Genomic DNA, 240,464 nt, shown 5'->3' with positions numbered 1-240,464 from the left:
TTTTCACAATGCAAAATTGTACTTACGGTAAGTGGGAACAAAATGAGTCACCCAGTTTTTGCTGTAATTTTAATACCCTGTTATTTTAATGTCCAAGCATAAGTACAAATTAGAATAGTCTTCAAATTGCAGATGCTCTTCTAGAGCCTACAATGCTTACAAAAATACTTAGCTGAACATACAGAAAGTTACTTTCTTTGATTGCCAGTGCAAAGCCAGCATTTCACTGTATCCAAAGACAGAGAAGGAACAAAATTCATCTGGCTTGTATGGCTCTCTGGATTTCTTTTGATGTGACTTTCTTTTGTAATGTGTTTTGCTTAGCTGCAGTGTACTGGGATGGGTATGGTGGGGAGATTAAGGGGGAGGAGAGATTTTCTGCTTTCCAAATGAATGTGCTTTAATATAAATAATAATATAATAAATTTATGTAGTTTGCATTGATGTCTTATCATTTCTTGCAGGGCTTCCAAAGAAGCTGAACAGAGCATATTCTCTTGCAGAAAAACAGCTTCTGCCCAGCACAACAGATCTCTCCTGCTGCAAAAAGCTTAGCTCCATGACTTGGTGAAAGCGGTCAGAACTGATCATCTGGAAAGGCATCACTGGTACTCTGTCTCATATAAAGAGACTGTGCATGGTGTACAACAGCTGGTTATGTGCCCCACCTGAGCTGAATTTCCTCTGGATAACTTCTTTATGTCTTAAAATTCAACCCCTGGAGATAAGCAAGCTTTATGTGCTTACAGTCAATGGAAACAGTTTGGGAGCTTCAGTAATGCCCTGTGCTGCATGCTCAGCTTCACGCACAAAAATTTTATGCTACAAACTCAATGCTTTGGTTTTATTTTTGACAGTTCTTAAAGCATGACAAGAATGAAGAGGCAGGATGTCTCTGGCAGTCATCTATTTTAGCACAGAGATCATGTGCATGAGGTAGTGACACACCTGCACTTCAGACCAGTTGCCGCCCCTCTGGTGAAAGTAAGTGAATTTGCGGTTTCTTCCTCTCTGTTTGTAACCCACCTACTGAACAGGCACCATTTTCCACTTCTGCAATGTATTTTGAACACCTTCTATTACTATTTTTCTTGTTCTTTGCTACTAATTATGTCTTAGGCAATTATACTCAATTTTGTAAGCTGTATTTTGCACTATTACTAAGTACAGTATGGTATAAAGTAATTCTTGATTTTAGATACACCTCATAATCTTCTCTCACATTATTAGAGAAAGTTTGTTGCACTGAGTTACCTCCATAATTCAGCTCTTGGCAACTGGTAAGTTACATTTATGCTTAAGAAACTGAAACTTATACAGGCAGTCTGAAGTAGAACCAGAGTGGGATCTGACACAAAGCAGGGCTGAATGGAGATTTCTGGATAAATCAAACTGAGGTCTTGTCCACCAAGTCCTAGAGCTTGATGTGCCAACCCCATGAGGCTTTGTGTTCAGCCAGTTGGGTAAAGATAAGTTTGAGCTTAAACTGCATTTAAATGCAGGAGAGACAGTCTGTATAGTCACTTGCTGGCTGCAGTCCCCATCACTTTCAATTAAGTTGAAGTGGCTGGCTCCTATTCTCAAAACGCATCTGGACATCTAATTTCTGTTGATTTTCAGTGTCTGAGTGTTAGCCCCTTTCTGAACCATCATAAATTCTGGTCCCATCTTGCATTAATACCTAATGAAGCCCTTATTGTACAGTACTCAAGTGGCAAACTGCGAGCCACACAAGAAACTGGACAGTCTGCTCTAAATGCTGGGTGATAAAATTCCTGTCAGTGATGGCATTCAGACCTTGTTTATGCCATTCTGGGCTCTGTGTACTGTATTCCTTGTTTGTTTTATAATAACAAATCAATCCAGAATCTCTGATGCCTAGTCTCACACAGGGAGACTGCTCTCTCTGCCCCTCTAATGACTTCCCAGGGGTGACATCAGCTGTTCCATTCTGCTATTCTAAAGGCTTCCCCCTGAAAGGATTATCTACTTTAATTGGCTGTAAATTAATGGAAGAAAAACTTGTTCTTTGCAGTCACATCAACTTAGGACTTACCAGAAATTAATCAAATAGCTGGGAAACAAAACAAAAGATAAACTAATATTCTTCATGTGAAAACATCAGTTTGTATTTCCATACAAACAGCAGTTTGTATTTTCCAACATTTAGGTTGGAAAAGACCTCTGAGATCAACTAGTCCAACCTTTACCCCACAACATTTAACCTAAATCAGCATTTCCATCATGGGTGGCAGGCTGTGTTACAACATCAAGGAAGGGCAAGGCTTCTAATCTCAAGAACTTTGGGTATAGGCAGTATCTTCAGGTGTGAGATTTTGAGTTTTCTTCAGAACAAACCAAAACAGTGCAAGTGCAAATTATCTAAATGAGTCTGGACTGAATTGTCTTTGTTTCATTTCTGCTGGCCTTTAAAATAAAAAGGAGAAAATAGGAGTATATTTTAGCAGAGAAAAGAAGGAATGATGTGTGAAAAAAAATGAAGCGCAGACCACGGGACAGATCCCATACAGGCTCTCCAAGACTGACACAAGTTGTGAATGTTTGGCATTTCTGTGACTCAAACCACTTTTATTTAGCTTTCTAACCAGTATAAACAAAAGACATTCGCAGATCTAAGTTGAATCCTGCTAAATCTATGCCCACATATCCAGGGCAGAGCTGTCTAAATCTCTCCAGGAGACAAGAAAATCCCACAACCATCCCACATATAAAGTTCTCTTTACTAATGCTTTTTATAGAGTCCTCCCCTTGGTAGCTTGTAGAGATTTCTTTACTGATGGATTTTATGGAGACCTATCCTTGGTAGCTGATTACCCATCACAGCACATTTGTCATTGCTGTGAGGCAGCACAGAATTAATGTCTTCATTACACAGAGAGATGTGCCCAGACAGGGGAAGTGGCACGCTCAAATCCCCTTCATCACAAAACTGGACGTTTTGGGATGTGTTAGAAAAGGTGAATCAACTTCCATATTCACTGAGAAGTACCAAATTATAGAGCAAGTCATCCAGACTACATATTCAAGATGCTACAAAAACTTGTTTTAGAGGCACATGGATGCAAATCACTTCAATAAAAAGTTACGGCTTGTTGAGCTCTAAAGACAAGGATGGCTTTTAGCAGGACACACAGATTTGGAAATACAACATCCAAATTTACCTGTCTACCTGGGAGATTAAACTATTTTCACAGCTTGCATTTTGAATGCAGTCTGGACAACAATCAGAAACTTCCATGAAACAGCACGTGAATTTTTTAAAAAGCAGTGCTTGAGCTTAAGTTCTCTCTAATCAGCTCTAATATTTTTTAATAAGGGTAGTGAATTACACAGAGGTCATGGCTATCAACTAGAAGCTTTTGTGACAAAACAGAGAAGTGACTCATGAGCCTATGAGTCAAAAGGGCAAGAAGTGCTATGTTCTGTGGCTGCTCTCTTCCCCAGTATCTCTAAATTGTTTTCCCAGGTGGCTTGCCTGAGACAATTCTGTCTTTCCCCTCCCAGAGCCCTAGTTGCTAAATTATCACCAGCTTTTTGTGATTTACAACAACTGACAGGAAGTGCTCTGTCATGTCTCAGTAAAATGACTGCATGAGTAAAATGACATTGTGGAGACGAGATGTTTTGGAGGATGGAACCCAAAATTTAGTGTGTGGATAATCAAGAAGTGCTGAGGATGAGGGTTTTCCTCCCCCTTTATTTCCTACGCTAACAAGGTAATAATAGCTGGTAAGACTTAATCACATATGTGGATGTGAAATTCCCTGCAGGTTAAAGCTTTTGAGCTGCTGAGTGTTCAGGTCATCTTAGATGCCACCGGTCGTTCCTTTGTGGGAATACTGGTGTAGGAGGAGTGAGGCTTCTACCTTCCGGAGGAAAGAGGCAGTCCTGTGATAGTGCCGAAAATCTCGCTCATGGACTGGAATCCAACTATGGTAAGGGTCTACAAACAAAAAAAAATCTGGACTGAAACAGTGAGATTTAAAGATAAAAGCGTTCTTCAGAGTGCAAGGAGAAAGTATTAAAAAACATACCATATTTTTATCTGCATAATTAGCAGGATATCGCAGGGAACTAGACTGAAGGTCTAGTATTTGACTGAAGGTTAATTTGTCTGGATCTAGTGTTGAGTTAACGAATCTATACGGCTGAGGATGGGACTGCTTTCGTGTCTGGCCAGGTCAGAGCTTGGGTTTCTCCTTAGCTGTCCATGATCCACGTTCCCTCTCTGCACACCTGTATCACTCACATCCTGCTCACAGGATAGTAAGAGGGGTTTCTAAACAGATCTGATTGCAAAATTTAGAAATCATTCGGTTCATAAACTTGCTTTCTCTTCCTAAATCTGCAGAGATGCCAGCTGTGAAGCATTAATGGAGTACTAATTTGCCCAGTCATCAGACAAGGAATTTCTGTTTCTACTCTTAGCTGCATAAGCTGCTATTTGTCTCAAGTTTGAAGCAATGCTGAGAAACGTTGCACCTGATTTGACTTGAAAGTGCTAATAGCTATTCTAAAAGCAAAATCAACCACTCTCCTGAGAGCCTTATGAGTATAGATCAAAGCCTGTGCCTGCTGTTGCTGCAACAGTGACAAAAAAAAAATAGACATCTGTTGTGTTTCACTATAGTAACTTCTACATTCAGGAGAACTTTGAAGTGCTTCAAGAATTTCTTCTTAAAGTTATCTCACAACAGGTAAGAATTGTTTTTGTTTCTTTTTTTTAGAAATAATGTTTTCCATGTGCCATAAATTTGAAAAGCACTGCTGAGCTCATTTTTTTTTTTTCCCCAACCTGGCTGTCTCTGCTGTTAAATTGCAGCAAGTTGCAGAAAACTGGATTAAATTAAAAGGGAAACCACATCAACGTAATCAGAAAATTAGCATCATTTGGATTCTTATTTGAACTACAAATGCATGAGTCAGGAACAACAGAATTGAAATTAATGACACTTCAGAGGTAACTGATTTTTTTTTCTATCAAAACCTTTTAAACATATTAACTAAAAGGAAATCCTAATGATAAAAAATTCAGATTGTCCTAGGATGACCGAAATTCTAGACAGTGGACAAAGGAAAACTAGTTTTAAAATGAAAAAATAAACTATCCTGTTTCTTCCCACCCCACATATGCACAAAACCAAAATCCTGACAAAAAGCATCGATAAGCACTTTTTCATTAATTCAAACAGCAAGCACGAAAAAGGGAGATGTCAATCAGTTGTATAAGTATAGCATCAGGTGTGTTATTACACTTAGACCTGATATTTCTTTTTTGTCTATTTTTTGTGACAATGTAGACATCTGTATGAAGCTAAATACGCTGAAGTTTGAACCAGGGGATGTTGCTTTGCCTTCTGCCTGCCGAGTGCCACCAGGCAGCAGCTCCCTGCCTGCGGTGCTTCGCGGGCTCCCTCTGGCGGTCGCCGTTCAGCTCTCCTGCCTTCTTCTTTTGAATCTTCTTCCTTGCTGATCTCTGGCATCTGTCCCTGTGTGGTTTAATTCCCCATCAGCGGTTTAGAGCTAGATTTAAGGCTTGCAAAATGGGCTCAGGGCATGGCTGCCTGCTTCTTCCCTGGCTGGCAGGCAGTGCATACACCCTAAACCCACCTACCGATTTATTCTTTACCCAACTGGTGTTTGAAGACATCTGTGCTTTATAAAGAGGCAGTGAGCAGCCCCCAGAAGCTTTTTGCTTCTAAAGCATCTCTCAAAACTTTCTTTTTGCTCTCGTGGAAATCTCCTGTGCCCTGTTGCATGGAAGAAATGTAGGAGAAGCTTCAACTACTGCCGACCTGAAGTGACCAATTTACCTTCTTGCTATGTTCTGTTAATCTGTACAGCACCCAAGAGGACAACAACTGGGATACCTCCCACTATTGTCTTAGCCATGCAGCATGTAACCACTGCCTCCTATTTTATGGCATCTTTATAAATACTCCCTGACTACATTCAAATGCAGTAGCCTGAAAAATATCAGGTGGTAAATACTCAGTTTTCCATGTTTGTTTTTTAGCTTAGAAATCTTACCAAAAAGGCAAATGACAATGCCTGAAATGTTCCATGACTTTCTCTTGGCATTTGAATTTAAAAGGTCTCTATAAAAATCACGTGTTTGGGTCTAAAACCTAGGAATCACTCTTATTTGCAAGCAGTATGTATTGTTCCCTGCTGCACCCTGAACTAATTGGCGTATGTTTTATTGTCCTGAGGCTTTATTAATGAACAATATTTCATTCAAAGCTAATTAAAATCTCTAGGTAGACCATGCTTAGCAATAGAGATGCCAAATATGAAATTGGAGAACAGGTGAGCAGACAGCCTAGTAACTACAATGATTTTGCTGGGGAGTAGGAAGGATGAAGGTGGATAAAGCCCACACATTAGAGACTCATAAATACAAAACACTTAAAGTTGTTGGGTATGTTGAGCCACCATCAGTAATTCACTTCTTTTAAAGATACCATTCTGCAAAAGATATTTAGATCCTATTCTCAAAACACTGCTACTCTGCTGAGGGAGAGGAATCAGAAGACTCCTGCTGGATGAAGGGCCCTTTACTTAGAGTGAACTTGGAGAATGAGGGTCATGGCACACACTTCTCCATCTTTCAGTTAGAATATGTTCCTTGGGAACAGAAGGCATGGACCAAAATCTGCAGCCTGGACATTCCCACTTGCTTCTGGAGTCTGCAAGAGCTCGTAGCAGTTTATAGTAGCCCTGAAACTTTTCATATTTTTTGTTAGATTTCATAAAGAAAAGGGAAATATAAAATTTGTCTTAACTTCTAGCCTGGGTCACTTAACCCAAGGGGAGTGCAGTGAGGTGGCTAAGGAGCCACGACAGCTGGGATGTGAGCACCATCTGTGGCCTGCCTTGTACAGAAGGCACCAGGCTACTTTGTGGCCCCCCACGGTTCCCCAGCCTCATCTTGGAAACCACATTTTACTTGCTTTACGGATTTATTTCTTGGCTCTCTTTCAGGCAGCTCTCTCCTGAGAGATTGCTCCTCTTTTATTTCCTCTTAGTCCTTTTTGTCATGCAGAATTGGATTTTATTCTAGCTGCTCCTTACCTGCTGCTGGAGTTAACCCCTGCATTACTACCTGGAGTCTGTAAAGCCCACCAAATCTAGAACAAATCAAATCCTGAGCTGTATTCCTCCAGTTTGCTGCATTTAACATATCTAATGACCTCCCTCAGACACATGTATAAGAGCTCATGAGGAAGGAATTTTTTCCTTTCTTTACTTGCACAACAAGAAAAAACCTGGAGTAGTGTGAGTTTAGAGGAGTCCAGCCTGTGGAGGAAGCTTCCTGTAGTTTGAGCCGGGACATCTGAAGCTCCTTATCTGCAGTCTGGCACCTTGCTCAGAGCACCAGAAAGTCATCTGAACTTGCAACCAGGAGACAAAAGAGAATAGTCCCGTTCAAAATGGTGGGAGAGGTTTGTCCTCTCTTGTAGTTCAATGCTACCTACTGTTACCACCTGAAACCAGAGCCCTGTTATTCCATGAGCTACAGAGATCAAGAGGAAGAGACGTCTGCTTCCTGACAATCATAAAAATAAGAGGCAAACGATAAGAAAGGGGAAAAAAACAAACTGACAAAAACAATGAAACGGAGGTGTCTGAATATTTTCAAGAATCTGGACCTGTTTCCCAAATTCATATTGCAGCTGAAATGATGAGCAAACCACATCCATGCTACCTGTAAAGCAGATACAAATTTCCATGTCATCTCTTGTGCCCTTCCTTTCTACGTCTATTCCCCAACATACCGTTTTTTGAAGTCTCCTTTGCCAGACATATACAGCCGGGCTCTGGGCACTGCCTGGGGAAGCATGCCGAGCTTGAACAGCCACAGTGCCCGCTGGGCAAACGAGAAGGTCCATAGTCTGCTGCTGCTGGAGTTTCTGACACGTTCTTTTTTGGACTTTGGATAAAAAAGCAAAGAAATAGAAAAGGGAAATGTGCTGAGACTCGAGCAAAGATTTCTTCGTTTTGCTTTTGCTGTTGTATAATCTTTCATTAGCAGCTGTAATTAGTCAGTACCAGACCATCAGTGGTTATCGAAGTGTCTGCAACTAATTAGACACTGTGTTTTTATGGGAATAAGCCCGTTAGCCTAAGAATTTACACTAACTATTCATCTGAAATGATGAGCAGAAGGCTTATCACGGTGGCATTTCTCATCTCAGAAATGGTTTTAACATCAGCCATAGCCATGTTAGAAAGAACAATTTCTCTGCCTTCTTTTGCCAATGAGAATCAGAAATTCATGCTAGCAAGTCAGTCATGAAGGTCTGAGTTGATCATTCTGATTGTTGTACACTGGAATTCCGAGAAAGAAAACAATTTGCTCATAAAACCTATCTTTGTTACGTTTTGTCTTCAGCTATTGCAAGTCCCTCATCATATACAGAATATATGGCCTGAGTTTTCTTTATAGATACACTGGAATTACATACAGGCAATGGAAAACTAGAGGTGAGATTTGCTTTGATAGATGCATCTCCCCCTTTTTAGGGGTCATTTCCGGGAACAATATTGCTCTTTCATTGCTAAATGAAACTTCAGGGCCTGTTATGTCAAGCAATTGGCAGGAGAAATTTAGTATTAGGCAGGACTGAATTGAAGTGTACATGGGCTGGAATTGCACATGCTCTGTCAAACATTTTCATCATTTAACATGTGTAAGGACTAAAACTTGCAATGTTAGGCAGTAGTTACATTCTTACATTCTCAGACTAAGTGGGAGCATTATAATAGATAAATCCATTTAAAAAGAGATTCCAATCTTGGTCAAAATCTTGGCTGTTTGCAAAACTGATCCTTTTTGGAAAGCACTAGAATTTTCACTCATGCCATATTTTATTGTTCAAGTGTCCATCAATGAGTGTCAAAACATGTTGAAGTCTCCAGAACTGTACTTGGCACCCACTAGAATACCAAATTATTTCACTAATGAGCAGTCACTCTATCATGACAGCCCCAAAATTCACAATGATGGGATATTTAGGTGTAATTTGTGAAATATGAATGGGCTGTACAGTCTGATTTTATTCCCTGGAAGACAAGGGGGGAAAAAAAGAAATGGTGAGTAACAAGAATATGATTTGTAAGGCCCAGAACTCTCACATAGTAAAATCCAAGGGCAGAGAGTGCAGCTCACAGCATTTCTCCCCTCTTTTCAGTGGGAGCTGGGTGCTGCCCCAGCACTTTTCCTGTGACAAAACGTCTCCATGAATATCAACAGCATGGTGGCTCCCTTGTGATTCTGGGGGGGCTCCCTAGAAAAGAGGTGAGCTGTGAGGAGGAGCCCAGGTAGTGATGTGACAGAGGAATGCTGTGTTATGCGGTCTGGGCTGGAACCGTGGTGGAAAATACTGGGTTGGGGTTGGAGGGGCGGGAATCTGCCCCGAGGTGGTTGTGGGGAAATGGTGGAGCTAACAGCAAATGGCGGCTCTAGGGCGGGGAATGGAAAAGGGACCTGAAAGGGCAGGAGTGACAGGAAGTGGTGAGGTACATCAACACTGGTGTCTATGGGGGAAGCGCTGGCATTGCCCTTGTCTCTGTGTAGGGGTCTGTGTGTGTGTCCTTGTTCTTAGACCAGTTTTAAAGTCACTGCAGTGTACTTTGCTAAACTTCCCAGGGCTGAAAGGAAGCTCTGCGTGCAGCTGTAGGGCCATCCTGGTGGTACCTGAGCAAAAGGAGAATTCGGGCTTTGCCCCCTTGCTTTAGGGCAGAGCTCAGCCACTGTGTAAATCTTTAGGCCAGAGGAGGTCCCTGTAAGCAGGTGGCTGTGCCTTGCCCCTGCCTTTCTGAGGTGCAGGTGAGAGGAGCATGGAGCAGGGGAGCTCTGGGTGCCGGTGTCCTGGCATCCCCTGCCTTAAGCTACCAATCCCAGAGTGCCCATCTCACGTGGCCTGGTGTTCATCAGCCCAGCCTCAAGAAAGACGCACACGCAGCCATTGCTGCCTTGGAGGTAAGCAAGTTGGCAGCGCTTGCAGGTGAGTTTAGCGAGGTTTCTTTGAAGGCTGGGGGTTTGTGGTGCTTGGGGTGTGTTGCTCCTATATGTAAATTATGGAATCTTAAAGTAAATTCACAGAGTTTGAATTAGCTTCCATGGCAATTGCATTTTTGGCGTCATTAAAACTATTTTATTTTTTTTTCTTTTCCAGCACTTGAGCTGAAAAGGATTCAAGAGGAACAGAATGTTTTTCACACTATTATGGGTACTGCTGCTTAATCTCTTCCTCAGTGTCACATTTCATTTCTGTCGTTACCGGAACAGAACAGAACCAGATTATTGTGCTCAGTGATTTCTCAATAAAGTTCAGCTTCAATGTCTAGGTTTTTTACTTAGGACCTTTCAGTGCCATATCTGCTCTAATTCCCACCACCAGCATGTGTAATTTTACCTGTGCTTTGCTTCCTGTTCCTGAAATCTGTATTTAATGTTCATTCTCTGATGCTTCCTTCTGTCAGCTTGGGCCTGGCTTAACACGTAACCACTCACAGGAAAACAGTCTGCAAAATTGTCATGGGAGCCCAAATTCCTGAAGCACCAGGTACCTCCATACGTCCATACAGTAAGTACCTCCATATGCAAGAGAATCCAAAGTACAAGTCAGATAATTTTCAGTTTTGCTCCTTCAGGAGCATCAGCAAATGCAAAACCCGGGACTGTTGCCCATTTGCAGAACGTTGCCTGCTTAAATATTTAGTCCCCGTCTGTAGTAAGGATTCCTGTACATGTTTGAAGTGCTGTTGGGCTGCTATGGGTTATATGCTATAAATACTTAATGCTTAAACAGGGAAATCGGAGAAAGCACACTACCACATGTTTAAAGTGTGAAAGGGGATGCCCAATTCCTAGAAAGCAGGCTTGAGACCACAGTCCAGATGACAGAACAGGTAATAAAAATACATTAACATAAACAGGCAGGGACACAAAAGCCTTGTTTAGTGGTAATCTTATCTCCAAGCAGGTATAGAATAAATAGATTAAAATCAATTTGGGTCCCCAGACCTTTGCAGTAATCTCTTTAACTGGGGCTCATTAATTCTCAGGGAGATTAAACTCCGTGACTTTAAATGCCCAAGTTAAAGAAAGTAAAATAGCTAATTTAGCCATAGGATCTCATTGGGAACAAAGTAGAGTATTAGTATTCATGTAAAAATTTCCCAAATTAACGACCCAGGGAGAATATTACATAGGTTTAAGATGTCTAACAAAAGGTATTTCTGTAAAGAATGACTGATTATTGTCTTTTTATTGTTCAAGGCCATGTACATTTGTGTTTTAAACATCTCTGAGGATGGAGATTCCACAGCCTCTCTGGGCAACCTGTTCCTGTGTGTCACTGTCCTCACAGTGAAAAGCTTTTTCTTATTTTTAAATGGAATTTGCTCTATTTCAGTTTGTGCCTATTGTCTCTTGATGTGCGTCTGGGCACTGCTAAGAAGGGTCTGACCGTGTTTTCTTTGCTCTCTCCCTCAGGTATTTATACACATCGATAAGACAACCACCACACCTCCCTCCACCCCCCAGCCCTTCACTTCTCCTTGTCTGACAGCTGCTCCAGTCCCTAATTCTCCAAGTGGCCCTTTCCTGGACTTGTTCTGGTATGTCCATGTTTCTCTCTTTTTTTCCTGGGGAGCCCAGAGCTGGATACTCTCCAGCTGTGGTCTCACCAGTGCTGAGTTGAGGGGAAAAAATACCTCCCTCTGTCCCACGTCAACGCAGCCCCCAGGGCTGTCTGTCTTTGCTACAAGAGTTTATGCTTAATCCTGTGTGAACTATTTTTTTTTTTTTTCTAAATGGCTTATTGTGAAGCAGCACAGCTCTCTTGGAGCTGGTGGAAGAGCTCAGGACTACTTAGGAAACTGAAAAAGTATGACTTGTACAGGAATATACTGACTTACAGTGGTAGGAGTGTTGTCTATTGGTGGACCTAAGAACAACTTGTTTTAGCAGCTGCAATACACAATTACTTGGAAAAGGGCTGGAAACAAAATGCGTGACTTGTTATTACAGAACAATGGCAAACCAGCTTTCTGAGTTTTGAGACACGAATTACAGTGAAAAGTGAAATTAAAATGAAAACATCCACTTCTGATTTCTATCTGCAACAACTTGACTCGCAACTGAGTCTCTGGTGTGCTTTTATGTATAGTGATCGATGCCTGCCTTAGGCTTTAGAAAAAAAACCACGGAATACTTGTGTTATTAAAATAATAGTTAAGCCCTCATTGTCTTCAATGCTGTAAGAGCTGTTGAACTTCCAGAGGTACAGTGTGCTCCCAGGACTTCTTTGGATGATGAGTGCTTGCTGCCTCTTGACTTCTGGTTGTTTCTGGTTTGTTCTCTTCTGTCTGTCTCTTGTCTGAAGTCAAACAAAATGCAGGATTTTGAAAACACTTCCTCCCCAGAGCAGGTGCCATTGCGTTTAGCATGTGAAGTGTTCAGAAATGATACCGGTCTTTCAGCACAGTGTGGATCCTAGAGACAAGGGCTCTTGCAGAAGGAGGGTTACCAGTGTACACCAAGAAGCAGCCCCCCGAGGCAGGGCAGAGCAGCTTTGTGTTATTCATGGTGCTGTGATTTCTGTGCTGCCTGCTTCAGCTGCTTTGAGTCCCTTGAGCTAGAAGGGAGCAATCTAAGACAAGTCTGACTTGCACAGAGGCCACAGCTAATCATTTCAGGAGCAGCTATAGTGAAAGATATTGAGGGACAGTTTTGGGAGGGGAATGACACATCAAATGGACTTGCCCTGTTTTTACACGTACTTTGTCCATACTTAGACTGTGTAGAAAGCTTGGCTGTGTATTGACTCTTTTAAAAGGGAGAATTGCTTGCTTCCTATGTTTCACAGCTTGTGTTAATAAAGAAGTAATCATCATCTGTCCCTCCCAGGTTTCCCTGATGGTCTCAGCAGCTTGCTCCAGGCTGTTTGCCTCGTTATCTCCTGGCCAAGCTTGCTGTCAGGGACTCTGGCTTTGCAACAGAGCCACAGTGAAAATGGGGGAGCTGGAGGATCAGATACAGGGTGATGGGCAAACATCTGAACTCACAGGTGGATGGAAGGAGGTGGGGAATGCTAGTTACCACAGGTTTTCTTCCAATTCTTTTTAAAGAACACTTATTGACATTCGCGCCCATACATCCTGGGTATTTTTTTCTTGAACTGTTTGTGAGGGGTTGTCTAAATGAAATTGAATTTTACTGGAAAAAAACAAGGTGTTTTTGGCAATTAACTTTCTCCATGTTAACTGACTTGCAATTAACCTGCTGGAAATGTCTTTAACGTCAGTGTCGTGTTTAAATATACCTTGTTGCTTTAATCGATTGTGTAATCACAGTCTTCATAACCTGCTTTGGCTTTGTGCTTATTACACTGGGACCTGAACTGTCACTCAGAATTATTAAGTCTAAAAAGTTCTCCCTTTAATGGCAATTAACACTGAACCAATTCATTTTAAATATGTAGACCGAGATGTGATTAAAATGTGGGTTTGTAATGCAACGTAAAGCTAATCTGAAGCCTGGCTTTTCACAGGGACTGCATTGCCACCTGCAAGCAGGCTGCCTTACAGCTGTGCCTTCGGTGTGCTCCTGGTGCATGGGGACATTTGTGAGTGCCACCACCTCACAGACAGGTTGTATGGCAGGAGATAAGGTACATGTGCACGGGACCCTGAGGCTCATAGCTGTCAAAATGTGTAGGGCTGTGGATCTCATCCCCTCTGACAAGTGGTGGTGGCTGTCTGCCCCTCTCCTTCAGGAAAGCAGCTTATTCAGCTAAAAAAAAATCTGGGCTTTGCTGATTTGCCTCCACAGTATATGTAGGCATCCCAGTCTTTGGTGACAAATGTAATTTTTGTTGACAGATCATTGAAAAGTGTCTCTGGGTGAAGACTTTTGGAGTGTGTTATTAGCTTGTTTGTTTGTGCTAGCTAGTGTTCAGCGGGTGTCTGATTAAATATCATGCTAGCTGGCTATTTATGTATGGAGATTTCTCTTTATAATAAATCAGTGGCAGAAGTATTAAAATTATCCAGTGGACCATATTGAAAAGTATTTAAATACCTAAATATGGTGGTATAACATGCTAAACTGTAGCCTTTCTAGATCTTCTGATGCCTAAATATGAAGTCTTTGCTGACCTGCAGCTGATCAGTTCATCCCTGATTTCAGTCTAATCCCCATGTCACAGATAAGGTTAAGCCTGCCTCATTTAAAGGGCATGCATCTTTTCATAACTAGCTATGAAAAATACAAATATGAGTGATATGAGTGAGTGGTCGTGGGTACGTGCAACCTGGAGGATGACTTTGTGAGATGCTGATGTCCAATATCCTATGGCAACTTCACTCTGTGAGTCTCTGGAGGAGACTTTCCTCCTGCAGCTTACAGATAACTGTCTTTTTGCATGTTTCAGTGTATTTTCTTCTTGTGGTAAATATTTACCTAGCTTATAGTATGGTATTAAAGTTTATCACCTTGGGTTTCTACCTTCAAAGTTTGGAAGGTAGTTTCAGAGCAACTCTAGCTGTGTTACCTGAATTTCAGCTGACAGAAAATGTGCAAAAGTTCTGTTTTCCGCCTTAAATTGAGGTCAATAGCCAGATTTTCATGAAAATGTGTGTGTATATATGTATATAAATATATATGTATGTGGGTGGGGTTTGTATGTATGGATATCTAATTTATATATAAAAGCCCAGATGTAGGCAAGCTTGTTTTAAGACAACCATGAGAAATCCCAGACCAGGTTATATCAAGGAAAGACTTCAGCCAAACTGCCCCAAACTGTTTCCCTTACCACAGAGGGACTTTTTGCTACCTGTGGTGGCAGAGAGCTGTGTGCCATGGGGAAGTAAGTACGGATAAGTGCAAGGCAGCCGGAGCAGACCACGGCTGGCACGTCCCAGAAATAACCTGTATGGAGCCTGCAGCATGATACATGTGCTACTATGAAGGAATGTTTTTTGGAGAGGTAGGTTTTATCACCAGGTCCCTGCACCTGCTGGGCAGGGGGCTATCTGCCTCATTTAAGACTGGTTGGGGTGCGAGGTGACACCAGCCCTGGTCCCCAGGGCTGCCAGCTCTTATTTTCAAGAATGAAGCAACCTATGTGCAAAGGTGACCTTGGAAATGCACCTCCTGGAATGCGTTCCTGAAATTTTTTAGCATTCTTCAAGAAAGTAGTAAAACTAAGCAGCATTCCAGCTGTTCCTGTGTTTCTGCAGATTACAGATATTATTCTATTATGCTTATTTGAACATTGACTTAATTTTTAATTAGGCTCCTGTGCCTAATTGCTCGGGAAATACACCTCCTAGTAAAAAATGTTGCTCCTTACTACTTATAAGAAGTTAAATACCTCATCACAAAACACGTTGCATTCTATAAATGTCTGTGTTATAGCTCATTACACTTATATTTTTAAGTCATTTTAAATAATGTGGCTTTCTTTTTAAAGCTGAACAAAATAAAGTATTTGCTTTAAAAGGAAATATGAAATAATGGAAAATAATAATTTATTACTCCAGCTCTGACAGGCTAGATATCAATTTTATGCTGTTCTGCTAGTATTGCGATGGCGTTAAAAGTTGCCTTCCCCTCCCAAAACAACAAATGAGTTTTGATTTCTCTTCATTAAATGCATCATTAATTCCTCCTCCTAGTTTTTGTTTGTTTTCCCTTCCATACTCTCTTGTTCCTGTAAATTTAATTCAGGCGGTGCATCCATCACATTCTTGTAATTAGTACTTGGAAATGCGAAGTCTTCCAAGCATTATCAGTCCTGTACAAGTGCTGGGAGACAGACAGGTTCATTTGCCTCAGGACTTTGCACTGATTTTTCAAATTTCAGTTTGGAGCTTGCATTTGGACAGAGCAGCATGGCCCTGGGTGCTTTTTCAAAGTTCAAGCCACAAACCAAGCAATTTCCCACTTCTATCAGGCCTTCAAAGTTTCCATTTTGATTCTGTCTTCAGCAATGGAAATAAATACAGCATCGTGAGGGCTCGTTTTAGAAGAGCTATTGCTTTGCTCTGATTGTTTGGGTTAAGTGGGACTCAGGACTGATACGTGTTTAGCCCCTTGGATTCTCAGCCTTTAAAGAAACCAGGTGCCTGTCAGTCTGCCGGTTGCTACATGGCAAGCTGGAGCCTGGACTGAAGGGTGCAGGGAATTCTCCCTGTGGCTTTGCAACCTCAGAGAATTTTCATTGAAACTACAATAGAAATTATTATCCCCTACTTTGGGTTGGTGAGGGCGTGCCCAGTTGTGAAACGTGGCAGTGGAAGTAGCCATGCGTTTGAGTTGTGTCCTATATCTGTAAGGATACTGCTAAAGGTCTTTGAGTCTTTTTTTTTTTAATTTAATTTAATTTAATTTTATTAAGAAACAACCACACACTTGGCTTTTTCTGGTCTTTTTTGAATTCCCCTGGCCTGTCACATAGCTGGAAGAAGCCACAGTTTCTTTTGGCCTGTACACCCTGAATAGTATGTTGGGATCGAACTGGACTTTTTTTATGAGACATCACATTTATACATCATATTTGGGAAATCCAGATGGTACTTTATTGAGGAGGGGATGAGAAGGCTAATGGGGGCCAAACCAGGCAGATCCATTTAGGCAAAGCCCTTACTGCTCTAAACGGGAGCATGCCTGGTGCAAGACTGTCAGCTTGCATAGGCTTTCTTTATTCTTTCACCAATTTTGGATGGCTTTCTGTCTTAGGGTATTGGCACTAAATACTCTCCCACGTACAGTTATTTCTAAAAGTGAATCAATAGGTGGCAGCATGTTGAGGAATACAGCTCCGCGTATTGAGGCCACAGCGCTGCCATTTATTCCTAGGAGCCTGGGTGAATTCAGGTTCTTGATTTAAGAAGCTGCATCCTGTGACAACATCTGGGTATTGCGGGACAAATAACTGCTCTTCACCAACCCCGGTGTATCTGTCCAGCTGGGGTAATGATGCTTATCTCCTTTATAAAATGCTTTGAGATACGCATTTGTTAAGTTTTATACAAGAAGCAGGTCTGATAAATTATATCACTCTTTTATACATGGGCCTGAGGTTCCGTCCCACTGCATCAAGCAAGGTCAAGCAGCGTGTTTAGAAGCTGCAGAGCGGAGCCCTTCGCTGTCACCTTCGCCCTGGGGGTTTTTCTTTATGTGCTCTATACACTGCTGTCTGTTTTGACCATGGAACAAGCCCTTTCTTTTGCTTCCCTCTCAGCTTGCTTTAGCAGTTGCCCTTGCTCTCTTTAATGATTTTAAATCACTGCTTTTGATGTCCAGTTTATCTTCCCAAAATACAGCACCCCTGACTGCATCCGATTCCCTCCTTAATCCCCTGATCACTCAAGACTGGAGTTAGATGAACTGTCTCAGGCAGCTGTTGATGGCTTTCAAGAAGCAGCTGAATGCTAGAGAAGATCCATCATGCTTTCCTCGATGTCAGAAAGGTTTTGCTATTAAAGATTAGGGAGGCTGGAGGTCACTCCAAATCACAATATCGTTCACTTTATAAGCCTGTTTTATCCTGTCATCTGCTATTACGTTTTAAAGTTGTTTCTGACCGAGGAGTCTGTGGCATATATCAATTTCTTGCCCTTCAGTCCCTTTAAATGCTATGCTTTAAGCACTGATTGATTCATTAAATGTCTCCAAAGTCAAACAATTTATCTTTTGAAGTTTATTTTATTGTCTCTATTTCCATGAGCCTGACTTCATTTCTACAGTAATCTCTAACACAAGGTTCTCATGGTCACTTAAAGAATGCGTTTAAATACGGGATATTTTTATATGCATGAAAACAGGCACCAGTAAGTGTTTATACGTACTGTTTAAAATTGCAGTGTCCATTATGGGAATTCTTTTTTTTTTTTTTCTTCTGTGCTTTTACAGTATCATCTATTTGCAGGTGAGATTTTTTTTTCACCCTTGCTCTTTTGTGCAGCCCTAGTTTCATAGTTTCACTTCCCATTTTTAATCCAGTGTTTTGAAAGTGATCCATAAGGGATGTGTCTGTGTATTTTTAGGTAGGTAATGTGCCAGATACTAGAATATAAGAATACACTGCTCTGTCTATATGCTAGTAAGATTCAAGAAAGTTGTTCTGTGTTTGAAAACAGTGCATAGCCCCTGCCCCTGCCCACCTACCATCTGACCCTTTCTGTATTGACTTGGAGCCACCCCAGGCTTGCAAACCATGTAAATACCAATATAGAGAACAGCTGAACTCACACGGGGTCTGAACCTGTCACGTGGGTTTGAATGCAGTCCTTGAGATTTCCTCTTCTGGAGATTTTATGTTCTTTGAATGGGGATTAAGATGTAACAAGACACGAAAGTGGTGCTGCTGTGTCGTCTGGCATCTTGCAAAAGCCTTGGTTGAAGGTTTCCTCTACTGTTCTTGATATTGGCTTCAACAATTGCTCAGAACAGCATTTTTATTACCCTTAGGAAGGTTGCTTACCTTGGTGTCTCTTTTCCTGACATACTCTGGCACTTCCTCATGCGTGCACTTGTCTCCTTTCCTGCTAACAGCTATTACAGTGTCTAAGCTTTGCTGTGGAAATGTTCTCTTTGTTGAAAAGGCTCTTGGAAAACCTCACTGTCAGCCTTAACATATTAGCTCACGTTAGCAGAGCATGCAGAAGTTGATTGTGCATTAGATGTTATTAAATATTAACATGTTTACACTGCAGTGGTAGCCTACAGTTACACACAGCCCTGGAGTATTCCTCAGCTGTCATCTGATTTTTCTAAGCACACTCCCAGCCGAGGCTCGACGGCTTCCTTGTGGCTTCTCCCAGCACGGGTGCAGGTCCTGACTGTGAATGCTCACGGTCCATTTTCATACTGTGTCAAGTGAGTTTCTTCGAGCAATGCTGCAAATGCTGTGAGCAAATTTGTGCAGAAACAAAGAAGGAGCCCTCCTAGGGGCAGTAGGCATCTCTCAGAGGAGCAGTTTAGATAAGGTACAGTTTTACTACCGGGATGAGCCTTGCAGGGAGCTTTCAGAAGAAGGCTGTGAGCAGGTAGCTCATCCCACCTTGGGCCTGTTCTGGGGAATGTTTTGGCAAACAAAGCTACGCAGGAACTGGCTGGATTCAGGTTAATGCCTCAGCCTGTCCGTGTGCAAGTGGCAGACCTCGAGGACTGCTTTGGAGTGAGCGGTGGGGCAGCAACAGCTTTTGTGAGCCACAGATATGGGCACATCAAACATGCTGTGGTTATGCCCCTAAATGTGTCAAACTGAAGCTGGGAAGGACCTAAAAGCAAAGCCTCAGCTTGCCCAGTAACCGTGGCTTTTCTACAGGGCAGATCTTGAAGTGAATCTCACGATTTGTTTTCTGTGAATAAAGTCACAAACACCAGCTGATCATCTAAACTACTGGAAAATTTTCTCTGTGGTCCTGCGTACAAAGAATCTCGTCATTCCCAAACTCATCTGGGGCAGAATCACCTAAACCAGCATAGAGAGCTATCGAGTTAATCTGATTCCCTGGGGAAGGTTAGCAGTGATTGCACCAGGGTTTCTTCAGATGAACAGGTGGTGGTGGTGGGGTAAACGTTAAAAAGGTGTTTGGGGAGGAAACTGAGCTATTGGCAGCTTGGCCCGGTGAGATCCAGAGGTTGTGCTGTGGTTCTGGTAGAAAGGTAGGGGATTTAGTAATGAGAATATACTCTGTGCAATGAGATTTGGTCTAATTTAATTTTTCAGTGCTGTTGCCCTTGGTTATCGTCTCTGAACTTTTCCTTCTGAGTTCAGCTTTGCAGTAATGGTAGCTGTGGGCAGCATGCTACCAAATAGCTGTCCTTCCTTCTCACATTTACCTGCATTTACCACATGTAGTGATCGATTTGAAGGGACTCATTCATTCTTTCAGGAAAAAAAGAAGTACTACATTTGACAAAATTCTTGTTATTTTGCGTGCATGTAGTTCTTGGACAACATGGTCTTCTCTCTGACATTAAACAGGGTAATGCATGATATTGTAATGCTATCTTGTTCCTAAATGAGAATGTGGAGAAGTATCTGTTCTCAGGGGATGCTGCTTGCACTGGGTAAATATGTAAGAATTGTGATAAAAATCGATTTGTTTAATTAGTGCTTAAATTATACTGGGGATTTTTCAATCCACAGTGTGTTTATTTCTACCTTGAGTAATGGGATGTGCAAAGTCTGCTGTAACAGGGACCCAAAGGTCTACAAGGCTCAGGGTGCACCTCATTTAGGGTGTAAACACCAGGTAAGGACCCCCCGACTCTCCTAGGTGAAAAGCCCCAATTCCTGTATGGGGAATATAAATCACAGGAGATTTTTTTTTTTTCCCCGAGTTGCCTTGCCTGCTTTGCTGCAGCAGATATTTGCTGTAGAAGAGTAGAAAAATCATTAAAGCAGTAGAGATTGATGATCTAATTGAGATTGAATGATCTAATCTGGCATTCAGTGCAGGAAAATAAAAATTAGGGCTATTGCAACGTCTAAAGTGTCACTTGTGTTAGTCTTTGCTCAGTAACATTTTAGCAAACATTAGAAAACAGATTCTGGTCCCAGTTCAATACAATTCAGATGCAATGCATTTGTCTTCCCGATCTGCTTACCTTTACCCTTAAGGAAAGGTAATAGGAAGGAAGACTTTTTTTTTCTTGGTTTTTTTTCTTGTTTTTTTTTTTAGTTTTTCAAATTTTCCAGAGAATTATTTATTTATTTATTATTATTTTTTTTCCAAAAGCTACCTTTGCTGAAAATAGTTCAGGATTTCCTCCGCAGTAATTAAGATGATGGAGCTGAAAAATCCAATACTTCAAGTAGTTTGTACCTAAGAGTTTCAAGAAAGTATTTTATACGTCATAAGTTTTGGAGATGACAGAGCTAGGACTATGTTTATTACAGCAATATTGCCTGGTAGTGCTTACTAAACTTTTGCCACTGGAAAACAGCTCAAGGAACCGTACAAAAAGCTATTCATCATTTATAAGGTGTAGTTTCAAACGTTTGTTTAAAGATGATTTGTTTCAAGGAGGATCTCTGGGGGCGTTTTGAAATGAAAATACATTTTAAAATGATGAAATCCCTGTCGGAAGGGAATCATGAGTTGTGATGGTATCTAAGTGTAATAGCTGGAAAAGCGCAAGGTAATGCCCTTCTCTTCTCCTGCTGAAAGCAGGCTGTGGGAAAAGAAAGCAAGCTGCTAGAATCAGGCCTTTCCTCTGGGAAAAGTCTTGATATTGCTGTTTACCTGTCCATAATGCGGATTTTGTTTGAAGACGAGCTCTCCATCTTCCTGCTTGCACACTGCTTTGGGAACCCCTGCTAATCGTGTTTTGCCTGATGCGCAGGCTGCGATCCCTTTGTGTCTGGGGCGTTGGATCAGCAGAAATCCCTGTGCAGAGACACAGAGTTACAGAACTTGGCACGAAGCAAATTGTTTTTCCTTTGGCTTGGACTTCGAGGACTAGGTTTATTTAGGTTGCTGAAAGAACAAGGCTTTTTGTTTCGTTTTGGCGCTAGATGGAGCTAGGGGACTAAGCAAAAGTGAAAAAGCGATGGACCATTAAGAGGAAACATTAATGTTGCTTTCAGATGTAAGAGAAAATTGACCCTTAAAGCGCACAGAAGCCTTCTCCTGTTTATATGTTATTCACTGGACTTCCACCTAATATCCTATCCAGGGAAGAGACCTGTTGTTTATCAGATAAAACAGGGAAATACACTTTATTCTGAAAGACACTATCCCTTGACTGCCACAGTTAAGGATCTTAATTATCCTTATCAATCCCATTGTAAAAATCTGCTGTCCTATCGGCTCCTGTCCGTATTAACAGCTTACCAGTTCTGGGAGTTCTGGGATTCAGTTCTGAATTCTGGGATCTGTGCACAAGCAAGGTTTCAGTAAAAGTGAGCAGCCAGCTATTTTCTCATTTGCTCTATGAGTATGGAAACAATGAAGTTGCTTAAGGTTTTGTGATTTGTATGACACAAAGGTTATTTTTCCTGCTCTCAGTCACGGGCCAATTTCAAATTGTTTGTGGATGTAAGTGTGAGAAAACACGCAAACAAATTTAATTTGGGATGTCTAATGTTCCTGGTGAGACATTATCTGCTCTGGGTCTATTGTTGTGTACATTTAAATCTATCAGCTTGAGTTCCTCTTTGTTGCTTGTTTGTTGTGCAAATATTTAAGTGTCAAATAATAGCACAGGGGTGAGGGAATGGGAAAGCTCCAAAGAAATCCAGAAACCCGCTTAAGCCTATGGTTTCATCTTCTGGAAGCAGGCTGGAACAAGCCCCTTGTTGAAGACACTGCCTGGGGACATGGGCAGCCACCAGGGCTGTAGACAGCGAGGAAAGATGGGCAAGAAAGACCTTTTAGTACACGATTACTGCTTCATTCAGGATGGTGCTGAGCCAACTTGAGCTTGTGTATTCTTGACTTTGCAGCTGATCTAGCAATAGCTTTGGGAATGTGATTTTTAACACTGTCCATCCTTTTCCATTCTGAGTGATGTTTATGTGGATCACGAACCGCCTCTCTGTTGTGCAATAGCTCCAGTCTTTACCTCTTTATCCTTTTATTTGCAAACATTAAGGACTTGAAACTATTTCATAAAAGCATTGATTCTTTGCAGCCAGAGGGGAGTGAGGGGAGAAAACCTCAGGCTGTGGTTGCAAAAGTTGGCAGCCTTGGTGAATCCTGAAACTCCCCGCTTCCTTGCAAATGAAGCACACAGACTGAGGGCCTGAAACCATTCCCTCTGGCTGGGCAAAGCGGACTTGCCAGAGACTTGTAGCATAAATAACATTTTTTCTTATCACAGGGGTAGCGATCACATTGCTGCTTGGTATGTGCACCTTGGCAGAAGGTGGTTAATCGCCAGTTAGCAAGCGTTCCTTCTTAAAAGGCACGGGCAGGACGGAGCAGGAGCACGCTGCTTGCATTGCACATGGCCTTTTGCATTCGGCAGGAGCAATGTATTAAAAAGAGCGGCTGGAAGCCTGATGCCACCTACCTTCCTCCCCTGCAAGTTTTAATTATAGCTCCGGACTTGGCTGAGACGTGTCACTGGGCCTCGTGCTAAGACAGCTTCTTTATAACTAAAATTGGCGTCCAAGGAGGAAGTGTGTATGGCAAGATGTTGAAACACAAATGCATTTTATAAAAGTACTTCTGGGTAGAGCTTCAGAATTAAGCTAGATCTCATAGTAAGACAAAGAAATTAGGCCAACTAGCAACCTGTCTTTACATATTTCTTTACTTTTTTCCTGGCTTCCAAGTTAACCGAAAAAGCTGAGAGGTGGCCCATGTGGAGCAATGGACTTGTGAGTGCAGGAGCTGCATGGTTTCAGCCATGAGACAACTTATATCTGATCTCCTTGCACAGGAAGAAGTTATTTCAAGTGCATTATTTGCAACCCATCTAAAGGACATTTTCAGCTGGGGTCCTTTGGCATAGGTGGGGAGTTCTAATTTCAGCAGGCATGGGGTGAGGCTTCGCAGTGCTCCGCACAGATATTGCTGTACAGAGCAATGTCTTGGTCTTACGGCCACGGAAGAAATGTGTAAATAATTTTTCTGTATCTCAGATGTGAACCATCGCGTAGCCCTGTGCTTCTTAAGTCGCTGCTTGAGGCCACTGGGTGGAGACAGAGCTGGAAGTAGTCTGGGAGTCCCTATTGTCTTATCCGCCTTCTTTCCTAAGCCCTGCTGTAAGCAAGCAGAGAGACAGCTGGAATGGAAATGGAAAATGCAGCTGCAATTAAACTTCTGTTCCCAAAGCCTTTGCAGGTTGTATTTTTGGTGTCCCAGGTGGATGTCTTGTAGTCCGGTGAGGCTAAAACAGCGGAGATGTGGATTTATTTTACCTTTGGAATATATGTGCAAATTCTGTTAATATCTGCTTCATGAAATTGAGGGTTTGTAACAGTGGAGGGAGTGCCTTCAAAATAGCATGCAAACATTTTGTTAAAGACTTAGTGCTTTTTTTCCTTGAAACATCCTCTTGGGGCATTTAAAATCATCTGTTTTCAAACTTCAGAAACTTTCTCTCTACTGGGGCTAAATTCTGTCATCCAAAATCCCTTTTCATGCGCTCTTGTAAAATAAAGCAGCTTCGGTACGGGCAGAAATAGCCCCAAAGCTCTCTGAAAGCTGTACCCTGGCACAGTTCCCAGCAGAAGGTGTTTTAGAGGCGATGTCAGAGCGTGCTCTGCGGTGCTTATTTCTGGGGATCATGTAAGGAAGTGGGAAGCAGAGTGTAAAACAGAGCAGTCTGGAGGGTTAGGTCGTAGCCTGGATCAGTTCTTGGAACAGGATGAGAGGAAGCCAGAAATGATTACAAACCCTGCAGATAAGTCTTGTGTCTTTTTTTTTTTTTTTTTCAACCTCCTTTTCCACACTGGAAGGTTTTAGCTCTGTGCCCTTTTCTTCCCTTCCTGTGCTACATTGGAAATAAAGTTTCTATTACCTTTTGATGGAAAAAGTAAAGCTTGAGGGGCTCCTGGAAGGTTGTTTTCAGGCTGTACATCTAACCTGTCCTTTGAAGCTTCTGAGCGTCCCCAGGTCTCGAAGGCAGACCTTTAATGTTGCTTTTTCCTTTACTGAACCTCAAACCTCTCAGTCTGTGTCCTACCTGAAGTCTTCCTTGGCTTAGTTTTCAGCTCAGGACGGTTGAGGAACTGGGGTTAGAGCACAGAAGGCTTCGCTTCTGCTCTTGGTCCCGCAGATCCCACAGAGGCTACATGGAACAACCACCTATATGAAGCACAAGTCTGTGGTAGGGTAGAAATCCTATTAGTTCATCATCTCTAGCAACAAGACGCTCAATCCAAGAGTAGTCGGGTTGCTTTTTGAGCATTTGTTTTTAAGATCCCCCATAAGGAAGTGGTGGTGTGTGATTTATCTGTTTCACAAGTGAAGGCTGTGCTTAGAGACCAAGCAGCTTGACACAAATGCCACCCCAAAGAGGGGGATCAAATACTGCTGATGAGGGGCTTCCAATTAGTGCAGCATCTTCTTTTAAAATTATTATTATTATTTTTCTGAAGGAAACCATTTCCAGATCACTTCATTACAGCCACCTGGATACCAGGAAGCTTGCTGGATGCTGGGTGTCCGCTCACATTGTAGGCATGGAAGTAGACATGTATGTAGACAGCACGGCTGTCAAAATGCAGTATGTGCTTGTGTCTTTAATGCAAGATGAGCTTTAAAAGACAGCCTTTTCAAAAGATAAGAGTCTTGAAATCTAATAGTCTTGCCGAGTAACTAACTCAAACAACATGCTGCATTATTTAGGTTGTGTACAATAAAACTATTCGTGCTCGCAATGAAAGAAGTTCTTCATATACACCTGTTTCTGCTGTAAAGATGATGGATTTGTAATGTACTGCATAATTAAACGTTGCAGAGGTATTACTTTGGAGGGAAAGCATGTAATGAAGGGGATATAGTAAGTTTTGGTGATTACAGATAAAATTGTTTAGCCCAAGTATAGGACGGTCGGCTTTGCTGATTAAAAAAATGTCTGAAAGAAACACAATTTTGATTAAGCCCTGCATTGCTCTGCTAGCAATGGATGAGGTTATTAAGCTCTATTTTTCCATTAATAAAACAAATGTTAATGTGTTATTTGATGCTAATAATGAATTCACTGTAAATAGCACAGCTACTTCCCTAACATTTATCACCTCATTCACTGCCATTGGCAAGGCTGGGAGCACATTCAGCACGTTTATTTTCGGGGAAAGGAGAACTGGGAAGGCTCAGCACCTCGGGACCAGTGCAGTCTGCTCAGCGTGCTCTGTGTTTGCTGTGCCCTTGTGGACAAAGCCAAACCGAAGCCTAGAGAGAGCTGAACTTCAAATACAACCCATTGAACCATCCGCTGCAGCACATCGCTAACTTCATTAAACTGTATTAATTCACAGTAGAGTGACTCGAGGAAAAAACTGCTGACCTGTCGCTGTTCCTAGAACCTCTTTGGAGGCTGTAAAATGCTCCACCAGCGATTGCGTTGCTGCACAGATAAAAGATCTGCTTGGCCTATAGTTTTTGAGCAGCAGCTCGCATTCAGCACCACAGCAAACCTTGCTTGTGAATTTCCCCTGTCCAGCATGGTTAGGTCGGGCTGTATCGCATGTGCTCTGAGGCAGGCAGGCAGGCATTGTCCAGCGGATGGAGTGCTTGGAAGTGTTTTCTTAATAACTTGTCCAGGTATTCAGGAGGAAGGCTTCTGGTGTCCTCGGTGGGCTTCAAACCGGGCACTGCTTGCTGCAAGTAGAGGGTCTGGGTCTTTTCCCCATCTCTTTATGTCAGGAGTAATTGTGCATTAATCCTTTTATCCTCAGCAGCATTGCCAGTTGGGGAGAGAAGAGGAAATAAAGCCCCAACGCGCTGTTTATTCCTACAGTTGTAAAGCTTTGTGTAGCTCCTTAAACCGGCGACATTACAATGCAAACAACTAGAGCTGCAGATAAAATCTCTAAGTGCCAGCTTGGGAGGGTGGCTGGAGCCTTCCCTCGGTGATTTCTGTAATGCTGCTCAAGGAATTTCTTTTAAACTGTGTTGCAGGGGCTGCTTTGTGAGCGGTTGGTGCTGGTGCTGGGTAGGAGCAGCTTCCAAGAGCTTCCACTTAGTGCAGGGATGCTGCGCGCAGGTGTCTGCCACAAACGGGTGTCAGCAGCTGCAGCCAGAAGGAAATGCAGTCGGAATATGTGACCAGTCTCCCCCAGCCGCCTTCTTTATCCCCAGTAGAAATTAAATTAAATTTAAAGGACTATAAAGGAAGCGCAGCGGATGAGTCAAAAGGATAAATACCCTTAAACAAGCAGGTTAATGAGATTCTGCTGCGATATTAGGAGAATATTTGAGCTCTCTAACAGCATGGGTGTATCAAGTCTGAATCGGAACAATTTACAACCCTGGCTCGAAGTAAATAGTCATTAAATGTGATGCTTCAGAAGACTGTATAGACCTTAATTCATCCTATCAAGGAATAATCTGTTGTGTCAAGACTTGGAAGGAGGTTTCATTAAAAAAGCAATTGAAAACTAAATGTTGGCATCTAAATAGCCCAGAAGTATTTATGTAAGTACGAGTGAATTTGGTAACGTGGCCTGTGTTTAGAGTTGTGTCAATGAAGCTTCTTTCAGCAGGTGTAGACACATTTGGAGACTTGTTATCTTTTTCTGCCATGATTATTTTTCAGTTTTATGGCAGTCTCCAGGCAAGTGTGTGGTTCACGTGTTAGGTGCCAGACAAAAACAGTTTCAATTTTGCCATCGTTAACAGTTTTTAAAACAAGTATTTCAATTAAAATGACTAATCTTAAGGCTTTGCTTAAATAACAAATGCAGCCTTCTCCAACTCAAGTGGAAACAAACTAATTCATTTCAGTTTGCGTAAAATTTTTCATTGGGTTGCAAATGATTATTCCTGGTGGAAAAGAGGAAACCCTTTCTTGTCTGGAGCTCCGTTTTTGATACCTTCCCTACGTAGTTCAGCCCTTGTGGACTTGCGCTGGATGCAGACGTAATGGGTACTCCCTCGTACCTGCAAATCTTCTTTATGATCACCCGTGGCCGCTATTCATGTAGTGTGATGGTAAAACACTGCTGTCGTTTGGACTATTATTGTAGCAGGGGACTCCTAATCTGTTTTCTCACGATAAATGTTGTGTGTGCCATGCCACATTAACGTTCTATAGGATTAAGTGAAGCAAATATAGTGGATTTGAATCCCCGCCCTGTAATTATGTGCAACACAGCTCAGTGGCTGGAAATACACTAAGTTTTGACTAATATATGAGTTTCTGCTGAGAGTAACTGAAGCACTTGGGCTTATAATTTCCCCCTTGAGCAGAATCTTTATTTTTTTTAGGAACACTTAAGCAGTAGTGTTTATTTGTCTTTGGATTGCTTACGTTCTCTAAACTATTCAGTGTCCCCTGTTCAATTCATGTAATCCGGATGAAATTCCATGGGATGTTTCTCATTTCTCTATTAATAGATCTATATTGGTTCTAATACGGTCCCAAATATCGTGATTTTTGAAATTCGGCTTTTTCATAGAGAATCCAGCTGTTAGAGCAGCACGCTGATAAACAGCTTACTGCTCAGATTTGCCTCGCTCAGGTACGCAGCATATTGTTCAGTGCTACAGACGAGTTTCTTTCGCGTTGAACAAGACTTGAAAACAAATCAAATGTTTACAAGCTTTTGTGTTTTTAGAAGTCCTCTATAGGAGAACACTGTGCGTTCCTGCAGGGCACAGAGATGAATTTAGCATTATCTGAGTTATGTGGCTGATGGACGAGATAGTAAAGATTTGCTGAAGATCACGCTAAGACCTTGAGCAGCGCTTGCTATGTTCAAGATCCACACTGGGTCTGGCCTCCAAGAGCAGGTGGTAAAAGTGATGATGGATTTCTCACCCACACAGACATCTTGAGCTATAGACAAGCCTTGGATTTTCTCTTCCTGTGCCAAGCTCTAAATGTGAATGAACACTTCAGAATTTTGTAGTAGAAAGGATGGGGAAAGCACCTTTTTCTGCAGGATGTGGTGTGAATGCTTAACTCCGCGTGTTCCCCTTGGAAGGAGCCCAGTGAAACTGGATGTGCAAGCCGTGCGTGTGCGGTGGTGCCGTGCTGAGATCTTCAAGTCCTGCACAGAGCCTGGGTTAGCTGGCTGTCAGGTTGTTCTTTTGGCCTGTCTGGGATATCACAGGAATATCTTTGCTCTTAAATGGTCACAAACAAGCACTGTGGGCTCGACAAGCTGCTCTGCCACTTTTGAGTGTTGGTAGAGGATGCTGCACTTGGGCTGCAGGGGAAGAAGGAATGGATGGGGAAGGATTGGTAATCAGCATCACCAGCCGATGATTTATGTCAGCTTATTAGAACCACCCTTCTGCTGTTGTAGCCAGAAAAGAGATGTCCTTTTTTGTGAGGAAACACATTCTTGGTCTGTGTACTTCTAGTTTTGGTTGGCTTGTTGGTTCTGAACTCCCTGGAACTGCATTTCAGCCACTGCTTCCAGTGTGCTGCCTTGGCTTGGGTGACTCTTTTATAAAGCTTCTGGAAGGGCAGTCATCCAAAAGGCTTTGCAGATAATGTTTATTAACAGCAGGAAAAAAAAAATCAATTATTTAAGGAGGGTTGGATCAAGTCCTTTTGAAGTACAATTCATCTGATGCGCTGAAGGTCTGCAGATCAGCTTTCAGCCCTGGGCAGCCTTAGTTGACTAGCCCAGATGATATTGTCACCAAAGGGCCTGCACTGGGCTGTCAGCCTGACTTGCAAACCTGCCTGCTCGCCGTTTGTGCGCTGCTGGGGGAGACTCGTGCACCGCAGACATGCGGGTGATCTCCCGAAGCGTGCTGATGTAACCCAGGCTGCCACCTCTCCCCCAGCATCCAGCTCCCACCTCTTCTTCAGCTTCCTTTGTGGGTGCAGCACCGCTGTGTTATCTGTCGCGCTGTAATTGTTCCTCTGGGCTCGATGCTTCCTAATGATGGCTACAGCCCTTGGCACACCACGGACTAGATCGTTTTTTCCACCTTGACAGCCAGGGTGGTTTTTCATTCCCTTTGCCTGGGCAGCACAGGCAATTTGATTTTGTTCTCCTGCTCAAACAGCTGTGTGGAGCAGCCTCGTGTGACAGGCAAGGAAATGCTGCAGCATCCGAGCTGGGTTTTAATCAGGCCCCAAAGATGTGCTGATTTTGAAGACCTTTCTTTGTCCCTTGCTGGTTTTCCCCCTGCTCTGCAGTGGGGAGGGGATTGGGAGTGATAATCTGCCTGCCTGTATGCAAGCAGCACGGTGCAGCCCCTTGAGCTTCCTCTTCATGGTAAGAGGTGTGTATCCTTGTCTGTTATGGGCTGATGTACGAATGAATGCAAGGAGCGGATAACTAACACGTGAGGAAGCTGAAATGAGCCTTTCACCTAAGAGACCAAAAAAGCCTGTGGATGCATTAGCTGAAGTCCTTGTTTCAGGAGCAGCGGCAGTGCCAGCACTTGTGTGCTCCAACAGCTGCTGCTGCAAACCCTGCGGCCACGCCGGAGCAGTGTTAGCAGGGTAGGGCTTCTCTCTCCTTCAGCAGGCTTGATCGTAATAGAAAAGGAGCCTCAGGATACACTGAATGGCAAAGAAGCAGCAGCCAGTGATTACACCTGCACTGGGCAATACCAAATACCTTGTAAGGAGTACTGAGGAGTAAAATCAAATCCTTTCGAGACCTCTGATTTCTTTTATTTACTCTTCTAAACTCTAATTTTTGGACACCTTAAATCCTGTAGACTTTTATTTCTATTATGTTTACCTTTAGATACATAGAACAAATTTGCCTATGATCAAAATATGTGTCAGAAGGGCTTCAACACTGAACACTTAGCTTGCTTGTCACATGAGCATCTCTTACACGAACTCTGGGGACAGTGGTTAGGAGTTGCTTTGTGCTGCTAAATAATTGTGCAGGTCTGCTGAAGCTTTTTAGCCAGCTATATTGCCTAAGTGTATAATGGTCCTGATTCCGTACTTCAAACAGGGTTTGCTGCACCTGGAGCCTAGGTTAATGGAGTACTTTCCAGCTTTGTGCAGTGACAACAATGAAAAAACCCCTCTGATTACAGTATTTCCATACAATTTTCATGCCTGCTCCCTGTAAACCTAGAGAGTACAATTTACTTGATCTCTGCAGCTGTTCATAAAATTGTCCAGGATAATTGATTTAAAAATATGCACTGTGGCTTCATAGCATCCCTGGGACATTCTGGGCATCTCTGCTCTGTTGTCTGTACCCAAGTCATGGTGATTCTTCGTGACAAAATACTTTTTCCAAGTTTAGCGGTCAAGTTTATGATTTTATAGTGAAAGTACTAGTAGGGGCTAAACCCCGGTGTGGCTGGGCTGTGTAGTGGTCCTACAGGCTCTGAAACGAAGAGAGATCTGAGGAAAAAATGTTCACTTGCTTTAATGCTGGAACCATGTTTTGTGGAGCATGCAGGGAATACCTGGCAGAGCTAAATACCGAAGCTGCCACATCTCCTGACTTCCATTCCCTGCTTGTACAGCTGGATTATCTTTTCTCTTTGCTGTAGTGTTTTTTTTGTCTAGCACTGCAGCAAAACCAGCTGGGTTGTTGCTGTGAAGTGGCCCTGTGAACTTAATAACAAAAAAAGGCATTTGTGGTCCACCAGTTGTTTTTTGCTGTGCCCAGAAGGTGTACTTAAACCTCTACACATAATCCTCGAACTGTACTTGCCTTTTATTTTCTTTGTGCTTCTCCCCTACAAGTTCCTCCAACCTGTCCAGGAGGACAAAGTCCCAGTCCTTCACTGTTTTCATGCTGAAAAGAGAACTTTGTATACTGCCTGTGTTCTCCTTTTCTTTAGGAAACAAGATTCGGGCAGTTTCCATCCAAACCGTGTGGGTGCTCTCCTGGACCGCTTGATCTGTTCTTGCAGAAGCTTCCAGATTTTAAGCAGAACAGGATGAAATACAGAGATTTATTTCCTTTTCGGGTGACGCATCTATGTATTAGTTGATGCTTATTTGCAGCTCGGCTGTTTCCATGTGGTTCCCTTCTGTTTGTTCTTTAATAGTATACAGGGCAGGAAGATATGTCTCTCTTCTCCTTTAAATCTGTATTCTACTGCTGTCTCATCTGTTTAATACATTTCCTTTACAAATCTAGACTTATGTTTCAGCTTAATGCCAGCAAGAGCTCTGGAAGGATTTATTCTTCTGGATCCTAATGTAAAATGAGTAATGCTAGAACTGGCTCCCTTGGTAGCAGCAACACATTTTACTACTGATTGTCAGAAACAATAAAAAAAGGAATATGTTGGTAGTTTCTGTGCTATTTGCTTCCTGGGATTTTTGTCCTGAATTAACCTCCAGAAATATATTGCATGAGTAACTTTGGAGAAGTTCTCAGCATGCGTGGAGGAGAGACAAGGAAAAGAAATCAAGCTGTTGCTACAGTTTTGGTAATAAATGTCGAGGAAATGAAACATTTATCCCAGGACTATATGTGACCTGCTGCTCGCTGCGTGCCAGACATCCCACTGCGTTCCTTAGGGGCCATGAGTCGTGTGCATTGCACCTGCATAGCTGTAATAACTTGCATTTCTGCCTTCCATCCTACACCATTTTGGTGTGTTCTGCAGGTAAGCCTTAATTCAGAGCCTCTTGGAGTCTAATTCTTCTCCAAAAGCTGAGGTTTGTCCTGTTCTCTGGGTCCTAGGACAGCCCAAGGTCCCAGGAATAAAGGTGTTCGTTCAAAGTGATGGTTAATCACTTGGCTCTTCACTTGAACTGATCAGCAGCAGGTTTTGTTTTATTAGTTTGCTGGGAAATTTAAGCACTTTCTCCTCTGTTTATAAAATAAATGACGGTGTCCTTATTTTATAGATACCACTGCTGTCAAAATTAATCTGTTAGCAGCCATCCAAGGTTTGGTTCAGTGGACAGAGAAGCCTTAGGTGCTGACTGTACTCTGCAGCTTTTAGAGTAAGAAGTTGTAAAAAGGAGGAATAACATTTGTATTTCAAGTGGAAAGAAAAACAAGCTTGAAATTTCAAAGTTGGTTTAAAGCCTGATGCTAAAGCACGTCATAAATGTTCTCAGTCTGCCCCACCCACAGCTTGGTAAAGCTCCTGAGATTTAAAGAGCTGTGTAGATATTATATTGCTGTCTCCAAACAACATTTTTAGGTTTAATTCACTTTTTTTTTTTTGTGAGCATTTTCTTGATGCCATAGATTCACTGCTCTGTTTGGAAAGAAATGCAATGAGTTGCCTCTGTTGATGTGACAAAGCATCCTGAGCAGCAGAAACTTCCTTTGCAACGGCTAACGATTCCTCCAAGTTTCCAACTCTTCTGAAGGCATTACCAGGCAGGGAAAATAATAAAATAAATTTAAAGCCAAACCCCTTTCTTCTCAAACTTGTGTCTCTGCTTTTCACGGAGTAGTCTGTCTGTTCAAAAACATTTTCCAATCTTAAGCCTTTTCAAGGGAATCCTGTACAGTTGAATGGTTTTTCTTTAAGATCTTGAGTGTATTTATTTATTTTTATTTTTATTTTTATTTATTTTTTAATGGTACGTGAGTCTGTCTAGACAGAGTTGGGCATAGTGACTTGGAACAAAAGCCGATGTGGCGTGGGATGCTTTTGTGTGAGCTGGCTCTTCCCATTCAAGATGTGAACCCACCAAATCCTTCCGAACTTTCCAGCTGATGCTAAAACATCCATGTTCCTTCCTTTTCAAGAACAGTAAGCTGAATTTGCAGTGTATACAGGGCTGAAAACTGGCAAAAAGACTCTTCTTATGCTTTTCTCTCTTCAGTTTTGAGGACTGTTCAAAAATCTGCCGAGACTTAACAGCTTTTGTACATCATTTACCCTTCCAGCACATTGTGCCTGGTATTTAGTGCCTCAGTAACGTAGTTGGAAGGGATGGTTGAGGGGGATTGATTCCCAGGACCAACACCTTTGGCCTGCCAGGTTATTTGGATAAATTACCTCAGCGCCCTGTATAACTCAGGCCAGACATGGGCACTGGGAGCCAGGATTCCTGTAAAAGCCCCAGGCATGACCTGGAGCTCACTGAAGTCAACGGGAACCTTTCCATTAGGCTGCAAATCCTGAAAGGGGCAGCACATTTTATTGGGTTTAGCTCCAGAGCTTTCAGGTTTTACTGCTCACAGCTCTCCTTCCAAGCTCAGTGTGTGTCTACTCCTTGCAGTTCATGCTGTCTTGCATTCGTGCTGTGGTTTAGGATAACAGACCAAGCTGAATAAACCGCAGCAGCTGAGGAATTGGGAGGCTTTGCCTCTTGCTGCTAGAAGGGCAGAAACCTGTGATACGTGAGCATCACATGCTAAAGATTATGAAGAGCCATACATCTCTATGCAGGTACTTACACACGCACAGAAAATACATTTTGTGTATTTAATTCCTCTTTAATTTATTCTCTTTAGACTTCCAGAGGGTTGCCACCCAGAATAATGTTGGTTCAGTTGTGACGAATGCATCTTCCCCCTGCTCTGCTCAGGTAGTTTACCAATGTTGGGAATGCTTGATCCCCTAAAAATGAAATGTCACACTTTGCTGTGGGTCATAGCTGTTGTCAGTGAGCCCTCCCTGCACCAGTAAACTTGCTTTAAACTGGAACCAGCTGGAGCCATCGCTGATCCTCACGGTAACAGAGCTTCAGTTAGCTTCAACTGTCAGGCAGTGTAACAGAATGCTTCATGCATCTTCTCCATATATCTGAATACGATTTTTCCACACAGCAGGCCTTAATAGACAGATCTCCCAGAGTTTTCTCTTCATGAGCCTGTCCATTGCCAGATTCCTGAAGAGCAGTTTGCCGGGGGGGGGGTGCTTTGTGGTGGTCTGTGAGATCCTGGTGCTGTCTGTTCGGATATTTGCTTTCAGAGTTGAGTTTCTCTAACTTTATAGGGATTTATGCTAGCGTACTCATCAGTGATGGATGCCCTGACAGCACGGGAGGAATCACTGGACTGAAGTTGGAAATGCATTCTTTCCAAGTAAATACTGGAAAGGTTTAGTGCCACAAGGATGTGCAAATCTTCTTGCACTACAGCTATGCTGCAGCACGGTTGTATGAGGAATTATGAGTGCAGATGCCCAAGGCAATTGACCAACACAAAGGATTTACAAAATGATGCCATCAAATCTAAACTCAGTCTTGGGTTTTGTGAGGCTTAAAGAACACATCGCCTCGGAACAGAAAATGCCTTTCTGTTAGGAAATGTATTCAAACCTCAAAAAAAGAGTTTAAACATTTGGAAACTTGATAGAAAACATTAAGTTTACAGGTTGTGGGGGGAAAAATATAAAATCTGGTTATGAAAATTGCTAATTTCTGGTTTCTCCTTTGCCATTCCCTGGTTCACTCTGTGGCTTTTTGTGACAGATGTGGTAAGCAACGCAAGCTTCACAGAGCAGTTTCTTTGCCTCATGTTTTCAAACAGTGCCAATGGTCGAGGTTTTGGAAACAGAACATGGTCGTGTTGTAATTTTAAGGGGGTTTGGACAAAACTATCCCACTAAAAGTTATCCTACTAAAAGTTTTCCTCCCAGCCATGCCTTTGTGAAGTTGCTCATTCACAGCCTCACTTGCTGCAAAGGACACGGCAAGGATTTTACGTTTGTTTTATGTTTGTTGGACTAAACTTCCAGGGACTTAAAATCTAATATTTCACCTGTCCTCTCTATTGCTCACTTGAGAAGGACAAAAGGCAATTAAAATCACCAGCAGTGTCAGTAACATGACAAGAGCTGACGTTTTTAGGTTGTTGAGTGTTCCTTCCGATAGATGGTTCTGCAGTAATTGTCACATCTCATCTTTGTCTCCTGCAGGGAAACTTGCTTTTTGAAACCACCGTTGGGCTTTCCAAATTGCAGTTCTTCAGCAACACCAGCCAGTTTTCTTGCTTTCCTCTGGACAGAGGTGCACCGCAGTGCTCGGAAAGGTAAACGTGTATCCTGCAGCTCCCGGTCGCTGTTAGCAGTAATTGTGTGTTTACATGGTCACGGCACAAAGAAAATCACATGTTTTCAGTTCACTCTGATGGGAAAGCAAACTTTGTGCTGCTATTCATCCACAGCAGCCACCGGTACATGGAGAAACTGGCTGTAATGAGATGCAGAGAATGAAACCTTTTTTTTAGTCATTTTATTTTGGTAGAATTCCAAAGTTTGTCCCATCTGGCCTGGCTGGATAAGTACTTATAAAATGCTTTTGCCTCAGAGTTTATTATCTGAATAAATAGTCGACGCCACAAGGAGCTTTCAGTTGAGGCATGCATCTTGAAACCATGAAGGGAACAAAAATGTAGAGAAATCTACACTTGGAAACCTAAATCAACCCATTCACAGATGAGAGCTTATGGCATGGGTTCTGCTGTGGCTGCTTGCCCTTGCTGCAGTGAGCAGTGGGAGAAGGGAAACCGGTGGGAGGGCGGTGGTGGGATAGAAGTATTCGGAAAACTTTTTGAGGAAGTTAGGAAATATTAAGTGTGATATGAATTAAATTAGATGAAGTGTCTCTGTGTTTTGTAAATACCAAAGGAAATGGAGGAGGGAAAGGAATTGTTAGATTTTTTTCAGATTCATAAATGGGATCTGGAGCTGGATGTCTTAAGTTCAATTTGTTCTGAAATTTGTTTAAAGCTTTGGGTTATTCGAAAAACTGAGCTGCAAACTTTTTTTTTTTAAAAAAGGCAAAAAATCCAATCCCTTTCCTAAGTTGGAATAATTGTGTGCACAAAATCAGCTGAAGAATGGACCTTGTAACAGTAAATGATGCCTCTGGGAAACCTGGTATTGCTCTTAGCAAAGGAGATTTATAGAGAGAACAATGAGTGGAGATGGATGCAGTGAACTCGATCTTTGTGAACTAAGACTGATGTAGAAGTTTTGTTTTTGCAGTTTGTACTACCTTCTGTACCCAAAGATGGATTTATAGCTTCCCATTGTAAATTCATCATCATTTAGCCAAGAATTTCTTTCTTTTTGAGGAGAGTTAGGTATGAGTGAAAAATCAAGTTAAAAAAAAGATTTTTTTTTTTTTCCCTTGAGTAATCAAAATGGACAAGAAACCCCCACTTACATGTGTTTATCATATACCTTTGTACTGCAGGCCAGCAGGGTTGACCTGTAGCAAATGAGGTCCTATTGTGGAGGAGAGGGTTTCTGCATGAGTTGTGCCAAAGGTCGCAGGTGCACTCTCTGTACTGGAGAGGAAGACATTGTGAGCCTCCAGGTCCCAGCTCAACAGCCTCAGTAGTGTACCACTTAGCCCAAATTTCCAGCATCCTCTCAGTGAGGCAGGAAGCTCAGACTGTGCAGTAGGAAAAAAAAAATAAAGCTCAGTTCCTCTCAAATCTGATATTTGATGTTGCTCTTCAGCAGTCTTTGTAGTCATGATTATTGTTTATTTGAATGCTTGCAAAGCACCTTCCAAATTTATTAACAGGTTTAGACTCGAAGGTGCTGAATTGCTTATCTGAAAGTTAAGAAGAGTAGTCCTAAAAGCTTGTCCATATGCATTCCTGTGACATGCCTTGACACTTCTGTAAGAGCTCTAAAGATTTTTTCCCCAAACCCAGGAAGTTAGAGTCCTTAAAACAGACCAGACTTCAGCCATCTAAACCCCAGCTGGTCGTGGTACAGCCAGTCTGTGTGTTTGGTTTCATGATCTAAGTTCTAGGTTAAGGGCAACGCAACCTGGGGCAGACTTGAAGGGCTCTAACACTACAGACAAGCCTAGGAAATCCTGGAGGAAACTGTGTTATTTCTTCTAGTGATGAAAATTACATAAATACTGGCTCATGAATTTTTACTGGCTTAATGGAATTATAAATATCTAGGGGAGTTATTGTTGATGCAATACTGTACTGTAGGCAATGTGAAAATATCTCGTAGTCATCTGTGGTTGGTGCAGACACCCATCTCAGGAATATTTACAGCTAGTGCTTGAAGTCTCAGATGTTTTTGTACATGTAATCAATGGTGCTGCGTAATAGGAATCAACCCTAAGCAATTAAACAGGAGATGGGATGTGAACTAGCAGGACAAAGATACTTTCTGAATTGCCCTGTTTGCCAGTGTCTGAGCCACGTGCAGGACCTTGTTCCTTGCTTACCGCCCCACTTGTTGGATGGATTCTTAGGTTATGCTGACAACAGCATGGTAATCTTCTGCCTGTGTAACTTGCTGTGTGCTGGGATGCTTATTGCAAAATAATTGATTGGGGGGGGGTGTTACATAAAACCATTAATTTTGATTTTGTTAGCTCATTAACAGGCCTCCTTTTGCTTTTGCTGCACAAAGCAGCATTATATTTAATTAGCATTGGCTGACCTTCTTTTTTTTATTTAGCTGGTAAAAATGTTATTCAAGTCCTTAAGAAGAATTACTACATTTTCTGTTGACCTGATAATTGGTATATGGTTGCTGGGGTAACTGTGCTGACTGCCATTCAGGCTCATGAAGTCGGTGCCCCTGTGAACCTACACGCCATGCAGGTATGTACGGAGTAGAGAGGAGACAGCAGGTATGAGCTAGTATTGTTCTCTAGCAAGGGTCAAAACACTAAATAAAAATATAAGAATAGAAGCAGTGACAACCACTTAGTGACTGCTTGAGGGAGCACCTATGCAGGCGTATGCAGCATCAGCGCCTATATTCCCAAAGAAAGAGGGAATCAGAAGCCCAGGCACACCCCTGGTAGCTTTAAGTGAGGACAGATTTATTTCAACCCTTCCAGCTGCTGTGCCTCACATACCTGTGTCAAGGCTCCATTCAAGGCATGTCCTTTTGCAACTTCCTGAGCAAATAGTCATTTTTCTTCTAAATACAGTTAAGGTTGTAGTGTAGTGAATAATTGGGGTGTCTCCTGATGATGCTTTGCTAGGTAATTACAGTGAGTTGTAGGGAAAATACCAGCAAGCTTGACTTCAAAAATCAGTCTCACTTTGGGTACAATTTTTTCATACCAAACTAAATCCAGCAGTCTCTCCAGAAGCTAAGAGAGTCTCAGGCAACTGTCTTTTCTGAACGTGTGTCAGTATAGGCATGTGTATTGGTTCTTGCATGTCAAGTTCATTGTTTTATTACCTTCAGTTTGCATTTCTTAAAAACAAGCGGCGATGCTGCACTCAGAATTGCCTGCTGTCCCCAACGCCTGCTCTGAAAAATGAGGATAATAGACATTCATTAAAACTTGATTCAGAGGCAAGTTTGTACGCTGAACTTGGTTGTTGGAAGTTTCCTTGATGAAAGCTGTGGGAAAACACACGCCTGAAAGCCTTCTCAAATCAAGCTCAAGGTACCTTATTGCTTTGTCCTTTTCAAGAGAGCTTTCTGACTTTGAAGGCACCTATCGACACACTGTCCATGGCACACGTTCTCTAAAATTTGTGCATGATGCCTACGTTATCCTTCTGGATCTGCAAATATTTAATTAATAAACTTACCAGAGACTCAAATTAGAAGTATGTAAACCCTCCAATGATAATTACCCGAAGCATACCTTTTAAATTACTGTAATAAAGACTAAGTATTATCACTCTGCCCTTTAGGGTTAAGTGTGCTCAGACTATCAATCTGTTTTACTGATCACGGTCTTGATCAAGCAGCTGTATTTGTAGCAGCATAAATCTGCCAGTGGTTATGTTCAGGTCTACACCTACAACAGGAGCTAATAGTCTTTTATGTTAGACATCCTCAAGGATATGGTGATAATGGGGTTCTGGAGAGCTGTTGAGATTATGTGGAGCAAAATGGCTGTGAACCGGCTGACTTTATGTTGATAAATTTCTTTTTGTTATGTTACTTGCTGTTGATAGATTGGTGTGCAAAAGGAACATAGCCTCCTCCGCTTTCGGGAATTAAAAGTAGCTCTCCGAGCCCCTGCACGTTAATATTTGGTAACTAACTCCTTCACTGAGGCTTGTCACAGTGGTGAAATTCAAGGTGGGGAGTTAAATCCTTCCCTTTCTTACCTTCTCCTACGTCTTCATTGACCCATTAATTCCCTTGCCATTCCAGAAAGCTACTGTCATAAGGCTCTGACAGCACGAATACAGATGTTGTCCTACAGATGAGATGGTAACAATAGCTGGTAGCAGCCCAGCTTCTAGACCAGGTTGCTTTTATAGATTACTTCTTTAGAAATTTGAAGAATTTCTTGGAGTGCAAGCAACCAAGGGAACATAATGAATTATCCTTAATATAGGAAAAAATTAATGGCTAAGAGTTTATTAAAAAAAACCCAACACCTGTACAAAGGAAGTTGTGAATTTGCTTGATTCTATCAGAATATTTGACTGTATGTTCTTGTCTGCCATCCACTGAAGTTTCTAATGATTATTGACAATACATGTGAGTGTTGAGCCTGCTTCTGACACTTTACATCAGGATTTTCTCATGCAATTAGTTCCGTGCAACTGAGACCTGATACAAAAATGTCGGGGTAATGACTATTTAATGAACATAAAATGTGACAAGGTGTATTAAACCTCTGTCACAGCTAGCAGTGGGAAGACAGGGAGGGCAGGGAAACTGTCCCTTGTCTACCTTTGGTGGGGTAGATGAGGAACATCTTCACCTTCTGCAGTCTCTTAATTTTTTTTTTTATTGTATTGGCTGCACGAAGAGCGTGGTCTAAATGCAGAAAGGATGGGTGGATGCGTAGGTTGGGAATGGGGTATAGTAGAGGGACTTTTTTCCAGAGCTTCCTGGTGAAGCTGTATTATAGGTGAAATCATACAGATTTGGCTCACGCTAATTTGAATTCCAGAGACACCTATACAGATATCTACAGCTGTCCCTGTATACCTGTGGTATGGGGTGGATGGTATACTTAATAAGGCTACTCATGAAAAAGCAAGTCGTCTTTTAAAATTTTAAGACAAAAGTCAAAATACTAGAGTGACTGGAGTGGAGGCAAGCCAGGAAAACTGATTTCTCTTAGCAGATGCTTCCTTTGCATGTTCCAGGTATCTGTGAATGCTGAACGTGCTGTTAATTCAGGGCAACGGCTTTTGTTATTTATTTTAGCTGTTTAAGAAGAAATGAAATCTATACACTGCAGCTACACCAGCCAAAGGTAACAAAAACCCAGACGCTGAGCTCCTGTTGTTTGCAAAGGCACATGCATGTTTGACATCCCTGTTGTCTGAAAGGTTTAATCCTAAGAAAGAAACTTGGTCCAATCAATTCTTAAAATCTCTACGAGGCAAAAAAAAAAATAATCGTAAAGGAAAATACATTTCCCGTCCACAGTGTTTGGTTCAGCATAATTAACATGAATAATGCAACACAATTTTCTGATAGTTATTATATTAGAGAGCTTAGCTGACTCATAACTGCCCCCATGACATAGCCAGAATGCAAATTACTTGGATAGAAATAGCACAGAGCTGGTTTGATTAAAATGTGATACATATTTTGAATTAAAAATATTCAAGGTCTTGCAAAATGACCTTAATGTCATTCCCCCCCCTCAAGCCACTAAGGAAATTTGCATAATCATTTCTAGACAGCTTTTTACTTTCCCCTCTTGGAATTGGCAGGGCCCTGCCATTCACAGAAAAAGCAGGGTGTTCTTTATTCTTTTTCTGAGCTCAACTGCAGTAGAATAAAGATCTAGCATTTTGTCGTTGCGCTCTCTGAGATGCTTTATTGTAATTACAGTGATAATGTATCTTGGGCATGAGTCTAACAAACTGTAAGACTGCAATCCTCGATAGTTGGACCCACCTCCATGTCTTTCTCCCTACAGCCTCTGAAATCTGTGTCGACTCACTCCCAAGTTCCTGTAAACACATTTATTTCTTCAAGGCTGTCCCTGGAGCTGGAAGCTAGCAGGAATAGTCCTGATACGCTTTGGGGTAGGGGTTGTGTAATTTGGGGTAGCTAATGGGGTTATGCCCTCCAGCCACCAGGAGCACAGCCTTGTGAACCGGTGCTTGCACAGCAGATTCTACAGCTGGCTTACAGGATAGATAGGGTTGTGCTGCAGGGATGGGTTAGACAGCTGCAAGTGGTACTTTCCAAAACCGTACCAACCTAAGCAGTTTGTGCTTCATGAAAATCAGCTATTTGCTGGTTAGGCTTTGGTTTACTACCCACATATTTCTGTTAGGAGAAGCACAGAGCAGGAAGAGTGACTGGGGAGAAAGGGACTTTTTATTTTTTTGGTGGCTGTAGTGGGGTTGTGATGACTTTGTTCTTGCTGAATTTGTTTCAAAGACTTTGTGTGCTCTTAACTTCAGCTGAAAAGTCCGTAAGCCTTGGGCACTTGGATCTCTTGGGGATCTCTCTGGGAACTTCCTCCTAAGGCTATTTTAATTATGCAGCCATCAAACACTTTGTGTAACAGTTTGGGGAAGAGTAGCGCACTGGCTGGAAAAAGATGATCATTTAGAGAGGAGGAGCTATTCCACAGACACTTGCCCCAAAATATGTGATTTCAAAGTCGGCTTTCACTTGGCGTGTCTCTTGAAAAATAGAATGAAATGCTGTAATGAGATTCTGTGTTACTCACTATAGCACATTTGATCTGGAAAATCAACGAGAAGCTTACATATAAAAGGATCATTTTGCTCCTTAACTGGCAGCCCTGCAGCTCCCCTTAAGGCTAGGAGTGAAGCAGCCTCTTCGGTTCTCAGGATTCAGTACAGGTAATATGGATGCTGCAGGCAAAATGATGGTCCTCTTGGTCTCTGCAATCACTGCTGCCGTTGCACTTCTGTTTGAGTATCCAGTGGAACACGTACACCATGAGCCCAGTGATGGCAGCACACTTGCAACATAGCTCTATGATTTTTTAAGCTTTTTTTTCTGGATGCTCATGGCATTCCTCACTCAGTTCATTCGCAGAGTTTCATTCACTGGCTCAAATCCATCTCTCTTTATCATGTAAAAGTTGCTGAATAGATGGCTATTCTGGGTGACATAGAAAAGAAGGTTTTGTCATGCTGAAAATAGCCTATGTCTCCCTACGGATCTAGTTAATAATGTGATCTAGTTAATCAACTGTAATTACTTGTGTATTCTTACAGGTAGAGTTAACACAGGGTAGCCTGCTTGTGGTTAGCACCAGAGGCTTCTGACTGCTTCTATGGCATAAGTAACAGTTTGTACAGATTTGGGGCACAAAGCTGTCTAAACATCAATTCCCTCTCTTTCCAACCAAGCTTGATCCAGGCTCTCTTGAATTTCAAAACCAGTTGGAAGGACTTGAGACCTAAGATTAGCGGACCTCCTAGTAAATCTCTCTGGGGGCTATTTTCTTGGAAATACATCAGACTAGATAACTTGCTCCTTAAATCTTTTTTGTGCAGCCAAATCCCATGTCAAATATCCAGCCCAGTTTAGCTCCTGCTCCCACATTCTATTCGTCCTCTCTCTGCAATTGTTTTGCTGTAGTGTGGGGAAAAAGACAGATGATAAAAGCTCTTTTACCAAAACCTTTTCCATTTTACAGCCCAGAGACTTATCTCTTTTCTTCCAATTCCCCACCATTCATTAATTATACTTTTCTTTTGACCCTTTTCTTTGTTCCTCTGTTTTTTGATACCTGGAGGAATGTGATAAGGACTTACTGAAGTTATCACTAACCCACCTTTATCTGCAGGGATGCTGCCTCACTCATCTATTAATCTTTGCACCAAAGTCTGTTGGAGTCTGTCTATTGTTCTTCCACCTACCACTGTTTAGTATTACTCTTGTATGGTTTTCAAGAAAACTAACTGAGAAGTAACAGCAATATTTCTTAGAATGTTTTTTCTAGGGATTCAAGCAGGGAAGACTTAAAAACCTGGACTGGATTTAAAACAAACAAAAAAATAACAATGAAATAAGAGGGTGCAGGGAAGACCTTTGAAATAGGCGATGCAATGTGGCCATTGCTTAACACATTGGTGGTTTTTCCCCCATTCAAGCAGCTGGCACCTCAATGGGAACTGGGGTGGCCCATGTTCCCCGAAGCTGCTTCCCGTTGGGGTGGTGCCATGCAATGAGCCCCCGTTGCCTTCAGTGCAGCTACAACATGAGAGCTGTAACTGAAGGTTAAGTCCTGTTGGTTGTCACTGCCACCGCGTTGCTTGCAGTGAGCTCTTTTAGTTTTCTTATGGTTATAATACATAACTTCATCTGATTTTCATTACCCATTGGAATTATTTTCTTCATTTACGTGCCACAGTTGTTATTCATTGTGCCTCTGGCACGTAGTTTTGTTTCCAGTAGCAGCAGATGCAGTAATTGAGCTGTTCCCTGACTTTACTACCACGATTTGTAAATGCCTTGATTTTCTCTTCTACAGAATGAACAGCTTCTGAAGACTCATCTTCCCCCCTGCCCTGTAACCAAATAAAGCTCAGTCACTAATATTCAGTGCTGGAATGCAGTAAGTATTGTGGAGGGAGTAGACCACCAATTTGCCTCAAGATGGCACGATCCAATTTATTCTGTGGTGCTTGGGAGTGGGTAGGATGGCTTTAACTCATGTCAAATTGTTGAAGAATTTGTTGATCTTGTTACTATTTTATTAATTAAATTGGTCTTAAGAGAGTTGGAGTGGGAAAGACACTTCGTTTCTGGCTTCAGTTTGGGTTACTCTAATCAAGAGTTTGCGTCCATATTTCAGCTCCCGCATCCTATGAGTGAAATCACTTGTTTTGTGTCAGTTTCATTTCTGTACAGTGCAGATTAAAAACCTTGCTTAGCTTTATTCTTAAGTATATAATAGATATCTACTGAAAACTGGAATGCCAAACACACACATTGAATTAGGCCTCAGACACTTGAGAAACAAGGAAGCAGATGTTGCCTTACTGATGATTCTTGTGTGATTTTAGCCACATAGTACGCTTTTTCCAAGCCAACATTCCCCAAAGCAGGCGTCAGATGACAGAAGTGACTTCACAGCTGTTTGAAATCACCACATCTAATTATTTATTCTGTTCAGGTTCTTTTTTCTCATGTGTCAATTGATGTGCAGTTGCATCTATGAAGACCTGCCCTCTAATGAATGACCAGATCATTTTTTCTACTGGGTGACATAAAGCTGCTCACGGATGCATCATAGACTCCATATTTCAAGCAGGAGCATTCCTTAGTAAGCATGTAGTTATGCCCAGTGGCTTTGCTATTCCCTTTCTTTCCCAGTTTCTACTTGGACTGCTTATTTTCAGAATAAACAACATTGACACAATATTTTTTAGCATTTTATACTTTCTTAAGGAGTAGCAGAGCTATGCTGTGACAAAAAGACAGTAGAAGGCCAAAGCCTTGTACCTTGTTACTGCATTAACATGAGATGAAGTGGTTGCCTCACTCGCTGGCCATGTTCCTCACCCTATGAATATGCATTTTAGGTGTTTTGTTTTGTTTCCTTGCTAAAAGATTTGCCCAGAAATTCACTGTGAAACCATCTGCTTTCAATGGTTTACTTCTACCAATTAATTTGTAAACTGCTTTTTTATAATCTATCTTTTGATAGGGTTTTAAACACTTGTTCCATCACTTGGTCCAGTTTGCTTGTGCTTAGTGATGCAGTATTATTTTCACTTAAGGGGGATTGAGTTCAGTGTTTGTTTATTCAGCTTACTTACAGATGAAAAGCTTTATTTTTTTATTGCAAAGCCTGCCCTGGTCCTGCCTTCGTCCCCAACCCCACCCTGGTGTGATTTCCTGCTTTCTAACTCACCTTCTTAATGCAAGAGCAATGATTCTTACATAAATAATTTCTCAGCCATTGCTGCAGCTAATTATAAGGGCTCGGATCAAAATGATTTCCAGAGACCACAAATAAATATCCGGTTGTTCCCAGAAGTTGGAAGAAAATCTGTTTGTGAGGTCTCATCCTCCTAACAGCAGCAATGCCCACTTATCTCCATCACTGGTGGAGGTTGCCTGTGGGAGGTGGTGAAATATCCTGCGGGTTAGATGCAAACTTTGGCAGACAGCTTGCCTGAGAAATTATTCAAGGGAAACCTATACTTTCAGGTTAGTTTCCTGCTGAGATTATAGAACATAGTGTGTTTTTTACCTAGATGTATTCCAGTGGGTCTTGGGCTTATGGGTGCACCAAAGTAAATTCTTTCCCTATGGCTCGCTTCGGCCACAAGTAGTGCCAGCTAAACTGTTGTGACACTTGCTAATGGTCATTCTGATCTTACGACGGACCCGTGTTGCCTCTTCCTTGTGTCTCAGCGATGTGTTTTAGATGCTGGCATCTCAGTGTTGTGCTGCTGCATGTGGCAGCTGTGTGGCTGATGGGTCCATGGCTGCAGAGTTTATCCTGACCAGAGGACGTGCCAAGGACTCTGTGAGCTCTGACAGAATGCTTTGGCTTGTGTATTGAAACCAAAACATTAGTGACACTGTTTGGTCTCCCAGTTACCAATTGATTGGATGGAGTCTAAAACATTGGCAGTTTATGTATGCGAGAGCTGCATCTTGGGCTAAATCTACAAAACAAATTATCCTAGATAGACAGGGAAAGCCAGAATTTCATATGTCATAAAACTGTATTTTTCCACGGTTTTGTCTGAGGAGATATTTTCTTCCTATAATGAATGTTCATTAAAAAATGTTATCTGCAGAATTCAGAGTGGGTGATTTACTGTAATTGTAAAGATTTCTCGTGTAACATTAACACATACAAGAGTATAATTGGTACAGGAGGAAGCATTAGCAGAGCAGCATGCTGAGCTAGGGCTCGTACGTGTTGTATCAGCCAATCGGTCCTGAAAGAGAGAATACTCGTGGTGTAGCGTGACCTGTTCTGGAGCGATTCTGCTGAGACTTTGCTTTGACTGAATTTTTAGTGCTGCTGAAATGTAGTTGATTGATAGCTGCAAATAATAAGGATAATATCCGTAGCACTTCTCACTCACAGAACTCGGGGCTCTTCAGAATCATAAGGGTTGTCTGTTTGCCTGATGGGAGATTTACATCCAGTTTTCTGCAAAGTCATGAAAATGCAGTTTGCAGTGATGGTGAAGGAGCTGTGGTTACCTGGCTCATCTCTCCTGCTAAGGAGGATAACCCACGCAGGGCATTTAACGTTTCTGCCTCAGTTTGATTGTAGCCCAGAACATGGGACTAGATTCTTCCTCCCCATCCTGATCAATTGGATTGACCAGAGTCTCTACCACATAGAAACACTTTGGTTGGAAAAGATCTTCAAGGTCATCAAGTCCAACGATCAAACACTAAACCATGTCTGTTAGTGCCACGTCCACGTGCCTCAAATACCTTTTAATTGCTGTCATGCTTAGTTTGGGGCTTCTCTCCACTTCTGTGCTAGGACAGATCTGTACGGCAGAGGAGAGCGGGCGTTGTGGACACTTTTGCCATGTATTGAAAGCAGAGACTGAGCCTCACACAGCCGGAGGGCACAGGATGGTGTTGTGCAGGGAGGTTTTCTTTGTGTCAGAAAGCAGTGTGGCATCACAGGTTATTAGCCATGGGGCAGTGCTGTGCTGACATAGCTGTGCAATTTGCTTCTGGACCTAGAGTGAGTGAGATGAGAATAATCGGTCTCTTTGCTCCTGTATTGTGCCACATCTTCAAAGGTGTTTGATTTTTTTTTTTCCTTAATTTTATTGCATTCTTTTTCTCTAAGACAGCAAAATTGTTTTGGGAGCTGTGATTCACTCACAGAAGAGCAGATAAGTTTAAATTAGAATAAAAACTCTGCAGGAAGCAGTGCTACGGGTTGACATAGGAGGGGATTTTCCTTCAACATTTGACAGTACCTGGCAAATAGCTGTACACCTCCTTATGTCCTCCTCAGCAGGAGGGGGAAGCCTCCCTGCCTCTCTAGGATTTTGCAGATAAATGACATAGGAGCTGCAAGGCACTTAAACAACACATATTTGTGTTCACTATAAATACCTAACTTGGATTGTTAGCTTAGCAATGTCTGTGTCCTGCAGAAACAGCATGCTTGGTGCTTCTGGAAAGATGAAGAAAGTATAATTTCAGGGCATGTGGCTAGTGTAAATTTGTTTTATTTATATATATATATTTTCATTTTAATGCTATAGGAAGATGTCTTTTACCTTGGCTCATTTCTTAGTTTCTGTAGTCACTGATATGGATAGGATGTTGGTGGTCTTCATGCCCCATGGAAACAGCTACTCTGGACTCCCTCCGGACTGCTATATTCTTTCTCAAGTGATCCAGAGGAAATTCTTCACGTCAAGATGAAATAAAACGAGAGAAAATAGGAAAATAAGGCATTACTGAAGAGGAATGGAAAATAAGGGGTCTGGAAAACTGAGCTGCCTCTGAAAGCGATGGAGTCAAGTGTTTCCAGATGCAGACATAATAGTTTATTGAAATTAGTCAAAACAAACAGGTCTGGATGCCCTTTACAACACCGTGTCAAACGGTCTCATTGAATATGCTCAAAAGCATGTAACTGTTTGTTTCTGTGCTGCATGCATTTTTTCACGAGATGAGAAATGAGTTTGAAAATGATAGCTGAATTAATTTGTAGCTTTGCCTAGACTGTTAGTGTCCCATGGAAACAGAGCATTGGTAAAGCAGAGCACATCATGCTGCCGTTCTGCTTTTAAACGGGTCCTCAGTGGTGAGTCTTTTCTGTTTGCTTTGTTATATGGAGGGTACATAGGCTTTATATGGATTCTCAGCTTAATCTGTGTTTGGCTGATGACTTTTAGAGGTTGCCATTGAACCATGGTGAAAAGGCTAGTTGAAAAAAAAAAATAATAACAATAATAATAATAAAGGAAGAATCTGTCATTGGCTATCCAGGGGTTGAATATCCAAAACTTGGTTAAGGAAGTCAAACCGTTGAACTACACTGTTTTGACCTTTATTACATTTGCCATCACTTCATCATGTTTGTGATAACTTTGTCCTCACTTTGTATTCGTATTTCGTTCTTATGAATTTATTGGTTAGAAAGGTTTGATGATATTTTCAACTTCTTGATTTGGCATAGAAGGTAAAAATGGGAGAGAAAAACACCCTTTAGACTGAAAGCGAACATGGTGAACGTATAAATGCTCCTCTGGCTCCTGCATGGGTGCTGTAGTTCAGTTAATTTTGGGATATATTCTTCTCTGAGGGGCCAGTGCTCAGGCTAAGCACTGCACCTCATGATATATCACACTGTCCTTTTTGCTGAGCTGCTGTGGTGTAATGCTGTTAAATCTCTCTTGATTTACAACAGCAAAATGTAATTTGAAAATTTAATTTAGTCATGCCCAAGGGAATAGAGAAGTCCAGAGACACTGCAGTGACACTTCTGAATGTGTGTATATGCATATATATCGTTTCAATTGTCGATCTAAGCTTATTTTTTTGCACAGTGCAGAGAAAATAAATGTTCTGTGCATTTTAAGAACCACTTGGTGCCTTTTGATTCTACTTGTGTTAACTTATGGGCCCAAATTTCCCTCGGAGAAGTGTGCTGGGGTATGGTGTGGTTTGCGAGATCAGTTCTTGCAGAGGTAGCATGCGCTGAACCTTGACTGGCAAATTACAGTCTGCTGGCAGAAAGCTGTATGGTTTTGACAGGACTGGGAGTAACGTTGTGTATTTTGAGTTAATTCGGATATGTGTTTTATGCCTTCTGTGTTTTGTATTCTTGTGGCTTGTGTTACATCTGAGGGTTGCATCTAAAAGTTGGGCTGGGGCTGCCCTTCCTTTGCCTTTGCAAATTACTAGATTGTTTCTTGAGGCTTTGAGGCTTTACTTTTGGATAAAATTTGGATAAACTTGAGGCTTTACTTTTGGATAAAATATTCTCAAGTATTGAAGTCTCCTTTTCAGAAGTGACCTAGCAACTTGGGTTTCTGAAGAGTTACAGCACTGTTCCAAAGCCAGTTGGAAAATGTGGGCTGTGACAGTAATTTGGGAAGTATTTGCCCAGCTGTAAAAGACTGTTTGCCTCCTACAACACTGCATCACTTCAAGCTTTACACAAGGTAACTAAATTTCTTTGAAAGACCTTTACGGTTATTTAAGTGCCAGTGTAAACTTTGGTTTTCTCAACTAGTTTCTAACATCTGAAGAGCTGCAATCAGTGTTTGGAAAACAAAGCAAACAAACAAAACAACCACAAAACCCACCATTTTTTCGCCTGAGCTTTAATATGTACAGTCTGACTTTGAGGTAATTTGTTCTTAGGTTTCATGATTTGAAGAACAAAACAAAATGTTTTGATTTGACATCAAGTAAGTGCTAAGCATGTGAAGTGTGTTTTGACGGATGCTTTCTCTCGCTCCTCCAGTGGAACTTAAATAATTTGCTGTTCAGTTAAATTGCAGGCTAAAACCATAATCCCTCAAACAACTAGTTATTTTTTTCTAGTTGCTGTGGTGCACAAAGTTTTCTGAAGAGCTATGGAGCTGCAGCACACATTGTCACTGGTATCAAGCAGTAGTGAGAGGAGGCTTCCTATGCACATGAAACTTTCTGCTTTGTATTCACCATAGAAATACAACTACTTCCAACAGGGATATGATTCATCTTTACTTTTTGGAATTGAACTGATTGTTCTGATATTGGCATAGGGGTATAAATGGTGTTATCACAAAATGGAGCCCAAGATGATAAGCCTTGCTGAGAAACAAGTTGTTTTACCGCAAAGGTTAATGTTGTCGGGACAGCTCGTTCCCCATCTTGTGTGGGAGCAGAGCCAGATCAACGTGTCTGACTTCTGCTGAGCAAAGCCATACGTGTATATGGTAACAATCAGATTCGTTATCACTGGAGGGAAAAAAAAAACAAACAACTTCTTGCATATCTTTACTTAGGGGGTAGATGAGGTTTATGCTTCTCCAGAGAAGTGCATTTCGTTTATACTGGTAAGTGTTGCTAACATGGCATGATGATATACATCACTGTAGCTGGTGAAAGATAGAGGAATCCAATAACTTTTATACAATTTCACCTCTACCTGCAAGAAGCAGTTCAGAAGGAACTGAGTATAGTCTAAGGCTACAGTTTTAATTCTTTTTTTTTTCAGGTAATGAAGCTTTGCTGTTCATAAAGCACAGAATTTCTTTTCTGGAATGAATCCTTTTATTCTTTTAAGTTTTATGTGCCTCTAGAGATAAGATTTTTCCTTTTGTGGTTTATTTTCCTTCCTCAGCCCTGGTAGGGAGGTGTTTCTATAAGAAACATACATCTCGCTGCCTGTGGCTTTTCTCTAAAAACCCAATATTTCAGTTTCAGAAGCTGAACCTGGGAAACACAATGAATTGCAGCCAGTGCTGAGCTACCAGCCACCTTTGGAGGGAGTTTGCAGTGGGCAAGGAGGACAAGAACAGAACATCTATGAAGACCAACCTCTAATTTTCCAGGTCCTTTCCCATGTGAGAGTGCCCACCAGTTTTACAGATCTTGCATGGTTCTGGCAGAATAATGTCTTTGCTGTTGTGCAACTGTGTAACTGGCAGGGTCCCAGCTACCAAGAGGTGTAACTTGCTGATGCAGCGTGAAATTCTGTTGCTTCAAGTGAGGATCAGCACATTTTTGCATCTCACACAGCTGTATTATGGTCCTGTAAACCTGCCTCTTATTCTGTTATGAACCATGGTAATTCTGGAAATTTTATTTTAAATATAGTCTTGATCTGTGTTTGAATGGTTTAACAATTAGGCTTGCTCCCTTCATTTTTAAAGCAAGGAGGCTGCCGAGTGAAGAATGCTTCCAAGAAATTTTACATATGCCATTTCTCATCATGGTGCTTGAAGGGTAGAGTACTTAGTTGGAACACCTTAGTTATCTTTAAAACAGAGCAGCACAGCTATTGTGTGCAGCCACTTTTCAGCAGAAGCACGTGTGAGATCGAGAAAGCCTTAACGTGGTGCTGGCTGGCTCTTGCCAGTCAAAGTACGAACCAGAGCATGTCTTTGGTAGCGCTCTTTATTAATCTGCCAGAAGTCTTAATGTGACACGATACTTAAAATGAAATGTATGTTGTATATACGAAGTGACTGACTTTTTGTCCTTGTCAGTCAGAGCTCTTGGGAGTAGCTTGATAGGAGGGTATGGACTCGTCTAATGAGGGTTTGTTAGCTTAGGAATAATATACGCCTATGTCATTCTGTTTTCTAAGACTGATTTTAGTACACAAATTGTATTTTTTTAATTGAAAAATGTTAAAATATATTCTTTTAAAAAGAGATATATATACTCAATTCTGAAAGTGCTTTTTACACAGTTCTTCAGCTTGCCTGGAGATGGCAATGTGGTAGCACAATTGTTACACCATGGCCTACTCCCAGGAATATGTAGAAATTATATTGAATTAATAATAAAAAAAATAAAGCTCAGTTTGAGCCAGCTCTGCAAAAATATAGGGAATAAATACATTAGAAACATACAGATAATGTAGCTGAAACACAGCTGATTTAACTAAATGAGAAGCTTTGTGAATGGTAAATTAATTTTTTATTGCACCCAGACACCCAACATACTTTTAACGTCGTGTAACATCCATTTCGGTGAATGACTTACGATAAACACCAGCAGTGGCCCTCTGCTGCTGCTCGTTGGCTGTGTAACATGGGTGGCACTGGTGGCTGCTGCAGCAGTAAGGACTGAGTTACCTGGGCTCTCAAGGTGGTCGTTGCCTTTATGCTGTGTGCCTGCAACTAAGGTTTCTTGTTTATCAACTTATGCCTTAAATAAGAGTTGTTTTTTGGGGGAATGGGGGAAGTTTTGCTTGCTTGTAGCTGGCAGAATTCTTTGACAAGGGAAATGACAAGGTCTTGTGCTTAATTACAATACTAACCACAACAGTGATGCCTGTCCTAGCAGAATATGTTTCACTTCAGCTCATTTCCAAGAGTTTGGCAGTGATTATCAGTGTTAACTTCAGCTTACGACTGGACAGACTGACATGCAGAGAGCTGGACCTGCTCACCACCAAGCCAGCCTCCAGGCTAGCAGCAAAGCTGGGGAGATAACCCAGCTCTGCTGACCTCCAGGGTACTGGGCTGTGGTCCCAGCAACGGGAGCACAGAGGAGACCTCCTACGCCTGTGTCTGGGTAGATTCAAGTGCAGAAAATCCCCTTGGGTTCTTCGGGTCACTAAGAATACAAGGGAAGTACTGTATGATATAACATGGGAACTCTCTTTCATATGAAGCTCCAAGGATACTGGAAATGTAATTGCTTATATACTTTATTCCTCTACAAAAGACAATGTGAACTAAATGCAATGGATTTATTCACTGAATTGTTCTGGCACCAAACACTTCCTTTGATCCCCCTTTGGCATCAGGGTGTTTAAGTTTGGTAAGCAGTTTTCTTTGCTGTTGCAGGTTGGATATCTCTATTACTGAATCACTTCTGCTGCTCAAGCACCCATCACTCTGTTCTAATATCTTTGACTGGAGGTAAGTATAGTATAAATTGTCACTTTGACACGTTACGCTTTGCAGCGTGTTGAATAATGAATTTAACACGCTGTCATCATGCACCAGCACCTCGCCAAATGTTTAAAGTTGGAGCCGCTTGTTTTGTACTCCAAGCTGTGGCTATTTGTTTACAAAGCACTTCTGCTCCAAGAAATGTCATCGTTTGCATTGTTGCCATCACTGTGGGTTTTCAGGAAAAGGATGGCGGGGCAAATGGCGTAAATGGCACCACAGAATTAAAGAGTGTATTTTCTTTATTTTCCATGCTCTATTCTGGACCTAGCTGTGTCATTTGAAGACCTTAATGTCCCGTGGAATAAAAGTGATCTCTGGCAGTATGTCACTGATGTGATTTTGGATATCTGATGGAAGAAACAGCATGTATTGCATAGAAACACCCCAAAAAGACTTGATGCCTCATCAAACCTGGCCCATGAAGTCAGGTTCAGAAGCACCCTTTACCTTTTCTTTCCTAAATATAAGCTGAACATTTGTGACTAGCGTTCCTCGGCAGGAAGGAAGAAAATCAAGTTTTGCCATGGATATGCAGGGATGTATGGGAGAAGGAAAACTGATATTCAGTTATTGAGTGTCTCATTTTGGCGGATGTAGGAACAGTTAAGCTGCTGTTGGACCTGGACTGTGTATCCTTGGAGGTGTTGGTAGCATTAACTGCAGTCAGTCGTAAGAGAATAAAAGATGAATAGACTGTTGTTAATCTTTTTACACTTGGATTAATTGCAGCAGCTGTAATCTCCCTGTTGACTTCCAAATGCTCAGATCAGGATGCGAGGCAACTCTTAGCTTGGACAAGTGTTAAACTGCCTGGTGCTTGGGGAAGGTACAAATGCTGGTGTAGGGAACTGCTCCTGGAGATGTAGTAACCACTTCTGCTATGCTCTCCGTCGTATTTTTCTGAGAAAGTTTGTAGAAATGGTCATGCCAAGCTGTACTGCAGAGGGAAGGACAGTAGAAATCTCCATCCTTCCCCCTCCCTGAATTTACACTCAAACTAGTTTTATTATTAAAGATCAAATAAATATCTAGGAGTACAGCTTGGTTATCCTCATTCTGTTTTGCCATTGCATTCCAGCCCCTGTGCGGCATGATTGGAGGCATGGCCTTCAGTTTAGCTGAAATGATAGAAATGAAGAAGAAAGAGATGAAGGAGAAGACATAGGAAATTATTACCGTTGGATATTGTTTTTTTTGTAGTACAAGAAGCAGAGGGGCACTAGATAAAATTAGAAAGCAGTGAGTTTAAAAAAAAAAGAAACAGAAATAATGTTTAAGAAAAGTGATTAAGTTGTGGGACCCTGGCAACTTGATGTTGCAGAAACTCAAAATATAGGTTAATTCTAAAAAGGGTTAAAGGATTTATTGGAGGGTACATTCACTAGTGTTTCAGCTGGTACTTCCAGCTCTGAAAAGATGTGTTGTAACCCTGTTATGAGGATGGGTGACAAATTCTTGTATGCTCGTCTCCACTCAATGTTTTTTCAAGCATACTCTACCAGACAAACTGGGCTTGGCAAGCTATCGGATTGACCTTCAGTTGGACTTGTACTTTTGCAGAGAGAAGTGTTTGATAACTATATTGTTCTTGTTGTCTTGTGGAGTTGATGGCTCTATCTGTGTGGAGTGGAGTCTTTTTTTTTTTTAATGATTTATGAAGTTTGAAAGGCTTTTGAATCCTTCTGCAGCATTTGATACAGGAGGGCTTTTAAAATTCAAGTCGTTATTGTTTTGTGTTGAGTTCTCCTAGTGACTGGATGAATTTCATCTTCAGAAAGTTCTGTTTGTGTTGCAATGATGCTTCAGGCCACTTTCTATATCATTGCTGTGCATTTATCTTTGTTGATGGTGGTTTACGTAGCAGTCTGTCTTTATATCATCAGTGACTTAATGAAGAGAATCGGAGCTTTAGGATTTGCAGGTGAAAGGATGTGCATGACGGGCACTGCTGAAGTGGTTTAGCCAATTTTTATTTTAACAGGAGGGAAATAAAATAGCCCAAGTGCGAAAATAGATATTTTGAAGCCGAACATAGTGCTCGTCAGCATAGAAAACATTCTGTGATGAGACTTTGTAAGGAATTTTTCCTAGTACACGTAGTCCTCTCCATTAATGAGAACCTATGTGCCGAAACATCATCCAACACTCTTTTTACAGCTTCAGAAAAAGTGTGAAGTTTAAAGGCTTTGAGTCACCAAACAACACCTTGCCCTAAATTAGGCTGGCCTGGTTTGCAGCCAGTAGCAAACATTTTTCTAGGACTGCTCTGCCAGCTTGCAATAGCCACGGCAAAGTCATGACTTGACTACTCACGACTTTGTTAAGCTTTCCAGGATGTGTGGGTGAACTCTGCAACCCTCTTCCTGGGCAGAGCTGTTTGTTTAGGCTACGTCTCCTGCATCAACTTCTAAGCATTGCTGTTTTGGTCCCTGAGGACCTGAGTTTACGTCTGATGGAAGGCCAAGAGAGGATTCAGCATCAAAACCCAAACTTGATTTTTATACTGCCAGACTGCGTTGCAAATGCATGGCTGAGTTCAGCAGGTGAGGTTGCACGAATGTGTGATGCTGAGCAGTGTTCAAAATCAGCTGCTGTTGTAGGATATCTTACAGGAGTTGAGCTCTTTCATTTCTAAAGTGCGGATTTCACCTGAGATATCTCTGTAGCCTGGCATCTGAGGGGCTACTCGGTTACACAGATGGGAGAAATCAGGAATCTTGCAGTTGAGTTTCACAGCAGCTCTCCTGAACATAATTATTTGGGTGCATAATTGCACAATTGCTCCTGTAGGACTTGGGGATGTTTCCCTTCATCTGTGGCTAATTAAATATGCAAAACTTTAGTTTTAAAAATTGCGTTAAGGCAAATGTTTGTTTGGTATCAGAGAACCTTTGTGGGCTGCTGGATGCTGTTTCTCTAGGAGAGTCATCCCAGATAAACTGATGCCTCGACCTCACCTGAGGTCCACAGGGATTAAGCAACTGCGCTGACATTTTTGTGAACTGATATCAAGCGAGAGCCAACAAAACAAATCTGTTCTTCGTGAACCTCAGTAGGAAACTCTATGAAATACAGATGCTTTGGAAAGCAAGATTATGGATAGTATTAACATTGACTACTCAAAAAACAGTCTGTCTAGTAGTGAGGATTTCAAGAATATCTGATATTAAGATACGCTTTTTGTAACGGGGAGTAGCTATAACTGGCTGAAAATTTTCTAAAAAAAAAAAAGAACAATTTTTGGAAAATACAAATCTACTGTAATATTTCATGTGGTAATTTGCCAGTTTTTTGAAATGGGATATGTTGATGAGGCCAAAACCTGAAATTGAGGCTTTTGTTCTATAAAGTAATGGAGAAGAGAGGAGGTTGACTTGTGTCTGAAGTGAAGGACTTCAGGGTTAATTGCTTGTGTCATGGAGAATGTATTTGTTTGCTTTGCACTGGGGGATGAGAGGATGTTTTGAAGTCTGGGTGTTTTGCCATTTCCAGCAGAATGGCAAGTTCTGCTCTGAAAACAAAACCTCTCCGCTTGGAGGCGAGTTAGCCTGTCCTTTGCCTCTTTGTGATAGAATAAGAAATAATATGCGGCTACTGGTCGTGGTTCTTGGTGTACAGCAAAGTCTCTGCTTTTAAAAGAAAAGCAAGGGAAAACCTTGGATGGGTTTGCCTAGCTCTCAGAAACCGTTGGTAAAAAGGTTTTGCGATGTGGTAAACAAAGACTGGAGTCCTTCAGGTGTAGTGAGCATTTCTAAGGTAGGTTAGGATACACAGAGTAAATCTGCTAATATTGTCTAAGCAGTGCAAGAGCTAGACATCCACAGAAATTTTAACTTATCCTGTTCTGCTGGAATTGCAGAACCAGGATGCCTGTCACCTAGCCCGGTATTTAGATGACCGACTTGAGGGCAAATCAAAAGGGTCTAGAAGCCATGTACACTCCTGCAAATCTCCCAGATAAAAGATGAAAGTCCTGACCTTTTACCATGCATGTTAGTGTAAGTTTGTCTGCTAATTAAATATCACACATTTGAACCCTCGTTGCTTATATACAAGATGCCATCCCAGCGCAAGCAGCCTCGCAGGGGGAACTTTAACCAGTGATGTGGATTAAGTTCGCTGCATTGGTGCTAAAAGGTATGTAAGTACTGCCAGAGTGAGGAGCTTTTACATAAGTGACCCAAATGCACCCTGAATTTGGAAATGCCAATACCAAAATTGATTGTAACAAATATTTCCAAGAAACACTGCTTGGGAAAACAGGGAGGTTCAGGCCTTGAAGGTATTTGCAACGAGGCTCCCCTTATCCCTGGTTATGCAGTTCTGTCACTTCTTAGATATCCTTGATTACATGATGTGCAAATATGTACGTTCTTTGCCAAGAAAAGTAGCTTCCAAATGCTTCCTTGGAAAGGAAGGAAAAAAGCTGTAGGTTGCTGAAAGTCAGTGTACAGCAGCATGACATCAGATGTGACACCACTGCTAATCTAGTAAGCGGAAAACAGATGTGGGAAGCTTCTATGATTTCCTGCTTATTAAGATCAGATTTGTCCTGTGATTATGAATGCTTTTTGCCTTCTGTAGATATGGATGTTTAGACAATGCTCTTAGAGATACATTTGAAAATTAAGAGTTGGAAGATGCGTGGCATCTTCCCTATCTGCTGTTGGCACTAATTTAGTAATGAGCTAAATGTTATCCCCTTCAGAAGTAATTAGGACAGCTGATTTGTGTGTGCATCTCAGACAAGTAGGAAAATACTACAGATTTCATAATCTTTTCCATTTTTTTCTTAGAGACAATTATCTGGGTTAAGCAAACTCCTCCTAGCTCAGTGGACAGACTTTTGAACACTGCATGCCTTGTCTAACTTATTTCCTACTTAACATCATTTATATGTTTCTATTTCTAGCATCCTATTTTTCATGCTTGATTGGATTTTTGTTTGAATGTTTCTCAGTGCTAAACACCTATTTATACATCTTCAGTTAGGAGAGCTGATATTTCTTATGGTACAAGCCTGCAGAGACCAGTTTTAATTAGTACCCATGGGGTGGTTACAAACCCTAAAAATCAGTTAGATGATGGGATCATCTAACTGCAGAATGGATTTGAAATATCTTATTTTACCTGCAAATCTGTTATGCAATCATAAATCCTCTCCCTAAAGCTATGCTGGGTGGGGTGTTTATCCTTTCGTCGTATCAAACAGCGGTAGCAATTATCATGAACCTGTAAGCAGGAAAAGCTTGAAGGTTTTTAAGCTTTAAAACCAAAGTGAAGAAGTGCTCTGTGTAATGCTCTAAAGGATGCCATAAGGGCGGCCAGTTGAGCATGAAAGCACATCAGGGGCTATTAGCTGAATCCCCACAGCTCCTGTCTGCCCAGATTGCCTCCACCGAGGGGTGGTGCAGCTGTCGTTGGAGCCTTGGAAATACCAGCTCCTTTGATTAACAAAGAAGTCCTAGGTTGAATGCAATCATGTCTGGAAATAAACTGAAAATGGCAAGGGGGAATGGGGGGGCAAACATAAGGATCTCTGGCAGTATTTAAATATACCTGCTGCCATGAGGTCATCTGAAACCTGTGCTCAAGTTGGAGATGTCCTAGGTCCTTCCAGTGGTGTGGTTTTGGTGGGGTCGAGCAAAGAAGGAAGTGGGTTGTGGAGTCACTCATGAGACTGACAGTTTAAATGCCCCTTGTCTTTATAGTTCCCTTATGAACATGCTCCAGTGCCCATCAAGTAATAAAGAGATTGCTCTTAAATGAGTTGAGATTGGAACCCGAAAGAGAGAGCTGAGGGTTTGTCTGGGTGAACATGGTGGCAACGCAAGGACTGAGTTAGGCTGTTGTAGTCCCAGAGCTTGCCTTCGGCTTCTCTGCCTTTCTTCAAATGGCAGAACACAAAGTGCTCCTTCAAGCTTTGACTCTTCTCTTTGGGGGCCGTTTGGGCACAGATGGCAAATACTGCAGTCCTTGCTTGTTTGAGTGTCTACCAGGAAAGTTCTTATGAAAAAGGGCTGCAGGGTCAGAGCCGTGCACTTTTGTAAGATTGAATCCTCAGCTGGAATTGCATCTGCTGCACTCCATTGGTTTTACTTTCGCTTAACAGACCATAAACAATTTGTTTACACAGACAGCTTTTCATCTTCCACAGTGAATCATAACCAAGTTCTCCAGGGATCAGTCCCTGGTCTGGTTGTTGCTTTTCATTTATATACCAGGCTTGGATGATTTAGATCATCCATGTTTCCATCTGAATTCAAAGGCAGGTGGTTTATGTCCTTTCCCTTGCACAAGGATCCTACTGAAAATCTGCATTATAGATCTGGCAGATTAAGCTTTGCTTTAAAATACTTTATAATAAACTTGTGAAGAGATGTTATGACTCATTTCCCACGGAGAAGAGAATCCTGGTCCACCGATACTGAAAACATTGGTGTCTCTCTCGTGCTCTCTCAGATATCATCATCCTTTAAAAGTCCTTTGGCATTAATGGTGAGCTCTTATTCTCAGTTTGTGCTCTTGAGTAAGGGGAAGGAGAACGTGTGACGCTGGGGTAGTGTTTTATGGACGGAGAGAGAAAAAGATCGTAAAATGGCAAAATGGGCTGAGGTGATGCCCTAAAGGTGACCAGGTGGGCATGGAAGGGTATCCAAGAGTTGTTAGCTAATAACCCCTGGACATTTTTTTTGTGTGAGTCTGAATGTCTGTGCCATAGTGCCACAGGATGAGCTACAGCTGTAAGCCTCCTGAGGAGGGCAAACTGGGGCTGAGGAGTACCTGCAACCAGAGACAACTGGAGAGAGACCCTGTTTTACATGCCATGTTTCATGCCCAAGGTACAATCCTTTTTTTAATTATCCATGTATCGACCTAACAGCATAGCACACAACTCTGGGGAGTCAGAGGTCAAAACTCTGCCGGTTGCGTTTTGAGGAGTTTGAATTTAGTTTCAATTTTCATATTTTTTAAACTTAATTTTTAGAATTTTATGCGTCTGAGTGTGTTTGTGTTTATATAGTTATGCCTTCAACAGCTGAATGTTTCCAAAATGACTACCAGCTGTCAGTGCTTCACATATCATTAGTTATGTAAAAACTAACCTCTCCTTCTTGTGGAGCCCTAATAACATATGAATCTTGATTAAAAAATATTTCCCCTGAAATGTCAGTGTTGGGGTAATTTCCCTTGCTCGCTTTTGGAGAGGTAACAAAGATTAATAGCCCATGGTGTTAGTATTAACCTTAGAGGAAAGCAGATGCTGCAGCTACTTAGATGTGAAACATACTGGATAAAGCACTGTGATCATTCTTTGCAACCGCACCAAATGTACTTAATTCAAATTAAGTCTTAGAAGGTACTGCTCTCTCCTGTCAAGTTGTTTGTTTAAAAAATTACTGTAGAGCAAATAATTCATTACCTCCTCACCTTGCAGTTGGTGATTGCTTATAATAAGAGTCCACTTTGAGAAGCAGTTGGCTTTTTCCTTCATTATGTATACATAGGCACAAAGAATTTTTTATACTCCAGTAAATATAATTTGTGTTTCACATTGTGTTATGAGTTTCTTGTTGTGTGAATATCCTAGAATGAATTTATAAATAATTTTTATGGTCCAGTGAAAAAAGTCATTAAGGTGTTTAAAATGTTTGGGAATGCAGGAGTTGAAAGAGTAGTTTGGTATGTAGGGTCCTTGGGGACTTGGGAGGTGTAAAGGAATGCTGCTAAAGGGCTTCAGCTACAAATCGTTGAAATTTCTACTTGTAGAAATAGTATAGAAGAGAATTTGAAGATGAAATGACATGAGCAACACTGCAGTAACAATAGGACAGTGTTTGTTTAATCTATTTAGATCAAGGGAAATGTTAAGTGCCTTTCAAAAGTTGAAATAAGTGTATGTAGGACTGCAAATAATCTAGCTGGTAAAGCATTATCAACAGCTCCTTTTCAGCTCTTTAGGCTGAGAAATGACCCCTGTAATCCTGCAGAAAGCTGGTGTTGGGTCTCCAGGCTGCCCCAGCAACTCTTAATTACTCTGGACAACAAAATATAAGAAAGCTGCTGTTACCTGAACCTTGGTATCTCAAAGAGCTTTGTTGATGTGTTTCCTTCCTCTCCTCTGACATGAAGAACATAGTTCAGCACAGACACCTGCTTTGTTATATAAACTTTCCTCAATTAATTGCTTGATATCTTCAATTTGGATGACCCATTAATACTGGATCTCATTGACTTGCACGTCCCGAGGTAAGGTTTCTTAACTATTTTTGCATCAAACTTTTAATTAATTTAGAATGATCATTTGCACATAGGCATCACTGCACTTGTGCAAGCATTTCTATATCTGTGTCCAGCTGCCACACTCTTGCCACCTCTTCCTGAGTGAAGAAGCCACCAATAAGAAGAGGGACCAGGGCTGCAGTGCACCAGCACAAATGCCCTGATACAAATTGATCCCTACCCATTGAATCTCATGTTAATCTATTATCTTTCCAGGTACTATTAACACATCTGAAGCAATTTACCCAATGTCTTAACTTTATTTTGACCTCCAGCTAAATGATGGCATTGCTGATTAGTAACCTTAAAACATCACGTAGTTTTAAGGCAACAAGTTTTGATAAAGTATGTTGAGACTGGCAGGAGAATTGCAGTCATCATGGCTAGCGATGCTTATTCTCAGCATATCAGTTTATAGAGTGTGATGAGCCCAAGGACTAATTTGTTCTCAGGTTTGCATCATGCTCTTTGAAGACAAGCACTAACATTCTGCATTGGAGAAAAAAAAAAGAAACAAATCATAAAGCCTATTTATTATTTCAAATGATAGTTGTGGAGGAATCTGTGGCAGACAGAAAATGAACTGGGAACTTTAAGGCTAGTGCTAATAAACTGACAGAAGAACTTCTCTTGAGGACTAAAATGTCATAGTTCATAAGGAATTCTCTTTATGTTACAGTACAAGTCAAGCAAGCTGTTTAAAAAATAAAAATAATAATAAAAAAATCCTAAAACCAGAATGCTTCCCTGCTAGAAAATGCAAAAAGAACATCAACCATATAAGAGTTTTGTTGTAAACAGGGCATCAAAAAATGGCTAGTAGTGGTCTGCACTCTTGACTTGTCTCTTTTTAATCGCTGGTTTTGAGATGTCTCGACAGTGCGGACATTTAGACGTATGGCTTAACTTATGGCTTCTCATTGAAACTGTCAATGAGTGTTTGGGTAGGCTTTGTCTTTAAGGAGACACTTCACTAATAATACATCTTAGATAGCATGCAGGGATTGCTATGGCAACAGTTCATTTTGACTTACAAAACAATTAGGTATTAAAACCCCACATAATCCATTGACACGTAAATTACTGCCAAGAAGCAGGTAGCAACTTAAACATCTTCATTTCTGGGGGTTAAAAATAATTTAATTCATGTTTTAATCTTGAATTATTTCTCAGTTTTCTTTGGAAATTGCATCGCTTGCAGAAGATGGAGTAACAGCTTGAGGAAATGTGTTCTGTTAAGAGAGATGTGGTGGGAGCAGAAGAACAGGAATGGACTTCTTGCCACTGTTCCACCATGATCAACTTAGACTATGGCTGGATGGATTCACAACCACAGACTGCATCTGGATGAGCCTAAGTTCTTTGGTACTCTGTTGAAATCAATTCTTTGCCTTCATGAGAATCAAGGGTTTTGTTCTTTTCAAGTTTAGGGAACGCCGCCTGAGTTCTAGATACATGTGAATTTTGGGAATAGGAAGTCTTTTCTTTATCCTTATGCAGTACCCTATTAAATGCTGAAGAGGGATGAATCCAACACTGAACCACAGTGTTCTGAGTTTGCCATCTTTTCTTCTGAAAACCAACATTAGAGATTATCAGAATTCAGTTCTGTGCTGTTTCCCAAGAGCTGAAAATGATTGTTCTTTTCTGAGAGGGAGCCACTAGAAAGTTGATTTTTTTTTCCCCTGTTTATTCTAAGTACATTGTTGAAGTGGAGCTAAATATCACTTCAGAAACAGGTTAGTGTACAAGGTCTGGTACAGCATAACTTCTGGGAAGGGGCTATGATTTTATCTGCAGCTTTTAGGTGCAAGAACTGCACCTAACTCCTCAGCTACAGGAGTGAGTTATAAGACGAGGAAGCACCATTGACGGCTCTTGACAAAATCTTATCTATCACCTGTTTTTGCAATTACTGAATCAGTCTCTGGTGACCAGAGCAGCTACTCCAGTATACAAAATGCATCCTCATGAGTGTGGATGGTGAAATCCAGAGGAATTTTCTTGATTCAGTGAAGCACCTCCCTAATTTTAAACACAGGGCTGAGTCCAACAACTTCTAAGCCTTGAAGCACATGCTTATCACTTTACATTTAACTGATATGCTAAATAGAAATGGACTTGAACACATGCCAGTGCATCTTGATAATTTGAGAGCTATCCCAATAGCTTTCCAAAGATAACACCTGATGTTTTGCACAGGAGGGGCTGTGTTTTGAGTTGTAGACCTTAAAGCTTTGCTCAATAGCCTGCTGTGCAATGGCTGGCAGCAAGTTTGGAGACTTCTAGTAAACATGACCAAGTGCGCTATGAATAATGTCTTTCCCATAGCAAGCAACCTTAAAATACAAAGAGTAAAGGGCTTGTCACGGAGACAGGATGTTTTAGTTTTACCAGGCCTGTGTGCCTTGCTGATTGAAAGGTCATCTACTTGGAGTTTGCTCCAATGGGTGGCGAACCAGTATGTTTCAAACCTTCAAATCCTGCAAAAGGTGACCTGATAGGCTTCTTGTACCATGTTGCAGAGTGGGCTGAATACAGTGAGCAAAGGACTGTATTTGGGAATGGAAATAATTGCTTTTGGATTCGCAAGCTGCAACCATGAATTATTTCCTGCACTCCTGTTGTCAGAAGATACTGTTCTCTTATTTCCAGCCATGAGACTCTTTGTGTAGATACTGCTGGCTTCCATGACTAGAATGGATACAACACTAAAAAGCTCCTTACAGACTTGAGTAGAATTGTCCAAATTATTTTTTACTGAATTGTCCTGTAATGATGGTGGCTAGACTGTTTAATTAAATATGTATAAAAATCCCCACCAGCCTATTTCTAGTCACTAACCTTTAGTAGGAAATACCACTTTCTTTCCAAGATTTTCATTTGGCAGCCTCTTAAGTATTTTACTTTGATTAATTAAAACATGCTGGTGTTTTTGTGTAGCAAGTCAGCTGGTTTTGCAAATTCCTTGCAGGGGTTTAAAACTTCCAGCTCACTTTCTAGGCCACTCGTGTGTGAGCAAGGCTTGAAAATGAGAGTTTTCTCTGTTGCTGGGATTCCATAGTAAATGTCAGTATGAATAGAATTAGAATTTTTATATATCACCACCCCTCTCTTCTGCTGTATGTTGGAAGCAAAATACATGTGCTAGCTAGTGGTAAAATGTCATTGCTCCGTTGTAAGCACTTGTGGGTATAGCCCAGATGTGGGGGTGATATTTTGTCTGCTAGAGGTCAGTTTAGAAAAGGGCATGGAGAAAGGAGGGGAAGGTAAAGGATGTTCTGTGAGCTAGAAATGACGGTAGAGTTTTGTCTGCACTGGAAAGCTGCTCTTTGAGCCATGCTGGTGCATTTGGAAAGCACAATCACGCTTACAAATTAGGCAAATTGGAATGGAAATGATTTTTACACAGGTAGTGTGTCTCTGTGGGTAGAAGTCATCTTCATGCCTGGAAGTGCAAGTGTCAGAGCTCTGTTTTTACAGATGAGGTTAATAAAGGTTCCCGTAGCTGTGCAGGACCATCGAAACGATGGCAGAGGTATGGACACTGAAAAACAGCAGAACCGCTTCTGTTTTTTATTAGAAGGCAGCACGGAGGTAATTAACGTACAGCTAATTCCCTCCCCACCCACAGCAGGAAGTGCTCTTCACTTCTTGTCGCATCCTTGAGATGGTCCCATCTGTCCAGCAGTGGTTGGGTTGCAGTGACGTCTTTCTGATCCTGTGCGAAGGACAGAGGAGTTGTCATGGAGCTGAAGGCGGTGGTGAAAGCTTGCATTAAACACGCGGGGATGTGCTGAAGCCTATGGTCTAGGTAAAGTAGACGATAATGTTCTGTCTCCTCCTCAAAATAGGGATAATGGAAAGATCATCCACTAAATCTGATGTTTCGTGAAACAAAAGCCTCCATTCACAGAACAAACTTACTAAATGTGTAACTGTTTAATTTTTGACTGGTGATCCTATATTTTTAAGAGCAAAATTAAGGGGTAGCATAAAGTTTCCTACAGCTCTTGGTTTTCTTCTTTCCCCACACAGTGTCTGGTAGAGGTACTTGCCAAATTAGTTTTCCATCTTAATTATTCCTGACATTTTCTCCAGGATGCTATGATCTACTTGAGGAATTTGCAGTTTAACATGCTAGTCATTTTTTATTGCATGGAAATGTGAACAGAATAAATTGGTGCTGGCTATCTTTGTTGTGAACTATTTAATTTTGGATGATTGCATCAAAGTGCAGGAAAGTTTTAGCAAGTTAATAAAGTTTAAATTGAATTCTCCTATAAACACTGCACTTGAAGGATGTCAGCAAGTGTGGTAGGTTGAGTCTGTTCTTAATTGTGATAGTCTGATAAGGGAAAAGTTGTATTCCAAGTATTGATTTTTTTTAAAAAAAAAAAGATACCTTCTGTGAAATGGAGAAATCCAAATTGTGTCAGGAGGTAATCTGAAAGAGTTCGACAAGCTTTTTGCCCTCCACTCAGCCTTTTCTGCTCTTAAGTATAGTTAAAATCTATAATATGAGATTATGTTGCTAGATAACACCGTATTTTTAGGGCAATCCCTGCCAAAGGATGCTTAGGGCCATAATATCTATTCTTAAAGAGCATCTTAAGAATAATGGCACATCCAGTTTAGGGAGCTTGTGATACGTAAGAAATATTTAAGTTGGTATTAAATATTTAAGTCTGTAGATTGGATTTTCTGTAGTCATTTTTCAGAAAAATTAAAATGATGCTATTAAAAGTTGATTATTCCTATATGTTCCTATAGCTAATGAGTAAATTAAAGTTTAAAAAATTAACATTTGGATGGTAATGAAGTAAAACTTTCTATTCTGATCTTAAAAAAATTAAGAGCAGTGGAATGATTGAAACTGGGTTTGTAATTTGGCTTGTGGCACACTACCCCACACTTTGGTTTTTGGTAACTGGGAATCTGTGCATTAAATAATGCAGGACCACTGCTGGACGCTGTGACCTGGTTGTGTTTCCTTCCATGGAGATCCTCCATGCAGGTCTTTCCTTCTATCTTTCCTTCAGAAGCCTGATATTTGAGATTGTTATTAGAGACTGTTTTTTTGATATTTGAGACTGTTTTTCATTATTCCACCATGAAAAAGAAGAAAATAAAAGCCATGTTTAAAAATAGGTTATATGAACTTTCCTCAGTATTTTTTTTCCATAAGTTGCTACCTTTAATTAATGCCTATAGAAAAAATTTAATTGGGAAATGATACCTCTTGCTTGATATAGTCAAGCAACAAAGTGCACGTGTTGGAGACCAGATACAGAAGTTTTATGGTTTGCTTCAATGGAAGGGGGCTGAAGGGGAACCTAAAGCCTTCAGGAATATTACAATTGCATCATGTACAAAGTGTGTGCAATTAAATAAGCAATTAGTTATGGATTATTCACTCCGCTTGACTGTTGGATATTTGAGTAGCACGCTAACCTTGAAATGACTGCTTTTATAGCCCTTGTTGTTCACCAATAAATTAAATCTGCATTAAAAAACCACCACCCTTCCTGGGCTTGATCTTGGAAAGAAATTTCACTGCTGTTTGCTGTATGCTTGTTGTATTGCAGCTGGGAGACTGAGGCATCACAGCAGCATGAGCTGGATGGGAGATGATCTTCCCTGCCTAAAATACTTCCAAACAACAATGGAAGGAGTAGGGGAGAAGGAAGAGACAAATCCCCTTTCCTTTAAAAAGGGGCAAAGCTTTGCAAGGAAATTAAAGGTCAGTCATTTTTCACCAGTCTCTGTAAGAGCACAGAACCTTCCTCTGATTGTCCCATGAGTCCAGCACAGCGTGATGACCTCCAGCACCTTTCAGTCTGCTCCCGGCACCAAGTGGTAGAAAGGCTTTACATATGGATAGTGTCACCCACTTATTGCAGCAGATAAGGAGGGAAATATGGCATGGCACCATTCAACACGATCAGCAGGCGAAGTCCACACACTTGAAATAAGTTGTGGTACTTGCTTATTCAGCAAAGGATTTAAATGTGCACTGAACCTGGTCAATTTGTGTGACTTTTCCATGGTTATAGGTGTATTCCTGAGCTGGCACCGTGTTTCTAGTGTAAATTGGCAATAACTGGAGGGTGTTGTTGGTGTAAAATTAGTGTAATTAGGTTTGAACTGAGCCAACTTTTCTTGACCGGTTTACATACTTCACTCGCTTTGCTTTGTCCAGCAGAAAAAGCTTTGTGCAGCTTCGGATGTCTTGGCATCTAATTTTACTTCCAGTCTCGTCAAACAAGGTAATTCATATTTTTATTTCTTGTTCTTTGCTTCCTTTGATTGACTGATAGGTCTCCTTTCTAGTTCCCATAGAAATAAAGGCAAGAAAGAGGTAGTTCAGAGATGCTGGTTGCTGTCACACATACACACGTCTATGCCCTGTTGCCTAAATCCATTACTGCATTACGTGGGTAGAATAGTCTTTCTATTTGACTGCACAACCTAAGCAATCTAAGGTTGTTGCTATTAAATGCCTCCTTACATTTCTCAATACAATCAATCATCAAATAAATTCCAGACGTAGTCAAACAATCGGAAGTGAGCACATCTGAAAGCAATGAACTGTGCAGAACCATGGATACCATAAGAACCTGAACCCCCCCAGCACTTTCTCTGTGAGATTGGTCCATGAAATTGATGGAGACAGTCAGGTTTTATATCATCGGCTATTTGCCTTGGAGCTGACATCCTGTCCTCTTCAGCAGTTGAAATATTTTTTGATCATTCTTTCTCTTTTTGCTGGGTGTGATCCCAAGGGTGGCTGTCATGCTTTTCTTCTTTTCCTTTTGCTTTTTTTGTTGATAGAAAAAGGGAACAAGACCAGAAACATCTTGTTTTCTGAAGAATCCTAGTGTTTGAAGTGCCGATAAAGTTATACTCTTTATTATTGTGTTATATCGAAAGGAGGGGAAAGGGGAAACGCCAGAAGTTAGTCAAAATGTAGAAGAGTTTTTTTTTTTTTTTTCCTGGTTTCACCTTTGTATTCTTTTTTCTTGTAATAACATGCAACAGTGCATTACACCAAGCCATAATAGCACAGTCACTTGGCAGAAAGAAAAGCAGAAGAAAATGCCACCCTTATTGTGAAAGAGTTCATTTTATCTCTCCATTCCTATGCTAATAAAAGCAAGTAATTTCTCAACAGACACTGCATTGGCTTCAGGGATCTGGTACTGGGGCAAATACTGTGCTTGGCAGTATTTAAAGCCTAGGATAAGCTCCTTAGCTGTTGCATAGTGGGAAAGAGTTGTTTCTCCTAGGGATTAACGAAATGATACTTGGTACGTTAAGAGATCTAGCCATAGGGATTATGCTGATCTGCAATTGAAATATACAGTATGCTGTAGGGTTAGGAACATTTATGGCTATAAGACACGTTAGGAATTTTCCTGTTTTTGATTCCCTAGGCTTGACAGTTGTAACAGGTGTCAGATATGGAAGAAAGAGCAGGTCTCTGATTGCACTTAGCAATTTCTGTACTCTAATAGAGAGACAGAGAGCTAGGAAGGCAGATGCCCCTGTACACCATCAACTGATCTCATTAGAAATGCAGAATGAAGTTTTCATTGCTTAAAGGGGAAGAGCTGGTGTTTGAATTCAAAATAAATCAGAAATATTAATGTATTCAAGAAATGAGTTTAATCATGTATTTAAAAACTATTAAATTAATGTTTCTCATTAGCGGCACAGCCTAATCACACTTTGCAAGCAGGGGGAAGAAAGTAAAGCAATATCATAAAAGATCAAACAGTGATTCAAAATTAATTAATCCAGCATTATATAAATCAGGTAGCTTCAATAAAAATACTAGTTGAGGATTCAGTTCTTATGGGCAAAATTAAAAATAAAAAAAATGCCTTAATTAGTGCTTTTTCATTCAATCCAGCTGACCTATTTATTTTTAATTGAGCTACAGGGTGCTAAACATTCACTGAAAGTGATAATTGCGGTAGTAAACTTTATAACATTTCCCTTTGGACTTAGTACCTTGTTTTCTGGAGAATACCTCGGAATAGTGGAGAAAATTGATACCTTGCTGTGCTGAGAGTTGCTGTTCTCCGGATGCTGACCCACTTCGTGTTACAGAAATACCCTGTGGATCTTGACACCGTTGTTTGGAATGTGCTAAAATTTACTTTGCAGGACATGGTATGTGAAGTAGGTACCATAAAAAAAGAAAAAAAGAAAAAAAGACAGTATTGGATGTTGTTATTAAATTAGCTTTAATACTTTGGCAAATTAAGAATATGGTATGCGTGACAACTTCTGTAATGTATTACTACTTTTACATTATGTTCATACCCATATACCATCTTTGCACTGATCTTGTTTATACTCCTAGAAGCAGACAGGGTGTCCCGAAACAGTTTTGCTCTTCTAGCTAAATGAGAGAGGAGAACCGGATCAGAGAGAGCATGAAGAAGGGGCACAGATCATTCCATGGACCTCATCATATGCACCGAACTGCGTTTTCATGGCCAATGATGTGAACTGGAGCTGAATGAACTGGTGTTAAACTGGTACTTCCCGTTGTTGTCTTACTCTCCTGTTTCTGGATATTCTGATATACTGAGTTTTCCACACGTAATCCCCAGAAATGATTTTCAGCTTTGCAGCCTGGAGAATACCTTCCTCAGACAGGCTCTTCTTAAGCTTTCATGTGAAGAATTAAAGCTAATCTGAATGCCCAGTGCTGAGGCCTTGAGTATTAGCATCGTTTTGGCAGCTCTTAGGTGAGGTTGTGAAAGCAGCTTTGTTACAGACAGTCTGAAAAAATATTAAAAGCCCAGATAAGGTTTATACAGTCCCCGTGGTGGTTTTTAATGAAGATAAGTTGGGCTTCTAAGCCTCACGTCGATTCTGATTCTGGGGAAGGAAGGTAAGAGCATCCTGAGCCTGCCTGACTTCTCCAGTGCTTAAGCATGCGCTTAGCTGTGAGCGTGCCAGAAGTCAGTTTGTATTATTCACTCGATTTAAAGGCTCAGCATCTTATGGAATGGAACCAATAGATCTAGTTCATTGCGTGACAGGTATTTACTGCTGGGTCATAAATGTGATTCCATCTGGCTGACAACAAGTGTGGACTCCCTGAAATGCCTGTACGCTCATACACATGACAAAACTTCTGTGAGTAGAATGACCTGTAACAGGAAGAATAAAGACTGCATACAAACATGAATTGGATTTTGGGTTCTGCCTGGTTATTTTCTTTATTTTTCCAACTACTATGGGTTATACCAAATGATGTGGTGAGAAGAAATGTTATAAAAGGCCGAGATCTGGAAATCTTCAGCCTCACGTTAAGATTTTAAAGTTCTATCTGAGCACCTATATTTCCATTACCAGTCCCAAATATTCAAAAATCATACACCAGGTGCTCTTAAAGTAATGAGAAAAGTTTCTTGTCAAATACAATTATTAAGTCTTCTGCTTCACAAGACTTAAAGACACAATAGCATTATAATTTCAAGGTTTTGGCTGGTATATTAAAATATTTTATAATTGATACATTCTCATATATTTCAACAGCAAGGACTTGAGCATCATTTTCAGAAGATAAAGATTGTAAGAGTGAGCAACACAAAATATGAGGGTTGACTTTCCTGAATATACAGAGCAACCCCACTGCTGCTGCTGGAGTCACTGCTGTGTTACTACGGTAGGTGTATACACACGTTTTGTAGACCAAGTGTTCAAAGTGAAATGTGGACTAGCATATTAAACATTATTGGAAACAAAAATAAAAAAAAAAGGCAGTGGGAAAATGTAGTGGATATAAATCCTTTGGAGACTTAGAATGGAGTTCCTGTTGTCCTGAAATTGTTGTGCTCATGTTGTGCTCAATTGTTAGGTAGGAGACAGGGGGTGATGGCAGTCCCTGCTGTCTAAAACACGACGTGGTCCTGCACAGAGGAGGCCAGCTGTCGAATTGTCTCACAACTACATGCAGAAGTCTTGCTCTACTCCTGATCGCCTTCTTCCCTCCCATGCTGTCCCACAGAGCTTCTGGTTGTCTGTAAAGCAAACCCAGACTGGCACGTTTTGATGTCACCACTACTTGCCAGTTCTTTGTAGTTTCTTTTGAAGTGAGCTATCACTCAGGGGTTATGCGGACAGTTATAGCAGAGGCTATTTTTTTCCAGCTGAAGAATCTATGGGTCACTAAAACACCCTAAGCAAACTGAGAGCACCAGTCTTTAGTTCATAAATGATGTACTATCAAAGGATTAGGTGCACAAAGAGCAGCAGCATACCTTCCCCAGTACACCTGGGGACGGAAACAAATGAGTACAAGCAAGAAACAGCTTTGATATAAGAAGTTGCAGATGGTAATTCCGAGATCTCAGTGAATTCTGCATAGTAGATGATCAAATGGTGAAGGTTAAAGCTCAGCACTTCCTCAATTTGCCCTGGCTCGTGCCAAGCATTAATTTCAGATTTGTGTGGCTTTTCTGGAATTGTCCGTGAGAATTTAGCAGGGACATTTGGGGAAACTTGAAATGAAGTTCATCTGCAATCAGAAGTCAGCAACTATGTCTTGGACTGAGTTGTCAGAAGTGGGTGTAATTCTCAGCCTTCCCATGCCAAGTGAATTTGCAATAAAGAACTTCATTGTTTATTGATTTTTAGAGATGGATGTGGACATAAATACTGTTCTAATTGTTTTAAATTTCCAGAATTGTACCTAAGGTTGAAAAGCAACCAAAATCCTCAAAAAGCCTTAAACTGAACACTACAAATCTGAACATGAGTCCAAAGTTTGTACAGAAGACCTGTCTCATTTTGAGAGGCCAGACTGCTCTTAAAACCTCTCTGGTGGTCTGTGTAATTTGCTTTACAAAGCTAATATAAATGACTTTAGATACAGATTCAATATTTCAAATGCTTCCATGCTTTGAGCATCCACGTCAGGAATCCACTGTAGGATTTCTGTTGGGCTTCTTGAAGTGTGACTGAAAAGCACTCTTGAACATAATGTAATTTTTTTGTCACCATTTTAAATTGAAAAAAGCAAATAATTGTATCCATCTTAAGCAATCTACAGGATGAGTTAAATCTGTGTTTGGCAAGATTTCTGTGAAGCCCTGAAACTCCCTCTTTAAGTCTTTCTCATGGCATAGGTGTCTCCTGCCAAAGTATCTGAATATATTTTCAGCACTGATGTATTCTTCTTCTAACCACCCCTGGGAAGTAAAGGGCTGCGCAAACCAAATTTGTGCTTCTGCTTTTCCAAACTGCCTTAAGTCCCTGGGAATTAGATGCTGCACTGAAGTGCTTTTGAAAAATCTCTGCTCACATGGCTTGCTCAGTGACACTTCAAGGGTTTGTGGGAGAGTAGAGAAGGGGAGATCTGATTTCTTAGGACTTCCACCCTTAAATTTGAGGTCAGTCTTCCAAGCCTGTGAGGCTCTTCCATAAAGCTCTCTCGCTTGCAAGACTACTTTAAAAAACGTGGAATGGTGTTTTTTTCTCTCCTTTTTTTTTTCTTTCCATTCTGCAGCCACGTTTCTAATTTAAATAAAAGGAATAAATCATCCAAAAATGAAATGCTCTTAGTTCCTTGTGAAAGCTTAAGAGAATATTGCCTCTGTTATTTCTCCTGTGTAATTTCTGTATTTCTAGAATTTCTGTAAATTTCTTTCATTCTTCTCTACTGAGGAATTTCTTAAAATGATTCAGTCTTAGCAGTGTGTTATTTATGATGTTCTAAAGGCATTTTGTTGTGGGCAACTCTTTCTAAAATGATAATGCAAATAAATTAAAATCTCTGGCTGCAAAGTCTCCATGCTGGAGGGTTGTTATAACGGATCATAAAAACCTAATTTCCAAAGCTCTCCTGAATGTGCAAATAAACAAGGGGGCTGTTCAGCCAACACTTCTTTTGAGGAGTTTGCCCACTATCCAGAGCTTGCAATTACTAACGAAGGAAAGATGATTTGGCTGAAGGACTTGGAGTGTAGTTTCTGTCTGACACCCAGTCCTGCTCAGCTTGGCTCTGCCATGCAGAACAATACTTTCTCACTCTGAGCTTAATTATGATCTGTTACCGCGCTTGTTATCCAGGGAATTCTAAGAAATGGCTTTTGAAGGGTTCAGATACGGTTTCAGTGTGTTAATAAAGAACTAATTACCTGTTTAGGATTAGTGATTAAAGAAAGTGAATTGAACTAAATAAAGCCCCTTTATTCTAGAATAGCTCGCTCTCTGTGGTTATTAAAGAATATCTATTTCTCTGTAAACTCATGCCCTACTGTAACCTTGAATTAACTTTCAAGTGTAGATAAGCCCCTAGGTTAGGGTGTGTTCTGTCTGGAAGGGATGGAGGAATGAGAATTTTATATATATAGATATATATATAATGATGAGTAATTACCACTAACAGTCTTCCTCTAGTGCTTAAATTGGAAGGAGATTGGAGCCTGGCTACAGGTGTGGGAATACTGGGAGAGCTGAGCATCTAGAAAAATCTCCATGACTGTATTGTAAGTACAACAGCTTCACAATGGCTTGAAACTAAAATTGTGTTTTTCACCTCATGCTGAAGCTTCAAGTAGCTGCAGATTTGCAGCAGCGTGATACATTAGTATAAATCACTCTATCAGATAAAGAACTGTACCAATATGTGTTCTGTTAGGTCCAGGCACACAGAAGGGTTAATTCTGATGAATATTAAAACTACATACACCCAACTATAGCATACTGTACTGTACAAAGGCTGGTAGAAAATGGCTGTTGTCTCTCAGAAACCCATTACCAGACTTTCTCCCCATTCTGAAATACTAAATGAATTGCATTTCATTTCTAGCAATCACACATCATTTGACATCAAACAACATGCCAGATCTTTAATAACATAATTACGGGGTATGCAAAATATCAATCACTGTCTAACTCGATTTGATTACACACCTACTGCTGTCAGTGATAGACCCCAGCCATGGGTGCCCACCTGGAGGCAGTTAAGTGAAAGTCAAGCTTAATTTGATTGCTGTTCAAAAGGAAAGGAAATCACAGTAGATATTGGAATTTAGTGTTTTCAGCATTAACATTTAACATAAAGCAGAACACAGATAGGAATTCAGCAGGCATTTGGCTACTGCAGGCATTAGCAGGAGCATGCAAAACACAAGTTTTAGGAACAGCTGCAGAGGGCAATCTAACTCAGATGACCCATGAAATCACTTAATGCCCACTGGTTTTCTACAAAATTCACTGTGTCACACTGGTTTGCTGCTTGGGTGGAGCCAAGAGTTGAAGGTCAATGCAGTGGTGGGACAAAGTTTTGTAACCCAGCTCCTAAGATAAGAAGGTGATAAGAGGAAGTCCTGCCTGATTAGCCTTTATTCCAATTAGCTTTTTTTTTTTCTTTTTCCAATTCTTTTTTCTTTTTTCTTTATTTTTAAACCAGCATTACAGTAGCTCTGAGCAGTTCTTGTGTTAATGGTTATGATGCTAAAGATCTTTTCTGGCACGGGTGAACGTTTCTGGGCATCACTTGCTTCTGTGGAGCTCTCAGCAAAGGATGAGATGGGACAACATGGGAGAGAGCATGAGCATAGAGGTGGAGATGACATGAGGGTGTGAAGGGTGATTGATTTAGCCTGGGGTCCTAGCCAATAAGGCAAGGGCTGGAAAATGATATTAAATTCATTAGCATAATTTGCTAGTCCTAGAGCATAGGCAGCTTTTCTACACTAACTTCAGGTCTTGGAAATCCCTGTGTGAAGGTTCCTAAGAATCGCAGGTGAAAGGCCTATTGTAAATAGGTCTCCTTTGACGATGTGTAAAGATCTGTGAAGAAGAAACACCGCCTTGGTGTTCTCATAAACATTTCATTTTGGCCTTAGGGAGCAAGCACATAGACATGCTGCAAACTGTGAAACCATCAGCACAAAAAATGCATCTCTGAGTGGGCCATAATCATCCTGGAGGTAACTCTGTGTTAAAAGCTCGTGTCGGGATAAGTCTGACCTATTATTCGTCCCTTTTTTTGCCTTAATATTTACAGGTCAGCAGGTGCCACTTCAGACACAGCACTCGTGCTCCTCTTTGTTTTTTTTTTTCAAGTTAACTCTATAGCCCAGTCAGCCAGCCACAAACTGCTGGGTAAATACACAGAAAAGCAGAGTCACCCGTGAGGTTATAAATCGAAGAGTTTACTTGATTTCCATTTCTTCAGTGATCTGCTGCAAGTACTGATCACCTCAAATGATAACATGGTTTCTGAAGCAGCTCTTTGTTTAATTCTGCTGCTTGGGGCTGCGGGTATGCCCTGGGCTGACTTGGAATCGAGTGCACTGTAGCAATATTTGCAAGTGCGTGTTTTAATTTTCCCTACAGTTTTAATTTTACGAGGCAGTTATATACGTTGGCTAAAGGTCCTTTTGTAATGACTGAAAAGATCAGGTGAATTTTAAAATATCGGACACTTAAAACCTCATTGCTGCTTTAATTAATCCAAATTTTAATATCTGAATGACTTCTTTGTTAATACATTAAAGATGTTTAGTGCTATTAATTGACATGTAACTGGGTAGCCGTGAATTTATTATGTGGCCTAAAATACCAACTGGTGTGTTAAAGCTATTTCTGCGTTGCAGTTCTATTAAATGCCAGCTATAATTTGCTGTATGGACTGCTGGAGACTGACTGTTGATTAAGTTACCTACCAGTGTGGGCTCAATATCTGTCAGGGGACATTTATTATAAAATAGGTATGAAATACCTTGTTTGGGAGTCTCAGCAATGTGAGGGCCCTGAGCTGAAGAAATCTGGGAGATGAGGGAAGGGGTATGGCATCTGACGCCCCGCGGTCTGTGCAAGGGCAGGGGTGCTGGCTTATTGAGTGGCAGCTGCCAATCAAATGAAACTCAGCCCTCCCATGTTACAAGTGTCCCCCCGTGGAAATTTACCTTGGTTCACGTGGACAGAAAGGGGCAATCCACCCAAGCAGACTTTATTTGATAACAGATCACACCTCTCCTCAGATGGTCCATTTGCTGAACTGACCAGAGGGCACTACCTATTAAATCAGACGTGTTGTCTGTGATACCTGGTGTACTGAATGTGAAACTAGATACATTATCATCTGAATCAGGTATATTGCCTTGTGAAAACAATTTTTAGTAACTCAGCTTTAGAAGTAGATTTACCTTTTTTTTCTGGGTCACTTTTGCCCCATATCTAAATGAATACCTGAATCATATGCCTGTGGGCAGCCTGTTCATAGCTTAGTTCTGTTTGTTGCCTTCTTGGGAAGAATTAATGCTTTTATTGACTTAAGGCCTAGAAAAACTAATTTTTTGGCTCTTATTGTGCTAGGCGTTGTACGGAAAGGCAGATTCACAGCTAAACTGTTGTCCTATCTGTCCTTTCATGTTGGTAGGCAGTTGTAGGTAGATGATGTGTTCCAGTTCAAGCATTGGTTTGGCTGATCTATGAATAACAAGGTTATCGAAGTAGCTGGAGTTTGCATCTATATATTTCCTTCAGGTAAACGATTTCCTTCTCAGGCATCCTATATGGGAATTCAGTCAGGGTATTCTAAGCAGCATGTTTATAGTGACAGAAATCTATTTAGAGAGTGGAAAAACGTGTGAAAATTTTTAGAAAGTGTGTTTGTATTCCATTAATTAATTCTGTTAATGGATGCTGCAGCAGAGACAAGGGCTCATTGTGCTAATCTGTACCCAGAGACGTGAAGAAGCAGTCTGTGCCCAGAAAATTACAGTCAAGGCAATGAATGGGAAAAAAATAAATTATTTACTCCTGGTGTAGTTCTGTTGGAGTTGGAGAAGTAAGCTGTTTTTTGTTGTTGAAGTTTTAGGGAGGATTTTGAGAAGATTCATAGCTCTGCACATCAGAAATGTTACTGCTCTCTGTGTCTATACTTGTTTAGACCTTACACAGTTTATGGACTGTATCATTGCTCTCCTTTGAAGGTGCCACAGCCATCAGAAAGGAACAGAAGGAGTTGTTAAAGGTTCACTAAGCCACCCAACCATTCCCGTAGCATGGGACACCTTTGCTGATGTAATGGTATTCATGAAAGAACAAAAGCACAAAGAAAGGGAATCTAATAAATACCTGAACTTCAGAAGGCAGAATATCACAGCAGGTCATTTTTCTAAATTATTTAAGCACAGTGTTTGCTATGCGCTTCTACTATTTCTCAGGTGAGGATTTATTACCTTTTAATTCATTTAAATATCTAAAATTTATTTGATTTGGGAGGAGAAAGCAGACAGGAAGGGAAGAAAAATGGCTTTGTTCCCTTTATGGAAAATGTAAGTGATGGCACTGGTATTCACTTGCAGCCAGAGGACTCGAGTAAGATGTATGCAGGTCATTTATTGTGAGGGTCTTTTACACCACTTTGGCATAACAAAGACTCCTGTGTGAAAATATTCCATAGTGGAATAGGAACTGGAATAATACTTCTACATTTTTTTCTGATTTTCTTAACTGCCACAGTGCTGACAAACTTCTAAACTCTGATTTTTTTTATTTTTTTAAGTAACAGAATTTTTGAACTTGGAGTGGATTAATTAAACCACATTGTTAATTCTCATCTAGATTCAGAGTAGCCTTAGGTCAATTTATCATACTCCATTTATGAATGATATTAAACTGCACTGGACAAATAGTCTTCATGGGGATTTAGTACAGTTTAATAAATCCATTTTAGAACTTGATGCAGATTAATTTTATTGTGTTCTTTTGTGCAGATATTTTTTTAAGCAGGGGGAGAGGAATTTACAGAAAACAAGTTTCAAACTGAAAAAAATTACTCATTACTCAATTCTTTTTATTTATTTATTTCAAATTTAGTATGTGAAAGGTGTGGTTTACAACCCTAGGAAACATTGTCTTGTGCAAAATTTAGCCAGTTAATCTGCCCATTATTTATCAAACAGTATGGTAAGGCTGAAATACATTCTGCAGGGGATAACTTGCTCAACAGAGCTTAATCCTCCCCATCTATCATCAAATGACTTTATACATGCATAAATTTTTCCTTTATTTGACCAGCTTTATGGTGCTGGAAATGCAATGCTTGGGTTGTTAAGCCTCTTTTCCTCTGTGCTGCTACAAACTAGCTTTGCTGCTTATAATATTATGTGCCAAGTGAGGTTTTTCCCAACAATTTAGCTGCTGTTTGCTTCAAAGCACCGTCAGCCCACCTCATTGCTTTGTTGCAAATTTTTCTGGGGATGCAATAACGTTTGCTCACATTGAAAGTAACTTTGCAGAACTCGAAAGCTTGGTTAAGAGAAGGGATTAGGGAAGATCCTTCCCACATCAAGTTCAAGGGAATGCCAATTAATCCACGGTTAATAAATCACAACAAGAGCAGCAGCATATCTGTAACTGAAATGAGAAAGAAGAGATGTCAGCCTGCTATTGTTCCCCAATCCAATCTGCAAACAGCTGGAAGCTCTTGGCCAGCCATGGACTGATTTGCATCTCTTCTCCATCCAGGAAATCCACTGCATGGAACCAATAGATGCTTTCGAGCTCAAAGTAAGCAGGGAAAGGAGGTAGCTGTTCATCACTTTACAGTGCTGTTTTGTGACTCTGCCCAATGCATATAATGTGATTTACAGAAGGGAAAAAAGGGCGCTTAAAAATTTAGAGACAAACACTTCCAGTTTTTCCTCTCTGCTTCTCTCTTTCATTAAGCTTAGGTAATAGCTCAGGTGAGAGGCTCCCCCTCCTCTAGAGAATTAAGAAGTAAAAATGATGCTATCCATCTGGTACAGGTCCACTTTGAAATACTTAGTCTGTTAAGCTATTTATTTCCAGCTAATGTGGATCTTTGCTCTCTGAACTAAACAAGCTCGAGAGCAGGCTAGGAAAGCTTCCATACAAGACGACTGCTGCCATCCCTTATTACATCTCCTTTTGATCAAACCTGCAGGCAGGCTTCAGATGGAGACAGTTTCTCATACACCTGGGAGTTACTTGGAATAATTTAATGGAGTCTTAACAGACTAAAAGGGGAATTGGGTCCACTCAGCTCTTCCCTAAATAATTTCAGTTCAAGTTTTCCCTTTGACTTCACTGGGAGTTAAGACTTGTTGGTATTGCACTTGGGTTTTGAATCATTTTGAGGTTAGTAACATGAACCCTCAAGAAAAGGGTCCTGTTGAGGATAGCTGGCCACTGTCTTATCTTCTGTCTTAATGGGTAAATTTTCAGAGGTACTTTGAGCAATCAGACATCTTTTTTTCCCCAGAGCTGATGGTATTTGGCCACTCTGTTGCCTATCCCTTGCAGAGCTGCCAGGTTTACAGCAAGCAATTTCTTTGCATTTATTTCAGAAAGCCTTGCTCTTGTGTCACGCAAAATCCCTCCTCTGTAGGACGAAATATTCATCATAAAAACTTTGGTGTGTGAATCAGCTCTGAATCTTTTACATACTATTTCTATTTTCTATATTTCATACTATATATGCCTGCATATGCATGATGAAGCAATGGGAGCTGTGAAAACAGGGAGAAAGTTGAATTTGGAGAAGTCCTCACGCTGATGATGGTCTGTGATACATTCAGCTTGCATGTCCAACGCTCACACGTATGTAAAAATATGGTTGTGTCATCCTCAAAATTAAATAATGTAAACATTTCAGCTGAAATACATTTAACAGAAAGAAGTGCTAGTTTCAAAGCTGTGGTTTAAGATCCTACTTACTGGATGAATTTATGCTGCAGGAGGGCGTTACAGATACAGTGTTTTGTTTGTGGAAAGTAAAGTGCATCAGAGAGGGTTTTTTTTCCCAAGAAAAGGGGCGTTTGCCTGACTAAGCTGAGATGATTCAGAAGTCTGAAAGAGTGCTATGGATTTTGCAGGGGCACACAGTGTCCTTTGCACTTGTGGAGAAAGTTTCCTTGAGTTATATACCTGCTGCTTCTTTCTTAAAATTGGTAGGATTAAGGGCTAACGGTTATTCCTTTGGCGTCTTATCTGGACATTTGCTATTTGAGTTCACTTATAATCAGAGTCCGTTCCACACAGCCCTTCTGCAAATGCCTAGGACAAACCACATGGCTAGTTTTCTAATGGCAGCTCTGATGTTATTGAGAGGCAGTTTGTCAAGGAAGCATCACTGGAAAAAAAAAAAAAAAAAAGCTCCTCCTACAGACAGTGGGAGCAAAATAACCATTAATTCATGTGATGGTAGAGGGGACCATTGACTTGATAACCACCATCACTACCAGGGCATGATAAAATACCTAAAAGTTGGGGCATGTAAGACTGTCTAATCTCCAGTTTCACATAATTGTACCATAACAAATGAAGGCATTAGACTTGATAAGGTTTTAATAAAAATGCAAATACAGGAATCCTGCCCTGGAAGTGCACAGGAGTATGAGCTAGAAGTAAGCTCTTAAAAGTAAAATAAACTGCTTGTTTTGTCCATGGTGATAATGAATATGAGTATGTTGCTTTGTGTGGCTTTTTATTCTAGGTATAGTGGAAATATGGTCACGGGGGAATTTCAGTTGTATTCAGAAGGCTGTCACAGTCCAGAGAGAGGGACCAGGTGAGATCCAGACGCATTACAGAGGTTGCTGTTGCATACACATTTCTGGTATAATGGTATATGTAGATGGTATATATTAGATTTTATATATATATATACACACACGTGTGTGTGTGTCTGTCTATGCATGCACACACATTTTTTTCCTTCTGATGTGTTTTATCTGGCCCTGATGCTGAACTGTGTAAGCAACAGCTCATTAGTGTGCTCTGCATTACTACTGCAAACCACATTTCTATTTCTCCTTTTGGTTCATGTTGTCAATGTGACCGATAGCTTTGACTGCACTAAATAACCTTTGTTTTCCTGGTTGCCAGGTCAGCACTGATGTTTCCAAAGCTGTTTGGTCTGAATATCCCCTGTTATCAATTTACAGGCGATGACTGAATCTACATATAGAAGAATTTAATGAGAGAGCAAAAATCATTCTGCAAAACTGTCAATGGATTAGTGCTTGTACGACCCAGACAAGGATTTGGCATTCAGAGAAGACGTTTATCCTCATGAGATGAGGACAGGATTTCTGCAGTGGTGTGAATTTCTGTACAGGTATGTAATAGATGATCCCTGTCCCAAAGGACTCTGTCCTGTTATTGATGAGGGCACAGCATCCCATTTTCAGGGGTCATGATACAAGAACCTCTATTAATAGGAAAAATAAATACCTACTGCTGTTGTTTATATTTATTTGCCAAGTGTTATGAAACAGAACTTGGGAAGCGCCTGCTAAGCTGATCTGAAGTTGTAAATGATCAAGGCGAGTGGTGTAATCAAGGGTCTGGAAGACAGCATGCATATTAAACAGAATTAGAAAGCTTATAAAGCCAAAGCAACTACATCAATAAATCATTAAACACTTAAGACTATTCTGTAGGTGAAAAAAAAACATTGTGGCATTCCCCATGGAGATGATTTTATTACTTTGTTTCGTATGATTAAAATGAATCCTTTCGCTTCACAATACAGCCCAAAATAGAGCAGTACAAAAGGCTGATAATTAGCGTAGACCATCTGGAGGAAGGTAAGGCTCCTTTTAAAAGGAGGGTGACGCCAATTTTAAAATAGCAAGATTTTCACCTGAAGTAGAGAAATGCTGAAGTGAGCAACTGAAGAAATTGAATTAATTTAATGATGCAGGACTTTCATTAGCAGGCAGTGATCTATTTGATGTCTTGTTGCTCAAGATGAATTTTTAATAGAGTACCAACTAGTCAGAGGTCTCTTTCACAACACGAGTTTTTTCCTTTTATTTGTGCTCATATCAAGAGTTGGGATAGGCTAAGATATCACATGAAGCTTGCTTTGTAATGGCCCCAGGATTACATATTTGTGTATTCATTTTAGTTATTGGAGAAGAGTTAATTTGTTAGATTTTATCTGCTTTTGATTATTAAACATCTTCCATCTTCTCTCTCACGTCCCCCTGCTTGAGGCTATTCTAGTGATACCAACTCCAAGGATTACAAAATAAAGCAGTTGTTTTAAGTCATGTGACTGTTTAACCAAGTAACATTTTATTAAGTTCTTTTGCCTTTTGATGTTTAAGGTTTAAGGGTCCACAATGGCTAATTATGGAGAGAAACAAACGTCTCATTCTTAAATAAGCTTCAGATTTTCATTCTCTTTTAAAATTGCTTCAGGAGCAGGGGCTTGAAAGGAGGAAAAAAAATCACATATTAAAAGTCATGAAAAAAACAATAGCCATTTTGCATCCAGGATACAGTTTCTGATGTATCTAAGAATAATCTATCCTGTCAAAGAGCCCAACCCTGACATTATATGTTCAAGCACCCATGACCATGCTACATCCTTTACATTATGTGCATATAATGCAGTGCAGGACCTTATTCCGAAGAAGAGAAAGTGAATATAACTTTTTAAAAGGCAGTTGATTTTGGACACCTGGCTTAAGATTATTGACAAAGACTCTTTTCTGAAAGCAGGTGTACGGCTTGTGCTTTAGGAAAATCGGGCTCTCTTACAGCACCTCGAGGTAGGCACCCAAAGGCACCAAACCCTTTTTAAAAACCTGTCTGACTTTTATTATATGATAACAATCAATCTGTATTGACTGAGGGCTTGGAATGAAAGCTACTGCTAATATTCACAATGCACTTTTGAGAGCACTGATGAGCAGGGAGACGGGCCTCTTTTACAAGGAAAGGAGTTGGAGCTATCAGGCTTTAATATCTGCAATTGCTCTTTGAGACTGTTTTAATAAATTTTGGAAGTGAATCTTATATTATTGAGAGTTGAAAAGGGGAGGGAAGGGAGGAGCTCACTGTATGAATTTGCTCTCCAGGGGGCACAGGAATGGTTTCATCCTGTAATTGCTTCTGTACAAAGTTATAGCTATTACTTAAATGTGTGTACATGTGCGCACACAAACATGATTGCCACCTATCATCACGTCCTTTCAAACTCAGCATATTCATTTCTATTTACCTGCCTATGATCTTAGAAGGCCCCCTGCTACGCTGCAGCTTCTTATGAAAGGCTCTTTCATTGACCTGATGTTATCATTGTATACAAAATCTACTCTGTGCCTTAAAATGGCTGTAAAAAGCCACAGCAAACAGAGGCACAGATAAGGAATAATGGCTGACTATAACAGCTGGATCGGTCCACTTAATTTGTGAGTCCTAATTAAAGCACAGAGGACAGGATGAAGCCCCCAAGACTGTGTTGTTTATATTTCTGCCACTGTGGCTTTCTGTCAGCAAGAGAAATCAGCTTTCTGGCTCTCTTCTATGAACTTTTCTAATTTGTGTACTAAGCCTTTGAGTTTTCTTAATAAATGCATGTTCATTAAGCAACACGTCTGGGATCTAGATGTTCAGTTCTGAGGTCTGGGTGGTGGCAGCATCAGGCTTGGACACCTCCATAGCTTGTTCACATCCCAATCGCAGCAGGAAATGCTTATGCATTACTTAATTTTCCCCATTGTTTTCATTTACATATGTTAAGCTGATGGATACTTTTGTGTTTTTCCCATTCTGGCCTGAAAATATGGATGGTTAACTGTGGGTTTGTTTTTGTTTTTCGTATACTAACAACCAAGTTTTTGCTCCTGATGTTGACAGAAGAGATTGAGTTATTTTCCTTCGGAATGGATTTTGTTGACAGGATGGATTTAGGCTGTTGACAAAACACATTCTGTTAGCATGGTGGCCTAAAGCTTTGATGAAATATGTTTTATTGGCAGGATGGATTGAGATTGCGGTGACAAAATGCAAACAGCCTAATCCATTCCGTTGATAAAACACATTTATCTAACTATCAAATCCATCCAGTTGACAAACCTATTTTTGTTTGAAACTGAAAAGCAGTTTTTTGAGGAGAAGAAATAAATTCCCACAGAGCCTGCTGAAAAGCTGTGCTAGAGGTGTGGACCTCTACAACAGAGGTATTAAAAATGGCAGGGAAGATAACTGCTGATGGAAATCTCTCCCATTCCTGCAGCCCAACACAGCCCTGCGCTGTCTGCACACTGGGTGCTCCGCAAGTTCTCTGCGTCTTGTAGCATCCCAACAGATTTTCAAGGGAGGGCTACAAGACGTGCTCAGAGCTGACCTGGTAAATTGAAATTGAATGCTCTGCTGGATGCTCAAACTCAGCGCATCAATAGCTAGATGAGGTTTTGGTACCTACAACCCACCTGCTGTTTGAAGCAGCTGGGTTTCACCAGTGATAACTGTGGTGTTGCTCTGCTTTCATCTGTCTGTAATTACTCACCTCTCTTCGCTCTCTGACATTTCTGCCTATCTGTGATGGCTGAGTCTTCCTTTCTTCCAGGTCATCCCCCTGCTTACCATAACTTAGTTAAAGTAGGAGTTTGTCCATTTTTATTTCAGTCTGTTTATTTCTCCTGAAGGTTTCCTGCTCAGAGTTCAGTCAGTTAAAGACTGACAGCAAACAAATGACAGCAAAATTCTGAGCTATCTCTTCAGGCTTTCATGTTTCAGATGTTTTCCTTCAACTGCATGGTATCAAAAGTCATTATTCCCCTCCCCTACATTCGTACAATCTGTTTCTAATGCATGGGATGGGAACAATCTGGTCGCACATCCTTCCTTGCTGTGGGATCAGATGTAGTGTTTTGACCATTCTGACATTTAAAATAATCAGAAACGGAGCACTTCTCCACTCAGTCAATGGAGTCGTGTTCTTCATGTGTCAGGGGACATAAGAATCAGTATATTAATATAACTAAGCAATGTTTTGACACTTGAAGTTGTTCAGTTTAAATAGAAATTTAAAAATAATAGATTTGATCAGTCAGGTGAGAGATCCAGAAATTAACATTCCTCCACCAAACTTCATCTTATACCAAGAAAGGAAGGGAAAAAACGTGTGTTGCTTATAACTCTCCACTCAAACAGTTATCCTGTGGCACCCTGAGCTTTGGGCTAATACACTGAGGCAAGTAGCACCTGTAGCGCTGCCAAATTAAAAGCATTTTAAGTCAGTAGGGCTCAAATGTAAATGACTTCACCAGTGTGAAGCAGACTGGAGCAGTGAGTGGTTTTCCTCGTGAGCTGTCTTGCTCTTGGTGCCAGCGGCTGCCTGTCTGACAGCCAGATCGAGCAAGGTGTGGGGTCCCAAGGGAGAGCTGCTTTAATTAAGCTTATTCACGCCGACTGTGCAGTAAGGACGAGCTAAAGGTGTTGGCTGAATAGACACTGCAGGATTTTTTTCCACCAGAATATTGCTCTGAAACCTCCCATACGGGCAACCCTCTGACTGCAAGGGGGAAGTCTGACATATGGGATGTTTCCTTGTGTTTCTAAGCCCAAAATACGTCTGCGGCAGCTCTCATAGGCACCTGTGTTAACTGAGGAGGAATCCTGGCACCTCAGCACGACTAACATCTTGTAAGCAGCGATAGCATTTTGCTTCTGTTCCTTGGGGGTAGCACGTGTGAGACCGTGCATGAGAAGAACAACTTGTTCACTGAAGACACAGAAATACTCTCTGTGGTATTAAAGGCTGAATTATCTCTAATGACCTTTTTGCAACATGTGAGTGTAAAAGGATGAATAGAAAGACATAAATGCATTTGTTCTAGTTAACTGAGTCCCTGGAAAGGGCTCGCAGGCAGTGGGAAGGGCTAAGAGTGGTCAGATCAATAGGAAAACACTTCGGTGCCAATCTTGCTGCCAGCCTGCAAGACAAAAGGAAAGAGGAAAACGAGCCATGAATGCTTTCATAAACTGTTCTGTGCTCACATTGTGCCTAAAGGCAGAGTCTAACTCTGTCTATGGAGAGCCTCAAACCTCCGGTCTGGTTTCCAGCATCCTTCCCAGGAGTTGACTCCCTGGTATAATACATTTCCAGGGATAGGCAGGCTGCATTTCTCTGTTTCATCCCATTACTTCTAGATTTTTGTTGTTGTTGTTGTTGTTCTTCTTCACTGTTTCCTGTTAGGTACTTTGCATCGTCCTCCTGTGTCTGCTCTTCCTTTGGTGTCAGAATGGGTTTACCTGACCTGTGTGAAATGGTGTTTGTTCTACCTTCCTAATTAATTATGCTGACACGACTGGTGAAGAGGATGCCAAGGACTGGGGCATTAGCATTCAGAAGCATTTTCACAGGATGAAAAAGGGCAGAGCAAGGAAACAAAAGAAAGCAGAAAGATAATGAGGGAGTCTGTGACCTTTCTGAGGTCTCATTCCCAGAGACTCATGGATTATTTCAGTGGCTGTGAAATTACCAATGTGTCATTACTGTACATGTGGGCAAATCCTTCTGGAGGGTGTCCCACAGAACTGAATGGAAAATAATAGAGTTTCAGTAGGCTGAGAAAAGGATTTTCACTCTGCTATAGCTTTCTAAAAGAGAATTCAAAGCCCCCATAATCATTTGAACAACACTTTGGTGTGACAATAATCTTGAAGGAATGAAGAACCAGGTTTTCTCTGGATTTCCAGGCATCCTGTCCATTTTGTAACTGAGAAAGTACAAATAGGGCAGTGGACCTGCCTGAAATGATGCTGCCAAAAGTGGAAAGAACAGATTTCAAACAACTTGAACTTCAAGTCATCTTTCCTGTGGAATTCTGTAGCTGCATCTCTACAGAATTGGCATTCTAAGTTTTTCTAACGTCAAGTCCTATTTTTGAAGTGTAAGTGTTGTGCGTAGTTATTGGCCCTTGCTAAGTGCAGTTGTAACTCTGTTCTTGCCTCAACTGAGGCTGAATTTTACAGATAACACTATTTACCCTGAGGGCTTTATCGTGCAGATATTAGTGTATAACTATGTGCAACAACTCAGTTCAAGGAAGTGGAAGCAATCCAATATCTCTGCATGCAATATTTATTGTTATATGCTCTAAGAAAAATCCATTTGCATATGAGATGCAATGGAGACTATAAAATAACATACGTTGACTGTAACCATCATTGTTGAATAAGTTAAAATACCAAATGATTTATGAATGTTATTTTCCTTGATTAAAGGAGATGACGTTGGTTCCGGAGGGTGCTGCTATTCAACAGCCTTCCTTCCTCAGACTTAATGAAACAGTATCAATTTTGCAAAGAACAGGCATGCTTATGAAATGCTTCCAGACCTGCACGGATCTGACTTGAGAATTTCAGAAATTATTGTTCTTGAGCGTATGGTGCAGGTCTTAACATATTATCCACCTATAATAGGCACTGTGCTAAAGTCATATTTTGGAATAGAATGGTACAAAATTTCTGCTCCTGCATAAAGTCTAACTTACTACTAGATTTGGGATAAACTCACATGAATTCTGTGCTTTCCAGGTATTTCTTTTAATATGGCGGATCTGGAAGGTGAGCATTGGCTGCACTGAAGGTGGTCAAATAAACCTCCACTCTGATGAAGCCAGGATTTTATGCACACTATTTTGTCCTATGTTTAGATTTGGGAATGAAACGTAAAATAAGTGCAGAGTACTTTTAATTGAAAATGAGCCACAGAATGTTAATCTGCAGTGAATATAATTTCCCTAAAAAAAATAGTATCAAAAACCATTCAGCTCTGATACATCACCACTCTGATGGTTTGTGACTGTGAAATTCTTGGGTTGAAAAGAAGTGATTCTGAGCATCAAAAAAGAGGTGGTGACTTCCAAAACACAAATAACAGCAGGTCACACCAGTCCACTACAAATGAAGTGGAAGGCAAGCAGGTGGTGCTGGACACTGAACTGAAAAGCTGATCTTTAGTTTCAGATTTCCAACTGTCATTGCTGTTGAATTTTAATTCATATCTACTTCTAGCACTGCTTTTTCCTTGTTTAGATAATGAAGGAAACTTGGTTATGAGTTTTACATAGCAATTGCATTTGTTCTGAGGTTACCTTTTTTAACTGGTACTGTAGTTACCACAGCAACAGTAAAATGGCTTAGTTATAATATGAAAACTTTCTTTACAGAAGCAAATCTGGTAAGATGTCATGAACCGTCTTGAAGAAATATGTATGTTCCAATAAAAATCATTGAATGTTTCTGGGGTTACTGTAGCAATACATTAATGATTCTATACTTAAGATCTTGTTGGTATCTCCCTTATAAATCTGCCATAGTTAGTCATGAAACCAGCCTGAAATGTTGCATTGCAAGCTCTCAACTTGGGAATGATTAAAAACTGTCTTTCCAAAACAAATTGATTGAATTGAATGCAAAAATAAGCAGCTCCCGTTAGTTCCGCCTGTAACATATATATAGACACCTGAGGACTGATGACAAAATGAAACTTTGAGGATGGTATTTTTGAAATTCATGTCCCAGAAGCAGTGTTTTGGAGGGAGTAAAGAAAGCAGTAAGATTGGCTACTCTGGAGCAGAATAGCATGGTAGCTTTCCACAGGTATAGCCAGTGCTGAAAGCCCAGCTTTGTACCTGAAATCCATCAATAATAGCCAGCTGGTTGGCGGGCATGGGCATCTGTAAGGCTTCCCTTACAATGTTTGATACTCTCGAGGTTTTCAGTGTGTTTATCCTCTTAATACTAAGCTGGGTAGAGCAGCAGTGCTGTTATTTCTGTTGTGCAGGTGATGTGTGGGCCCGTCACCTGCAGATTTTTCTTGTTATCTTCCAATAATTGGTTCATTCTGGGAATATGGACAGTTTATGTTCCTGTTAGTCTTCTCAGCCCATCACCTTTCCAAAGGAAACAATACACAATAGCATTCTTCTAGCAAAATCGAGGGTAGGAGAGGGAGGAAGGCTGAGATTATTCTGCCACGGAGGTGTTACTGTTTCGGGTATTTTACTGTGCTTGGAGTTTTCCTTCCACCTCAGTATGTGTTCCCTTGCGGTTATTCACAGCTGTGCAATAAACACAGGAAATAAATCTATATACTTCCATCCGAAGATGATAAGTAGGGATAGAAATTCAATTAAAAACCCAGTTGTGACAGCCACTTGTCGATGTTTCTCAGGAGAGCAGCAGAGACACAGAGCAGCCTTGTCTATAAGAAACCTTCATGGACCCAGCCCATTCCACGGGCTCGCTGCTTGGTGGAGCACCAGAGCCACATTTGCACAGGTCTGGGGACCATCACACTGCAATGAGCATCAGCCCCTGCCACTCTGCATCCAGAATATTCACCACAAATATTTTTCACTTGGTGGTGAGGTGTGTAGGGGTTGATTTTGACGGAGTTGCTAGATAGAAAAAGTTTTACACCAACAGTGTACCAGTTAGTGGATCAGGTGTACAGTTGCATCAAAGTTTAAGTTGAATGGGAGCAGTTTTTGAACTAAAGATTTTTTTTAGTATGTGGAAGTAGTACCATGTTTAGTACAGCATGATTAAAAACGTGTAGCAGTAAAACAAGCATTAGGAAGAAATATAGTTCTCTTACTTAAGGTAAAACGGAGAATTTCAGCTGGATGTCTTTTATCTGAGACAAAAATACTTACAGTCCTCTTAGATAATCAGTTATACGGAGGCCTGTGTGTCTTGAAATTCAGGAGTCTTCCTCTTCAGGAAAGGAGGACACTGTGTGATGGACAGCTGGGAAAAGAGAAGCCATTTCATGGGACATAATCACACCTCTTGCAAGATGGGGGAAATATCAGCCTTCAAGCCCTTTTCTCACTAGTGGCAGATGCAGTCCCCTGTATAATTCAGGGCAGATGAATGCTGGTGCAAGAGCAGGAAGAGCCATCACAGGCTGATATACTGACAGCTGATATACTGCAACGTGCCCACTGAGCTATACAGAGAGACCTTGTCTGGTGACAGATGGCAAAACACTGACCACAGCAACTGGAAAGGCCCTGAGGATACGTGGAGGCCCACATGATGTGTTTTGAGGTCTGAACTGCAGGCAGGGGATAATTCACCAGAATTCTTGGGCTCCTTGACAGCTACTACGAGGACTCTGTCAAGGTGGTTACTGGCATATGGGTGCATAGATGGCACGTATTCAGTCAAGGGCACAGCAGTTTGGATTTTCTTGTTGTGCTGTAGAATATGATTACAGAGCTGCAAATGGGTAGCTGCATGAGTTACATCAGTCTTGCTGTCCAGGTAATCAACTATATTTGTCAGTATCTGTCTAGATTATAACTGATTGGTATTTATCTAAGCTGGGTAAATCATTAATAGGCCAATCTTTTAAACAATTATAATCTAGTCTGTTTATAGGTTAAGGACCTTAATTTATTTTATAGTGCTTTTAAAAATTATTTTTACTTTTTTTTCTGTTTTAAAATGCATAACTCAAGATGAAAATTTGGGGATTTTTTTACTGTACTTTTCCTTCAGGCTCAGACTTAACATTTTCCAAGCAACCTCAGAGTAGCTTTTAGTGTAGGGGTTTGTTTGAATACTGAAAATGAAATCTGATTTATTTCATCTGGTTAGTGTGAATGAAGTGTACTCCTTCAATGCCAGCTGGCAGAATTAGGTAGCTGTGGAAGAAACTGTGTAGTATAGTACCTAAAGTAAAGATGAAGATTTCTTTGATTTCTGTCAGGGTCATAATTCTACTATTCAGTTTGATCAAAGAAAACTAGATCAACTAAATTTGTTATTTTTTTTTAGAGTAATTTTTATGAATCTCCAGTTTTACAGCTGGTAGCTTCATTTTTATTCCCGTGCAATCTACTTTAGTGACTGAACTTTTTGACGGCAAAATTGGATTTCAAGGCATGCTGCTGTCAAAATGCCCTCTTTCTTTGGCAAACTTGCAGGCGGTGATCACTAAAAGAAATTTTCAGCCAGCCAGAATGTGACATCTGGAGTAATTACTGACTGTGCAGATCTGGGGTTAACCTGAGGATGTTTCATTAGATATTCAGAGCAGCACAAACAAGCAACAAGAAGAAGAATGGAATAAATCAGCTATATCCTTTAAAACCTGTGAGTTACTGCCCCGGTCTCCCAGTACAAAGGATGTTAAAATAGAGCTATGGACACAGGCAGCAGGTTGTTGGAGGATGGCTGGAGCTTCAGATCTGGGGGTTTCACCACCTCTGACTTGTTCTTGTGCTATGTCAAGCACTGAGCTACAGCCAGGCAGGTGCCACCAGGCAGAGCTACCGCTTCTTTAAATGTCACACGTAAGCGTGTCCTGTTGTGTATTGCCAGCCAAATAACTCTCCCTTCTCCCTCTCACTTTCCAGTGTGAACACGGACTCAGCATCAATAAAATTACATGGGCTGGCAGGCAGATAAAAAAGCAGCAAACATCAGCTGACAGCGTTAAGCGATGGTCGCACTGCCTTCAGGTTGCATTTGTAGCTGGTGCCTGGAGGAAGGCGTCTCAGGGTCTTACACAGATGACTTAAAACCTTCTTCCACAGATGCTGTTATCTTTAGGAATTGGATTAAAGCTATTTTGTGGCAACCTGACACCTTTATGGTTGCGTCTCCTAAATAAAGGAAAGTCATGTTCACATTGCTCAAGTCTACAGAGAATTCTCCCAAAGGTCTGTCTTTGAAAACATGTGGGCTAAAGCTTTCTTAATCCACTGATATAGAAAACACACACCCTCACACCTTATAACACTGTAACACCTTGATAACTCTTCTGCCCCTGATTCCTCATGAGTTTGGGGGTTACTTTGTTCTCTCCAGAGCTAACAGCCAGGTATGGTAATTTAGAGGTATTGTGTAGACTCTTTATGCGTTCTTTGCTGTCCTCCTCCTTGCTAATTAAAACTAGTACACTACTAGTACACTAGTAAATGGTTAAGGTCCTTTTGGGTGAAACGGGATTTGGAGAAAGTGAGAAGGACAGTGGCATCCCCAACAGACCATACTGCTACCTGAGGCAGCTCTCAGAAGGGTGGCCCCTGTTAGAGCTTCTCACCCTGCACCTCAGACACTAACCACAACCCTAACCACCTGTGTAAAAATAAATTTTCCAAATAAAGGCTTATCTGGAGATAGATAGCCCAGCAGCAGGAAAAAACAGCAAATATTTGGGAGAACTAGTAAAAGCCTGGAAAGGGATGTAAAACAAAGGATTATTTTTGCCTTTTTTTTTTTTCCTGGGTGTGGGGAACCTTCCTAAGTGAAACACTCGTGATTGCTGTCAGTCCCACCCCTTTGTTTTCTATATATGAAAGTAGCCCTTTAATCAAGTCACCTCTGTTTATGTACATACCAAGCCCAACAACTTGGTAAACTTCACCTGACCTGCTAACATTACCTAATTAGATATCACAATCAAAAATTGCAGCCAACTTCAACTCCAAGTGTTTGATTTTATATTGATTTCCCTTATAATTCACCTGATGGTTTTGTCAATTATCATTTCAGCTTCAATAGCATCGTTCTCCACCTTCAGATGTGCTATCAGTAAGCATTGCAAGGCTTGTTTGCCATTTCTTAAACCTATGGCCTGTGGGGGGAAAGAGGAATGGGGGAAATGTTCCTGAAGCAAAGAGAGAATAAACACTCTGCTCTTAATTTAGCACCTTCTATAGTTTAGTAGAAAATACCAACTTAGCTTGCTTTAGTTGTAAGTCTGTATGAGGCGTGTGACGATAGTGCTGCATCTGGAGTACCAGTACGAGAACAGAATTCCCCCCACCTTCACTTACAGTCTCCAGTCCTTTTACTTAGAGACTCTGGGTAAGGCAAGATTTGTGATTCGTGTTGTCCTTGTTGTTTTTAATACAAATTGGAATATGAAAGTGGGTTAGGAGGCAGACTTGTGCAGAACAAATGCTTAAACCTGGCTATCACTGCATTTTTCTTTATGATTTCCTATTATCTTTAAAACAGATGACTGAAAGAAATAAAACAGATTTTGAAAAATAAAATAATTGCATCTTTCTGGGATATTTGAAAGGCCAGCTAATTCATGATGTCTTAGACTGAAGTATTCTAAACTCCATGCAAAATATCCCATCCACTGTCCTCACTGAGTAGGATTCACATAAACGTTGCTAACATCTTTAATTTATCTTGAGTGTCTTGGCAATGTCCCATTTGGTGCTCATGATATCTAAAGCAGAATAGATGAAAACATTAGCCCATGCATATTGATCTATTTTATAGTGGGTGTTATCTCTCTTAGCCCAGAATTCCATCTTAAAGAAAAAGAGGGGAAAAAGTATTTATTTTCAATCCACTTTGGGGAGAAATAATGCAGTTTATAACATTTACTTTTTCATCAAGCAGAACTGTTTTCCCAGCAGCTCTATTCCTGAGGTGCATCTGTAATATAATGTGGAAGCAGTTTAGGCTATGTGAAATGAAAATTCAAGAGTTTAATTATTGCAGTGAAGCATGCTAATTATAGATATTTGTGGTCCTGCCCATTGCACAGCAGAATTTCTTTTATTAAGAGTGCTTAAGTCCTAGAGAAGCTCCATTTATTTTCTCTGGGGGCTAAGAGGACATTTTCAAACAGACATGTAGATAGTAACTGCATGTGTTATAATGCAAATGTTTTGAGATAAATAGTCCATTTTCCAAAATGTCATCAAAGCGTTTGTTGCATCAACAAATCGTCAGGAGTTTTCATTTTTCATATATGTTTTACTACATATAAAGCAAGGATAAACTTGTGATTTAAGATGCACTCCTCACAGGACTGGGTCTCCTTTGCTCTGTAATTCTCTCTCTCTTAAATGACAAGTGTGAAATCTGTAGCTCTTTTCTAAATTATAGTTTTCCGATTATCCTGTCAATTTGCTCACATATTTGTAGTCTTATTATTTATATATATATATTAAAAAAAACCTCCTCTTTCATCTTCACAATCGCTGTGTGGGTCAAATGCAATGTCTTCCTTTCTTCTGCTTTAGAGCTGCTCGGAAAAAGCATTATCATGGCTAATGAAATATCTTTATAACAAAGTGTTCGATAAGGTAAAAACAAGTTAAAGATAATTAGCAATTTTACGTTGATTTTAAGTATTAGTAAGATTAGTGACCTCGTTATATTAAAGAGCAGCTTCTTTAAAAAAATATAACACGACCTGTGATCATGGACTGGCAGCCTGTACAGTTAAACTACGTTTTTTTGTGGGCCAGAACTTGAAGAATGAGAAAAAGCACTTGATTAAATTTAGATTTTGGTGTCAGAGGTGTAGCTGTTTGGGTAGTTTTCTAGTCAGATGATTTTCACGGATAACTCCATCCTTTAACAATCAAACCTCTTCTTATGCTCATTTTGATGTAAAATGGGATAGTGTTGGATTCCTCAACAGCTAGGATGAGACATGCAGATAATATAGATGTTTCCATGTCTATCAGTCGCTCTCTCTTATGGGGCTGGGGACATGATGAATTGAATCTCTCCGGAGCTGCTTACTGTTCACCTTCTTGCTTTCTGCAAGCAATTCTCCACTCTTGATTCATGCTCATTTTGATTTGTGTTTTGTGCCTCTGTGAGTAACTGCTTCTCCAGGCAGTTGTCTTTATGAGATAAGTGACCAAAATCTTAATTTTTCTATTTTCAGTTTTCCATGATCCCTTTCACTTTCTTCTTAGAAGTATTTGCACAAGTTCACTGGTATAAAACCTTGATGTGAGTGATTGGAGAACTGGATCAATTCTATGTTCTCTTTTGCTCAGCTATTTATTTTTATTTTTTATATTTAGTTTCAATACCTAGCTGAGAAAATGGGACTCAGTGCTTTTTTCTTTAGCACACGTACTTTTGGGAGCCGCTTCTCTGGGCTCTGTGAGGCAGCGATTGTGCTCACTTATCCTCACTCATGGATGAACAGCAATTTTTTCCTAGCTGTCCACATAGATGTGTTGACATCAGAAAACTTTACAAAGGCACTGCCAAGAGACTTTCCAAGGATGCTAAAACTTCATCTTGTGAGTCTGTGCAAAGGACTGGGTGAAGGTTTTAGGAATCTTGAGTACTCTTGTCTTGCTTTTCATGATGTTAAAATGGCCGCATGAATCAAGTATCCAGATAGTTGTGGTCTTAAAATTTGCTTTTAATTGCCTTTCATTGATATCTCTTTCCTTTCCTTGCAAAGACTTTTTGTTTGACTTTGACGGGTCCCAAGGATTAGATTGAATCTGCTCAATACATGGCTCAGGGGCTTCTAGTGAACCCCACAGCTCCTGCAGCCGTGGCAGTCATCACACCACAAAAAGATGTAGGCTTGTTCTGCCTTGGAGCTGAGAAGCATGACTGAGACTGAAGTCCAGTTTAGATGTGACACAGGAGAACACTTACTGCATGCTTCCTGTGGATTGCAGAGATTACTTGAACAGTCGTGATGTTTGCTGTTAAAATGAACAGTCTGGAATGGTGTTTGTGCTGTCCAAACATAAATAAGGAGATAATTGCAGACACTCTTCTGCCTAAGAATGGAGCACAGATAAAAATGACTTGGCACATGGAAACTGAGAAGAAATTGGGAATAGCATCCTGAACGCAAGTAAGGTCAGGCAGAATAGATGATGGCTCTGCAAGAAAGTGTTGTGGTGGATTTCCTGCCTGTGACAGAAGCTCTGTGTGAGTTTGGAGATGTCACCTCTGCTCCTTGTATCTCATCTCTCCCTCTTAAAACTAAGGTCTATTTTACCTGACAAGATAAACTGCAATTCCAGTAATTTTTAAGTGTCAAAGCCAGATTTGTCTTCCTTCCCCTCCCCTTCACTTTCAAAGAACTCAATTTATTATGGTTACTTTTGTGGATCATCTTCCCTCTCTCTGGCAACAGCTTACATACAAACTTTTCTTTTGATTTGAATCTAGCTATGCAGCTTTGGAAATCCTCCTGGCAGGAAAGGTCTTAAGGATAAATAAAAATAAGTATGTGCAAGATGAATTAAATTCGATCATCTTGTAACATGTCATCTCTTCTTCATGCAGCTCTGTATGATTGATACATGTTTGAGCAGCACGATTCCAATTACAGCTGCATTAAAAAAATATAAAAATAACAGCAACAGTTGACTTTCTCCAGGTGTGAACTGCGTGCTTTTTTTTTTTCCTTATCAGGGTCTAATTTCAGCCAAACAGCACCTAGCAGCTCTACCGTAGATCAAGATGCTCTGCTGCTACCTATATTTCATGGTGTCAGTACAATGACAGCCATAGTCCGCAGAGCTGTCACTTAAGTCACTGCCGTCAGCCTGCATTCTGCAAGGTTATGCTCTGTCTTAAATTAACATTGCCTTCTCTTGGTGCCCAGCACTCAGAAATTTCTTATTATCAAAGCGATCACTGCAAGGGTTTTTTTTGCTCATCCATCACGCTGTCACTGCACCACTTTCCCTTCTGCCATAGTTTCCTTTTGCTTTATTCTGTTTGTGGTTTTTTTTTCAACATGAGACTCCGTCATGTTCATTTTTCTGTTGTAATTTGGTCATCTCTCCAAATTTCATGGATTTATTGGGATCCACAGCTTCAAATAAAATTTAATTTCTGTAAATTCTGGGAGAATAGATTTAGCAGCTGGGTAAAGGTATGTCTAGTTTTTTTTTTTGAATATATTTTGATTTTTAAGCAAAATTTTATTTCTGTGAAGCACCAACCCGTCCTTTTACAACTCTGAAATCTTCTAATCTCTTACAAAATCTCCACGTGAACACTGGTAAATTTGTTTCAAAATTAATCAAAACAGAAAAGCCCCTATTTCTGCTCTGGAGATAGGTATTGTATTCCCTAACCTTGCAAAAACTTACTGATTATTAAGGGTTTTGTAATAGCAATTTCCATGTGCATGCATCTTGCTTTGTGTTTATTTATCAGCAAGTTTTCTGGTCTTATTTCTAATGTGTCATGTTGGTTCTTCTCAGAGGAGAAGAAAATCATCCTGGACTTCTTCCGTTTAATCTCTTGTTACTGGGGTGGTTTAATGATGTTCAGCTTCAGCCCTTTTCTGAAGGGAGCTGGAGTGGAGTCTTACAGACTCACTTGTTTTGAGGCAAGTCTGGGCACAATTCGGTGTGTTTAAGAATATTTGTTTGTCAGTGGTGCCATTTGGAAGACAATAGGAGGTAAGACTGGGTGTTGAGTTGAGGCACAAAGAAACCTGTGGAAAGCTAGCTGTGCATAAATCTTGCTAAACCCATGGGCTGCATTTCAGCCATCTCTATATAAAGCACAGAGTCATAATGGAAACTGCAACAAATCCTTTCTAATAATAGCCATTCCCTAAAGAAGCCACTACCTTTCTCTACTGATGCGCTCTGGTGCTTAGTGCTGAGAAGCTGTCTCACTAATCAGGATGAGCTGGGTATGTAGAGCGAATATAGTTTGGTTCCGGATTCATTGTGAAAGTATAATAATGAGGGAGGAGAGAAAGGAAACATGGATTTAAAAATAAATGAATAAAAGGGGAGTGAAGATAGGTTGCATTTGGGAACAGGATCATCTTTCAACTGAGCTTTCGATGCCTTGCGGGGAAAATGGAGCAGGGAAAAAGAGGTCGCAGTGAGGATACAGTAAACGAAATTTTGTACAGCTAAAGGAGCAGGAGAGATTTATAGCGGCTATAGATCAGCTGAAGCTGCGTTGGGAAGGTGGAGGCTGACGTGCTGAGCTCCTACCGCTGCTTTCATTGCCGACCAGCCTGGAGATGCATGCTCCCTCATCAGCAAGGGTCACGCAGCTGAAAAGTTATATATCCAGAGGTTTGGGTTATATGGCTGGCGAGGCAGATAGCCCTGTCAGTGCAGCTCTGCAGCAGTCCGTGGCACTACCTCAGTACCTGGAAATGGTGGGCACAGCTGGCCACCCTCCTGCCGCAGCAAGCCGATGGATCTGTGAGGTCCAACTGCTTGCTGTGTTATGCTGCATGACACCGCTGCCAAGTATTTCCTCCCTGGGGCAGCACTCTCACAGAGCTGGGGCCTGAAGCACTTGTGGATTGGCTTTATCTAAGGGCTGGCTGAAATTAATGGCATTACTCAAAGCAAAACACATGTGCAGGAGCCTTGTAGATTAGAAACCTGTGTGTCGGTGGCAATGTTTTTGCATTTCCAGTCCCTCAAACCATGTAGTTTATAGTCAATCGTTAAGAAAATGGTAGGTAAAGTAATGCTCAAGGCTGTATGTATTTGTCCACCACCCCCCATGCTGTATTAAGCTTATTTTAACAAATACATTATTGCTGGAGTCTGCAATACTTTTTTTTTTGAACTTCAAGAGCCCTGAGGTTTAGCAATAGCTGTGTTGATTAACCTAATTAGTCATACATGTTCAGATTCGATTTTGCTGTTTGCTTCAAATTGAGAAGGATTTGTCTGCCCAAACCTTACTTTTTCAAACTGTCTGCAAAACTGTCTGGTTGCTGACACTTCCCCTAGCAGAAGGGCTCAAGCTGCCCAGTTATGCACACTGAAATTATGATGGCTTTATTTAGCTGTGTGGTCCCCATCCTGGTGAGTATGCATTGACACAGCTCCTTTTTGGGGGAGTTTACTGCTGAGGATCTGTCATCGTTTGCCTGCCTACTATGTTTGCACTGGGTGTTTTGGTTTGTACAGGACTCTGGGGGACACGAGACTCCCAAGCCGTATATTTCATGATGTGTAAACATGCACAGGACAAACATAGCACATGGAAGCTTGAAACATAAATGTTTAAGGAAAACCTTATACACCTGATCAGCAAGGAATACAAGTATATTTTTAATTCTCACTGAAGTTCATCTTGAGCAATACATCCAAGTATTTTGCAGGCAGAAGTCTAGTGAAACTCAGATACTTTGCACCATATGAGAAGTTACACTGTAATCGTGGGAGATGCAGCCCTCAGCACCTGCACTAGCTGGGTGGTTTGCTGCAGAAAACCAGTGTGATTTTTGTTTACGTGAAGTTCAACAAACAAATAGTGAAAAGGTGGGAGAAAAGAATCAAGGAGAGCTACCAACAGTAAGGCAACTCTTGGGGTTGTAGGGGAAAAAAATAAGCTGTCTAGCAACTTTATTATTGCCATTGATCACATTTATGAAGATGACAAAGTTGCAAACCGTTATAATACAAAAAAGGCCATTACAGCAATGCAAAATGGTCTATCACATACTGCGTGTGACAACTTTATTACTGCAATGGACTAATATTGCAGTGGGGAAATACAGTACCTGTAGGTTACTTTGAAACAAAACATAGCAGTCAACATGTTACTATATAAAATTCATTTTTATGAGCCTCAATAATAGCCTCAGTAATTATAGCAAGTAGTTACCAAAAATATACAGACAAAAGGGAATAAAGTGAGACGTCCTAGCCTGAACAGCACCTTTTTGTTTCATCTCTTCATCATTGTGTGCCTGTGCTAGGACTTGAGTTGATAGGGACAGCACCGGCTGATGTTGATGAAAAGATACCTATTATCTTTAGAGGCTTCTGGATTAACACCAAATTTAGTAAAACTTTCAACCTGAGCCTGGCTGGTAAGTTGGAAGGTGAAAGCATCTTGCTTTCCATGGGTGTTTTCTAGAACACAAGGTCTAGGATATCTCCCATTCAGCATTTCTACAGGTGTGAGGACTATTAGTAGTTTGGAAGGTAAAAATAAACTATAATGTAGAAATAATATTTCAGACATCAGTATGTAATGATATACCTTGCCATTAAAGAAAATGCATGATATTTTTATATTTTTATTCTCTTGAAATGCCTTCATCTGGGGCATTTGAAGCATATGTGTATAGAATAGGAGTGGCTCACGCAGGAAGCCAGGAGTCTGGATATAGAGGCTCGGTGTCTGACTCTGGCTTCACTTGACTGCGACATAAAATCCAGACTGTATCCCTCTCTGCTTAGTACAAATATTATTTTTTTTTTTTTGTATCGGAGGAAGATATGAGTATAAAGCCACTGATGATTTTGTGATTCCTCACTGGTAAATATGCTATTGAAATATATCAGGCATTCTCTGGCTTTTTCAAAACCTGCTTTGCAGAATATAACTTAGAGGCTAACTCGCCGTGAAATTTATTATTCACTTTAATACCGCATTGCATTCCAACCAATGTTTCCTACCGCTCGCTATCAGAGGGAACAGTCTGTTGCAACTACTCCATAATTGTTCTCCTAATGTATACTTTATTAAACTCCTGCTGTTCTCTTGACTGGTTTATCTTCTAAAAATAGTCTGATTAATAAAATGGATGTCAGATGTAGCTATCTTTACATATTTTTCTCATAGAATTAGACCGTACTAAACAGTAATTTGAATATTTTTTTTTCTTTTAATGTTAAGCAGTATCAATTATTCTCTGTAGAGGTGCTTGTGGATTACTGATGGGATATTAGAAATGTGAATTCAGTTCAGGTTGGCAGTGATTAGAATTCAGGTGTTAACTGCTCTGTTGTGTCATGGCAACCACGGAACAAATTACATTGCCACTAGTCCAAGTGAACTGGATCTGGATGAAGGCCCTTTTCTTAGGTTTTCATCGTACAATATCTGAAAACAAACATGGTTGGGAAGGTCTCAGTGTCACATCTGGGTAATTGCATGCTGTGTGCTTGAAATTCTCTCTGTACTTTCAAGTACGGGTACAGGTTGTTGAGTCTCTCCTTTGTCTGCTTCCCTCCAAATCACAACAATTACGAAAGCATTACCCTGGCTATGTTCAGGCTACAAAGACATTTGATCACAGTTCTGGTGAATGCCAGTAAGCAGATGTAAAGCAGTTTTTCATTTTTCTGTGTAATATATTCAGAAGTTAACAATGTATTGTTTGGAAACTAGAGTTATGTCACAGGTTATCAGTGAAGACTTTACTAAATAGCTCAATGACACGATGTACAACTCATCACAGTATTTGTCTGTGTTATTTGAGACTCTTACACGTTCTCTTTAGGATTTTGCAAGAAGAAATGGGACGTTGCAGAGGGCTTGATTATCCTCTTACCACCAAGCCATGTCACTTGTTTGATTTGGTGGCCTTCTTCCAGGCATAAATAATTGGAATAACTGGAATGCTATAAATAAAAGAAGAATCAAGTAGTATACTTACAAAAATAATGTGCTAAATTAATCCATTTAAATAAGTCTATTGACTGAACTGGGATTATTCTCAAGGATTAACCTGTGCTTTTTCTCCAGTGGTACGTAGTAGTCATTCACTGTTCTGAGCAATCATGGAGGAGGTGTTACACCATCCCTCTACGTTTCTTACCATGTGTATGGTATCTTTCTACTTTAAAAGAAAATAATGAAAAAAAATGTAAAGATGAAAAGTCTACCTTGTAGACAAAAGGGTTTTCTGGACAGATGGGCAAACTGAAATGCTGCTCTGAAGCAAGGCATATCTTCCACTTCTGTCTTTGCATGTGTTTGATGAAGAAGGTCAGCAGAACACTAAAGGGAATAAGGTTGTTTTCTGTGAGCATCCATCACCTGCAATGGGAATGCAAGTTAACATCAATTAGGGTTTGACATTGCCTTAGCTATATTCATGCTCCGTGCAGCATAGAGACCATGAGGATCTGCACGATTTTCAAACCAGCTCAGAAGTACTAATAACTTAAGACACCCATAATTCTCTAAGCAGAAGCTATGCTCTGATATGACAGTTTAAAACATCAGGCTAAAAGCTTGCAGGTTTTAGAGCTTGATACTTCCAGTAAAGGCTCTTGCTGTCAGTCTGGAGGGCAGAAGCACAGTTCTTCAAACCATACATTAGTGTTGTGGACTTCTGTTGGTCTGTACACGTGTCCTTTCTGAAAAAAAGGGCAGGCAAAGAATGGAGGCTCTGGGGCTTGTTTAATTTCAGCAAGTACAATAAAGGGTCTCTGGATCTCACAAAGTGAGAAGTGTTTTCCTTTACTGGGGCTGCACAGCCCCCATGCCATTATATTAATCACACTTCATTTTCAGTGTGAGTAATCAATATCAGTAAGTGATATTTTCTATCTCAAACAACAAAATCCTTGAGACTGGCTTGTCATGTGGAATCAAAGCACTGCATAACTAAATCATCACAGAACAAAGAGAATTTGGGAGCAGTACAATACGCACAGCTGCCAGACATGTATATTCCACATACAGTGCAGAGAAATGAGGTTGGTCCATCTCATGTGCAATTGCTAGTGAAGGCTGACAAGTGCAGTCAAATACAAAGCTCAGCAAACACTGTAGTCCCTTTGCTTTCTACTTAATAGTTGTAATCTTTTCTCCAAATGGAGGGTTGCTGCCTGCTCTTCACTTGCTGATAGGCTTAATTCACTCTGAGTGCCCACAGGGATATCATATTTCATACTGGCTTTTGACATTTTACATTTTAATTAAGCTTACCCTGTAGGAAAGAGGATGCTAACAACTAGGCTTACCTCTCTAACACAACATGATGCCTGGAATGAAATCTGCTGCTTGTGCCCCTTCCAAAGCCTTGCACTTTTATTGTGCATAGCATCTCCGGAGAGAGCAGGCAGGCTGCATGCAACGTCCAAGCCTGCCATCATTCAAGCAGGACGTAATTCCCAGTTTATTATTATTGCAACTTCACTGGGTTGGAACATTTGTGTAGCTTTACCATCACATTTTCCCTGGAGACGTAATCAGAACAAACAAGGATTTTTTTTACTTTAGAGGAAAAAAGGATGTAATCAAGGTTTGGGGAATACAAAAAACTTTCTTGCTTTATGGGAAGAGTGTCTTTGGAGGGGAGAGGTCTGGTTTGATTTGTCAGCCTTACTTACTCAGTACTGCTCAACTTGGCAATGTCCTAGAGTCAAAAATAGCATACAGTAAGTTCTGCACCCATTTTGCCCAAGTTTAGCACTGGAATCTGATAGGGAATGGTGTTTGGCAACTTGGCGTAGTGGAAGGGGCCTCTAATACCTTTCAGTCTCAAAGCACAGACACTTGACCCCAAAACTGTAGGGTAATAATACCTTACTGTGCATCAACTGATGTGTGGTTTCATGATCCTGTTCATGTGAAGTGTAAAGTAGTTCAGGCTGATTGAAGCTTCTTTCATTGGGGCCTAAATTCTGTTTTCTGTGCCTGTGTGGGCTGGTGTATTTTGATGCCTTGAAGTTGCCTTGTCCTGCCTGGTGGTGAACGTTGCCAGAGCTTTCCAGCTCATGTACTGGTTAGAAGTGGTGCATGCTTTAACTACAGCAGCCAGGAGCTCTCTTTTCTGGGTTAGCCACTACGAAAATAAAGCTATGAAATTTCTAGTCTTTGAAACTTATGGTCCATTTATAAAACAAAAGATAAAGGATGTATAGAGACAGAAAGGAAGCACAAAGTAAAGGTGAGACAGCTCTGCCTAGTGTGAAAACATTGATTTCAGCTTGGCTTGTAAAAAGGAGGAAGAGTTTTGTGTTACGGATTATGGTATTTTATTTTGAGGTTGCTATAATGACACCACTTTGCTGAAATTTGTCATGCCACGTGTCCTGGGGCAGCAGAACATGTTAAGGGATGGTTTACCCACATGTGCTTTGTGATGCTTGCTCCTTTAAATCCAATCGAAAGTTGTTTCTTTTAAGGAAATTTTTAAAACAAATAAAGAAGGAAACATAGCAGCAGTATGGAATCACTACAGCTAAGCTAGAATAAAGCTGCAGTGTGATTTTTGTGGTTTGCTTCTCTTGTATTAAAGGAGAAGAACAGCCTTCTATTTCAGGAATACAGCTAAATCAAAAAAGAAAAACACAACTCAGCTTTGCCAAATATTTTTGTTTATCAGAAAAATCATGGTTCTGTTTTGGTATGAGAGCAGAGTAGCCATACATATACCTAAACTACCAAGCAGGGGGTAAAATGATTTTTCAAGACCAGTCAGAAAAACAGCTTTAACAGTTAAGTGCCTCGCAGTGTTGCTATGATTGAAGAAATAAAGAAAATGACTATTGGGACTATTTTTTCCTTTTTTGCTCATGCTTGGTTTTAATTGCTAACTGTTTTGCAGCACTTTTGCAAGCTCTTAGCAGCAATAGTGGGGGCATAACACCACTGTAGTACTTTGGGCCCATTTGAGCTAAATGTGGTAGCTGGACATCCTTTGCTCCATGCAGGACATCTGCCTGACTTGGAATGATCATTCACAAAAGCTCTTTCTGCCAGTTTAAGTGGCATCCTCAAAGAACAACCACTGCAGTATGAAGCTGGAGTTGCTGAGCACTGCATCTTTTCCCTACCCTCTTGAACTTGTTTTTCTGATGCTGAACTACTTTGTCTTTCATTTCTTTGACCTGAAACGTTCAGGTCGCGGATGTTTGGAGAGTGATGAACAGAAGTTGCCCAAATGCACAGTCCTATTTCCAGCACCACACGGTGTGGCAGGCTGATTTAGATGTCCAGGTCAAACGATTCTTTTCAGTTGACTGCCTCAACCAGCCTGGGTGCAATTGTTATCTTCTATATTAAGGTTTCATCCTGCAAGGTGCTAGGCACTTTTTCTTATTTTGGCTGGACGGGAGAAGTCAGTTAGGACATTGCTTCGCTGCCCTGTGACTAATGTGTCACCCAGGTGTCCTCAGACTGGGTTGCTGGGGTGCCAGCTTCCCTCTGCCTCACCCAGACCCTTCCAAAACAGCGTGTTTAATACACTCAAATGTGATATCATGTGCCCAGGAAGGAAACTGCAGGAAAAAATCACTTTGTGTAGGCTGAAGAGAGCCTCTGAAAATGCTTTGAAAGTTTAAACAGGAGAAGGAGAAAACAAAATTGTTGATTCTGAGCAGCCTGGTATATATATATATATATATATATATACATATATATATATATGTGTGTGTGTGTGTATATATATATATAGACCAAGTACCTGAATTGCAAATATACATTATTACTGGCTTTACTAGTAGGGAAAAAGAAAAAACAGATACTGTTGTTTCCATAGTACCTCAATATAAATAGCATCCAGTGGTTTCTATGCAACAACAGTTAGCAAACTTATTAATATGCTCTCTATTTATTACATATAGTGATTCTCAAGCTTTAGCAAGCTGGGTTTATTTCAATGTTTGTCAGAAGAACACAAAGGAAGAAAATTGATGAACTACAGTGGTTTTCCTTTTCCTTAATGTAATTTCAGGTCCATACATGATTCAATTTTTACAGTTACATCGTTTATATCTGCACTCACGAAAGGTCCAGGAGTGTGTGAAGGATGATCTTGTTGCCATTACTCCTGACTCCTGCTGTATGAAGTCTCTACTGGTCATTAAAAAGAAGTTATCTAGAATTTTCTTGTAGCCTGTAATAGGTCATTTCTCCTTTTGAATGGACACAGGTAGTAGACTCCTTGCAGACCTGGGATTAGGCACTGGGCTTGAATTCTGGGTTAATTCTTTGGCTGCTAGCCCATGTTTCTAAGAACAGGAGTTTCTAGCACCTAATACATCTGCATGATCTTTTTAACGATCTGAATACAGCAGATAAGTATGGCAACAGAATGTTGGCTGGCTTCCTAAGTGCATGCTTTGCTGATTTTCTCTGAAAAAATATGCATGCAATTAAAAACAAAACACAGAACCTCCTAACCTCTTGACTGCTAGCAGTAGCTTGTTTTACAATAGCCTCGACATGTTTAGACTTAATGAAGAGATGCAGTTCGTGCTGACTCGCAGTCACAGTTGGACTCCAGTATCCTCCCGGCTTTTCTGATTGATCAAGGAGTCTAACTGGCAGGGGCTGGTGGGTTTTGGGTTGCTTCATGTGTTGTGTACTTTCTTGCTGGTCATGCAAGCCCACGAAGAAGTGAGTTTTGTTGTTGTTTTTAACATTATTTTATCAGTTCTGCAGAGAGGGCTGAGCCAATTTTCCTTCCACATGAATTCGTATACAAAGTATTTCTAATATTGGCCTTAATTCTGTAAAAACTTCCACGTTTACTTATTTGTGTCTTTAACTTATTGTCACCTTGACTTCAGACATAGAATTAGGTGTGTGGTATTGTTCTTCTATTGTTCTTCTTCTATTGTTCTTCTCAGCCTCAGCTTTTTCTCAACCCTTGGTGATAAACATCTCTCATATACATGGTGGAATCAAGATTTAGAGTTGAATTCCTCTTTTCCATGACCACTCTAGCAATTGCTAGGTTTAAATATAGCATACTAGGTTTAAATATAGGATAATGCTAGGTTAAATATAGGTTAATGCTAGGTTTAAATATAGCATGCTACTGTTTAAATCCTGAAGCTCACAGTTCTCTGCTGTTTTAATATCCATTTATTATATAGCATTTCCTGGCACAATATTTCCTAAAGTCATTGACGATCCTCTTCTGTGCCATGGAAGTAATAGTAAAGTCACCTAGGAGTGACTAGTCACCTAGTTAGCATTCATCTACAGTTACCAAACACAACCCAAAGGACTGAAAGCCCTTGGAGTGATGGCCCTCCATTAAGGGGTCCTTTAGACAGATATTGCTAAAGGCAATAATGCAGAGTTTTGTTCACCCCAAGTATGACATAAATAATGCAGTGATTTTCACCCTGAGTCCTCTGTGTAGACAATGCCAGTGCAGATAAATTATATTGCACTGCAGATGACCTATATTATGCTAAGAAACTGCTACCAAAAGTTGTGAAGTAGAAGTATGCTGGGGGCGCCTAGGAAACAACAGAATGTGCTATTTATTAAATTGAAAGGATGGTGTTTCTGAGATACAAAACCAACTCAATAATTAATACATATCTAGATACCTAAAGCAAATCAGGTTTACCATGCTAGAAATAGTAGAAAATGAGGTTGAGAATGTACCCGTCCCAGATATTGCACTTTCTTAAAATGAGCAAAATTGGGCTGTATGTGGAAGAAACAGTGTTACCTTCATGATTCTAGATAAGCATGTGGAAAACAGGTCAGGTAGGGCCAGGGTGCTCAATTCTCAGCCACCCATTAAGAATTTTAATTTTTAATCAAATTTGAGATCTGATATAAAATTGATGCCTAGTTTCTTTATAGATTCTGTATTTGACAAAATTTAACTGGGAGTCATTTCACTGTTTTCTTTGAAAATTCATTTCCCCCAGTGGAAAAGACCTTTGAAAGCATACCAAAAAATAAACAAGCAAACAAAACCAAATTGAATAATAGCTTTTAATGGAGGTTTATAAAGGGTGGGGAGGGGGGCAAGGAGAAAAAAATTAGGTTACCAAATTGAATGTTTTGTATAAAAATGGATTTAAAAATCATTAGCGTAGAAGAAATCTCTTTAGCATTGTGCCTTTATTAAAGCTTGTAAAGTGATTTGAGATTACTTGGAGGAAGGAACTCTTGATGTGAAACTTGTCATTGCACAGTGGAATTAAATCCCTTTTTCCATTTTAAAATCTGAAACCTACATGCAATGCTGAGAATTTCGTCTTGGCTTCTTAAATGTCAAGAATTAGTTTTTCTCTGAGCAACCTGTTTATCAGAAAAATCCAGAAGTTCAAATGAAGATATCTGAAAGCAGCTGAGGAGCTGTAACAGGCTCACAAAAATATTTCTGTCATGGCTTTATTCTCTGGAAATTAGTCCCGCTGTTCTTAGCTATTCATAAAAAAAAAAAAAAGAAAAAAAAAGAAAAAAAAAAGTCAGGCATGCCCTGGAGCAAGCGGAAAAAGATCAGTTTTAGACCATCATTAATACTCTGACCAGCAGCAAGACGACAGATTCCAAGTCTGTATTACAGGTCTGTGCAATCCTCCAGTTCCTCTGTGCATCTCCGGTCTCTCTTGGCCAAAGTATAGCTGGAAAATGCAATGTTTTAAAGTAGTCAGGTAGCTGAGATGGGACCAATTGTTCATTAGGTTAGATTTAATTCACTGTTCTCATAGAGGGGTTTTGTTGCCTTTAATTGGGAAAGTTCAGATGATGTTCCTGCAGATTTTTCAGAACTGTACAGTATCTCAGTTATTCATAGCTTTGAGTCTGACAGCTGGACATCGTTTAGCCTAGCAGTGAAAAGTCTGCCAAAGTAAAAATAGGTGGTCTCTGTCATCTGGAGAGTGAGCAGAAACACACGTGTCACAGTAGTTGCCTTCAGAATGTATATTCATTAGCAAGCCAGTGAGAAAATACGCAAAGCACTGAGATCCCCTGAACCAGGGAGGTTGCAACTTGTGCCTTTTTAAAGCTCATGGAAGGTCTGGAGCAAACTTCCCATGGTTTTAAGGCTTGAGGTCATGATCACAAATAATAGTGAAGCCTTCTGATGAGGTGTTTTGAGTAAATTCCAAATGGGGGTCTTAAAAGGATGCACCCAGACCTACAGGTTACCTGCTGCCGATTCTTTAGATAAATAATCTTTTTTTCTAAATTTAATTATTAGTTAATGACTTAGTCTTCGGCTTCCCCTCTCATCTTTCTAGTCTCTAGGGTCATTTATTCTTGTGGCATAATTCTAGTAGAGGTCTATTGACTAGAAGAGGGTCAAGAGCTGCTTTACATGAAGTCCATGGCTTGGTGTAGTGAGGGCATGGAGGTACGTGTGAGACTCAGAGCTGCTCATTAATTTGCGCTTTCCCCAGAGCTTGGCAAAGTCTGGGTCCACATTCTCAGCCACTATGCTCCTTATTTTGCACAACAACATTTCTCAGAGCTTGAAATGGTGACCAAAATTACTGATTTCCTTATTCATTTCTCCTCTGCGTGTTATAATTTTTTTTTATTTTTTTTTCAGGGAAGAAACTGTGACCAGAATTCAGCAAGTCTTTCTTCTAACTATTACTTTGCTCTCTAACTATACTGTCTTGGCATTTTATTCTCTCTTCATCGTAGTTATAGACTGCTTGAACCAATCCTGATGATACGTGTCCTGTTCCTCCCCTGGAGTACTTTTTGCAGGAAAGCTAGCTTGGTGAACTCTGATCTTCATGTGTTTTAAAAGCTGACAGCAGAGCTCAGTAAATTACATGTTTCACGGGAAAGTAGAGAGTACGGTATTAGGGGCTGCCACAAAGAAAGGCACCAAAGAAAACCAGGGGAGTTGGGTGGGCAGGAGCGGAATCGATATTGCAACAGGAAGAAAACAGGAGTACAGAAACCAGATAAGACCATAGGGCTGTGCAACGAGAGTGCTTTTCAGCTGGGAGAGAATAAATACATCATTACAGCTGGAAGCAGAAGAATGAAGTTAGTGTTAGATATTCAGTGCTGTTGCAATTTAGTGCTGGAACACTAAGCATGTTCACAGTGGCAGGTCAGATGTTACGGTGAAGTTGTTGAATATTCCTTTCCTCTGCAACAACTATCAGACACTAATAAGAAGAGGGTAGTCTTTTGTGCAGGAATGGGAAGTCTACGTTATACTTCTAAAATTTTTTATTTCAGTTCTGTAGTAGCTCCGTGTTGAGTTCAGAGTGGCACTTGAGGGCATGGGATATTTACTGCTGCGTTGCACCACCGTTTTCTGTGTAATAAAGTATTTTTTTCACCCAAATGAAATTGAGCTGTAAGGTTGTGAGTGTTTGCGTTGTCTTTAAAAAATCAGAAAGGTCTTTTTTTGAAAAGTAAAATCTAGGAATATCAAAGACAATCATTTTTTTTTTCATTTATTTTGTTCAGTTTACTTGATATGAGTGATTTACAAAATCAGTCTGAATTTGAAAAACATGGTGTTGCCAGTTGCATGGCATTGCTTGTTTCCCTTGAATTTTTTGAGCGGAGAAAATATTTGAAATGGAAAGTTTCACTGAGCTCTAGCTGAGCATACCACCAAGGAAACAGGATTTGCTCACAAAGATGGAAGCTGCCCAACATTATTTATAGCATATAGCAATTTTCCTGAAGGAATGCCTGTTTGAAGGAGTGTGGAGGAATTGAAGAGGAGTGTCTTGGGGTCAAGACACGTGGTATGCCAGTCTCTGGAAATCCAATAATTTTTATTAATATTTCTAGGTGTCTCAACTGGTTTATACTGTATACTATTGCCTAATTGTGTTGGGATCTGAGGTTCTGAAGTGAAAATGTGAAAATACAGTGCTGACACTTACATGGCAGCAGTTGAATGTAGGTGGGAGATGGGTTGAAAGAAATCAGCAAGTATTCACCATTTCAGTGTTATAAATGTAATAAATGACAGGACTAATTGCAGTCTTAATTACAGTGGTGTAATTCTGGAAAAATGGATTAAGGCATTAAAGTTAGACAAATGTAACAGCTAATAAATGAGTGAGATAAGAATCAGGCTATCATTTTATCTCTATTTATGTATGCAAGTAATCTGAAGACTTCTGTAACTTTAAACCAACAGATGATATTAGTTTCTTCCAGATATTTTTCTTAAAACAGACTATGAAATGTAAGCCAATAACCTTCAAGTGGTTGTCACTGGGGAATGAGCAGTATTCTGGTTTAGCACCCAGGCATGGAGAGATGGTGATATATTTTCCAAGAAAACACAGACATTGTAATCTCATTATTGTGTTAAGTATAGTAATTGTTTGGTGGAGTATAACTACGTTCCTTTTCTCCTCTGAGCTTGTTCCCACATCACAAAATTAATCCTTGTTTTGAGCAAAGTGCAACTCTCACGGCATGCCTGCAATGTTCCTGCCAACATTGCTCTAATAGCACTGTGGTACTCTGTCATCAGGCTACTATCATTTGGGTAATCCATGGCTGTAATACATCATTTATGTGCTATTGTTTTGATGATGTATGAAAGCAATGCATCATTTCAGGACTGCCAGCAGAAATATCCCAGAAGCTGTCATGCTTTGTTTTTTCTTCTTCTTATTTTTTTTTTTTTAAATCTTTATAAATGCAGAAAAGAGATTAGTTATTTATGGGAGTAGAAAAGGAGGGAGGTTAGGGGGGAAGTAGAGTGAGGAGAGAATATAATAGAGATGTACCTAAATCAATAGGAGCTGCAGGAGTTTATTAAATCCTAAAATTAGGAAAGGAGATTTCCATATTTCTAGCTGCGTGCTTTCAACCTGCTGCCCCTTTGCCTTCTTTACAACTGTTGGAAGAGTGGTGAAGGCATTATTTGGAGTCAGGAGACTCAGTGCTGTGCCTTTCACATGTCAGTTTATGCATACAGAACAGACGTTTTGTGTTCTGATTTGTCTGTGCTGTTTTTATACCCACCACTAATGGAATTGTTTGGTGGGTAGTTATTAAAATTGCAGTATTATTAGAAGGTCCTTTTATTTAACGCTGTACCCTCACACAGTGGAAAGCTCCCATTGAGAATTTAAAGGCTAAAGCCCTGATGGAGCTTGATACTTATGAGCAGAACACTTTTTAAAGGGGATGAGGGTAAGAAAGGCTGAAAACTGTCCTGATCTGGGTTAGTTCAGTGTTGCTTTGAGATAGATGAAATGAATGGCTGGTACCTCCCTGTCTCCAGCCAGGTGACGGGATGCAGTATGTGATGAACAATACCTTACAGACAGAGTTGTTTGAGGAGAAGAGCTGATGATAAAACTGGTTGGGACTACAAACCCCAAGAAAGGGAGCAGGAATATGTGGCTGAGTCCTTTCTGCTCACAGATAAGGCAAACTGAGAGACTGAGGAAGTGTAAATGTTAGTGATTGTTGGAGGCTAATAACAGATACATAAAAATGCATTGAAGGGAGTTTGTCTTGCCAAGGACTTTGCAGCTCCCCTTGGTCTGGACTGCATTTAAAAATTGAGGTACAATGCGTTGTGAGGACCTTCTTGTCATCCTTTTCCTGTTTGCCAAAACTACCTCATTTCTGCTCTTACTTCTAACAATCTGCCAGTTCGTGCCTTTGACTGCTCGCCCAAGTCTCTCTGCTCTGCTTTTTTCTTTTAGAACGGGAAAATGAAAAAGCCTTTCAGGCTCAGTCTCTCTTCATTACAGGTGATTACAAAGTCAATCGTCCTCAGATTTCTTTTCAGCCTGCCTCAGAAGGCCCAGTTTCCATTTCCAGCTTTTGATCACTAAATTTTTCTTTGGGAAAATGCCTGTTTGTTGCAGCCCATCTGATTAGTATGGTTTGCAGTAATCAAAAACCAGTACCTAGGTGATGGCCCACTGACAGCATGTGATGAGCAATGCCCTACCTGCAGGCTTGGATATTAGGGATTATTTTCCCAAGGAGGAAGGACGGCCAGAAAGTTGTTTGGAGCGTTATTAGGGCATCATGGGACTATTTGGGCAGCCTCCTGAGTCATAATCTTACTTTTGGGGTCAAGAAACATCTCGTTATGGTTAAACAGGCTTTGAGGCTTGGAAGTTAGTTTTCAGGTTGTTCTGTGGAACTTCAGTTGGTGTTCTTCTCTGACCTAACTTTGTTTCTGACTGATATAATGAAAAAAGTGGGAACTAGAAATGAAGATTGAACATAGGTTTGGCCAAGGTTTCCATAGAGCTCAGCTCTGCTTCAGTATTGGAATGAAAGAGCTGAAATCCACTGGTAACAAGCTGCAAAAAATCTCATCTGGAACATCTTAGTTATTATAATTATTGAGTCTGTGCTCTTAATAATTTGGACCTGGATTTTGTTTGGTTAAGGCTTTTTTTTTTTTTTTTTTTTTTGATTAAGTGAGTAAATCCAGCTTTTCCCTTCAAGTTCTTAATTCTACTGACATTAGGGAAATTTTGAGTGTGGGGGTTGTTCAAGGTTATGTAGCACCTTGTGAGGACCTTCCTTCTCCCCTTGGAGGTCTAGAGGTGCTGCAGTAATGCAAAAATATTGTCTCCAATTGTTTCCTTTCTGTCCTCAGCCTCCTTCATCTGCTTGTTGATCTCATCTCAACTTCTGCTTTCCTTTGTATTCTTTGTTTTCTCTTGTCTCCTCAAACAGTGTAAACACGAAAGCAATAAAAGTTAATCCTCACCTTGCACGTACACCCTCAAAACAAATCCCATTTGTAACAGGCAGAGCAATCTGTTCCTGAATGTTATCTCAGGGCTTCAGTCACTAATTTTGGCTCCTGTACATGGTGCCAGTTCAGGTTTTGGCAGCTCAGCTACTGTAGATTGCTGATGATGATCCCTGCAAGGAAGCAGTGGCTGGCATACAGACATGCAGAGCAGGAATAATTTTTCGGGCATCCTTCTCTTCCTGATACTTCAGGTGACACCAACACTCCTCATAGGTCCTGGAGAAGACTAGAACTAGAAGATGCAGGTTTACAAGAGTAAGTGCTAATTTTGGAGACTGTTCAATGATTGTGGCTTATTTGTCTCTGAATATGCAATATGAATGTGCAGAATAAAGCTGAGGTATGTGGAGTCTGATAAAGATGCTGACTCAGTTAAATCTCGAATTCTCTAAACACAGGAACTGGCACCAAGAAGAATGACTAGATAGAAAGTCTTTGAATTTGCATGCTTAGAGTTTTTCTGCATTGCCTACAAAAGAAAAAACAGTTTTTCTTCTTTTTTTTTTTTAGTTAAAAAAAATAAAAGTGATGAAACACTCAAGGAATGGCTTTTGATCAAAACATTACACTGAGCTGCAATCAAGCTCCTTTAATTAGATTCTTTTGGGGTAACGTTCACTGTTGCTAATGTGGCACAATGTAATTAGAGAACCTAAAAAATAAAAAAAATATTGTGGAATTTGACAGGTAATGTGTATTTTGGAATGAGTTCAGGGTCAGAAATTCTTCATATGCACATCAGCTTGGCTGACTCCAGCACATTTCTTGGTGGTCCTGGGGCAATCATCCCTTTAACACCACATCAAGTGACTGATGCCTGAGAGTCCAATTTGAGCCATTTTTGAGATAAATATGCAAAATTGTTTGGGATTATGCAATAATAAAGCACAATATCAACCCCTCACCAGCCCCATTACAGGCCTATCCAGATTTGATGGACTTGCACTGGCTCAATGTATTTTTCCCAACTCACTGCACTAGACTGAGTTGCACTGAGACACAATGAATATTAAATGCTCAAACTGCAAATGGGCTGTAGGTTACCAACCGAAGACTTAACTGTGGAGAAAAAGAGGAAAGGAGAGAGGGGAAAAACCAATCCGTTCTTTGTTTTCATCCAGAATCTCTTCAGTACTTTATAATTTCCAGTCTCCTTCTTTCTCAAGAACAAAATCTAACCCCTTGTTCTGTATTTATAGGTGTCTTTAACATCTGCTTTTCTCTTGGTTTAATTTACGGGACCCAAAAGATTGGTATTTAACATACACATCTAGGGCATTCTGTCTTAATGGTCTGAGTGCCAGCTAATAATGAAAGAAATTGGTAAAGATAGGCTATGATACTGAATAAATAGGAGTATGTTTTCCTTTTGAAATACTGGATATTTCCAAAGTAATTTTTAGACGAAGTGGTGGCTGCGATTGTTTCTCTTCACATCTATTCAGCAGACTACAGTTGAGGGTTATAAATGATGTGATTTTTTTTCCCTGGTTGTGCTACTGGGAATGAACACAAAGCTAATTAACACTGTATGAATCTATTTACCCAAAAGAATGTCATCATGGAAATGAGGATAAAACCTTGGGGGGTTACATCCTTTTTAATAAGTTACAGGAAACCATACCAGTTGATCTAATTTTTGTTGATTATTTCAGAGATTATTTCCCTTAAAAAGATATTTTTTAATGGAAGTTGAAAGTTGGGGGTTTCTAGGATACTTAGAATTTAAAATATGAGTGCCACTCATGTACTTTCTGCCTAGGAAGCTATTTTGTGATCAGTTGTCTTAGCATGCTAAGAACATTTTTTTTTTTTTTTCTGCAAATCTTCCTATAAAGCTTTCTGAATGGATCAGTTGTAGGCAGGTGTGGATATGTGGGGGTCCAGGCCAAGCTAGATTCAAGCGTGGCTAAGGACATCCTGGATTTAACTGGATTATTGTCCAACAGTGTAGATTGAAAATGTGGTCACTGAGTTCTGGTACGCATACACTTCAGTATCGCTTGCTCTTTGAATGGTTCTGTGGGACCAGCAAAGTAAAGCAAGCTTCTGGTTCATGGCTATGAGCTGTACATAGTAAAAGATAGTGGAAAGAATAGAAGTTCAAACCATGCTTTTTATCCATGTGTCAGAGGAGTCGGCTGTTTAAAGGCAAATGGCTAATGCACCGGTGTTTCTGCTTTAACCCCCTTAGTTTCACTAGAAATTGCATTCATAACAAAGATGGAATATGTATGTGTGTTTTTCTCTCCTGTGCACAAATCTGAACTTTCTCACAATGCAATGAACTTCTCACAATAGAGCTTTGTATTCAGTTCAATGGGAAGAGAGTTTTATTCTCGTTTGTAGAATATGAAATAAAGTCCATAAAGAGACAATGCAACAGTTGTACCTCCCACATAGCACAGGTCAGGAGATTACAGCTATTAACTTCATACTGCAAGTGTTAATTATCATATACACAATATGTGTATTTCTCTTTCCATAAATGTTATTGTTTATGTAATGCCTTTTTGGTTTTGTTTTGTTACATAGAGTAGAGATATTCTTCTCCTGCTCAAATGCATTTAGGCAGAGATTTTGTGGCAAGCAGTAATTTTTAGATATATTTAATGATAAACTTGTATATGGGTAATGGTGACAGAAACATCGAAGGTAAAGAAGTGAATTAATTTACCTTTATTTGTACCTGTGGTAGAAGAAGGCAAACAGTGACGCTGCCTTCATTCTCTCTCTGTCAAGAAATTCGGGTTCTGTCAGAAAACAATGTTCTCCTCTAAGTTTGATTGGATTTTAATGTTACTGTTCAAAGTCAGAGGTAACACAATTTAAGTGAATATGGTTACAGTTCTGTAAAATTGGTGAAAGAGCATGCTGAAATGGGCAGTAGGTTTGTTTGCATCCCAGCAAACGTTCTGGCAGCTACTCTAAGTACATTTTATCCTTCGGCAAGTCATAATAGTTCTAATTTTCTGCTACTTTTATATGACTTTGTATTGATAAATTTTTCAAATTTCAGCTTTTTCCCACAAAAAGAGCAAGAGTTTTAGTCTTCAGGAAGAAAATAAGGGCAAAGAAAACATGCATGAACAACTATCATTACATAATTAGAATTAGGAAAAGAGGAGGGTTTGACAAGTACAAGGCAAGTTTTCTAACACGAACTAAATATATAAAGAGTTTGATCATGCAAAAATTGTAAGAAAGGGAGAAAATATTGACACTTTCAACACTCACTCTGATTCTCCCTTTGCTTAAAGGCAATTTCTGATAGACTCGGATGGAAATCAAGTTGATATAGCAAATGTCATATCAAAGTGCAGTGCTTGGAACTTTCCCACAGAAATAAAACACTTTTGCAGATTCTGTTAAAAGGCCAGGTTAACTCATCTATTAATGCTTGAGCTTTATGCTTTGCTGTAAATCTCACATATCTAGAAAATGCAAGTTTTTTTGGCTTCCTGCACACATTTTATTTCTTCTGGCAGTCCCACTTCATTAAATGTATATATCTTCTCATTTCAGCTGGTTTAGCTTGTACTTAAAATGCAGGATCTCTGTATTCATGATTTATAAAACATCCTTCCCAGTAGTCTAAGCAGAAAATCTCAATTGCCACGTGCAATGCTAAGAAGAGCGGAGCTTGGGGAAGAAGGATTGGGAAGCTGCACGTCTCCAGCATTAAACATCTCAATCCACCAACAGATTTAAAGCAAAAGTTAGGAACTTGAGAGCAAAACAAGGCTTTAACCTTCTGGATTTCCACTCCCTCCATATCAACATCATCTCTCCTAGCACAGAGTTAGTGTCTGGCTAAATTTGTTGATGTCTATGGGATGCTCAGATGCTATCCGTAGCTTAATGAGCACTGAGATGCAGCAGAACAGTACAGAACAGAAAGGAGATCTTGGTAGGGAAGGAAGTGAGCACACCTGTGCTGTTGTAGCTAATTTCTAAGCAGTTTAACGATGTAGGCCAGGTACCACACTCAAATGCTCCCAGAAGGAACAGCACACTGCTTCACGGAGTCTGCAGGGCCAAGTTGTCTCGTTTCCAGTAATTTAGTAGGAATTATTATTGCATTCTTAAGGTAAGCTTTGGTTTTATAAGTCAGAAGCATGTCATGGTGAAAAGTTCAATTCCTTTGATCAGTTGTGCTCCCCTCAAGATAAAGTATTTGCAAGCAAATTGTCCTGTGCCTTGTAATTAAATTGCACTCTTACATGTTTTGTCAATGATGAGGAAGGAAAGCTGTCTTTGGAATGGTGTTAATTAAATAGATTTAGATGAAGTGTTAAACACTTTTGGTGTTTCTTGACAATTATGTGGTTTTTTAATCAGTTCCTTATTTATTTGTTACCCAAAGGCTTTTTGCTGAGCATAACATTAACCTTGTGGATCATCCCAGCACATGGACTGGGGGAAAGCTGAGGGATTGGCTTCACCGTATTTACTAACAAGTAGTCTTGTCTCTTTAGGCAAATACTTTATTATTTTCAGTAGTTTCTTTGACCCCAAAATGCCTACTGAATGGTACTACTGTGCTTGAATACCCTTATGGCACCAGTACTACACAGAAGTTGTGTTTATGGGTCTGGGCCTTGTTTTAATTTGTGGGAAGTGCAGCTTCGCATATGTGATTTATTCTTTTTACTACTCCATATCAAAAAACAATATACTTGAATGTGCACTTCTGAACTTGGGGAAAATTGCTCCAAACCTGAGTGTGATCACTGCAGTTCACACGCATCATGTATGTGGTCAGGAATGCTAGCACCATGTGTGGTTGGGCTTGATGATCTTGAAGATCTTTTCCAACCTAGATGATTCTGTGATTCTACGTGCATTCTGAAGTGTTGCCTCTCTTGAAAAGACCATCCTAATTTTAAAAGCCCTGGATGGAAGCTAAATAAAGTCAATGTTCAGTTGTGAGCTGCCTGGTACATGCTGACCTCTCATCCAGCCAAGCGTGCCTCCACAGAGGTTTTCCATGCTGTGTGAAGGATGAGGTGGTCAATTAAAAGGACTACAGATGTGCAGAACAGCGAAGTAGAAAGGAGGATGTTGTCACTGGTTCCGAATGATGGATTGAATGCTTAGCTTTAGTTTTGTTGAATAGGCCTGTGGCAGAATGTGGGCTAGTCTCCACTGAAAACCAAAGTCTTACTGAATTCAACCCTCCAAACTTCTGTGCTATCTGTCAAGTTTTGAAGTCTCTTATTGTGTTGTTGGCAGACAACCTAACACTTGGTATAGTTGCTTGAGCTCATATTATGACACTGGGCAGTTGTAATGTCACCTGGTAGCATTCTGCAAGTAAGCATGTTTAGGGGCTCCCTGCTTTCATCTCATACTGAGCTTGGTCCAGAAAGAGCAAAGCAAACAAGCTGTCGGGAACCTGCTGTTTCTGTGAAAGCTGAACCAACAGTGCAAGGAGCACATGCAGGAACTGTCCTGGGTGTGCTCGGGCTCATATCTATCATTTGGCTTTTTGAATTACTGTGAGCAGTTCGGTTCGTGGTCTAAACCAGCACTTTCTCAATGTCCTTTGCTGATACTCAATCATCACAAGGTGAGATTGTGGTGTAGAAGAATTGGAGAAAACAAATGTCTTCTGGCATGGAGGGAGAAAGAGGGCAATCTAATCCAGCTCCTTAAAAAAACAGGCAAAACAGAGGCAGGATGTTTCACTGAAACATGAATTTTAATCTGTCACAAGTGAGAAGAGTCAAGTCTTTCAGATTTCAATAAAATAGAAAACTTTTACATAATGATTTCTTCTTCCATTAAGAAAACATTGCTTTAAATAAGGGGTTCTTTAATGACTATGTTTGCTTGAAAGAGGCTGTGCATAATGAAATCTTCTTAATATACAGTATGAATGGTTTTGTTGTCCTGTGTATTTCCAATTTGTAATTAAGCACCTTAAAAAAGAAACAACTGTTCACAATTAAAGTGTCAATGCTTTCCTGAATACTCTTAATTTCAGTAAGCTTTTGATGCTTTATTCATGAAGAATATTTAAAGGTACTTAATCATCTATGAAAAAATGTGTGGTGTATAAGGCGAGAGTCAAAAGGATAGATGAGGAATAGCAGTCAGAGGTGCCAGTTCATGGAAGGAGAAATTTAAGTTTCCAAGGCTTGCTTCAGAAGCAGCAAAATATGTACATGTTAATATAATTTCAGATAATTATCTTCCATTAGCTAATTTGGGGCTCAGTAATGAGACAGCATAAAACTTGAAAACCCTGCACATATTTTATCTCGGCCAACCTCATCTGCAAAATATTTTTATATTCCTTTGCTTTGTGCCAAGTCAAGTGTTCTTATCTGTCTTGAGGGAGCCTGGGTGTCTGATTTGGAATTGCCATGGTTTTTCTAAGAGTGTGTGTAAGATTGGTTTGTTATTTTTTTTTTTATTTTTAGTTCACTTCCTACATAAATGTTAAACAGATGCTGATCTGAATGGTAGCCTGGTATATTAATTACTGCACATAATGAATCTCAGAAAATGTAATAAAGGACTAATTGGTGTCAATAAAAGTAACACTGACAAATGCCTTCTTGTATAATATAAGTGGTGTTCTGTATTGCATAAGCAAGAGAGAAAAAAATATCAGTCTCCCCTGGGGAATGCATTGCCATTTTATATTTTTTTGTTTTTCTGGAAGAAAGCCTTTAGCTGGATGCTAAATAGGACAGTACACATATGAGGTACAGGTGTTCATCAGCCTTGCTTTCTGTTTGCATTTGATTTTATTGACTTCTGCCCAGGATTATTTGCTTTAAGCCCAGGAGAATTTGAGCTGTGACAACGTGATTTTGGAATTAAAGGTGGTGACACCTTGGCTATTGTGTTCCATTCCTGCTATAAAAAGCATACCCTGAAATGGTGTCCTGGTTTGTGGTCCCAAGGCAGATGCTGTGCCTGGGATATCCCCAGGGTTGTACTTAGCAGTGTGTGCCTCCGCTTGGGCTAACCTGCCCAGCTGGAGCCTTCCCAATGACTTTTGGGTTTCAGACCACAAGAAGAGGGATAAACAGGACCGCCAGTGTCTCAAGATGCCAAGAGTTGAGCTGTTGGAGTTACAATGTTCAACAAAAATGGCTCATCCAACAGTTGCTGTAACTTCATTTCAGCCCAGCTTTTTTCCCTGAAGATCAGGGTTTCTGTCACCCATGGAGAAGATAGAAATGACTGAGAAGGAGGTGCCAAGAATTAGGAAAGGAAGGAAAAAATAAGTGTCTTTAAGTTTTTCTTCAGCTTCCTTTTCCCCCACTCTTCTCTCCAGCACCCTCTTGTTTTGAAGGGTTCTATTTTCATTACTTTGCCAAAAACGTCTTTTCTCCAAATATATTTAATAGCAACAAGCTGCCTTGTCTTTCTTGCACTGGTTTCCTTTGCTCATCAGGCTCTTGTCATGGGATTTGCTAATAGCTTAAGCATGAGTTATCGAGGTCAATGTAAAAATAATGCTGAACTCCGATGTGGAATTTTTTGTTTTTCCTAGCGGCACTAATAAAGGCTCACTTAAAATAACACTGCTTTAGCTGCCTTTTGCTGACAGTGTATATTTCACAGTTCGGGGTAATGTTTCTGACATGTTCTCTATTTCCTTTACTTTAGGCTCTCTGGGTATATCTTTCTTGTCCGTCCTCAACAAGTTTCCCTCAGAGGTTCATTAGCCCTGACACCCGTTCCTTCTCTTCTGTCCTTCAGTACAATTCCACTGCACCCTTTCGTTTGCTTGTGTGCTCTTAACTTTAAAACAAACAAGCAAAGGAAAAACAAACTAAAAAACATCACCTTGATGAGATTTCAGGTGAGGTTTGCAAAGAAACAACACCAGAGACGTACAGGATATCTCAGGGTGTGAAGAACGTGTTTAGTAAGCTGGGTGTTTTACTCTTTTTATCCTTGTCAGAATTTAAATCACACTACTAATTAGGTTTTCCCTGAAATTAATCCCAATCTTACTCAAAGCTTGGGTTTTTGTTTGGCTCTTGCCTTTTTTCCTTTGCCTTTTCCTCCCTATCTTCTCTCCCCTTTTCCCCCCAGCCCATCCCCACTAGTGGAATTCAGAAGGTCTCAAGCAGGCTATTTCAGGTTCACCGACTGCCCTACTGTCCATTAGGCAGAAATCCACAACACTCAGTTTCACCCTTCTGCCACTGACCTGCTTATTGCCTCCTCTTCACTTGGTCTGCTTAATTTATAGCTGTGACAGATTCAGGGCAGCGATAGCTGCATAGGATGCATGAGCACCACACCAAGGATCCAGGGCTGTGGTTGAAATTTGTAGTGGTTTCAGTAATTCACATATAAGTAATGGTTGACTGAGGAAAGGAGATTGGAAACAAAAAATCACATGCTTGTTCCTTTTCTTTTTTTTTTTTCCTTCTCTCCTGGAGCAGAGTTGTAAAAGAAATCTGCACTTGTACGTAAATAAGGACCTGTTTGTTTGTATTTTTTTAATGCTCATATTCATACCCTTGCTCAGTGATGCGGATAACTAATTTAGCAAAAAGTATAACACCCAGAAACGGTTATTTAGTAGCCTTATGGATGTGGAAAATGCTCAGTGTTTGCTTCTCTAATTTTGTCTGTAGCCTTCAGCTACAGGAGAATTATTAATAAGATGTGTTGTGTATCTGCAGATGCTCCAAGATCTCGTTTCATGATGGGTTATATAGCACACTAAATTTTCATGCAAGCAGTCTCTCCACCAAAAAGTTATAAAATAAGAAAACTTGGATAAATCCACTAAGGCAACTGAAGGAATATGGTTATTTTAGGCAATAATTTTAATAGAACGGGCATATACAGGGTAATATATGTCCCCTCAACTTTACAAAGAGCCTGGCAAGGGTTACAGCACAAGGTGTTTATTACTGTAAGAGTCATTAGTGCTGGAAAGACAGATTTCTAGGCATTTGGATTGCCACTATCAAATGTCATCTTTGATATAAAAATGTAAATTTCACATGTATCTGCCGCCTCTTTGTTATAATTTAATTATCAGAACTAGCAGTCTTTCATCTAGAGGATGCTGCTCTCAGCAATTTGGAAAGGGAAACAATTAGCAACTGCCAGTTTTCTGACTGCAAGGGCCTGTTGCAGTTTGTTGTCTCAACAGGTACTTGAGTGACCTGTTAGTGACCTTGAAGGGTATCAGCCAAATAACTGGTGTGGTATTGGAATTTTTCCCACTTTACCCGTAACCGCTGACTTAGTGTTTAGCCCAGTGTTTAGCCTCGTAAAATATGGGTAGCATTAGGAAGTAAGTGGCGAAAATATTCAAGGTATTCCATAAATTCAATATAAACTCTGTGGAGGTTCTTGTGTGCATGAAATATTTTGGTATATTCTACCAATTTTAGGTTTTAAACTTCAGAAAGCTGCTGTGAAACATGCTTTCATAAGTTTTCAAAGCCCTGTATATCATCAAGGCTGCTAACCCATGTGTTTATTATATCTTTTAAATATTGGGGCATGTCATGGGACTACTTATCAGTCACTTGTTGCTGGGTTTGTATTTCCTAGGTAGTGAAATATTTTAGAATTGACTTTGAAATTAGAAATTCCACTTCTTAAAAATAATTATAAAAATTATTGAACCAAATCATGCAGGTGATTCTTGTCAAGGATTAGTGATTTAACTGATTTGTAGTCTGAATTCAGTCAGTAATTAAAAAACAAAACAAAAACAAAAATGGTTTATAAACAAAGTAATTGACTCCTGGACATCACTTATGCCTTGGACTAGCTACCTTTTTGTAGTGCATACATATTATTCCATCCAGTGTGGGTTTTGCATTTTAAATGCAAAATTCCAGTTTAATTATCTCTAGTATAATTGGAGGCCTTCATTCTCTGAGATAAAACAAAACACCTAATAAAAACAACAAAAATTCAGCACCTTCCCACTGGGTAGTGAGGAACCTGTCATTTATATACAATTGCGTTATCCAATGCTTCAGAACAGAAAAGAAAAATAATAGTAAAGAACATACTGCCTAGCTAATTAAAGGATAGCTGCACTTTTTTTTTCTTTCTATGATTGAAGTCAGATATGATTTTTCTTACTAATACATTCTTTAGGTATGTACTGATTTAAATGGTTGAGCGATTTCAGAAGCTCTAGTATTTGTCAGGTGGGTATATGAGGAAGAAAAGAATTGCTTATAATTTGTGTTTGTGTTACTCTGACACTTGCAGTGGATTATGCTTACTGAATGGTTTATGGAAATGAAGCCAAACAACTGGCAATAAAAGCTTTATGCATGGAAGTGTGTAAGTGGCACCTGGCAGACAAAGTATAATAAATATTTGACATGTCCTGTAAATACATGACACTTGGTCAAAATCCATTTGAGTCGTGAAGCACCTAGGGCATAATAAAGTTTAATAGCACCATTTCAATTTCACCCATTTGCTTATGATGTTTTACTATTAGGATCTTTCAGCTATAGATTTTTGTGCTCTAAATTTCGCCGTTTAAAGCACGGGCATTCAGGAAGTACCAAAGGACTGACTCCCTTAGATGTGAAAGATAGATTTAATCTTCCAATACTTATAATTTCTTATAAGTTTTGGCACATCCTTTTGGCACAGCTACAATTTGGGCTGAAAGCTTTCCAGTGAAGCTGAGTCGCCTGGAAAGCTGGAAAAAGTTGTAAACTCTGCAGCCCCATTTAGGCATAGTGTGAAGTATTGAGCACAGAGTATGCTACTAAAAAGAGGAGGAAAAGAACAGAGGGCATATAGAAAGGCATGAAACAAAGCTTTTTTTTTAAAAAAAAAAAAAAAAAAAAGGCAAAAACAAGCAAACCACAAAACCAAACAAAGAAGGGATGTGGTGTTTTGTTGCATTGTACTAGATCACGACTGGGTGAAACCCAGTTGTGCAACACAACAGTCAATTGCTGGCCAAAGAATTTGGCTCTAGCTGATTTGGTAATAACTTCAGGAGAAGGTTCCTTAGGCCCTTATCTTTAAGGACAATGCAGGTCATATGCTATTTCTTCCAAGGAAGGAAATGTAGTACCAGCTGTGATTAATCAGCTGCTTCTCTTCTGAAGAAAGCTGAGATCAGCTTACAAGGTTCCCATTGCTTTCTTCAGCTAAGTATTTGCCTATGTCTCTAGCTGCCATAAAACACAAACCATGCTCCCCATCTGGGGCCGTTAATTTTTGGGGGGTCTGCAATAAAGTGCAGATAATGTCAAGGAGGGCCAGTTTCAAACATATATATGTTTTTTTTTTTTTTTTTTAAATCCCCTTCTGGATGTGTAGAGGCCTGTTCTATTTAAAAACTAGCGTGAAGGTAGGTAAGAATCCCACATACAGATAGAGCACAAATCTGACATGGCATTTGTTAGCGGCCCACAGGGAAACTTGGCTTGCTTGCTTTTAGTTGTGCAGTTTTTCTCCCCCTCTTCTGGGTCGAATATTCACACAGCAATAATAAAAAATTTTCTTTAGATTAGCAGTGAAAATAAGTAGGAGGGTAACCTGATATACGAGCTGGTGGCACCGTCAGGGTAGTGCTGTAACTAGTGGAATTATATAGGAGCAGGAGCTTGCTCAATGCTATTTAATTTGAGCTCATAAAAGCTGTTTGGTTATTCTGGGCATGCTTGTAGCCCTGCACAATTAGATATACATTTGCCCTTGTTCTGTTTGCGAAATAGCCAAGTGAGGTTTAAATTCTTTCTGCCAAAGAAGCTTATTGCCAATGTAACCAACCTGAATTCAAGGCCTAATTTTTAATGACCTGATTATTTAACAGACCTGATTATTTTTAGTTGACCATTAGGAGCTCTGTCCTGGTTCAGTTCCCAGTGGATGGCTGTCCAAGTTGCAAAATCTGCCATTACAATTGGCACTAATTGGGCCCCTTGTTGCAGTCATAACATTGTTTCTAATACTTCAGTGGCGGAGACATTTGAACCCCTCTCTAGGCAAATGCTCATTAGCCTTGGATGGTATTTGCTCTGAGCTTAGGGACTCATTCGGCACAGAAACTTAGATGAATGGCAAAGTAGCGCAGTGGAAGGCAACAAGAAGTGTTTGTGCAACCTCCCTCCTTGGAAAGCTAAATGACAGTGTCCTGTCTTCAATGACATTTCTGCAAATAGTGAGCTTGTGCGTCAGCACAAAGGGATATTTTCCTGGCAATATCTCAGCTGTTTTTCTGCTTTGCGGTATGAAGCAGCTGGGAATCTGTATGAGAAGGGAAGCTGCTGGTGTAACACGATGATTGCATCTCTTCCGTAGCCCTGTCTCACCCTCCTGCCCTTTCCCAGAGGCAGGAGAATGAAGTCCCCTTCTCTGCCCATCCCTTGGGTGTAGGGACACGCTGTGTGCCCTGGCAGTCCTCTGGTTCCCATCTTGGATGGCTCTGGTAGTCCCATAGGCTGATCTTCAGGATGCTACCAGGATGTGGTATAATAATTAGCAAGAGGGTAATCTACACAGGGGTTAACTGTCCGTGTGTGAAGCTGAGTGTTGCTTCAAATCCAGGCTTGTTTTATTTCCAGCTATTTTATTATCGCCTATCAGGTAGCTATTGCAGGCTCTTCCATACAGAAAAGAAAGCTGATAAGGGCTAAGTTTAGCAATTTGTTTTCAGTGCATTTAGAATTAAGCCCATGCTGCGTTGTACAGTGAAATCTTGGCCTAATTCAAAACAGTGGACTTCAGTGTCCTTGCATTTCTTACTTAACATATTTGAGAAAGGTCTACTCTCTTCTAGTATAAGGATTGCAGGGTAAACATTTCCCTCTGATGCAGAATCTTCTTTTATCTTCTTTTTCAATATTATAACTTCTTCTAATCCTTTGGGTTCCCGTTTTCTTTATTCCAGCAGCTTTTCCATGCATAGGGAAAAAAAATTCTATTGTGTGGCTTTCAGTTTAAAGTCAATGGCAGATTTATTGGTGTTTTTCCAGCAGTATGTTACATATACTTTTATTTATATTTGTGATCAAATGCTGGCCAAGTACCTGGTAACTGAAAAGATATTTGAGCAAATAAATGTCTCCCTCGCCTAGAAAGAGAAATAGTACTGGAAAGAGTTTAGATTTATCTAAATTTGTAGATGATTTATAAGAGATCCTCGTGTTTTTTCTCCTATGTAATTTGGAGATTTAGAATCGACAAAAGATACTCTTTGTAAGAAGTAATTGGTCCATATTTCTAGGGCTTGGTGATTAATAAGTCATGAATCACATCACAGGTGATTTTACATTGCATACTAAGTACTTACCAGTCATTTATTTAAAACAAGTGTCAGTAATTTATACGTAGGAATGGGTGATGGGCAGGGAAATATCTGCTAATCTATTTCCAAGCTAATGAGCATTTTTGAAAATTCCATCCCTGAAGTGATTTAATCTTTAGAGCCTATGTAGTTTTCATTAAGGGAAAAGGCAGAAGTACAGACAGGTCTGCAAGCTGTCAGCAAAGCTGAATTTGTACTTTTGAATAAGATTCCCCAGGGACAAAATGTACAAGAAAGAGGAAGGGACATCGGAAGCAGCTCCTTTCCATACAGACAATTGATGTGGGAGGGTTATGAAATCATCTGTATGAATTTAGAAAGAAAAAGAGATGAAGGATTAGATGGAGAAACAAGTGAGGTCAGATTGTTTTTTTAATTCCTTTTTTTATTTATTGATATAATAAGTATGTCTTTACTATCTAGGCAGAGAACCATGTGTATTGAGTCAAGGGGAAGAACTAGCTAAAGGATGAGAAGGGAGATCAGGAGATGGTGTGAAATTGCTGAGAATGTAAAGAAGACAGGAGGATATTCCCCAGACTGTGCTGGGGAGGAGAAAAGCTACAGGATGGCAGGAGAGTCCAAGGAGGAAAAACAATTTGAGTGGCTGTCAGTTTTCTTCTGGAGAAAATAAATAATATATAATTAAAACAAAAAACAAACAAAAAAAACCCCATGGTATGCCGTGCATTGAGAGACATGGAGACCAAAAGCAGGGAAAGTTTGCAGAATAAGTGATGGTGAGGAGTAACTCACTGAAAGGTTATTTATTCTAAGGCCCCAGAGGGTAATGCTGAGAAGGTTAATTAAGAGCTGAGCTGGCCCCTGCTCAAGCTGGAACTGTGAAGAGGCTCAAGTAATACAAGCTTTGTTGTAGAAGAGGTCTCAAACTCCAACAGCTGGTTTTCTTTTTCCCCCTTAGCTTTTTTCCTTATTGTTTTCCAGCTGCTTGCTTTTCAAATGCATTTTCTTCCCATCCTACCTTTAAAACTGAGCCCAATTAATACTGTGATATGTTTACAAACACACAATCTCATAGCCTGCTTTTTAGCAATCCCACAGTCTGTGCTTCATGTCCTGCGTCCACACTGACACCACAATGTCTTGCTGTATGGTGCATTGCCATGGAGATTGGGATTGCCATGGCAACTTGTACCTTTTTGGATGCTGCAGTGAAGCCTGAATAAAGAACCTTTGCAAAAGTAAAATAGCAAAATCTCAAAATCCTAAAACCTAAACATCTAAAAGAAGTAAAAAAAACAAAATAAAAAATGGTGTGGCATCCTCTTTGCTTTGAGAATAGCAGAAGCATTAAATGCATAAAAAAGTGGAGTTTTCTTAGTTTAAGTATTAGTAAATAAATAGCCTTTTTGAGCAGGCTTGCCATTCATACAGGGCTTGAAAAATACAAAAAAACCCCAACAACAACAACAAAAAAAACCACCCCAAACCAACAAACAAACAAAAATCCATAAGATACCTTTATCTAAAAATAAATGTATTTCTGCAGAACACAGTTGGTGTCATTCTTTATGCTGTCAATGAATTTAAGGGCAACCAGTTCAATAAATTCTCTCGCCTCAGTTTCCAAAACTATAAAATGGGCATGCAAAGTAGGTGAAGATGCTGCTGTAGTGGGAGGATACCATGGGTGATGGTTTGGGGAGGAAATAGCAGCAGCAGATCCAAGCCAAGAAAAAAAAATTACAAGTAAAAACCCACTTATTGTCTGTTCCAGTCAGAATTAAAAAAAAAACAAAACAAAAACACATATGTAGGAAAATATAACTGAGTAGATCATCAAAATCTTTGTGTTATTTAGGTTGACTTTCTCAAGAATAGAAAAGCCATTTTCATGTATTTTCCATAAGTGTTTTGCAAGTTCTGAATGACATTTTAAAATATCAATAAGATACAGGCTTTAGGCAAATCAGTTTTCAACCACTATGCAGTGTTCAAGATTTTTTTTTATGTTAATCTGTGACTTTATTTTTTAAATAAAAGTCCATACATAGGCAATAACGTTGCAAGCTGTGTGATCATGAAACCATATGGAGCCCTTTTTTGTACCTTTAGTAAAAATAATAATAATATATATGAGAATGTTTCTGGCACTATCTCTGTGAGAGGTGGACTCGTGCTATGAAGTAAGATTTCTTTTGTGCAGTGATAGTTATGGATATAAATTTTTTTTGTGGAACTGGAGAGAAAATAGAAAGAAAAGTGCTCTTTTATTCAGCGAGGAGGGGGTCCTCTCTGCTAGCATTTTAACTAATGGATTAGCAAGCTGAAGTATACCCCATGTAATTGCACCTGATCGTAAATATATAATCATTACAGCGGATGCAACAATACATTGAGTGGGGGTGGATGAATCTACTGAGATATCAAGAACTCAGTCTTGAGGGAGATATATAACATCTCCAAGGAGATTAATTACAGTAATGGGAAAGTGGAGGTGACTTGGCCTCCTGGATAAGCAGCCACTCTTGGCTCTTCAGACGGTAAGGCACAGTTGGGCAAAATAGAGGTGTCTTGGTTTTGCATTTCATTGGTTTGGTACTAGGCTTGGTTTTTGTCTTTGCTCTCCTCTCTCTTGCTGTTGCTTTTCTCTCTTCCTCACTTATTGGTGGCTCGTGGTAAAGAAACATCTTACCAGCCTCTTGCATATCTACTTCTGGCCCTTCACTGAATTACCCAAAATGGTATTTGCTCGAAAGCTTTTTTTAATCAGGGCCCTTCAGACCCTTTCTCAAGAGGTTCCTGTCCTCTGTTGATTTACATATATACAGTTTCTGTTAGCCCACTGAACATACAGCTGGACCACCATTGCTCTGCTTAATTGCTATGCTGTCAACGGAAATAATTTTTCTCTCATTTGACAGCTTCATTTGTGCAGATTTGTCCTATCTGTTCATTCAGATAGGATAGTACTTCACAGAGATATTTCTTAATCCTGGCTACAATCTCCAACAGTCCCATCCTAAGCTTGAAGTAGAACCAAACACTCAAAATAACAATAAATTAAAAAAGAAATGTGTTGGGAAATAAGGAAGACAGCAGTGCATAAGAATTTGGGGAGCTCTCCTTGGGTGCAGTCCACATGTTTACAAAAGTTTTCCCTATACTGGCGCTTGCTGCACTCATTTCAATTCAACCTATTCAGGCTCTTGGTGATTTATGAAAGAGTACAAAATTCAGAAATCTTTAGCACCTACTTTTTAGGAATTGCAGTTGCTTAGCAAATGCTGTGGTGTGCCCTTTATCTACCAATTGCGAGACAACAGTAAGTTTCTAGAAATTAGTTCAACTGAAAAAAAGGTCAAAGAAAGGAGGAACTTCCCCCCCTTAGTCCAGATATTACTGTACACTAAAACACATATTTCATTTCACTTTGAAAGATGTATTTCAAACCAATTCAGAAAGATTAAAGTTGGCAACTTTGCAATAAGATGATTTTCCCATCTTTTAAGTTAATAGCATGATAGATTTAACTTTCATCTCTGCAAAGTCAAGCTCTTTTCTCTTTCCCTTTCAAGTGGTATTTTTTTGAAAGGTACAATCAGTTGCTTTTGTTGCAGGCATCTCAACAAGTACTTTCTTGTGTGAGTTAAAATCAATGTCTGATATAATCTCTGTTGGAAGTCAGAAGTGGAGCTGCTGGTCGCAGCCACTGAGCGCAGTTTTGTGAAGATTCACTCTGGCAGCATTCCTGTCCAGATGTCTGAACTTCTGAAATTTTATTCCTAAAATGACTGTGGAAAATAGTTTTAAGGACCTTGAGTTGCTACTGGAATGTTTGTAATCGAGTGCCTTATTTTGATGTCCTATATGATTTCCATATTTGATTTTAAAAATACTGTCGTAGTCGCTACAAAGACTTCTGTTGACCAGAAGCTGGGGGCTTTGCATGTGGGAAGATGCTTTATTTTGTTTATTGTACTGGCAAGAGACGATTCACTGACTTGGGAAGCCAAGATTCTGGAGATGGTGATTGTGTTTATTCAAAATAAAAATAAAACAAACAATCTGGGGGGAAACCTATTTCAAGTGGCATTGATAAAATATTTGATTAATTTAAGATGCTTCCCAGGAGGTCTTCCAGGCAAACAGTCCCCCAAGTTGCTTATTAAGGGAGGAGAAATAATTCTGTGCTGTCAGTTCATGGGATGTCCATGGATAGATCATGATTTTAATAGTTAGGTTCTTCAGCTACTGTTCTGCTAGATACTCAACATGTAAAATTGCATCTCTCTTGGATTGTAAAAGGGATTTGGATTAAGCCCATGAGGTGGGTTTGGCAGACTTTAGGCTATTCATACCATAAAGTGTCTAACCAACAGCAAAATATCGTGTCTAATGTTCAGCCACCTGTTCTGCTCTGCAATTAATGGATGGGCAAAGGGCCATCATAGTTGCGTGGGAGAAAAATGGAGCTTGCTTTCTTAAAGACAGCACAGGACCCTGTGGGAAGGGCCTTCTTCTGAACTCTACCACTCAAGTCTTTGCTGAGCCTACCTTGCACGTGGCTCAGTTCTACTACCTGCCTTTTAAAAAAACTTCCTTTAAAAAATTCAAAACAAAATAACTGTTAAGGGTGAGAATATTTTAAGGACATTTGTGAGAGAAGTACTGTAGCTGGTCAGATGCTTAATTTTTGCCTACAGCCTGGGCATACAAACTGCATTGATGAAATCAGTTGGGCCACAAAGAGCAAACAAAATAAATAGATATTTTACAATATGTAAACAATTGCATGGTGACATTTGGCTTTAGGTTAATTTCTCTGCCTACTCTGGAAAATTGCCATCTGTAAGCAAACTTATTGACTAAATTGTTTTCAGTGATATAGAAAAAAGAGCTAAAGTACTTGCATTTCAGATAATGGTATCAGCATTATTATGGCGTTACGTTAACTTAAATGGCAGGTGGAGAAGTAAAATTCATCTCCTATGCTAAGCTGTACTGCATAAATAAATAATTCATTTTTTTGATATATTGATTTTCTGTGGATTGCTTGCCAAGAAGATGCTAACATCAGCTTATCTGAATTAATACATGGTATTAAAGGAGGAAACCAACATCAATATTCCAGCACTTTGCAGACCGCAGCCAGCATTAGGTCATAACTTACTTTCATTGTTACACACTTGCCATTCAGGAAAGCCCTTGTACTCCTCAGGCAATGGATATTAAAACCCCAAATGTTTACATATAAGCCCATAGGATGTTTAAAGACATTCTGTTTCTGTTTACCCCTTCTGGGTCTGAAGGTGTCAAGTGGAAACATCTGCTGGCAGAAGGGCTGGTGGTGCCATGTTGAGTGGGTTGTGCTTGGCTGTGTCTTGTTTTAGGGTTGTAGAGGTGAAGGGGAATCTATTCAGACTCCACTGAAATCAAATCATCCTTTCCTTGCTGCATGAACTGAAGCAACTGCTATGTTGTTACCGTTAATGTCATGCAGGATGTATGCTTTTATGGCTGAGATGTAGAAATAGGGCTTGCAATGCACATTAGCAGTAGGTATGTACTGTGTGACCTCAAAACAAACAAACAGAAGAACCACAGAAGTATTTTGCTTATTCACTTGCCTTTTTGATCTGTTTTGTATTTGTACATCTCTTGACACAGTATAGCCACAACCTGACATATGTCGAGGTAAGAACCCAGAAAGTTAGTAGTGTTAAAATACAACATAATTACAATATTCCAGTCCTAAAAAGTCTTTAATTTAAAAGGCGTGAATATTCCCATTTTACTGCGCGAAGACTGCTTCAAAGCCTGAAGTTAAGTGCAGAAGATATGAGACTGTACAGAATTAACTCATAAAGATAAATGTTTTATGTTATTTCAGCCCAGTGCTGATCGGGATGGTTAAGCATTAGCTGTGATAAGCAGAGTTTTGTATTTAAGTGAAAACCCATCACGAAGAATAGCCTTGTAGGATGTTTCCTTAGTTAAACTGTACCAGGCACTTAGTGGTTGTCTGTGACTTTTTGCCCCATTTCATTTTCAGCATGTAAATTTTAAAGAAAAGAAAAGCAAATTGCCGTTTTTGGATTATCAGCAATGAAGCACTGAATTTTGTAACACAAGAAAAAAGTCATCTGCTGGAGTGCAGCAACTGAGCTGTAGCCTGCTCACTGATGCTTGGTAAATTGTATAATGGTTTTCAGCTTCCCTTCATTGCTACAGCTGTTGGCATCAATCTGTTTTTGTGGTTTGATTAAAATAACATTTTTTGTAAGTTGTCAATTGCCTGGTGTTGGATTACATCAATGAACTCATCCTTTTTTTTTTGCTAAGCCAAGTCAAGGTATCAGCGTAAGAACAAATAACCAGAATAGCTAGATAACCGATAAAGGAGGTTAGCAGAATAACATCAAGGACTTGAAAAAAAATTTTACATAGAAAATCAGTGGTGAATAAAACCTGCAGAAGCTTTATACTGTGTCTAACAACTTAGCTAACCTGACCCCTTCTGCGTGTCCAAGTCTCATCCCATTGGAAGGGAGGACAATGTACCATGGCTTATTACAGTCTCCTCTTTCATCTGAAATTTGGGGCAGCAGAGGAAAATGGGTGCAATCAGACGGATTTAGAAAAGTCTTGCCTCTGTGTCTAGTGCAATTATCTGAGACTTGAAAACAACAACAAAATGCAAACAGCTCTATAGAGAATGACAGTAAACTGAGGCAAACTGTCACATGTTTATTGTTAGAAGAAACAAATAAGCATTTCGTAGGAAAGGCGAATAAAGATGCAAGTTCTTCTCCAAAGACCGATCTTGTTATGTTGTCTCGGTGGAAAGCTGTGTTTTTTTGTTTGTTTGTTTTTTGGTGCAGGGTGTCAGATTTAAATAGGTGAAAGTAATGAAAGTTTTGCAAAGGGAGAAATATTGTTCCCATTTTACGGCTGGGGAGTTTTAGCACAGGCAGTTGAAGGAACTTACACAATCTCATATAGGAGCAGTCAAAATCTGAATTCAGATCTAGTTCCAATAAGCAGCTTTTATCACAAGATTATTTTTCTTCCTTTTATAACTTGTCGTTATAGCTTGTTCATAAATAACCAATATGCCTTTAAAAATGGAATTCCTCTTTTTCTTCTATTCTATTCTAATTCTAATCCTAGTTACGTTGGCCAGTTTATTATCTCAAATATTTACTTTCCACTATAAATGGAAATCACTTTGTTCCCTTCTTCATGTTTCATAGTCATAATATCCTCTAACGTTCCATTACCTCGTGGTACCTGTGATAGATCCAAATCTTATGACATTGCTTTTCTGTAATAAATTAAATTGGCTGTAATAGGAAACTTAAGTATCTGTAATGTGTTTTTTTTTTTTTTTTTTTAATAAGGAATAGGTAAACTGGACTTCCTGTAGCTGAAATTGATTTCTAAATCATTTATTATGGTATGTAAATTAGTGTAAGAAAGCTGAGTGTAAGAGTAGGAAAATAACAGTCTAGTGTCATTGTGAATCGATTGGATATTTATGGGGACCTTGTTCATTAATTTTTGAGGACAGACCCTAAACTGCTATTTATTGTGATGCTAGTTACACTGCAGTCACTTAGATATTCTAAAACCCTGTTGCAAAAGGGGAAAATGTCAGGGAAATTTGGATCAAACAATGCTTTAAGCATCAGTGGAGATAAATAACCGCTTTAAATTTATGCCAATTGTCACAGAGAAAATAGGTTTACCTATAGTATGAATTTGAGGACCCTTCTAAACTATTCCAAATAAATGGAAAGCTTCTGTTGGAGTTCTGGTGTTTCAGTTAGAATATCCACATCAGTTTTTGTTGCTATCATATTTCACCAAAGCAGATGTATTGATCAAAGCACGGAAAGTATGAGTGATTCATCTTGAGTCACAGTTTCGTACATCTGTTCTGTGTTTAAGCTTTATAATAAACATTTTGACAGCGAGCTTCTCTGTATGCTAAATGTCATAAACTTAATGCACATCATAATTCATTGCTTACATATTACTTTGCTGCAAAAAATAGAGTGAAATGGGTCAAGGTTTTTTGGTTGCTCTGGAAAACTTGCTGAAATGGGACCTCTGATGTACGGTGGAATGACAGTGGGGTGGTTTTAGTGAGAGACAGAAGCTGCTTTGCAGGCAGGGTGCTTTCTATGTATTGATCACTGTGAATTCTGATTCAGGCTTGAAATTAAGGTGAAATATTGCTGTGGAAGTTTACATTTTACCTGTGGATCTATGTACTATTGCTTTCAACCTCGGTTCTTAATTGCATTTATCAATGCACATTAGTTTAAACCATGACATTACAGCCAGTCAACCTTCAGAGGACACCTACAAGAGGCAGAGAGTTGTTGGATTTGTTTTATTCTTCTCCATTTTCAGGTTTGAATGGTGCAGGATAGGGAAGAATAGAGCTCTGGTGGGTGGGTGCTGAAGAGCACTCTGCAACCCCTCAGGCTGGTGCTGGGGGCTGGCAGAGGACAGCAGTGTCGCAGAAGCAGCTGGAAAACTTTCATTCCATTGGCAAGGCCATGTTAGGAGGGAAAAATCCAGCTTCGGTATTCAAATTTTTTCTTTCTTTTTTTTTTTAACTGTTTTTCTTCTGCAGTAGAAAAGAAGACAAACCCAAGTTGGGCTCAACAGTCCCTTCTGAGAGGGGAAAGGAGATTTACTGATTTCGTTTTCTTCTTGCAAACAGCGCTGGATTTTCTGTATGTGTAAGCGCTAGTATTTCAGGAGATGGCACGACTCAGCATGGTGAGGCTGTGACAATTTGCTTTACTCCTTGTCCATTCAAAGCCTCTGACCGGTTCCCCGGGTGCCATGGCTTCAGTAGAACTTCATCCTTATGCCAGGAAGTGCTCTTGTGCCTGAGGAGTGGACCTGTCAAACATCATCTTCATCTGAGAGCTTTAGGTCGTCTTTTAGGTGTCTGTGTGGTCAGTGCTGCCCAAGGGAACTGGCAGCCGAAAAATCTGTAAGAGGAGCTGCCTCGAAATCCCTCATTCAGCACAGATCAGTGGTTGTGTAGCATAACAGCATCTTGCAGTTGTGGGAAATCCTTAAATCCACAGCGTTATTGTGATGGGTTTATGCTTATCCTGCTTGGATGAGGATCTTTACTGTAGGTGCAGGGAAAAAAAATCCTTTTCGCAAAGGAAAAAAAATACCAGAGGAGCATGGCAAGACAATAAGCCCGTGCTGTTTTATTTGTAGGGCTTTGAAATTTATGAAGGGTGTCTTTTGGTGGTCTAAAATAGACACCTTTCACTAAACACTAATCAGTACTGATAGCAAGTAATTCATTCACTGAAAGCGAGACCTAAAATTTGAATGCATGCATAAAGTAACATAGACTATGCCTGATAGTGAATGAGCAGTGAGTGTAAATGTGTTTTTTAAAGCATTTGATTAACTTGATGTTCTATCATTGTTTTATGGTGGGTTAATTAAGTTACATACACAAACTAGTTTTTTTTGTTTCATACAGACTGTGTGCTTAATGAATATTCTAAAACGGTGTTTTATTAATGTGCAGCCTTAATTAGTGGGTAAAAAGGCTCCAAACACCTTTAAATTGTGTTAGTTTGAAGGCAACATATGAGAAGCAGAAGGTAACAGTGAATTTCTAATTCCCTTCAGAAAATAAAAATCCAAAGTAATGGCTGCAGCTATTTGTGTCAGACATAAAAATTGATATAACATGTGGTAAACCTCCTATTGGGTATTATTACAAATGATTGATTTCTCTCTCCCCCTACAGTTTAGAAGGTGCAGTGCTTACTGTACAAACAACTCATGAAAAGTCAACATGTTTTACAAGTAAATAATTTACAGCTGCTCTGTGGAATACAGAATAATATTTTACATTAAGTGACATTAATTAGGGGAGAAATATTCATATGGTGAAGAACTGGGTGATGACTGTTGCAAAGGAAATTTTTTTACTCGCAGTCTAAATGCAAATCAGAAGCTCAGAGAGTCACAAGCACATTGCTCTTGAGAGAGAAATGATTCCCATTAAGTACCCAGCTCTAAAACTATTGTAGGATTTTGGGAATGCGAGCCAAACTCAAGCTGCTGACAGTCTCAAACATTGCTGTTACTGAAGGTTTTACACGCATTTTAGATCTTTTAATCAGAGGCGAGATGCATCTCATGGTCTTGGGTCTTAATCCTGTAAACGATGAAGCATGTGGTTATCCTCACCGACACAAGCAAACCGAGGGGCTTAGCAGCATTACTTTCATAGGCCTGGATTTTTTTTAGGGCTGATGCAGACTACCATGGTTTAATCCTGCTCATAAAATGCATGGTGGAATCACACTCAGTAATTCCCGAATTGATCCTGATAATAACTTCTGACTGAAGTTAAGTGTGGGGGTTTTCAGAGACTTAAAGTGATAGATTATCTGCTGCTGCCCATCTACCCTAGAAACACTGTTAGTTTTAGCAGAGAAATATGTGTCTATTACGGGTTTGTCTAATTTCACCCACTAATTGTGTGCTAATTACTGCAATTCAAAGAGTGGTTGGATACTAAAACTCTTACCTGCAAATAGATACCTGATCATATACTTTGATAACACTGGGTGAATTTATAGAGTTTGGGGTTTTTCTATTTTAAGCCTTCTGCAGAATGAAAGATTTCTTCTGAGGTGTCCATATGTATGCAGTAAAAACAAAACCCAAATGTGCGAGTCAAGTCCACTGCTTATGTATGTTAGCATAACTCTACCAGCTATAGAAGAGCTGGGTAGGCTTCTGTAGAAGAAGTTTTGACCACTTCTGTCACTGGACCTACATATAGCACAAAACAAGGATACCTGCTAGGCTGTGTTAAATATCAGATATTTAAAAAATGTTCTTTTCCTTTGATTTGAAACCAGCTTGATACGATTGTGTTGTTACTGCCAGCATGAATCTGCCAAGAGCTATTTCCTGCAATTGGCTGTGTGCAAGGAACTCAGAAAAATAAAAATCTGGAAGAAAAGAAGGTGAGGGAGGGAAACAAAGCCCGATGTCCAAAACTTCTTGCACACAGTATTCTTGCGCCTCCATAAAAAATTCAACCCACAATCTGAGGAGAGTGTGTAGATGAAGTGTTACCTCAAGGCTGGATGAAAATGCTCTCCAAGAGGTCACGCCAGCCATGCTCATGTTTATATGTAGTGGTAGTTCTGTGGACTTCTGTGCTTATTCCTGGGAGGAAATTATTTCTCATTATGTAAATCTTGTAGGATCAAGCTCTAAGAGGAAGTAATTCGTTCTGCTCAATTCAGTTTTACACCATTCTGTAAAGAGCAGCTATATGAGCAGTGAGACAGCCCCAGTCTGCTACATCTGAGTTATTTCTGTTCCTACTGATGTCCATAGGACTTCCAAAAAATTGTGCTTCTGAGGAGTAGTATGAGCATCACAGGCAAAATGACAGCTAAAGAAAACTCCAGAAAACCTCTGGAAACTTAAAGGAAAAAATTTTGTGAGAGAGAGATCTGGAGACCGATTTAGGGAAAGGAACAAGAAACAAGCCATCTGGGATAGGAAGCCTTATTTAGGCTTGGTTTCACAGTACTTAGGATAAAAAGCACCCATCTGATGTCTGAGTTGATGGTAGAAAGGTGGCACCCTGATAAATATTTTTTAAGAAGTTAATAGAATAAATATATAAGATAAATTGAATTTGGCAATTTTTTTTTAGTCTAACTTCAAATTTCAATAATCTGAGAGGAAAAAAAGTTTCCTTTTTATAGAGAGATTTGTTTTATTTTGGAGATAACCATGAATCTAATCGACCAGTATTATACTACAAGTCATCACTTACAAAAATTGCGAGTAAAGAACTTTTTGAGGTTCCCTCCCCAACACATGCACACTTTCACCAGTGTGTTAGTACTTAGAACAAATAAACACAATGACCTCTAATAAATGTAATGTGCCATTGATGTAGAACAGAGGCATCTTTATCTTGGAATTGTGAGGTGTGTTATGACATATAGTTTTCTTACAAACATCATGCGAATGGTTTACTTTGGGATTCCCTAGCTCACTAAACTTCGGTGAAGAACAGATTTATATATTAGAAATAAATCAAGCTCTAATATCTTACAAATAAAAATAAACTAAGATAAAAACTTAACATGGCTGTTGCTAATTGCAGTTAAGTAGCCTCCTACGCTTGCACTTAATAAATGGGAACTGCTGTTGTTTGCACATTGTGATGTTTTAAATGCATGTTCATGCTCCCTGTAGAAGTTATTTATATTATGAATGATTGTATCAAATAACTGCTAAATCTGACAGGATAATTAAGTAACTGTTCTGTTGCTTGACATGCTATAGAAGCTTGTCAACTCTGCATTGGGCTGGTGGAGCTACAAAATGGTATAAAACACTGCTTACCAATTAATTAACTGGAGAAAGAGTGTGTGTAGGAGGGAGGGAAATGTTTTGGGGTGCTGGAAAATGTTGGGAATTTAGTTGAGGCCCCTTTGAACATACCAGTGAGGGTGTACAGATTCTTCTGTGATCCCTCATCTTCTGTGATCCCTTAAGGTTAGTGGCAAAGTGCTAAGTAAAATACAAAGATTTAAATTTAAATCTTTAACTTGAAGTTTTGAACGTGTCTTTTGAAAATCTTGTAGTTACGCTAAAAATTTGCGATGTACAAGGCAGTAAGACTTAAGCGCTTTAAAGTTTGCAGATGGTACAGGGTCTTTAATGAAGCGGTTCATCATAAATTCTTAAAAATATATATTCATTATATATATATGTATATATATAATGTTTCTTGCCTAATATATCTACATCTTTTTGCAGTGTTAGCACAAACTTAAACCATACTTCCTGATGCAATTTCAGCCCTGCTAAGAATTTACCAGCAGTCTTTTTGCCTAAGAAAATTGTATAAAAGCAGTAAGTTAATGTTAATTAGTGGTCAATGAAAAATAATGGAAATCACTGTTTAAATAATAGATGAAAAGAGAAGTTGAAGGGTCCTAAGCTTTGTACAGTTACACAGATTAGTGAAAGCTATTGCAGCATAATATCAGATCAGAATAAAAATGATGTATACCCTTTTCATGGTTATAAATAATTTCACAAGGTTCAAGGCAGTGAAGAATGTTATGGGGGAAAAAACCTTCTGTAATCTCCTGAAGTGTGAAAATTAATCACTCATGAACATTTGACAGCATGGGCTCTGTACTTATAGCTGGAAACTTGACCTAGCAGCGAAACTTTATTAATTTTCAATTTATATTTTTGTTGCTTCTCATTCATTTTTGTAGTATTTGAATTTTTTGTTGACAAAACCAACATCAGGCTGATGGTGGTGAATCGTTAGGAGGCAGTTAAGAGGCCCTCATGCACTTCTGGTTTTTGGTCCACCCTAAATAAACATGATTTTATTCCTTCCTGTGTCTACAGACCCTTTGTGTTTAGCAAAGCACGGCAGCTGATTGCGGTGCCTTAGAAGATGAGCACTTCAGACAGCACCTGGCATTGTGCAGAGTAAAATAAGTCTTGCCAATTAACTGTAAAAGCACTCTTGCTAATTATCTTCTAACTATCCATTCCAGTTTATTATCCACTAACAAAAAAAAAAAAAAAAAGTACTGTACAGAATCTCATTTATAAAACAGTATCATTTAACAGGAAATTAAACTACATGGTTCTCAGTGTGCCTGTATATCTCGGTGCTGTTTATCTGAGTTGTTTAAACATTTCTGTAGTCTGCACGCCAGTTCCATGCTTATTCTCCCAGCACCTTTAATACACTTGGCTTTGCAGAAACCTGGTGTAATTTTATCCTTTTTGATCTTGAACACTCTTTGTTTCACTTGTACTGCCAGCCTTTGGGGGCATCCTGTTTTTCTTTAGACTTCACCTTGAATTTTCGTCAACCTTTGCAAGCCACGGAGGAGGGATGTGTCCCTTTCTCAGGGGATGTGCAACTCAAATACCCCACAGGTGTCGCACTATCCTAGTGTGATGTGCACAGATGACTATCACCTCAGTCTGTGCGCTGCAGTAAAATCAATAATTGTCCTTCAGCCTTTATTTATTTTATTGTTGAGCTTTTATCCATTCCATTCTTTCAGGGTAAAAATTATGCTGAAATTATTGCAGATTTTCTTTGGATAGGTTGGATCATTTCCTTTTTTATTTCTTTTTTTCTTTCTTGCTTAAGGCTTTCATAGAGAAGTGAGGGCTGATCAGAGAAATGGGATTAGGTTCTATAAAACATTCATTCTCTGGATTTATCCAATCCCCTTTGATTTGATAGCTTTTAGCTGAGTCCATTCTTGTTGTTTTGTCTGTTCGTCAGCTTTCTGATTCTCAATTTTCATGAAGTGAGTGAACTCCAGAGGAGGACATTCTCTCTGCATTTTCCATCCTCTGGAGCTTGTGTTTAATAAAGATGAAAACGCAGAGTCTGATTATGCACAACACTAAAAAGGAAGTGTTGGTTTTATGAGTTAGTCACCAAATTGGCTCTTGATTTCTGACAGCAAAACCAGAGCTCTGCTACATGGTTTGTTTGATATCACCAGGCCTACTAGACTAAGATTTTAAAATACTTTAAGGCCTCTGCCGTGAAATTTGCGTGGAAGTTTTTGTGCTTCTTGAATGCTTAGATTCTTGAAAGATTAAAAAGTACCTAGCCTTTTCTTGGCGTCTCAGGCATTTTTCTGCCAACTTTTCCTAAACCATATAAATGCAGAAATGACCTTGTTATCTCTCTGTATATGTTCATGGAGTATGCAAAAATTGATTTATTTTATTATTTTTTTTTTTAACGTTTATAAGCATTTCTGCTGCTAGATGTCAAGGTTGTCCTGTGAAGGTGAAAAGCCATTATAGCTGTGACCTGTCACAATAGATATCAGGAATACAGGGAGTTCTGCCATCAGAAGGGCATGAGCATTACAGCTGGGAGTCAAGTGTGTAACTTACATCATGTTCACTCGGATTGGTTAGAATTGAGGGCCTTAAAACAAACATTTCCAAAATGCAAAGGCCAAATGTTTCTTCCATTCATTTAGCATCTGAAGTTAGCATTTGGAGTGATGTTTGTGTGAGGCTTTGAGCAATGCATGGTGATGGATGAATCCTTTCACTGCTTGCACCTTTTCTGTTTTAGGATCTTCTAGGCTGTACTTGTCAGTAGTTTTACAATACCATTAAAGAAGAGAAGCAGTAAAATAGCTGATTCATTGTTTTTAGGAAGAAGCCAACCACTAAATTGTGCTGGTCTAAATATAGTCTTAAGCCAAACATCAAACCTCACATGAGAATCTTTTCAGTATTTTTGGTGTTTACATATGTTCTACTTTTTCCCCTCTCTGAAGAGGCAAGGAGAAGAAGAGATGGATGCAATTCTATACAATATTGTCATAGAACAGAAGTTTGGTCCCTAACATCTGATGCTGCATTCTGTGCTTTTTGATTGGTGCCCCGTAAAAGCAGATGGTATGAAAGTAATGAAATTTCTTTTTATGTTTCATTTTTATCAAATCTATGTTCTTTATGTAAGGTCTTGTGTGTTTTCCCAGAGCTCTGAATGATAAACAAAATAATTGAGAAACCTGTCACCACAGAAAACAACCAATGAAACAAGCAAATGAAGTATTGAAAATTTTTTTTATGTTTCATATTTATCAAATCCATGTTCTTGATGTGAGGTCTTGTGTGTTTTCCCAGAGCTCTGAAAGATAAACAGAACAATCAATTGAGAAACCTGTCGCCATAGAAAACAAGCAATGAAACAATAACATGCAGAAATGAAAACCAAAACCAAAACAAAACCCACCACCAACAACAAAAAAACACCTTAAATGTAGGTAAGAGAAAGTATGTCCCTATGCGTGTTTTATTAACAGCAATTGGGAAATGATAGCAATTATGAATCAGCTCCCTACATTTTGACTAGTCTGGTTTAGCAAGTCTGGAACATAAGCCTAGAATAAGCTTTTTAAGACTGTAGCTAGGTTCAGAAGTAGGTCTTGGGATACTAACATGTCCAGGTTTCAGATGACAAGTCTTCCAGTAAGGAAACCATGTGAGGAAAACGAGAAGAAGCTGTCAAAGTGTTACTCAGAGCACAGACTAAATGTCAGGGTTTTGAGATCCTGTGCCTTATTTCTTAGCTATCAGTGTGGTTCTTGTTCCAAAAGGTAATTAGTTGACATGTTTCATGGCATGATGGAGATCTGTATACAGGATCTGTCTTTTCCCAGCATAGAAAAAGGTTTAACATATCTGCTAAGCAGCTGCTTTTCAAATAAATGAGGCAAAGGGGAATTTAGGTGTAGTACAAAGTCACAGACCTAAAATAGGGCAGAAAAGGTCTATTTTTTTTTTTTTTTTCAACACAGCCTGTTGGCTAGCGATGTGATGGTGGGGAGTTTTCCAAGCTCAGTGACCTTGAAAAAGTTCCTTAATTTCTCTGAGCATCGGTTCCATGCCTCATTTAAAAAAATGTTTCTTTATGTCCTGATTTGTTGATGAGATCTGAGCCATAACCATAGCAGAATGTCCAAACAAGTTTTTGTCTTTATCTCACTAAGACCTCTATGCATGGGACTGGCCCTAACATGGGTGGAAGTTGTTTATACAGGTCCAACAGTGTAAAAACTGAGAATTAACCTATAATCACCCAGGGAAGCAATCTAACCAGAGGACTTCAACCCATGGTATGGATTGCAGTGATATATGCTGTTGACTCTCTTTCTTATCCCTTGCTTGTGTTTTTTTTGTCATCTCTTTCAGTCCTGTATCGGCTATAAAAAGCCCTTTTGGTTTATTGTTCCTCTTCAACACGTACTCCATAGAGGTGACATGTGGACTGTCTTTCTACTTGTTCTTCTTAAGTGTAAGGTCCACTGGGAATACAGTTTCTTGCTGAGATATGGTGTGTAATGTATTAGTCAACGAGTGTGTATGAAGCACACACCAGGGCTTAGCCATTACAGTGCCCAAGGGAGCAACCTTGCTGTGCACTCTACAGTTGATGGGCTGGAGCGATGTGCGTTATAATAAACTGATGATTCCTATTAAATTAGCTTGAACATCTCTAGGAAAATTCATAATGCTCCACTGTTCAGCCTGTCTTTTGAAGTGTAAGAGGAACAGGGAATGTCAAAGGCTGTTTATTTATCCGTAATATGTTTTAGAAGGATGTGTCTTAGGTTCTTTATATCCACGGTGTTTGGCTTCACGAAGTAATATAATGACACTGTTGCTGCATGCTGTCAGGGAGAAAGTCTTTAGTTATAGTATACCATGGAGAGCACGAGCCAGCAGCTGTTGCCTTTGCTCTTTATAGAGCTGTTTTAGAGCTTTATAGAGCCTCGCATAAGGCAAAACATTTGATTCAGTGTTCAAAGTCAGAGTTCACTGACAGCAGAAACTTCTGGTTTGTTCCAAATGAATAAAGATACATGTTGCTAAATTAATCTGTTGGCAGCCTGGTTTCTGTATCTCTGGATAAGACATGGGCTAATACTGGGCTTTTCAATCAGGTTTCAGATGTCTGTGTTATTGCTAATTGTTTGTACTACCTTGGGAAAAGTATTTAGGCTTGGTTTACATGTCTTTGCCTGAACATTTGGTAAAACACAAACCATGGCAGAGTGCTTTTGCCTCCTTCCAGTATCTTTTTTAAATTTGTTTATATAGCATCCCTCTTCCCTTTTTCCACCTTTAATACAGAGGTAATCCTTTATTATCATAAAATATTGACTTTTGGACAAAAAGCAGGTGCACCTTATACCTGTAGATATTTCCCTTTCGAGCCTTGGTATTTTGACAACACCTTCTGTAAGGACTCAAAGAAATATTTTCACAGCATGGAGAAGAACAGGAGAGAATGTCTGATTTTTCTCCTCTTCCTGCCAACATGAAAATCTGTTCCTCAGGTTTTTATCTCCTTGCCCTCACTAATGACCTTCCTTTCACTGCCAGTTTCAAAATCTTGACAGCTCGTTAGAATCAGGAGAGACTTGCATGATCAGAGTGATAATTTTCAAACCACTTTGTGGCTGAAAGTAAGTTTGGGATCATTATTTATTCAAATTACAAGCATAAAGGACCACATGGGAAATATGGAGGAGTGCCTTCTGTAAATGACAGCTTAGGGAGAATTTTCAATTGCATGAGACAGCTGTATCCCAAAACTTAATCTAATTACTACAGTGTAGTGAAAAATGTCACCCTGAATAAAACTGATACCATCATACATGTTCATGGTAAATTTTGACTTACATACGGCTATGTTCAGAATAACCTTTAAATTCTAAATCCAACTTGGAGCTGAAGTAGTGCTTTTGTAATTAGAGGAATTTGAGTGTGTGGAATTTCTTTCTTGCTCTGAGCAGATAGGCTTTGCTCACAGCTGTACAAAGTTCAGCACAGCCCTTTCCTGGAGCTTACCCTTCCATGATAGCATATGTGACAAGTGGTAGATAAAACTTTGTTTAGCTTCCTTTTCCAAAGAAATGTTTTTCAAAATGTTTTCCAGTTCCTTTTCAGGAATGTAGAGAGGGAAATTACTCCCAGAGTAATGGTGTGCCTGCCCCATATGCTTTTTTTTTGGTTTTGTTGCACGTGAACAATTGTGTGATGGGTTGAAAACTTGAGTTTCTGGAAGGCCTTCGTTTTCAGCTGCTGGTGTATGCCAACGAATCTGAATATTAAATCAGATGGAAACCAGCAGCTTGAAAACGTGCAATCTGCTCTGTGCTGAAATGCACATCTGTCTGAGTGCTGCAGATCCTTGTCTCCCACTAAGGTTGTCTGAGATAACAAAAGAGCGTGTTTGGAAAGCTCTGAGCATTTTTTTTAATGTGTAAAGTGCTGAATTGACTGTTCTGAAACCAAGTGTCCTTGTTTTTCCGTGAAAACAGATGTAGCAGAATGAAAACAGAACATAGAACAGCCAGCTTTCCTTACTGTGTTGAAACACCATGCTCCAAACCTCTTGGTATTGACAGTGCCTTTCCTTGTGGATGGTGATTTCAGCTGAAGATGGTGGAGAGAGAACCAAATATAACTGACTTTCTGAATCTGCTTATTTCCCAGGAACTTCAGAGGGAGACAAGGACATGCTCAGCACCTTGAGGACTGGTCTTGAAGAGAGCAATCAAGCAGGCTTGGTGTGCATCAGCAAGAGAAGAGCTGGGGAACTGATTTCTGCCAACAACAGGTAAAAGCTGCCAGCGTCTGTCACTTGCCTGGGAGAATCCACATGTATCTATTTGGTGGTAAAAAGTTCAAGAATAACATTTGTGTGCAGCAAGGAGGGAGCAGACCTGCATTTCAAGCTGATGAGGAAGCCTGTAGGCCAGCTTGGTATTTTTAATCAAAGCGTCCTTGAAAAATGGCATCAGTACAGTTGTGTGTGCTTAGACTACATCTAGTGCTGATGCTTTTCTTAGGCTAGCTGTTGCAGAGTGAAAGCTTCAAACGAATATTGGATATGTCTTGCATAAATAACTTTTTCACATGGAAGTGTTACAGTGAAAAAGAAACTCTGTAGAAACATCTGTATTTGTTTTTGCTTTTTCTTTAAATAATATTTGGATTTCCACAAATTTCTAAAAGTTAGTCCAAGGACCCCTCCTAAGTGGACAGATCTATATCACAGGTATTGCTTCTTGTGTTTCTCATTTATGCAGAGTAATGTCAAGTTTATGTATATCGCAAATTGTTAGCGAGTCGGGATGTGATTTTGTTGAATCAGTATCAATGACTGAGGGCTCAAGTAAAACTGAGCCATAGCAAGTGGCAGTCTACAAGTCTGATTTTGTTTTCTTTTTACGTATCTGAATTAACTTTGTTAGAGACAGGCACTGCAAATATATACGTGAAAGAGAACAATAAAACTCTAATAATTTTTAGCCCAACCCGTAAGGGTGGGTTATGGTTTGGATACTTGGATTCAATCCTCCCAGGTATTGAGCAAAGCAGAGAAGGACTTGAAGGAGCTCAAAGTTTCCAGAAATAAACCCTTTCAGCCTTCTTACTTTTCTCACTTGTCTTAATGAGCAACTTGCTTCCTTTGAGAGGCCAACTGAAGCCAAAACCAAGTGGTTGCACATCCATGACAGCGCCACGCTCCACTGAACCCATGAATATCCCAGAGCAGTGCTGCTGTTGAAAATTGCTGTTGGGGCGAGGAGGAAGATGAGAACAGAGCTGCTGGCACCAAGACCCGAGCTAAAATCCCTTTGGCCGTGGTCAATTTAGCTGCTAAAACACTGCACAGCCCCAGTGCCAGCAGTAGTATGTCAGTGCTGAGGCACAGCACTGCTCCTGGTACAAGGCCTGGCTTCCAAAGCCTGCTGCAATTCTTTCCTTCAGGTTGCAGCTTCAGTCTCATTTGTGGCTAGTAAATGTGGGAGTATGGCCATGGGGGTTGACAAGCCCCATGGTTGATGATAACTTTGGACTCTTAACGATGAGGCCACGAGGAATGTAAAGAGTTTAGAAGGAACACTGAAAGGTGATTCAGGAGATGTCTTGCTGTCTCGCACTGCTTGTTCTCCAGCAGTTAAGACATGGAAGTTGCTGGGTGTTTGTGGTTGTTGGGCAAAGTTGTTGACCAATGAATAGTTAGTGGAAAAGTACTGCTGTAGAGCGAATGGTATAAGAAGGGAGCCTGTCCTCAGTAAAATTAGTTGAAGTTATTGTCATCAATAACGTGGTAGCAGTTACTGATCCTAAAAGAACCCTGGGGTCCCTGTGGTCTCTACGCCACAAGGAAATAATTAGCATCAAGGTTTTGTGAGCTGTTGTTTGCCCAAAGCTTTCTTATTTGAAAGAACTCAAAGGTTCAGGCATAACTTCTCGTGTTCTGGCAAACTAAAAATAGTTTATTATGCGTAAAGCCTTGACTATTCTCCAGTGTGGTTATGTTTCTGTTCCACAGCGACCATTCTGAAAGAACAGCTTTATTTGCCATTGCTAATGGCCAGCATGGATATTTACCAGACACAGGCATTTTAGTTTCTGCTCTGTTATTCACAGCTTCCCTGCATGCTAAAATTCCCTTTATTTATGTTGCAGAAAGTGTGTTTGAGGACTTCTCCCATGGCTCTTCCACTGATGCTGTATCTGAGGTATGTGTTAAGCACTACTCCATATTTTGTTGTGGTTCATAGAAGACTTATAAGCCTGTCTCTAAGAAGAGTACTTTATATGGCATTTTTACTCTAATTTATAAAAATTTGGGGTTAAAATGTACTTAATACATGCAGATTTTACTTTTTTATTTTTATCTGAGTGCTGTCTTTAGGTGCTGTAGTTATGTCAGCAAATAGCTTCCCCAGAATTTCCCAGAATGTAGCTAACAATGATGCTTCCATTTTGTAAGGTTCCTTGAATATGGTTTGGGAAGTTAATCCCTTTATTTAAAGACGAGCAAGACTGTGGAGCATTGCTGTTTAAAATGTCTGCTATCAGGCCTTAATTATTAGTCTCCAAGCCCCATTGACTTCTGAGTTATCTGCTGCAGGCATCATTTGTTTGGTACACCTCTGACCTTGGTGCATTTAACTGATAACAAACTTGAGGAATAATTAAAAAAAAATAAAAAGCTTAGTTAATATAATTAACATCTGCTTATTAACAAAATTATTTATGGGAGAGCTGTCTCAAGTTCAGCTAATGGCTGGAATAATTTTTGCAAGAGAGAAAACCTTGCCTAATTGGTGAGGTGCAGCTACCCTGACGTGTTTGCAGGGCTAACTGTCTGCCTGCAGTTTTGGGGCCAGATGCTCAGCTGATGCCAGTGGGCTCCAGCCATGGGCTGCTTTGCATGAACTAAGAGCCTGTCCTGTCAACTCCAGATCTGATTTATACCCGCAGGACAGGAGCATTGATAGTGTTGCTTGATGCAGCAAGGTGGAGCTCCCCTTCCAGTGTTAATTATGTACTTCTCCCAGAGCATGAAGCTGTGTTGACTTGGAAGATAAATTAGTTACCCTTCTACTTGCCGTCGGCCTTCCTGTGTCGGTTAAGGATCAGCTTGTCACCCTTCTTCTCTTTGTGGATCAGAAAGTCAATTAACCAGTTCCCCATTAGACTTGAAATCTATAGGAAAAAAAAAATCAAACTTTTCTAAAGCACAGACTTCTTGAGTTAAACCACATTTCTTTCTCGTAACTTTGCAGCTCAAGGCAGGTTTTTATTTTCCCTATGGTACTGAGAATCTTTTGTTCAGTCCGGATTACCAGCTGAGTCTGATTTACTTCCCAGGTTGTCACTTACCTTGTGTTTTTAGGATAAAAGAAAGTTTTCTTCATCTCTCTGTTTTTTGTTTCATCTCACATAAAGATGCACTTATGTGAGTTAAATTACTAGCAAGGACGCAAATCAGGCCAGTCTGTGCATATTCTTGTACAGCTCTTTCATTTCTATGCAGGAACAGATAAACCGGTGGGAATAACCTATTGTACTAACAATAGCACATCTTTATTAATGCAGTATTGTTAAGGGAGTGCAAATATTGTATAAAGACAACTCCTCAGTGGTTAGGCACAGCTTACATGGTAGCATGAAAGTATGTGACTGGTGGTAGGGGAAACCAGTATACAACCCTTACAGCTGCTGTCTCGTTTCCAGACAGCTGGGTTGTAGATGCTTCAAACATAGGAATGTTTTGGCAAGATTGGCTCTAACTGGATCTAATTTTCTGAAATACTGACCTTTTTCACATCCTCTGTTGCCTTTTGAGGTAGGGGGCACAGAAAACCCCAGGTCGTGTCACCAGAGGTGTTCAAATTATGGATGAAATTCCAGCTCTGAAGTCACAACAGGGTCGGCACAGCTTCCCAGTGCTGTGAGCCCCATATGGCAACCTCGTGCTTAATGACCATCCCGCTCTTGGAGCTGGTGGAGTGGGAGGACACGAGACTTGAGTTGTATAGGTGTAAATTTGAGGAAATGGTCCTTGCCACAGCTGTGTTGCTGTGCACTATGGCTGTTGCACCTGCTGCAGCATCGGCTTGCTGAAGTGCGTGAATCATTGCCTTTAGCTCAGTTGCACAGCCAAAAACCCCCTTGGGTGCTTCCATTCAGGTTGATTGGGGATATTTTTGTGGAACACAAGAATCACGAATCCTTGTAAGCAGGTTATGTTTTGAAAGGAGTTACAAAGGATTATGATGAGTTACTAAGATCTGTGCATCTTTACTAGGCCACTTGCTGGCATAGGATTTATTGGTTTAGAAAACTCTTCTTGAAAATAGCAGGTCTTCCCAGAGACAGCAGGGACATTAGTATTCCTTTTGCAAACATCAAATCAGCCTACTTCCTTACAATTTCATTGTAAAAAGTCTGCTTATGGCTCTCTAATGAACACTGCTTCCATTCCCACAAAGTGACATTTACTGAATAATGTGTTACAGCTCTCAGTGACTCCTTCCAAGAGAGTTATCATGAGATCTGCAGAGATAATTACCACAGCAGGAATCGAATAAAAACAAATGCAGTTCCTCCCTTGTTTTAGCAACTTTCTGAGATTGCATTTGCTTCTCTCTCTGTTGCCAAGTACATTTTTTCTATTTTTTTGTAGTGTCATTAAAACGATTAGATTTTGATTCATAAGATTCATCCACCGACTTAAAGATGATTGCAACAGTCCCACTGAGTTAAACTGGGGCTGCAGCTTCATCCATGAAACAATTGCACCATGGGCTGAATTATAACCAATTTCTCATCGCTGAAATTGGTTGCACCAGAAAAGCGCTAAGATTAAATTCATCCCATCTAATATTAGGCATGAATGTAGTCAGCCTTGCTTAATACACTCCTACATCAGACCTGACTCGCCTGGGAATTGTCTGTCTCATCATCTGCTGTTGAGTGAATTTATCACATGCAGTTTCCTAATTTAGATGAGTTGCATCCAGGCCTGAGTGTGGACATGTTTCTTCAGTCTTTTAGTTATGATTATTTTCAGGATATCAGTTTTGAAGCACCCATTTTATCTCCTTCCTTTGTAAAAACAATAAAGTAAAATAAAAATGTGTATATATATATATATATATGTATATATATATAAAATTAAATCCTCACTGTTTTGTTCTGTCTTTTATTATTATTATTATTTCCTCCAACAGAGTACTTGAATTTGTTTGAATTAAAAAAAATGAAAAAAGGTTTAAACCTCCTGATTCTGTCTTCTATTCCTAAAATTATCCTTGCATTAGGAGACTGGGGAAGAAAAAAAAAAAAAGCTGACAAGTAGGATGTCACAGGAGACTGTAGTCTCAGTGTAAATAAGGTTGGTTAATATTTTTCTCCCTCTTAAATCCAGTGTGATTTAAGCAAATGTTGCAATTGCTTTCAATTTTGACATGCTTTTAGTTTTGCGGTCAACTAAGTATAATACACTGACCATAGCAGTATAAGGGAAAACACACACAGAAGGGGAAAAAAAAAGAAAAGGAAACCTTTGAATTTGATTTTGATATAAAGAACACTTTTAAGATGGTGCAAAAATAAACGTCATTATTCCACTTTATAGTATAGTATTAGGCATGTTCTTTTTACTGCAGTGTGTTACTTTTGCACATTCCTTATTTAGTGAACGATTCTATTTCTATTTGTTTTGCATTATGTTTTCAAGTGCTTGTTGTTTATGATGACCCCATAATTAGAAATTTAATTTTTGAACTTAACTGCTGATCTCCTTAAATCTCCTCCACAGTTTTTATGTGATCAGACAGGTTCTCTGCTGCTGTAAGTTGCCACTGCTGGATTAAAATCCAAAATTTGGTCTGTGGTTATGTTTTGTAAAGATCTGACAGGTTCACTCTTCCTTTTATGCAGAGTGAAATTAGAAGTGCTTCATTTTTGTTTATCTACTTCCATAGGCAGTTCCTATATTTATAGTATTCAAGTAGTGTACCAATACCAGTACAAGTTCTTTAGAACATCTTTGTAAGAAAATATTGAGTAATACTTTTGAGTTGAATACTAGTTTTTTTCAGAATTGGAATTGCAGAACAGAGTTTGAGCCACATCTCTGTGCAGCCTGGAATACAAGTGCTAACCCAAATCCCATATTCTGAACCCCATTCTAGTGTTTCAGCTCACAGGACGTGGTTTTTTCTTCTACTAGGTGAAGTCTCTTTTTACGTAAAGAACTATGGCAGCAGCAGATCTCTTAGCGAGACCTGACCGAATCAAAGGGGGGGAGGCAGCAAAACAGAAGGACAAAGTGTCCTTACTATTATTTCTGATTGTCCTTTGTCTTTTCAGTGGACTGAACCAAATTTTGGATCCACTCTTTCTACTCTAAATTTCAGTCGTCGTCGTCTGAGCTTTATGGGCCAGTTGGGTCTCTGCTTCAGCTAAGCTGTGGATAAGCTGCTTAGCCTTCAGCCGTAATTGAATCAAAGCCAAATTCCCAGGCCCAGAAGGTTCATCCCTATTTAAACAAAGAGAGACAGCCATGCATGTGGATCTGCTACTGAGGGGGAGGAAATTACTCCTTTGAAACCAAATCCAACAGGAAGATTGTATGTCTTTACCCTTCTTGAATTTTTCTAGTAAATATGTTTTCTTCATGTTAGTTAGGTCATAGAAGGGTTTTACAGAAGTCAGAGCAAAAGATGTTAAAAGAATAAATCCCTTGTCTTCAGCTCAGCCAGGCAAGGTTTGCCTTTAGTGGCCACTTCTCTTCATCCTAATTTTCCAGCAGAATTTAATTTATCTATTAAGTAGATAACAATCTGGATTCAGCGCAGCACGTGTCCCCGTGGAAAATTTTGGCCTCAGTGCCTTGGTGTGGAGGTGAAAGCTACACACAAAGCACAAGGAAGGGAATAGGAATAGCTAAGGTATTTTTTCCTCCCAGCACTTAGGCCATCCAGTCCTCACTTAGCTGCACCCCTGTGAGGTGTGTAAGACAGATAAATAAGAAGAATGTCTAACAGAAATGTCACAATTTTTTATTGGTTTTACTACATTTTTCTTTAAAAAAAAAAAATCCAAATACAAAAAATCCAAATATTTTGGCTTAAGCAATGAAAAACTTTTCCCATCATCTTATTTGCAATCGCTGCTTGTTTCAAATGCAGTTGTTTTCTCAATTGTTAATTAGAGCTGAAGCTTGTTTTTCTGGGTCCAGCAGTGAACTAACTTAGTTTTGCAGCTTCAGGAGCAGAGGTGACACCCTCTGCTGAACGGAGCATGCTGCTGGGGTATGTTCAGGTTCTCATTTTTTATTTTTCAGTTCTAGATGGTATTTTATAGGTTAGCACTGCAGAAAGGTGGAGCACTTTTCCATTGCTCTCATGCAGCATATGTACAGAATCTGTACCTTGCTGTTTCTGCAAACTCTCTGGTTTTGATCATCTCTAATTATTAATATGCTATGCTTTTTGATTGTATATCTGTTTAGGAAAACTGAGATGAAAGTCAAATATGGTAACGTTTTTCTTTTAGTTTATTCATAAGGCCTCAGGAAACTAATGAGATTTATTCTGTGAATTAGTTTATAATTGTGCTTTAACTGCACTGTGACATTTAATAATGTCAGAAGGATTTTGCTTTAGGCAGAGTGATTTCAGCCTCTGTAGAAAATTAATTACCATTTTCTGAATAAACCACTTTTTTTGTGAGCTAAGCGGTATTTTCAAGGTTAAGCTGCTTTCTGATATTTTGAGAAAGTCTTTGAGAAAGGAAATGTATTAAGATTGCAGATCTAGCCTCATGGTTCATATACAAGAAGCTGACTGTGTTCAGTAATAACAAATCAGAACCTATTGTTATTATAAGATTTTTCAAATACAGCCCTAATTTTGGTGTTCTCCAGTGCCTAGATCTCATGTGCTGGGTTTGGAGAGCTGCAGAGTACCCAGGTCTCCTCCCTGTACAAACACCACCTTACACTGATATACTCAACAAGATGGCACTCCCTCCTTTTCTCTCATTCTCTGGACCTACAAACCTTTTTTGTAGTGAAATTAATATAAAGTTATATATATATTTTTTTTTTCAGTGGAACCAAGAAGAAACATTAAATTTACATGTTTTATTTCTCAGGATCAGAGCTCGATCAAATATTTCACTGTTTGGAAAGTGTGAATCAAGCTAAGGGTTAATAAAGCTTTCTTAAAAGTGATTATATGAGAAAAAAATAGAAAAAAAAATCAGGAGAAAAACTAAATACTGGATATATGCTGGTGTTTACACTGCAGGTGTTTACAACAGGAAGTGGTCTCTAAATATCTTAGTCTTGGTGGCGTACAGTAAGGTAGGAAGAAGATGGGTGACCAAGGAGAGAGTGTGGAGCAAGTCAGCAAAAAGTCAGGAGCCATTTTGTGTCACATATGTGCATTACTGACTTCACAATATGGATCAGATACAATTACCTTCCGTTGGTTATAGAACTCATAAAAAAACACTAGCGTTGCTCAAACTCCTCAGTTTCTCATTTAAAATAAACAAAAAAAGCAAACAATACCTCACACATTTTAAAATAGATGATTTCTCCCAAATATTTAATCATTAGAAGTTTCATTATAATAACAATTTCAGGGTGCTTCCAATTAACCTAACAATAACTGTATCTTGGGCCAATAAATGTTCAGCCTTGGGCCGTGAATTTATTAGCCTAGGAAAATGGTTATTGCCTCATAAACAGGAAGCACCTTCAAGTGATTTAATGACTTATGTTTCTCTCACCCTTCTTAAATTTAATCCAATAAACAGCTGAGAAGAGAAAGAGATTAAAAGTAAAATAAATAAATAAATACCAATTCCACTGGCAATTACTTAATCACAAAATTGTGTTAATAAGTATTCAAGAAGTCAGTCCACCACATTGCAGAATAATCTGAAGTTGTCGCTCAAGTAATTCACACAATGTTAGATGACTTCTATTGTATTTTGTGAATCATTGTATAAATAATAGTTATGGTAATATACTGTCTTTGCCATTAACATGGTGTCCTACATCAGTGTTCAAGGACTGCACCTGAAGACATGCAAATTAATTGATTATTCTTAAAAAGGATAACAACCTGCTCATTTCATCAGGCAAAACTCGATATCAAGGTTGTGGGCTGCTGATTTTATGTTTCATTTTAAAAATTCTGGTTAGTATTTAAAATATACATATATATATATATTTTTTTCATATGTATGTCAGCAAAATTTCTTCTTCTTTGGCAGTGTCTACAGAGGAGTATTTGGGATGAGGACAGTTGGAGGTGGGAGTATGAGTGGGCTGCTTGGGGTATTTTGGTAAGTCTTATGCCTCTTAGTTTTAAGATTATTTCAGTATGGTCCTGCTCTGGAATATTTGCAGCATCTTTTCACATCTGCTCAGTTTTTTATAACTTTTCATTGTTTTCTTGTTGTAAAAGAGGTTTTTTTTTTTTTTTTTTTGTTATGTAAAATTGTGAGGAAGAACATGTAGCACTAAATTATTATAATCAGAGTATGGCTCGCTTTTTACACGGCTTAACCTCTCCCTGTAATAAACATTAAGACTGTGAAACCAATATAAGTAGCTCAATGAGTAGCTCTTCAGTGGGTTTTAAGAGGTAAGAGCTCTTCCTTCAGTATGGTGATTTTTTTTTTCTCACCATCTAATTTGAGAGCCTGGCTTTCCTTCTCTGTTTTTCCTGGGTGGTTTGAGATCTTATATGTGGAAAGTTGTATCTTACTGCAAACAACTAGGAATCCTGGTTTTAAGTGCTGAAGGCCACTTTTGTAAGGTTATTTAGGCTTTCACAGTGAGGAGAGGTGACAGGGATTTCCAGAAATTTCATGGGTTTAAGATGAAATTTAGTCTCCTAAATTTCTTGGACACAACTGTGAATTTTTTCCCTTACCATTTTTGTGCTCCTGAAAACCCAAACTTATCAGACTTATTTCCAATTAACGTCTATTCTGTCCATGAAGAATAAATGATACATTTCAGAAAGTTTCATTAATATTGATGAGCTTTACACATGGCTAGTTAGTATTCAAAGTATTTCAATTTGTTATACAGCAAGAGTTTCAACCATTAATTATGTTCCGGTCATTCAATTTTCATAAAATTGAATAAAGTAATGCGTTGGAACAGAATGATGTGTTTGGACCAAAAATATCTTTACTACTTCTACCTAGAAGCAGAACAAAAATGTCTTGCTCAACATTTTTCTTCCACATTTGCATGGCCTATATTTCAGGTATTTATTTTGTTTTGCTAAGTCTATATATAAACATAAGGACACCAGGAATATGTATACCCCTTTGTGTTGGAAATACTGTTCCTGCTTCCTTGCAGATGTGGAAATGAGGCAGACAGATGCTCAGATATATGTAAATATTTAATTTAACTGACTTAAGATCCACATATAACTTCAGGGAGTGAAGATAAGTCATACAGACCTCATAGGTTAGAATAATGTGTAAATTTGAGAGAATTTAGTTTTCTTTGAATCAAAACTTTCTTCTACTTTCTCTTAAAAAGCTATAGGGTTGTCCTTGTAAGAGGTAATGAAAAAGGCAAAATTATATTTTTCATGTTTGCCTGCAGGTTCTTAAGTTTTGTTCTTCGTATGGGAAAGTATTTTTATGTACAATGGCAATGGTTGTTTCAACATGAATCTTTGTGCACACAGATGTATTTCCCAGGGAAGTCTTGCCTCTGTTGTTGTAGATGACAAATGAACTGAAACAGCATTTTCTGATCCTGAGAAATTCCTTTGAATTTTTTTAATTCCATATTGTTTTGGCAGCGTGAGAATTCTTACTATTTCAGCAGCTGAAACGCGTTAAAATGCTGTAATAATGAATTACACAGAACAACTGACAGGTAGAATAGAAAGCAAGGAGACGGGATCTTCAGCATTGCAGCCAATTTGGAAACATCTTATCTGTGTTTATTTGACTGCTTCAATTACACACTTGAAAAAATACTTGTCGTATGATGCCACCACACAGTAAATTAGTCCAAAGCAGACTTTACATTTTTTCCAATTAAATCAACTATGAAATAATATTTTAATTAAAATCAAGCAGTTTTACTTGTTTTTCAGTTGTTAATGAGCTGTTGGTTGAAGTTCAACTTCAGCTTACCGTGGGACAAAGAAGTGGGTATTTAAGACACTGAAAAGAAAGTGGTGCTCGGACTTTCGGATCATTTAAGTACTTCTTGAAAGATTATTTTAAATTAGCATTTTATGATGTCTACTGCAGCTATGCAGAAAATGGTTCTTTCATATTTTCTTTCCCTAAGAAGATGTCACTTTAGAGACTCTGTAAATTCCTAAAATTAGTCTTCTGTAGTTACTGTAAAGGTACTTCTAAAGTGTCAGCAACACAGTCATTAGCCTGCAGTAAAAAATTAGATCCTGTCCATAGTGTTTCCCAAGATAGGCCTTGTGGACCCCAAGAATAATTCTCTGATTTTTTATTTATTTTTTGTGGGGATGGGAAGGTAGAGTAGAATGAATCTTAGATTTTTAGAAAGTTTTTTTCTTTTACATCTCCCTGAATAGCTTAAATGCTGGCATTCACGATGGGAATCATTAGTGCTGTTTCCTCAAAGTCACTTTGACTTTAAAAAGAGGGGTGTAGAATTGACTGTTCATTGCTGAGGAGCTCTGCCAGTGCACAAATGGCAGAATATAATGGGTTGTCCCTGTTAAATCATCTCAACCCACTTATGCTACAAGCTACTGACTACTCTTTTTTCCCCCCCAGTTTGTGTGCTCTGTGTGCAGGAGTTTTTAGACTGACACTGCAGTTGGCTGCAGCTCAGTATAAGAAAATAGACTAGAAAAAGACAGTATTACTAGTCAGAAACCAAAGAACTGGAAATAGATGGTTATCCTCAGTTTGAACAGGGGTTTGGATCAGACGGCCACCTGAAGTCTTTGCCAGATTTACATATTGTGTAATTCTGAAATTTACATATTCTATGATTTCTGAGACGGAAAGGGAACAATGTGAGATGCTCACACAGTAGCTTGAAATGAAAGGAGTATTTTTTTTCAGTTCGTTTACAAGTACTGAAATATAGCTCTACTGAATAAAAAAAAGCCTGAAAACTTTTGTTGTTGATAATAGTAAAATGATTTTTTTTTTCTTTTACATTTTATGTAGGCTGTTTCTGTCAGAACAAAGTTAATGTGATCACAGGTAGCTCATTTCCTTTAGCCTATCTCACCGAACAATTTAGACTGTTTTGTTTCAGAACTGGCATCAACAGGCTTCAGATCATGAGAATACTTTCTGGGTTTTATGTTTTTACGCTTCTGCTGATTTCAAGAATGCATTGAAACGAATCAGGTCTCATAGACTCTGAGGAGTCCTCTCCCATGCGTTCTTGTTTCCTGCAGACATGAAACTACAAAGCATTACTAGAGTCAGGTGGCCAATTATGACTTTACTTCTTCAGAGAAATGGATTATGAATTTGAGGGGTATATACCTGAAACTAGTTGTCTGCCACGTGTAGATATTTTGGAAGCAAGAAAGAAGAATAAAATTCCATGGAAAACCTGTGGTAGGGATTTGGTTCCTTAAACCTTATAGGAAAGGCTACGTCAGCTGGTGGCCTGCAACAGGATGTACCAGGTTGGAAGGCTTCTCCACAAGATGACATTTTAAATCCCAGCTCCTTTACTTGTGAAGTTTTGTGTATGGAATTTGGGATTAAAATTACCATCCATTTGGATGGGCTAAAACTTGCGATATTTTTTGTGATGGGAAGATGATGACTGCAGCTGGCAGGAATGGGCTAACACTGCTGAGTGGTCCATTTAGGAGGTGACTGGGAATGTTTTCATTGGCTTTAAAGAGTGCTGGGTATTTACCAGCAGGTAAATTATTTACCAGCAGATATTTACACACAAGGTTTCTGTGAAAACCTGAGACTATTTTTGTGTTTCCATGTCGATTACACTTGGCTTCCAAATCAGAGGCTTGTCGTATAGCTCAGTGAAGTCACTTATTGTACCAGTCCTACTATGGCCCTACCTTGCCTCACCATGCAGTTGCAGTTCAGTTAAATTAATCTTGATAATTAATGAGTTAGTGCAGAAGATAACGTAAGTGACGTGATAGTAGCTCAGATCTAGCTGATGTCATGTTCTGCTGTGAAGAAAGGCTTAGCAGTTGAAAAACTCACCACTTATGCATCCATACAGACAAACCCTTCATTTTCTTTAAGGAGTCTAGTAAACTAATAGAAGATATGAAGGACTGTATTTTACTGCTTATAAATAAAATTAAGTGCTACTGAGATAGTTTTGGGTAAGTCTAGGTCTCCAGACAAAGTAGGTGGCCTGTCATGAACCATTTGGGAATGTACAGGAAGTTTTTTAAACAGAAGAAAAGGCTTTAGAATCACTTGCATTCATAAAGCAGGATAATCCCTTGGCTTTATTGCCAAGTAACTTTGATGTGGAATTAAACCAAATTTGCATTTTAATACCTAATTCTCTGTATTTCCTCTTTGAAGTAATCCTCTGTTTTGGAGAAAAAAATTTTGAAGCATACTTTGGTAGATTGTAATAGTGTTCCTCTATTGAGAGATGGAATCAATATGGTACATAAAAGTTCATGCACCAGAGAGGTTTTAAGGAAGATGATGGTCGGAGAGACATGGCATTTAACTACCCTGACTCTAAGTATTCTTAATCCTGATGCTCCCCAGTAGAATGATACAGTTGTTGTGTGATCAGAAGGAAGTCACTTAGCATCTGTGTTTCCACTGCACTGTTAATGATAAAGTATTTACAGGGTTGCTGTGGGAGAAAAAGCAATGGAGATCACTTGTGGTGTTTGCTGTGGTTTCACCACACCTGAGGAGGAGGAGGCTGGTGCAATTCCAGGCTGGGAACCTCTATGGCCCCGAGGGAGAGGACTGTTTTGTATCATGATGATGAACTTCTGCCACCACTCACTTAACTGAGAAAGTTAGTGCCTTTCCTGGACTGAGGACACTCTGTACTTTTATTGGCAATTTTTTTCTGTTGCATGACTCTCTGCAAATCTTTTCAGCTATGTGTCCCTGTTTCTTCTTTCCCAAGTATAAAATGATGTTATTACTAGCTTCCTAAATGGCTGTGTGATCCAGAAATATGAGGCACTATTTGTAAACAAAATTGCTTACGGTCATGTATGTCAATAATGTGATTTTTTCCTAAGGTTTTCTAACTTGTGTTCCACCATTATATATTTCCAATGCTTGTAGTGGTATCCAAAGCAAGCAGCAACTTTAAGTTGACCACATTTGTCAAATGATGTAATTTTTGCTTAATATATAAGGCATCCTAGAAGCCATGCTAAAATACAAGATGTAATCCTAACAGTTCTTGTATTTCCTCTGTATTTATCCACCCATGTGTCAACTAAGAATGCTTCAAGCCTAATAGGTGGCATTCAGTCACATGGAAACTATATATTTTTATTCCTTAGGGTGAGGTCTTACTGAGGGTAGAATCTGGACCAACAGATTTGTCACTATTAATGGACTGTAAAATAAACTTCAGTGCTTTGGTTCGGCCAAATATCCACTGAGCGTGCAGGAATCAATACCTTATTTTTATATTTATAGAAAGCTCTTTAAATCTTTAAGAACATGAACAACAGATTGAGGGAAGGATTGGAAAATGACATGGACATTGAGAAAATTTAGAGGTAAAATAGTGCTAGTGATTAGGTGCTCTGAAATATCGAAAGTCCGGCTGTAATTCTTCAGGAGTGCTTGATGTGGCAGCTCCTGTGCCTGTCCCTGGAGCATTAGCGACAGCCAGGCTGTTTCTGACAGCGATGTGGATAGGAGGGATCAAGAACCTGACCCAGACCAGCAATTCCCAATTTATTAGACTCTTCCCTGAAGCTGAAGTTAGAATTTTAAATCTCTTTTCAGCTCTATTATCGGGTAGCCAAGACAAGGAATATTCAAGGGCATAAGACAAAATATATTATTTCTACTTTATTTCTATTTAACCTTCACAATGCAAAGTGATTTCTTTTTTTCCTGTTGGAGTCAAGTAGTTGCACCTTCTGAAGAGAATTAAAATGGGAAATATCTTTGAGCAGGAATTACAGAGGTGTGTAATAATTGCCTGGCATTTCCATACTCTCTGAAAGCAGTTTGAAGCTTTAAAGGAGGCATATTGTTCAATTCATCATCTTCCATGCAGCATTTTTACTTTTAGCAAGGGACATACATCACAAGGCTCAGCAAGTTTTAGAAATGGATTCTCAACGTGGACAGATGGTGTTTAAGATGCCTGATGAGAAGGCTGACTTTCTCAGAGTGAGGCAATGTCAGAAGAGGAGACAGCTTCTTCGGTTGTTGTCTCATTTTGCAAAGTGACCAGTGTTGCAAGTGTAGCACATTCAGCCGCTGCAGCTCTGAGCACAACAAAAATTCTTCAGCAGACTGGAGGCAGCTCAGATGTGAAGCACACAACAGTTATCCATGCATGTGGTGGCCTCCTGGAAAGAGCAGCTGAATTTCCAAACTTCATACTATGATCTTACCAAGCCTGGGGGCTCCTGAGCACCCTATGATAGATTTGTGAATCATCTTTTCCTCCCTACCAAGATTTGAAAAGCTATCCTAAAGGGCTCCATTGCGTGTCCCTAAACAGAGAATAATTAACAACATGATTTGCACCGTGATCAGCAAGATTTTTGTGCTTTGAAACTTGCCAAGTACTTGCAAAGAGCCTTCCAGTCTCAACTTCTGTTTTCTTTTTATTGAAGTAGAAAATCATTTTCAATCAGCGTGCATATGAGCCGAGAGTGCCAAGTTTGTGCAGTTACAGTAGCTTCGCAAACAGCAATCCACCCCGGGCAGCTGTTAGATGCGTTGTACACAAAATAAGACAGCCTGCAGCGTAGCACTTTTATTTTAACATTGGAACTGGAGCTGGGAGAAACAAAGCTTTTATTCCGGTACAATAGCAAGCAGAAAGGGAAATTATTTAATCGCAATTTCATACTGCAGAAGTCTGTGGTATGTTCAGGAGCATACACAACTCCTAGGCATTGCTTAGCATCCTTCTATACCAAGTATTAAGCACATAGGAAACAGAAAGACCTTAAGAAATCTTTCCATAGGATTTTAACATCTGTCTATGTGCTTCTTCAATATCTCGGTATCATTTTTTCCAAGAATGGTTTGAATATTGTATATGATTGAATACTGAGTAGGATTCAATGATGAGGAAACTGAAGGCAAGTTATGCTTCTCGCTCTTTATATTTCATGGAAATTTTATGTTTCCCTTAATATCTTGGCTGAGAAAAACCCTAACAGTTGAAGATCTTTATTTTATCTGTTTTACATGGTCTTTACAGAGGTTAAATTTTAATTAAAATTTATTTTTGAACAGCCCAGTAGCACACGTGTAGCTGACAGTTCTCAACTAAAGCCTTATAAATTGTCCTTATAATTGTTCCAAGTGATAAGATGAGGTGAAATGGCCTCAAGTTGTGCCAGGGGAGGTTTAGGTTGGAAATTAGGAGAGATTCCTTTACTGAAAGGGTTGTGCAGCATTAATACAGGCAGCCCAGGGAAGCGGTTGAATCACCATCCCTGGAGGTCTTCAAGAAACGTGTGGATTTAGAACTTAGTAGCATGGTTTAGCAGTGGACTTGTCAGCACTAGGTTAAAGGTTGGACTAGATGATCTTAGAAGTCTTTTCCAACCTGAATGATTCTATGATTCTTTAGGAGGACAAGCAGTTTCTTTTTCCTTTAATTGAAGTTGCTTGTTTTGCAAGCGTCGTTAAATGTGCTTATTTTAATGAGTTAAAAACATTTAGAGAGGAATGGAGTAATTTCTGAGTATGTCTGTCTGTGATCATTATTATCAGGTGCCTTTTTCCTTTCTTCCACAGGTACATTTAATTGGTTGTTAAATGGTTAATGAAGTCAGGGTTAACATCATACAATGTCCCTAAAGGCAATGAGGAACTACTCATTTTCTGCCCCTGAAAGGAGGATGAACCATTACTATAAAATTCAAGGTCTTTCATACAAGCATGAGCAATTAACGTTAATCATTCAAAATCTCACGTGCTCATGATCACACTGGTATTATTTTTTCACTGATGAAAGTAGAGAATTAATTAGCTGTTTTCTTTTTTTTTCTTTTTTTTTCCTTACAAACTGTTTTATTCAATTATTATTTCCTCTCAAATTTGAGGGGGCATTTGAGCTACAGGACATGCCACCAAACCTTTAAGAAACATTTAGGAGGGAAAAGTTGCAAGTTTTGATAATGTGCAGTAATATGCACTTGCTCTTTTTTATTTTATTTTTTTTCCTTCCTAGGAAGCCATTATTTTTTTTGTAAAATTTTCTTTCACCTTCGCTTGCCTAGTTTTAATGATCAATTGGCTGGCTTTAGTGCACTGCATTTCTCTAGCATGGAAAACTTAGAGCTGGAATAATTTGGAATTAATCAAAAGACTAACCAAAATGATATCATTTGTGACAACTAAAGGACAGCATGGTTGTACTTCTGCTCTGCCTTTGGTTTAATGTTAGCATACTGAGATACTGAGTTTGCATGAATGCATGTAGTCAATGTCAGCAGATTTGGCTTCTGCTGGTACACTACACTTTTTCCCTCTTGTTTGAAAATTAAACATTTTTTGAAACTGAAGTGTTGTTTTGGAAGACATTTATCCCCTTGATCAGAACCATTCAAGCTCTTTCTTGTGTGAGTCTCTTGGACTAATCCTTTGTGATAAGATTTATAATTTTTAGATGCATCCTTGTTCCTTATGTATGTGCTGACAAGGAATTAGATATTCATCATCAGCAAATAAAACTGAGAGGAATGAATGGGGTTTCCAAGGAGCTGCCTCTTCAAGGTGTTGCATCTTCAGGCTGAGATACAAATACCAGCTTTTTATAATGCAGATCACAATATAGCTCCTAATTTTCCATCCGAGATGCTTAAATGCTTCCTGCTGTCTTAGTCATTAATAAAATAAATTAACTTTACCTATAAATAAATTTAAAAGTTTAAATCTTAATGAGGTCATAGAGATGGAAATAAAGGAGTTATATGTATCCATAAACCTGGGGACTGTTGTGCACTTATAGCAATACAGGTTTTCATGCTCCAAAAAGTAAGAATCATCTTCTTTCTCTGAGAGTTGAAGTTCAGGACTAGAACTGTCTACCCAAATCATGATGGCATGCTTGTGTATGACCTCTTCCAAATTTCTTCCTAGTCTATGTGTGAGTGTCCAGGCTAATCCTTGGTTACAAACTGCTTTTGAGTTGTTTGAGGGATCCCCCAAAGTTCCATGCATTGCTGTCAGGACTTTAGCCAGGCTGAAATAACATGAACGTTTTTCCTTTTCTGGTTTTCTAGAAAAATTAATCTTCGACCTTTCTTGGCCCAGTTCATTTTAGTAAAGGATCTGCACACTGAGCTATGAATTTCATTTTGCAATGAAAAAGAAAAATGAAAGAGTGGCAGCACTGATTCCTGTTGAAAAACAAAAGCACCCTACTTGTGGCTGCTCCTTTGGATTTATTCCTCCAAGGAGCAAATAATTCCATGTGGATGCCATTGCAGCTTCATTTTTGTTTTAAGAGAAGACAAAGGATTTTGCTACAGAGATGATACTTTGACAATAGACAATAAATGAGATCTTGATCCCATCTGAAAAGTGACAACCTTTTCTCTTCTGCTAAAGCTTGACTCCCTTCTATTTGTAGAATAAATGTGTCATGGGGCAGTGGTGCAGCTGTTAGTTATTTGGGTGTTGAAATTTCAGGGGTGGTCAAAAAATGGAGAGAAAAATTGGGAATGAGAGTCCAGAGGCATTGTGCTTGAGAGATAACTGTAAGAGATGGATTTATTTTGGAAGATGGTGTCTCGCTTTAGAAATGAACCTGTCCACCTGAAGAAAATGTTCCTTCTAAAAATAATAGACCTAGTGTGTCTTTTGAATGTACCTTCCTCCAAAATGACAAAGCAGCCCATGGAAAGCAATGTTTCTGTTTCCATTGAATTGGTTCTCTGTAGTGTTTTTTTTCCATCTGCACAGAGCTGGAGGAGACTCCTGCTACCATGTCCCTTCTCACAGGTGTTCCTCAGCATAGGAAGATTTCATTTTAAAAGGCAAATCCCTCCAAACAATCCTCCCCCAGGTAAAACAGAAACTCTTTTTGTTAAATTGCCTTTCATGCGATGTCAGCCAGTGACTGCAGAGGCTAGCAGAGCCTTGCCTTTTCTCCTCTGTTATGCTGTGGAATTGTGAAAGGTTAAACATCTGCATGTCTTTGGTGTAATTAGAAAGTGATGGGACAATGTCTTCTCCCTCCGCTGGACCTCTCTTCCTACCAGCTGCCAGTGAGCCTCCCTGCATGGCTCAGCCAAACCCCAGACAGGGAGAAGGGGCAAAAAATGTATGAAGCCTATTAATTACCATATGTATAAAGGAAAGTTTACTGCTCTGTGCTCAGTCCCAAGGACACATTGGGAATCTCCACTGGTCTGAATCAGACACAGTTCATCTGATTCGAGTGCTTAGTGCCAGGGATTAAAGAATGTGAGCTGAGCCGGGGCAGATGAACGTGCATGTGAAGCTCAGAGCTGGGTGGATTAGGGGCAATTGGATCAGTATGACCAGGCCACTGAGATGCAACAGTGGTCCAGACGGCAGGGTCTTTCAGTCAAAAAGAAGGGATGAAAATATTTCTAGCAACATCAGCTGGGTGTTTTGTCTTGGAAGAGAATCTCCAAGGGGCTGAAAGTGGAGATAGAGCCCTTTGTGCTGAGGACATAAGGGTCTGAATGCATCTTTATCCATTGCTTTTAATAAAGTAGTTTGAGAGAGATTCAGGAAGTAGAAGACACATAATGCATGAATAGATATGACAATGATATAATGTTTTTTCTTTTTTTCCTTTTTTTTTTTTTTTTATTTCTGGAGGCTACCATAAATTTCATGCCAGAGGAAGGGACCAGGGAGAATGATGCAATGCTGCACAGTGAAATAAACAAACAAAAACTGCGACAGTGGCAGCTTTTCAACCCCATTTTGTATCTGTAATGTGTTTATGATCCAGCTTTGCTCAGGGAAATGCAGGGATCAATTCCACTTTTTTTTTTTGTGCTCCATTATTCTTTGATTTTCCTGCACCAACACAGGAATGTCATTCTTCAGCTTTGTAAAGTAGAAATTACTTTCTTCCTCACAGAGCGCTGTTAAACCCAGAGATGGGAATTATGCAGTATAGGATCTATCCCATTCTTTAGCAAATGTAATTTAAAAATCTAATCAACTGTTGACCTGGTTTGTTCGCATTAAGCTTTGACAAAACATTTTGTAGGCTAAATGCAATGCTGTTGAGAGATCACGAATGTGCAGAAGGTTGTTGAATTGAGGTTTGGATCTCTGATACAAACGTTGCACTAAAATTAATGTTTGGCTGAGATGCAGGCTCAGACAGGGTTTTTGAGGATGAATTTTGTAGCGCTCAGGTTTTGAGAAATGTGAAAGAGTTCGTTTTTTTTTTTCTTTTTTCTCTTATTTTTCTCCAGTCAGCCCCTTGCGTGAGTTGCTTTGATGAAACTTGGCAGATACATAAAACTTGCAGAGATCTCTTTCCTGATATTCTATGTCACAGGGCATTGTCACAGTGTCAGTAAAGAACAGAGCTTGTAGAGGCTACAAATATGGAAAGGGGTTGTGTGTTTCTTTTTCCGTGTCTTTTCTTTTTCCGTTTCTTTTTCTGTGTCTTTTCTTTTCTACTGTAAACAATAAAAAAGGGTGTACCTGTCAGCAGAAAAATATGCATAAACTGTAGGTTTTACTATTATTTATTTCTGTCCTGTACTTAAAAAATTCCTTGTTCTTCATGTGGTTCCTTTTGTCTTGATAAGGCAATGAGAAATATTACCTTTCCAGTGACTCTGGTAACCTCGCACAGCTGATTTTTGAGAACTTTGTTTTCTAAAGCTAAATTGCTTGTCACTGTAGCATTAATGTAAAGAGATTATAAACTCCTTCTGTTTCTGTCTCCTTTGTTCACTTGGGAACGTAAGCCCCAGGTTCCCTGCAGCCTGTTACCAAGCACAGCAGTATATGTTTTCAGGATGCAGAATTTCTCCATGTTAAAATACAGGAGTACAGTGGAGTGGGAGAAGGTGAGATGTATCAAGAGCTCTGTTCTCCCCTCTGTTACCAACATGCATGGACAAGGATTCTTGCTTTCATTGTTGATGTGTTTCAACAGACCAATTTGATCTGGGCTGTTGTGAAGGCTGGGCTCAATTCCTCTCCGAGATAACGCGGTTCTGAGGAACTCCAAAATCTGTAAGGCCTAGAGAGGGAACGCCTCAGCTTTATGAGTGCTTGTTGGAAGTTACAGGACCCCAAATCCCCCCAAATGCCACAGTTGTGCAGCTGATTAATTGTAGTATGCATTGGATCTGAGTGAGAAGGGGATTGTGGAGGATCTGGGCTGCTGCAGGCCTTGAAAACCGAAACACAATCTCCTGCCTAGCAGAGTGCAGTATGTCGCCTTCAAATGCACTGTGGTCTACTTCCTCCTTAAATATTTTGTTCCAGCCTATGCTGTTGTTGAATTCAAGCTTCAGATTTGTCTCTCCTGTTTTACTGGGTAAATTCTCATTTACTGGATAAAACTTCTAATTTCACCTCCTTACGGACAGAGATGGAGTTCACGCAGCAAAATCGTGCTGGAGAGTAAACACAACAACACAAGCAAAGCCCTGTGGCCTTTGAATTGCAAAGTACTGTGGTGGGTATGCATGGATCTAGATGTCAAATTAATTATCTGAGGTTTAATTAGCTGTAATTGAAGTGACCTATAATTTCATATTACTTGACTGGTGTGTACTAACAGATGCCCTTTTCCTGTCTACTTCTGACTTCCTTTCCTTTAAAAAGGTGGTGTTGCTAATAAGAGATCTATGGAAATGGCAGAAAATTTGCAGTTATTTCCGCATCTATTTCCCTTTATGAAGAACATGAGCCCATCTGACTTTGAGAACACCCTAGCAGACCAGGTTCTGGTCCTCCTGCTTAGAGATGCATCTAATTAGTGCTAATGAATGAGTTGACCTGTGGTGAATTCTTACTTATGAATAGCCTTCAGTTCTACTTCATGGTGACAAGCCACCCATATGAGTTGTGCACCTGATTCCTCCTCCTCGTAACAAAATTGTCTATTCTTAATGCAGAATAATAACCTTTACTAACAGTAGTATTATTTCCCTATGCTTAATCATGCAGTCCTCACAGGGCTGCTGCAAGCACATAGCTGTATTAAAAGTATATCTACGCAGCACGTGTGCGTGTGGACTGTTCTTTAAAATAGTTTATCTGACGAAAACAAAATAACTTCTTGCTGCTCAGATTTAGGAAGTGTTCAAACACAGTTAAGGAACGGATTTTCTTCATTGCTTTGTCCCATCATTCTTCTTGCCTTCTGCTGAGCAAGTGTGTAATGGCAGCACCTGAGTCTCATCTGTTTAATTTGCTGTGAGGATATCACCAGGGCAGTCGCACCAAGAGCCTCTTCTGGGAGCTGGGCAGCAATCTGATGTATTTGTTAATAGAGTCACACTGACAGTATCCTCTATGATATAAATGATTGGAGAACTAGCAGCATTCTCAGTGAGGGCTAGCGGGTAATCGTGCAATAAATTAAAAAATAAAAAGAGGGAAATAGTTGCCTAAAGCATAATAAACTAAGGTGATGCACAAAACACTAAGATCCAAGGGCTTCCACAGCTGTAACCATTCAAAAGACATTTACCAAATTACAGAAACTAAACAGGATTTGGCTGAATTAGCAATGAGGTAGGAGACCTCTATGAAAAACCCAGGTGCTGCAGATGCTTTGTTTCAGTAGGTGCTGTTCATTCTTTCGATGGGTATTTTAATCAGTGCTCCAGGAGGAACTGGAATTGAAGGTATCTTTTTTCTTTTTTTTCTCTGTAGCTTGGTGTTTCTGCCTCACTATTGTTTTGGAGGTAACATTTGTTCAGATTTCTAAAACGTGAGAATGTAGATTAGTTAGAGCCTATTTCTTTCCTATGCCCCTTGGAGATGCTGGTGTCTGAAGGGGTTTGTTGAACCAGGTGATCTCCATCCCTGAGACCAGGCTGTGAAGTTCTGTTGGTGTTTTGAAAGTGTGATTGGGCTGGAAAGAGATCCTCGATATTTATGCTAGAAAAGTTTGTGATATGTTAGGAAATAAGTATGTTGATATCTCTTTTGATGTCTACGTGATGGGTCCCTGTTCCTCTTTTAGGATCCACTATAACAAAAACGACTGATAATAGTGACACACAATTTGAGATTTCCCCTCAATTTCAGCATTGTTTACAGTCTTAAGATCTTTTTATCCTTTGCTGTGTATAAAGTCTATAGGAAATGTCTCTTAAAATAGCATGAATCTTCTAAGACTGATCCTAATTTGTCTCAAGTTTGCTCTATGCTACTTTTATGTATTAAAAGTGCTGGAGGATCTTTTACACGTCTATGGTGGTATTAGAGAGCATGAGAATAAAATCAAGTTCTTCCAGTTAGAAAGCATGTATCCTGATCTACACCAGATCTGCTAATTCTCTAGCTGCTAGGCACACAGAGGATTGCTTTCTATGCTCTTATTTATACTTCAGGGTCACAATAATGACCTGCTGGCCAGGGGCTCTGTTTTCAGTGGCATTGTGACCATGCTCTTTTGTTGATATCTCTTTTTAAAACTCTTGGGAAACATGGAACCCCACAGGGCACTTTTTTTTTTTTCTTTAATCAGTCCAGGATTAGAAAAGTAACTCCTCTCCCCCACACCTGTTAGCATTCAGGTGCTTCTCGTGGTAGGCTTTGTAATATTTTGCCTGGCAAAAGCATAATTGTTTTTCTATTTGAGTGCAACTCAATTCATCATTTCTCAAGTTCTATCCAGTTAAAATCCTTTAAATTTGTAAAAAACAAACAAAATGTTTACAGCAAGTGATACTAATAATGTTTTGCCACCCAGACTGATTTGTGATTGTGCTGGTCTTGGAAGTCACACAGGGTCAACAACTCTGTTTAAAGAATTCTTGTGATTCTGATTTAAAGGATTCCAATTCCTTTTCTTCAAGAGTGGGAAACTGCTGTTTTCAACCAGCAGTTCTACCGGTCCCAGGAAGGCTTCCAGTCTAACTTCTTTTTCATCTTATATTGTATCCAGTGCTGAGAAGAGAACGCTAGCGCTCCCAAATGCATATGATTCTACAAGTCCCCTCTTTCCATCCCACGTGCTTTACGGAAACTCGATCCTGTGTAATATTTGATTGTTTTTCAAATTCATCAAATCCTATAGAGATCATTAGTTACAAAACAGACTAAAATCTAATTCTGAAATCCCACTGTGCTGTGAAAGGTGTTTGCAGGGAGAACAGCAGCACCAGTATCTCATCTGAATCGATTGCAGTAGATGGCAGTAATTTGAATGTTTCAGGAGGTGGGTAGTCCTGTAGTATAGTGGCAGCTCAATGTAGGCAGAATGTAGGCTGCCAGATTTCTGCTTATATTAGGATGTTTTCTGCAACCATGGTGAAATGGTTGCATCTTTAAAAATCTATCCTGGTTTTTTTTTTGCACTACTTTTTTTTTTTCTTTATGGTCTTTTCCTGCACGTTACAGAATTACTGCATAGCCAAGCTTAAAAGACTGTTCTGGAGGTCCCCTTTGGACTATCCAGTTTTATGCAGACAGGACACTGAGGAGCACTGAACTGCCTATTACTTTGGAGCAGAAATGGTGTTGCAGTGAGATTGATAGCAGCCATGTGCCTCCATATGCAATGCTAGATGCATAAATTACGGCCTCTTAATGATGAGGCACAGCTAACTTTCAAGCACAGCTTAGTTGTGCCTCTATTATTTAATTTCTCTCTAATATGTGAATGTGTAAATAAGTGTGCCAGAAAATGAAATCCGTATCTGAGAGCAGGGGCTGAGAGTGGGGAGGGAGAGAAGCTGGAGTATTAATAAATGAAAATTGCAATCAAATCTATAGAATTTTACTGTATTGGAATCACGTTGGATCTCAAACAGCTTGGCGTTTGTAACGTGGCAGGATGTTTTATTACAGTGCATTCTCACAAGGTGAATTAAAATAAGGATTAAAAAGCCCCCTATAAATCAGATTTTATAGCTGCCTAAACCACCTGCAAACCGTTGGTACTTGTTCTCAAAATCCACCATCATTCTGCTGTCAAACTGATTTTGCTTTCATTAGCAGAACTGGCATTGCCCGTGCTGGCATAATCTACTGGCTGCATAAATTACTAGGAGTGTAATTGTAAGCAATGTCTTAATTTTGTCAACAGCATTCCACAGTGCCAACGATACCCTTTATGCACTATTTTTAATTGTCTCAGCTGGATGTTTTTTCAGCAAATTTTACCTCAATGGGAAATAACAGAAGATTATGTGAGCCTGTAGTAGTTAGTATAGGCAAGGAGATGCTGTACGTGAAACCCAAGAAGATATTTACCAAGGGACTCTCCAGTGTTTGTAAATAGTTTCCTATCCCAAAGGTGGTTTCCTGAGTATTGAGGAGAAGTGAATAAGTGTGTTCTGGTGGCCCTGTGCAGTATAGAGCAACAGGGAAGTATTGCAAATGAAAGCTGGAAACGTGAGTTTGGCTCCAGGTGGGGCACTTTGCTCTGGTGTCCAGCCTTTTGGACGAAGTTAAGCTTCGTTTCACAGCTGAAATTGTGCAAGCACTAGAGGTGATGAGACCTCTCTGCAATTTGGGAGAAGAGCTTGCTCCCTGTGGCTGTGCAGCTTGGTGCAGCCGTTGCACCTCTGGGGGACTGCTTGCTCACAGCAGTATTTTGCAACCTGGCGCAAAGTCTGTGAAATCTCTCTGAGCCTCCAGCACATCATATGCGATCAAAATAAACATCGAGGGTTGTTATGCTTTACTGTCCCTGAAGGCTTCACCAATGTTAGCTGCATTAAATGTATGGAAAAAAAAATGATGTCTGCATGATGTGTCTTCAGTTTGGTGGATTCTTTCAAAATTGTTTTGTATGAATGAGATGTCTGCAAGTAAGTAATGAACATGGGAGAAGCTAACAGCTGGCAATCAAGTCTATATATTATAATTGCTGGGTAGTCTGTGCTTGGTAAGTTATGCTGTACCACAATGGGTGGGTCTCTGTGTGGGCATGTGGTGTGTGGTTTTTCTTCTTGTTCTATTTTTGTTTGTTTTTTTACAATTCAAGACTTCAAGTTGAAGGTAAATTTTTCTATTTGGCTGTGAGTAACCGCAGGCAGTGCAGTAAGATTGATATTATGACAGGAGGGAATGCATTTGTCCTGTATATGTAGAGAGTTAACGTTGCTGTGTATCTCTGTGTGAAGTAAGTCTTCGTAAGAGAGTTGATCGTTTTGTCCCCTTTGTCATTCAGAACCATTCACAGTTAGCAATATGTTATACCTTTAACAAATCCAGAACTATTCCTGTTAGTGTAAAAGTGAGTGTTTCTGTTTCAAATTAAAAACCGTAGCAGATTTTGCTAGTATGTGTTTTACAAGTAACCATTTATTTCCCTTAAAAACCAAAGGTAGAGCCAGAGAATTCTTAAATGCCCTCCAAGGCTGTCAGCTGTGCTAGGCTCACTTCCCTCCTCGCTTCCCTTAAAACATTGGTGACCAAGATGTCCATTGCAGGAAGAGCTTTTCCCATCAATCAGTGCTGGATTCTGGCTGCCAACAGGCAGGGAGCCAATTCAGCTGTCTGCTCGAGTATGTGATCGAACTCACACTGGGGTTACAGCCTTAGCTAAATCCTGTTAAAGCCAATGCTAAGACCCCATAAACTTAATTGGGTTTAGTGTAGACCTACCTTATGGATTTCTTTTTTGTATCTTAGTACGCTTGTATTTTTTGATCAGTGAGTGCCTTCTGATAAGCTTTAGTTTAACTTGTCTGGGGCAGTATCATTTATCATTACCTTTGTTCTTTTAAATTAGTGGTGTGTGTAATGCATGATCTGGAAAGAACTCTAAGATGGCTATCTCCAAGAAAAGTTGTCCCCAGAAAGTGAGCCTGATTTTTATTAATGATGATTTCTGTCATTTTTCTGTAGCCTGGTAGCGTTTTTTTTTTTTTTTTGGGGGGGGGGGGGGGGGGTACTTTGGGTAGGATTCAGTCTGGTTCCTGTTAAGAGGTTTTGGAGTCGGATTGAATGTGTGAAAGGCTAAACTTGTGAAGAAGAATGCATTTTTGATGTTAGTTATGTGAGTTGCCTTAGATATCTCACTACATAAATTCTGCAAAAGGAAAAAAAGAAATACTACAGTACAAGAGAGGGCATGATACTAACCTCATTCACAGGGGAGAGATTTTCCATAATTGAACATCATAAGGTTAAGCAAGTTCATTTCCATGAGATTTCTGTATTTCTACTGATTTTCAGTGAACTTGATCTCACGCGCAAGATAGTGGCTGTGATTAAGGCTTAATTTACACCTTAATTTAAGCAGTTTTTTTGAAGTAAGGGTAGGAACAACATTTGTGCCCTTAGTAGTATTTATTACCTTTATTCCAAATGATGTCTCATTAAATACTCCATTTTTACAGTGGGCCAAGCTGTAAATGCCTCTTCTTCATGACTGCTTTCTTGAACAAATAATCTTACCGAGTTTGATGCAAGTAATCTTACCAAGCAAGTGCTCACCAACGTGTCAGGAGTTTTGGCACTTCAAGTGCTTTTCATCCCTGATGATCGACTACCCAGACTGAAGGAGAAATGAATTGCAATGCTATTAGCATCCTTGATAAGTTAGCAGAAATACTGACTCATCATTGGCTTCTTGTGATTTAGGATCAGAGTGCTAATTCAGTGGGATTTTCTAGTGTGTCAACACAGTAAGTTCTTTGAATGCCCTGTGGGAAGCAAGTATTTGGTTATATATCTCTGACAAGGTATTGAAGCCAGCAGGACACTTAATACTGACTTTCTGGAGACCTACCCTGTATGAACCCACTTTATTCATTAGCCTAAAACTTTTGTAAAGGAATAGATGAAGAGGTAGTGATTACTAAACAATTGCTGTATTTCATTTATTCCCCTTAACTTCTGTCTTAATGGCTAAGGAAAAAGTTTACAAGGCTGACAGTGCAAGACTCCATCTGTTCAGACAGATTAAAGGAAACAGAGGACAACTTCTAAAGCATGAATGCTAAAGGTATTGTTATTGCTCTTGCTAAGTTTAATTGCAGAGAATAGGGACCGATAAATATGTCTACAGGATGTATTAATTGCTCTGTGAATGTATGCATCCATTTAAAGGCAAAGTCAAAGATGTTTAACTGGATATGACCTACCAAGGTGAGCACAATGCTGAAAGGGAAATATTTGGCAAAGTGAATGCTTAGTTTTATGTTTTATGTGCTACCCTAAGGTACTTTCAGGGCCTTTCACTGCACCAATGGTTTTCTGGAGGGGTCTTTTTTTACAAAAAAGCTGGTGTTGAAAGGTACCTCTGGAGATCATCTAATCCAGCCTTCCCTGCTCAACCTGTTCTAGTTGACCTTTCCTCAGATTGGGGTAAGAAAGTGGTTAGTAGGTCGAGAGAGGTTCTCCTCCCCTTTTACTCTGCCCTAGTGAGACCACATCTAGAATATTGTGTCCAGTTCTGGGCCCCTCAGTTCAAGAAGGACAGGGATCTGCTTGAGAGAGTCCAGCGCAGGGCCACAAGGATGATTAAGGGAGTGGAGCATCTCCCTTACGAGGAGAGGCTGAGGGAGCTGGGTCTCTTTAGCTTGGAGAAGAGGAGACTGAGGAGTGACCTTATTAATCTTCATAAATCTGTAAAGGGCGAGTGTCAGGAGGATGGAGCCAGGCTCTTCTCGGTAACACCCAATGATAGGACAAGGGGTAATGGGTGTAAGCTGGAACATAGGAGGTTCTGCTTAAATATGAGACAATTTTTTTTTTATGGTGGGGGTGACAGAACACTGGAACAGGCTGCCCAGGGGGGTTGTGGAGTCTCCTTCTCTGGAGACTTTCAAAACCCACGTGGATGCATTCCTGTGTGACAAGATTTAGGTGTTCCTGCTCTGACAGGGGGATTGGACTAGATGATCTTTTAAGGTCCCTTCCAATCCCTAATATTCTGTCATTCTGTAATTAGACCTTGCAATATGTTTTATAATCACTTTGAATAGGACAATAAGCATTTAATTTTTAGTAAAAGTCACTTTGTCCTTTTCATTAAAGAAATTTAACATCGCAAATGTGTTTTTTTTTTTATTTTCTTGAAAGGTTATCTGTTTATTTTTACCTTTAGAAACCAAATGCCTTAAAGACACACTAGATTGCTTATCCAATTATAGCTGCTTTCCTAACTAATAGTTTTTAGATATTCATTTTAAATGATTTTTATGTCTCTTGAAAATGCCAGCAATATTGCTCATAAATCATCGTCCTTTCCTTTAGCTCTCCTGGATTAATATAAGTTCTCTTTAATTACTTTTCTAGTTGGAGCAACTGCATTTAATCCTACCTGGTTTTTGAAGTAGGCATTTAGTTCACTACAGCTCATTAAATAGCAGTAGCCCAGGTTAAAGTCATGATTAGATGTAGAATGAGATTCTGGGGGAAGGGGCATTTATATGCTGCTAGAGGTATGGCAATTTGCCTTAAGAAGCATTATTCTTTAGTTATGCACAGTTACGTTGTATGTTTTTCTTTTGATATTTTCTACTTAGTGCCATATCATGGTGTGTCAGCTTTGTACACAGTGCTTATATATCTTTGATGTAAGTACATACATATTAAAGTGATAGAGGAGTGGTGCCTGTGTTAGTTACTGAAGCGATCTGTATGGCAGTCAATGAAGTATATTTTAAATACATTATTATTTTCCATTTGGAGGTCAGCAGTTTTTGGCAGAAAGAACCAAGATTCATGAAGGTTTGCGGCTGTGTGGTTGAATCCGCTATGTTCAGTGTTACTGATTACGTGGCTTTTGGCTAGTCATGATGTATGGGGGTAAACCGACCTGCATCCCTTACAGAAAGGGAACTCCTTCTGCCACCTTAGATATTCACTGGAGGATAAACACCATCATTTCATATCCATGCTGCATTATAATAAATGCAGTGTGTGTGTGTTTGGGGGCGGAGAGTAAGGAATCAGCTGTAGCTAAGCTATATTCAATATGGCAAAACTGCTTTGGATTTATATTCATGAATGGAATCCAAATTGGGCCTGAAGGTGAAAGCAGTGGTGTAAAATTTCATGTAGCCCACTGCCTCTTCAAGAAAACATCTATTTCTTTTGCTAAACATCAATCCAGGGAAAAAGACCTACGTGTGTTTCATTTTTCTTTGCTGACGTTTTGATGTGATTAAATTCATGGTGCTGCAAAGAAATATTGCCAAGCAAACCTCACAGCCTGAGAACCAGCACAGTATTCTTTCGAAGCCAGCAAATACACAGCAGCTTTCTCTTTAGCAAAATTAGTAAAAGCACAGTTTCACTCTAACCTTTAAATCACTTCATCTCTGCTTGGGGCACTTCTGTTGAAATGCTGAGTGTCGTCTTTCTATCAAGTGACGGAGGTAAACAGGCTACAAAAGTAAAGTAATGCCTTCAAATCTGAGCAAGACATTTGGGGAGTCTGATGCAGATGTGTAATAAACAGAGAATCTCTCCTTATATTGACTAAGTTAATTTCTTTAGCCGTTTATTTCTTGTCTACTGATATACTCAGAACTTGGGAGGCTGGTGTGATATTTATAGTGATTGCATTTTAAAGAAAAAAGCATTGTTGTGACTCATTTCTTTGCCTGTCTCAGTTCCCCAAGGAGGTGTTACTTCTGGCATTTGCCTAGGCACTGAAACGTTTTCTTCTCAATTCATTCACTGTGGAAAAATATTTCTGTGAAAGACCAGTCCTACTGGTTTGAGAAGACTAAGTGCTAGGGCTGAAAAACTCTCTGAGCCCCTGGCTTCACTTTTAACTCTTTTTAAAAATTTTTTTCTGATACTTGGAATCATGAGAGGGAATTTTTTCATCTGCAGGCAAAGTGACACCCACTTAATATTGTACTTGAGTGAATTTCAAGAAGAAACCACCTTCCAAACAGCCTTACAACTTAGCTTATAAGATGGTCTATATATGCATCATCTAGTCCCAGCTCTTTTCTCCTGAGCTGTATTTTTTTTTCTATTTTCTTTTTTTTTTTTTTTTAGTGGTGATTCAAATGCTTACCTCTTGGTCCTGTGCAGGTTTTGGCTGTTCTGTCTATTAGATTAACCTTAGCTGCAAGTTTTTCTTCTCTACGCATTCATTGACTTCCCATAGACACATAAAACACCAAGGTGATCGATTGCATACATACAGCCTCTTCTTCCATGAAGCACAATAGCTCTTCTACCAGGACAGGATTTGGTTTCTTTGTCAAAAGCTCTCTGGGTTTCTTCTCAGTTGGCAGCCAACCTTTGTGACACTGGCATGCAGTAGATAGGATTGATTATGCTCAGCTTTGTGTTTAAAGGCCGAGTGGTTATTTTCAGGGTCGCGTAGTAAAAAAATGAAGGAGCTGGGAATAGAAGCCAGGAGCCCTGGTTCCCCATCTCGTGCTTGTAAACGCCTTACATAACATTTTTTCTTTTAAAGGCAACCTTTGCAAAGGTATTCAGTTTAACCGACCATGAAGGTACATGAAGATTAAGTGAGACTTGCTGACAGCTTTGAAAGCTGAGAACAAAACTTGGGTGTCCTGGTGCTGAGCCCCTCTTCCATCAAGCCCTAGAGTTGCTTTACCAGCTCTGTGCAGATACCTCCTGAGCCCTGCATCTTTGCTCCTGAAAAGCTGGGTGTATGGGAATGTACATGGCTTACAAGAAATGAAAGGCTCCTTGTTTTATGTCCTCTCCTTTCCGACACTGGGGGAAGTCACCAAGTCATTTGCTTTCTCAGTATATCACACAAAATACAAAGTGTTAGAGCCAGTCGCGCCATTCTTTACAACGTGTAGACAGAGTTATGAGGTTGGGCAGCAGCTTCGTTGATTTAAAAAATAAAAATTTGGTTCTAATCTTTGGAACAGGCAGAATAAAAACTTTAATTACTTGTTTGTCTATAAATAATTCAGAGGAACTATAGGTTGTGCTTATACACATGCACGGACAAGCAAGATGCATATCTAGTGCTAGAAAATTGCTCGAGCCTCTTGTAGGTAGTAAATTCTCCATGGGTTTACAGACAGTAGTAGATATGTCCATGCATGCTGACAGAGAAATCATATATCAAAGTGATCAGCCAACGGCAGCAGGGAAGTCTCTTTGGTAAAGGCACCAAATGTCAGGCCTTCTCTAGTCAGTTTTCTATATGAAGAGGTTGACTTTGCTAATGGACAGGAAAAAAACTTGTTGCAATAGGTTAAAGAGCTGATCGCGTGTCAGATTCTTCCATTATCCATATTCTTGCAGCCATTCGTCATTGTCTGATCCCTATCCTGCTGGGTAATGGGATATATAATCTGAATAATATATAAGCTGAATAGCTCTACCTGAACAGTTTAGAAAAAGAAACTGTTATTGAGGGGCTCAGATATTTAGGTGCTCATTAGCATTTTCAGAGTCACTGATGGTTGATTCCTAACTGGAATTACATTTACGTGGCTAATTCCTGAAGTTCCTTAAATCTGAGGAAACATATCTGCACCTATAGGAGCCAAAATAGATGTGAAAATGTCACTGTTACTGCAAAGATAATTCTTTTTGGCTAGTATTACAGATGGCAAAAGGAAAAGATGCTTTATAATTCATCAGCTCCTGTGACTGCAGAACTACGGGTTGCTGTCTGAGGAAACTGAACAGACCTTCTGGTTTGGAGACTAACAGTTTATCCACGAGGTCTCGCTGTTCCTTAGAGACTTAGCCCACAGTTCCTTCTTACCTGGTGCTTTAACACCACGCTTTTAATAACATCCTGTTCTCTGCATTTATATTTATAGACCTGCCAACACTGTCCATCTTTGGCACCCAACATGACAGTAAGGTCTTGGCATATGCATTTCTGGTATACATGTGATGCTGAGCTCTGCAGTGGGTCTTATATATTGGATTTAATTACGTATTTCTACCTAGTCCTTTCCGTCTCCCCAAGTCTTCCTGAAAAACTATTTGCTAGATGAAGTGTGGAGGAATTTGTAGGTGAAGTTAGGTGATTCCTGAATACACAAACATTAATAATAGAACATGTGAAAGAAGAGGACTTATGAATGAAAACAGGTAATTGCCAATAGAAAAATGTGAATAGGAGCTAGTTTCCTATCAATACAAAATGTGTGCACAACACTGCTTTATTTCTTTAGGAAGAAAAGAGATCGAGTCATATATCAATTAACCTGAAGCCAGATAAGTGGCTGAGGATTAATTTACTAGATAATGATGAAATTTGGGAGGACATGGGGGATTTGTTGGAAACTATTTAAAGTATAATTAATGTTTCTTTTAAATATACAGAGAGATAACAGAATTAGTAGGGAAAAAAAAAAACACTTTTTATTAGAAAATGGAGCATTTTCAAAGGAAAATATATGCTTAAGCATCTGTTTCCAGCTGCTGGGAGATGATGTGTTTTTATCCAAGACGAAGGAGCTTGCTGGAGTTACACGGCAGAGGATCAGGTCCTGGAATAAAAAGGACAAAATTTATATAGTGAGTGGCTGAGCACTCTTGCAGGCTGCTTGTTAAGAGTCTGATAATGTTAATTGGAGCTCTTTTGCATGGCACAGGGCCTCTACACTTGCATTTGGAACAGGATTTGCCTTGTGCCCAAGTACGTGATGCACTGAATAGCTGTTGCTGGGGTCCTGAGCTACTTCAGCTTCTGCTGCCTTTTCTTCTTCCAGGGACAAGGTGCTGGGAGAAATTTCCAGCAGTTCTCTCTGTTTACCCTTCGGGGCAAAGTGCATCTTTTAAAAAAAAAAAAAAAAAAAAAAGTAAATATTTTGATTGCTAATTTATACCCTTGGCATTCAGGGTGACTTTTTCAAGTGACTGACATGCTGCATGATTAGTTGCTCATAGCCTTATAATTAGCTGAAATGTCATTTACGTTGCATTGCCTCGTTGTGTGTTTTGCTCTGTGTGCAGTCACTGGAAATGAAAGCACTTCTTCATACACCACTGCAGTGGCAGCATAGCTGTTTTAGCTGAGGGACAGAGTCTTTTCTTAGATTAGCAATCCTACCTCTCTTGAAAAATTAAAAATAAAATAAACAGTTATGCCACCTTTTTCTCCACTATGACGCCATAAAAAAAAAAAAAATTCTAATTTGCCTCTGACTTGACCTAGAAGAATTAGCACCTGTGGTGTGTCTTTTTTCCCCATGCATATACTGTTGTTTTTTTTTTTTGCGTGTGTGTGTGTAATTAATGCAGTTGTGTGACCATCGGAAATGAGAATACCCTAAAGAGAGGGGTTTGCATGGACTTATCCAGCCAGCTGTGGTCCATGCTGAAGCATGTTCAGCCCCAGGGCCATGGGGAAGGGAGGTAACATGTTTCCTGCGTGGCTTTTGCAGAGTCCCTGTGCTGAAGGGGCAGGTCACAGGGGTGACACTGGGCAGGCAGGACTCAAGGGGACATTGGTGAATTATTCCTCTTTTGCGGTCGCTGTGGCTGTTTGTGTGCTTCCTGTCCTAGGGGCAGGGTGAAAGCAGGGAGGAGATGGAAATCATTGCACGTGGTGATTTTTGTCTGCCCCCCATAATCAGCCATTCACGCCAGCATGCAGAAGTCTGTATGTTGCCTGTGTTTCCACTTCTCGGAGAAAAGCCTCCAGTCCCTTTCATCAAAAAACACAAAGGGATGGATAGCTCACCCCCTATAATGAATCTTTCATTTGGAGATCTCAAAACCCTTCGAAATTATCTCCCAAATTTTACACCTGTAACTCTTCGGAGTTTAGAGGCGTTTTCTATTTCTGCCATGGTTAATATGTTTCAGAAAGTCTCCAAAAACCAATGCTTTATTCTCAGGATCTATAATAGTGGTAATATGTACCTCTCCACTGCGGTTTTGATTTAGTGCCTTATTGTTCAGCACCCAGCTTCTGCAGAGTCCCTCTGACATATTTCAAGTGCTTTGAGGAACACACAGTACATTACAGTATGGCCAAGGGTCACATTTCTGAAAGGAATTAAGCACCTAAGCTCCTTTCAAATCTAGCCTGCGTGTTTTAGGAGGCAGCATGTTGGGATCTATTGTCCACTGCATTACGCCTGGGATAGTTTTGCTTTATTAGTGTTGCTCTGCCTCAGCCTCTATTTTATCAGCACCGATTTAATGCATTGTCGGACACAAGGTGCTGGTAGAGAAATAGAGCACAAGCCAGCTGCTACTCACAGGTCTGTAGGAGATCCTATCAAAACCCTTTGCCATGCCTTCAGTACTGCAGGGAAGTGGTTCTGTTTGGCCGTAGAAGCCAAATTACGAGAGATGTTCTTTTATCATTGCTTTTATGTTGGAAACAGTGCGATAATATTTTTACCTATTGGTAGGATGCAAAAGCGCCTCTTCCTTCTGATCCCTATATAAATAGATTTCATGTTACTCGATACAATGTACTTCAGTGATTGGAAATGTCAAAGTGATTACGGTAAGCTGGCATTTGGAAAGTGCTGGAGTGTCTATGGCTACACAGCCTGGCAAGAAGTTTCAAATTATCTTAAGCTGCTAAAACGCAGACTTTCTATCCCACAAATATGACGTTAATCTCTCTTTGTGGTAGAGATTATGGAGGAAAATGACCCTGCTGAGCTCCCTCTGGTTCTGTTTTCACAGCAGCTTCTGAGAGAAATGAATCCACTTGATTTATTTTTGGTATGAAAAATCTGGCTTGCAATAGCTATAGTTCAATATTCACTTGCCCTTAGCCAATATACTGAGATCAGAATATTGATGATGATTTCATTTTACTGTGAAAGATGATGTTTTCTGATACAGTCCACAGCTTCTGCAATCCAAACAAATGTTACTCAGAGCTTTTCAAGAGTTTTTTTCTCCTATTAGGAACAGGTTAAGCACACTCTGGCTTATTTGTCAAGTGTAGTAACAGGCCAAACGCAGAATGATTCAGGGTGAAGTTAAACAGTTCAATACTCCAGCACCTGAATGCAGTGTTCCTGGCCCTGTCAGGTGCAGGGGTGTTAAACATCAGGCTCCTTTTACAGTTAACAGCAACAACAACAACAAAAAAGCGTGACACCAATACCCACAGGTCCAAGGTTCTGAACAAGCTCTACTAAAACAAAGGAAAACCAAATTCTTATTGAACCTGAGATGAGTATAAAGTGAGCTGAACAGCTTTACAGAAAATTAAGATATTAAAAATGTTTCTCGCACACAGCTGTTTGGCTTGTGGTAATGTTTCTCAGCATGCATCTTCATCAGTAACAAAATAATTCTGAAATAGCAAGGTTCTTGGCCCTGCTGATGCTTTCCCCCCACCCTCTCCATTTTCAAATAATGTTTTACTATGAAGGTTTTCTCTTCTGATTTATGATGACTTGCCCTTTACGGGAACACTTGTTTCAGGTCAAAACCTTTGTAATAGCACAGCTGATGGAGGAGTTTGGACATGAAGAAGTTATCAATATTAAAAATACCCTTTCATGACAGCAGAGCTTTCATTAGAGGAAAAAAATGTTTATCTGTTAAAATGGTCAGGCCCTATACTCCTCCCCAAGTCTGTTCTGTTGCCAGGCTGCATTTATTGAGTGGCTGTGTTGTTGGTTTTTTGTTGTTAATTTTTTTCTCATTAGTGTCTGTGATGAACAAAAGTGGGATAGATATGAAATATAGATACCTGAAGTCAAGTCCTGGAAGGTTAAAGTTAAAAAAGACATAGTTCACATTCAATTAAAGTCACTTATTGCAGTAAAATATCTCCCCTTCAACTCCAGGTCTGCCTTTTGAGTTATTCTTACCCCAGCACTGAGTGAAAGCCTGCCTAGGGACAGTGTCAGGGCAGTGAGATATTGCAGAATGGATCATTACTGTTTAAGCAAGCAGAAAACAGCCCTGCGTTTCCCCCCCCCAGTTCTGCTATGGGAAAATAAAAACTGTCTGTTTCTCCCTATTTACTACAGTGGGTTAGTGGTAATCACCATTTATGAAGTCACTCATAAGAAAGTAATAGCCTGAGTAGTGCTTTGGGATTAAAGCACATCTTTAAATGATACTATAAGGTATCATTTATGTAATGCAACACTGATCTGTAGCCCTGAGATGGGTTTACATGCCATGATTGACCAAACATTGCTTGTTTTATTGCCCAGGATGATATGTAGCACTCTTGTATTTTTCCCTTCTGTGTGAAAGTAGCTTTTGTGGCTGGTGATATTTAGCACTGGTGAAATGTGCAGGGGAGACTGTGACTGGTGCTTCCCAGTGATCTTACATGGGTGATGGAAGGTGATGTTACCACTCAGCAGTGGGTTTTATTCGCACCAAGTTGCTATGTTGCCCAAAAGGGGGGGGAGAGAGCCGTGAAGTGACAAAGGTTGTGAAGGTGAGTAGCTAGGGAATACCCAAGTTGCTATTTTTGTTTTTAATGAACGCATAGGATGAAATTCAATGGTGGTATTACTCCAAGTACTTGCATCAGAAATCACAATAATAGTTTATATGTGTCCTGGGAATGTAGGGAACCAAGCTGTATAGCCTAGGGTTCTCTTGAATAAATGCAGTACAAGATGAATTAAATGTATGTTTATATAAACTCCTTAGTTTATAAAATTGTGGCTATGAAAATGTCAGCATATGAGTTGGGTTATACTAGATGAACTTTCTCGAAACATGTACGTGAAGTCAGAGTTTTCTGCACCATATCTCATTGTGGTGATGTTGAATGTGTTGAAACCTATTTTGTAGAAAGAAAGTTTGTACCAGATTGAAATACTTCACACACTTGTCAATTTTGACATGAACAGGCAGACACAAACATTCTTCTGTTTTTGTTTCTTCACGTGATATGATCCTGCTCCTGTTTTCATATGAAGCAACATCGAAATTTAGCAGTTGAGGCTGGACAGCTGTGACTCTGGCACTGCAAAACAGTGTCCTAAACACTTGATGTCTCTTCCCAGTGTCTTATTATCAAAACCACAGTCTCTGGGAGCATGCAGGTAAGTGTCCCTCATTATTAAAACATTGCTTCTGGGCAGGTTATACTCACATTTGAGCCAAAATATTTCTTTTTTAAAATCTTGTTCGCCCTTGCAGATCTGAAACAGCTTCCCTTATGGCTTTCTGAATACTTTTAAAAATCCATTCATTTGGAGCAAGGATGGCAATTGTGTTTGTAAGAGAGCCAAAGAGACTGTTTTGCTGGTTTGGTTTATTGGATGGCTGTAATAATTCATTATTTGTATAGGAATCTTTTTTTTTTTTTAAACTGCTGGACAGCCATCCATTCAGGACTGTAAATCTAATTAATTTGAATACATGAGATTTGCAAGAGTGTTTCTGTTTTGGTTTAAATACAAGAGATAATTAGCTAGCAAAAACTTTACTGCTTTGGGCAGTACTTTTTGGCAGTTCTGAAGTTAAAGCTATAGGCAGTATATTAGGTCCAAGAAGAGAATAAGGTGATTAAAAAAGAATTCCTCATGACTTGGATGGTATCAACAGCTTAGCTTGTGTTTGTTATGAGAGGGCATCTGTCTCCCTGCCTTATTAGATGAGGAGAAGGCAAATATAAACATAAGAAAGAGCCAATCCAGCCCCCAACATTGATTCCACTTTGCCAAAAGCCACTGTACTGACTGTTCTCATGGGTTGTTGCAGCTGCGAATACATCTGCTGCGACTGTGCCTCTCGCCATGGGGGTTGTCCCTGTAGGTTTTCTCTAAAATGGCAATCTCTCAATACAAATATTGACAAGTGCCATCTTATTGTGCTGTATGTTATCCAGATTAGGCTCCCCAAAAGGAGTGGTATATGCAGAGGTGCTGAGCAGTAGTTGTACCCTTCATTTGTATGGATAATTACTGGTGGAGACAGGCTAACACAATGGAAAAAGGAAAGTACTGTCAACCTTAAATATGATCTGTAGATAAATTGACATGATTTATTCTTGTTCTCTAGTTAACACCAGATTTACAGTCGTTTTTTTTTTAAATCCTTTGCTTTCCATCATTCTATGCGGGATCCTTAGTCTGAAATATGCTCGAAGTCAGCACGTATCACTAAAAGTGCTCATGTATAGAGGAATGACAGTGCCAGGTTGCAAATGGTGTTGCCAAGATGCAGTGGTAGGACACAAGGAGAAGTTCATTGGCAGCGTGGTTCTGTGAAGGAATCAAACATATGGGAAGGAGACACATTACAAAGGGTACTTCTGAGGCTGAAGACCTGGACAGAGATGAGAAAATGCGTTCAGTTCCTCGTGCTGGCATGAGTTGGCTGTATGAATGTGAGCAGCTTGTTAATTTTTTGCTCTGAATTAATTCCTGGATTCTTTGTACCTGGTATCAGCTGCTAGGTCCCAGGGCAGTGAAATAGACATTAATGAGTAAAGCAGCCACCACAGCCACTGCTCTGCTTTAGACATCCTAATGTATGCTGATAGCTATCAAGGAAGCCAATATTTTGAGCAATGTCAGCTAAAACTTCTTCAGTAGCTCTCCAGTAGACAATTGATTACTGGGGAGAAGGGAGCTTGGACAATGGCATCGCTGCCTGAGAGCATGCACAGCTCTTTCCCATGCTTGTGAAGAGCTCAAGCTGATACTAATGTAAACAGTGTCTGAATCTCTTTGAGTTAAAATTTAGTTCCTGTAACACCCTACAATATGTATGTAATGGCCCTGTCAGCATTGTATGTACACCTTAGTGAAAACTGGAATGATTGCTTTGAATAGAAAAAAAAAAATCCATGTGCTTTGGGTAAGACCAGACCGTTGATGGAGATGCAGAAAGATTAGATTGGTCGAAGCCCGTAGATGAATTTCTGGCTTATTTTTTGATAGAAATGTGATCCTGATGTGAGGAAGAGTGCAGGTATTTTGATGATACTCCGCTGATGTTAGATTTGAAAAGGATGGGAGAAGAATAGGGAGAGTTCATGGAGCTGAAATTGATTCATGTGATTTCTTACCACTTCTACTCCTATTGGTGCCCAGAAGCTTGGAGGTGGATGCTGGGGCTTCTCAAACCCTGATGAATGGAGCTGGCATCCTTAGTGTGTCAGTAGAGGCCAATATTGTTTGTTTGGATCCCATCTTTGCTGCAGTGAATCACAAAGAACTACAGTTCAGCTTATTTTCAGCATTTTGTTGCTAAAAATCCTCTTTTTTTGGGTCCCCTTTACTTGCAAAAAAAAAGTTGAGATTTTTTTCAAAGAGAACAACTGTGGGACAATTATAGTTTCTTCTGCTCAGCTTTGATTAAAGCTTCATGTTTATTTTTAAGAGAATCACAAGGCGCTTGCTTGATGCTAAATGTAAGTACGATGACTCAAAGAGAATGCTGAGGTCCAAACTTTGAGAAATGAATCAGTGAGACACTCCCACCAGTATTAAATCCCACTTCATATTTTCAAAGCTGCCAATAGATTTAAACAACAAAAATTAAGATAACATGTTGTTTTGGTCTGTATTTTTAGGAAGACATATGCTACCAATTCTCAGAGAACATCTCTTAGTTGATTGGGAGATGTGCAAGTGCTTTAATGCTGCAATCCATAATGATTCTCATACACATGGATTTTTTCATAACTTGGACTTTTGCTGTGTTTCTAAAACCAACCAAACATAAAAACCCTGACTTTAAACTGAATACTGCACCTTGCTTGATAACCTCTGCACATACTGAGTGCTCTTGTGTGGAGATGCTTTTTAAAGTGTTTAGAAGAAGAAACAAAGAGGCATAAGTATTTTTTCTTTCAGCATCTAAACAAGGTATATCCTCTTGTTTTCACACTCTAAGGCATTTTTGAAAATCCTACGAATATCTGCTTACTATTTAAGCTGGTAGGTACCTTCAGCAAGATTGGACGTAGAGGCTGCACTACTTATTGCAGCAGTAAGAACGATCAAAAAAAATCCTTCTTGGATGGAGTAAATGTGTGATAAAACCTCATAGATCATTGTTAGGGGTGGTTCTTTTATAACAAAGTTTTGAGTCAGGTTTCCAAGTACTTTATTCTTATGGGGGGTATAATCTTGCATGGTTCTGTCCATCTTCAGTTACATTTTAAAAGGTCACCTTGTGTTGTTAATATTTTAGATCCACATCAAATGAGGAAGCAAGAGTGCAAGCATCCAACTTCACATACAAATATCTATTTCTGCTTTTGGAATGAAAAAAGAGCTATTTGATTGTCCTCAAAATGCAACTACAGAAGCTTTAAAATGTTTATCATTTCTGTCTGTGATTGTGTATCCACAGAAATATGGGTGCAGTTGACCACAAGCACTAAACAGATGAAGTCCCTCACCTTTCTGGAGTCTGAGGGTAAGGATGAGTCTGTGAGTATATTAACATTACACATATATTTTTAACTTGAGTGTACCTTTTACAAAATTAAAAAAAAACTGTAAATGTTGAAGTGTATGTAACTTCTAATGAAAGAAATTACAGGGAGACTTTTTGTTAGGTCTCATGGTATTCACAGTGCTACTTATGGTGTAATTTTTTCCCCATATCTTTCTGTCACAAGGAAAAAAATCCTTTATGAAGCTGCTGTAGAATATTGGCATGAAGTTTATCTTATGCAAATAGAAGGAAGGCTTCAGGCATCATTGCAGTAACAAGAGTCACTGCTCTATGGGCCTGAATTTCACTTTTATTGTCTATTTGCAGACATTTACAGTCTGATTCTCATTTGTGCTAAGGCATTTTCTTAGTGCTCTGACAGGCGTGAGGTACCCTTCTACTCTATAAGTTCTAGTAGATTTCATTGATTTGGATGTGTTGGGTTCATTCTCTTCCACTACTGGAAACAAGAAATTTCATATCAAATTTCAGTGTGAACAGAGGAAATCCAAGTTCTTTATCTCATACACGAGAACTTGTATTCATTCTGGGTTTGAAATCAGACATTCTAATCAACTAGAGTGCATTCTCGAGTCTGATAAATCTTAACAGACCCTTTAATCTATGTAGCTTAGAGTTTGTGCCAGAGCGTGCAGCCAGCTGCAAAATATATGACTTTCAGTAGTTTCATAATTTCTGCATGTATTTGTTTGGATAAATGTCTCTTTAAGATGTTGTATTGTTGCTTTATGAAAGAGGCTTAAGCTGACTCTGAGTTTAAATTACATTTTTTTCTTCCCAATTTAGAGCTTTTCCAGGTGTCACAACATAGGGGCACTATTATAAAGGAGAAGACGGACTTTTGAATGGTGGTGCTATTTTTATTAGGTGTGCATGCATGCATAGATATACTTGTGCTCCATTATGCCCCATTTCTCACTTTGAGTGCCACTTCTAGTCATTTTCATGACTTTCTGAAGCACTGAACTGAATATCACTTATGGGCAGGAGCTAAAGGCCAGCAATGTCACTTCGTAATTCACTTCAGTAATCTTCGGGCTGAATGTAACAACAGAGTTCTTCTGTATCTGCAGCACTGACTTTTTTGGCAGTCCACTTGTTCCCGCTGCTGCTTACATGCAAGAACAGATTGACCACCCCCAGGTACCTTGGAAATGATGCTGGTGTAGCTGGCTGTGTTATTCTATATTTACAGGGTTTTGCGCTGTGGATGAGAGCACAAATTGGCACCCAGTGCCCCTGCCTGTGACAACAGCCTTGCCATGGAAGAGGTGTAGCAGGAGTCAACCAACGTGGGCTGCTTGCCATCTCTCTGTGCATGCACGCAGCCCCCATTACAGTAGGTCTTGCATGACATTCAGCTTTCTTGCTAGCTCTGCATGGGGATGATTCCTGTGGAAGCAAAGGTTAGTCTAGCTGAAATGGTTTTTGCTGTAGAGAGACACGGTGTTACCTATGGTGTGTATCCTGATATGCTATCAGGGCGTTAGGATAGCCCTTGCTCAGCATCATCTTCAGCAGAAACAATACGAGCTGTACTCTCAACTTGCAAGTAAGGTAGAGTAGGGATGTACTGTTTTCAGTTCTCTTGACTTTCAAGTTGAAGATTTTGTAAATGTAATGTTCTGCCCCCTTCCCCCCAGGATTTCTCTAAAAAATAAGATAACCTTGGCACGCTGTTGTAATTGTCACTCGCTCTTTCCCTTGGCACTCTTAGGACAAGTGTTGCTTGTACCCTGAAGGCAGCCAGCAATGCTAAATTTTATCCAACTGTGACTGTTGCTTTATTACCATGAGGACGCAGGACTGAGCAGACAGTGCAAAGGAAGATATTTCAAACTCCTCTTATACCTTCAGTTTGGGAAATTACATTTTGCCATGTAGTTTTTAATCTGTCGGTATAGACCATACAAAATGACAAGTGAGCATGATTTAATTTTATGATAGCACTGCATTAGATGACCGTTTTATGTTGCTGTAAAAGAAGGTTTTGAAGTAGTGGTGTGCTTTGCTCTTCCTTCCACATTTGAGATTCTTGTTTCTTGAGGTTTGGCAATAAAACCTTAAGAATGTTTTCATATCTTTACTGTTGTCTCCTGGGACCTGGTTACCCATGTAAAGCCCTATTTGGCAAAGCAAGTATCACATAGGCACCGAGTGTTTTTGTGTAATTTTATCAGGACTTGGCAAAATATTTTATTATGGACATTCTAGCCTGATCTCTTCTTTTACAGGTGGGAAAAAAATGGGTCCGGGGAGTGTAAGCAATAAGCAGACGGCCAGAACCCAAACCCCAGTCCGGTTATCAACCAATTAAGTAGCCAAATCTGGACTTGAGAAGGTTCTTATTCAGTAGAGCAAGCTCTGTATTAGTTTCAAGCAACTTCCTTGTAGGAAGTGTGTAAGTAAAAATTCATTAGTTTGAAATGGTGGTCTATTAAACTGAATTAAAAAAAAAATAATAACAACACTAGGATAGGATTCAAATATTTTAATTAATGAGCAAATTGCTTTTGTCTCTTGCAAGTCTCTGATGCTAGAACGGTTTATACCAGCTGAGAATCTGATCCTGAATTTTCAAAGATAAATTCATCTCTTTTATCTGCTGCATCGTTGTAAGAAGAGATATATGTTCACATGCAGTGGAAAAGAGGAGGGCAGTAGAGCTACAGTAAGTGCTGTTCTCCAGTGTCCCAGCCGATGTAAAAATCCTGCAGTTGCAGAAGGACATGGGCTTCTATATTGGGTGCTCAGAAAGGGAATTTAAAGCAGTGACAAATACGTAGCAGTTTTGTATAATCAGCATGCTATCTGTTGTATTGAATCATGGAAATGTAATAAAATCCAAGGTGAACATCCATTTAGGAGTTCCTGAAGGGTTTCTTGAGAACAGGCCAAATTCAATATGTCTTCAGGTGCCTTAAAGTTCATGCAGAGAAAACACACTCTGCTGCCAAAATTTGTTAGAAAGAGATGTTATGGGAGCTCTGATGACAATTGCTTAGAAGGTACTCGTTTCATCATTTTGTTTCTTAATTATAGAGGTAATGGAAGTCAACAAGGCTAATCTGATTTGCGGGAATAATTGAGGTCAGTGTGCAGGGAAGAGGGAAAGAAAGAGGTGGCTTGCCATTTAATCCAAATAAAATGATAATTTTCACTTGGATAAGCAGAGAGCAATCCAGAAACAAGATGAATGCATTTTGTTTTAAAAATGTACAGGGCCTTGAAAATTTAAGGGAGGGGGAGGGTGCAAAAAAGAAGAAGCTGGAGAATAGGCAGAGGGGATAAAACACTACTGCAAAAAAAAACCTATTCCATTTTATTTTCCATGCGTTATGATTAAAAGCATCTTAATAAATTAAAGCAAACTGCAATAGAAAATGGAAGGGGGAAAAAAAAAACTCAGACCTACTAGGAGCTGCAATGATGGGAGTCCTGGTAAGAGATTCAGTTGTAGGCTATTTTAATTCCCCTGTAATCTTGGGACCCTACCTCATCTGTATTGCACATACCACAAGGCTGTTACTTATTTTTAACATAACTATAAAATAGCTCTGATAAAAGTTTTAAAGTAGGTAAGGCTAATACACCTCAATTTCTTGTTTTATTTGGTTTGTAGTTCTAAGGTGTGTGATGATCTTACATCAGCATGCACTTTACGGTAAATATGAATAGTTTCTTCTATTTTATTTTTCTCTCCAGAATAAAGTGATGGGCTTTTTCTAGCGCAGACATGCACTACTTCAAGATTAGTCTACTCCTGCCCCCTTCGTCCTATTCACATAAAACACATTAATTCTTCCGCAACTTTACATCTTCATTATTGAATCCAATTCTCTTTGGTAACACTGTTCTCACTTACAAGCAGATAAAGCTGAGGACTTGAAAAAATGGGAAGCAATAGGGCACAGTTATTCCAAATGATTGTCTTATTTATTAGCCTTATAAATTACTATTTGATATCTCCAACCTAGCTGATGTTTTCAACACTTTACAAAATCAGAATGGCTTCGGATTATTCAATTGTGAATTGAGCCTGATCTCCAGTTTAGTATACAAAGCAATTAAGACTTTTTTTTTTAACTGATCTCCATTATGACACTAGGGAATGGATGGTAAAATGTCAGCTGCCACATTGCTGGCCTGTTGAACACTGAACAAATCCTCACTCTGCAGTGTGGATTTAATCTGCTGCTGGGCTACACAGCAAGGGGAAGGAGGCTGCATAGGAAAGGACTGAGAGTCAGTCTGCCAGTTCTTTCTCCTTTTCTGGATTTTTTTTTTTTTGTGTGTGAGATCTTCCCCCCATTGAGGTGAAGGGGAACAAAATATTAGTCTGTCTTTGGCCATCCTTAAACAAGAGATATGAGTCTTGCAGACTGGTGCTTCATCTCTTAACAGTGCACAGGCAGAAGCACTCATGAACGTTCATTGCAATTGTAAGATTTTTGTACCAAATTAATCACCATGTACACCTGCATCCATCTGCCTCCAGCAGCTCCAAAAAGAGGTCTGTCACAAGTGTCCTAAAATGTTCTGCCAGAGAATTCTGATGGGGTTTTAAGTCAGGCTGGCTGGAGGCTAATTCTCTGTGCTGTGCCCCTCATGGGGCATAGCTGGACTCCTGTCAAGCTGGCAGCAAAGGAAGAACTCGGTAACTACATTACAAGCAGTTCTATGGTGTGAGGTGATGCTGTAGTTAGTGACAGCCTGGGGCCCACAAATATGGCATTTCCATGATATGGGATCTGCTCAGCAATGCATATTGGATCCATGCACCTAGTCAGCTTGTGGGATGAGCGTAGCATTCCCCCAAATAGTTCATGTTTACCCGTGCAGTGGAAAAAAAATCATCCTAGAGGCTTATTATCATGTGTTCACGTCGTTAATAGTGCTGGTAGGGTGCTTAATTAGAGTAATACCTCAACATCTAAGTGCAGTTATAGCTTTTAAAACAAATTTCTGTACTATTGACGTAGGGAAGGCAATCTGCACTGTGTTGAGCCCCAGCCGTAATTGAAGTGGTGTATTTTTGTCCCAGGTTTGTGGGACCTGAGTATTAAATTGTCCCAAGTTTTTTAACTTTAAGCTAGGTATCTTTCTACAAGATATTTCCACTGCAGACCATGAAGGGGAAACATCAATATTTATCATCTTCTAACTTGTTTTTTAAACTCATGAGACATGCTTTAAGAGCTGCTTATTTGTAAAGGGGGAGTTTTCTTTTAAGCAAAGTAAAGGAAAAGCTGCTTTTAATAATGGTTCACTTTAATCAGTGGTTAGGGAATAGCACTCTCCAATACTTTCCTCTTCATTTATGTCTCTTCGTATCATAACCAGTGCTGGAAGAGAAGAGTCTGGGCAAGACATTTTTCTGGCCTTCAGCAGGAAGAGTAGTTGCTGGTGAGATGGCATGTAGTAGGGACGGGAACTGTGCCTCCTCCTAGGCTTGTCAGACAGGAGATTTTTGAGATAGGCATAACACTTCAATCCCAATGGATTTTTGGATGAAAAGCTATTTTTTCAGCAGGGAGTTTATCTAAGTAGCTACATATCTTACAAGAAATTAAACCGATTAACCAAACCTTGTAGCTAGGCCTTCCCAGATGATTAGGTTCCAACATTAAAAAAATCCTCTATTGCAGACTGGACATTTAAGGTGGAAGAATAGATTTTAGGCTGCAGAACACTCAGAATTTGCCTGAACAACCAACTGCCATGTAAGCAAGGCAGTACAACCGGAGCATCATCTCTTCTGCCTGTCCCCCTGGAATCAGCGTTCCACATCCTTCCTTGGTTTTCCGCAAAGCCATCTGCTTCTACAGCTCTACTTAATTCAGGCTTAGAAATTAAATGAAATATTTAGCTTCACATTGAAATGCTAGTTGATTTTGGTCAGTTTTACTGTTAGGTTTTTCAGAAGGCTCTTAATAAACCTCGTGCCTAGGTTTTGTAGTGCTCCTCTGAAAACCCACCCCCTCCTTTCAGTGCAGGGTTGACTAGCAGAAATGCTTTTGCACACCTGTTAAAATACTGTACCACTGTTAAAATGTTTGAATTCCTACTTTGCTTTGAATGTAAATATGAGTTTGATAAGCTAATGAGGACATTTCTGTTCATATAGAAGTTGTGGATGCATGTTGAAAACAGCCATAAAAGGACACTTCTTGTCTTCAGCAAAACTGACAGCCATTCTTTGAATGTATGCTGCTTGTGCTGAAAAACCAAGACGTATGATTGTCTCTTTCAACTAAGAAAAAAAATACTTTTTTAATGTCTGTAAGAGTGAAAATCTATGCTGTTTGCTATGATGCTTCCTTTCAAGAAGCACTGCTTTGTTTTGGTGTGCAACTATTGCTTTTTCCCTTTTCTTGTCTGTCTTAAAAGACAAATTCTAGTGGGAATGTACATCTGTGATTAACCTCCCTTCCTTCCACTGTCAGTCAGAGCCTTCTCAGCAAGAGGCTTGTTTAGAGTTTAAAAATCATTATGTTGAGAAGTTGTCTGGAAAAGGAATTTGAAGGTGTAATATTGTTGCAGTGGGCGGGATACTTTTTCTTTTTGCTTTTGCTTTTTTACTTCTGATTAATGTTGGGCTTTGTATGCCTGATCGTGCTGTGCAGCAAAGCAAGGAGAGGTTAATTCAGCTGGACAAAATAAGGCTAGAGGGAAAAAAGGGGAGCAGGGAAATCATCTACTTTTCATCAGATTTTCTTTCTTCAGTAGCTGGTTATTCTGTCTAGTACCACTTAATGTCTAAGCAGATGTACGTTGACTGGAAATGATCCGATATGTTCTGCTGGACCAGATTGTGCAAATGGATGTCCTGTCCTTAGATAGTTATCACAGCACACACTGAGACTGCTGTCCCAGTACTTTGTTCCTCCCAGGAATCACACAAGCTGGTTTTAATCAGCTGTGAAAGAAGCCAGCCAGCCCTGCTTGCAAACCCATTCCCAGTTATTAAGCTAACCTGACTGATTTTGCTTAAGGCAGATTAAGGAGTATGAACTGCCCCACCTGCAGATCTTTGAGGAAGGTATCTTCCTGCCCAAGGGTTGTGCCGCAAGGTAACAACGTGTACCCAACCTGGCCATTTACAGAACAGATGTCTTTCCATTGCCTTGATAGCATAAGCTTTGAGATCAGTGGAAAGACTGATTTTAGAAAGAATTTTAGAAAGATTATGTTATCAGCAAACTTTTTCAGTACTAGCCTGAAAAGAAAGAAAAGAAAAAAGGCACATCTCAGACCTTCACCACAATAAAATACATATCTAGAGATTATCCTGAAAAACAGGGTAGGCTGATTTCATGTCTCTTAATCCTCAGTCTTCTAGTTCATACTGTTATTTTCTGCAAGCATAAGACTTTTTTTTTAAAAAAAAAACACAACAACAACAACAAAAACTAACACCATTCTCACATTTCATACAGTAGAACAAGAAAAATGTTGCTTAAAAACATTGCAAGACTGATGAGAGGATGAACAATGGCCAAACTCTTAGGAAGCTTTGTCAGGCAAGGTTTGAAAAAAAAAACTTGCTCAAATGATATGAAATGTTTCAAGCTCAGCTCTGTACCACCCCAGTGCTGAGCAGGCACAAGCCCCAGTAGAGAACAGTATTAGCATGGTGGTTACGTGTCTGTTCGCTGACCTTCCTACTGCAAGGCTGAGCATCTTTATTTAAACTGCTGAAAGGAAGGAAGAATGACAGCAGATGACTCAAAATTTTAAGCAGCATCTTGAAGTCTGGACAGATTTCTAAAAATCCTTCAACATCCCAGAATGGTGCGTATTGAGATTCAGAGATCCAGTACTAAGATCTGGGTCTCTTCTGCCTGTGTTTTCAGGGTGGATTGTATTTTCTTCAAATGCATCTCCTTTGAAAGTGGATTGAATTGTTTTTGGTGTCTTATTGAAGTTGATGGAGATACTTGCCTCTCTCTCTTAAACTTTTCCAAGTAAACAGGAAAACGTATATATTTAAATCAGAAATCCATTATTATACAGTCAGACTAGAGGTCTGCCATAAGAACTTCTGCCTAGCTGAACCTTGTGGAGTTGTGCCAGTTTAGACAAAATCTGTTCTTCAATATCCCCACTGAAGTTGCAGTAGAATTCTCTGAGCAAACATAATGCAGCCAGGCTCATGTTATCTAGGTCATACGTGAGAGGGAGGATATTTAAAAGGAAATCTGAAAGGCTGAAAGGCACTTTGATTTGCCTAGGTATTAGGGTATATAATTGAAAAATATTTGTCTCCCTGGATTTAAAAATTGTTGTAATACTTATATACCACAGGATGGAGTAACAGGCTTAACTTTAGATTTTCTTGCCTTCTAGGCAAACTATTAATGTTGTACTGTTGCTTTTTAAATACTTTGTACTTGCAACAGATGTGTTCAAACAGATTGGAGAAAATTCTTCCCAATTGCAAAGGGCAGAATGAGGTTATATCTGGCACAAATCCTGTTTGTGCTATATGTTGAGGGTACAGGTTGTACATGGTGCTCATGTCATTGTTCTACATGCTTTAATTCCCTATGATTAGGGATTCATGGATGACAGAGCAGATAGACACAGTAAGAGACACCCAAAACCTTGGTGAAGTTGGAATAGATACTCTTTTTCTTCTAACAACTTGCACATATGTCCATTGAAAACATGCTGTTTTCCTCCCAACGCTCTGAACTCTAATATCTTCATGACCTTAAAGCTGTCTGTCCACCTGCTCTGCACCTTCAGTAGGTTCATAAATATTTACAGCTTAACCACTGGGGGCTTCTCCTTGCTCCAGATGGCATCTGAAGGAATTTACCTTTTTCAGAAGTCCAGAATATTCTGAGAAAAAACGGTCCCTATGAGGTCATGGACTTCATCCCAATGTATGGGATAGTGTAGTGTGATGTGGGCAGAGTAATGTCATCAAAACTGTGGGTTGGGGCAATAATGAGCTGAAGTCTGGAGCAGTGATGGACAGTCTTCCAGCAAGGATTGCTGCTAGGAGTGAAAAAGCATAAATATATCTGTTTGTTTGTTTATTTTTCTCTTCCTGCTGAAGGAAGAGGCTGTGCTCTAAAAGTAGCTGCTCCTGAAATCCTCTCTCTGAAAGGAGACCTAATGCATGGAAGTTTGAAACATAGTGAGTTCTGGAGCTGATACTGCAAACAGCTAGTAACTTCCTGCTGATATGGCTGGGAGAGGCGCTCCCAGAGGCTTTGTTTCCAGGAAGGCAAGTTAACCTTTAGCAAAATTAGTATTCCTCAGCTTCTCTGTCTCTAGAAAGGTGATGGGATTTAATTACATATCAAGAAGAATTATGAAACTGAATCTACTCATGTTTGCAAAACACTTGGAAACCTTCAGATTGTGGAATTGGCAGTATCAATAATTATTATCTATGTCACCCTTGCAGTTTTCTGCCTATTAATCAAGACAGCAGCACTTTCTCTTGGATGCTTAGAAATGTCCATTGCCATGAGGAAAGCTGCTTCAAAAGAGGTGGTAGCTGATTTGTGGAAGTCTTCAAAGCTGCCTTCACACTGAATGATGTAAGCTGTTTTGTTTCTCACTTCTCAATTGCTTCTCAAACATAAATGAAATTTTACATTGCCAAAAAGATCACTTTCAATTTTAAACACTTTATATCTATAAGTATGGTTCAGGTTTTAGTAAATGCACTCAATTAAAACCCAATAAAAACCTTCTTCAATGTTTTTATACTTTTTTGAAAGGCTTTTTCATTGGCAAAAGATTAATTTGAAAATATACCTGTGTGTATTCACAAGGCATGTAAATTCTGAAGGAAAAAGGTTGTTATGGCATTCAAGCTCTGCTTTTTGCTCTTGAGATTTTTTTTTCTTTTCCCGTCAGGGTATTCATAAAATATTAAGCAAAGCCTTGGACACTATGCACTGTGTTAGAGAGTTAACTTGGAAGCCTTTGGATTTCTCTATCCTCATAAAATAATTAAATATGGGGAATCTTCATTAGTTGTAATGGTTTTTCTTTGGTCTCTTGCCTTGTCAATTCTCATAAAGCTAAACAAAGTCAGATAGGGTCGATACCTGCATGAGAAATCTGGAGGAAAAGGAATTGGCATTTGTGAGTCACGAGTGAGTGCTTTTCTCCGACTCAGTGCCTTGCAGCATGGTAGTAACCAAATTATCATCCTTCAGATGGACATGTACAACTAAGGGCTTTAGGAAGTGACCAAATCTGTGAGGAACATGCCATGAAAAGAGCAATACAAAGCTCTAACAACTTAAATACAAGATACTGTATGGTTTTTGCCTAATTCACTGTACCATAAGTGTTCTTATCAAGTGATCCTCTCTTTCTATGAGTTCTCACCAGAAGTCTCTCAAAATATTTATCTGGGACAGGCAATTCAACAGTAATAATGCAAACTCTGAAGCAATTTTCTTCTGCTGCTTCTATTTCTCACATCTCCTGTTAACCACATGTCATTTTAATGTTTATTCTGTTGCTGAGTTCTGGACCATTTTCAACAACCAGATCCCATAGATTGGGGTAGGAGCTTTAAGACTTCTTTAATAATTTGTTGTGTATCTATGCTCTTAACAGCATGCTTAGCCCTGTCCGGAATTAGGGACGTGACTATGTGAAGGTTCAGTTTCAAGATAATGCTCCTTAAAATTAAAATATTGTGCACGTATGTGTTCAGGTGGCTACCCTGCCCTTAGTGGAGATTAGGACTCAATCATTTCTTCTTTTAACTTGGATGTATCTATATTGTCTTCCATCTGATGTGTGGTGTTTTGTTAGTTTTTCTTCTGCAGGAAATCACTTTTTTTTTTCTTTATTTTGTTTCCTTTCTTGTCTTTGCCATTCTTTGATACATATTGCGGGCTTTGTGAGCTTGATTGCTTTAGGAAAACATGCTTTTGTGCCTTGCCTTTTCCATTCTTTCCTGTGTTGTCGATTGACAGCTAATGTACTTGTTGGCAGGAACACAAGTGACCAGTAGAACGTGGTGTTGGGGTGGTTTACCTGCAGATGGCTGAGAAAAGCAGCATACTTCAATTGACTTGTGCTCTAGAACAGGTGAGTATTACCCATATGGGTTTGACTGGAAACTACCAAGGATCTGAAAAACAAATTTAGTTGTAGAGATTTGAAGGAAACAATGATTTGCATTCAGTCTCACAGCAGATCTGTGTTTCTATCCTGATCCAGTGCACCATCATCTGGACTTTGTTTTTTTTGTAGACCCCCGGACTGTCTTCTCCTGCTACTTCATGAGCTGCTCCCAGAATAAACAAATGACAACTTCTTATTTGCAAGGGCTCCTCAACTTGCTTTAGGGACGCTTTGCAAGCTACGTGTTCTTCTTTCACTGTGTTGTCAGCTTGTCTGTTCCCACCTGCTATACTGTCCACCGTGCTTCTGGGAAGAGTATAAGAATAGTAGTAACGTTTTAGCTAGCTTTCAAAATTACTTTTGGCTGAGTACCATTTTCACAGTATTATTGTCATCTAGAAACCTTACATTGCTAGTACTCTTGCATTGAAAGGAATGTCATAGAAAAAATACAATTATTCTGGTGTGAAGTCAGTACAAGTGAGAGAAAAACCTCTCCAGAAGTAACATGATTACATGGATATTACTGTCAGAATATTATATCACTTCTAAGCAACACATATCCAGAGATATCCAAAACCTTAAATGATGTTGAAAGATACTCTGAGAAAATCAGTGACGACTGCTAGCCACCTCAGGTAATGCAAATATGCTGCATGGTTATCGTGGTGTTGTGAAAAGTCTTGGCACATAAATTCTGAATTGCTTAGCTTCTGTGAGTACCAAGCAGACAGAGAAGCAGGAAAGTTTAACACTAGTGTTTTATTGTTAGAATAAAGTTTATCACTGAATATTCAAAATATCTTTATAGGTCTGAATAATCAACCACGGCAATATACAATGCATCATCAGTGTGCTCGCTCTCTAGTGTATGCACAGCATGCAACTATTTGTCAGCTGGGTGGTTGGTATTTGAAACCCCAGGGAGGATAAGATAGTAAGTATTCATAGGTTTTAGTGTAGTTACGGTTGCTTTACTCAGAGCTTCTAACACACACAGCCCACTGAATCTCGTACAGCAATCTGTGTGCCAAGTCTGTAACTTCTGTTTGTTATGGATAGGCTGGGTATATTTATTACAGACACTGTCTTTAAAGTATGAAAACAGTGACAAATTCACTGCATCCCTTGGTAAGCTGTTCACTAAGTCAATTTAAAAACAAAGTGTCCAGTTCTGGTCAGGAATTGCCTAACTGTGACTTAATGTGCCTTTTCCCCTACATTAGCAAGATATCTGTAAGAAATCCCTTTCTTCTGTAGGTATTGTATTCCCAGATCATCGTATGCTAATAATGGGCAATATCCTCTTCCTCCAGTAGATGACTATAAAGCTGTCAACAATCATTTGGGTTTATAGAAATTATACTAGATTTTTTTGATTAAATGTTGAGTGTTACATGGGCAGTATAGAGTAATAAATTACCCTTAGTCAGAATTATACTGGCTATATATTTAAATCATATTTGGGATCATGAAACATTTATAACTGAATTGCCTGTGCTGTAGGTGTGCATTGCTCTCAGTACGACAGAACAGCTTCTCCATCCTATTATAGATTGCTCACATTGATGCACAGTAACTGAGTGAATGTCTTTAAAGCAATTAAAAATGTGCTGAGTCTGAGATAATACAGTGAAGAAGCCTTTTGCACATATGGGTAGAATACCATGAGAGATGTATAAGTTTGCTGAGGAGCAGTATACAGCCAAAGTCTGTGCTGTATAAATGGTTCTGATTCTGCCAAAGGTCTGTGCCCCTGGATATTTTTGCCTCAATTTACTGCTATCCTCCAAAGAGGGAGGACTGCCAGTAGTCCTCCAAAGAGGGAGGTGCAAAGATCCCAATTTTATTCTGGTTTCTAACTGCCATACCAATAACAAATACCAAAGGGTAATTCCTTATATGAAACATTTAAAAGACATGCACTTTCAGGACAGTAATGAAAGCCTGCTTTATTAGTAGCAGTTTTACAGCGTGGTCTGTTGATGTCAGCATGAAAGGGGGATTCCAAAGGCAAAATCTAGTTATTGTTGACCACTGTTAAATCAGATTCAAGATAATCAAAGAATGTGATCAGAAATAACACGTTTAAGTTTAAGCAGGTTTAAAAGAAACATAAGCTCATGCTTGTCTTTAAATAGTATACATAAAAACTGCTTTTGAAAAGGCCTTTTTTCCTGGGTAAGCTAGGATATAGAACTGAAAATTTCTTCAAAGCAAAAACTCTTGATAATGGAGAAAAAAAATCCAATAAAATAAATGTAGCAATGTTTTTAGGAACTCTTCTATAGAATGAACACACGTAGGAAATGTATAGTTGTGGCATTACACAATAACGTGGTCACATATCACTATATCACTTAGGCTGGAGGAAACTAGCAAGGATAGTGGACTAGCAAGATAGAAAGAAATAAGAGGATTTGGTGTTAAAAGAAGTTTGGTGTTTTTTTTTCTTTTTTTCTTTTCTATGTGGAAGCTGTACCATAACGTGTAGTGCATATTAACCATTTGTCTGAATAACCTGAAGAAAGTGATAAAATTCCTATCACTGGATTTACTTAAAATTAGACTGGACAAAAAGTTCAGCTCAATCTCCTGAGAAATATTTTTATCATAGGGCAGGAAAAGTAAAGCTTGAATAGGTGTCTAAATTCTGTCAAAATGATTGAGGTGAGAGAGGAAATTTCAGTGTGTGATTGATAGGAAAAAACTCTTCAGGATGTGTTCTCAACTAAGGCATATCTGGAGGCATTTGTGCATAGTTGCATAGGAGATTTTCTATTTGGGACAAGGTAGCAAGTTTGCTTTTCTTGTTCTTAGTAGTTAGAGTAAAACCTGATGTATTTTCAGAAATCAGTCAAATATTTTGTGTTTGTGTCTTGCTACCTTACATTATCCACAGTGACTGTTGTTGTCCTGTCAGAAGACAGATGCAGAACCACATAGGTAACGTTGCAAAAAGCTATGTTTAGGATCTATACAGCAAACTTCATAAAACACTAAGTTTCTCAGACTTTGCAATGACAAATTCCTACACCTCTTTGTGCAGAAATGCTAACAAAGTGTAATAGAGAAGGATTGCCTCCCTGAAGAACCAGTTGAACAGGTGATTAGCTTGTGCTTGGTTGAGTTGGACAGAAGTTGTGTTAGATCCTCCAATGAAAAATAAATAAAATCTGTGCTTTGAGGCAAATTCTCAACTGGTGCAATTTGGTATAACCACATCCCAGGTCAGTTGAAACTATGTTGACCTAAGAGTCTGGCTCTTGATCTTATCAGAAGATGGAGAGTCAGAAATGCATCCATTTCTACCGTGTGGCTGTGTCTGTCTTCCAGCTTCATACTGGAAAACCAAGGAAAGCGGGATAGGTATGATACAAAACACAACATGGCTTTATTAACAGCTAGCGGTTTCTTTGTATCATTTCAATTATGCTCCCACGTAATGAGTTCAATATACTTTTGTTATGTGACTATAAAGCTGCCTATGGGATGACAAGAATATATGATACGATGTTACAGTCTTTTCATAACATTCTGGGGTAATTAGGACATAAAATTGAACTGAAACTTTAAAACACATTTCAACTCTGTTCTATATATATTACTCTTCAGCGGGCAAGGACAGTAATTTAATATTGACTTTTGGCTGTAAGATTACCATATAATCTAAATGCTAATAACAATTAAAGCACAGTGTGGTGATTAAAGTGTCTCCTGGAATATTGAAAATGCAGGTAATAAATGGTGCAAGGATGTGTAAGCCAGAATTTAAGAATCTGTTCTGGAAGTCTGTGCTGCAAAGTAGTAGGCTGGGCCGAAGAAAAGTTTTCAGCAGTCTGTGCACTCCTTTCAGCCTGAGCCATGAAACGCACAGTTTTGTTTGATATATTTTTATTCCACGCTCTACCATACAGAAACTAGACTTTGAAAACCCCACTCTGTACTTTTTTTTTCTTCTGCCTTTTCTGTAAGCAATATTTTGTCTCAGGAGAGGTTAAAGTAATGGCTTCCTCCACAAATTGTGAGGAATATTTTTCTTTTGAAAGTTAGTTCTTATTAATGAAATACACACTTTGGGGTTTTCTGGGAGGCAGCAGAACTATGAAAGAGGGCTCAAACAAGAAGAAATGAAAAGTACAAACCCTTTACAAAATATACAGCCATATGTGAAAATGCATGCCGTGGTAGACGTGCAGCACAAAAAGTCTCTTGACTGAGCTGTTAGTTCTTCCGAAACGATGTGTGTGTTTAGCTCTGCCTCTAACTTGTAGCAGTGGTGCTTGTTGCCCTAACATGAGGAATTTAACGGATTTTTTTCAGGTTTATTTGCACTAGTATGATGAAATTTGAATACCTTAGAGCAATCAGTATCTAGACCGTGGGTAGGTACCTGCCTTGTGCTGGTAGTTGCCCATGTTACAGCAGCAGTGAAACTCTTGGAGGGATTGTGGTGGTATTCCACTGTTGCCAGTGGATCCAGTGATGAAGGCTGTAGGTGATCCAGTCATCTTTATTTAATTATATATTGTCTGGGGAAAAAACATCTATGCGGTGTCTGATTTCATATTGCAATGTCTGCCACAGTACCTGAACTTCCTTCACATAACATGGAGAGTAATGATGAGATTCAAGGCCGCCTCCTCGTTAAAGCTACATTTTGTACAAACAATAAGCAACACCATTGTTCAGGAGAAAATAAATAGATCTTCAGAGCCCATCTAAGTATGTTTGTTGAAATGCCTTGTGTGGAAGGCAGAATCACAGATAACCAGTGATAGCACTAGAGGGAATGGCTTCAAGTTGCACCAGGGGAGGTTTAGTTGGGAATTAGGAGACATTTCTTCTCAGAAAGAGCAGTCAGGCATTGGAACAGGTTTCCCAGGGAACAGGTTTCCCAGAGAGGTGGTGGAGTCACCATCCCTGGGGGTGTTTAAGGAAAGGTTGGATGTGGTGCCCAGAGACATGGTTTGGTGGGTGATACTGGTGGTAGGGGGATTGTTGGACCAGATGTTGGTGAAGGTCTTTTCCAACCTTTACGATACTGTGAATCAAAAGTCTCTGCAAATTTGTTTTCTGCTTAAGTCAACAGGTTAATTTCTGCTTCCATATTTATTCTTTCATGAGCATTGTTTTTTTTTTTTTCTTTAAGTGATTATAAAAAAAAAAGCTTTGCAAGATCGCTCCATCTCTAAATTTCTCCATCTGCTTCCACAGATTTAGAGCAATGTAGCAGTGCATGTAACAGTTGTCATAAGCTGTGCAGCAGCTGTCCAGGGATCATTCCCCAGTCCATGGCCTCTTGTGTTTTTTCAGCATGGTTTAATTCTCTACATTGCAGAACTCACAAAGCTGATGGACTTATTTTGCCCATATTTTTCAGCTTTTTCCTTCATATTTTTTTGGTGAGGAGGACAGGGGCAAAACAAAGCTATAAAATATCCAGTGCAAAATTTTCCAGGAGGCTGTTGCAGCAGATTCAGTCAAGCAGGGCTCACCTAGGGCTGAATTGGATGCTCCAAGACAGGAATACAAAGGTGACAGGGTTTACTGTCATTTCACAGATTACCTGTTCATGCAATTAGCCCTCGAGTAACAGGGCCCTCAATGCTTTAACAAAATAGGGACCAGCATTGCCAGTGTTTGAGTTAAACCATTGTCCTGGTTTCAGTTAGAACAGAGTTAATTTTCCTCCTAGTAGCTGGCAGGGTGCTATGTTTTGGATTAGAATGAGAAGAGCGCTGATAACATGCTGATGTTTTAATTGTTGTAGAGCAGTGCTTATACCAAGCCAAGGACTTTTCAGCCTCTCTCTGTCCTGCTAGCGAGCAGGCTAGGGATGCAGCAGGAGCTGGGAGGGGACAGACCCAGGACAGCTGACCCAAACTGGCCAAAGGGGTATTCCATACCATCTGACGTCATGCTGAACAATATATAGGGGTGGCTAGCCGGGGTGGAGGGGGGGGCTGGCTGCTCGGGGATTGGCTGGGCATCGGTCAACGGGTGGTGAGCAATTGCATTGTGCATCACTTATTTCGTACACATTATTACTATTAATACTATTATTATTATTATTATTGTTGTTATTCTTTTCCCTGTCTTAATAAACTGTCTTTATCTCAACTCACAGACTTCACTTTCCCGTTTCTCTCCCCCATCCCGGAGAGGGAGGGGGGAGGGTGAGCGAACGGCTGCGTGGTGTTTGACTGCCAGCCGGGCTAAACCACAACAACCATATGTTTGGTGCAATGTTTTATGTTGGAGAAAGCTTAAAAGAAACGTGATTGGGAAGTGTTATGTTGCACGATAAAATATATAACAAATGATTTTGTTTCATTTTATGCTTAGAAAAATGCAGATGAGAAATAGCTGGAATGGTTTGGGTTTGTACTTTTTTGCTTGCTTCGCTGTTCAAATATCTTTGAAATGTCAGAATTTATACAGGTACAGGCATTGCTTTGTTTTTTTTTCTCTTCCATCCCTCCCTTTTCCAATCCTGTAATTCAGGATTTCCATACTTACAGGTTGATGTAAGAAATGAATACATCACTCTTTTCAGTGGGTTTCCCTACAGACGCCTTTTGCAGGGGGTTTAGTTAAAAAAGATGATATAGCACCTGTTGAGCACATGGGACTTAATGCTTTGAAGGGAGCCAAATGGTTCAGTAGCTTGTGAGGAGCAGCTCCTCTGCAGTGTTTGCTGTTCTACTTTTCCCTGTTGTGTCTATATGGTTACAAGGGCCAGCTACACGTGGTTGGTCTTCACTAGCATATATGGGAGGAGATGCTGGTAATATTTCTCAAATCAGCAATTCAGTGCAGATGGTGTTGCCTTGATGGGGATCACAGAGGAGTTCAAGTGAGGTTAAAAAAGAACAAAATTTTTGCTTATACCCAAGTTCATTGGCAATGGAGCCTGGCTACTGTCAAACTCTGACCCAGATGTTTAAGCCTGCCTCTTCAATTTGGCACCTTAGGAAACTCAATTGAGTTTGAATGTAGACCTGTTGATTTTTGGCGTAAAGACATAACAAAGCAAAGTAGCCCATGAAGGGAGAAGCCGTGGTCCCCAGCAGTTAAGAATGTTGCTTGCTCAGGTTGGCATGTTAAGGGCCTCTGATCTGAGGAGGAGCCATCTCTGAAGATGCTTCAAGTGTCTCCTAGCTCTTAGATCGCTACAAAATAGTGGAAGAGAGGAGAATACGAGTCCCACTGTCACAGAAACACATTTCATTCTTTTCCTTTTTCCCCATCTTTGTAAGGCTGCACAATAGGCTGTGGGCCAACATCTAGAACAAGCATCAGAAAGACAGCTCTGTGGGCAAAGTAAAATAGGATGAAATAGATGGATCATTTTGATTGTTTAGTCTTGCCGTAGCTGATTGAATAGGGACAACAATGCCCATGCTGTTGTCACTTGGGAATCAAAGGCACTGAGTTGGCTGTGAAATACTGTTTGAAGGAAAAGATGGAGAAAAATAAACCCAGCATTTGGCTAACCATTTGAACAAAATGCAAATAAAACGGAAAAGACTCTTGTGTCTTGTGGTGTATTTGCGAACTGGGATTTACAGTGCGCATAGATTATTCTTGATGAAAACATTTCAAGTGCTTTTTGTCAAAGCCCTTCTGTGCTATAAGTGCTTCTCTTCATCATAATGGATTTTCCTGATAGATATCCCTGCCTGAACCATCTTAACCAAAATGATTCCAAGCTTTATTTCTTTAGAATTTAAGAATGTGTTTTTTATGATAATACTTTTACTGTGGATGTTGGTTGAGCAGTATACCCAGAGGGCTGAAGCATTTGTTATTGTTAATAATACGTTTAATAGATCTGCTTTCTTCTGGAGATTGCAAACTTGATTAATACTGCAAATGGGGATTATTTCACCTGATAATGAAATGTCCTCATCTCATGGGTGAGGAGGGAAATAGGATGGGACATAGTAGTTCAGCAGAAGAAATACAGCATAGTTCATTCAGCTGTAAGAATGTAAGCGCAGGAGGAACATCAGAATGAAGACACAGCCCTAGCATTCTTCCCCTGCAATCTCCCAAAGACCCAAAGCATCGTGTCTTTCTTCAGACAGACAAGGAAAAATATAATGACTTTTAAAATTGTCCTCTCCCTCAAGGCTGGAAGGAAGCAGTGGGGATTAAGGAGGGCTAGTGAGCTCAGGTAAGCCACAGTCTCTGTACAGCTTACCCTAGGACACCCAAATTGGTACATGCTGACTGTCCAGGTTTGTGTCACAGTGGTATGTGCATCACTGGAGCTTTGAAAACTCTTTGATCTAAGCTGGTTATGATTTAAAAAGCCCCTTTGTGGGTTGTTGCACTTTGGTAAATCCTGATTTTTGATATAGCCAAAACAATTAACTGAATAAAAGATTATGACCTAAATACATAAAGAATACATAAAGATATTTATATACTTAGTGCTCTTTTTTATTATTTTTCTGTTCTTTTTTTCTTTTTCTTTTGAGCATCTGGGCCATAATCTTTTGGTTAGGAAACTGTTATGGGCACTTGATTTTTGTCTTATTGGTCAAATTTTACAGAGGAATTCTGCCAATAGGCAAATAATCTTTTTTTTTTTTTTTTCTCGTTCTGCTGTCAGAAAGGTGTACTCTGCATGACATTGCCCAGCCTGAGCACAGGATACAGAGCTCATATTTAGCCTCAGAACACTGATGTTTGATAGGGCACTGACTTTGTCTTCACGCTTATCTGTGAATATATCTTGTGTAAGATTGACATAGAAAATTATAATATTCGAGTCTCCTGGCAAGGAGGTTTTGTAAGACAGACTGGAAAACCTATTTATTAGTATTTCTGTGAGTTGCAGGCATTTAGCAATGACAACAGGAACTACTAGTAGGAAATGGCCCCCAGAAATCCTTTGTCATAATAGCAAAGAACTGATTGAATCTGTAATATGCATCTTTCTTGCTGTGTGGTTTTGTAAAATATAGTTAGCATTGATATGGACTCAGAGTACATGGGTGAGATTGTGATTGTTATAGCCAATGGACAATTCAGGAGTCTTTGGTAAGCATCAAAACCAGAATGCTCCGGGTTTCTAAGTGGCACTTTTTTATTTTTGTATGTGTGTGTGTGAGGCTATTCAAATACACATGGAAAGAACAGAAATTGGGCTGTGGGGTTTGACAATGAACTGGTTAATACCTAAGATCTGGTTAATATCTAAGTTAATATCTAAGTTAAGAACTGGTTAATATCTAAGGTAAAGTGACAGTGAATGCATTTCTTCAGCTTTTCCTAGGAGATGTCTGTGATCCTAACAGCCCTATAAATACAGATAATTGTTATGTGGTCCCTAAGAGAAGGCCTCTGAATTGTGCAAATCCACACTGACCTAACTTATCATTGCTAACGTACAGACTTTTGAATGATTAACTTTTGCTTTAGCGACATTTCAAGTCCAGTAGGTTTCTAGCTTTAATGTTGCAGCTGAGCTTTGCTCTCTACTTGTGGTGATTTATTTAAATTTCTGTGTGTGGTGAATTCTTCCAGAAAGTGGTTACAAATTAGACTTAGGAAACATGGCTTTTGCTGTTAGGGATGCTACGGTAATCCACATATACTGATCACCTGTGTCAATTCCTATTGGACAAAGTTCACCTCATTTCTGGAGTATATTTCAGAACAAAGGAATTTTAAGTATAAGAAATATTTACCTAGCTTGTCAAATGCCATTGCTGTTTATTACTGTAATTTTTTTCTGCTGCATGTTGCACAAGCTAATCGAAAAATAAATTTTGCTTAATTTAGGGTTAACAGATCTGAATTTCTTAAAGTGAAATTCAACTAGGAACTAATTTGGGCTCACTAAATTGGATCCAACAGTTGCATCCATTTACCTTATGTGTATTAATTTGCTTTGCATTATACTTCCTTTCATGGGCTGAACTTGACTTGCCATTATTTCCCTTTTTAAAACTGTTTCTAGTATTTTACTTTCTAATTAGCACTTCATTTTTCATTTAGATTAAGCCTGTGGCACAATGATAGCCTTAATAAGGAGTAACAGGATGGATTTTTCAGCTGCTTAAGTTTGGAAAGGTGCAAAGTTTAAAGCACCAACAACTTTGCCTGGTCTTCAGTTACTAGTTTTAATTGACTTGAAGAGTCTTCCCCTGACATTCAGGACTCTGATCATAGAAACCTATGCATGTGAGAAGATATATTTAGGCGTACTCTCACAGTTGGCCACAAAATCAAGCTGCTGAGTGGCAGAACCCTGAAAGGCAGTCCCGACTCCCAGCTGAGTGCACTTTATTACAGGCTCGAACAATTCAATATACAGAACAAAGCAATATTTTAAAACATTCTGAAAAGCAGTAGACACTTTGTACTAAAAATAACAAAGGCTTTCCCACTTAGCTGTTCCAGCTGAGGACTATTGTTTGTTCTCTGAGATAATTAGCAGCCATCCTCAGAGCTTTCTGAGTGGCTTTGTACACATAACTGTCAGTTTAAAAACACAGAAGAAATACAGCAAGGCTGCTTAGAACATAGCACAAAATATGGGATTAATGAGTCATCTCCCAGGCTGATGGACAAGTAAGAAAAGCCTTAAATAAAAAGAAAAGCCAGTCATTCAGTAATACCTATCATCTTTCTTTTTTGGTTTGTTTACCCTCAGACCAGTCATTCTCCTCTGTAAGCGTCCTTGTCATTATAATTCAAATGCTGAATCTCTATGGCAGGAGCAAAGCACCTCAAAGATGAGACCTTTCTGGGGAGCAGGACAGCAATTTGCCCTTTCAGAAGAGTGATGTGAGATTTCTAAAACCTAGACATAGAAGTATTGGACACCCTGATTAAAATTTATCAGAAATAGAAGGTCAGTTAAAATAAATGATTTTTTAAAATTTATTTTTAGTTCAGAATTATGTAATGTCTGCACTGTATTAAAAATAGAAACTCACCATCTGTATTTACTGATATGCAGTTAATCCGAGTGCGATTTGTATAAGTGAGGCAGATCCACCAGTCTTCACACCTTGGAATTGTCATGGCCTTAAGCTCCACGATCACCTAGCTCTGGTGCATCATTCTGTGGTATTGATTGTTTCTGACTTCTGCCAACTGAATCTCTTTTCTTTTAAAAAAATAAAAAATCATTCAGCACACAGTTGGAATACTTTTTAATCGTTGATATATTACACTTAGTTCTTGGACATACCTCTTTAGTCATTTTGACCTACCCAACGATAATGCAATCAATGTTTGCGAAGCACAAGGGAAAATTCCCTTCCTCTCGAAGAACTGTTTGGTGGCTCTTTAGAAGTTCAGTAACCACTCAGCCAAGGGATTTTATGTCCCATCTTATCCCAACAGTGTCAGCCAATGATTTTTTTTTTCATCTGCAGTTGATAAATACTTGCATCATCATTATTTTTTTTTCTCTTGGATAGCACAGGCCGAGTAAATGTTGATTCATTTATTTCAGCAGCCTTTGTGTGTGCTAACTTCTGGGTCACCCATGCTATGGTCTGGTGCAGAGAGCAGAGAAAATGATGTGCTGGAGTGTACTTTCCATATCTTTACATGTTTATGTCTGTATTTTATGTTCCTCACATCAGGGAAGAGTAGGTGTTTTCTGCCTCATTGTCACAATGAAATTAGTGTTTAAAGATTGGATTATAGTCAGGAATAAGCCATGTTAGAACAAAATTACAGTGTAGCAGTGGAACTGTATGACTGGGTCCGGTCTTGAAAGGAACACACAAATTTATGTACCTGTGGTTTTGATTTGTCTCAAATTCATTGCTTTCTAAAAAAGTTATTGAAGGCCATCATTTCAAAGGTGCCTGCGTATCTTTCACTGAGGAACATGCATGATAAATCAGATTGTTTCCTATTACAGATTTTGTCCATCACACTGCTTGTAAAGATTTTCTTTATCTACTAGATGTGCTTTTATGTCAGTCTCTCAGTATTTAATATGATTTCAGTCTCTGTTATTGGCATCTGCATATGAAATGCAGACAAATGTCTCTACGGCAGAGGATAATATGACTTCAGGATGTGCCGTATGATTACAGATGATATGAAATTTGTCTTCTGAATAAACTTTTATGATCATGTGTAAGGAGGATTTAAAAGCAGTAGTGCTATACATAGGGTTATTCAGAGCTAGAGAACTTATTCCATGGAAAATACCAGTTGGGTAAGGCCAAAATTTCCCACAAGTTACACATTAAATATTTTTCTGATTAATTTGCAACAAAATCATTATTTTTAACATTGTCAACACAATAGCAATTACAACGTCATTTTGATTGCATTTTTTTAACTAGATTAATATTCTGTACTTCTTGCATACATCAAAGCTCATCGTTCTACACGCAGTCTTGAAACTATGTTGAAATTTTCACTTTATACAAGAAACGTGGTGCAGGTACTACAGGGAGCTGGTTCTTAAAATAGAGAGTAACCAAAGGGTTAACTTGTATAAAAATAAATTCTGTTGCTCCTTAACATACCTTTTAAAAATATTTTAATTATTGTCATTTTTACGCAAGATATTAAAGAAAACAACCTTGTTATGCTTTGTGGGCTGATTTACTGTGTGTCCTCCACTAATGCAGTTATAATGTGGCTGCACCTGGGATTATTCTGTTTTCTCCTGTTGTTCTGACTCCTGCATGAGGTTAAAGATTCTCAACAATAGTTATATTTTTATGCTAATAAGTTTTCCCTTTTCAATGGTCTTGGACAAAGCAACTTTTTGCCTCTGATTAATGATAGAACTCCGTAAGTCTTTTAAATAGAGAAAACACTGATATTACCTATGTTTTTAGTAAGTTCATCTTTAAACGCCCTGTGTTTGATTTGTTCAGAAATCATGAATTTGTCCGCCTTTGATCATGCCCAACAAAGATGATACAAACTTCATACTGCTTGCTTGGCTGTATTAGTCCCCTGTTATTTAGGTTTGCACTTTCTGGGCCTATTCACAATGTCAAATGTGATCAAAACACAAACTTCTTTTCAAGAAATAATAATATTGAAAGCAAAAACTTCAGTTTATTCAAGCTTCAGAAACTCTAAGAAAACTAAAGCATTTTTACTGAGAAATGTGAAAGGGTTGTATTTTGATAATACTGAATGAAAATGAAACTTGGCTGATTATTATTATTATTTCTTTTCCTAATAGAAAGCACCACAGAAAATGTTATAAAGGTGACCTGGGCAGGGCTTTTTAATTTGCCCATAGTGCATATACAGACATAGATCACTTTCATTCGCAGTGTAATACCACCTTTTAGATAATACAATAATGCTAAGGAAATAGCTCAGCAACATCATCCTTAAGCCCCAGCTCTAATTGCTGAAGAATGCATTTTTTGTAAGAAACTGGTAATGAATGTGGAGTTCTATTGTTTGTCCTTATTCCTTGTGACATTTATGGCTGTCACATTTCTTTCCATTCACCACTTCTAGTTTCTTTCACGTAATCTTGCAAAAATGGAATGTGCTGAGATTCAAACACAACCTCAGTGTACAGAACATTCTAATGTTGTTTATTCATATCATCTTTTCTCTTGGCGAATGTGCTATTGTTAAAAACATCAGCGAGCCCCCAGTAAAGACTGTGTTTCCTCTCAAGTGATTTAAGCTGAATTCTGAGAAATGACGGGTTTTGTCAGCAGGCATGCCAGCTGAGCTAAAGCAGCTTCTGATCTGAGCATCTGGAGGTCAAGCTTATGAATGTTCTGGGATTGGGCCAGCTGTGGCATCTGTATGTAACAGCTATTAACTCTTACTGAATTATGGAGGGACTTGGAGAACACTGAGATGGCTGTTCCTATTCATACCCCTTTATAACCCCTGGCTTTGCAATGGAGTGGAAATGGAAGATATTCCTATGGCAGGGTGGGCGAACCCATCCAAGCAGTCTGCAAGTCTCTTGCAGGTGTTTTTAATGTGGAAAAATGAGCAAGGCTGGATTTGCTATCACTGGACCAGAGCAGTGGCACGCTTTGTGTATATTTTGTCCTTCCTCTTGACCACTTCCAGTCCTTTCCAAGAAAACTGTTGTTTTGCATGCAAAGTCTACGAGCCATAGTATGGTTCACAGGGCAGTGATGAAAGGAACTGAAGGGAGTGGTTCTTCCCTGCTTGGAAATGTATACAGAGATGAAAAGAAAAAGGTCCCTCACACTGTGCTTGCAGTCTGAGCGAAAGCTAAGTGTACATAGGAGGCAGGTTTTTGGATTCACTCATAATAGCGTCCAAACTGAATATCCCCTATTGTTTGTTACTGTAGTGCCTGCTGATTCTAACCACGATCACCGAGATAGCTGCTGTACAAACATACACTGAATGACAGCACCTGTAGTGCTGCATTTATCTAACTAGAGCTATAAAGAATAGAAAGAGAAAAGGATCTCAGAGAACAGCTTCCCTCACTCGCACAGCTAGTCAGCAGCAAAGCCTGGAGGATGACGCTCACTGCAGTGACTCGCTTGCCAACCAGTATTCCTCTGGCTGGTATTTCTTCACTCTGCCCCTGTCCCCTCCAGAACTCCAAAATTCAGAAGTGCAAAAATACCAGAATTGAGAAACAGGAAGTATTAAACAGTAGTGGCAACGCACAGTAACAAGCAGAAACAAAGCATCTACCTGGCAGCACATGGAAATTACTAAGGCCCCTTTCTAAAATATAGACCAAAAAGCAAAAGAATTCTTGATCTTTTAATAGAAAAGGCTTTCTCCTCTTATGACCGCAAAATAGGGGGACTTGAGAACACTTCTGAACTCTGTGATCTGGGTGTTCCTCCTGCTTATGTCGTGACTTTAGTCTTGGATAAACCATGTCCACCCTCTTTCCTATTTACCTTTGACTCACTGGGGAATAAAGCTGTGTTTGTAGTAGTGATGATGCCACATTCGATATACGGCTAAGTCTGTAGAGCTGTTTGTGAGATATGTTTGATGTGTAGTTTAAAGAGGAACACAGTCATTCCTACTGAACCAATACAAGAGTCTGCATGGTTTATAACAGCTACATGCGCTGTGCTCTAGAAGTGTCTACTCTGATTTTAATTCTTTTTTTATTACCTGTCTCAAAAATTTGGGGCATGGAGTACTATAAGTTGAATTATGGCACGTTCTAATATTTTCTTGTAAAAATTTTTTTTTTACAAGATTAAGCACCAGTAAAACAAGAGTAAAACAATATTCTAATGAATTGCATTATTTCTGTATGCATGCATTAGGATAGTGTTATCAGTTTTCCTTGTTCCTCTCTAATGGTGGCTGCAGTTTAGTGTCTAATGAAGGGCTTCTCAGGTATGCAATTCAAATTGCTAAGGCTGGTGTCAAGCTATACTAAATTTCATCAAGATTTTACTATGCAAAAGCTCGCTGCCCTTTATATTGTTGCCTAAGTAAAATGAGTAATCTTAACTTACACGACACCTCTGTAGTCTGGAAAAAGAGAAAAGTCATGATGTTCTGAATTCAAAAGCAGGACCAAACTAGTTGTTCAAGTACAGAAAAACTCCTTCCCCCCACCCCTCTGAGAGATATTAATGTCTGAAGAGAGATTTCATTTAAAAATGAGGCCGGGGAGCAGACTTTCTCGCCACAGTTTGAATTTCTGGCAAACGTGTCATTCCTCCGCTTATTTATCATCTACCCTTCATAAATGTCAAGTGTAATAACAAAAGGTTTTAATAAACCTGTCAGAATTGTTTCATGTCAGATTGAGTGAAAAGGTTATGTATAATAATAAAAACAAGACCTAAAACAATACTAAATTCAGTTACAGAAAGAGCCCTGGTCTATCCATCTCTCCTGAGAACTTAGCATTTCACTGCTGTGTTGGTTAGAAAAATAAATTCTTTTGTAATATGTAGTAAAAGCTACATCAGAGGCAGAGACGTGCACACAGCACCTAGTGGAAAAAAGTATTTTAAGTTAGTCATTTCAGTACTGATGACTCAATTTGGGGAGCTGATGACAAGCTTCCTTTCTGAGATATGCCTGATAACAAGAAATATCCTGGCACCTTTGTGATCTCTGAAATGGCTACACTTTTTTTTTTATTTTTTTTTAAGCCAACAAGGATGAGAATAGTTTTTTGGACGCAGTTCAGGAAAGTCAAGGATTTGCCTCACTGCTTGACTTTAACTGGAAACGTGCAATAATTTGTTGCTATTTATTAAGAGCACAGAGTACATCTTATCACTGAGTGAGCTGCTGTCCTCCCACACTTCCTCCAGTGCATTTAATTCTCTCCTTTCCATCTGCCTGCATAATCATTCCATTACAATTGGTTGGGAAAGAAGTAATTGGTTTCAAATGCTCCTGGCTGACCAATTTATATTTGAATACTCAGCTGGGGACCCTGTGTTCTCGATGGACTGCTTGAATGTTGCCTATATTACTGATGGCTCCCTGCGTGCTCATCTTAAACGTTTCCTTCTCACTATGCTACTATTTTTGCTTGACCTTGCACAGGCATATTCATAAGAGTATGTTGTTGTTAAGATGTTCTTAACTGAATGATGATAATAATGTATACAGACTGCCCAGCTCAGATCAGCTATTAGCTGGTATAATTACTGCTCTTGTCCACTTTACTGCTATTTAATGATTTGTGTTATGTCCATTCCCAGAAACACAAAATGAGAGTGGGCCCCAGTGCACCACGTCCTGAATGTGTCTCCAAGGTCTATGGAGGCACGACACTTCTATTAAGTAAATAGGCAAAAGAAACAATAGGTCAAAGGGATGCATATGGGTAGTGTTGTATCTGAGACTACACGGTTGGTTGGTTGCAGAGCTGGGAGTGATCAATTTATAATTTAGGACAGTGAATTTTTTTTCCGTTAGTGTTAGAATTCCTTTACCCAGCTAAGAGGCAACAGATCATCCACTGGCTTAGAAGGATGTGTGTGGTTGTGTGCAAACCCGTGCAGCATGTAGAATTGTGTTATGAAAAGACTTTCAGTAATGTGGAGCCTCTGTCACTGGAAGGAAAAAATGTTGCTGCCTGTGCCATCTAACCATTTCCATGGCGTGGGCGCAGATGTTCTTATTCTCTCATGCTCCCTCCTTAAGAAGAGAAACTTGTATTTGTTGGTGGCTTTTGACTTGTTTCATGTGGCAGTGTTCCTCTGGAAGGGGTAACTATTAAAGCATAACAAACTACGAAGTGAAACTCTGAAGTTATCAACCTGCTGGAAGTGACTGCTCTCACTCCTGTTGTTTTGCTTGTCTGTTTAATATGCATGTGTTTGATTACTGTGGTTGAAGACAATGTCTGTTTAAAAACAAAACAAAATCACTGATTTCTATTAAGTTATTCTCCAACTATTAAGCAGTTCCAGATGAGATTTTTTTCTTTTTTTTTTTTCTCCAGGGCCCTAGTGAAAAAAATGAAGCCTAATCACCTAAGTAGCAGAGACTGATGTATTATCTATTTCTTCCTCCTTACTTTACAGCTGTTTAACACTGGCTCTTCATGTTTGATCAAATATTCGTGTACAACTCATGTTATCCTACTTAGCAGTCTGGTGATCAGCAACTGCCTTCTGGGACAACCGAAGTCAAACACATCATGCACACCAGTAGCAAGCTGATAACTTCCCAGTGACAGGATTCATAAAATATTAATAGATCAAAATGTTTTAGGTCAGGTATGCGCTGACAATAACTAGCTATTGCTCCCTAAATTAGAAGAATGATTATAGTACTAATCAAAGGCAATGAACATCTTTGTGTAGGCTGCAAATTCTTTTCAGCCCTGAGTCTCTGCATCTCTACAATAGATGCCTCTGCATCTCATTTTGATGTTTTGATTCTTTAGTATAACCCAAGGTGCAATGCCAACATAAGCTTGTTGGTTTAAATGTTACTGCAGCTGAAATTCACAGTTGCTCATTCAGGATTTATACTAGTTCTTCCACTGATGTGTCTTGGATACTGAAAGGAGGGATTTGTCGTGCAGGCTGTATGACAGCTTTAATTATTACAAATGCTCCTCATTTGTGAACTCTGATGATGGAGCTTATAGCTGCGTAAAATGTCCAGCACAGATCTTCTGCAGTCTTAGCTTCCCCTTAGGCCTACAAAATTAAATAGGACTTTGTTGCTTAGTAGTTATACTGCTCTCTAGTTAGGAGTCAATGATGCGTGTGAGCCTATCTGTGAATGAGAAACAAAGATCAATTTTGTTATTTCCAAAGTATATCCAATTGGTTAAACTGTGAGTTGTAACACTTAAGTAGAAGGTTAAAATCTTACTCTGCAGAAGATGCAGTACAACAACAAAATAAGCTTTAATAATGACACGAGTTTGAAATGAAGGGATTAGTCTGCTTTCCCATGAAAGCTAAGGGAAAGAAGCAACTTCAAGCAAAACAAAATAATTTAGGGGCTGGAAAACAAAAGCTAAAACTGCTTGGAAAAGAAGTAATAATTGAAAGGTTCTGAAGTTAAGTAAGAACAGTAAAGATTAAGGTGGTAGCTTGAATATCATGAAACAATGAGGGATAGAGAACAGATTCTGTGTTGACTGTTATTACTTTCATTTTCTTGTGCTGAATGAAGGATAGTCAGAAAAAAGGAGAACTGTGAAAATGAAGCAAAAATGATGCAACAATTTAGGGGAAATTTATGAAGAACGTTTCGGAAATTCTCTTGGTCTCCTTTTTTATTGTTGAATATTTAGGGGTTCCCACAATGGCTTAAGGACTTAGTTTTCTAGCACAAACAATGTAAATGTTTACTTCCTTGAACTGACGATAGTAAAGGAGTTTTACTTGGAGCTTAGTCTCTTCTACTCAGGATATGCTGGCAGTTGTTGGCATTACCCCCACTGGACTTGGGGAATGGCAAAGGTTTTTCTTTTGTTTACGAAGATTATGTTGTGACTTTTACTGCTATCACTGAATACGTGATGAGGGACTCTTGGATTTTAACCTGGTGAAGATCTGGACAGGCTCTATTATACAGCTGTCACTCATCACAATTCAAGTACCTATTTACAATGCAAAGTCACAGCAGAAGCATGCAGCCAACCACTGTTTGTAGTCTCTCCAATTTCGAGCTTTCTTCTTGTGTAAAGAGAAATAGTTGCAGTTTGCCAGTGATTTATGCCCAGACATTTTTAATCTGGGAACTCTTGAGAATTGTTTTAGTGCTATCACACCTCTCTGATTCATTTTTTCTCTGGAAAATCATTTCTAGATGGTAAAATTGCTGAGGAGAGAAATATTAGGAGAAAGGAGGGTGTTAGTGATGGAAAAAATAGTAACATTTATTTCCTGATATAGATAGCGATTTAAGCGTAATTCCTAGTGATAGACCAATTTCAAATTCTGGTATCCCCTAACTTTCTAGGGGCTGAGGGTATGAGGAATCCAATTCTGTTAATCCTAACAAGTATATGGTATCTTCATTGTGTATTATTTCAGATTTCTCACATACTCCAGGACTTCAATGAGCTGAAGTTTTGTTTTCCAGTTGTATTTTACCTCTGCTACATGTTACATCAGAGCATGAAAGACAAGCTGTGTTTATGCTCCAAAAGAACACTTGATGGTTTAGACACAAGACAGGAATTTTATTGCTGAAATCTGTTTTTTTTTTTTTTTGAATGTACATCCAGAAAAGAATTTGCTAGAAGGAGAAGATGCCGTAGCTATTCCTCTTGCAGTCTGACTGGAAATCATTAAATATGCAAGGCCCTGTTGCACATTGAACTAATCTAGATTGAGAAAGTAAAGAAAAAGACTTATATAATGTAATTACTTCGTTTGATCTTAGAGCTATGAAGCTCACCAGCATCATCCTTTAGTTCAGTTGTGGCAAAAAGAAATTGTGTAGACCTGATTTCCCCACCACCACGTTTTTTTTTTTTTGTTTTTTTTTTTTTTTTGTTTTTTTGTTTTTTTTAATTTTATCAAGGCTATTATTCTTATAGAGATGTTTACTGACTTTTTGTAATGCTGGAATGGAATAAAGGAGTCTCAGTAGAAATGAACTTTAAAGCTTGGGTGATGTATGTCTCTATTATACGTTGCAATCAAGGTATACTTATTTTTATTTTATTAGCAGTAAAAAGGGTATACACAAGAGGTAGTTGAGTGGAAAACTGGAAGCACAGATTTTAGACACAACTGTTTACCACTTAATACTCATTATGAATACTTGATATGCAAAAATCATGTTGGCTTTTTTTTTTTAATCAGTTGAAATTAATTGTTTGTTGTCATAAGCATTGGCAGACTTGTATGCAATAAAAGTTAATGTTTCACAAAATTTAAAATTGAGGTTATAAATAAAAACTGTTCTTGCTGTGGTTGAAATTCTAGTTTGTGCTCTTAGTCATTATTGAGCTGGAGGTTAATAATGTTGTTAGTTATGTAAATGTCACATCTTGGATATTTCATCTTGGTTCTTTTAAACACGTGTCTGTTTAGAAAAATCAGGATTTATTATCAGCAGAAACAGTATAGTTACAATACGCTTTTAAAACTTCAGTGAGTCTTTAATCTCTTACCTTCTTTTGACCTCCTAGGAAAACTGATGTAGGAATTCTGCAGCAATCCTATTGTAACTTAAGAGAAAATCCTAATTTTCTCTGGAGCCTACTATTGACAATATTAAGAATAGATGGCCCTGTGGTTCAGATCAATAGATATTATCTTTTAGTGCTGATTTAGCTTTATGACTGGAAAGGAAAGCAATTAAGTCAGGTAGAATTGGTAAGTATGCATACATGTGTTCATGGAAGTGACAATTAGATGACCTGTTTTTCCTGATAGTATTGAAATAGTAACGTTTGAAGTAAATATCAAGTGCTATCTGAACAGGTACCATAATCATGTTAAAACAAGTTGAATCTCAGTCAATCAAATAAATATTCAGTTGATTCAGTTCATTTCCACAACGGTATTGTACACTTACTTCATTCTATCACTTGATGATATTCAAGAATATATTTTTCTACAGATAGCCAAGAGTTTTTTCTTCTTCAAAGCTGCTTTTAGTGAAAATATCATTGTTGAACTCTGGCCAATTGCACTGTTATTTTAAGACAGTTTTCAATATTTATTAGTTTTCCAAATCATTATGAAGATCTAAGTCAGTGGGAAGAGAGAAATCCTTTAGAAAGAGTTATAGCCTGACCTCATTTCTTTGGAGGAAAGCAGTAGCACAGGACACAATTTACACTTACATCTCTTTTGATTTCTAATGGTTGAGAATGCTGTCATGTCATTTATTGTGGAGAAGAGGAGGCTCAGGGGAGACCTTATTGCTCTCTACAACTACCTTGAAAGGAAGTTGTGGGGAGCTGGGGGTCGGCCTCTTCTCACAGATAACTAGCGATAGGACAAGAAGCAATGGCTTCAAGTTGCACCAGGGGAGGTTTAGTTGGAAATTAGGAGACATTTCTTCCCAAAAAGAGTAGTCAGGCATTGGAATGGGTTGCACAGGGAGGTGGTGGCATCACCGTCCCTGGTGGTGTTCAAGGAAAGGTTGGACCTGGTGCTTAGTGACATGGTTTAGTGGGTGACATGGGTGGTAGGGGGATGGTTGGATCAGATGAGCTTAATGATTCTATGTACAGATAAATGGACAAATTCTAACTTATTTGTTCAAGATTAGACAGGAAATGTCCAGGAAAATCTTGGATAGGCATGTATTTTTATGTCTGCATATTCATCTTCCTTGTGAAATATGCAACTCATTCAATATGGATTTAAATATTCTCTGAGTATAGAGACAGTGCCTGGAAGCCAAATGTATTGGAGATTGCAAAGAAAATGGATCTGCCTTCTACAGAGTTTTTGCTTCCCCTGCCTAACCCCAAAGTTTCCTGGCCATTATTTCATTATTACTGGATGGCAATGAACAAGGTATTTGGCCACCAATTGTCATGTCACAATCCTGGTGTCTAACATCATATCTGCTTTTCTTACCACTTAGAGAATCATCCAAGATTGTTAAGCCAATCAATTTTTTTTTTGTCAGCTGTTTTTTAGTAGCCCACTTTTATGGAGCTGTAGAACAAGAAGAAGCTGTGTTATGTTGAAACCGATTTGGCAGCACTTCAGTTTTTTTCATACATAATTCCAAACTGCTAAAAGGGCCAGCATACCCTGGTTCTTTAATGGTCTCTGCATGATGATGAATCCATGCCTGTAAAGTTGCTGATTACGTTAGCTCTCAGGTACTTCAGTTCTTAATGTTGGTTATGTTCATAAGCACTGAGTGATTGAGTAGCCCTGTCCTGCCTGAAAGACCAGAAATATGTAGGTCTTAATGAATTATGATGAAATATAATGCATGAATTCCAGCAGACTGCATGATCTTTCCTGCAGAAGTGGCAGCTAGGAAGTAGGACCCCTTTTGACGTTAAAAAGACATGGCAGCTGGAAGTGTCCCTGAAGACACAACAAGGGATAAAGGCTAGCTGGGGAAAGCAATAAGTTCTTTTATCACTTTGAGTTGCACAGGTGCTGAGAAAGGGTCGAGCTTGCTGAAGTATCATTATGCGTTACTATATGCCTTTAAAAATAGCAGATTTTCTTAGCAGCTATTACTGATGATAAATATTTATTTCTACTTTAAAAAGAAATGCTACTGCTGCTGTCTTCAAAATGTCCTTGAGTAGATTTTTAGTATGACTTTAATCAAATGTCATTTTAACTCTATTCCTATTCTGCAAATCTCTAGTGAAATTCTATTAATTTTCAATTAAACTTCAAGTAAACCAATTAGCATTTTCATTTCTATAGAGCAACAAAAGCAGAATCTGTAATGAGTCTATCCAGTTGTTCACAGAGGAATAAATGGTCTGGATAGATTTCTCCAGTGTATCTTTCTGTGAAACTTTGTCAAGTATATTACCTTTATCATTTTCTCCTCTGCTTTAGATTCCAAATTGGATTTCTTGTGGTATACAAAACTGTATTCAGCCACCTCTTTCCGTAAGCTGTATTTCAGTATTCTTTCCGTCTTCATTCCAAATATGTATTTTTTCTTTAATATAGTAATAGTGTGTTTTCACCGTAGCCAAAACAGTGTTTGGCTGTGGCAGGCACTGTAAAACCCTTCTTGTCCCGAACAACTTCAGGACCTCAGTTTGACAGATGGCAGAAGGAATTTTGTCTTTTCCTTCTAATTGCATGAATAGAAGTGTCTGAAATACCACAGCTGGAAACAGACTTGGACCCTGATCTTTTCTGTCTCCCTCCACTATTTCATCTTCTTCCACTTTCTCCTATTGCTTTCTCCTCACATAGACATGATCCCTGTCCTGAAGTGCTTCATTAATAAGAATATATAGTCCCTGAGAGGGAATCCTAGAGTTCTTTCAGAATATCATAAACTTTCATCATTATTTTAAGCTTGCAGATGTCTGTAGTGGTCTGCCTCTCCTTTAATGTTGTGCTAATCTAATTACCGGGTGCTGCAGTTCCATCCCCTCACTTGTGCCAGCCCCTGTGCTTCTCTGACCCTGCACAGGGCTATCACAGGTCAGTAAGCTAGCAGAAAGCTAATTGCTTTTTTGTGGTTGGATCAGGTGGTTTTTTTGGTTTTTTTTTTGGTGCCAGGTTAGCTGGGTAAAATGGATCCACTTAAGCTGCTGTGGAACTGCCGCTCAAGTCAGCAGCCAAGCTGTGGTTACACTCGTCTCTTCCAATATCTTTTAAACTTGAAAGTGTGAGAGAGAGTTACCCTGGCTAAGCTCCATGCTGAGCACAAATGCCCAAGCCAGGAAACTGGTGTGTGGAGGTTCCCTCAGGAGTTGAGGGGATTGTGCTCTCTGAGGGACATGCAGAGCACCTTAGGTAGTACCTACTGTGAAATCCTACTGACAGAGCTAGTCTCAGTGACTGCAGATGATATCCAGGGAGCACAGCCACCTATTCAAGTAACACAGCGAAGAAATTTTGCTTAAGTGAATAGAAACTGAACAGCCCTGGGATTACAGACATGGGAAAAGGAGCACATCTCTATCACAGCTGGTACTAGTTAGGCCAGTAATACACTCAAACCATTAAGTCCTATTAAATCAACTTCTGATTTTCCTATTTTTTAATCAAAACAGACCAAAGGTTTTGTTTTTGAGCTAAACCAGGCTCAGTCTTTGTTAAAGTCACAGTTTGGTGCCTGCAGGTTGTTGTCTGGAGAGCCAGCGTTGGCTTGTGAGCGTCTTCACCTGTTGCTTTTCTATTATTTTTTATGGTTATATGAACAAAGCAGGTTTTCCCAAACATCAGAAAAGTGCGAGTAGACAACATGCTGAGGCTTTTGTAATAAAGTTATCATCTCCAGTAGAAGCTGACACATTTGCCTCCATAATTTAGATGCCTCAAGGTGCTGCGCGCTGCTCAGAAGCAACTCTGTCTCCAAACAAATCCCTAATTAGGATGCCCTGTTTTCCAAAGCATTTATAAGTTGGAAAGGGGAGAAGAAATAATGTTGTATGTTTTGACAAGCTTTACAAATACCCATTGAGAGCACCTCTGTTGTGTACCCATTGCTTTGATGTGCCAAACTCCCAGCAGGTCACCCCTCTTGTCTCGGTGGGGAAAAAAAAAGTGCGTATTTGTTTCATTTGCATCCACTGGTTACAGCCGCTAGATTTTGCATCTACTGCCTGTGTAGGTGCCTGTGTGGTTGTACCTTACCTGTGAAAAAGCCTTATTCAGCCAAAGAAGGAATAAAGGGTTAAGTCACCAGAGTCAAACCTTGGAAAGGCCGCAGCTGGAGCTGGTTGTGGTGCTGGTGAAAGCGGCCTCTTCACAGGGCAGCTGTGGTAATGGCTGACTGCTGGGGCTGCTTGCACATGGCTGAGCAGGTTTGTATTTGGTGAAGGTAAATTCCTCTGCTCTAAGCAAACTCTAGGTGCTGGAGCTGCTGTGACTTGCACAGCCTTTGTCTGGTTTTGCTCCTACCTCTGAGAAACAGTTGGTGGCAGCACCTGAACAGGAGAGAGCAAAGCTGCAAATGTTTCCTGGCCTGCTCTCTAAAGCCTGAAATGAGAGTCTCAATTTTCTGTAGTCTGTGCTGGGTGTAATTGGCAGGGGTTTGGTAGCATGGGGGGCTGTGGGGCCAAGCTGTGTGAGAATTGGTCAGGGAGCTGGTCAAAGATGTTTCCAGCGAGCTCTGGAAACAGAGCAGCTGCCTGCCAAAACTTCAGCAGGTCATGGGAGCTTGGGGCACCTCTGAAGAGACAGGTTTGGGACAGGGCAGGAGATTCGAAAGGAGACACTGGAGCAGAGAAGGAGGCAGCAAAAGTGGAGATACATGACACGTAGGGAAAGGTGGGGGGGAAGGATGTGAGGACGCTGACATAGACCCCAGAATGTGCTGCGGGTTGTGGGGGGATCCAGCCAGAGCGGGTGGAGGGAGTTGGAAATGAGGAGTGGCAAAAAATTGGAGCAGGGCCCTAACCCCAACCTCGAGTGGGATGCTTGCCTCAGCAAAGGGACTGAGTGTAACATGGGGACAGGGATAGGGGACTGTGGAAGGGGAGAAAAGCTGTCTGGTGTGAAGCTGAGGAATTTGTACAGGTCCTTCTTTGATTTTTGGTTATTTTGCTCCATACCAAAATCAGTAATTAAAAGTTAATGCTGATGGACAAAAAACTGTGAGTTAAGTGAAATTCCCTAGCTTAAGACAGTTTTGTCTCTGACTCTAGTCCTTGATTCAAAGATGGAAAAAATGCAGTGCCAAACACCCAAGTGAGATTTCATAGCTTGCAGGTGCAGAGATAAAGTTTTCAAAAGCTCTGAAGCAAGTCTCAGTGGGATGTGCAGGTTGTTAAGATATGCAGCTCTTTATAATTTTATTTGTCTGTACTATCAAGAACCTAAATACTTGTAAACAGCAAAACGTTTGTGTTTCAGAAGCCCTAAATGTGTTTTGTTGAGCCAAACCTGCTGGTGTAACTGAAAGAAATGGAAGTTTACTAACACATTTGGCCCTTTCTCATTACAGCTGATGTAGACCAGCATAGTATTATAAAATGGCTGTAACTTTCTTGTATAAACAGAAGGAATCTTGTGACAGTAAATAGAGTAAAGAATGCGTGTGGCTGGGCAAGAAGGGATTTTTGCAATATTGGTATGGTACTTAAACAGACAATTGTGGGGAGGAAAAAATCCAGACCTGTTCTTTACAACATAGTGAGAGGGAAAATGCAGCAGGAATGTATCACAGCCAAGAGGTTAGGCAGGTTACCGGAGGAAGTACAGCAGTTGGTTAGCTAGAAGTCTGTCTTGAAGCTTGAAAAGCAAAACTAAAGAGTAAAGAAAAAGCTTGCTTGCATCTTTCTGATATCCAAGTCAAAAGGATTCCCCAAAATGTAAAGCAGCACGTGGCAATGACACTTGTGATCTCGTGTTGCAGAGATGCAACTGACTGCTAATGAGCCAACAGTTGCTGTATATTCCACAGACCTTAGTGAAAATCTTTCTGCTCAGCACCTATGCCCTAGGGCTGGCATCCAAATGACATGCAAGTGGGCAATATGACAATTAGCGAGCTCTTCTAGGCAGGTAGTACATGTTGAGCATAATAAAATTGAATCAACATCTTGGAGGTTATGGGTTTTTGATGACTCTGTTCCTGAGGTAGTAGTATTTCAGTTTGAAGGTACTCACCAAATCAATTAAAATTTTCTTTATACTATTAACAAAGCTATTAAGTAACCTCATGAGACAAAAGGTGGAATATATTGAGTCAAAAGGTTGAGGTTTTAAGGTTTTTCTTCATTTTGTTTTACTTTTGCCTGCATAGCTGTGTTTGTCTGGGTTCAGTCTCACTGAAGCGAGAGATTGCTAAGTTATGCTGCTGCAACTGAGAAGAGCATCCTCTTTTACGAAATAAGTTCTGTGCAAATCCTTTTTCATTTTCTTTTGGCATTTGTTGCAGCAAGATAACTTGCATAGCCTTATGCAAGTTATTAATGCTACCGCTAACGAGATTGACCTTACATTTGACAGAAAGCCATTCTAAATTAGTTTTGAGTCACGTTTCTTTGCATGGTACTGGTTAAACTTGAAAGAAGTTAGTTTTGTTTCCTTTTGTTTGTTTGTTTTGGAATCCTAGGTACCTACTTCATTTCAGCCTGACAAGTCATATTTGTGAAGAACAGAATTCTGTTTTATATGAACCTAAGGAATTTCTTGACAGTCTTAATATGAATATGCTACTATTATTTTAATAATGGCATAATGTACGGTATTATGTTGTATGATATGGAAATAGGGCATTATGTGGGGAAATTGGGACAATTGTAAGGGCTTCTCTTGTGCTTGCTTTTGGGGTAATATTCTATGGGTTTGAAACTAAGAGAAATGTTTTTGATTTAGGTCTTAAGTAAACAGTTATGTCTTGATGAATTTCAGTGGTAACACTGAGATCTTGATTATCTCCTGACTTGTCTAGTCATTTTTATTAGTGTGAAGTTGGCATGGGATGCTAAAGTATGGATGTAGCAATGCCTTGTGGTTTAGACTACCTACATAGTGAAGCATTATAAATTGATGGTCTTTAGCAGACTAACAGCATTACTGTGACCTCTGGTGTTTGGAAATATTGATAATAATAACAACAATTTGAGAGACACTCTGTGGTCCCCTGGTGAAAGTAAATGTGTAATTAGATAGCTGAATTAATAATGTTGCACTTGAGTTAACTGAGATGACAAAAGGCTAAAAGAACTCCCCAGGGACTCGTGACAAGTTCATGATAAAGCTTAAAATGAAACACAAATATCTTTACCTCACTGCCTTCGTGTTGCCACTAGACAAAACTGATAATTGCTCTTTTTGGAAAAAAAAAAAAAAAAAAAAAAAAAAACTTTTTAAGGAGGGTCCATATGTTCCAAAATATGGGCTAGGCAAAATGCCAAGCCTTGAAGGAAAAACAGCTTGGCATAAGTAGTATTTGCATTACATTGTCCTCAGTATTTTTCTGTCCATCTCCTGCAGATTGACAGGGATGTTCTTCAATGGAAAATGTACAATGTGGTCAAAGAGCTGAAGAGCACATACAGAGCTCCTTTTGCAAATTCTGCTTTGAAGGTAAGTAACATAAACACACTTCTGTAAATCAATTTAATTTATGTAATTGAGGAGACAAATTAGAGAAAGCAACCTAGTGACAAACTATTGTAATTACAGAAAATCATCCAGTGAACTAATTGAAGTAATAATCTATCAACAAAATTTATACATTTACACAGCCTGCTACATACAGTAATTACAGAGGATAAAGCTGGTGAAATGCTGTCTTCTTCTTTACAAAGGGAGAAATGAGCAGAAGTCTGAACTTTTCAAGGCTTGCTTTTTGAAAGTTATGTGAAGGTAAGTTCCTATCATGCCTTTGTTACTGCTTAGAACAGTCAGTTGCAGGCAGAAACTCTGCTTTGAACATTGGGTGAGGTCTTAGAACCAGTGAACTCTTTGGAAAGTAATTTTTGTTTGATTTGCGTACCATTAACAGCTTGTGATGTGAGTTTTAATAGTTGACAAGTGTATCTCATGCACAGTGTTTTCCCCAGGATGTTCTTGCAATATTAATTTCTGGGCAGTGATGGTCATAGTTAATGATTTATTATTAAAATTGGTCAGTTAATAATTATTACTATAATTGATCATTTTGAGTAAATAAGCTATTTATTTGCTTTCATGATGACTTTTTAATTCCTCTCTCTTGCACAAGGAAAAATGAGTGGGAGCGGAGGTAGTTCTGCTTAGCTACAGTTATTTTTGACATAATGTATAATTACACCTATAATTCCATTTAATACCATGCAAATAAAGTAAATGAGATGAGGTGCAAGCATGACTTCCCTACAAGTATCCCAACCTTCTGACACAGGCTTGATGACTGGAATGTAACAGATCAAGTTTTTACTTTTGTGCTTATGCCCTACTCTGCAACTGGGCCTATCATGAAAATTAAGACCATTTGCACAGTAAACAGCATTAACGATTTAAAGGGTGGAAAAGGGAACGGAGAACACTGCTACTCTACTGTAATACTATGAAACATTTCTCAATGGGCATGCTAGGGAAGAAATACCCAGTGCTATAAAGTTAATAGAAACTGTAGCACTAAGAAAGCTCCACATAAATACTTTGCAAAAAGCTGATGGTATAAACAGAAGAGAGGTGGAAAATGCTTGTGGGGACTTGTTCTGGTTCCCAGCAGCTAAAATTTTTATTATCTTTACAACACACACCAAGACAATATCAAAGACAATGCCAAGACAGAGTCACCATGATAAAGCATTTACACGTGTTCTTTGCTTGAAAAAGAGTACAGAAGGGAGAAGAGATTATGAACTTCAAAGAGGTGCCTTTAAGCTAGGAATATTTATACACTAGCTGTTAGAAAACAATTCTTCCCTTGCTAACACAGGAACAGTCTTCACTTGAGCCAAGTCTCTAAATAAAAGCCATAGAGATAGCCAGTCTTGAAACTTTACTTTGAGTCTTGGCAATTGGACTGTTGGGATGGCACTAATGTCAAACATCATTAGTGCAGTAAATGTATGCACGCGTGCAACTGTTGTTTCTGATGTGGCTCTGTGATTCTGTTGGTACATTTGCTTTGCTGTCTAGATACATGTGTCACAGCTACAAACTCTAACAGGTTGTTTTGAAAAATTTCAGAGAAGCTCTGGTGAGCTGAGGCAGTTCACCGGGTTCTTGGAAAAGGATTTTAAAAAAGAGGTGGTTTGGAAAAAGGTTTTAAAAATAGGTGTGTTTTTGTTTTTGCATTGTTTCTAACAGCTCTGTGTGCCTGGAGTATAATGCTGAGAACACCATTCTGGGTGCCTTATAGGATAAAACATACCTTGCTATGTGACTTGGTAAGAAGCAGGTTAAATGCTTTCAAAATACGGTCTGCTAAGCAGCTTTCCTCTTGGCTTCAAAGCTACAGGGTTGATTTTTGGGGAGAGGGGATGCTGGTAAAGGGTGGAGGTGAATTGTTTACTATCATCTCATCAAATATCTGATGGAATATGTAGCATTGCTAGAAGGTCAGAGAAGAACAGAAGAGAACAGAAAGAGCAGAGGGATCGTTATTTTTTCAGTGGAAGCAGAATTAGGCCACTGTCCAACAACACTTTTGCAAATGATTTATTTAAGACTTCTGAGCTAATTTTACTGATGTTATTCAGTATCTTGTTTCAGAACTAGCTCCGTTTAAATCAGAGTATAAGTGTTTAAAACTTTTGTGATGTATTTCTTCATCTTGAAATATTCATGTTGTAATTCTTTTTGTTCTTGTATTTAGTACATGTACAGTACATAAAATATATTGGATAAATATTGGACCTTTCAAGTATTTCTCTGCTATACTGGTCTCCTTGTGTTCCCTGCTGCAATTTGGCTTACTCTCCTCTTTGTAGTAAGATTTATAGTTGGAAACTTTTTGTGGTGTTTTTTTTTTTTTTTTTTACCCTTTCTCTACAAAGAAAAATGGGCAACATGTAGCCATTCAGTAAAGCTAAATCTGATTTTTGTAGGAATTATGCAAAAAAAAAAATCTAACTTCTTTACTGAAAAAGCATATATCTACAAAGCTTTGCGTTATACTATTGACTTCTGCTACAGTGTAAAGTGGAAAATAACACGGGTAAAAGTGGGAGAATAAAAAAGGAGGGTTGATAAGTGCCATTTTTTCCCCTTACAAACAAAGCTTTACACTTGGCCACAAACCTCTTCTTTCTTGGTAATGTATATTTAGAATGATTTAAGAGTACTTAAGCATTTTAGATGCGTATTGCAGTATTTCTGAAGTTGTGCTCTTTTTCTGTGGCTTTGAATAAATGAAGTACTATCTTAGGTATTGTCCTCCATTACTGTACTATCCGAGCAACTCTTAATCTTTTAATGTACTTACTCTGACAACACCCCTGTGAGTTAGGGAAGTTCTGTTATCCTTTTCAGAGTGAAAAAATAAAAAACAAAGAGGTTCAGACTGAGATTTTCTTTTTAGGCTCTTTGCCTTGACTTGAGTGAGAATGATGTTATCAAACTGTGTTCTCTGTTTGTATTTAAGTTCATTAGTGATGCAGTAGTAATTGGGGCAATATCTGAATTGCTTAAAATTAATTTATGGAGGTCAATGAGAGTAGAATAGTCTTTTTAGCTTTTATCTGGAAGGTAAGGGAAAAATATCTATCACAATTTTTCATGTGTTTGAAATATCTAGATTTATAGATGTACTATAGGCTGTTTTTTGGAAAGGGAGATTCCTGTACTGGCTTGAATTTGTCCTTTTTGCAAAAGACAAGTATAGCTTGAACTGCTGTTTAGAGGAACTAACTGGGAGTTAGGGGGATTATGTGACATTGTGCCTGGGATACCATACTGACACTTTCTTTTGCTTCAAGATTTGAAATCATTTAAAGCGATTTCTCTAAAAATGATAGGGAAAATAGAAAAACTTTTAAGTAGAGGTGTGTATCGCATCGGGTCATCATTCTGCTTGGGTTTAACTGGCTTTGTGTAGGAACCAGGGAAAACACACTCAGCTTTCTCTAGTTCTCAGACAGGAGACGTGAGCCAACTAACTTGTGAATGACTGAGTGCCTACAGTTTGCTGAGGTTTTTTGGTCTTTTGAACAAAATTGAATCCTTATTTATATGATTGTTCCCTAGAAGTGGAAGTTGCATGGTTTAGGTTCCTGTCCTGCATGCATAGCTAGCAGGATGTCACCATCCCTTTCCTCTCCTCCAGCAGAACTGGCAGCTCTTCAGAATGACTACGCAAGTATATTAAATTCTTCTCCTATCTTTGTCATATAATTTGACTGTACATTCCCAATGGAGCCCTGATTTAAAGTGATTTCTAATTGCTAATAAACTGTGTAACTAGCTTATGGTTTTCATCATATATAGTTTGAACTCAATGATTTTTTGACCCAGAAACAAGATTTAAGCCAATTTAATCTGATTTTAAACCAATGGAAGTGGAGTAACAGTTATATTTTAACAGCAAAAGGTGCTTTTTATAAGAGTTTATTTTGTATTTCTACACTTACTGTAATGTTCAGTAGTGCAGATCAATTTTGTACTTTGCAGTTCAATTAAAAGTACAGATTTTTGGAGAGCGTAGTATGCAAGATAGTAGGCTGCAACCAAAACCTCAGATATTGAAGGGTAAATGTGAAGAGGTGCTTTTGGATGTCAAAAGAAAGAATGTACTAAGTCTACCTGCTCTTTAAATCTCTATAGTGCTTTTTGCTAAACATACCGATTAGATCACACAGAGCTCTGTGTATTATAATGACCAAGCAAGTAGGCTATTTGGTACTTCAGATAGTTTTCTAAATAAATTTTTCTAGGCTATTCATGGTCCGTGGAACAATTACCTCCCAAGGAGAAAATATAAGAGGGAGAGAGAAAAAGTTGTTCAAAACAGACTGCACACCTAATCTGAATGCAGCAAACCCAATGTGTACATATTTGACGAGTAATTAAGCATCCTTTGAGATATATACAGGCCTGTTTTACCTGCTAAAGAAAGCAATATACCGTAAAACCTGATCTGAGGTAAGAATTGCCTCACTTGTAAGCAGCATCATATTTCTCTTTGGCTTATGCAACATACCACAAGGCTTATGTTCTGGATATGAGCAAAACAACAACAAAGTTTTACATTGAGTTTTCAAAGGTGCAAAGTAGAACTAATTATTTTTGTGGGTGTGTTGGTGTTCAACAGAAAATCTCATATTTAAAACAAGAAATCAAATCTTCAAACAAAATGCAAAGTTTCTCTTAAAAGTGCATTAAAATGTGTTTAATTTGGCTGAAAAGCAAAATACTTTGATTTGGGTATAATGCTTTGTTTTTTCTGTGTTCTTATTTTCTTTCATGTCTTGAGTTTTGCAGATAGCATCTTCGATACTACTGTGGCCAGGAAGTTTCTTAATATGTTTTACCTGGAACAAGAGGGGAAAGAAAGAAGGAAAAAAAAAAAAAGAAAAAAGACTGCCACCACACAGCATCTTTTCTTTGAAATGCATGACAGCAACTACATCAAACCCCAATAACATATGAGCATGGCTGTTACTGCTCTTTGAAACATTTTCAATTCAATGAAACTTTCCAAAAAATACCATGCAGTGAATAATGAGCTGCACTAATAAACTATTTTGCCTAAGCTTCTGTATGCAGCACCTGAGCTGAAGTTGCATGGTAGTAAGCTTGGAGGCATATTTTAGGATGTTATACTGAGTATGGAAATATAGTAAAGCTTTTAAGCTCTGGGAGTTCATAAGTTTTCCCCTTGTCTCTTTATTCTGGCAGTAGCCATTTACAACTGCCTTTTTTAGCCACAGGAAATCCTGTCTCTCGAACTGAAGAGGTAGGTGAAATGTATTCCCTCTAAAGGCAACATCTGTGCTTCCCTGTGAATCATCAGCCAGAAAGGGTGCTGTATATGCTAATCAGCTTAGCCATGTTAATGGTGAGGAATGATAATTATTTTCAGGTGGGAGTAGGTGCTGTTTAACAGCTAGGGAAGTAAAACTGAAGCCATAAATTATTGCAGGCATCTGCAAAGATACGCTGTTATGAGTTGTCTTTGTTTCTGTTTAACTGCTTGCCTGAATGTGTTTAGATTGGGAGGAAAAAAAGGTAAAAACAATGCACATCAGTAAAGTCTTCAGTTAATCAGAATTTGATTATAATAAGAGCTTGGAAATCAGTATACAGTGTTGTTAATTATTGGAAAGATGAAGTTGTATGTTGAGGTAATTGTAGTAAACAGCTCAACTGGAAAAAATTGTTCAGATTTCAGCCACGAAGTTCTATACTTTCCGCTTGTTTCTATCTCAGTCCATTAATTACTTAATTTATTTGTTTGTATTATGTTAAAGCCTGATGTTTACCATGTAGATAAGTACTTCATTGTGGTAGGAAATTTTTAGACACAAGAGGAAAACACTCCTTTCTCCTGAAAGACATCCTAAACCTTTGTGCATTGTGTGTATAGTTAATATTACTCTTCGTGTACCTTGGCTATTTCAGGTACCATATTTTCCAGCCCATCTCAGTTTCAGTTGAAATCAGCTAGCACAGGCCTCACACTGAGTTAATGGCAGAGCCAGCAAAAGACTACCTGCTCTTGCAACTGTCTGTCTAGAACTTTTGGAAAAAAAAATTCCTTTCAGAAATGTTTGGGCCCTGGTATTTTTGTGTTTCCTTAAATTCAGGCTTCCCTGTGATTCTTGGACTTAAGATAACTAAAAGTAGTATTCACATATTAACCTACTCCTCTTCAGTATGTAACAAAGTTCTCTCTTATATTGTAAATTTTTATCTCATTTAAGTAGTGCCTTAGTGCATAAGCCTTCGATGCTGAAGTGAAATCATAATGTTCAGGCTGAACATTTTACACCCCTTGAGAATTTTGACATAAAGATAAGCTACCAGGTGCTAGAAAATGATAAAATTGGTTATTTTATAACTTCATGTGGATGCTTGCACCTACTGGTAAATGAAAGATCTTGATAAGATCTTGATAAGAGCTTGAGTGCATTGAAAATGTAAGATGTTTCACACTATCTCTGAGGTATGTGTATGCACACAGAGTAGTATTAAAGATATTCTGATGAACAAGAACTTGTCTTGTTAGCACAATGATTTGTGAATATCTTACTATGTTTGAATTTGAGCTCTAAAAATTGGTTTAAGTAGTTTATAAAAGCCTCTTGTTGTTTGATTGCCAGAGGGTTGTATTGCAAATAAAGAAGATGGATGTGGTGTGGGATGCTAGCAAAAGATCAAAAGGGCAAACATTTCATTCATTGTGACAGAGTGGTTTGCTTAAGCTATGACTATGCCAGAAGCTGTATAGAGACACTTTCTTGTGGTGTAAGGGTATGAATATTTTAGCTTGGATACTGGATGCAACACCATTGTACTTTTTACGTGGGCTGCCTGGTGGACCCTCCTGAGGTTGCGTAGTCTATTAGCTCCTGCAAAGTATCATGGTAATGTAATGTTCAGTATGTGGTGCTTGAGCATCAGTTATGTCTGTGTGGCTTTGTGGCACATAGATAGACACTAAGTCAACGATAAGACTTGGGTAAGATAAATATTATACTTTTTCACCATTGTGATTCAGAATTCTCTCCATGCCAAGTAGTTGATGGGAATATAAAATATTGAATCTGCTTATCTTTTGTGACCTCGGCAATAATAAAATATCCCCTATGTGAAATGTTGGAATGTTAAAATATATATTCAACATCTCCCATAAATTAGTTAGCAGCTTTTTGCAGGTGTTGAATTCCAGTTTGAAAAATGTATCTGTGGGGGGGTAAAGGAATTGCTTTTTGAACTTTAAAGTTTCTTCATCGAAGTAAATGTTAAATCTATGTATGCTTATGTAACTTGGGTCAATAATTTAGCTAATCTATTTCTAATATCACAATGATATAACAAGCACTTTTGAAGAATTGAAATGCTATTGATTTCTGCAGTAAGTGCAATTTAAAAAAATAATTTGAACTTGTAGTCTGTTGGAGCTGTTTTGAATGTGCCTTCTCTAGGGTGACATGGAATGAAGGAATAATTGATTATAGATATGATGATCTGTGTATTCATGTGTGCTGCTAAAAATCAACTAAAACTTTTTGGTTTGAAACTAAATTGTTGAAAATGATACAATGGTTGTAAGAGTTGCATTACATTCCAGCAGAGATGGAGTAGTAAAGCACTTCTATTTATTATTACTTGCATTTAGAGATGGGAAAACTTGTTTATGGGAAAAATTGTTTATGTTGACTATTGTTAGTGGCCAAGACTTGATTGCAAGGTTGTACAATCTCCCAGCTTGCACTGTGAACTGTAGCCTTAGATTTGGATCTTTGTTTCCTAATGTTCTACAACTGTATTCAGTGACCTAAGGGAAGCCATTCCCCAAATCTGTTCAGAAAGGAATTAAACATTGCATAACAATTGCAATGACTCTGAGTTTGAACTAAGGATGAAATTAACCTATATCACAAAGGGCATTTGATGAATCTTTAAGATCTTTCTCGAGTCAGTGCCAAAGGCATGAAATTCTTCATTATTCCAGTAAAGTTTTGGAGCTATGTGGTCTTCCAATTTGGGTGTTTCTTAAATTGTATTGTTTCATTGCATTCAATTATAGTATTTTGAGAGGAGCTCCTTAGGGAAAAATTGTACTTAGCAATTTAGAATTGAACAACAGAACTCCTAAGTTGATCATAATTTAAAACTTACCTTGAGATAACAGCAGAGAGAAGTAAATTGCCTTCCCAAATATTAAGAGCAAGGTAATGACTTGAAATACATTGCAAGATAACAGGACTTTTTCTTTGGTAATAAAGTAGGTGTGTGTTCATCAAGTTTTGGCATAGAAACAAATTACTTGAGTTGTTGTCTAATAGGCTGAAAGCATAAAAGGGCCAATTGTGTGTGGCATAGTGCCTTCTATATGGTAAAATTACAGATTTTTACAACTACAGTTGTGTGACTGTAGGATGAAAAATAAAGGTGGTGGGGGGGTTTATATCCACTTGTTACTCTACTAATCTGTCCAGTTTCCCCATCTACCTAACCATTCAACCTACCTTTATCTCAAGGACACTTAGTTATCACATCTTTTATTGTGATCCATACAGATAGCCACAAACTCATAAATTATTGTTTTGCAGTAAGAGAAGTACCAGAAAAATATCCATCAGTCTGTCAGGTCTTTAGCTTCAGGCCTGGACCTGAGGTTTATTTTTTCAGTGAACCAGAACTTTATTAATAATGCTCTGTTACTCACTCTGCATGTTAAGGTATTGGGAGTAAACACAATTGTATTTGTAAGTTACGGAGACTTAAAAGTCATACAGAATGACAGCTGGTTTTTTTGGAAGTGGACATCACTGCTTTAATATCAAAAATGTTCATAGGCTATAAAGAAGTAATTCCAGTTCAGATATAATCTGTAAAGGGCCTATTAGTTTTGTGATTGCTAGACCTATAGTAGGATTATACAGCAAAGCAGAGAGATTGTATTTGTCAAAAATGACAGAGTTTTTCTCAGAAATCCGTACTGCAGGAGCCATAGGAGAATCAACTTCATTTTCCATTATTGGAAAAATAGATTTATTAAGCTTTGAGCTAAGTACTTACAAGATCAGATTGGGAAGGACAGACCTATAGGCTGAACTGAAAGGTAGCTGAAATAACATCTTTCTTTGAAAAGGATAACAAAAGCTTTCTATGTGAGTATGCAAATACTCTGTGAGAGAATATTAGCACTTTGTGAGGTTCATCTGTAGCATTGCTCTAAGACCAAAAAATGTGGAGAAAAAAGCTGAGGAGTTCACAAGTTGGATTGCCCAGGACTTTGTCTGCCAAGCGGTGGCAATGCTGGGTTCCTCCACCACTCCCAATGTCCTGCAGTGCACGCACAAAACCTAGCAGAGAGACAGGCGTGGGTAGTACAGTAACAGGGATAGTGATAGTTTGCAGGGAGAAACAAAGGCTAAGCAAGCAAACCAACTGCAATGGAAAGCCCGTTAGCTGGGTGGACTTTTCTGTGAATTGGGGAAGACAAATAACCACCTGGAAAGGTGAGGAGAGGCTGTTTTTGTTGTCTTTCTTTTGTTCAACAGGAGTTGAAACCCCTGTTGGAGTATGAATTACATTCTGGAGGGCAGAGTTGGAGTTGTATCAGAAACAGATATAAAATCACTCAGCATTGATCTGTGTATTAGACACTCACCTCAGCTCCGTGAATAGGTTGTATGAGAGATGGATGGACTCAGGGAGAGTGCACTGAAATATCATTAAGCTTCAGATAATTTTGTGTGTGTGTGTGGATTGTTTGTTTTTCCACAATTTCCAAATGTTTCCAGTAAATCACTTAGTTCTTATAGGAGCTCCTACAGTACTTATTTTTTTCTTGTCCTATGTATTAAACCAATGCATCTTCAGAATCTGTGCTTGGTTCCTTATGCTAATAATTTCAGTTTCCAGGAGAGACTGAAATAAAATAAATTTGCTTAAAGGATGGAGATGGCTTCAAGGATTACATATTGGGAACTAATGAAATAAAGATTGCATGGAGTGAATGTGTACTGGCTAAAATTGTTGTTTATCTGGATTTCGAAGACCGTCGATAAACTGCTAGATGTCAAGAGGCAAATTGGAGGAAAGACTCCTCAGGCATGAGGGTATCTCGAGAAGCGCCTGAGATCCTTATCCTGGAAGGCACTGATCGTACTCAGGTTGCACAGGCTTTTCATCTCTCTCAAGTTCCTGTAGTAGCACCAGGACTGACAGTGTAGACAGAGTAAGATGAAGTAGTTTTGGGAAGAAGTGAAGAGTTTTAATGTTTGCAATTGAAACTGCTGAGGAGATTTTGCACAGGAATTACGTGGTAAGGATAGAAAATGATGAAAACTTCTGACAGATGAAAGCCATCCAAATTACAGTGTTTTCTGTAGGAGCTAAGAATTAAAAGTGGGCTTCTTGGATAACTGTACTAGTTTGTGACTTGACTCAGCACAAATCACACCCAGGGTAAGACCAAAAACTTCATAGTACTGTACTTCTGCTTAAATCTTCAGAGTGCCCAAACAGTGAATTATGACTGTTTTACAGCACTGTCTTCTCTGAGAAAAAATAAATTGGGCTGATCTGGCTTAATAAATAAGCCTTTTCAAAGAAAAAATGTGTAAGTTCTTCTGAGATGGGAACTGCCAACACATGCAATTTGATTTGTGTGGCCTTGTTTGCCTAAAGCTCCATCATCTCTTCTGTATCTTCTTATTAACAATATAACAGAAAAGACAATGCGTTCTTACAGGAAATCTTGTGCATGTGTACATACATGAATTTTTTTCCCTCTCCTGAGAACAGCAATAATTATATGGTGAGGAATATTTGCTGAATGCACATAACACTGTATTACAAATGTCATGAATGACAGTTAAGCAATAACGTTTGAAATGAGCATTTGAAACATGTTATGAACTTCTGAATAAAACAGAAAATGTAAAGGCAATATTTGGGAACTCAAAGATAGGTGGAAGAAGGAAACACCAGTCTAAGCTTCTTAAATAGCCTTTTTGAGCTTAATGGGCGAACACCAAGTTGTGTACAGAGCTGCCCAAATGTGGCTAATCACTTAATTCAGACTTAAGCTGACAGTATGCAGACCCAAGTAAGGATGAATTCTGTCCTGCAGGGTGACCTGCATATTCTTTCACTGGATTAAACTGCAGAAACTTGATTATATGTGTTTTTGTTCTTTTTTTTTTTTTTTTAGGAAACTACCTCATCTTATGTTGCTGTTAAATGAAAAAAATTTTGCATTAATGCCTTTGCTAGAAAAGTCAAAACACACAAAACTGTTTATACACAGCCTGCATATTGTATGCCAGTTATGTCTCTATGGATGTATGGATGGCAAGGTCATTAAACATTGTCTTTTGGCTTAACGTAGAGTGGAAGATGCTATAAACTTAAAAAAAAAAAAAACACTAAAAAAAAAAAGCACATCTGACAAACTACAGAAATACAATCAGGCTTGCTTATTCCTTTGACGAAAAATGGGTTTATTAAATCATAGATCAAAGATACTGGACTGGTCAATTTTACCTCTCAGACAAGATCAAATTTAGCCTGTAGAGAGCCGCATATGCGGAGAATTCTGTAAGTTTTCTTCACAAATATGCTGCTAATATTTAATTTGAAGAACATGTCCTCAGTTACATTCCTTTTCAAATGTTTTATCAGTCATGAAGATTATGGAAGAATGCTGAGCTGTCTCGTTGCATTTCATTTTTCTTCTGGAAGAAACATAAGCTTTTTGAAGGCCAGTAATAGCCACATGTCCGGTTCCAGAAACCTAAAAGAGTTTCTGAACACTGAAACCTTCCTGGCTTTGTTGAAGATTCTGCATCAAGTGTATAATTTTCCTGTTTTTAAAATCTCTTAGTATCTGGCTTGTATAACAGAGGTTACAAAGGACACTTATAATCTCCAAACTCATAAAACTTTTCAGGGGACAAGCAAAGACACGCTGTTACAGGAGATTGTTGGGAAGAGGAAACTACAGTGTTGCTTATACACCACAAGAGCCTGGGAAATTTGTTACAAATTGCACAAATCAAGAAATATTTCCCAGTATTGCTATCTCAACAGTTTAGAAATGAACATTTCCAATGTAATTTAGTTATTTTATCAAGATTATGAAGAGCATTTTACCCTATTTGGTACTTCATTGAGTGGTTGAAGACTCATAGAATCATTAAGGTTGGAAAAGACCTCCAGATGGTCTGGTCCAACTGTCCCCCTACCACCAATATCATCCACTAAACCATGTACTTAAACACTACATTCAACCTTACCTTAAATGCCCCCAGGGATGGTGACTCCACCACCTCCCTGGGCAACCTGTTCTCATGTCTAACCAGGCAAAACCTCATGGCAATAACTCGTGCATGACTTTAGGAGGCTTACTATGTAAATGCAGCAGACTTATTTATAGAAGCATTTGCTTTCCTCATTGCATTGGCAAAGTGCATTGCAAATGCTGAAGAACTCTGAAGTGGGAAAACCATTATTTCCATGTTATGGATGCATAGCTGAGATAGGAGGAAATTAGTGGCTTGTTAGGACATAAAAGGTAACATTAGATAATGAACTTCTGTTGAAGGTCATTGAAATTTCTTCTCTACTTCTCAGAATGCCCTTTGAATTACTGCCTAAAACTATGACTCTAGAATGGAAGCTTTCTCCCTTAGCTCCTTAATGTGAGCAGCGAGTGAATGCTCATTCTCCTTTTGCATAGTGTGTGGAATTATCCTTCTTTTCTAACACTACTTAGGATGCTCTGGATTCCTTTAAATGGAGAGTGCTCTGGAACAGAGAGCAAAATGAAGCATAATGGCCTATCAGGCAGAAATGAAACAAAGAGAAATGAAGTATAAATAGAAATATTGTTTCTTAAATAAAGGGCTAAATATCTCCAGCAGGCTGTCTTTAGTATAATGTTCCAATTTAGTTTCTTGTTTATCTTATGTAAATAATAGCATGTTCTCCCCTCTGACCATGCTGCATTACAGAAAGTACTGTCAGCTACTGCAATCAGATATGTCTAAAAGAGCCCTTCTTAATTTTCTGTTGATTATTCAGATGACTGAACCTGTTGTTTGTAATTTGATATTTGAGCTCCTACAGAACAGTGATAATTTGGGTTAGATGTTTGCCTGTTCATGTGAGAGTAAATGCCTTGACATGGGGAAATTAGGCACATGTAGGATTTTGTTTAGAGTTTCGTGTTTTGCCCTACTTGTGTTTCTGAAAACTAATACTGAGTTGTAGGATGGATTTTTGCTATTACGACTGATTTCTTGTTTTTATATACTGAAGTAAACAGTCTGGGGCACTGAACGCTTCCTTTTTTGAAAATCATTGTATTTTTGTTGTTCTTCGAAGGTGGGCTTGCTGGCTACTATTCATTTCAGTTTGTGTTTTTTTTCACTTGCTGCAATGTCTAGTCTATAGAGACTGGAAGACTGATTACTACTGCAGCATAAATTCAAAATAGTAAAATAGCACTACTGCGTTGAACAGTTGTGAGTACCAATACATCTTTCACATAAAGTTCCTTGCAAAAATGGTCCCACACATCCCAGAGTGTTAGGCTGCTGATGTGTTTGAGATAGCAGTGCTGTGGGATAGGTGGATTGGGTGAATCAAGGTCTGCATGATAAATCATATTTTGGGGTCTTTTGGGGATTGAGATTTTGAATTGTAAGCCCTTTGCTGTGCAGGGTATCTCTGTCTACATGCATAAACAAATCATTGTAGACAGATCTTAGCTGGGACTTGCGTGTGCCTCTTGGAATGAATAATCACAACCTTTTGACCATGCTTTTGCTAGGTATGTTTATGCAGCACCTCATGTTGCTGCTGCTTTAACTGATTGTTAAAAGAGGAATATTGAGAGCCTGAAGAACCAGAACTCCTTGCATGTGTTTGATTGATGGTCCTCTTATTGAGAGCTGTGCTGGTACATTGTGCATGCAACATGCAGAACATTGCACACATTTTCAAATTGAATGACTCTTCTCAGTGAAGAAAATCCATATCCTCTGCTCTAAACAATGTAGACCAAAAGAGTCAAATAAACAGTAGAAAATGGAGTAACCAGGGATTAGCAGACAGTGCATTATGTTGATTACCCACATTGTCTTCAGCTTAATAAATTCCATTTTGCTTTAAGTCAGTTCAATTGTGTGTGAAAATAGAGAAGGTGGAAAATGAGACTGAACAAGAGGGTTAAATGTCAATGTGCTATTTCAGAAGCAATTAAAAAAAAAAAACTTGAGGAAAGGGGAAAAAATGAGTTTTTGAAGTGTAAAATAAAATACATAATTTTG

The 240,464-nt window shown here is 39.4% G+C and overlaps 5 long non-coding RNA genes across 22 annotated transcripts; all 5 read left to right on the top strand.

Moving 5' to 3' along the window:
- The first annotated feature begins 468 nt into the window (after positions 1 to 468).
- LOC121060532 lies at positions 469 to 50,685 on the top strand. 5 transcript variants are annotated; one of them, XR_005814851.1, is made up of 14 exons: positions 469 to 984; positions 3,792 to 3,956; positions 4,373 to 4,718; positions 4,844 to 4,981; positions 5,322 to 8,508; positions 10,203 to 10,256; positions 10,510 to 10,617; positions 11,525 to 11,649; positions 33,182 to 33,336; positions 34,044 to 34,117; positions 35,452 to 35,564; positions 37,975 to 38,120; positions 49,414 to 49,568; positions 50,612 to 50,685. It is a non-coding gene; the product is annotated as an uncharacterized LOC121060532 (long non-coding RNA). The 5 variants fall into 5 exon arrangements; XR_005814852.1 differs by having other exon boundaries at positions 5,322 to 10,031; positions 10,510 to 10,613; XR_005814849.1 differs by having other exon boundaries at positions 5,322 to 10,031.
- Positions 50,686 to 50,713: 28 nt separating this feature from the next.
- On the top strand, positions 50,714 to 54,736 carry LOC121060531. The gene is made up of 3 exons (XR_005814848.1): positions 50,714 to 50,960; positions 52,917 to 52,991; positions 53,296 to 54,736. It is a non-coding gene; the product is annotated as an uncharacterized LOC121060531 (long non-coding RNA).
- A 22-nt stretch (positions 54,737 to 54,758) lies between these two features.
- LOC121060530 lies at positions 54,759 to 70,988 on the top strand. 8 transcript variants are annotated; one of them, XR_005814847.1, is made up of 8 exons: positions 54,759 to 55,570; positions 59,749 to 59,869; positions 61,019 to 61,277; positions 62,484 to 62,675; positions 66,899 to 67,579; positions 69,324 to 69,488; positions 69,682 to 69,859; positions 70,869 to 70,988. It is a non-coding gene; the product is annotated as an uncharacterized LOC121060530 (long non-coding RNA). The 8 variants fall into 8 exon arrangements; XR_005814841.1 differs by having other exon boundaries at positions 56,887 to 59,869; XR_005814843.1 differs by having other exon boundaries at positions 54,759 to 57,025.
- Positions 70,989 to 73,748: 2,760 nt separating this feature from the next.
- On the top strand, positions 73,749 to 166,055 carry LOC121060571. Of its 5 annotated transcripts, XR_005814875.1 has the most exons (8): positions 73,749 to 73,822; positions 79,817 to 79,916; positions 80,812 to 80,886; positions 81,263 to 81,435; positions 145,427 to 145,550; positions 147,413 to 147,465; positions 154,532 to 154,603; positions 162,215 to 162,629. It is a non-coding gene; the product is annotated as an uncharacterized LOC121060571 (long non-coding RNA). The 5 variants fall into 5 exon arrangements; XR_005814874.1 differs by lacking the exons at positions 73,749 to 73,822; positions 79,817 to 79,916; positions 80,812 to 80,886; positions 81,263 to 81,435 and adding exons at positions 92,788 to 92,948; positions 142,049 to 142,188; positions 163,089 to 166,055 and having other exon boundaries at positions 162,215 to 162,410; XR_005814872.1 differs by lacking the exons at positions 73,749 to 73,822; positions 79,817 to 79,916; positions 80,812 to 80,886; positions 81,263 to 81,435 and adding exons at positions 92,789 to 92,948; positions 142,049 to 142,188.
- Positions 166,056 to 222,711: 56,656 nt separating this feature from the next.
- LOC121060570 lies at positions 222,712 to 228,592 on the top strand. Of its 3 annotated transcripts, none has more exons than XR_005814871.1 (4): positions 222,712 to 222,875; positions 226,015 to 226,107; positions 226,269 to 226,389; positions 227,824 to 228,592. It is a non-coding gene; the product is annotated as an uncharacterized LOC121060570 (long non-coding RNA). The 3 variants fall into 3 exon arrangements; XR_005814870.1 differs by lacking the exon at positions 222,712 to 222,875 and adding an exon at positions 222,883 to 223,254; XR_005814869.1 differs by lacking the exon at positions 222,712 to 222,875 and adding an exon at positions 222,883 to 223,341.
- Positions 228,593 to 240,464: the final 11,872 nt, after the last annotated feature.

This window comes from Cygnus olor, chromosome 27 (assembly GCF_009769625.2).
Source record: "Cygnus olor isolate bCygOlo1 chromosome 27, bCygOlo1.pri.v2, whole genome shotgun sequence".
Taxonomy (NCBI): Eukaryota; Metazoa; Chordata; class Aves; order Anseriformes; family Anatidae; genus Cygnus; species Cygnus olor.
Note: the sequence above shows the minus strand (reverse complement) of the source record. Positions and strands in the feature narration are given on the sequence as shown.